Source organism: Ptychodera flava, unplaced genomic scaffold (assembly GCF_041260155.1).
Source record: "Ptychodera flava strain L36383 unplaced genomic scaffold, AS_Pfla_20210202 Scaffold_29__1_contigs__length_4469600_pilon, whole genome shotgun sequence".
Taxonomy (NCBI): Eukaryota; Metazoa; Hemichordata; class Enteropneusta; family Ptychoderidae; genus Ptychodera; species Ptychodera flava.
The window spans coordinates 83135-371492 of NW_027248351.1; the positions used below are offsets into that span (position 1 = coordinate 83135).

Here is a 288358-nt window from a genome sequence, read left to right on the forward strand (position 1 = left end):
TGACCAATTTTTTAGGGATATCTTTGACAAATTTTGGAAATTTTCACATTAATTCTGTAAGATGTGTAGGTTTTCCTAATTTGCTTTGCTGTCGACCGATGTTTAGGGATTTTTTGCGGAGAAATTGACCCAAGTTTAATAATTTTTCCGAGAAAAAGTGACCCATCCAGGCGGCACAAAGCAATACACCTTTTCTATGGGAGTACCTGGGATATGATCAGATGGTTACAGCACCTTCCCTAGGGATTGTCACCCTTGACAGGAAGTCGACAGCGCCATTTGGAGTGACGGAGTATGCTACCCGCTAGAGATCTGAAATTTAGGAAAACGGATTCGAAAAACTACTGGATATAGAGTGTAAATATATTTAATTTGTCTTTTAATGTGATTTAAACTGAAAAAACACAATTACCCGCTAGTAGTGGACCTATTACGATTTTCTCCAAATTCTATTTCATCGACATCAACTGCCGACCTGGAATGTTTTAAACAGAAATACATGCAGACATGCTGACATAACGTCACGACGATGTATCTTCTCAATCAACCACCTGTTGATTGTTGACCTGGACCCAAGGAGAAAATCAGGTCTGTCGTGCTGCAGGATTTCTGCCGACGAGGGTCACTCAGCTGAGAGTGGACTGGTAACTACAATGAGCATCCCTCCGTGGCAAGTGTGATAGAAACGGCGGGAAAGTCTTCGTCTTACCTATCGAACTGATTAATACGCCGTGGCCGTGTTCGATATACACGACCAAGGTAAATGCAGCGACCGCCATATACCGTGGTAACTAATGATGCCGACACGTCCTGTGGATTTCAGAGCTGATATGACTAGTAGGACATAGAAATTTGAATTTTTATTATGAAATAGATGGTTGACGAATTTTGCAGCAACGATTTAGGCTTGTCACGATCACACACACGGTGATCCCATGATGTGGTGCGACACGATATTTGAAAAGAGCGACATTTCGAAAGCAAAACTATGGAGGGAAACCAGACCGCTGAAATTCGTTCCAACAAGTTTGAGTATTTCGGTACATTGACTATAAAAGGAGGGTGATCCTGTCATGTTTGTCCCACAGCGACTACGATACGGAAACAACTCTGAGAGTCACCATAAAGAACTTGTTCAACAATGTGAGACGGGGCCCTTACGTTGTGTAAAGGTCTCAAACGTGCTTAGGTAATATATTTGCTTTGTTGTGATGCTGCATTTACAAAGAGTGGCGAACATGATATAATTTCCTATATTCAATAATATTTTTGTAATTTGCAGTGATGTAAAGCTGAAAAAAAGAAAATAAAATTCATGAAATTGTGTGTTATTATCTATGCAAGGTGTACGTAGTCAGCACCAGTGACATTTTGAATGAATTGAATGGACGAGAAAGGAAAGTATTGTATTCAATTCATCCAATTTAAGTATGTTCAGATGTCAATTTGTAAACGTTTATATACCCTTGTCAATGTGAATTGAGCTGAAAAAACAAAAATAGTTTTCGTTGTTAATTTTCGTGTGTCGGCATGTTTTATTGATCAATTCTTATTTTTTTGTGAAAAGGAAAAAGCAAGTCATGTCTTCTTTTGTTATTTGAACATGTTATGTTGGTGATGGTACGCTCATTGTAATGACCGGGGTCATCTCAGGTCACGCATGTTTCCTAACTTACGGTACTTTTTGTAATCTTGCCACATTTGTGCAAAAACATGATAGTTGGTTATTCACAGCGGATGATGAGTGGTTGATAGCCAGATATCAGGCAGATATAAAACACTGAATGCTTTCAAGTTTTTTTTCTTTTTCAAGTTGAAAGCCGAGGTAAAATCTGCGACACCGATCACCGTCACACAGTCAATGTTTAGATGTGAACACAGGGGGTTGTCTACATGTCCGTCCCCAGGGGTGGGTAGGTGTTTCGTTGTATCGCTAATAAAGATATATTCTACCAACCTTTGGTGTTTCGGTCTTACTTAGCACTGCCCTTGACAATCTTGCGTATACGTTTTATCAACATGCTGCGTCTATTATCTGATGAGTTTGAGTGCCTAATTAGCCAAAGTAATCAAGGGTAAATTACTAATCTGTGGACGCTCTCACCAGAGTACCTTGCTGGTGCGTTCGTTATTGACTTTGTCAAATTTAATCCGGTGATAATCTGAACGACGCTATTGCGCTATCATCCGACCAACCTCGTATATAATTATAATCTCTTTCATTCTGCTGCATTTGCAGCGATGATTGACAGATTTAAACTTACAATGTATCAACATTTCTAATTTTCTGATTGGTAGCTATGACTTACAGTGTATCAAAGACTCACGTTGATGTGATTTATGAATGAAATTCGGCTAGACCTTGTCAGGCCCTCTTCTTTTTGTTGCGACGGTCCTTTTAAAAACAGGGGCGGAACTTGATACTAAATTTGCAGTGTGTTTCACGTATATTTTTATAATTTGATGTCAGATTTGTTACTTTAGTCATCATAAAGGAAAAGTTGATTTAATCAACATATCAGGACGCATAGTCTGCTGATCTATTGAACCAGGTGGAACTATACCGGTATTCATGAGGTTGTACGTAATTATCTATGCAAGGTGTACGTAGTCCACACAGGTGACATTTTGAGTGGATTGAATGGACAAGAAAGGGAGTTAAGTTTTGTTATTTTGGTAAATATGTACATTAGAAAACTCTCTTCAAGAAAATCGGGGCAACTTTCTCACTGAAAACAAGTCGTCGTGGCCTCGGACATGACACTGTATAGATCATCCGTTTAATTTTATATCGCTCCCGAAAACAACTGAAATACTTGGCATCGAACTGTGCTCCTTGCTAGCACAGACTGTACACATGTACTTGTATGCAGGGAGCTATCAGATCTGTAATTATTGTAAAAGTCTTCACATTTTTACACCAGATAAATCCGATAAACGGAAAGTATTTAGCGTTAAAACAATTCACACACGGGAAAGTTTCTTTCCCTGCATTTCCATTTACAAAATCTACAGCTTTGCATTGTGATCACAGTCACTTGATGAAAAGAACCATGTTTGAGCGTGCAATAGCCTTGCTGGCTTGATTTTTTTTGGAGTTTATCATGGCGCCGTCATTGGTCAAATAATATTCACTGCTTTTGTTTCACACAAATCAATCACGGCGATCGCTTCATACATGTTAACGATGTGTGTTGATTGGGGATGGGCCGTCGTACTAAAATAACAATTCTGAAAAGTTTTTATTCATAAAAAGAGATGTACGAATTGGAGAATCATCATAGCGATAATGAAATACACGTTGTGAATTGAATTTTGCAACAAATGTATAAAATGTACATCACAGGAAAACACAAATGTAATCCGACGACTTACAGAGATTTATCGTGATTTGAAGGACACTGATAAATGTTCAATCATACACCCTATGGCCTGAGTTCAATGCACTTGGCATTTCCGAAGCGAGACCGAAGTCTTTCGGAAGACGTCGGATGTAAACAAGACATTTACAAGATGGCGGCCTCCACGTTTACCCACGCTGCATCGACATACTCGCCGATCATCAGTGTTTATTGACGGTAGCAGTGGAAGACTTACACTAAGTTGCTCTTGGGAATCACCTTAGACTCGTTAGAAGTGGTTTTCTTCAGTGCAAATGATATGTGAGTATTGCCGCAGTACAGCTGCAGCTCAAGGTTTTGTATAGTATTTTTAGCTCCCATAGCCATATGTATATATGGCAATGGAAGCTATTCTTATAGGCTAGGAAAATGTCTGTATGTATGTATGTCTGTATGTCTGTAGCCTTCCCACTGTTAAACAGTTTGCTTATTGTACCGCTTGGATACTTTGTTGTCCTCTCGAAAGTGTTCAGTTTTGTACTTTGTCCAATTTTGGAATGTACCATACCACACTCTCTGCTAGTGTGAGTTGAGTATAATAAAGATAGATAGATTGTATGTCTGTACGTCTGTATGTCTGTATGTCTGTATGTCTGTATGTCTGTCCGTCAACATCAAAAACTCCAAAACCGCTGTACATTTCATCTTGATATTTGGTGTGTACATGGATGATGGGCTGTAGATGAGATTTTGTTCAAATGAAGTTGTCATTGCCAAAAATATGCAAATTAAGTGAAAAATGTAAAAACAGTCAAAATTGAAAAAACTCAATAACCACTGAGCAGATTACATGAAAAATTAGCATATAAGTACTTTGGGCTGACATGAAATGATTGTGCGCATCTTGGGTCAGTATCTTGGACTTGCTATTTTTCATGAATTTTTTTGTAATTTTCTCCCATTTTGGTCAAAAAATCTCCTGCTCTGAAACCACAAGTCCGATTGATTTGAAACTTGGTATGGAAGTGCATAGGAGTGACCTTTCCCAAATTTGGGCAAATCGTGGTGAAATTTTTATATTTTTAGTTTACACGTCCATAGACTCCCATGTATAAGGCAGATCTCCATAGACTACCATCTATAAGGCCACAAAAAATAAAAATTTAGTTTCTCATCGTATTCATATTGCAAAAAGGATGCAGTGACACAATTTTTAGTCCCCACGGATGAAGTCCAGTGAGCTTATAGATTGGGTCATGTCCATCTGTTCGTCCATCCGTGAGTCCATCCGTTCACGCAGATATCTCGGATATTTTGACAAAATGTCATGTGACCTTGATGACCTTTGATCTCAAATATACATATTTGTCCATAACTCAGTAACCACAAGTGCTACCACCCTTCATATATGGTATGATGGGACAGCTTATGACGCCACAAATTGTACCTCATTAATTATGCACATATCTAATTTTGAGCGAGCCAATAGAGCTAGAGGTCTGATTTTTGGTATATAGGGATAACTTAGCAAAACAATTTTTTTGACAAAATGTCATGTGACCTCGGTGACCTTTGACCTCAAATATACATATTTGTCCATAACTCAGTAACCACAAGTGCTACAGCCTTCATGTATGGTATGATGGGACACCTTATGACGCCACATATTGGCACCTCATTACTTATGTGCATATCTAATTTTGAGCGAGCCAATAGAGCTAGAGGTCTGATTTTTGGTATATAGGGATAACTTAGCAATACAATTTTTTTGACAAAATGTCACGTGACCTCGGTGACCTTTGACCTCAAATGTACATATTTGTCCATAACTCAGTAACCACAAGTGCTACTCCCTTCATGTATGGTATGATGGGACACCTTATGACACCACATATTGTACCTCATTAATTATGCACATATCTAATTTTGAGCGAGCCAATAGAGCTAGAGGTCTGATTTTGGTATATAGGGATAACTTAGCAAAACAATTTTTTGACAAATGTGACGTGACCTCGGTGACCTTTGACCTCAAATATACATATTTTTCCATAACTCGGTAACCACAAGTGCTACACCCTTCATGTTTGGTATGATTGGACACCTTATGACGCCACATACTGTACCTCAATAATTATGTGCATATCTCATTCTGAGCGAGCCAATAGAGCTGGATGTCTGATTTTTGGTATATAGGGATAACTATAGGAGAGAAATTTTTTGACCAAATGTCATGTGATCTCGATGACCTTTTACCTAAAATATATGTTTATGTCAATAAATAAGTAACCACAAGTGCTATGTCCTTTGTATTTAGTAGGATGGGAGACCTTATGACAACACACGCTTTACCTCATTAATTATGTACACATCTAATTCTGGGCAAGCGAATAGAGCTAGAGATCTGATTTTTTGGCATATAGGGATTAATTAGCAATATAATTTTTTTTTCAAAATGTCATGTGACCTCGATGACCTTTGACCTTGATTATACATATATATGCATATTTCAGTAACCACAAGTTCTATACCCTGCAATTTTGATAGGATATTAGACCTTAAGATGTCACATCTTGTACCTCATTTATAATGCGCATATGTATTTCTTGGCTGGCCAATACTGCTAGAGGTCTGATCTTTTTTCCCGATTTAGAACCATAACTTAGACATGCCTCATGTGTTTCAAATTGGGAACAACGACATAGACCTATGTGCCCATAGATCTCAACATATACACTCCAGTGATACTTCTTAATGACCACATTTTCCTGCCCCATCAAGACTAATACTCCTATTACAAGTGGGAACTATGTCATTGTAAATGACTGTTGAGTTAATGGTTGTATCACAGTATTCGATATATCTAATTCTGTATTTTTTCATTTTATATTCTGAATAATTACATTAAACATATTTCACTGTCTCCAGTACATTTCATTTAAGTATTTTCACTTCATGTACTTTATCCCTTTCACACATGTTCAATATCTGACCAGAGAACAAACACTAAATAGTCCAGGATGGGAGCTACAGTGTCATTGATGCTATTTTTACGATACTACTTGTGGTCCCGCAAAACCGGGTCTCAGTACATGTAATTACTGCCGTCTATTAAAGTTTTCGACTCGAAGGGCAGTGACGGGCAGTGTTCGGATATTGAATACGATCACCGTTGCCACTCGTTCGCAAATCAACGTTTTTTGGGGTCTTGGACGACAATTTTGTTTGGTTCTATAGTAAGTAATGATTTTGATATAACTAATTACAGTAATTTGAAGGCTAATTTCCTGACGGGCAGGATAGTAAGTTCTGTAATGTAGGGATATATGTTAGAGTGGGTGTCTCCCTCCAAGGATAGAAAATTCTGTAATGTAGGGATAGATGTTAGAGTGGGTGTCTCCCTCCCAGGATAGAAAATTCTGTAATGTAGGGATAGATGTTAGAGTGGGTGTCTCCCTCCCAGGATAGAAAATTCTGTAATGTAGGGATAGATGTTAGAGTGGGTGTCTCCCTCCCAGGATAGAAAATTCTGTAATGTAGGGATAGATGTTAGAGTGGGTGTCTCCCTCCCAGGATAGAAAATTCTGTAATGTAGGGATAGATGTTAGGGAGCGTTCAGTTTTGACGGCGGGGGGGGGGGGGGGGGCAAAATCTTGTCGCCGGTGTTCAAAAAAAATTAGACCCCCCTGCATTTTTCGTGAAAAAAAGATGACCCCCCCTTTGTCAGACGAAAAAATTGATGACCCCCCCCCCCCCCGCTTAAAAATAACTAAAACCCATGTCAAATTTATCCGCATGGTTTGGATTTGAACTCCGGTACGCCGCGCACTTTATTCGTGTAGCAGAGATGCCAGTGCACAAACTTCTCAGCCACATCCATTGAAACGTCTGCTAATTAGGACGATAGTGAGGCAATTTTTAACATCATTTCCATAGACAACTCATGTCCATGGACATTGTATAAAGTGAACTTTATTGGAGTGGTTCGCCAAAGGCAGCCCTCCGGTTAAAAGGGTCATGGGCCATTACGTAAAGTCAACTTTATTCTAGTGGGCCACCAAAGGTGGCCCGCCGGTAAAGAGGGTCGATCATGGGGCTATTGCATAAAGTAGACTTTACTGGACAGGGCCGCTGAAGGCGCACGGCCATTAAGATTGCCGTGGGGTATTACATAAAGTCAATTTATTGGAGTGGGCCGCCGCAGGCGGCCCGCCGGTAAAGAGGGTCGATCATGGCTATTGCATAAAGTAAACCTAATTGGAGTGGGCCGCCAAAGGCGTCTGCCCGTTAAGAGGGTCATGGGTAATACATAATGTATATTTATTGTAGTGGGCCGCCAAAGGCGGCCCGCCGGTAAAGAGGGTCGATCATGGCCATTGCATGAAGTAAACCTAATTGGAGTGGGCCGCCAAAGGCGTCTGCCCGTTAATAGGGTCATGGGTAATACATAATGTATATTTATTGTAGTGGGCCGCCGGAGGCGACCCGCCGGTAAAGAGGGTCGATCATGGCAATGGCATAAAGTGAACTTTATTGTTGGTATTATGTTTTTGAAAATGTGGTGACCCCCCTTTCCTACCAGTGAAAAAGCGATGACCCCCCCTTTGCGGATTCCAAAATTTTGATGACCCCCCTGGATTTTGCCGCCCCCCCCGCCGTAAAAACTGAACGGTACCTTAGAGTGGGTGTCTCTGAGTGAAATGGTAGCATGATAACGTCTGAACAGTATTCAGAGGACTGATATTTACATTGTGATTCAACTCTGTGCAGTGAATGACTTTTTATTTATAATAATGACTGGGTATATAACTTAATAGGTCTACTGTTCTGTTATTTCTGTTGTTATACTGTGATAACTCAGTTTATTCTGTTCCTATTCACTGGGGATCAGCTATTGCAAGAATTGTTGGAAACAATGAAAAATTGTGTTGACATGTGAGTACAGGAAGAAACCAGTGAATGGGAAATATTGACAGAAATCATAAACATGGTATGAAAATGTCAAATATCTACCATACTTCAAGATGACACAGAATGTGGTAAGTGTTGTAATGTTGTGCTGTAATTAATTGAGTGAACACCTCTGTTGTTTGTGTTATCCAAGTACTTCATGTGTCTGTACGAACAAGGTGAGTGTATCAGACAGTGAAATCGTGAACTCAAGTGAAAGGACTCTACCACAACTTCAGCAGCCATAGCTTTCTGCTGAAATCAGTTTTATCCATGGTGTGATTTATTCTGATGATGTCAGTCATTACATCTTTTTATCTGCTGTAGAACTGATGATCAATCAATCAATCATCAGCAAAAGTTTATATAGCGCAAAATCCAAAACAGAAGTTTTGCTCTGTGACGCTCAATGGTTAAGCCACTCTGTATGATGTCAGTCATTACATCTTTTTATCTGCTGTAAAACTGCTTCTTTAGGTTTTTAAAGGCATAGTTACAACATGTATACAACATAACAGGTAGGTTGTTGATCTAAATGAAGAGCAGAAAGGGACTAAATTAATCAGATCTTCATCCCTGATATTTTATGATCAATATGTTTTCAATCATTTTGTTTTGTATACTGATTAAAATTGTGTATTTACAATTGTCTACATTTTAGGAGAAAGTCATCAAAATTGTAGCATTGAAGCAGTCAGTGGTTAGAAGTTAGAGGGCGCTGTTGACTGGGGTCACCAATGGCATACAGAGTACTGATCCACACTTGTTTCTCCAAATCAACAATACAGGTAAAGGTACACTCAAAGCATCTCTAGAGAAATAAAATACTTCTAATAATATTTCAGTCATACCGGTATGGGTATTTGTTATGGTATTCAGTTACAAAACTCAGAACAAAATAATTTCACCAATGGATGAATACTGTGTTGCAGAGAATCTGACCTTTAACCCTTACAGCGCTGTGTCAATGTATACTGAGTGTAGTTGTGTATTTACAATTTTCTGTTTTTTACGAGACTTCATCAAAATTGTGGCAGCAAGCAATGGTAAATTTAAGTGGACTTTGGTGCACATATCATGGCCGAAGACCGTCCGTGGCCTATCCACAAATATATGTACACACAATGGAGATGACCCAGGCCTATCCAAAATACAAATACATGTACAAAATATGGACAATGTCCTTGGCCTATCCTAACTACAAATACATATACACGGTATGGAAGATGACCCAGGCCTATCCACAATACACATACATACATGCACACAGTATGGATGATGGCTCAGGCCTATCTAGAATACTGCATGTATACATTATGGAAGATAACCCAGGCCTATGATCAATACAAATAGTCTGTACCTGTAATTGTACTCTGGATAGGCCTGGGTCATCATCCATAGTGTGTACATGTATTGTATTTGAACATTTTACTGGCTACTTTCAGCATTTCTCCATCAAACCCAGTATGCTGTACATCATTCATCTAATCAGTACTGGCTACTTTCAGCATTTCTCCATGAAACCCAGTATGCTGTACATCATTCATCTAATCAGTATTGATAGTAACACCTTCATTGGCCAATGATAATCATGGAATTAAATTGTATTTTTACAGACATCAAACTCTGCAATATATCAGGGTTTGTTTCATGGTTGTGGCCCACCATACCAAGTCACTGCCTGAGTCCTGGTCTTTACATCCATAGCTTCATCAATGAAGAAAATAGATGTCTTTACAGAGGAAGAACTATCTGAATTTGGATATGTCATCAGTACATACAATGTAAGTAGAAATCTGCTTTGAAGTCTCCCCAGTTGTTTCTAAGTTAAACAAAAAATGATGATGAAATAATGAAGATAACTTTTGTATTTAAGCACCTAAAACTGTCAACAGAATACATGTTGTTTGTCTGTTCCCACTTTCCTCCACACAATATTGATATTTTGATGACTTACTTTCAGTTTATTTCTGATACTCATTGATATGAAGTCAAAATTCTGACTGAAACATTAGCCCATACCTGATCCTATTTTCATGAGTAGCGCAGCCAGCGGTAGAAATGGGTCAGGGAACCAAACTCTACTTGTTTTTTAAACACCCTGGTCAAATTTTGCATATGAATAAGACTTGAAAGTAGAGAGTGGAAAGGGGCTTGGTTCGACATTGTGTATGGACTCTGAGGTGAAACTTCTACCTAAACTTCAAACCTAAAACCTTAAATGCCTTTCCATAGTTTTACTTCCCAATGGATGATACTATACCTCAACTTGCTGGCTTTTCAAATGTTTAACATTTGTAAAGATGTTGTGGTGCTATACATAAAACTCAGGCACAATGCAAACAAAATGACCTTAAATGAACTTTGTTTGCACACCAACAGACCCACAGTACTTCTTAAAAGGTTAGATGAATCAAAGACAATGAGTTTTATGTCAACAAAGGCATTGTATTTTGTGAAGCAGTCTAACTTTATATCAGCACAATAAGTCTGTGTTTCAGTTCATAACATTCATAAAGTTCTCACAGACTCATTTTACTGAGATATACTACATTGTTCTCACCATGATTCCCCACAATGAAATGGTTGCCACTTGTTTGACCTTTGACCTTGCCTGATGACAAGTTACTACGTGTTGGTCTAAACTTCCTTTTGACGACTTGTAATTTTTCAGAAAATTGACAACTACATGGATATGGACTACATTGATGTCTGTCGACACATATGGACTAAACACTGTCATCTATCGACATGATCAGCCTACTCAGGGAAATATAAATTAAGTATGTTGAATTACTTTTCATTCTTTACACTTATTTTGCCTCGGTTTTGTCACACCCAATGTAACTTCCCTAAACAAATCACAACGTGGCTTTAAAACTCAGATATACGGACAAAAAACATCAAAAATTGCAATTTAATGAAAATTTTATTCTAAGCCCATTGAATGCATATCAAAATATGAAACAATGACAGTCAATCATAATATTTACAAAGAGTTTCAAATTGATACAGCTGTAGTAAGAAATGACTTCCTTATTTGACCTTTTATACAAGCTGAGATCCGTATAAAAGTGTATCTGGTGGTCATGCATCAAAAGATCACCAATTTTCTCATATTATCCATCAGTTTCATTTTTTGGTGGTCCATCTTGACCAACCAAGTTTTTAGCAGTCAGGTTGGTACACTTAAGTGCTGTAAATAAAGGACATTGTCTGAAAGATTTCAACCATCCAGCTCTACAAATATGGTGGAATGATGCCATAACAAGATGTCGGCCCACTATCCAGCCCTTTGGACCTCGAGAATTACATTCTGATGATTGAATTTTGACAACCCAAATTTTGCTATTGACTACCAAAATGCAAATCTGGTGGTCCACCCTGACCTCCAAACAAATAAATTTTGAACCCTGTATAATGACCGCTGTGAAATGAGCACTGAAATCAGGGCAAAATTTAAGATAAGTTTATATTCATTGCAAAGTGATATAGGCTTGCTGTATTGTTGTAGATTGATCACAGGTACTTCTTTTACTACAATGTTCGAAATCTTCTTTCTTGTTGACCTGCAGTGTTACAATTAAGATCACCGGTCAATTCTAGTGGGTGACATACAGTACTTTAGAAGATGGTAGGGTTGACCTCATAAATCAATTGTCCAGGGTATGGAAAAATGAAATAGAATTAAGAATTCATTATACTACAATGACTTGCAAAATCTTATCACAAACACTCCACATTGCAGATCTACTGGCACTGATATATTCAGTATTGATTTCGTTACTGTAGGAATTTACTGCTAATGATTTATTAGGTGTGAGACAGCAAACATTCTCATTACAGTTGACAAAACTGAACTTTAAACCCATTTAGTTACTGTTTAAAGGGAGTAACACAATCAGTTTGTTGTAAATCATGTGACAGAGAAGGACAAAGTGGCTTTAGTGAACTAATTTAGCAAACACACAAACATTCCAGTCGTATTCAAGTTGTACCAATTTTCATTAATATTTCAAACTTTTGTTTTCAAGTTTCAAGCTTTGCAAAAACAATCTGAATGAGCAGGCAAAGATATACAGGAGTCCATTTGTCTTCAGAATCTGCCAAGCCATAACAACCAAAGTATGTTTCAATTGTCTCTATCAAAACAAAATCATATGTTTTATAATTTGTCCAAGTCTTAGACAAAAGACAGTGAGTTCACTGAGACATTCCTGAGGGATTCCTTGTTGATTGTTATACGTCTGGGTCTAAGCTAACCACGTATTTTGCCTGATATGTCATGGGGTCCCACAAGGGGACCCTGACACAAAATCCAACAAAGGGTTGTTAGGCTCCTCTAGGATGCTGAAACGGCTTATGAACCAACATTGGCAGCCATGTCCTGACACTGCCCTGTCTTTAAGGTTATTAGTCCCCGCGGACGAAGTCCGGCAGGGACTTATAGATTGGGTCCGTCCGTCCGTCCGTCCGTCCGTCCGTCATCAACAGTTTCTCAGACACTGCTGAACCAATTTTGTTCAAACTTGGCATAAAGGCATAGCACTATGACCTACAGATGCACATCGATTTATTTTGCGATACGATCCAATATGGCCGCCAGACGGCCATTTTATTACAATTTTTTCATGTACGGAGCCATAACTCAGACATGTTTCAACCGATTTTATTCAGAGTTGGTACAAGGACATTGACCAATGTCCTAGATATGCACATCAATTTGTTTTGTTATATGATCCAATATGGCCGCCAGGCGGCCATTTTCTCACGATTTTTTCATGTACAGAGCCATAACTCAGGCATGTTTCAACCGAGTTATTCAAAGTTGGTACAAGGACATTGACCAATGTCATACATATGCACATTGATTTGTTTTGTGATACGATCCAATATGGCCGCCAGGCGGCCATTTTGTTTCGATTTTTTCATGTACAGAGCCATAACTCAGGCATATCTCAACCGATTTTATTCAAAGTTGGTACAAGGACATTGACCTATGTCATATATATGCATGTTGATTTGTTTTGTGATACGATCCAATATGGCCACCAGGTGGCCATTTTATTACGATTTTTTTCATGTACAGCGCCATAACTCAGACATGTTTCAACCGATTTTATTCAAAGTTGGTACAAGGACATTGACCAATATCATAGATATGCACGTCAATTTGTTTTGTGATATGATCCAATATGGCTGCTGTGCAGCCATTTTGTTATGATTTTTTCGTGTACAGAGCCATAATTCGGGCATATCTCAACTGATTTTATTCAAAGTTGGTACAAGGACATTGACCTATGTCATACATAATGCACATTGATTTGTTTTGTGATACGATCCAATATGGCCGCCTTGTGGCCATTTTTTTTACGATTTTCCATGTCCTGAACCATAACTCAGACATGTATCAAGCAAATTTATTCAAAGTTGGTACAAGGACATTGACTTATAGTATACATATGTACTTTGATATAAATATGTACTTTGATTTGTTTCTCGATATGGTCCGATATGGCCACATGGTGGCAATTTTGTTATGTTTTTTTTCATGTCGAGAGCCATAACTCTGGCAAGTCTCAACTGATTTTATTCAAAGTTTGTACCTGGACATTGACTTATGTCATACATATACATGTTGATTTTTTAAACAGTAAGATCAAATATCGCTGTGTGGTGGCGATTTTGTTACAATTTTCTCATGTACTGAGCCATAACTCAGACATATTTCCACCAGTATCATTCAAAGTTGGTACAAGGACATTGACATATTTCATACATGTTCGTCAATTTGTTTCACGTCATGTAGCAGTATCATGTCAATTATTGAAGTTTCATAATTAGGCTGATATGTCAAGAAATACTGCATCAAATTTCATGAAACTTTGTACAGATGTTAAGCTCACATTGCTTTAACAGTGAAAAAGACATTTATCAGTGTCATTTTAATTAATTTGTAATTGCATATGTAATGAACTTTCCTAATTAGAGTCATATCCACAAATACAACGTCAAATTTGATGAAACTTGATACAGATGTTGATCTCATAGTGTTGTAAATACTGCATTAAACTTTATGAAATATGGTACCGGTGATAATCTATTAGTGTTAGGATAGTATGAAAAAATGTTTTGCAACATCCTGTCAACTAATTCCCAGTTGACTCATTTAATGACCTTTAGGATAGTGGCCAACATTGGTTTTATGTTTTTCATCACCATGGAACTCATTCTTGGCCATTGAGTGCCATCTGTATCAAAGTATTTTTATCACAGGACCTGTAATCAAAGTACCCATTAGCAAGCGGGGACTGTGTCATCAATGATGACTTGTTCAAATCTATGAATGTCATGGTATAGCCCATGATTATGTGCCATCACCCCTAGCTTTGGCCAAACCCTTGTTCTTAAATTTGTTGTTTCTTCTTTTGACTTAAATGATGCACCTGTATCTAGTTCAAATACCACACACTACAAATGTCTTTAAGTAAATCACATACTATAAAGCCATGTATCTGTATTAAAATATATTACTAAACATGTTTATATAAGGTTGTATACAGTTCCTCAGTAATTTCAGTGTGTTGGTTTACAAGCACCATGCACTCCAGCTCCAGAGATGCCTTAAACCATAATCTACATTCTAAGTTAATTGATTTAATGCATTCTAACATTTTTCTGATAGCTGATAGCATTGTTGATGAAAAATAGGGTTGTGCTGTACAAAGTAGGAAAAGTAGTTTTCGTCTTTAATTTTTGAGTACTTGTATTCAAATTCTTGCATCCACACTGTGTACCTATGTCTTTGAGTAAATCACATACTATAGATCCATGTACCTGTAGTAAAATATATCATTAAACATTCTTGTACAGTTCCTCAGTAATTTCAAAGTATTGACTCACAAGCACCACTCCAGCTCCAGAGATGCCTTAAACCATAATCTACCATTCTAAGTTGATTTAATGCATTCCAACATTTTTTCTGATGGCATTGTTGATTAAAAATAGGTTTCCTTGCTTGTGCTGTATCAAGTAAGAAAAGTAGTTTTTTCCTCTTTTAATTTTTGAAGATATACTTGTATTCAACTCTGGCACCCAAACTGTGTACCTATCAAGTTAGCATGCTCTTCTAGAACTGTGCAGTTTGGTACTCTTGAAGATTATCCTATTATTTTCAAAGGAGAATAATTTAATATTCAATATTTTAACTCTGTAAATCAACAAGTGATTGTCAATGACCCAGTCCCCACTTGCTAATGAGTACTTTGACGTCCTTGAAGAGAGCAGAGTCCTGTTCATTAATTACGATACAGATTTGACTTAATGACTGAGAATGAGTTTGTTGTAATACAGTTATGGCTCAACATTGAACAAGTGATATCTGAAGACAGTATTGATGGCAAATAGTAATAGTTATGGCAATAACAGTCATACAAACTAAATTCCTCAGTTGAATTCAGTTGTTCAATGTGCCACAGCGCAATCAGGTATGAAAGTTGTTTTTAAAATAATGACCACAGTACAAGCAGCATCCAATCATTGCTGTTAATACACACAGAAAACGTTGCCACCTATAAGCTTGGCGTCACTGACAGAGGAGCCAAACAAAAAGTAGCCATGGATTTAATATGGGACAATAAATTTGCATGAAGTTTTGTGCAAGGAACCTATGTACCAAATATCAAGGCTATCTGGTTTGAGGTTTGAGTTGTAGCATTTTGACAGAGTTGGCCTTTACCTCATTTGAATGTTTTTAATACAAATATGTTTGTTTGAACAAGTTCACATGTCCAGCCTGTGATGCATCAACACATCAAATTTGACACAGTAGCAAGCTAATGAGGGATGACTCTGAGTGAAAACAGGTACATCTTTCATGGCCATTGGTGGCAATATTTGATCACATCATGAAACAAATAATGTGCACATAGATCTTTAAATGAAATTTGTCGAGACATGTCTGAATTTTATGCCTCAGGACATGAAAAAATCATTTCAAAATGGCCGTCATGGGGCACATTTGATCGTATTGTGAAACAAATCAATGTGCATATGTATAACATAGGTTGATGCCCTTGTAGCAATTTTGAATAAAATTGGTGAAAACATGTCTAAGTTATTGTTCAGGACATGAAAAAATCATTATAAAATGACTGTCATGAGGCCATATTGGATCTTATCATGAAACAAATTAACATGCATATGTATGATATTGGTCAATGTTCTTGTACCAACTTTATAAGAAATTCACATGTGTATGAGAAATGCTTGGTGATGGACTCATGTAGGCATGGACAGAGGTATGGACATGACCAAAACCACTAGTACCACGGACTACTCATAAGCATATACGAAATCAAACCATTCAAAATATTTCTCATTGGGTCTAGGAAAGTTAAATGTTCAACAAGAACACATTTTTTAACATTAAATTTTTAAGTTGTTAAGATGCATTTTTATTACACCCCTAAACAAAATTTGGAATGGTCCCTTGGAAGATTGTCAAGTATTGTCTTCCTAACAGTTAAAATCAAATGAGTTGATTGTTGTACACAGTCTGCTTTTGCATTCTTAATTAAAGGATTAGATTTATAAATTTTGCAATATAAAACTAAATGTACCATATGACACAGATGATCATAATTATTTTCACAACAGATCACAAAGTATGCATTCAGAGTGTAGCATAATTATTTCTCTCTGTTGTTAGTGGAAACATTGTGGCAAGGTCTTTGTGCGTACCTACTTTGTAAAGCCTTTGTGATATCTACTAATTAGATATCAACAAAGATAAATAATATCAGATTAAAGTCACAGTGCAGAGGTGGTTGACATTAATTATTCATCAGGAAAAGGTCTCTATAAGCAATGATTTATCAGATGTGTGTCTGTGAACCACCATGTCATGCACAGGTTGACCTAAAGTGTACTTTAAACCCATTCATTTCATTACTGCTTAAACACAGCAACACAAGTATTTGGTTATAAATCATGTGACAGATAAGGACTTGGTAGCTACTTGTACTGAGTAAAGACAGAAAATTCCCTGACACCTTTGGAGTTAAAGTATCAAACTCAGGAATATTTCATAACTTTGTGGTTACATTTAATGCAAATTGAGTACCAGACTGGTACTGCCAACTTCAACAGAGTGATCTGTATTGGGAACTCCTTCTGTTGACATAATCTATCAAGCCATATCAACCAAGGTATGTTACATTTCCTCTACCAAGTGTCACATTGTATGTTGGTGTTTTCATCAAAATGGCAGCCTGGTCACAAATTTCTCAAGGTTTTCTTGTCAGCCTTGAACATTAATAATTGAATATTTTTACACATTCAAAATGTAACCATGACTAATGAGAGAATTTGCAATTATCACTTATGCATATTAAATATTTTCACATGCACAAGCAAAATTTGCTGTCTCTCTCTAAATAAAAGATACAAGATTTATACTCTGGTCGTTCTACGTCATGACTCGTGATCACGTCTATGTCATCATATTTAATGTGTGTCGGAACTTTTTTCACGTTGATCTTTGTTGTGCTCATCAATGTACATAAAAAACATAGTGGTATTTCTCTAACAATTAAAATGTGTCTGACGTGAAAATATTGTAAAAATTAGTAAAGATTATTAGAATCTGCAGGACAGAATACGTCCACTTGGCAAATTCATTAAATTATGTGTGCAATAATACTTGTTTTATTGTAATTTAAATGGGGCGGATTCGAGGCTGTGCTGGATATCGTGGGAACGAGGCTACCCTGGAGTATTCATTGTTAGCTTTGACCCTCGAGCGTTCGCACGTACATAGTACTTTGTCCACAAGCTATTGTTCCCGCCAACCAACCATTCATAACTTACAACAATGGGAGACACCGAACAAACTTTCAAAGCATGGTGCGAGGCAGCAGGCCTTATGGAAGACACATTCAGGATACTAACGGCACAGGCCATCCCATCGACGGACGTACTCAAACGCCTCAGCGACGAAGACATCATCGCTCTTGAATTGCCTATCGGTCAACGTGGAATGCTCCGCCACGCACGGACCAACTTATGCGAAAACCAAGCTCCTCTGGATCCCCAGCAACAGACAATTCCAGACCAACCTGCAGGTGCGGCGGCGACACCAGAGGTGACTACGAAGTCCCTGGCCAAAAATAGCGACTTGAACGCCCTTCTCGAAGAGCTAGGCGACAGCGCGCTCAAGGACATCATATCAGACCAGCACATCAAGCGTACCAACGACCAGAGTTCTGTGAAAGGTGAGCGTAAACTGTTACTCATTCCGGACTTTATTACCACCAAAAACGGTTCGCTCGATGCAACTGATGAGGCCGAACTCGCGGCTGACGGGGACATGAAACTAATAATGCGAACATCCAAGCAGAGACCAAAACCGGGCCAAGTTTCCCTCCCTCAGTGGATATCGGCCAACGCCCGCATCTTAAAGACATTAATTAACCGCGGTATGTCTCCGAAGGACACATTAGACTACCTCGATCATACAATCAACATCGGGGATTACGCGCAATCCTTCACATCCGCATCAGTTCTGCGATATGATCATGAGTATCGAAAAAGCAAGCGGCAGACTCAATCGCATGGGGCTCTGTCGACCTGCACCTTTCATTATATCATCTCGATAAAAGAGACACTACTCAGACAAAAGGAAACGTTTCCAAGAAACCAACAAAAGGCCGGCATTACGACTCCAATGGCAAGGAGATCTGTTTCGACTTCCAAAATCAAACCGGCTGCCAACGGTCATCCTGTCGCTTCGCGCATGTGTGCATCGAGGAGGGCTGTCACAAAGACCACCCACAGTATCGCCACAAAGCATTCCAGAGCAACAACTCCAACAGCCAAGCATAGCATAAGGTGGCTAGCCCTCTGACTGACTGCCTGACAACATGGGAAAATGAACTACAGAACGATATTGACTGCGACTTCCTTCTGCACGGCATTACCTATGGCTTCGACATCATCGACCCTGGCACACCCCTCCATAAAGTCGAAAGGTCCAACTATGCCTCCTGCACCGATCCGGCTTATCGCGACGCGGTCGAGCGACAGATCGCCCACAAAATCACCGCTGGTAACTACAGAATTACCGCTAACCAACAGCGAATCGTTAGCAGCCTAGGCGCCATACCTAAGAAAGACTCAAATAAAGTTTGACTCATCCACGACTGCAGCCAGCCCGTCGATAAAAGCGTGAACTCATACGCGTCGACCACTCCCTTCAAATACGAAACGATAGATAACGCCGTCTCAGCGTGCAAACCAGGCGCCTTTCTAGCCAAAGTTGACTTAAAATCCGCTTACCGCCATGTACCCATAAGCGCAGACTCTCAGCGTGCTACTGGTCTCCATTACTGCTTCGCAGGGAGTCAATCATGGACCTACATGGTTGACACGAGACTGCCCTTCGGGGCAGCAAAAAGCCCTGAAATTTTCACTCACATTACCAGGAGTATCACTAGAATGATGCGCAGAAAAGGGTACCAAGTTGTGATACTGTACCTCGACATTTCCTAATAATTGCGGACTCCAAACTGGAATGCGAGCAAACATTCCAAGTGTTACTACAACTGTTACAACAACTCGGCTTCACTATTAACTGGGAGAAAGTGATCGCACCCACCCAATGCCTCACGTTCCTCGGCATTGAAATAAATACGCACAACCGGACATTGTCCTTAGACAGCAGCAAACTGCAGGACCTCAGCAATCTCCTTACATGCTGGCTGCCCAAACGGCGGGCAACCGAACGCGAGCTTCAACAACTAGTCGGCAAACTCAACTGGGGACCACGAGTTACCTGCGGCAGTCGCACATTTCTGCGACATCTCATCGATTTGACCAACTCTGTTTCACGTCAATCACACCACATACACCTAAACAAGCAAGCGCATGCCGACATCAGCTGGTGGGCAAATCTGAGCAAAACGTTCAATGGTACGGAATTCTTTATCGAGGAAACACCGTTGCCCAACAGATTTTCACCACCGACGTGTGCTGTATGGCAGGAGTGGGCATTTACGCGAACGACTGGTTTTATATGCGATGGTCCACGGACCACCCCACAATTGCAGACGCACACATCAACTTGCAAGAACTCTACACAATACTACTCGCTTGCAAGCGGTGGCATCACTTCTGGGACCAGCGCCACATCGTAGTATATACGGACAATACTACCACAATGTATATGATCAACTCCGGCACGTCCCCCAATACTACAGCCATGACCTGGCTGCGCGAACTTTTCTAGCTTTCGGCCCTTTCGAATTTCTATATTACAGCAAGATACGTCAACACGAGAGATAATCTTGCGGACTCACTATCGCGCTTACACGAAGTTAAGCATTACTTCAAGGCCGTGGACATTCTCCACACTCATGCACTTCACCCATTACGCAACTGGCATTATCATATGACCGACGATTCCTACTCTTTGTTACTACAGGGCCTCTACACCAGCACCAACTCCTGGAACTGGACGGCAAAATCTCAAAATACAAACAAGCAATTCCCAACGCATCGCCTACTTCCGGTTCTGCCTCTACTTCGGTCTCCACCCAGTGCCGTGCACCCAGCTTACAGTCTGCCGGTACGCAGTTTTTCTCGCGAGAACACTCAAACCTTCGAGCATCCCAGGCTACCTAAATATCATTCGACTCCTCCACGCCGAGGCGGGCTACCCCAACCCCCTGGAAAACAACTGGCTACTAACTGTTTTTTCGACGAGGTATCATCTGGACCCACGGGAAACCACCGCGCAAAAGCTACCCATCACACCGTGCATACTTCAGGCAATCTATGCCAAGCTCGACCTTTGCATACCATTCAACGCTACATTTTGGTGCGCCTGCCTCTTTGCATTCTTCACATTTGCCAGGAAATCGACGTTGCTCCTCGAACACAAACTTTGCCGGACTCCAACAAATACCTACGTAGAGACGACATTGCCATACTTGGAACGTCCGCGATCCTCACGATCAGACACACCAAACAATTCAGTGTGGTCAGCGCTTACTCGAACTACCTCTCCCTCTCATCGAGAACTCTCCTCTTCGTCCAATTCGAGCCCTCATTACCATGCTACAACTCTCCCCTACACACCAAGCCAGAGACCATCTGTTTAACTATATGCCGTTGAAAGCCACTGAAACCACCCCACTGGTCCTAACGCATGCGAAATTCACTAGAACACTCAAACTCATTGTTACTGACTGCAGCTTTAAGCCGGCCGACTACTCCAGTCACTCATTCCGCCGTGGCGGAGCCACGTTTGCCCTAATTTGGGAATTCCCCCCTTATTAATCAAGCTTCAAGGCGATTGGAAATCTAATGCGTTCGAACACTACACAGTTCTGTCCCATGAAACAAAGTGCAAAGTCACAAAATCCATGGCCCTCGCATTATCTACTCAGGAGGAGGGCTAGCGCCACCACCAGTGTTGGGGGAATCTTGGCGGACTTTGGCTTGCAGCCTGTCAACTTGTATTAAAGTAGTTGACCTTGATCCCCCAACACTGTGTGTCTGTCTCTTATTATTGTTATTATTACTTTGTTATTGTTGTTGTTTAGTGCTAGAGTAGCCAACAGTTAAGTGTGCAATAATACTTGTTTTATTGTAATTTAAATGGGGCGGATTCGAGGCTGTGCTGGATATCGTGGGAACGAGGCTACCCTGGAGTATCCATTGTTAGCTTTGACCCTCGAGCGTTCCCCCACCCTCCCACCCAAATCTTAAACGAGCGTACGAATTTTTTCCTTCTTCCACCACACTACCTGCTTATATTTCTACCTTGCTCTGTAATTCATCCGACCCGAGTGGCGGACTTTGGCTTGCAGCCTGTCAACTTGTATAAAGTAGTTGACCTTGATCCCCCAACACTGTGTGTCTGTCTCTTATTATTGTTATTATTACTTTGTTATTGTTGTTGTGTAGTGCTAGAGTAGCCAACAGTTAGATAGTTTTACCTTTTGCAATCAATGGTGATTGAGGCTGTCTTCATAGGAGATCTGAGTGAACAGGTGAAATTGATCAACATCTTCTGTTTAAAATCTGGTTTGAAAACATACTGTCAGATATGTCATTTAAAAACAGTGTGGGTGTAAAGAAAAGACTTTGTTATCTCAGGTGGCTGTTTACATTCCCAGTTCTAGTCTTGAAATAATTTAGTGATGACAGCAATCAACAAAGTTGGAAAATAACAATGCAGTGAATTTGTAACTGTGTGGCATGACAATAATAAACATCTCGGCAAAATCTATTTACCTGCTGGTGGTGGTAGTAGTAGTAGTAGTAGTAGAAGTAGTAGTAGTAGTAGTAGTAGGAGAGAGTGACAGCATAAAATTACATTATTCCGATATGAGTATAATATACAGATAATATTTTATTTTTGGTATTTAGAGATACCGGTAGTTTGAATGTGACTATTCTGTGTTCAAGGAAGTATTCTGTATACATCAGCCTAAACACTGGTCTCCAAATACACCATTGTGTTAATAGATGTGTCTATTATTAAGCTTGCTCAGCTCCCATTTCCGTAAACATATTTACTATGGCTTGTATCATATTGGTACCAGGCACTATTAGTTCACTTTTCAAAAGAAACAACCACTTTGAAATTACCAAGATGAAACAGACTTCCTATTGGACAACTGCCATACTAGCTACAATAATGGCAGACATGACAACCTCATCTGTCAGTTAATGTCTTAACATATTTATTGGATTTCAAAATACTAACTGCATGTTCAACTGATTTCTGTCAAACAACCTACGGTAAGACCTACGGTATGTTCAGGGAATATAGGCTTTTACTGTTTTTAATGTCTTGATATTAAATACTTCAATTCTGACCAGATGTTTATTGGTTCAGATGAGGTTAGGTTTATTTATTATTTATATACTTGTAATGGGAATCTTTGACAAAAGATTAAGTATGACACCTTTGCATCAGAATATTAAAAAGGAGATCTGTTAGATGCTGGAGATTAGAATTAAAATTATTTTCAGAGCTTTACAGAATTCAACTTATTTCCAGAATTTAAACTTGAACAGCATACCAATCAGGCTACGACATTCATATGATTGACAGCCATCACCAGAGTTGCTATAAAACCATAGAATTCATGCTGGTACATTGAACTGCTTTTTTGTAAAGCTTTCCTCATAATAAAAGATTTATTCCAGGTTATCTGCAAACTTTTAATGTTTTCACCCTTTGGAAGGTAACTCATCCATGCTTTACTATAATTCATCTGCTCTAACTTTTTTGTTCAGAAAATTTTAAAAGGTTTTACTGCTCGGCCAATGTACTCTCACCTTAACACAAAGTTTTCAAGCTGTATGACCCTGCGGAGTCTCTTATTGTTGCATCTTATTTACATTTTCATGTGTTCAATTAATTTTTACAACTCTTACAGCATTACTCACTTGGATTATTATAAACTTGATTAAAGAATTATTGTAAGCATTGATAAGCCCTGATGAACATTTGTGATGTCATACTTGGATTTTTTGGCTCACAAAAAGTTTCATGTACATATATGCATGTACATTAGTTGAACAGAAATTCTTGTAAAACTTACCAAGGGCACAGAGTGTGAAATTATTATTTTCTGTCTTTGCTCTTTTTCTTGCATTTCACTGTTATGACAGGTGTGATATATTGAGTCTGCATCGGCAAATTTGACCCAGGTCTAATGTTAATTAAAGAATAGAAAACAACATTTTACTATATTTACTATATTGCAGACATTACATAAGCACCAATTTTCATTCATACGGACATGATATAAAATTCATACATTTCCTGTGATATACCTCTGATTACAATTTCATCATTTCCTCCAGGCTGAATGGCAAACGCTCTCTCTGAAGCATTACTTGCATCAACATCATGGAATACAGCATCAGATGACCTGACATCACAACCAACAAGAACACTGGTCAAAGATTTCTGTGAAAACACACTTAAGTCTGATGAAGTTTCTAAACTGTACTGTACTGTCCTTGATGTTGAAGTCAGTGAAGACCAGAAGAAAGATGCAGAGAGTGTTGGAGTTACTTTGATCCCAGCTACAAGAAGTAAATGGTCAGATCCTGTAGAAGACCAACCTTCTCCAACCTGGTTACTCAATCATGACAAATACTACCCAGGGCTGAAGGAGTTGAAGCATATAAAACATGTAGTCAGCTTTTCATCCAAGACAAAGAATGCAGCAGCTGCTATCCATGAAAGTCTTTTCCCTCAAGCTGAGTTCCATCAACTGTCTCCTCCTGAACCAAATGGTGTGTTGTTTACTTTTGATGTCTGGAGTAAAGATGCATGTGGACTGGCTGGATATCACAGAGCTATAATCCAGGATTTCTGTTTAAGGAAAGGGAGAACAGGAGAACTACTAAAAGCATTCTCCACTGTGCTTGATGTAAAGCTTACTGAAGACCAGAAGAAAGATGCTGAGAAATGTGGTGTTACCTTGATTCCTGCACAAAAGGAGAAGATCGGTACCAAGAAAAAAGATTTCCAAATGTCGACTGGTTACTGAAACATGAAAGTCATTTTCCAGAGTTAGGAAAACTCCAAAACATCAAGTATGTGGTTGGCTATGCTCCAAAGACTGGATGGGCTGCTGCAGATATCAAGAAGACCATGTTTCCCAATGCAAAGCTAGTCTTGATTAACCATGCTTGTCCTGAGGAAAACTGTCTATTGAAATATGGTGATGAAATCCCTCCATTAGAGGAGGAAATGTTGAAAATGGCCAGTGTTGCTGATATTTGTTTTCCATTGGCCCTGCAATATATGAGTACTTTACAAATGCCTTCAGGGCAAACATAGATGGGAGACAGCTTTCCGACATCCCTCATGAAGAGATTCTTCCAAAACCTGGACAAGTTTACTTTGATAGTCAACCTGTAATTGTCAAAGATGTGAAAGCCCACAGTGTACTCACATATGGACAACTTGACTCACTGGAAGCTGTAAAGAAATGCTCATCAATGGCAGCTGCTGTTGGAACTGTAGCAAATAACTATGGGGCAGTTGGTAAGAAGCTGCCAGAATGGAAGATATGCGGCATTTCTACAAAGGATAGCAAGCAGGCACAAAGTCTTCTCAATGGCAAAATGCAAAGTAGTAAAGTCTTGCCAAAACTCTACCCAGCCTCTTCAGTTCCAACACTTTTAAGATCCATTCAACAGTCTCATCTTTGTCTTCCTCCATCATGCTACACTGACTACAGTTTTGAAGGCTTGGAAGCAATGGCAGCTGGTCTACCAACAACAGTCCAGGATGATTCACACATTGCTACTATGGTTGAAAGACACTTCAAAGAACATGCAGATCATTGTATTGCTACAGATGAAGTAGATAATCTAGCTGCCAAGATCAACAAAACCCTGGTCCACAATATTGAAGCTTTCCAGCAAGCAGAGAAACTGAAGTTAGACTTAACTGAAAATGAAGCTGTGACAGAAAGTTTGGCAAAATTTGCTTCTGTATTCAAAGAGGAAGAAGCTGGAACGCGAAATTCTGACAAGCAAGGTAGATAAACAAAAACTTGATATCATTGGATGGTAAAGCATTGACAAAGTAACACATTATGTCTGATTCAACAATGCAAACAGCAACAGCTGATGATTTTTGTCAGAATTTAACAATATAGTTTGGATGATACCGGTACATTTGTGTACGTTTAAGTCCTTATATCATCACTTTCAGATTAAAAAACATATAGTTTGGATTACATTATAATCTACATTGACAGAGATGTGCAACACAACAGTGTATTGATCCCACAGTGAAATGTATGGAAATCAATCAAAGTGTGCATAATACACGTAATAATTATAGACCATCACAGTATGTTAACTAAATTTCAAAGATTAAACACAAGTGTAAACAGTAGAAAAACAAACTGATCATTTCATTGATCATTTCATTGATTCCACAGGAATTGTTGTAAAGTCAAATGCACAGGATAAAGTTAGTGGAGAAAGAACCTAATGCAGGTAAAGACAACAAATGAACGTGAATCTAAGGAAACCACAGCAATGCACACTGGGAAAGCAATCACAGAAACTGTGGACATAACAACAACCACTGTGAAAACAGTTAAACATAGGGTGTCGTTACAGCAGATATAGAGACTGGAGAAATCAAAGCAGTGCCTGCTGGGATCTCAGCCACAATAGTTAAGCAGATTACAGGTACAATGGCAGAGACTAAAGACTCTAGAGAAATCACAGCTGCAGTGCACCCTGGGATGTCAAGTACAGAAAATACATGTATGGAGACTACAGAAACTACACTGCAGTCTAAGATATCAGCCAAATATGACAGGGAGACAATAAAACCTACAGCAGTGCACTGTGGGATCTCGAGAGTCACAGAAGTTTTGAAGACAACAGACACAACAGCAGAGACCAAAGGCTCTACAGAAACCACAACTGCAGTGCTCCCTGGGATGTCAAGCACACACATATATGGAGACTACAGACATCAAAACAGTGCACATGAGACACCAGTCAACAAAGATGCAGAGACGGAAAAAAACCCAGCAAGCTTGTCACATGGATATCCATCACACAGGGCATGAACATTATTCAAACCACAGCAACACAACCTGGAATGTCGGTCACCAATAATTTGGAGACTAATGGAGCACAAGCAATGTTTTCTGGGATGTCAATGACAGGAGATAGAGAGATACTGGATACAAATATAGTGCAGCCTGAGATAGATGGACAAGCAGAAACAATTATCTCAAGAACATTCAACAAATGCAAACAAAACAGAGATCCCAACGGAAAAGAAAAATACATGAAAGTGAGATTACAAGAAATCCTAAGATGGCAAAGAAAGAAAAACTAAGAATTAAAGAAAGCACACAATCCAAACATGGAAGGAATGAAGGAAATGAAAGTACAGGTCTCACAAAACAGACAAAACAACAGATGGAGGGAATGAAGAGAATGATCAGTACAAATCCACACAATCCACCACCTGTTGATTCCATGACAGCTAGAGAAAACACATGTAAGTAATTAACTAATTAAAAATGTTTTCATGGATGTTTAAAATATTCACACTGTGATTTAATAAAGTTCCTCTAATGTATGAAAAATTGAACAGAAGTTGATCTAAGACACAATTTCAGTTTTAGACCAACCGGTGTGTTCATTTTGTTGATAAATATTCACTAACTGAGGATAAAGGGTGAAAGGTCCATGTAGAGCCCTATGCTGTTTGACAGAGGTCAATGATACCCATATCAGGGCCCTAGGTCAATGATACCCATATCAGGGCCCTAGCTCAATGATACCCATATCTGGGCCCTAGGTCAATGATACCCATATCTGGGCCCTAGGTCAATGATACCCATATCTGGGCCCTAGGTCAATGATACCCATATCAGGGCCCTAGGTCAATGATACCCATATCAGGGCCCTAGGTCAATGATACCCATATCAGGGCCCCAAATGTTTTATCATACAGGGCCCTAGGTCAATGATACCCATATCAGGGCCCTAAATGTTTTATCATACACATCATTGGTTCTAAAGGTAGTGGAAATTTATGACTTTTTAGATTTATTTAGAAAACTTAATGATCCGGTGTAATGTATTACAAATGGCAAAGCTAATTTACTTTGAGTGTGATGGTTCATACATGCATTATGACATTATTTGCTAAGCTCTTAAGGAGGTACGCTACCATTCCAAAAAATGTTGGGACATTCTTGAAGTTGACTTTTCTGAAATAATCTTTATGTGTACATTGCAAAGATATGAAAAAAATATGGGGTACCCATGCAAAATTTTTGAAAAAACACATGCCAAAATTGACAGAAAACCACTAAATCTCCCATTTTGCGAAATTTGCACTTACCAGCAGAATCTTTATTTTATCGCAAACGATTAACAGATCCCAGTGTGCATACCACATTTTTGCATCGCCAGGACAGCTGCATTAGGACAATCAACTAAAATTTGTGATGTCTTGTCTTAAAAATTAAATATTAGACCCTAAATTTATCATTTAACTGTAAAATTAGTCTTTTTTAAAAATATAAACTTCATATAAATGCACAAAATGGTTTTCAAAATGTTAAAAAGTACAGCGATATCTATCAAAGAGACAGTGTTCTTTGATTTAGAAGCAAAAAAAGTTGGGGTCACCACGCAAATTTTCTTACTAAACAGCAAAAAGTGACGAAAAAAGGTGAATTTTGTTAGACCTGAGATTTGACCCTCTAGCTTTCTGATATTATGTCAGAGCTACAATTGTTAATTATTCTCTACTGATCTTTCAAAATAAAAATAACTGTTGATTTTTCAGTGCAAAAATATAAATTCGGTTGTTTTGATTCATAAAAACTTCTGAAAGAAATATTATAAGGTCACTAGCATGATTTTTTGTCATTTTGTCCTGTTATTCACGCTCACCAGGTTAGGTAGTCTAAAAGGAACATGTACATCTTCTGGACAAAAGAGGGCGCTCTCCTATATAGAATGGTAGCGTACTACCTTAATACACAAATTCTTGTTTTAATACTGTCATTCACTGCTTCAAAATACCAGTATGCATTGACATACACATCTCAAAATGAAAAGGAGAGCATTGTACATCTGAAATATTTGATAACTCACACCGGTTTGAAGTGACAGTGATGCACATATCATGTAACTCAGAAAATGGAATGTCAAATGATGGATGACGCCAAACTGACCAAAATGGGACCAAATTGTCCAAACTTGAATATTCATATCATCCCAACAGACCTAAACCACCCTTAGAAGTTATATAATATGGGGACCTAAACAGATCCACCAAAACCCAACATAATAATTACAGAGCAAAACTGACTGCCCAGCCATCACAGATGTGCCGCCAGCGCTTCTCTTTTAAAATCATTACTGATGTCACCAAACATTAACAGACAGTACCATATATTGTATCCAAAACATGGGACTATGTGTCAAAGGGCAGGTAACCATTGCCAGATGTCAAGAGGGCAAATTGTCTCAGTGGCAATAAGGGTAAATTATTCCCTTGTTTTGTTAGTCAAAATGTTTGGATTGATTTTTGAGTGACACTTTATTTCCCTGACAGATGAAAATCAGTCGAAAGATCAAATGAGTTTCATCATCAAATGGCACAAATTGTTACATTTAAATTACTGTTATGTGGTCGACGGAATTTTTAGTGCATAATTTTCTAAAAATGTAATTTCCTAAATGTAAATTATGTAAATAGATCATTGTTAAGTCCTAAGGTTGTCAAGTTGAAAATAGTTTCGGATAACTGTAATTAAGAATTGACTATGCGGTTCATCATGTCATCAACAAGTTACCAATTCATCCTATGGGCACACTGTGTTCATTATAGAGGCCTGTAACCCTTAGAATCCCTGTAACAATTTCTGCAGACAGGTATTATTTCACCAGATTTGACTAGACTCATAAAATGGTGTTTTAATTTCCTACTGGTTATTTACAAGTTTAGATTATATCAATAGCAAATGCACAAAACAACCAGAATAATTGTAATGATTGAAATAGTAAATCATTACACAAATATAAGAGTGTACCCGGGTATATTCCCCCCAGTGTTACCCAGGAGGTTTGTTTAGGTTTATTATAATGCATTGTACACGTCTTTAGGATTGGGGTCATGGACAAGTTGTTTTTGGCAAACCATGTCAAGATGCTAGCATGTCTTCAAAATGATTTGTAAACATAATTGTATGACATAATTAGAAGTAATAAAGTGTTTATATTATATGTCAACTGAATGTCTGAATTGAAATGGAAAGGTAATTCTTTTACAAAATAAGTGTTTATATCTGGTTTCTATACACCAGCGTCTAGTCCTTTCACAGTGAATGTTAGTTTAGATGAAGCATCCTACCAGCAACAAATGAGAGATCTTGACAGACAGGTCCAAACAAGGAGTGTCAGGGAGAAAAAGGAGCAATTGAAAGCAGCATGGGAGAAGATCAAAGCAGAAATGGACAAAACTGAACATGAGGCAATTGTGAATGAAACCTCTGTCCAAGCAGTTGACCAACATTGTAGAAACAGTTTTGGTAAAGTTAGAGTTACCAGTAAGAAAAGACACTCGTTGGCAATCTCACTGCACCTACCAACATTGTATAATCTATACAGATTAAAACAAACATGTCTATCTGGTAGTTTTCCTGACTCATTTGAACCACTATTGATAACTGATAAGATGAGAGAGGAGGCTGACAAAGTTGGATTACAACTCAAGTTGAAAGCAACATATGACCAAGCCAGATTTGATGAACTGGAACTGTTCTTCATAAATAGTAAGTGTACCAAAGCTGAGCTGCACAATGCACCTTAAGTTAAAAAAGTTCCTTGGCAATCCCACTTGACCTACCCACTGTGTATAACCTGTACAGATTAGAACACACGTCTATCTGGTAGTTTTCCTGACTCATTTGAACCACTATTGATAACAGATAAGATGAGAGAGGAGGCTGACAAAGCTGGATTACAACTCAAGCTGACAAAACCAGACTTGATGACTGAAATCATTTTTCTCAACAGTAAAATTGCAGTGTCCAATATTTGTTAATGATAATCATAATTGGTAAATCTGTCTGAATTATTGGAACAGCTAGTGTTTCTTAAGGTTACAACTATAACCGAAATTTTTAAATTATAATTAATAATATGTGATATTATTCTCAGCTAGTTTAATAACATTATCAAGTATACCATGTATTTCTTGAATATTTTTATTTCCGATGACAGGAACCTACTGAATCCATGATTTGAATTCAAGCCTCGGATCTATATGCCAAGTTTTGTGCATCTATTTCCCCTTTTCTTATAACATTTGATTTCTGACTTATTTGAGTGACAACATGTATTTTGTGCAATTTATTCGCACCGGTAGACCTAACATGTCAAATATTTTATATGTATTAAAGAGAGCATCTTTTGAGTTGGTCATCTGACGATTTAAGTTCAGTGGATGTCGTATATCTCATACATATTTTGTTCCTGTCAGACACAATATGATGGCATTTCGATAAAATGCAATACATTTCAACACACTCACCTTAATGTTAAATTGTGTAAAGATCACCTTTGCTAATGTTATCTACATTTCTTACCAATTGTCAGTGTTTCTATTGAAGAACACTTATAAAAACATCAACAACAGTAATTTTACTAAAGTTAGCTAGCTTACCAGTATGTTTTTGTCCTTTCAGGAGATGGTGGTGGACTAAACCAGTCAAAGTGTATGATGTCATTGAAGGAAAGGATGCTGAAGAGATACACATTGATGTAAGCTTACAATCATTGAATAGTAAAAAGAAAAGGTACATTCATTGTAACCTTGGCAATTACAGTAAAAAAGCAAACCTAAGGGAGACATTTTCCTTGCATCTGCAGGAAATTTGCAATATCGGAACATAATGTGAAATTTAACTATGTTATTGAAAGGCATGTAGGGTGATTAAGTTAATACCACCAACATTTCACAAATGCTGATTAAAGTGACATGATCAATTTCAGGATGAAGACACTGGTCAGAAATCTGACACAACAGTCACAGAAGGAGGTGCTGATAGAACTGCAACTGAACACAGACAGTGTAAGTACAGATTCATCTCAGTTTGTATTTCTCACTGAGAATACGATGGTTTCAACCGGGCTCGAACCCACAACACACGGCACCAAATCACCTAGCGCAGAGGCCAGCAGACAAAACCGCTCGGCTAAATCCCCAATCTCAAAAAGATTGGTTCAGTAACTGAGCTAAGGATGTTACAATTCTGACTGCGCCCTCTCCACTTGCCGTAGAGTTCGTGAAGCACTCACGCTAGTACACACGCTATCATACACGTCACACAAACTTTATCGAAGCGAAGCAATTAATACAATGCTTAAACTGGGCGGAAGACAGCCTTGGGGACAATTCTGTCCACCAGCAGAACTATTCCAAGGATAGAGAATACGATGGTTTCAACCGAGCTTGAACCCACAACACACAGCACCCAATCACCTAGCGCAGAGGCCAGCAGACAAAATCACTCAGCTAAATCCCCAATCCTAAAAAGATTGGTTCAATAACCGAGCTAAGGATGTTACAATTCTGACTGCGCCCTCTCCACTCGCCGTAGAGTTTGTGAAGCACTCACGCTAGTACTCACGCTATCATACATCTCACACAAACTTTATCGAAGCGAAGCAATGAATACAACACTCACTGAGAACACTTGATATTCAAACTCAAAAATATTCCACACTTGGAGTCCCAATGGTATAAATAATCATCTACCAATGGCTTTTTTGTTAGTGGCACAACAGTCTGTTTTATCCCACTATTATGATGAGAATCTTGTGTCATAGTTCATGGTTTTGTGCCATAATATTTGTGCAAGAATTTATTCAAGTCAATCATTATTGCATTCATTGACATTTCTAACTGCAATCATAGTACAAAGATGAGTGTGTATATAGACACTAGCCATCTCTTAGAGCATATACTGTGAAGTGTGACACATTATTATTGGAATTAAAGATATGTCCTTTTTTTGTTGATATCAGCCCTGGAAGACATCCAAACTAAACTGGAGATGGAAAGGAAACTATAGAATCTCAACTGAAGGAGGCAAAGGAAGAGAAGGCTACTTTGGAAGAGAGATGTAAGGAACTGACACAGAAGTTAGAGAGCACTGAGCAGTCATTGGTCAGTCAACGTACGGACACCAGTATTAAGCAGAAGACATTACAGTCTGAACTTGAAGAGAAGAAGAAACTGATCAACGAACTTGAGGATAAAGTAGAACAATCTAAACTAAAGAAATCAGAAGAGAAAGGTACTGTGTATTTGGCTGTATGTCATAGATTAATTAAGATATCTTTGAATGGATCACTTGCTGAAGTAACTGATTGACTCAGTGTGAGTCAATATGTGTCTTGTGATCAGTCAGAGTTGATCCACTCTTGGTGAGATTTAATTGGCATGGCAAAACTTTTGAAAATAACAATCAATCACCATCAATGCTGGAATGTGTAACTGTAAATTTCCAATAATTTTACTTTCATTTTGCATCTGATCAATCAACAACATCATAAATAATTTTGCAAATAAGAAAATGCTAGCATAGTGGAATATCATTTCAATCTTTGATAATTTAAAATGGTCTATACTTAATATGACTTTTGCTGGTAACACTAAAGATTGACCTACTGTGAAAGCAATAATTATTCATTTGGATTTTATTTTACTACCGGTACTTTGGCTACAAAATGTCACCACTATTATATGATACCATTACATTGATGGCACAAATACAGTGATCTGAATGGTAGAGATGTGAAAACAACCATGGTATATTGCCAATATACCATGGTTGGCAGACGTGTGAGCTCTCAGCGATAGCAAAAATCCTTTTTTTTATGTTCTATGCCAGAAGTTCAATATACTGTACACAGTCACATAAATCATATACCCAGCAATGGTACAACTTTGTTTTGACCAGCCACTTCATGCACTCGCTATCACTCATGGATATGTTTGAACTGGTCAAAATGTGATGGTAAACCATTGCTGTGTGTACTTTATTGCTTAAACATATAGTGGCTTAGTGACAATATATTCTGTTGTTTTACTGACAAAGCAGACAATTTAAATCCTAGTGGAATGTCTCCTACATCAAAACAGTGACATTAAATTATTGTGAAAATAATGCTTTTACAACAATCCTGCTTTATTTGGGTATTTATATATCTCTTTGAACTTTGACCTCATTGTAACTGATAATGTTATGTTTAGATTTACAGCCTTCGTGCAAAAGTGATACAGAATTAATTTCATCATATTAAGCAACCTGTTTTGTGATTATATAAGAAAAAGTAATATGACAGGACTCCATGACTTTGCCTTGATGTTTGTGTGGTACGGAAGTTATTTTCATGAGTGATGCGGTGTATCCTGCGGCTTTCACGAGCGAAGCGAGTGAAAATACAGCAAGGATACACCGCATCACGACCATGACATATGCACTTGTTATTGCCCTTGCATATATGTTGTGAATTGGTCAAAATCTCATGGTACACCATCACTGGTTGTGATTTATTGCAGCAGTTGTATCATAACAGTATTGAAATGCTGGCTTTAACATAAAAAAACTGATATTTGCTCTCAATTGCCAAAGCTTGCATGTGTGCCAACCGTGATATGATGAAAGTACTACCATTCTATCTATGTGACAACCAATCAGATCACTGCATTTGTGCCATCAACACACTGGTACGATATATTTCAAATTATAGCATAATGATTAATGCAAATATTAGCACATAGTTAATTCAATGTGTTTCGATTTCATTGGCCATCTAGTCATGAACACTTTGGATACAGTTCACTTTATTTCTATCTCCTCAGCTTGTATTCCAATTATAACTGACAATCCTACTTTTATGTACCGGTATGTTTCATGTTTGTTTTCAATTAATCATAAATATACTGTTGTACCTCCCAAGTTAAAGTTATATAGTGGTAATATATTCAAACAGTGGGGTGTCTGAATAGCTTGTAATTTTTTGTCTTTCAGGTGATGGTGGTGGACTTGAACCAGTCAAAGTCTTTGATGATGTCATTGAGGGAAAGGATGCTGAAGAGATACACATTTATGTAAGTTTCTTAGCATTCAATATGACCTTGGCAATGGCAGAAAAAAGTGAACACAATTCAAAAATGTTACCTTCATTGCAGCTGCAAAGAATTTTACATTATTGTACATTTACATGTGTTGTAGAAAGGCATATGATATCATAAAACCAATGAATCAACAAACACATTAAATTTTGTTATACTTTGACATTAACAATTTCAGGATGAAGACACGTCTAATCAGAAATCTGACTCAATGATCACAGAAGGAGTTGATAGTATTTCTCAAGGAGAAAGTAAGTAACTGGCATTTAGGAACACCTGATATTCAAATGTAAATGTACATAAAATTTTAATTCTGATTAGTGTTTATAATAATAATAGCGCCACCAACGGCGGAATTTTAGTCAAAACGTTTGGTTTTTCGTCACGGCTTCTGGATACACCGACACGACATCACTTTTCCCGAAGCGACTACCTAGACCCTGGGTCAAAACTACTGCGTGCATAGTCATGGCACCTCTTTTAGTGTCAAAACTACAATTTCTTAGGCACCCCTGATATTTGGTATACAAGGTGTCTAGGGGTTATCTCAATGTGATATACTGAAATTATGATGAAATTTTGGGTAATTTTTGCAACTTTGGTCAAAAATTAAGTCTCCCAAAAACTTCCTATGTGATAGCTTAATATTATGTATATGTGTATGTATGGACCCAGGGTTGAGATGTGACATTGTTCAAATGCACATGTCAGTGTCAAAAATATGCAAATGAGGTAAGAAAAAGGGACAATCCTGCAAATGTGTGGGAGTGGTGGCATTAACTGACACAGACAACACATCTGAGTAGGAGATTCTGTAATCTCTAACATATTTGTATGCAGTGTACCTATTATGTGTCGGAGTGGTGGCAGTGACTGAAACAGGCTACTCCACTGTCATTTCCTGTCATTGTTCATGAACTGATACATATTGGCAGACCTACTGAAACCATGAAGGACTGTGTTGGAACATTCCTCTGCAAAGCCTGTTCCTAAAGTTCGCCTCCAGTACCTAAAGTTTCAGACCTTATTCACTTTTGTCCTTCTTGTTTTTCTGGTTTAAATATTTCTTGATGGACCAATTCAAACCAATATGAGCACACTGTCCCTGACGGTATATTTGTTATAAAGATTTTGACCTTCTTTATCAACAAATGTGTTGCAAAAGTTATTCTGTACATTACACAGTGGACCTCTATTGTCTACTAAGTCGCTTGTGCATGATTTATAATGCAAAAATAATCTGGCACACAAATACTTGACATGACGCTGACAGAATGATCACATTGTATCTGCATGACCTTTATTCTATTCATCAATACCCTGTATTGGCCATCTATGTGTACAAAAACAAACAAAGACAGATTACATTGCAATCCCTGGTTTATTAGTCCCCACGGACACCGTCCGGGGGGACATATAGGTTTGGTCATGTCCGTGCGTGCGTCCGTGCGTGCGTGCGTGCGTCCGTGCGTCCGTCCGTTCACGCAGATATCTCAGAGATGCCTGGAGCGATTTCATTCAAACTTGGTACAAGGATTACTTCATATGTCATACAGATGCACGTCGATTTGTTTTGTGATATGATCCAATATGGCCGCCAGGCGGCCATTTATTACGATATTTTCATGTACAGAGCCATAACTCAGACATGTTTCAACCGATTTTATTCAAATTTGGTACAAGGACATTGACCAGTGTCATAGATATGCATGTCGATTTGTTTTGTGATACGATCCAATATGGCCGCCAGGCGGCCATTTTATTACAATTTTTTCATGTACAGAGCCATAACTCAGACATGTTTCAACCAATTTTATTCAAAGTTGATACAAGGACATTGACCAATGTCATAGATATGCAAGTCTATTTGTTTTGTGATACGATCCAATATGGCCGCCTGGCGGCCATTTTATTACGATTTTTTCATGTACAGAGCCATAACTCAGACATGTTTCAACCGATTTTATTCAAAGTTGGTACAAGGACATTGACCAATGTCATAGATATGCAAGTCTAATTGTTTTGTGATACGATCCAATATGGCCGCCTGGCGGCCATTTTATTACGATTTTTTCATGTACAGAGCCATAACTCAGACATGTTTCAACCAATTTTATTCAAAGTTGGTACAAGGACATTGACCAATGTCATAGATATACATGTCAATTTGTTTTGTGATACGATCCAATATGGCCGCCAGGCGGCCATTTTATTACAATTTTTTCATGTACAGAGCCATAACTCAGACATGTTTCAACCAATTTTATTCAAAGTTGGTACAAGGACATTGACCAATGTCATAGATATGCATGTCGATTTGTTTTGTGATACGATCCAATATGGCCGCCAGGCGGCCATTTTATTACAATTTTTTCATGTATAGAGCCAAAACTCAGGCATATCTCAACCGATTTTATTCCAAGTTGGTATAAGGACATTGACCTATGTCATACATATGTACGTCTATTTGGTTTGTGATACGATCCAATATGGCCGCTAGGCAGCCATTTTATTACGATGTTTTCATGTACAGAGCCATAATACTCAGACATGTATCAAGCGAATTTATTCAAAGTTGGTACAAGGAGATTGACTACTGTCATACATATGCATGTCAATTTGTTATGTGATACGATCCAATATGGCTGCCGTGTGGCCAGTTTGTTACGATTTTTTCATGTACAGAGCCATCAACTCAGGCATATCTCAAACGATTTTATTCAAAGTTGGTACAAGGACATTAACCTATGTCATACATATGTAGGTCTTTCTTGTATGTAGGTCATTCTTGGCCATTGAGCGCTATCTGTATCAAAGTATTTTTATCACAGACCTAATTAATGAAGAGGACTCTATCCTCTCTGAGGACATGTAATCAAAGTACCCATTAACAAGTGGGGACTGTGTCATCAACGATGACTTGTTTTCAATAGAAAAACTCAGGTTTTGTTTTAATGTGATAAATAGTTATTCTTGCTCTACATTACATAGCTGAGCTGCTTCAGCCGCTGGGTTGCATGCTTGTAGTTGGGAATCATTTGGTGTGAATTACAAACACTCCTCGGCTTGATTCTTGCAGCTCCCACTTTAATGCCTCAGCAACCACCACAACATCACCGTGAGATGTCTGCAGGTCACATGATGCAAGCGTCTGCAGCTACAGGTCCACCCACTTCACCTGTTGTGTACTCCCAAGCTCAGCAGATGCTATACCAAACTGATCAGCCACATTCCCAGAGTACCATAACGGATCAGATGATACCACAGCATGTGCAGAATCAGTCCAAAATACAGAATACACAAAAGGTCAGTAGCATTTGTTGTGTGCTGGATTGGACTTTCAACATCCTATGTACAACCTTCACTGAGTATCTGCACTATTTACAAATCAAATTATTTGTCCCTTGATAAAAGCTATTCCGTGAGAGACAAATTAGCCAAGATCCTTCTGAGTGTAAAAGTCCAGTACTCAATAAGTCCTGGCTATTGAATGATTTGCAAGAAATGTATTCTGCCACATTTTGCTGCACTGATAACATCCTGATAGTATGAAAATGTTGAGTTAGACCAACGAAAGAATTTCGATATTGATACAGGAAATTTGACATTGATTCCCTTTGATTGGCTGCAAAGACACTCAGTTACTACTTTCTTCAATGTTCTCATTATGAGAAGCCAACTTCCAGTGTACCATGATATTTTAATGGTATTTACTTCGTGTTCAATATCAAGCTATTGCAGAACATTCTATTTCTTTAAAAATCGGTATCCTATCACCAGCAGACAAATTTGCTGTCTCTGAAGCTGTCATTTTTCATTCATTTTGTAATCATAATTGTTCTTAAACAATGTCTGATTATAATCTTTTTGTTTGTTGCCTGTGCATCTGCAGCCCCAAATGTACAGATCACCTCCACAAGGACATTTACCATCACCGTTACAAGAATATTTGACATCACCTCATCTCCAAGGGCAAATCCCTATCCCTCAAGAAATCCAGACTCAACCACTCAAGTCTACGGTACGAAAGTTTTTAGCTGTCAGCAACAGCTTATCTAATGTGGATGTATGGTGTCGTCTGGCATCCTTTAACTTTTTACATAAAACTTCTTTTTTCAAAATGGCCAGTCTATATTCTTTAATGTTTGGCTTATTCAAATTGTGATGAAATATGCAAAGGTATGTTTTTGAGGCTAATTTTTTCTATTTTGTTGGGGAAAATATCTTCTACTAAATGGCTTTTCCAACAGGATTTATATTTTGTATGCATGTCCTTAGGGATGAGATTTTATTCAGATTTGTTGAAATTGTGATGACATATGCAAATTTTTATTTTAAGGCAATTTTTGATCATTTTTTTCCCACCAAGACGGCTTGACTGATAATTTTGGTACTTGATATACAGGTTTATAGGGAGGATCAAAATATGATATATTGAAATTATGATGAAATCTGCAATTTTGTAATTTTATAGCAGTTTTTACCATATTTGGTCCAAAATCTGTTTCTCAAAACTACTTGTCTGACAGTTTTGATACTTGGTAGACATGTTCTAAGGGATGATTTTAATGTGTTTGTTCAAATTATGATGAAATCTACAATTCTTAATTTTTGCTGCTATTTTGTCATATTTGGTCAGGCCATCCTGGAATTAGCTATCAAAGATTCCCACCTTCCTTAACATATGTGTCACAAATAGTTACTCTGTACATAACACAGTGAAGCTCTTTTGGCCACTAGGTTGCCTTGACAAAATTTGTAATGAAAAATAGTCCAGTACATAAATACTTGAAGTGGTGCTCAGTATGAGCACAACTTTTTATCTGATCTTGAGGGTAAACATCAATGCCCTGTTCTGGTCATCTATGTGTACAGTAATGGAACAACAAACAGAGATTATGCCGCATCTCTGGTTTGTTTTCAATGGAAAACTCACGTTTTTTATTTTAATGGAGTGGTTGCCGCATGAAGATTTCCATCTTCATCAACACATGTCACAAAGAGTTATTCTCTACATAACACAGCAGAACTATATCTGAGCTGCTTGGTCGTTTGTTTGTAGTTGGGAATCATTTGGAATGAATTACAAAACTCCTTAGCTTAGTTCTTGCAGCGCCCACTTTCAAACTCAGCTGCATCACCTGCTGAGTCGCTTGTTAGTAGTTTGAAATCATTTTGTATGAATTACAAAACTCCTGAGCTTGGTGATTCTTGCAGCTTCCTCTTTAATGCCTCAGCGACCACCACAACATCACCATGAGATGTCTACTGGTCACATGATGCAAGCGTCTGCAGCTACAGGTCCACCCACTTCACCTGTTGTGTACTCCCAAGCTCAGCAGATGCCATATCCACCTGCTCAGCCACGTGCCCAGGGGACCATAATGGGTCAGATGAGACCACAGCATATACAATATCAGCCTGATATACAGTCTACACAAAAGGTTGGTACTGAGCAGTTGTTGTGTATTGGATAAGACTAATAATATTAATAGCACTCAGTTCTGGCTATTGCATTATTTGTAGCACGCACATTTCGTCACATGTTGCTGCACTGATAACAGCCCTCACACTATGAAAATATCGAGTCCTAGACCAACAGAAGAATTGCAATATTGTTCCTCTACAGGAAATTTGATATTGATGCCCTTTGATTGGCTGCAAAGATATTCAGATACTTACCACATTCATCAGTGTTCTCATTGTGAGCAACCAACTTCCAGTGCACCTCTGTGTTCCTGATTTGTTTTGATAAAAACAATCCAGGATATTTTAATGGTGTTTTACTTTGTGCGTTCAATATCTAACCATGACAGAACATTCTTGAAAAAAAAAATTGGTGTCAACAATTATCACCAGCAGACACATTTGCTATCTCTAGAGCAGTCATTTTTCATTTATGTTGTGTTTATTGTTCTAAAGCAATGTCTGTTTATCTGCTCTGTTTGTTTGTTGTCTGTGTATTTTATCTGCAGCCCCAAATGTACAGATCACCTCCTCAAGTACACTTGACATCACCATATCACCAAGGGCAAAACCCTTTCCCTCAAGAAATCCAGACCTCAGCCACTCAAGTCTATGGTATGTAACTTTTTAGCTTGATTGTCAGCGACACAGAGCTTAATCTAGTAGTTGGATGTAGGGTGTTGTCTGGCATCCATCAACTTTTTTACATTCAAAGCCTCTTCTTCCAAATGGCGTAATTCCTTGAATATTTCAATTACAGATCCCCAGAAATGACCTAAATCAGATTTTATCAAAATTATGTGATGAAATATGCAAATGTGTATATTTTGAGGCTATAAGTTTACTATTTTGTTGGTCATGTTTGTCTTAAATAGCTTCTCCTACAGCTTTAATGTATAGCATACACATCCTTAGGGATGAGATTTTAATATTCAGATTTGTTCAAATTGTGATGAAATATGCAAATTTGTACTCTTGAGGCAATTTTTGTCATTTTTGGTAAAAAAAAGTTTGAAAATTTAATCTTCAAACTGCTGATCAAACAGCTTTGATATTTAATTGACATATAGGTCCGTATATAGGGATAACGTATTTCTGATTTGTTCAAATTGTGGCAATTTTTGTAAATTTGAAACAAAAATTTCACCAAGACCGCGTGTCTGATACCTTTGATATTTGGTGTATAGGTTTATAGGGAGAATCAATAAGTGATATTCATATTGAAATTATGATGAAATCTTATTTTATGGGACAATTTTCGTCATTTGGTCAAAAAATGTGTTCCTTAAAAAGTACTTGTCTGATAGCTTTGATATGTTGTATACCGGCTCCTAGGGATAATCTCAGTGTGATATATTGAAATACTGATGAAATCTACAATGTTTTATTTTTGCAGCATTTTTTGCCATTTTTGGTCAAGGCATCCTGAATTGACCGATTAAAGATTTTGACCCTCTTTATCAACAAATCACAAATGGTTAATTCTATTCATGACACAGTGGAGCTCTTTCGGCCACTAGCATAGTGCACCTTCTTATAATTTGTAATGAAAAATAGTCCAGTACATAATTACTTGAAGTGGTGCTCAGTATGGGCACAACATTGTATCTGATCTTGAGTCTAAACAACAACACACCCACTGGCCATCTATGTGTAAAAAAAATAACAAACAGAGATTACGTTGCAACTTCTTGTTTATTTTTAATAGAAAACTCAGGTTTTTTGTTTTATTTGTAATGAGTGTTTGCCCCATGAAAATTTCCATCTTTATCTTCATGTCATAAATAGTTATTCTGTACTAAAAACAGCTGAGCTGTATCTGCTGTTGGGTCACTTATGAGACAGGCATCATTTGGTATAAACTACAAAAACTCCTTGGCTTGATACTTGCAGATCCCACTTTAATGCCTCAGCAACCTCCACAACATCGCCATGAGATGTCTACTGGTCACATAATGCAAGCGTCTGCAGCTACAGGTCCACCCACCACACCTGGTGGGTACTACCAAGCCCAGCAGATGCCATACCCAACTGCTCAGCCACGTACCCAGGGGACCATAATGGGTCAGATGAGACCTCATCATATGCAATATCAGCCTGACATACAGTATACACAAAAGGTTGGTAGCAGTTGTTGTGTGCTAGATTGGACTTTCAATAATCATATGTACAGGCTTCACTGACCAACTGCACTATTTGCAAATCAAAATGAGTGTTCTTTGATGAAAACTATTAAGAGCTTAGACAAATTAAGCCAATGCAAGATGTTGCTAAGTGTAAAAATACAGCACTCAGTCATGGCTATTGAATTATTTGTTGCAGACAATGTCCGCCATATTTTGCTGCAATAACAGCCCTCATAACAAAAGCTTTTTTTGAGAAATATTAGTAATCGGATATACAAGTGTTTTGAAAAATAAACATAAAGTTAAATGAATTGTTGCCGTAATTAGCAGAGAGTATTTGAAATAAAAAAATGCTGTCAACACATACCTTATCACTAACAGACTGGGTTGCTATCTGGGTTGCTGGGTTGCTGGGTTCTAAAACCATGTCTGTTTATTTTCTCTCTTCTTTGTTGTTGTCCATGTATTTCATCTACAGCCTCCAATGTACAGACAGATTGCTCCCCCACAAGGACATTTGACATCACCTCAACACCAATGGCAAAACCCTTTCCCTCAAGAAATTGAGAAAACTGAGACCTCAGCCACTCAAGTCTATGGTACGTAAAGTTTTAGCTTTACTGTCAGTGACATAGACCTTATCTGATTGGTAGGATATATGTGTGGTGATGTCTGGCGTCTGTCAACTCTTTCATTCAAAACTTTTCCGACAAGAATGTGGAAGTGGTGTAGCCACAAAGTGATGATGTCAAAATCACTTTACGCAAAAAACAGATGTCTTGTAATTATGGAACTAACTAACCAATAATGTTAAAATAGAAAGAATTTCAACTCTCTTCCAATTTTCTTGATAACTTAATTTCGACTGCTGAGTTTTGCGTCAGGAGAAGCACAGTGGGGACTAATATTTGGGGTTAGCCAACCACATTGTCTGAACTTTGCTAGCTTATGCTTGCTCTGTTCTAACAATTAGGCACAAGACCACTAATTAATTTCCCATAGGCCCCCACAGTAGCGTTGAGCTCAATTTACCTATTTTAAAACATTCAGCGACACGAATCCTCTTGACAGGTGTTAGGTCAATGTCAGTTTGACTAATGATGAACTTTTCATGTGGGCAAGTTCATTGTTATGATTTCTATGGGCCTTATAACTCCTCATATTACCACAGAATGGTTCAGCCATTATTCACAACAGTCTGCATTTTGATTCAAGCAGAAAAATGTCTTTACAGAGTTCAAACCAAACAGGCATCCATGTAGGTATCAAAACTTCAAGGTCCCATTATTTTCACCTGAACAACTATCTTTGTGGGTAACGAACCCAGAAGTGACTAAGCGGTCTTGTGCCAATATAGTGAACCTTAAAGGTCTGGTGAAATGCCCATGTTGCAAAAACACAGAAATACAGTTGATGGTCTATAAAACAGTTACATTCATTTCTTTTTTCGTTTAGCGCGCGTGATTATGAAATATGGCAAAAGAAAAATGCAATGTGGGAGTGTCCCCGAGCCTCTCTAGTCGACTTTTTTCGGCTTTCCGAAGTTAGCTCGACGCCGTATCTCATAACAGGAAGTAAAGTATTTCACACCTCCCTAAGCTCCTTACGGGGGTAACTTCTAGGGTTTCCGCTTACATGATCAGGACAGTGTCCTCCTTCATTATGGGAAGACGTTCTTTTGGTCTGTGACAGCGGCAAGAACATGAACGGCTCAACTGTAAACTTTTTCAAGTTCCTGTCAAGTGTTAAGTGTTTGAACCATAACGTGCTTGTCTCTGCTGGTTCGTATGATCGGTCACGGTCCCTCGGCTGAGCCTGCCTCGCTACTCACTACACAGAAGGTTGGGACAGCAATGCAAATCAACAGCATGAACACCAACACTGAACGTTGTGACTGCCATTAAAATGCACTAGTCTACAACACGGAACGTCGGGACCGCAATGCAAATCGACAGTAACTTAAAATTTAAATGGGACCGTGATTAAAATGCACTACAACTACAACACGGAAGGCTGGCACCACGATGCAAATCAGCTGCATGAACAGCAACACTGAATGCGAACGTTGAGACTACCATTAAAACGAACAACAACACGGAACGTAGAGATCACGATACAAATCATGGAGGTAGAGTCCTCCATGATACAAATCGACAGCAACACAGAACGCGTCGTTGGGACGGCAATTAAATTGAAGAACAACAAGGAATACCGGACCACGAGGACCGCGATGCAAATCGACCGCAACATGGAATGTTTAGGACCGTGATTAAAATGCACAACACAGAACATCTAGACCGCAATGTAAATCAACTGCAACACCGAACCTTGTTGCCTCGATTAAAATGCGTATGTCTGTTATGTATTATAGCAAAAGTTTCAATTCTCGCGAGCGAGCGTTCCTATGCCCGCTGTACACTAGACAAAATGATGTCAAATTTATCGCGAGGGCTCGATTGCTGTGTTTAAAGTGCAGTGGTCGTCGCGCTGCGCATCCTCCTGAGGGGGTCCCCCTCTGTTGTAAACAAATCCAAGAACGCCGCACATGTTACGTGTTGATTGTAATGTTTGCGATATTGCCGCTTGTTAAAATGGCGGCTGATCTGTCACAAGCATACCAACTAACCAAATGTAACACGCAATAAAAGGTCAATTGATCTAAGTTAAATATCTGCTGAATATTGAACAATAATTGCACGCTGGATTGAGATCACATTTGCTCATGATTTTCTTGAATCAGTTGAATGGGGCTCGGCTACTGTTATCGCTCGAGCCATAGAGCAAGACGTACGCATGTACGCATGTATACGCCAACAGACTATCAACGACCGGGCTCTAGTTTTCGACATCGCTAGCAAGGACGAGAGCTTTCATTTCAAGAGGCCCGACAGGTGTACAACAAGTTGTACAAAGACGACAACTCAAACTACAGAAATATACAGCTCGCAGAGCAATGCCCGCTGCAGCAAGAAGCATCTCTGCATCTGTTCCATTCCGTGGTCTGTATGAACGTCCGTGTAGGTATATATGGCGCGCTACACTCGGCTGTGGAGAATCCAACTCAACTACAACAAAGTTTACCCCGTTTTGGGGTGCAAACGAGAATTACAGGTATCAAGTCAAGCGAAGGACCTTTCATAGGTCTTCTTGTTATGTGGGGGTTATCTCACTTGAAAGAGGATTCAGACCTACCCGGCAATCAGGAGGTACAACAACGAAGTTTGCCCATCACCGGTAGGCCTACACCACAGCTAGCGGTTGGATCACTGCCATGACCGTGCACAGGCCCGGGGCACAGGATCTCTCGATACGTCTATGCACGGTGTAGCCGTGCAATTTTCCTGCCAAATGCCGCGAAAACCCGCTCGTTTTGTCTATTGTTTCCTGATATTTACTATTTCTTACCACGTAATACTAGGAGAAGTAAGACATGGTTATCAACAGTTGGTTGTGGCCAAGTCGTCGCGGGCCGGCCGGTACGTTGTGGGACCGGATTCTCTATATCCGTGTACGTCAACGCGGTGACCGTCTCCCAACAACATCTCCCGTGTCCTGCTCAGGCTAGCCGATCATGGTCTTGAGTGTAATTTTTGTGTTAGGCATGGCGCTTGTTGCTGGTCTACATATATAGGCAATGTTGATCATTTTAGTTATGTATTTTCACTGTACTGTACATAGCATTGTGTATAACCAGCATGATCGCGCGCGATCAAAGCTTTTTGTTCACTGTGTCTGCGTACAGTGAACTCAGCGACATAATGTGCTGAGTGTAGTGTCCAAATGTTCGTAGCTCTACACGAGTTTATACCACTGAAGTTCGTTTCCGATCTTAATATTTTTACTATTGCATGATGTTGAGTCTTACAAAGGCCTTAACAAAGTGGGGGACTGCTCCCATTCACTCCTATTGAAGGTGAGAAGACTTATGTTTACAAAAATTTATGTTTATCAACAAAAAAACCACGCAAGCGCGGCGCGACGACCACTGCGCTTTAAGTTTCAATTCTCGCGAGAGCCATTTATGCATGCTGTACACTAGACTAAATGACGTCAAATCTCTCGCGAGACTTGGCTCAATTCCAAATGCCAGCAATGCCCGCTGCAGCAAGAAGCATCTCTGCATCTGTTCCGTTCCGTGGTCTGTATGACGTCCGTGTGGGTATATATGGCGTGCTACACTCGGCTGTGGAGAATCCAACTCAACTACAACAAAGTTTACCCCCGTTTGGGGTGCAAACGAGAATTACAGGTATCAAGTCAAGCGAAGGACCTTTCATAGGTCTTCTTGTTATGTGGGGGTTATCTCACTTGAAAGAGGATTCAGACCTACCCGGCAATCAGGAGGTACAACAACGAAGTTTGCCCATCACCGGTAGGCCTACACCAGCTAGCGGTTGGATCACTGCCATGACTGTGCACAGGCCGGGGCACAGGATCTCTCGATACGTCTATGCACGGTGTAGCCGTGCAATTTTCCTGCCAAATGCCGCGAAAACCCGCTCGTTTTGTCTATTGTTTCCTGATATTTACTATTTCTTACCACGTAATACTAGGAGAAGTAAGACATGGTTATCAACAGTTGGTTGTGGGCCAAGTCGTCGCGGGCCGGCCGGTACGTTGTGGGACCGGATTCTCTATATCCGTGTACGTCAACGCGGTGACCGTCTCCCAACAACATCTCCCGTGTCCTGCTCAGGCTAGCCGATCATGGTCTTGAGTGTAATTTTTGTGTTAGGCATGGCGCTTGTTGCTGGTCTACATATATAGGCAATGTTGATCATTTTATATTAGTTATGTATTTTCACTGTACTGTACATAGCATTGTGTATAACCAGCGTGATCGCGCGCGATCAAAGCTTTTTGTTCACTGTGTCTGCGTACAGTGAACTCAGCGACATAATGTGCTGAGTGTAGTGTCCAAATGTTCGTAGCTCTACACGAGTTTATACCACTGAAGTTCGTTTCCGATCTAATATTTTACTATTGCATGATGTTGAGTCTTACAAACCCTTACGAAAATGTCTTTTAGGACGCCTAAAAGAAAATGTCTTTTAGGATCTAAAGTAATCTTAAAGGAATATTCTTATAAGAACCTTCAGTATTTTGGCCCCTTCCTAAAAGAATCTTTAAGGAATCTGAAAAGTATTACTAAAAGATTGTTTTTGAATCTTAAGGTATTCTTTAAAGAATACTATTTAAATGGCAACAAAATTCTTTAAAGAATACTTCAGGCTTTAAAGTTTTCTTTTAAGACTATAAATAGTATCCTGAAAATTACTTTTGAATTGTTCAAGTATTCTTTAAGGAATACTATTTACAACCCTGAACATTTCTTAAAAGAACACTTAACCCATTAATGTACTTTTTCTGTAACATTCAAGGACACAAAAGTCATATTTATACATTCAGCTAGTATTTTTATACAAAGAAACTTTATTTCTGAAGTCAAAAAAAATGACAAGTTGTTGAGATATACAAAATATTATGCAAAGCTGTATGTAACAATTCAAATTGACTCTTATAGCTGGAACTGCACAAGCATTCTATGCATTGAAATGAAGATCTACCTTTTAGGATGTTTTTGACTTGCTACCACATGCTATTATTGTGTAAAACTGATATCTTGACCTTTGTTAGGGATGATCAATTCAGTAGATGCTACCGTACATTATCAAGAATCCAAACTCATGGCACAAACATTCATTTTCACTACCATAATTTTAACAATTCAATAGCCAAACAAGGTCTTAGTCACCAGCATAAAAAGAATTCAGGCTTCATGAGGGTAATATGTGAGCACACAATTAATTAGATATCCACTTCCTGTTTTGTTATGTAACACAGTCGAAACCCTTTGTTTCATTGTCTCACCATAAAGGTCTTTCGTTTACCTCAATGGTCTCACTTAAATGTCAATGCATTGTGAAAATCCCTAACTACCAGTACATAACTACCTTGCCTTAAAACTGTACTCCAGTTTATATTGTGTGTGGACTAAAATGCCATGGTCAACAACAGTGGCTGCAGCACTGAACAGGCATGTAGACAAAGGATCATTGTGAACCTGACTGTATCTGTAAGTTTTCAGTCTTCAAAACCAAAACATTGACTTATAATAATCTATTGTACCTAACCTTGCCATAATGCAGAGAATAAAAGCTGTCAAACACCTGGTTATGTCGCTACACAGTCATTTTTAGAGCTGCAACTGCCTTGTGTCTTTTCAGTGGCGGCCATATTGTTTTGATGATGCCTACCCATAATGCATTGGAGCCCCAAATGCATTCTGGGCTTAAGGAGCATCCTATAGAGGACTTAAAAAGTGTAAAATACAGCTTCATGGCAAAGATGGTGGAGCAACAGGAAAGAACGAATAAATATTAAACTATTTTTTTGTGTGTAGATTAAGAAAAAGTGTATGATGTCCACTGACTATTTTCTATACTTTTTTGTAAAGGATAGAAGTTCTGATTTCTTTCTTTAGTATTCCTTAAAGAATACTTTATAGCTGTATAAAACATTTTTATAGTAATACTAAATGCATAACTGAATTCCTATAAAACGCATCTTCAGTATTCTGACCGAATACATACTAATGTACACATATGCTTTAAAGAATATAATCATAAGATATTACATGTATGTGTGACTAGAAATTAGGTGATTATATGTGTTTATATTAAATATCCTTTTCTGAGTACGTAATATAATACAACTTTCAAAGAAGAAATTTTGCGAATATAAATTTTGGGAAAATAAATTAAGAATTCTCAAAAAACAGCTACAAATCAACAACAATAACATTATATGACAAGAGTTTTATTTTCATGTTACTAAAGAAATGTCCTATAGGAAAATGTTATCCTTTAGTATTACTAAAGGACAGTCTTTTAGGACAATTTTGTCCTAAAGCAGTCCTTTAGGCTGGCTAAAGGTCTTATAGTAATCTTAAAGCAGTACTAAAAGACATTTTCGTAAGGGAAGGCCTTAACAAAGTGGGGGACTGCTCCCATCTCACTCCTATTGAAGGTGAGAAGACTTATGTTTACAAAAATTTATGTTTATCAACAAAAAAACCACGCAAGCGCGGCGCGACGACCACTGCGGTTTAAGTTTCAATTCTCGCGAGAGCCATTTATGCATGCTGTACACTAGACTAAATGACGTCAAATCTCTCGCGAGACTTGGCTCAATTCCAAATACGTACGACAGAAAGACCGCAGTAATACGGAAGTAGACACAGTTTTTGTGAATTGCCAAGAGAGAAGCGCAGATGAAACAAAAGACTAAAAAACCCGCATTTTTTCTTTATTTTAACATATTTTTTAAACAAAAATCAGTTTCGCCACTATTTTCTGAAATGTAATATTTCACTTAAAAAACAAGTATTATGTAGAAAAAAACAACTACATCAGGGAAAGACACTCATTTTTTTATCCACTTGCTCTTAGGGCAAGTCGAGGGTTAATTTCACTTGCCCGAATAGGAAAACCACTTGCTCAGTAAAATTATATGGTTTGAATAAAGCAAAAGCAGTGATTTTTTATTTCACACACTTTATTTCAAAAACTTTATCATATGTTATTCATCAAACTTCATGATGTAGTGAAAAATGTCAGTCACTCTCACTATTCTTCCCAGACTTCCAAGATTGCTGGACAGTTCATTAATATTCATGATCATTAATATTCATGAAAAATTATAATATTTAATATGCTTGTATGTTTACTTTCTTAGGGCTATAATAATGTACAAATAATATCAGCCACTTCCACTGTACCTTTAAGATATTTTTTCAGTTTTAACTGAATTATACAGAAAGAAAAAATCTTTATAAGTTATAAAGGAATGTTTTGAAGCTTCTGAAAAATAATGTACTTCTTTGTCATGTTTTTACACTGCGTATATCATCCCTCACCACTATGAAGTTTTCATTACATTTCTATACCAGCATTCTGTTTTTCTGATGTAAGGTGGTCTTTTTAATGCTCATGCGCAGATTCAGTAACTTTAAATCAACAACTTAAGGGTTTCGGCGAGTTGCGATATGTTTTGAAAGCTGAATTTCTCAATGTGAAATTCAGTCCGGGGAAAACTAAAAAGTGGCATTTTCTGGAGCATGTGCCCGCGTGTTGCCTGTTTGGTGTTCACTTACACAATGAACGCCACCATAGCTTCACGTCCTTTTAAAGTGAGGCTCCGCCTTTGAGCAAAATACACTATGTTGGCTGCAGTGCCCCCTTAAAATGACAAAGGTGCACAATTTTAACACCAATGAAAGTACTGGTGAATCGGACTCAAATACTTATAGAAAAGAAACTACCCTGGCACTTCAATCGCTATATCTGCCTCAAGACATACACTCATTGGCAATGTGGCCGCAGTTTGCCTCACCTTTATACCAAGCCATATGACATAAAAACACACTCATGGCAAACAAAGTTTGTGTCCCAAACACTCATATCAGAATACTTTTGCAATAAATTGCTTAATAGTGTTCTTCTCATAAAAGATCATGTTTTCAGATATAGCAATCCCCCCCCCCCCAAAAATAAAAACCAGGTTTCTTCGGTTAGACCTATTGTTGTCAACTTTTTACACAAATTTGGAAAAATAAACTTCTCTGTAGCAAAATGCTATGGATGGATTTGCATTAATTTTAGATATAATAGCAATAAATTGTGTATCTAAACAATAAAAGTACTGGTTTGATAAATTAAGTTGAATTAGGAAAGTAATTGAATTAGGAAATGAATTAGGTAATTGAATTAGGAAATGACAAGTAGCTATGCCATGCCCCTGTTGCTGACTGAGTCCAATATGGCTGCCATTGGAGATTAAGGTCCCCAGTTTACCTCAAAATTGATATCTGAGGTCGTTTTCACATTCCTTCATATATTCAAATAATGTGCAGAGTTACTGGAACCATGGGACATCATATGTATTGAAATATGTCCTGCTATAGGACTTCCTTTGGACCGTCAAGGCACAAGACCACTATTATTAATTTCCCATAGGCCACCACAGTAGCGTTGAGCTCGATTTTCCTATATTAAAACATTGAGTGGCACAAATCCTCTTGACAGGTGTTAAGTCAGTGTCAGCTTGACTACAAATGAACTTTTCGTGTGGGCAAGTCTACGGAAATTTTGAGTTAGCGTTGAAAATAGTGCCTCAGTGGTGTTTTTTGACAAAATTCAGGCTCATTGTTAAGTTTTCTATGGGCCTTATAACTCCTCATATTACCACAGAATGCTTCAACCATTATTCACAACAGTCTGCACTTTGATTCAAGCAGAAATATATCTTTACAAAAATTCTTCAAATTAAAGTTCAAACCAAACAAGCATCCATGTAGGTATCAAAACTTCAAGGTCCACACTATTTTTCACCTGAACTATCTTCATGGGTAATGAACCCAGAAGTGAATCAGTGGTTTTGTGCAAAAACACCAATTCTTGGTTACTATGCTTCACCTGACACTGAAACAAGCAAATGAAGACCAACACATATTTTTGGGTATACGGTAGACTTAGTTAGTTCAATGTTCACAAAAATTATTCCGTCTCATTCCAGGTACAATATCATATATCCGATATTTTATTCATCAAATTTATTGTCATTTACAAACTAACCCCGACAGCAATGGCCATACTGACCCCTTTTCAATACAACAGTTTCCAAAGACTGCACACAGTTACACAACAGAAGTCAGGGTACATTCAAATGCAAATAGCAATCGAAATGACAGCCTAAATATACAGACTTTGTATGTTTCCATTTTGCATTACTTCTTGTACGGACCAAAAATCACAACTGTACATTAGTTCAAACTTTGTCATTGATTGGTTTAATTTATGCCGATAATTTTTTTTTCTGATCTGAAAAGATTGATGGCCAATCTGTGTTTTCATGAGAGGAACTGCCGTGAAGAACTGTCCGGCCAAGCAGCTGATTATGTATTCAACATTGGCATACAAATAATCAGCATATCAACGGACTAGCTTGTGACGTATGAATTTTAAGTGAGGGCGTCTTGACCGATGGGAGGAGAACTCCACGAAAGTGCTAATTGGTGTTCATTGACAATAATTGGCGCTTGACTACCGTCTGATCGCATATCCATTACATTTGTTTGTTCAAAAAACAAACTTGTCTAACTCTTGTAAAAAAACAAGCCAGATTGCACTGCTTCTTGTCTCTTGTCACACGCGTCTCCCTATTATCAGCGTTTCCGTTACAATTTCAAAACTTGCGTACGATTTTACGCAACTGAGTTTTATTTGCGTAAAATGTATTCAAAATGCGTACGGTAGGAATCAGTACCTGAAGTGAGTTGGGCAGTCTTTTCTGTAGAACTTGGGGGGTTCCCGTAATGCGCATGCTCTATTAACAAAAACAACAACCTGGGGAGCTTCAAGGTGCAGCTGAACATTTGCCATGCCATGATGCATGTCCCGTATATGATCGTTGAGCACCCAATGAGTTCATGTTCAAAGAAAATACCTTCTGACTACGAAATTAGTGTTTTCAAAGGGCCAACAAAAAGCAGATACTGTTCAAAGTCCAGCGGGACCTCTCAAGAATGCAACCCGACAGTCTAAATGGTCACCCGTAAACACTTTCCAAATAACATGCGGCGTAATGATACCAACAACGTAGACTCGATCGATTCTCGAATTTTTGCATCTGTTGTGCCATTGTCTGTACAGAACTGATTGACATGACGTTTTGTGATGATGAAATACAATGTTGCAAAGGTGCTGCGCTCTGCTAAAGTCTAAAATGTTGCAATATCATGATAAATGTCACTTGCAAGCAGGTGCATATGTTCTATTTTTGTCCTGCATTCAGTGCATTGAACCACGTTCAGGCAATGTAGTGGGGCCAAGTACGTCGTGTCATTGGGCGGCATTTCTCAAAGCGTATTTGTTTACGCAGTCATGATTTTTTTTGCGTATTTCCGAACAATTTTGCGTAAATACGCAGGATTTTGCGTTAACGGAAACACTGTATTATACTGAACCTGCTTTCTGTTCGTAAGTTGCTTCTCTAAATACTACGTTATCGTTTCTTTTTGGAAGTGGCTATTCCCACCGCAGCCATGCGGATAAGGAATCTAAATTTCTTATTCGCACCACAGAGCTTTACATACACATACACAACCAATAAAATTGTAGATTTCACACATACATATGTTTGGTTAATTGCTCTGTTAACCTTTATTAGGAAATTGAAGTCAAACTGGCGCGGTGAGTAGGCGGGACGCGTCAAATGTGGCCGTGATTGCGTATTATCTGGTGCCACGTTCGCTTCCGCGGATAGGATATTTTTCTCCCTGCCCACTCTATTTGTTCCTCTCTGGTTCTCTCTCTTTTTCCCTTTTTCCTTCCATCTTTCCTTCTTTCCATCTTTGCTCAGGCCCCAGCCCCACTTCCCACCCCACGGGCCGGCGCTACTTAGCCGACAAGACAGAATAACTTTAAGTGCAATAAACTGGCACCCGGCCCGCGGGCTTACAAAATAATATTGCAGCTGCTCAATCCCTGTGCTATTGCCTACACCTCAACTTTCCCTAAGGGTTTAGTCTGGACATCGTGAAAACAAAAGTAATAGAAAATATGTATCTGTCTCTACTGCAGAGACGACGTCAACTGTACCACCGTGACATGTGATGCGTTGCTGGCCCAGTGACGCTAACAAAATAATTTTGGCCCCAGTTACTCGAGATCATGGACTGGACCGTATTGAGCCTGCCTTCAGACCATTTTCACAATAAAATAGAATATTTAAATGTTATCTCGGATACATGACGTAAACAATGGTACAAATGCACGTCCAAAGGGTAGTTAATATGTAGAATTAGAACATTTACTGTCACGAGTCATAATTACTGTCAAAACATGTCCCTATCTCTCACTCTACCTGTGTTGTCCCTTGTAGGTCCGACTATCAATTTATTGTTTCTATCCCTCTCTCTACACACGGCTTTGTGAAGGGACCGTGCTCTACATACAGATACATTTTGTACCTTAGGGAGTGCCTAGAGCCAGGGAATGGTCTCGGTGTCAAAATTATTTCTTTTGAGGGCCGGAACGACGACGTTGCTTTTGAGCGGCATGGTTTGGCTTGGTGAAAAAGCGGGGCCAGAAGAGTTTGGGGCCGGATCGTCAACTACCCTGCAACAATTAAGTGATCAATGACCCATGCCTCTATGGTTGTCACAGTATGGTGACATGGCAAGGAAGTAGTCCAGCGCCCGAGTTCGCACAAACAGCGTCAGTCTTGCAAAAGTCAGTAGCAATGCATGGGTGTCAAACAATGGTTTTGATAAGGGAAATTACCAACGACTTAAAATTCGCGTCCCTGGTTAAACCACCCTTCCTTTACTATGTATGGCTGCACAAAACATATCCTATCTTTCCATTCTGATCGGTTTTTATGTGTAACTTAAACATGCAAGTGGAAAAACGACTCACTTCGTCGTTATAAATGTGTATGGTCGTTATAAATGCGAGTATGTTTGTAATCAACTCTTTCAACTCAAATCTTTGAACTCCTGGCTTATCACGGCTTATCAATGTGTTAATCATTTAATGGTCAGATCAGAAACCGTTCATAGCTCTCCTTGTGAGAAGTGCTTAATGTGTGAAAAATGAACATTCAGCAGTCCTTTGTTTCGCATAATGATTGACAGCTGCGTGCTCCTTTTATGTGCATTCAAATTAACCCGCTTTTGCATTGCATATGCATATATGCATGTGAAATGAGATTTCAACCCGTCTTTTTCACGGGTCGAAGCAGTTCTCGACCGGACAGTTCTTCACGGCACTACTCGGCATGTTGGAAATTATGATTCCATTGATCTTAAAAAACATCCATGATGAATCAAAGTTCGGAAAGGCCAAATACAGCTAGGGTTGACACTATGATAAACATTGGGTAGTTGCATGGAGACATCGGTTGCGTTATTTCTGCTTGCTTTTTAGCTCCGCTGTCAGCGACGCGGAGCTTATCAAATAGGTTGATTTTCCGTCGACGTCTGTCATCCGTCAACAATTGCCTTCTCCTTTGAAACCGCAAGTCCAATTGCTTTGAAATTTATATGCAGTTCACTTGGGGTGACCTCACTTAAGTTTGTTCAAATCATGGTGAAATTTGCATATTTGTATTTTTGGGGCATTTTTTGGTGTTTTTGGTAAAAAAATCTTCTTCTCTGAAACCGCTTGTCCAATTGCTTTGAAATTTGATATGCAGTTTACTTAGGGTAACTTCAGTCAGATTTGTTCAAATCGTGGTGAAATTTGCATATATTATCTTGAACCTTTGTATTTCTTATGTCAGGTCTTGGATGTCTGCAAATTTCTTGTGTTTAAATGATGATAAAACTGAATTTGTTATCTTTTCTGCTACTTCGGGTGATCTGTCTGCTAGAGGGATTACAGAAATTTGTGTTGGCGATGCTCTGATTCCCGTCCATTGTCAGGCTAAGAGCCTGGGAGTCCTCCTTGACTCTTGTCTGACAATGAAACCGCATATCGGACAGATCTGCCGTTCAGCCACTTTTCATTTGCGTCGTATTGCACTTGTCCATAAATATTTATCTCAACCCGCTTCAGAGCTAATGGTTCATGCATTGATTACATCTCGAATAGATTCGTGTAATTCACTTTTACTGGGGCTCCCTAAGTTCCAAATCAGCCGTATTCAACGTATTCAAAATATTGCCGCCAGAATTGTAACTCATTCCAAAACCATCTCTCACATCACTCCAATTTTTAGCTCCGCTGTCAGCAACGCGGAGCTTATCAGATAGGTTGATTTTCCGTCGTCATCCATCATCGTCCGTCGTCTTCCGTCGTCCGTCGTCGTCCGTCAACAATTGCCTTCTCCTCTGAAACCGCAAGTCCAATTGCTGTGAAATTTTATATGCAGTTCACTTGAGGTGACCTCACTTCAGTTTGTTCAAATTGTGGTGAAATTTGCATATTTGTATTTTTGGGGCATTTTTTGGTGTTTTTGGTAAAAAAATCTTCTCTGAAATCGCTTGTCCGATTGCTTAGAAATTTGATATGCAGTTTACTTAGGGTAACTTCAGTCAGATTTGTTCAAATTGTGGTGAAATTTGCATATTTGTATTTTTAAGGCAATTTTTGTCATTTTTGGTAAAAAAATCTTTAAAAATCTTCTTCTTCAAAACTACCGGTCAGATAGCTTTGATATTTGGTACATAGGTCCCTAGGGATGATTTATTTCAGATTTGTTCAATTTGTGCAGAAATATGCAAATTTGCATTTTTAAGGCAATTTTTGCCATTTTTGGTCAAAAAATGTATTTCTCAAAAAGTACTGGTCTGATATTTTTGAAATTTGGTATATAGGTTTCTATTGATAAACCAAGTAACATGTATTGAATTTCTGATGAAATCTGTAATTTTGTATTTTTGGGGCAATTTTTGCCATTTTTGGTCAAAAAATGTGTATTTCCAAACTACTCATCTGATAGCTTTGAAATTTGGTGTACAGGATTCTACAGATGAACTAAATGATATTTGTTGAAATTATGATGAAATCTACAATTTTGTAATTTTGGGGCAGTTTTTGCCATTTTTGGTCAAAACATGTGTTTCTCAAAAAGTACTGGTCTGATAGCTTTGAAATTTGGTATACAGGTTTCTACAGATGAGCTAAGTAATATATATTGAATTTCTGATGAAATCTGTAATTTTGTATTTTTGGGGCAACTTTTGCCATTTTTGGTCAAAAAATGTGTATTTCCAAAACTACTCATCTGATAGCTTTGAAATTTGGTGTACAAGTTTCTACAGATGAACTAAATGATAGTAATTGAAATTATGATGAAATCTGCAATTTTGTAATTTTGGGGCAATTTTTGCCATTTTTGGTCAAAACATGTGTTTCTCAAAAAGTACTGGTCTGATAGCTTTGAAATTTGGTATACAGGTTTCTAAAGATGAGCTTAGTAATATATATTGAATTTCTGATGAACTAAATGATATTTATTGAAATAATGATGAAATCTGCAATTTTGAATTTTTGGGGCAATTTTTCCTATTTTTGGTCAAAAAATGCGTTTCTCAAAAAGAACTTGTCTAATAGCTTCGAAATTTGGTATACAGGTTTCTATAGATGAACTAAATATGATCTTTTGAAATTATGATGAAATCTGTAATTTTTATTTTTGGGGGCAATTGTTGCCATTTTTGGTCAAAAAATTTATTCTCAAAAATTACACATCAGATAACTTTGGTCGACATGTTCTTAGGGATGATCCTATGTGATACATTCAAAGTATGATGAAATCTTCAATTGTATATTTTTGCAGCTTATTTTAGCCATTTTTTTCCGGCCACTGCTTTGAGCTATCAAAGATTTCCACCTTCTTGATCAACATGTGTCAAAAATAGTTATTCTCTATATAAACACAGCGGAGCTATATCGGCCGCTAGGTCGCTTGTGTATCAGTTGCATTGGTTACCTGTTTCAGAATGCATTGTTTTTAAGATTTTAGTTCTTATTTTTAAGTCCATTCATAGGCTTGGACCAATTTATCTTTCTGATATGACCACATTATATGTTCCAAATCGCAACTTGAGGTCAGCTGATCAGTTTACACTCTGTCCTGTTCGATCACGTACTAAGAGCTATGGTGATCGTGCTTTTTGTGTTGCATCTCCTATTCTCTGGTATAATCTCCCGTTTAGCATCTGTCAGTCACCAAACCTATCTGTTTTTAAATCAAATGTGAAAACTTTACTTTTTAAAACTGCTTTTTAACTATTTTTACAACTTTTTGTGGTGTAACTTTGCTTTTTAACTATTTTTTGTAATGTATTTTTATTTTTCAGCGTCCTTGATCACAATTTGTGTGGATACTGACGCTTTATAAATAAATTATTATTATTATTATTATTATTATTATTATTATTAAGGTCATGTTTACTACAAGTGAAGATATTTTAGAATAGTATTTAGCATATCACTAGAAATTTTAGAACTTAGAAGAATCTATTCCCTGGATGATATTTTCAATATTAACACAGGATGGTACAGATTTTTTGTCAGACTATTTGATCACATCAGTGTTTACCTCAAGACTTTTTTGATTTTTCAAGACTTTCACACCTATGCTGGATTTGCTCTGTGAAGTCTGCGTTTCAACAACATGTGTATTTGATGCAAAAATAAAAGATTTTACATGATTTTACATTAGATGCGTAAATACTGATGTGTAGGAAATATAATGTCGCTTTATGCTTCCAAAACCAGGGTCTTCAGCTCATGCACGGCTACATTACTCTGCCCAACAGCCGTAGCTCATGCAACAGAGTTGCGACTATAGCACAGTGTACAGTCGAGTTGCTTTTATTCTTTCGTAATGGCATATCAATGCAGCACAGTAGGGACTGTGTTATCAATGATGACTTGTTCTTTCATAAATTAGCATATCAATGCAGCACACCTTGGAAGAGTGAAATAATCAATCATGACAGCCCAGTGTGCTTGATCTTCATATCACTGTGGGGACTGTGTCATCAACGATGACTTGTTCTTTCATAAATTAGCATATCAATGCAGTGCGTGTTGGAAGAATGTAATAATCAATCATGACAGCCCGGTGTGCTTGATCTTCCTATCACAGTGTGGACTGTGTCATCAACGATGACTTGTTCTTTCATAAATTAGCATATCAATGCAGTGCATGTTGGAAGAGTGTAATAATCAATCATGACAGCCCAGTGTGCTTGATCTTCATATCACTGTGGGGACTGTGTCATCAACGATGACTTGTTCTTTCATAAATTAGCATATCAATGCAGTGCGTGTTGGAAGAATGTAATAATCAATCATGACAGCCCGGTGTGCTTGATCTTCCTATCACAGTGTGGACTGTGTCATCAACGATGACTTGTTCTTTCATAAATTAGCATATCAATGCAGTGCATGTTGGAAGAATGTAATAATCAATCATGACAGCCCAGTGTGCTTGATATTCTCAGAGAGACTCAAAATGTATCAATTTTGTGATATTGAAGGACAATTTGATAAACAATAAAGATTGAAACATTTTAAAATTTCTGTTATCCATACTCAAATAGCTTCATAATATTGTCGATGTTTTTTCAGATCGTAATTGAACGATGCCCAAAGAACACAACCAAGATTGAGGCCCAATAGCTCTATCTTTTGGCATTATTTTTGTGATTTTACTTCCAAACTAAAACAAGTTCGTGGGAATGTACTCATCGAGGGGTGTTTATACAAGTTTAATAAACTCTCCACAGGGACTGCACGTGCTATTTTGAGCAAGGCCAATAACAGTTAAAATTTAACTACATGTACATGTAAGTACCTATAAAATAGCTGTATAAGGGATATTGAAAACAGGTTCAAAAATAGATGAATTAGTGTTCAATAAATATTAACAGTGGTAATGTTTTTTTCTTTGATGAGTTTTACAATTTTTAATACTGTTCTGGTCTGTTATCTATCAACGGTATTCAATTCTTTACTTTTTCTGCCTACCACTTCCAATTCCAAGGATGTCTTAATTTGTTGCCTGAACTCTATCATCACTGCTCTGAATTCAAGTTCGCCAAGTCTTGGGCCTTCCATGGTTATTACCATCAGATTATTTATGACATCTTCACTCAGACAACTACATTTCAATGTTTTGATCCTGAATTGGGTACTGAACCCACCTTCACAAGGGACAGATGAGACTGGAATCACGACTGCAATTATGACCAACTGCAATATTCGGAAAAAGTTCATGATATTCATAAAGAAGCATGCAGACGGCCATAAAACTATTATTTCTAAGTCCGTATAGCATTAGCTTAAATTGTTGATATCCAACGCGGAGATCTTAAGGGTTTACAAGTACAAATTAGTAGAAATGGAAAAAAGAACAATTTTTAAAAATAATGATGAACTCTACTGAACATGGTACATTTGTATTGGTACAGCCTTGAAGGAAACAATTTATGCGACGCGATTGACAAGATGTAGGACAAAATATTTCAAAATCATGAACATTTGTAACAGAGACTAGTATTTTTTTTAATGCGTAACCGATTACGCAGATGGCAATTTAGTACATGTACTTCAGAGAAATTATGCGTGACTGGAAGCCCTGCTTTTTTAGGTCAACAAATTTCAAGATTTACAGCTACAAGGGGTTGAATCTCCTTCTTAGCCCATCAAGGCACTCCCTAATATCATGGCTGTTGCATGATGGGAGATTCTACTTACTGTAAAAAATAAAGTGTTTTTGATTCACTTTTACCAAAGTGTTGACACAATGAGGTACTCAGGAAATCATCCTTTGAAGTCCTGGAAACTTTCACCATTGTATCAGCCATGTGTCACAATCTACAAAACAATAGAAACATTATAAAACTGTCATCAAATGCCTTTGAAAAATTCTTCAAAAATGTGGAACCATCCACAGTAATTTATGTAAGACTTACAGCAGGTGTACGAATAATGGACACACCAAATTAGGTAATTACCCAGCAACTTGGCTGAGTACATTGCCTTAATGACCTGGCATTTACCTATACAAGAGTCTGTGTTTTATTGTCAGAAGACTGATAAGGAATCCACCAAACTCAGCAAGCAGCAGCTCCTCCACTGAGTAAACTGATATGCCTTTACTGGAGTCAGTGTTGAATCTAGGATCTTAGGATTGGGGGACATTTGGGCCCACTGCCTTAAATTTTGGGGGACATTTTCAAAATTTGGGGGACAATTTTTTGGCAGCAAATTTGCATATTAATCTGCATATTAGATTAGCATTTATTTAAAATAAGTCTATGAAGTCTTTGTACATCTATGCAAGAATATAATTGTTTTGAATAAAGTATCACAAATTCACTCACATTCATAGAAAAGATGCAGCACATTCTGTTAGTCTAAAGAGATAATTCTTTCAGTATTATGCAAAAATACAATTGACAATTTCCCCACAGTGAGAAAAGTAAGTTCATTTGTCATTTCACAGCTCTCATTGATAGAGCAGGACTTTTTTAATGACTAAGTAGTCTCGATCTCTGCAGCAGTAAGTTCCCATAGACATAAAAGGGTAACCTAGGGAGTCTAGAGTGATGACGCTTTGTCCTAAGCAAGTTTGGAAAATGGCCGACACCATGTGCTGCATCGAGGCAAAACAAACACAGCACAACGTCCCGACTCTGACAATGCAAGCCGTGCAAGTATTAGTAAATGCATTCTTACTGAAGAACTTGACATATGACCCGTCTGGTATAAGATCTGAATAGATATTCACTGTTGTTCTCGCTAGATCGAATTTCTTGGCAAGCCATGCATGCGTGACCGTGGCATAACGACTTTGACAAACAACATGAACCAAGCTACGTCTAGTATCTCGATCCATGTGGACACATGAAATGTTTCAGAAAATTTTGGAATTTGGTTTGATTTCCGCTTGATCAAGAACATGTTTTTTCTTTTTGAATGGAATAGGTGTGTTGGCTACATTGAATTTCTCCAAAACACTTAAAGTATAGCAAAAACACAAGCCTAACACAATTAAGAGTAATATCAGTGAAATTTGTAGTCTGACACATTTTATTTTGTAGTCTGACAACTTTTTAAATATTTTAGATCACAGCATTTTATGTACACCTAGTGTACAATAGGTGTCACAACCTAAGTACTTTGACCTGCTCATAATCAAAGATTTTTTTAATTTTCAAGAAATTAGCATGTACCTTGGTATACATCGAGTAACCACACTTTATTTTCAAATATCTACTTTCACACATCACTGCAACGTCACCAAAAGTTCAGACAGAAATATCAACATATGATGTGAATGAGTACAAAGTTTTACAAAATATTCCTTTTCTGCAAAAATCAGTTACATTGTAACTAATAGTAATATTATTTAGGAGAGTCATATTATTTGATCATAATTGTACCATAATGCCAGTGTAAAGGTTTAGTGTGAATCAAACAAACTTTAAATCAGTTCTTTTTCCAAAAAAACTTAGAAAACGTGTTGAATATGTGTACACGCAAAACATAAAACCAGATATGAACTGAATATGCTCACATGTTTTACAACAGGTTCATTAATAGTAGTGCGCTTCACAGAACAATGAGATATATGTTATCACTATATGTAGCAGGCTTTTTTTAAACTTCGCACAGTGTAACTCTCAGAGCTTAATCACTAAATTACAAAACTTTATTTAATATGCGAATGAGCTGTCAATTAACTTGACACTGCTCAATGCTTTATGGGACATTAGATATCCATCAGATCAACATTTGTAGCACGTTTTATTTAATTTAATGCTGTAATTTTAGAGTAATGTCACTTATTACAAAGTTCATTAATATGCAAATAAACCCTACATTAACTTGACACTGTTCAATGATTCATAGCACAATTAAATATTTATCAAGTCAATATCTGTAGCACGTTTCACCAAATTTTAGTGCCAAAATTTCAGAGTTATATACCTAATTACAAAGTTTATTAAATATGCAAATGAACCCTTAATTACCTGTATACTACTAAATATTTTACAACACAGTTAGATATCTGTCGTATCAGTATGTGCAGCAGTATTCATCACACTTGGTGCAGTTATTGGGAGTTATATGACTAATTATCCGACTTCATGGATATGCAAATGAGCTAATAATAAACTTGACACTGCTCAATGCTTCTCAGTACAATTGGATATTTATCAGATCAACATCCGTAGCAAGTTTCATCAAATTTAATGTTTTAATTTTGGAGTAAAATCACTAATTACAAAGTTCATTAAATATGCAAATGAACCCTTAATTAACTTCACACAACTAAACGCTCTACACGACAATTAGATATCTGTCATATCAGTACTGCAGCGATTTCAGCACATTTGGTGCAGTTATTTTGGAGTTATATCACTAATTACTAAACTTCATAAAATATGCAAATGACCTATTTGTTAACTTGACACTGCCAAATGCTTCTCAGTACAATTAGGTATTTATCAAAACAATATCTGTACCCAATTTCACTGACTTGGGTGCCGTAATTTCAGAGTTATATACCTAATTACAAAGTTCATTAAATATGCAAATGAATCCTTAATTAATTTCACACTACTAAATGCTTTACACTACAGTTAGATATCAGTCGGATCAGTATCTCCAGCAGATTTCATCACATTTGGTGAAGTTATATAAGAGTTATATGACTAATTACAAACCTTCATAAAATATGCAAATGAGCTATTTATTAACTTGACACTGCCTAATGCTTCTAACTATAATTAGATATATATTAGATCCATATTTGTTGCAAGTATCATCAAGTTTGGTGCAGGAATTTCAGAGTTATCTCACTAATAACAAAAGTTCATTTAATATGCAAATGAGAAGATAATTGACATGACACTCACAGTATCATCATAATGTTCTTAGATTGTCATCTGTGAAAAGTTTCATGAAATTTTGTGCAGTATTTCTTGATATATGTCTACACTGTCATTACCGTCTCCATAGGGAAACCATTGTATGGAAAAAAACGATATTGCATAACTTCATTAATATGCAAGCCACACTAACCAAAATCTAATCAGTTCTTGCAAGTAGCACATGGTACCTGTGTACCAAATCTGACTTGAATCCGTTTTTGAGTTATCGTGTAAACAGACAGACAGACAGACACACACACACACACTAACACACACACACACACACACGGACAGACAGACAGACATCGCTATGACAATAGCCCACGTGTTTACACACGTGAGCTAAAAATGGGTTTCAGTGTAACACAAATTTTATGTATGCAGTAGCATTTTCTATATGAAACATTAGTAAAATTATGATTTTGAATACATTCTCAGTATTTTGGAGAAGAATGAACTCAAATTTTAAAGAAATTGTCAACATAGCGGTAATGTACTGGTAGAGCATTCTGTACAAAGGAAGAGTTGACAAGAACTCTGAATGACAATGCTATTATTCTGCACCATTGCATCATGGGAATGTCATCCTTGCATTGTCACCGGTGTGTGGTTACTTTGTGCGTATTTTCTGTCACACTAATTCGCCAGGAAATTTTTTCACAACACTGCAGTTTCCCACAGAAAAACTGACAAAAATCATAATTCCTATGATCGACAGATTGATCAAGAACATGTTTTTTCTTTTTGAATGGAATAGGTGTGTTGGCTACATTTTTCAAAAACCTTTCTGTGTGAGAGTTAGTTTGAAATTACTCCCGTACGTGAATTTTTAGCTCCCATATATATGCATATGTATATATGTAGTCTGTATGTATGTAGTCTGTATGTATGTATGTATGTATGTATGTATGTCCGTCCTCATCAAAAACTCCTAAACCGTAGCACCTACTGTCTTAGTATTTGGTGTACAGGTGCACCTAGGGGTGGAGATGTGAATTTGTTCAAATAAACATGTCAGTGCCAAAAATATGCAAATGAGGGGAAAAAAAGGAAAAATCCTGTAAATGGCTATAGCTCAGTTAGCATTGGTCAGATTTGGTTGAAACTTGGTATGCAGATTTTTTTAGGTATTCTAAATTATGTGTGCAAAAATTGGGATGAAATTTGCATGTTTGTATTTTTAGGGTATTTTTTCCGTTTTTAGTCAAAAAATCTTGTTCTCTGAAATCGCTCGTCTGATTGCTATGAAACTTAATATTCATGTTCCTCAGGATGACCTCAGTCATGCTTGTACAAATTGTATTGATATTGTCATATTTGTAATTTTGGGGCAATTTTCCCAATTTTTGATAAAAAAAAATTTTATCCAAAAACTACTGATTTGATAGCTTTGATATTTGGTATACAGGTATCTAAGATTAATCTCAATATAATGTATTGAAGGTATGTTGAAACTGGCAATTTTTTTATTTTTGGGGCAATTTTTGCCTTTTTTGGTCAAAATTTTTTTCTCCTAAAACTTCTGATCTGGTAGCTTTGATATCTAGTGTACAGGTTCCTAGGGTTCATGTTAATAGATATATTCAAAATTAGGATGAAATCTGCAATTTTGTATTTTGGGGGGCAATTTTTCTCATTTTTGGTCAAAAAATTTGTTTCTCAAAATTTACCAGTCTGATTGCTTTGATATTAAGTAAACCGGTTCTTAGGGTTTTTGTTAATAAGATATATTGAAATTAAGTTGAAATCCGGAATTTTGAATTTTTTGGGCAACTTTGCGAAACCATCAGTTCTACTGGGATATCTTTCATTTTGTATTTTAAAGATTTTTTTTGGTAATATTATACCTACTGGAACTAAGAGTATATAATGTGGTGATTTAGTAAGCATTTGATATGGTAAACTGTATTTGGTGTTGAAATGCGGTAAAAAAATCCTGGCAGATTTTGAAAAAATTCCAAACAAATGCCAATGAAAAATTCAGCCAGAGAAGGTTTGACAAAAAGAAAAGGTGGGAGAGTGGGGAAAAAAGAATGTACAATGGATCGGATAAAAAAGACAATGTACCTCATCGATCTTCCAGACACCGTCCCTTATCAAATGGTCCACCCCGATGTATTTTACCATGCAGTGTATTTTAGTTTAAGATTTCAAGTTAGGTAAGGATTTGAAAGGAATAGTCAAGTTCACCACAGTTTAACTTGATCTCTTGTGTCATCATCCTTGTGTAATTGGTTAAGTTTGTAAGTTGTTCCAGATGTGGATGCACCAGCTGTTCTGGAAGAAAACAATGTTTACTTTTTCCTGTAGAGTTTCTGAGTTGATGATTGTATGTTGAAATTTCTCCATGTATCTGGTGTATGGGCAAAGTGTAAACATTGGTTGCATGTTTATGTCAAATATTGTAAATGAAAAATCAATAACAGTTTACTGTGTGCTTGTAAAAGATAACATATTTGTCAATACATATACTGCCTTGCAGATTGATTGTCTTAAAGATTATCACAGAAGTAGAAAAGGAAAAGAAACTAATCAAATTACAGTAACATATTCACTCTCAGTGCCTGTATAGGCCTATACTTAATTATTTTATCATTACATTCAGCTGTTGTTATATCTTTATCACTCTCCATGGGCCAAGGCACACTTGGGGTCAATGTCATCACTCTGTGCCAGTCTGTGTATGTCAGTCTGTCTGTATATGTATGTCCATGTTTCATACAATTGTTGACTTGTTTTGATAAATATATGGGAGCGAACAGAGATGTTGTCACTATTTTTTTTCTCGTCACGGCTGTCAGTCAGTACATTCACAAAACAAGTTTTATTGACAATGTAACAAACGCAAATGTCATTTCAAAACGGACGTGTGCTGCTAAAGTATTTATAAATGAAATCATTGGTAACATTCTAGCAAAATATAGCAAATCATCACGCAAAGTGGTTACGTTTAACAATGAAAGAAAACACACGTTGACCTATTTACAGACCCCCCTCATTGTGAGTGCGCCCAAAGTGACGCACTGGGTAGATTTCAGAGCGGGATTTTTTGCTGAAACGCGTCAATCCCACGATGGCGCGCTCTAGATTCAACACTGTGGAGCTAATCATTTCGACTCCGTACTCAGTTCTTCGGACAGTTTGGAGGTGGGAGGATGGTAGGGGGAGGAAGGGGGGATTGGGGTGCAGATAAAATATTGAAGTTTAAATCACAATTTGTTGTACTTATAATTCAAATGCAATAGAAAAGATAGCATACAAAATGACTAAAATAGATCATGTTTTACACTCTACAATATTTTATCCCCTTTCAGTGTTCTGCCGAGGCCGCGGCCTTGCGCCATTGCCGCAAAAAAAAAATTGATGACCCCAAAAAAATAAATCATCGGGTCCGCAAGGCGCAGTGCACCGTGAGTCCCACTAAACTTTCAGGAAAAATTAAGTCCCAAGAATACACTTATTTACGTGCTATACGCGAAAGGCCAAACGCGGAAGTAGACATTTCACACTGTTCTTGATTTTCCCTGACCATGTGAGAAAATGAGATGTGCCGCTTCCATAGCAACCTGCAGTGAATTTTTATTTGCATAATCGTGAACTTGGTTTTCATTGGCTAGATTCGGGTCAGCCAGTCAACCTCTCTGTTTCATGTGTGTAGGCCAATGTCTCACAGTACTTTCTGGAAAGGAAAATGGCGTCTGTGAGTGGCTCAAAACATCGAGGCAGAACAATTCTTAGTTTCTTTGGACCATCCACCCCTAAAAAAAGCAAATCCAGCAACAGAACGAGTGAAGACAATACGATCGAACATGACATAGTGTCTCAGCCGTCTACATCATCGGAAACTCAACAGCCGAAAACTGGAAACTCAGTCAGAAACAGCGCAGTCTCAATCGGAAACTCAGCTTACGCGATTTCAGCTGGCTGCACTACAATGCTGAAAAGAACTCAATGACTTGCAAAGTATGCATAAAGCATAATAAACAAAATACGATGACCCGAGCCAACATGAATTTCCGAACGAGTACACTTACTCGCCACGCAGACTGTAGTGACCATAAAACTGCAGTATTCGCAGAATCTATGAGCTCGAACTTAAAGAAGATTGTTGAGAAAGTTTATTCCGAGAAGGAAAGAAGTGTTTTAGTTGCTCTGAGAACTGTTTTCTGGTTAGCAAAGGAGGATATTGCGATCAACAAATATGACAGCCTGCTGAACTTACTTGAACAGCTTGATTGTCCACACGTGTCGAGTCTGAAATCTGGAAAAACTGTATCGTATTCATCCGACAAAGCCGCTTGTGAAATGCTTGCGTCTGTTGCTGCTGTTATACGCAAGCAAGTAGATAACAAACTGCTGAGATCGCCTTTCGTCAGTATTTTGTGTGACGAGAGCACTGACATTGGAGTGAAGAAAAAGCTGGTTGTGTACTGCAGAATTTTGGATCCGGATACATTCAAGCCATCAACTACTTTCCTTTGTAATTTGGAGGTCCACAGTGCAACAGGTAAAGCAATATACAACGAACTATCTGATGTTATGAAAGCAAAGCAGCTACCACCTGCCAAAGTGATGGGACTTGGTACGGATGGAGCCAAGGTAATGACAGGCACAGGAGAAGGTGTGACTGGCTACATGTTGAGAGATAACCCCATGATGTTAAATTACCATTTGATTGCATTGCTCACCGTTTGGCATTGGTAACTTCCCAGGCAGCAGATGACGTACCCTACCTTGTTGAATACCAAACTGTACTGACCGGTATTTTCTACTTCTTTAAAGCTTCAGCCAATCGTACAACAAGACTGGCAGATGTTCAGAATTTGCTTGATGAACCCAGACTCAAAATAAAGGAGGTCCATGAAGTGAGATGGCTGTCTGTCTATCTTGCTGTGCAAACTGTGTACAAGTGTTTAGATTCGCTCATCACATTTTTCACCACTGACAAGGATGCAAAGTCTGAAGGCTATGGCAGCAAGATGTCAAAGTATGACTTCATAGCCACTACCTACCTGCTTATGGATATTTTACCCATAGTTTCTGAACTGTGCCTGGTGTTCCAGAAATCTGATCTTGATGTTAGCATGGTGCAAGTGTCAGTAGACCACTGCAAAACTGCATTGAACAAAATGAAATCTGGTGAAGTAGAGCACCACACTTACCTCCATCAGCTACAAAATGAGCATCTTACTGTTGAGAAGGGAAAACTTACCTTCAAAGGCAATCATGCTGTGCAGGGAAAGCAGAACATTGACTCAATCAGGCAGAAATTTGTTGATGCAATCTTAGAGAAGATTGACCTGAGATTTCCAGATGATGACAGCAACATCATGTATGCCTTTGGTGTGCTTGCTATGAGGCCAATATCATTTTGTTCTGAGGATGAACTTAAGACTTGGGGCAATGATAAATTGGAGTCCCTGATCAGCCAGTATGGAGAATCTAAAATGTCAAAGCCACTGAAGGGCAAAGTGGATGCAACCGCTACTGCCGAGCCAATAATTAATGCAGAATCTACCAGGCAGGAGTGGTCCATGGTAAAACCATTGGTGATCAAAGCTTGCTACCCTAGAGACAATATGGCTAACTTGTGGACTCTTATCAACATGTATCACAAAGAAGAGTTCCCAAATTTGCTCATCCTAGCATCATTGGCTTTAACTGCTCCCATCCATACTGCTGATTGTGAAAGGGGCTTTAGTGCCCAGAATCAGGTGAAGACAGCAGCACGGAATAGATTGTCCTCAGCTAGACTGGATGACATACTCATGGTGAAGCTTGAAGGTGGCCCTGTAGACCAGTTTGACTATGGCTCTGCTTTAACACACTGGAGAACATCTAAAGCAAGGAAAATGTTTGTTGCTGATCGTTCAAAGTAGAAATTTTCAACTGAAGACTTTGAATTTATTTTGAACAACCTTATGATATTGTTGTTGTCACTTGATTTTCATCCTTTAGTGATTCATTGACTTTCACACTCCTGGTTCACAATTGACATTACCAGAACACCTACCAGCTGGTTTTTACAATTTGTGACACTTCAAACAATTTGTGACACTTCAAACATTTCTTTTTGATGATTTAAATCCAGCACTGTTCGGAAAATTGCCAAATTACTGTGAAAGAAATGTTACACTCAGTAACAAGTAAACTTTAATGTTAAAACAACAACATGGGAATAGCACGTAATAAAGTGTATTCTATAATAATTGTCTTGAAAATGGCCCCCTCTTTCCAACAATGACCCACTTTTTTAGCTTCCATGGGCCCTCAGACCACACTGATGCAAAAGCTTGGCAGAACACTGCCCTTTTAAAACTTTCCAGAATAGCTATCAGTTTAGTCATTGGAGGAGCTGCCTGCTGTCTAAGTTTAGTGAATTTCTTATCAGTCTTTAAGACAATAATACTTGTTTAAGTAAATGCAAGGCCAAACCGCAAACTGCTAAGCTATTAGTTGTTGGGTAATATAATTTGGTGAGCCAATTACACACATATGTAATTCATATCTATTTGATATCCTCATATAACGACTCTTTCTTCATCTGTGTTTATGGTAAGTAAAACACTATGACAATTGTACTTACTGACACAGAAACTACAAGTACTTCCATGTCGGGTAAGCATAATTCAAGTGCCACGTGCCATGCATGATTCACGATTCACGAGCCACAATTCACGTTCTGTAGTTTTAGATCATAACATGTATTTTCACTCAAATTAACTTTTATCAATTCATGTACACTGATAAATCACCATTAGGACTACATTGGCACCTTTTATATACATGATCGTGGTCGCCCACGATATGTGTGTAGTATGAATTCTGCATCTAGGGACCAGGGTTACTACAGCAAGGGACGGGACAGAAATTATGGGGAGGGAAGGCAAGTGTTTTTCACAATAGTGTCCCCTCAAAGACGTTTTCAAGAAAAAAAGTGACCCCCCCAATTTTCATGAGCAACAAACAGTGACCCTCTACTATGTGTCACAATCCACATCTGTAATATTTAGATACTTTATCTTGCAGCCATCCTGGATTTTAACTTTAAAATTGACCTCATTCAAATCAAAATTGATCAATCAAATTTCTTTACAAATTCTTTGTAGACCATAGAGCCAGGCTCCTATGTGCCAAGTTTCAAGGTCACGGGCCCTGTCAATTTTGAGAGGAAGATTTTTATAGTATTATGTTTCAGAATTTTCTCTGACCTTTGACCTGCCCTACACCTCTGCAACTAAGCTATGGCTTTATCTTATCCTACATAAGAGTCCAAGACAGCTAGTGTCTATTGACGAATGACAGGTATGAAACCAAATTGCACATCTAAAGTTTGGGTTTGTCCTTGACCTTTGACCCATACATCGTCCTTTACCTCATTAGTTATGCACATCTTATTCTAGGTTAGCCATGAATAGAGCTAGAAATCTGATTTTTGGTATTGGAGAAAAGTTTTTTGACAAAATGTCATGGGACCAGGGTGACCTTCGACCTCAATTTTACTACTGGGCCTATAAGTATATTACTGTTTTTCCTAATATTTTTCTTCGTTCAGCTCGGAAAATACGAGTGACATAATGACTGTGTCACCACTTATCTTCGACATGTGGTGACATGGTCATTACATCACTCGTATTTTCCGAGCTAATCAAAGAAAAATATTAGGGAATATTATCTTATTACCAGGACAAGTAACCAAACTAGGACAGTGCTTGTCAGACACTCACCTCTGAATTTTGACCTCATTACCTGTACTGCAGTGATCACTCTTTGACATCTTGTAAACTTTCACCATTTCATTCAATTATTGCGGGCTAGAATAAAAGAAAACCAAAGTTGTAAAATTTAGAAAATAAACTGCCAAATCTAGGAATGGTTTAACCTTTCCACATGATGTGAATCCATATTAATTTGTAAAATAATGAAAATGGGAAAATTCCAGGGCTTACTTAACTCGATACACAGATGTGGGTAGAGAGTGGCTCATGTTGTGTTTTGTTTACTTTCAATATGCAAATATAGGTCAGAAACACTCCAAAAACTAATAAATTTTTAATGCATATGTAGATCGACTTTTACCATAAAATATCATGGCTAATATTTTATGGTAAATGTCACCAGGATGGAGAGATATAGGTATTAATATTGAAAGATCTCCCTGACAAATGGTTAATTTCAGCTGTGAAATCACAGTGGTGCTGTGGCGTATCCATTGTGCTCGGGTCAAGGGTCATCACCGCAGAATCACTGTAAGCCACCCTATAGACCTTTTAGGTCTGGGAAGTTTGTTACTTATTCCTTTTTCCTTATTCCTTATTCGAACGTGAAGTTTGTTACTTATTCCTTTTTCCTTATTCCTTATTCGAACGTGAAGTTTGTTACTTATTCCTTTTTCCTTATTCCTTATTCGAACGTGAAGTTTGTTACTTATTCCTTTTTCCTTATTCCTTATTCGAACGTGAAGTTTGTTACTTATTCCTTTTTCCTTATTCCTTATTCGTTTCCTTTTTCCTTATTCGAAGTTTTTCCTTATTCCTTATTCGAAGTTTTTCCTTTTTCCTTATTCGAAGTCTGTTACTTATTCCTTTTTCCTTTTTCCTTATTCGAAGTTTTTCCTTTTTCGTTTTTCCTTTTTCCTTATTCGAAGTCTGTTACTTATTCCTTTTTCCTTATTCCTTATTCGAACGTGATGTCTGTTACTTATTCCTTTTTCCTTTTTCCTTATTCGAAGTTTTTCCTTATTCCTTATTCGAAGTCTGTTACTTATTCCTTTTTCCTTTTTCCTTATTCGAAGTTTTTCCTTTTTCCTTATTCGAAGTTTTTCCTTTTTCCTTTTTCCTTTTTCCTTATTCGAAGTCTGTTACTTATTCCTTTTTCCTTATTCCTTATTCGTTACTTATTACTTTTTCCTTATTCCTTATTCGAACGTGAAGTTTGCTACTTATTCCTTTTTCCTTTTTCCTTATTCGAAGTTTTTCCTTATTCCTTATTCGAAGTCTGTTACTTATTCCTTTTTCCTTTTTCCTTATTCGAAGTTTTTCCTTTTTCGTTTTTCCTTTTTCCTTATTCGAAGTCTGTTACTTATTCCTTTTTCCTTATTCCTTATTCGTTACTTATTACTTTTTCCTTATTCCTTATTCGAACGTGAAGTTTGTTACTTATTCCTTTTTCCTTTTTCCTTATTCGAAGTTTTTCCTTATTCCTTATTCGAAGTCTGTTACTTATTCCTTTTTCCTTTTTCCTTATTCGAAGTTTTTCCTTTTTCCTTATTCGAAGTCTGTTACTTATTCCTTTTTCCTTATTCCTTATTCGTTACTTATTACTTTTTCCTTATTCCTTATTCGAACGTGAAGTTTGCTACTTATTCCTTTTTCCTTTTTCCTTATTCGAAGTTTTTCCTTTTTCGTTTTTCCTTTTTCCTTATTCGAAGTCTGTTACTTATTCCTTTTTCCTTATTCCTTATTCGTTACTTATTACTTTTTCCTTATTCCTTATTCGAACGTGAAGTTTGCTACTTATTCCTTTTTCCTTTTTCCTTATTCGAAGTTTTTCCTTATTCCTTATTCGAAGTCTGTTACTTATTCCTTTTTCCTTTTTCCTTATTCGAAGTTTTCCTTATTCCTTATTCGAAGTCTGTTACTTATTCCTTTTTCCTTTTTCCTTATTCGAAGTTTTCTTTTAGGTGTGTACTTTTAAATTGGGAACTTTATGAAGAATCAAGTACTTTTCTTCTCCTCTCGATGTCAGCAATCACGACAACAGTTCCTTCAGCATGCAGTCTGTAGCATTGCCAGTGCAGTCTACTCTATCGACAAGTTTGACACGATACAACACTGAATATTGTCAACCAGAAAATGCTAAACACTCCTGCATGAAACTTTAATCCCGCTTTCTCTTTTGTCTCAGCTAAATGAAACTTTCTCAATTGACACTTCTCTGAGCTACAAAATAGACTTGAAGAAAAGTGTTCATTTTGCACATGCAAGTGCAATTCAATCAACACGGTACATTTTGTGCCGTTGGAATAAGTAGCAGACTTCGAATAAGGAATAAGGAAAAACTTTGAATAAGGAAAAAGGAAAAGGGAATGAGTAACAAACTTCAAATAAGTAATAGGGAATAAGTCACACACTTCAGATTTCGAATAGGGAATAAGTAAAAAACCTCAGATTTCGAATAAGGAATAAGGAAAAAGGAATAAGTAACAAACTTCAGATTTCGAAAAGGAATAAGGAAAAAGGAATAAGTAACAGACTTCGAATAAGGAATAAGGAAAAACTTCGAATAAGGAAAAAGGAATAAGGAATAAGTCACACACTTCAGATTTCGAATAGGGAATAAGTAAAAAAGTTCAGATTTCGAATAAGAAATAAGTCAAAAAGGTCGGGCTGTGAATAAGGAATAAGTCAAACACTTCAGATTTCGAATAAGGAATAAGTAAAACACTTCAGATATCGATAGCTTTGAATAAGGAATAAGTAATAAGGAATAACTAAAAAACTTCACATTTTGAATAAGGAATAAGTAAAAAGGAATACGTAACAAACTTCACGTTCGAATAAGGAATAAGGAAAAGGAATAAGTAACAAACTTCGAATAAGGAATATACGTGTATTACGGTGTAGTAACATAATTGAAGGAACGAAATACAAACCAACAATCAAACCTCCCGTATGGCTGCTTTTAAGCCCATAGACAATGCACGAGGCTCATCAAACTTTGAGACAGGGCAAAGCTCCGTTAATATATTATTGGAAATATACTTTTTATCATTTTTTGGCGTTAGAAATATGTACTCTCGCATAACAGACCATAAAAATCATACTAATGCAAGTTTTAAAATTATTGGCCGACAACGGAAAATTTGTCAGCATACGGGAAGCTGGCTGGCTAACCGGTACATCGTGTCACCTCTCCCGTTGAACACGGCCACACGTACCCGTGGTCAGCGAGATGGAAACATGTATTTGTAGACCTTACTGTAATGCTTTAAATTTTACTTCACCATACTCACACAATTCACAGAAAAAAATCCTTATAAGTATAGCTCGGTTTTTTCTAAAATCATAAGCATTCGTTTATTAAAGGTCTAAGTCGGATTGAGTGAACGGGCAAGCGGGTAGTTCGCTATGTAACTTACAGTGCGGTGTGCATGATCAATGCAAGCACATAGCCGGTTGCCGTAATCGTAAATTGTTCAAAAACGTAATTTACTACAACAAATTGAGCAAGCGTGTTGAGTTGTAAAGATGTTGTAAGCATTAGTTTTTGACATTTTGATCTCAATATTATGTTTCGTGATCATGGTACGGCATAGAATTTGCCCTTTGCTGTCTGTTTTATAGCCACCTAATTTCAAAGATGGCGCCCGTGGGTGACACAAGGCTACAGCTTATATAGTCGCCGCGATCGTAACTTTCTTACAAATACCAATGATCTCAACCTGAAAAAAGCTAGAATTCGACTTCACTTGTGTAATATTCATTAGTTTTTAATGTCTTTGCTTTCGATTCGCTTTTGTACATTCACGCTGCAACAAAGATTTTGCTGATGCCCTACGCTAGTTTAGGGGGTTGTGCACTGCCCTCGTATTTCAAATATGGCCCGGTAAGGTAATGTTGGTAGTTGCCGTAATCGTAAATAACTTTCAAATGCAGCTTTTATCAGAATTTAAACAAGAGGGTAGAAATTGCTTATTTATTTTCATTAATCTTTGACATTTAGTCTTCGGTTTTGCTTCATACTGCAGCGGTCCCCCGTAGAATTAGCCGGTACTCACCGGGACTTGACTGATATGGATATGGTAGCCTACGCGATCGCTTAACGATCAAATAAAGTCAACAGCTACGTACTGTTGCCGCGATTGTAAATGCGTAAGAAGTATGGTTTGATATCACAATCCTAACAACAGAATTCGACTTAATTAGTAACGAATAAGGAATAAGGAAAAAGGAATAAGTAACAGACTTCGAATAAGGAATAAGGAAAAAGGAATAAGTAACGAATAAGGAATAAGGAAAAAGGAATAGGTAACAAACTTCGAATAAGGAATAAGGAAAGTAACAAACTTCACGTTCGAATAAGGAATAAGGAAAACGTTGGAATGGGGAAAACGGAATAAGTAACAAACTTCGAATAAGGAATAAGGAATAAGTAACAAACTTCAGATTTCGAAAAAGGAATAAGGAAAAAGGAATAAGTAACAGACTTCGAATAGGGAATAAGGAAAAACTTCGAATAAGGAAAAAGGAAAAAGGAATAAGTAACAATCTTCGAATAAGGAATAAGGAATAAGGAATAAGTCACAAACTTCAGATTTCGAATAGGGAATAAGTCAAAAACTTGAGATTTCGAATAAGGAATAAGTCAAAAAGTTCAGGTTGTGAATAATTAAGGAATAAGTCACACACTATGACAGAACCCCACGGCCTGTGCAACAAGCACGCCGTACTAGCGGTATTTGCACGAGTGCTGCGGTGTTCGTGTATTCGGCGGCAGTCCTTTCACGAGCGAAGCGAGTGAAAGGACAGCCGAATTCACCGCAGCACGAGTGCAAATACCGCTATCACGGCGTGCTTGCACTCACAGGCCATGGGGTTCTGTTATTATTACATATGTTCTATCTTTTATATGCATCATTTATCGAGAGAGTCGACGATAGTCGTGCGTGCTACTTGTCAAAGCTTCATGTCGACCTTGCGGAGTTATATAAGATTGACACACTGTAATGAGGCACCGAATCAGATTTCACTTTTCATTGGTCAACGCCGCCACACCCTCCATTTTGATTGGCTAAACTATTGTTTACTTGTTTATCAAGGATGACGTAAGAGGAACGTCGGAGGGCTTGAACTCTGCTTGCGATCGCTCACACATACGTAGCAACATGCCATAGATAGCCAAACGAAGAGAACTTTGAACGTGGAACGCTTTTGATTTTTCACATTTTGAGCTTGAAATTCTTCTAAATGATCGATACAAATAACAGTTCGAAGATTTTTATGGGAAATTTAAGAGTAAGATACGGCAAACGTAACTTGTCGAACGATCACATTTCAGTGTTCACGGCTCCGTGGCACACAAGCGCTTACCAGTCTCTGTTATCAATAGCGTGTAGGACACACAAGCACAGATAGAAAAACTAAAACAAACGGGAATGTCCGGTGAGAAAACTACTGTCAAAACGTCTCTGAAAATGTTAACTATTTAACTGGCTCCGCTGCGCCCGCAGTTACATGTGTTTCGATGTATATGGCCGTGGTACGGCGGCACACCGTGTATCTATAATGGAGCTAGAAACGGACGTCGCCCGTTGTCAATGTTTTTGCTTAGCTGAAAACAAACTGCTCTTCCGGATAATAAAAATCATCATCACACTATAATAAGTACATGCAATTTTCTTTGTCGTAGTTTTTAATCGGTAATGCTAATACCTGTAGTACGCGCGCGCTTCGATGCAAGTAGATTTCGAATAAGGAGTAAGTCACAAACTTCAGATTTCGAATAAGGAATAAGGAAAAAGAATAAGTAACAGACATCGAATAAGGAATAAGGAAAACTTCGAATAAGGAAAAAGGAAAAACTTCGAATAAGGAAAAAGGAAAAAGGAATAAGTAACAGACTTCGAATAAGGAATAAGGAAAAACTTCGAATAAGGAAAAAGGAAAAGGGAATAAGTAGCAAACTTCACGTTCGAATAAGGAATAAGGAAAAGTAATAAGTAACGAATAAGGAATAAGGAAAAAGGAATAAGTAACAGACTTCGAATAAGGAAAAAGGAAAACTTCGAATAAGGAATAAGGAAAAAGGAATAAGTAAGAGACTTCAAATAAGGAAAAAGGAAAAACTTCGAATAAGGAAAAAGGAAAAGGAATAAGTAACAGACTTCGAATAAGGAAAAAGGAAAAACTTCGAATAAGGAAAAAGGAAAAAGGAATAAGTAACAGACTTCGAATAAGGAATAAGGAAAAACTTCGAATAAGGAAAAAGGAAAAAGGAATAAGTAGCAAACTTCACGTTCGAATAAGGAATAAGGAAAAAGTAATAAGTAACGAATAAGGAATAAGGAAAAAGGAATAAGTAACAGACTTCGAATAAGGAAAAAGGAAAAACGAAAAAGGAAAAACTTCGAATAAGGAAAAAGGAATAAGTAACAGACTTCGAATAAGGAATAAGGAAAAACTTCGAATAAGGAAAAAGGAAAAAGGAATAAGTAGCAAACTTCACGTTCGAATAAGGAATAAGGAAAAGTAATAAGTAACGAATAAGGAATAAGGAAAAAGGAAAAACGAAAAAGGAAAAACTTCGAATAAGGAAAAAGGAAAAAGGAATAAGTAACAGACTTCGAATAAGGAATAAGGAAAAACTTCGAATAAGGAAAAAGGAAAAAGGAATAAGTAGCAAACTTCACGTTCGAATAAGGAATAAGGAAAAAGTAATAAGTAACGAATAAGGAATAAGGAAAAAGGAATAAGTAACAGACTTCGAATAAGGAAAAAGGAAAAACGAAAAAGGAAAAACTTCGAATAAGGAAAAAGGAAAAAGGAATAAGTAACAATCCGTGGCAAAACGCGTCCAACAGTTATTCCTTTTTGATACAAAGAAATGAAAACAAGAAAACTGCTATCATATACTGTTGTACGTTTTTTGTTGAAGAAGTGAAAAGTACATATAAGTTCCTTTTTCATGTTTTAGCTTTTCTCTCCTGTTTACCTATTAACGAAACAGGGAGCCCTACTTTCTACAGAGTGGTCTAAGTGCGTCCATTCATTTTACGAATTTTACAACAAAACGTAAAATTGACAGTTGCAGAGATATTTTTGCTTCTTTTTATTTCCGTTCTACTCTTTTGGCTACTTTCGCGGTAAATGCTAGTACCAACAGTTGTCACACTCGACAGCGCAAACAATGAAATGTAGCTACTTTAAATATCAAACAGTAAAATGATTTATGTTTGTGTTGATACGTATACCATCCCTTTTATTTTGACTGCGACCCTCTCCCACGCTGTACAGTTTAATCATATTTTAATGACAAATAGGGCATTAAATGACTCGAAATAGTAGCAAATATAGGAGGATTTGTAAAGTTACGATCAGTCCCTCGAACCCCAAACCGAATCCGAAACCGATTCTAAGTTCGGTGTCGTGTAAAATCACTACTACCTATGTTTGTCTGTATCGCTTTTGGCGGGAAACTTGGCGCGAGTTCTTCCATCTGGCAACATGCAACTTAGTTTAAGTCGGATTAAGGAGAGAGTCGCAGTCAAAATAAACGGGAAGGTATCAACACAAACATAAATCATTATACTGATTGATGCTTAAAGTAGCTACATTTTATTGTTTGCACTGTCGAGTGTGACAACTGTTGTTATTTGCATTTGCCGCGAAAGTAGCCAAAAGAGTATAACGGAAATAAAAAAGAAGTTAAAATATCTCTGCAACTGTCAATTGTACGGTGGCTTAATGAGGCCATAGGTGTAATGTTTTATTTCACACCTGTAATTATTTCATTTCATACCTGTAATTTATATTAGATGCGTGTATATTTTTTCACGCCTGTAATTTATTTTTCATACCTGTAATTTTTTATGCCTTTTTTCATGCCTGTGATTTTTATTTCATGTCTATTTTTTTTTCATGCCTGCTATTTTTTCGGATATCCGTGGCGGGGTTGACCTTTTGATGACCCACATTGACGCATGCTACCCCGCCACAGATAGCTGTGTTTCCACAGCTAAACCTACTGGTACTGTTTGCTGTCAGCCTTGGTCAAAAGCCTACTTTCGCCTCAAATATGGCATTGTTGAACCCAACAAATATCCCTATTTACATGCTCTACTCAGTTGCCCTCAGAATCGACGTTTTATTCACTTCACGCTGACAACGCTTGTTTTCTGTACCGTGCTACATAGTCGATGGCTGCCACAAGACCTATATCATGAGCTGTCGTCATCACCCCTTTTTCAGCAACTTTTCCATTGCAGGCATGAAGTGAGTCGATTCCGAGTGTGTTTGAGTAGTCCATGTAGATAGAGATACTTGGTGGATTCAAGAGTGCTAAATTTTTGGCAAAATGACAGCTTTGAACGAGGCAATCAGTGGGTTCAAAGGTCACAAAACTAAAAAAAATTACAGGCAAGAAATAAAAATTACAGGTATGAAATAAAATTATTACAGGTATGAAATAAAAAATTACACCTGTGGCCGCATTAAGCCACCGTACAATTGTACGTTTTATTGTAAAATTCGTAAAATGAATGGACGCATTTAGACCACTCTGTAGAAAGTAGGGCTCCCTATTTCGTTCATAGGTATACAGGAGAGAAAAGCAAAAACATGAAAAAGGAACTTACATGTATTTTTCACTTCTTCAACAAAAGCCGAACAACAGTATATGATAGCAGTTTTCTTGTTTTCATTTCTTTGTATCAAAAAGGAATAACTGTTGGACGCGTTTTGCCACGGATTAGTAACAGACTTCGAATAAGGAAAAAGGAAAAACTTCGAATAAGGAAAAAGGAAAAAGGAATAAGTAACAGACTTCGAATAAGGAAAAAGGAAAAACTTCGAATAAGGAAAAAGGAAAAAGGAATAAGTAACAGACTTCGAATAAGGAATAAGGAAAAACTTCGAATAAGGAAAAAGGAAAAAGGAATAAGTAGCAAACTTCACGTTCGAATAAGGAATAAGGAAAAAGTAATAAGTAACGAATAAGGAATAAGGAAAAAGGAATAAGTAACAGACTTCGAATAAGGAAAAAGGAAAAACGAAAAGGAAAAACTTCGAATAAGGAAAAAGGAATAAGTAACAGACTTCGAATAAGGAATAAGGAAAAACTTCGAATAAGGAAAAAGGAAAAAGGAATAAGTAGCAAACTTCACGTTCGAATAAGGAATAAGGAAAAAGTAATAAGTAACGAATAAGGAATAAGGAAAAGGAAAAACGAAAAAGGAAAAACTTCGAATAAGGAAAAAGGAAAAAGGAATAAGTAACAGACTTCGAATAAGGAAAAAGGAAAAACTTCGAATAAGGAAAAAGGAATAAGTAACAGACTTCGAATAAGGAATAAGGAAAAACTTCGAATAAGGAAAAAGGAAAAAGGAATAAGTAGCAAACTTCACGTTCGAATAAGGAATAAGGAAAAAGTAATAAGTAACAGACTTCGAATAAGGAAAAAGGAAAAACTTCGAATAAGGAAAAAGGAAAAACTTCGAATAAGGAAAAAGGAAAAACTTCGAATAAGGAAAAAGGAAAAAGGAATAAGTAACAGACTTCGAATAAGGAAAAAGGAAAAAAACGAATAAGGAAAAAGGAAAAGGAATAAGAAAAAGAATAAGTAACGAATAAGGAATAAGGAAAAAGGAATAAGTAACAAACTTCGAATAAGGAATAAGGAAAAAGGAATAAGTAACAAACTTCGAATAAGAAAAGGAAAAAAAAAAAAAAGTAAAACTTCGAATAAGGAATAAGGAAAAGGAATAAGTAACAAACTTCGAAAAAGGAATAAGGAAAAAGTAATAAGTAACGAATAAGGAATAAGGAAAAAGGAATAAGTAACAAACTTCACGTTCGAATAAGGAATAAGGAAAAAGTAATAAGTAACGAATAAGGAATAAGGAAAAAGGAATAAGTAACAGACTTCGAATAAGGAAAAAGGAAAAACGAAAAAGGAAAAACTTCGAATAAGGAAAAAGGAAAAAGGAATAAGTAACAGACTTCGAATAAGGAAAAAGGAAAAACTTCGAATAAGGAATAAGGAAAAAGGAATAAGTAACAGACTTCGAATAAGGAAAAAGGAAAAACTTCGAATAAGGAAAAAGGAAAAAGGAATAAGTAACAGACTTTGAATAAGGAATAAGGAAAAACTTCGAATAAGGAAAAAGGAAAAAGGAATAAGTAGCAAACTTCATGTTCGAATAAGGAATAAGGAAAAGTAATAAGTAACGAATAAGGAATAAGGAATAAGGAAAAAGGAATAAGTAACAGACTTCGAATAAGGAAAAAGGAAAAACGAAAAAGGAAAAACTTCGAATAAGGAAAAAGGAAAAAGGAATAAGTCACAGACTTCGAATAAGGAATGAGGAAAAACTTCGAATAAGGAAAAAGGAAAAAGGAATAAGTAACAAACTTCACGTTTGAATAAGGAATAAGGAAAAGTAATAAGTAACGAATAAGGAATAAGGAAAAAGGAATAAGTAACAGACTTCGAATAAGAAAGGAATAAGGTAAAAGGAATAAGTAACGAATAAGGAATAAGGAAAAAGGAATAAGTAACAGACTTCGAATAAGGAAAAAGGAAAAACGAAAAGAAAAAACTTCGAATAAGGAAAAAGGAAAAAGGAATAAGTAACAGACTTCGAATAAGGAATAAGGAAAAACTTCGAATAAGGAAAAAGGAAAAAGGAATAAGTAGCAAACTTCACGTTCGAATAAGGAATAAGGAAAAAGTAATAAGTAACGAATAAGGAATAAGGAAAAGGAATAAGTAACAGACTTCGAATAAGGAAAAAGGAAAAACTTCGAATAAGGAATAAGGAAAAAGGAATAAGGAACAAACTTGACGTTCGAATAAGGAATAAGGAAAAAGGAATAAGTAACAGACTTGAATGAAATCGCTTTAGACATCTCTCAGATATCTGCGTGAACAGACAGACAGACGGACGGACACACGCACGCACGCACGCACGGTGTCCGTTGGGACTAACAACTAACATACTTCACATTTTGAATAAGGAATAACCAATAAGGAATAAGTAACAAACTTCACGTTCGAATAAGGAATAAGGAAAAAGGAATAAGTAACGAATAAGGAATAAGGAAAAGGAATAAGTAACGAATAAGGAATAAGGAAAAAGGAATAAGTAACGAATAAGGAATAAGGAAAAAGGAATAAGTAACGAATAAGGAATAAGGAAAAAGGAATAAGTAACGAATAAGAATAAGGAAAAAGTAATAAGTAACAAATAAGGAATAAGGTAAAAGGAATAAGTAACAAATAAGGAATAAGAAAAAAGGAACAAACTTCACGCTCGAATAAGGAATAAGGAAAAGGAATAAGTAACAGACTTGAATGAAATCGCTTTTGACATCGCTCAGATATCTGCGTGAACGGACAGACAGACGGATGGACGCACGCATTACAGACGGACGGACACACGCACGCACGCACGGTGTCCGTTGGGACTAATAACTAACATACTTCACATTTTGAATAAGGAATAAGGAAAAAGGAATAAGTAACAAACTTCACATTCGAATAAGGAATAAGGAAAAAGGAATAAGTAACGAATAAGGAATAAGGAAAAAGGAATAAGTAACGAATAAGGAATAAGGAAAAAGGAATAAGTAACGAATAAGGAATAAGGAAAAAGGAATAAGTAACGAATAAGGAATAAGGAAAAAGGAATAAGTAACGAATAAGGAATAAGAAAAAGGAATAAGTAACGAATAAGGAATAAGGAAAAAGGAATAAGGAACAAACTTCATGTTCGAATAAGGAATAAGGAAAAAGGAATAAGGAACAAACTTCACGTTCGAATAAGGAATAAGGAAAAAGGAATAAGGAACAAACTTCACGTTCGAATAAGGAATAAGGAAAAAGGAATAAGGAACAAACTTCACGTTCGAATAAGGAATAAGGAAAAAGGAATAAGGAACAAACTTCACGTTCGAATAAGGAATAAGGAAAAAGGAATAAGGAACAAACTTCACGTTCGAATAAGGAATAAGGAAAAAGGAATAAGTAACAAACTTCACGGACCCTAGACTTTTTTGCTATATGTCAACGATCGCGGATTTAACTCACAAAATAATGAAATATATTACTTGTTGAATAAATCAACTTGTATCATTGACTATTTATGACTCATTCTATACTCCTACTAGCTTAGTACCTTGACAATATGAACATGTATTTTCAACCATTTTCCAGAGAGCCGTCAACAGACTCTGTGATCTTTGCCCTCTGGTGTAAAACATATAGTGAATGCCTTTGAGGTCAAAAATTCAAAGTCGAGCAGATGTCAACAGCTCACCAATAAATTGTTGAAAATACCTGTCGTCACAGTCAGTTAGCAGGAGTAGGTGATGAGTTGTAGATAGTCAGTGATAAAGAAGGTACAGGTTGATCTATTCAAAGATTAACCTATATCATTATTTTGCGAGCTATATCAGCAACACCATGCTATTGCAATCAGTATTGTCGTAAATTACAAAACACGTCTATGGGGTGGTTCGCAGTGGTTCTGTGGCAATGACCTTTGACCTGAGCACGGTCTATATACCACAGCACAGCTGCCATATCACAGCTAGGCTATGGTCAAATATTGCAAATCAGCAATGGACTTTTCAAAGAAACAGTTACTTATCAAGAGACTGTCTTCACAACATACTTAACGGTATCTAAAAGTGTGACACCATGCCAGACAGATATCTTGAAAAATTTCACAGTTGAAATCTGTATGATTAAAATGGATGAAAACCACATAATGGAACAGAGTCAATGCAATATTTTATGTTTGTTCTAAGGGAGTATTTGGTTATTACAGGGATGGGCTGGCAAAATCCGGGGGGGGGATCATGTATTGTGCATTGCACAGAGTGGGGTGGAATCATGTAATTTTCAAACAGCACAGAGTTTGGGGTCGCTTGATTTTCATAAGTAGCCATCAAATCAAAAGTTCAAAAATATTTTTGGAAATAAAAATGACTCTCTGCATGATTTCATTCTCACATTCCTGGCCACCAGGAGTGTGGGATCGATGGTAGGGGAAAAATCGATCACCCACTCTCAGAAATCACCCCACACTCTGTAGTATATATTACACGAGCCCTGATTTGATTATAAACAACCTTTTGTTCCACTCACAAAATATTATCCTATGAGTAACACACAGACTGGAACTACAAAGTAAGCAGTCAGAGTACGGGGGGGGGGGGGGGGGGGCAGATGACAGCATTGTCATGATTTTGGATAACATTGTAGGTTGTTGGTGACCCTGGGTTGGTGCCAGACTAAAAAACCTGCCGAATCTTCCAAATAACTGGTGAACATAGACCACTTGGAACAATAGCCAATTTTTTTCTGTTAGACATCTCATCTGCATCAGAAGTTGAAGTACCTGCAGCGGAACTCACAACGGAGTTTGCGTTAATGACATGGGATACTATATGGCCACGAAGTTGCCTGTACAGTTAAACATTCAATGTTTCTGGTGTAAATTTAACGCATTTTGTGGTCATGTGAGAAAAAGAATCTCACACGCCAAGGACCTTGGATCAGATTTCTCACACTCGTTGGGGATATTTTGTCTTACTCTTGCCTGCGACTCGTATGAGACAAAATATCCCCAATCTGTGTGAGAAATCTGACCCCGGTCCTTGAGGGTGTGAGATTCTATAATTCTCTGAAGTCATTTCACTGTAAATGTGAATAACTTCAGTATATGTATTATCTGTCACATGAATATCTTGCCAAGACAACTCTATACAGGCTTGTCTTAATGTAAATTTAGCTTGATGAGGGCAATGAACAATTCCTATCAGCCTTTGGCTGAGGTATTAAAAGCAATGATAAGGTGCAAACTGTATGTTAAACTGAAACCTGGCATACATTGAAAGGTTCCCCTTGTGTTGCATGGCACTACTGTTGATATCTGACCAGTTTTCAGGAAAGAGAAGTACAAAACTTATCTGGATAAATAAGCACAAAGGCTGGAATATGAATGGCATGGTTTCAATGACTTTGTTTTTTATGTCAATTAGCAATGAGGAAGAAATACATAAATATACTTTTTTGTATATACCTCTGAAAGGGGAAGTTCACTTCAGCTGATTTTTACATTTTAAAGCCATAGTTTTGAAACCAACGGCCAGAAGTTGGCTGTTTTGTCACTGCAGACTATTGAATATTGAATGCAGAATACTGAATGCAGACTATTGAATATTGAATGCAGAATACTGAATGCAGACTATTGAATATTGAATGCAGAATACTGAATGCAGACTATTGAATATTGAATGCAGAATACTGAATGCAGACTATTGAATATTGAATGCAGAATACTGAATGCAGACTATTGAATATTGAATGCAGAATACTGAATGCAGACTATTGAATATTGAATGCAGAATACTGATGCAGACTATTGAATATTGAATGCAGAATACTGAATGCAGACTATTGAATATTGAATACAGAATACTGAATGCAGACTATTGAATATTGAATGCAGAATACTGAATGCAGACTATTGAATATTGAATGCAGAATACTGAATGTAGACTATTGAATATTGAATGCAGAATACTGAATGCAGACTATTGAATATTGAATGCAGAATACTGAATGCAGACTATTGAATATTGAATGCAGAATACTGAATGCAGACTATTGAATATTGAATGCAGAATACTGAATGCAGACTATTGAATATTGAATGCAGAATACTGAATGCAGACTATTGAATATTGAATGCAGAATACTGAATGCAGACTATTGAATATTGAATGCAGAATACTGAATGCAGACTATTGAATATTGAATGCAGAATACTGAATGCAGACTATTGAATATTGAATGCAGAATACTGAATGCAGACTATTGAATATTGAATGCAGAATACTGAATGCAGACTATTGAATATTGATGAAGTAGTAAACTCAGTTTATTTGGCGAAGACTCAAATACTAATCCTAATCCTAATACTCCAAAGAAATCCCTAGAGTTCAACAAAACTGTGCTTTTTACGGAGCCTCTTTCATGTTGTTTGACCTCTGCCATTCAATTTATATATGCACTCCATGGAGGATCCCTTAATATCCTCGGTCGGCCTTTAAAGGCGAAGTTCACTACAGCTGGTTTTTACATATGTACAAGCTTTGGGGTCGCTTATTCTGGAAAAGCCATTTTTATCATATATAACTCGCACAAATTTTTGCAAAAACAGACAAAAATGGTGGCGGAAGTTGCTGTTTGAGACAAAATGTTTTGAATCATGGGAAAAAGTGTCAAGCTTGGTGCTTTCGTCACGTGATATGGCACAGACCATCTTCCGACAGGTATGACATTGTCATTCATGTTCACACCAGGCTGTGCGTATTTGCAAACCTATTGTTTATGTTATGCAGATACGCACAGCCTGATGTGAGTGTGAGTGAGTGGACAATGCCATACCCAGTGAGTGGACAATACCATACCCAGTGAGTGGATAATGTCATACCCAGTGAGTGGACAATGCCATACCCAGTCAGTGGACAATGCCATACCCAGTGAGTGGACAATGCCATACCCAGTGAGTGGATAATGTCATACCCAGTGAGTGGACAATGCCATACCCATCAGAAGATGGTGCCTGCAATATCACACAGTGTTCTTACCAGAAAAAAATGTTGTGGGACAAATTGTCCTTCTGACCCTCCCCCCCCCCAAAAAAAAAAAAGCGGGACAAGAGACAATTTTTGTGAGACAAGATAAATATGTTAAAAATCAAACTGCAAATGTGAACCTTATTCTATGCATGTAAAAATAAAGGACTCATATCATCCATCTTAACAACTGTTTTATTAACACTCAGAACACATACACTCAGTACACATCTACTGATAGAGCATATCAGTGTCTTTTACTGAAAATTTTATGAGAATATTTCTTTCCAGTGTGAAAGTGCACTGATAAGGTTGAACTTTTTCACTTCAGGGCGCTCTACCGTAATAGTTGCTAGTGTGTCCTGCCGTTCAGTACCAAGTCTGTTTCTGTCATAAGTTATTATGTTGTTTTGCACACTGAATCCCCGTTCACAGTCAGCAGAATGGACTGGCAAAGTCAGTGCTAGGGTGGCTATCTCAGTCAGGCTAGGAATTATCTCTATGATGTGTGTAAATAAGAGACCACAATTTGTCAAAACTGTCCCTGGTATACTGCTGACGCAACACAAGCTGCTTAATCTGGTTCCATTCTGATCTAGTGTTCCTTGCATCCACAATGTTGACACTCTCCTTGCACTGGTCTCCACAGTCACCACCACCAGGGTCATTGTGTTTGGTGCATCCATAGTGGTCCACTAGCTGATCAATCTGCTCATTGCCCCAACAGTGAAGTTCCTCTGAGTTGAGAAAAGACAGTGGCCTCATGCCAAGTACACTGAAAGCAGACACCAGGTCTTTACTTTCCTGCAATGTATAAGGATAAGGATAAATTACACAGATAGTGACAGTGACATATTGGACTCAGAGCTTTCTGCTGAGGAAGAGGATGATGATGTTGTAATCCATGACATTAACAGAACCATAAGTGATGAAGAACTTTTTGAACCTTCTGAGACACAGTATGCAGTGTATACAAGTTTTGGAAGAAGAGCAGAATGTAGGAAAAAATCTCTTTTCCACTGATCTTTCATTGTATCTTGGCACCAGTAATGGCCAGTGTTACAATTTAAAAGTGGGTCTACTTACTCTAAAGCAATTCAGGGGGTGGGGTGGTTGCTGGGTGGTGTCATGAAATTTTTGTCATCTCAAAAAGGAAAGGTTCATCAAGTTTTATTTGGAAGGGGGGGTGCAAATGGAAAGGGGCGGGGGGTTCACTTATTATTTTGACTGATGCACAGGAAGGACTTGCCGGCCCAACCCCGGCAATAATAAATTAAGGCTCCCTAAGGTTATAGAAAAATGTATGTAATCTATCTAGGAACTTTGATTATATTACGGATGTCTACTTGTCAAACTATTTTAATTCACAGTCAACATGACAGAAAATTCCAAGAACATTGACTTCAAAATCACAGCATCTATTGGAACAGCAAAAGTTATGACAAGAGAATAGAAATTTTTGAGTTACAATAATGAAACTGTTGCATGGAAAACAGTCAAACATTGCATGACTGTGTCAATTCATTAAATTATCATTTGAAATTTGACAACGGTATGAGGACTATTGATACCAGAGAATTTTCAGTTTATTTTAAATGAGACAAAATGCTTTGCGGAAATTTTAAAAGTAAAGATCTGTGATGATACAGATCTAGTTTGTGAGTTCAAAGTGCCAGCATCCCCCCCCCCCCCTCCATGATGCAGCAGTCCTTAAGCCACATACTCAGGGTCTGAAAAATATGATTTTTATCCACTTTCCCCAGGACAATTAGCCACTATTTTCCTACTTGTCTGCAGCAGAAACTCACTTGCCCTGAAAATTTTATTTAAAAAAATAATTAAAAATGCATTACCATAATGAAATTAATCTGCTTTTGTGTTTTCTGGGATTCTTGCAAATGAGCACATTGCATGCGTTTAACAGAAATAAATACGATATTTCATGACATGTATGACTCCTTAATTAGAAGTGATTAAGACAATTGTCTAATGTACACATGTAACAGGTTTTTTTTATTTCTCTACTGCTGTAAAGTTCAGTTTATTTTTATATTGCCCCAATGATTGATACTTTCCATTAAATTTGCAAAAAAAATAATAGGTTGAAAACATTATATCTTAGAGGAACTCCTTTCTCTTCATAATAGTAACTTGCCATACCACTGTTTTGACAAGCTGGTTGCTTTGTTTAAGATCAGTTACAACCAAGATAGGAGTCTTGACCATATAAGGAATTCAGCATGGCGACTCTTTCAAGCTAGCTGCGGATGATCAAAGAGTTCATGAGACAACTCCTGGAGAAATTTACGGCAAAATACTACTTTGAAAGACACAGATATAGCACTTCATACAAAATTTTGAGCTTCCAGCACACCAAATATAAGTGCAATGCCGTTTGATGCTCTGTGCAGTGTAGCTCGAGATTTGATTCTCCGTACTACACAAGGAGATTTCATTTTGAAGTGTGCTTTTAAGTTTTACTGTCCATATTGTTTGGTGAAAAGTTAATTGTTCTTTTAATATGATCAATGCTTTCACTCCAATCATTATTGTGTATTTATTACATCTCATTACACTTTAAAATTACATGCAAAATGAGTGGGGAAGTTATTATATGCGGCCCGGCATTTGATTTTTGTCCCAGGCCCAGTATGATGGTTGACACAGGTTGCCTTGCTCAATACCATTAATTGCTCACTGTAACAGAGAACCTGATTTTCCTTTAGTGTTTGGTTGTGAAAAAATATAAATTTTAGATGTTTGACTGTCTCACAAAGATGTAATAACTTGTACGTGCTACCGAGTGTGTAATTTTGTAGTTAAAAAATGTTGTCTGTCTGAGGTCCCTCTGGCCTTGATTTTAGTGACCCATGTACAGCACTTTTGGGGGACATTGTTTCTTATTATTTACGTCAAACGACACAAGAACGCATTATGGGCAAAGCACTGAGTTGACTCTGAATTTTCTGACTGTGGGCTGGTTTTGTGTTTGTCTGCATTAGAAATCAGTCTGTCCAGGGCATCGGGCAAACATATTTTTCAGGCCCTGATACTAAATGCTGACCTAGACATCTTGCTATGTGATATGTAGTTACCCCTTTAATTATTGCACATGACACTTAGCATCACCAAGCCTTTGATTCAGGCGCCTTGTCCAGTTTCATTCATTGTAAGCCATTCTCTTGGACTCATTGTCTTACTAAGAATAAAAACTGTTACTATGGTTACCAGTAATGCTTTAAGTGTATTAATGTATTGATACATGATTACAAAGTTTACTTCAGTCTTTAAACTTTTGTAAAAGAATCTTTGTGATATTTTAACCCTTGAAGGAGTTATGAAGAAAAGCATATTTTGAATATTTATGTTGCCATGGTTACTTGTTTGCACTTCTGTAAAAATGTATTTATGTACAGAAGAAAATCTTGGTCAAAATGACAAGAACATTTAAACAAAAATTCACTGAAACTTAACATTTAAACTTTACCGTATATTACCACTCACAAATCTCCAGTGCAACAATACAGAATTTTCACTTTGTGATAAAATTTAAAAGTTTTTGACAAAATAAGGATTTTTTAACAATAATAATAACACATTGCCATGGATACCAGCCTTATAATTTATAGGTCTTTAAAGGATCATTAGAAAGTGAGCTACAGTGTGTCAATATTTTCTGAAGAATAGTTATTTCAACTGTAAAATGTCATAAGGAAAATGTTATATTCCAGTTTTAGCAAATAGAATAAAATCCGTTGCTATGGTTACTAATAATACTACAAAGGTAGTAATGCATTGCTAAACAATGACTGAGCTAACTTCAGTCTTACAACTTTTGTGAAAGAATTTCCATTCTACTTCAACAAGAAAAGAGCTCTATGAAAACAGCAATTTTTAATATTTATGTTGCCATGGTTATTTGTTATGTATTACCGTACTCATGCATTAATACATAATAAACAAGCTAATGTTAAACTGTTATCTTTTGTGAAAAAAATTTGGATCTACTGCAGGAAATAGAAAATTGAAAGAAAAATAAATATTTTCAACCTTTTTTCATCACAAAATGTTGCCACGGTTACTGTATAAAGTGAATGAATTCATATTAAAGAAAATGATACGTACATTGCAAAAATTATAGAAATGTGCTCAATTGGAAGAATTTGAAATTTAGTTTCAGAAATGAAAACTATATGACAAAAATATTTCTTTTGCCTATTTCTGCTAAAAATATTGCTATGGCAACTTTGCGAAATGACCAATAATTGAGAGAGAATTTGCTAAAAAAACAATCTTAAAATTATTTCAGTTTTCAAAAAAAATGAGGCGATGAAAACATGAATAAAATATGTTTCTTTTCACTGCAGAACAAGAAATAAGCTGTGCAACAATGAGTTCAATAATTTTGACAGATTTAACCTTTGACCTTTCAGATGACTGGTCAGTGACAGTGGTCAGTGGTCAACATCAAGGCCGAGGACAGAAGTTCAAGTTGCCAAGTGGTTTAGACTTCCACCGTGATAAACTTGTGGTGTGTGACAGTGGTAACAATATTGTACAGATATTGAACAAAGATTATACCTGTGACAAAGTCATAGGAAGCTTTGATGGTCAGTTTGCAAAGCCATTCCGGCCAAAGAGTGTAGCCATCTCACGTTTCAACCACTATTTCATACTTGATGATGAAAATAAACAAATTGTTGTTTGTGATGAAAACGGTAAAATTATCCAAATAATTACTCTACCTGAAAACATCAAAGTAGTCTGGGACATAGCTCTGATGGATGACTTTGTTTTGGTCACTTTGAGTTTGACCTCTTGGGACATAGGAAGACGTAAGGACAGAGATGATAGACTGGTCAAGTACACTCCAAGTGGAGAGTATGTCAAAGATGTCGGTGGTCAACTAGTGTCCAAACAAAATTCTTCTGGCCGTTGTCTGTGGCTGTAAACAGCAAAAATGTCATCATGGTTTATGACTATGGCAATGACTGCATCAAGTGTTTTGACGGCGACCTGAATTTTTTACATCAATTCGGACAAAGTCAGCTACAGAGACCAAGGACAGGATCAGAGATGATTGGATATGGATCCATTGCTGTGGATGAAGATGATAATGTTTATGTTTGTGGTTACGTCAGAGTTCATTCTACTGGTGACGTCATCAAAGAATGGATCGTAAAATATGGATGTGATGGAAAGTTTATCTGTGATCTTTTCAAAGGTTATGTGAGTTTACCCTTGCGCATTGCAGTCATGGGTGATAAAATTGGTGTTGTAGAGTTAAACAGAGACCAAATCAAAGTATTTTCCAAGTAGATAAAATACACCAACATGAAGTGTATGTCTACATGACATCAAAATGTCAGAATTTGGAGGAATTTTTTGAAAGGAATAATTTTGTGAGCGTTGAACTTTGAACGCATTGCATTGACTGACTGCATTGTTGACAAGGATGTCATGGCAACAAGTTGATTGCAAGGTTATTTTTACAAATTTAGAAATATGGTTGTTGACAAAAATTGTGATTTTTGTCAGTCGATTCATCTCAGGGATGTTAGAAATCCAAAACGGAGATGTTTTGTGGATTTATCATCAACAATTTTGACCAATTTTGTCATGGACGTATTTGACTGCCTTTGTACACAGCATACCCCAATGACAACATTGGTTAAAAATGTTTGTTGATATTTAAAAATTGGCGTTATCTTTCATTTTGAAATTGAAATTTTGGATCGGACAAGCTTATAGATATAGTCGCTCACTTTTTTATATACCGATGAAAACATTCTTTCACATTTTGTGAAATTTTCGCCGAAAATTTGGTCAACTTCTACAAGGGGATGTCTTCAGGCAACAGTACAGATACACCTTCCATCACATCGCCATAAATATCGGGCGGAATATCAATTGTGTGTGCAAAATAAGATGAGATAAAATACCTGCATATCTGATGATGTTAATTTTGTTGAAATCTGTCGATATTTCCATCCGATGGAGGAAGATTACTCCGATTTATGGTTTATAAACAACGACTTCAACCTTGGCGATCAACGCCATTCTAAGTTCTAAGTTCAAGAACTACGTTGAGGGCGTTGTATCCAGGTCGATCTCACTATGTCGAGAGAGGGGTCGACTCAGGGCATTTCTTCATGTACTCTACAGACTTTTGTAGGGTAGTTTTGAAATATTCACGGTGCTTTCTTCACAGAAAAGTGTGTCGCTTTTTACTTGTATTTTCAATAGTTTTTAGACAGTTTAATAGTGTTCTTTAGGGAGAGAATAATCGGTCTCCTTCCTGAGAAAAGTGGTTGCTGCCGTATGAAATTACAATAGTGTCGAGAAACATTGTATCAAAGTTAGAGCAGTAACTAAGGACGCTTACATCCCAGACGTGTGTAAGATGTAAACAAACATGAAATGTGACACCAGCGTAGATCACGATTTATAACGTTGTCGTTTATTTCTTGTGAAGTTCATGATACAAATCTTTATGTTGTAGATTTCAACCCAACTTTTATCAACATGTACAGGAGTAGGTGAGCGTCACCTCGTGATTTTGATATCTACAACAGCCATGTGATGATATTGTTCTTTTATCTATACTGACTGTAACATCAAGTTTTGATCCGAAAATTACATACTTTGTACTCTCCAACGTAAGAATCTTGTTCCGACAAACATCACTGCTGTTTCAAGTGATAACCATTTTCACAGATATATATTTTTATGATGTATTATGTTCCTGCAATTTTATTTCAGACATTTTGTTCTTGAGTCACGAAAAAATTACAAGTTTATTTTCAATACGTTGTTGTGTTGCTTATCGGTGGAAATCAAGATATCAAAGTTCAATTTAAAGACGCAAGTCGTGTGAAAATCATTGCACAGATCGACTGTTCAGTAGATTCATTTGTCAGCCAGTACAATTTAAAATGTATTTTCCAGTACTGCAGTGTTGTAGGGGCAATATTTTTGTCTGATGTGAAGTCTTTCATAATCTTTCAAAATAATGTACGTAAACAAACAGTGGTTTATTTTGAGTATGTTCAGATGCTTATTTTTCACACGTGTATGTTCGTATGTCAATTTTAAATCATCTGAAATAAAAATAACATAGTTTTATTTAATCGTTAATGTTTCGAGTTTCTGCATGTTTTATTGATCTATTTTATTCTGAAAAGAATGGCCCAATATTGCTACGTTTGCCATGATGAACAACGGAGTTCCTCCTGGTGTGTGGTGATGGTGCGATCGAACAGGGGTCATCGTAGGTCACATGTTTTCTACACTCTGTACCATGTGTACAGACTTGAAATTATCTACCGCATTCTTGCAGAAACAAGTTTATCATTGGCATCAAGTTGATTAAACACTGTGGATGATGTGTTGTTGATATACAGGGAACAGGTAGGTATTATTCAATTCCCTGAATTCTCTGCAATTCGTTTTATCTAACGACACCGATCGGTGTCATACACACGGATCTGTTAAAATCAGAACGCGAACGGGGCTTTCTTGCATTTTGTGGCCACTGGCACATGTTACATTTTACATCATAGACAGTAGAAGCGAGATCGACTGTACATGGTTATGTTCTGGGATGTGGTTAGATTTGAACTGTAAGATTTATTATGACTTTATAGAGAATGTGATACTGAGATACTGACACCCGTACGTCGGCTGCAGAGTACTGCACACAGTACCATTGGTAATAGATTGTAATGGCGATGTCATTGTTCGAGTGTACAAGCTAAGGGTGACCCTATTATTTTTTTTGTTTGTCATCTCCAGAGGAATACTCTGGCAGGGCGTGTGGGTGAAAAAAAAACAAGTACCAAAAAATTGTATTTGTTTCAGTTCAATGTTCTGTCCATTCAGTCTCTACAATTTTTAAGTACAAAAAAAAAAAACGTATTTGTTTCAGTTCAATGTTCTGTCCATTCAGTCACTGCAATTTCTTGTCTTTCAGTTCTGTGCTCTCTGTCCTTTCAGTCTGAGTCCCTGCAATCTCACAATTTGATGACGGTGGTGCTGTTGCTAGGATGATCGCCTCAGAGGCGGCGCAAATAAAAAGTTCTTTTTTTTTTATTTTCGTATCGGAGCTGAAATTTACGGTCGGCCGGGAGATGAGAAACACAAAAATAAAAAATGTCGCCCTAAGCTCTGGCCGATATCGCCTGCAATACGAACATGCGTGTAACTCTGACTATTTTTAAGACCAATTTGTCAGTGTATCAGAGACAATCTTTAACGTTATTTAGAAATCTCGCAAATCAAATCCGCCTCTCCTGGCGCAAATCAAGCGCGATGCACGTTTGAGGTTTGCACATTTTCACAGCGCCCTTGTCATAATAGAATATGTTTACGTAATTTTGACTTCATTTATCAAGGGGAAAAAACCGACCATTTTTCATTATTCTTTTTGATACGGTATACTAATTATATTGTTTGACATGTTGAAAGATACTGAATGAAAGGGTGACCATTCATATATTTGACCCCGGTTTAGACAAATTCAATGAAACCATGGCGAAAATAAATTAATGGTCATGACCATTAATTCATTTTTGCCATGGTTTAATGTATCGTGTCTAAAACTGGGGTCGAATATATGCATGGTCACCCATTCATTTATTATCTTTCAACATGTCAAACAATATAAGTAGTATCTCGTATCAAACAAAATTCGTGAAAATGGCCGACTTTGTCCCTTTAATATTAACACCAACTTGTCACTAAATCAGAGACATTTATCTTCATTTGATAAAGAAATTTTACTGTTCCACTCTGATTACCATCCTAGAAATGTAAAATGTGTGGTGACTGTGGCAGACATGACCAGACGTAATACTCTAACAGACCACACGCACTGTTAACGTTCATCGATGTAGGAGTGGAGCATGTCGAGTGTCTACATACCACTAACAACAAAACTGAACGATATACAGCCTTTAACGCAACTTTGTCTTCTACAATCCTTAAAAATAATAAAAGTTTAATGCTTTTTACATAACACGTATTCTACAAAGATAGCTGATGCTGCATTGTCATGAAATTCTCCTGAAATACATTAAACTGAAACTAAAATCGTTACTTTCGAACCAGAAGGATGGCTATATTACGCGAAATGTCCAACCAACCTTATCATGATCATTTTACGTTTTGCTGTATTGATTGAAACAATGATTGACAGATGTAAACTTACAATGTATCAAAATTAAACAGTCCACGTGACTGAGTCTGTTGTAATGACTTGGGGGCGATGTCAAAAGTTCAATGTAGGATTAAAACTTTAATCCCTAAGTTTCCTGCAACCCCCATCCCCATAGAAACTTAATTGTCTAATATTGAACGAATTGCGGGGCTCTTTCTGTGTAAAGCGAAGCAAAGGATTATTCGATTTTTAGCGGGTGAAATACGATTAAATATATTCATCGTCAACACTGGGGAACACACTTTAATTTGACAACAATAATATGCGCATACAGGGACAGGCTTTGATATTGCTGAAGAGAATACTTATATTTTTAACACCAGATAAATCAAATAAATCCAACAAACAGATAAAACGTCCTCGGACTTGGATTGTTGGTGACTGGAAGTATTTATTTTTGAAAAACTACGGGTGACGTCATCGCTATTTTGTCACCACGTAACTTTAATCTGTTATAGGTTACGGTTTAGAAATACGGTATTACTAGAATAAAGGAATTGTCCTTTCAGCACTGATAAAACGTACTGGTTCTGGTAAATCTATGTTTGCGCGGGCCCTTTCTACTTTGTTGATTGTTGATTGTTGTTGTTGTTGTTGTTGTTTGTTGTTGTTTGTTGTTGTTGTTTTTTGCATTTTGAAATACTGTGACGTGACTTTCCTTCAGCATTAGGAGCAAAGCGATAAAATATAAACTGTCCCTGGAGAGAATACGTAACGATACTGAACAGGTAAGTCAGTAACATAGGAACGCACACTCCTTTTTAACAGAAGGGGTATCGTTCTAAATTCCTTTATACAATCCCCCTCCCCCCCCCACACACACACGAATTTCTTTTTCGCGCATAGATTGACAAAAACGATAGCTGGGAGTAGTGGTGCGTCTCTCAACGGAATGTAATCATGGATGAGCTATGAGTTTAGAAGGGCGCCCTCAAAATCTAATAGTTGCTACTACTTTTGTTTTACACGGAATCTAGCACAGCCATCGCGCCATATAATTTACGAAGCTATTTTTTTTTATTAGAAACTGTACGTCTCCCTTAAAAAACAACTCTAACAAACATGTTATGGTCGAGTCGAAAAGGGAACTGTATGATTTTATATCAAAGATCATGTTAATTGGATATTGACTTCAATGTTGCCTCAAATGGATTTCAAAGTACATGTAGGAAAATAAAAATGTTCATCGTAGACAATGAACAATGAACATAGGTAAGGGACCGAGCACAATTAACGGCAGGGGGGGCGGAAGAGAAAATGGGGGGGCCACGAAAAAAAATGAGTGTTCTTGGGGTGGGCCATGAAAATTCCAGGGAAAGTAAGGGGTGGGCCACCAAAATTTTTTACACCATGACAGACAGAGAATATTTTTCAGCATTTTTGTTCCCTGTTGAAGCTGGAGTTCCTTGTTAAACTTCTTGTAGCATGATGAAATACCAAGTCTTAAACCTCACAATGCAGTTGTTATGTGTAAAATGAGCAATATTATTATTGAAAATTGACTTCATTTGTCAACAGTAATAATGGTTGGTAATGATACAGAGGCTCGGTTGAAACTGGTTATTTCATCATGCTATAGGAATCCCTTATAGAACAGGAATGCCTGTCAGTACCATGTGAAATTAGCATTAACATGGCTAGTTGGCATGACTTAATGCATGTGCATAGGGAATAGGCAGTCAGGCAGTCCACATTCATTTCAGAAGCACGTTGGTAACATGTGTATAGGCCGAAATATTTAAATGAGCTAGCCATTCACACACATGTGAATGAATGGTTATTCTGAATCCACTCACATGTATGTGAACCAATGGTTATTTTGAATGCACATATGAATGACAGGGTCATCCTGGCAGAAAAAGAGCACCATGAAAAGTACTGATTTGACACCCGATTTCACTTATTTTGATGTTGCCGTTATGAATTTGGTAAACATTGTTACATTTGCATGTTTGCAAGGTGTAAGCAAACATCAAATAAGTGAAATCAAATTCCAGTAAAATCAAGTACTTTTACACAGCCTCTTACAGTGAATTATAAGATACAATTGGTTGGATATGTAATTTAACCATATTTGGCCTAAAACTAAGACAGGCCAAACAGAGTTAAAAGCAACTCTGCTCACCTGAACACAGCAAACACAAGCAGACTCACCTTCCAAACGTTCAAAATAAAAAGCACAAAACATATCTGTAAGTCTGATGACCAATTTAATAAATTTTTGGCTTTAACAAATTTCATAGACACAGTGAAAAGTGATTTAGTCAAGATTAGTTTTTAAAAGAGTTCATTTAACTCTGGCAAAGTCTCGTCTTTCATGTCCTATTTTGTTTTGAAATTTGACATTGAAGACTTCTTAACGTAAGTCATGATTATTCTTGCCAAATTTCTCTTGGGCCTTGGCTGACATGCACACTGAAATGAAACAGAAAGGAGAGAATGAACTTAGCAACATTTATTAAGACGACAACTTTACAATAAAGTTTCAGAACATGTGTGTGATTTGTTACATACACATAGAGGAATTTTTTACATACATCTTTGCGAGTGCAAAATTAATACTAACATTGAAAATGTAACATATATGTCTAGAAATGTGCTTGTGTACGTTGTATTGACTTGACTAGTTGCCACAGCCACTATACCGATTAATTTATGTACATCTTTACAAAGTGAGGGCATCACAATTCATAATTTGAATCAATACAGAAAGTATGTTAATACATGAGGCAAACAAGTTATTGAACTCAATAAAAATTACAGCTGCTGTCCCTTGAAAATTAAGACGTATCACATTTCTAAACATTTTTTCTGTCTTTCAATACAAGCTTCTTACCTGGCAATATCATATTAACAATGGATTTTAAAAGTAACCATGTACAAAAGAAGTAAAAAATGCAAGTAAGACCGGGTGGTACAAACAATCATAAGTTTACATAGCCATGTTCATCCTACGATCTACCGGTAGTTTGGTTTTTTTTTAAATATTTTCATTTCGCCTATTTTTTTTATAGCAGTGTTTTTGCACTGAGTGAGACCATGGACGCAAACTAAGCTTAGGCGTTGTTCAAGCCCAGCTTTGTTTTGCGTTAATGGCCACACTGTACACCTCCCTCCGCCCTGTCCAGGTATACAGATACGTACTTTCTTTTCACCCCTAAAGCTCAGGTTAAAAATGTCGGGCCATATACAAAACCAAGCTTCCCAGGAAAACATCAATGTGTAGAGAAAAGCCTCTCTATAAGGCATACTAATTTCGTAATTGCCCTTTATAAATATGCATTTCAAATACTTACCGGATGAATGGAAAAATTATCGTCCACGACGACTTGCTATCTCGGCCACTGCATCCAACACTGTCGCGGGGAAATACACTTTACCTTCATGCCACTGAAACATTACCACTTATACCTAACTCACTGCTGTTTTGACTCAAAATGTGTCGTCACTGGGGGAAGAAATGACCGAGAAATCAGCCATAATTCGTGAGATTCAGCTGGTCTGAACAGCCATTACTTCAAAAAAATCTGCGCAATCTCATTTGAGAGATGCAATGTGATATCCGACAACGATCGTGTGGGAACACAAAGCATTGGTCAAATTCGAAAGGTCAGGGTCGTGATCGTCGCAAAATTTTGACATTTCTAGTACGCGTAAACTGTTCCTTTAGATTTTCCCAATAAGCAAAAATTGACTTTATATGAAGAGATCAGTTAAAATACGGACGTCCAACACACTAAGTGAACCCTGTTGCAATTCTGATCAGCCTCGTTAACCAAGCGTACTCATTTACGGGACCCTTACGTTCATACCCTGTTGCGTCCCGTCCACTCTTCCAACACAACTCTTTCCAAAGTCACGACATCATACATCGTCAGAACCGCTAGTCCATCCGGCTCGACTTTTGAACGTTTGGGGATGAACAGTACCTGTACTGCGTTTCCATTAAGTTTTATGTAAGTTGTAATCGCGAAAGTTTTACAATGGCAGATGCAGAACCGTCCGCTTGTGTGTTCGTCGTTGTGTGATGATCTGACGTACATGTACATGACTGCACATCATAGCCAGTTGCTGACGGACGTACGCGAAAACATGGACCGTATGAGAAAAATTTAATGACAGATCCAACCATATTACGTCTGGAAATGTGAGTACCTTTCAATAGAATGCAGGTTCCGATCATATGGAATATTTAGCGGTGAACATGTGTTTATTATTGCACATTTTGAAAATAAAAATAAACGATGTTTAAAATTTGATCTGTGCTGATTTAATTTAGAGGCTGCTCACAAACGTTTGCAGCCATCTGCATGACTTCCCTCTTGTCATATTCATTGGTTTATACTGAAAATCCCTGGTCTCGTTTTTTGAATGGAGATGAATGAAACTAATGCTAATTATATTTAAGGGATAGGCTGTAACTTCATAATTTTGGCAGAAATTGTGTTCTTCGTACATCGACTACAGGTTTTTCTCTCTTTTCAAAATCATGTTAGCCAGTATTGCTAATGTTATTCTATTTTCTAAAACACGTTCAAATATCCAGTCTTCACAACCTGTATTATGTACAGTCAGCATTGTTATTGTTGGTAAACACATTTTGGTCTGGACTAAACTTCAATTGAACACAATAACAGTGAACTTTTATAATATACATACACACAAAGTGTATGTTGGTTGTATTGATAATATCAACGAGCTAATTCAACTTAAATTTGTAAACCAATGAAGTAAGTGCAGTTGATACATAACAAAAATATTAACAAAATCAAAAACTTACAGCTTTATACTGTCACTTTAAAATGGCAAACCGTTGCTTCTGTAGCCACTAAATATTTAAGTCTGAGAACAATTTAACTGGTAAATGTGACCCATGTGGCATTTCTATAGTGCGAACATAAGTAATTTCACCTGAAAAACTTAACCCAAGTAAAATCAACTCTACACATGAGTGCCGCCTAATTTATTTAAATTAAATAGACAATAGGGATGTGAAAACATGAGAATGACAAAAAGTCAGTCCTTGGAGTTTATTAATGCATGTCTAAATTTTTACCGCCACATGTGTAAGCTACCATTCAATCCATTGACAATCTTCCCTTCTATCATGAATTCAATAGGACTGCAAATGATGGTTACTTCACATGGCTGAGTCTGATTTCACATTCATAGCCAGTGATGAATGTTCAAATTTTAACATGTCATATTTCCAATACTGGCATGTGGCAGGTTGGACTGCTATGGACTGCCTATTTTTCCTCAAATAACCATTCAACCTGTTCTACACAGGAATGTGGACTGGCTAATAGGCAGTTCAGAACTAGAATACGTAGTGGACACACAGGAAAAAATACTGAAAAAAAGGGAGGAAAAAATGGCATTAATGGGTCTTTTATAGTTAGCCCATGAAGGACTATTCCAATGGCAGACTGTCATTACAGTGGAGTAACATTGAATATCTTGGGTAGTCATAGAAAGGCAGACACTGGGTTGTGGAAAGTGCATTGAAATCACAACGGTCATGTTATACATTTTTCCCCAACATCTGAAAACATCATACAGATACTCAGTTGAAGTAAAGTTATTTTATTTGTTTATTATTTATATATTTATTTGTTTATTATTTATTTCAAGAATGCAAGAATGTTGTTTTCACTAAAGCATATATTAAAAGTTATAAGGATTATATATATGTGTACAACTTTGTACCTATGTAATCTTTCTTTTTGGGGAGGGGGGGCCACAAAAATTTTGTTGCCGGTGATGGGGGGGGCCACTAAAATTTTGCTGATGTTAGGGGGGGGGCCTGTAAAAAATATACGCACCACATATTTTCTCTTCCAGCCCCCCCCCCCCTGCCGTTAATTGTGCTCGTTCCCTAGGAGATGATGATTTGCTTGGAAAAAATGATTGTGAAGCGATTAAATATAGCCGTTCCCTCCTCCCTCGAAATAGACAAAGGAGAAAGAAAATGATTCGCTGAGAACAGCCATAACTTTAAATATCCGAGTCAAACAGTATGGAAACATACATGTTGTCACCGTCCAGGTCGGTACTGACTACAATCTCAGTTACCCAGACTGCACTTCGGGGCTGTCATCCGACTGTCCCTTTGTATATATACATTTTTCATTGATTTTGTCATTTTATTCCATGATGGAAAAACAGAAAGAGAGCTTGGGCAAGCCTCACGTCACGCTTGAAACTCCCGCGGAAATACTTTCCAATGAAAACACGTGTCAAAGGTCATAGCTTAAACAACAATGGCGGCAAATCAGCTAGGTAAGTCACGTCTGAGTCGGTGGCGAAATTTCTCAGGTCATTCGTTGACATATGTCGTGTCCTGTCGGAATTTTAGTGCATTTAAGTTCGAGAACCTTGATGACGGCAATTTACCTCTTTTTTAATGTTCTCAAGCGAGATATTAGTTGTTTCATGGACGCTATGCATTGGCCCGCTAGTGTACGAGGCATGACTCCGTATTTCCCCAGCGTGTTACCCACGTGGTGAGTTCGCTGAATGAAGCTGTCACCGACTATCGATATGCCGAGGATACCGTCGATGATCGCCCGTAAAATTTGCCGATCTTGTGGTGCTTATGTAGAATTAGATTTCCTATCTGAAATGTGAAAAAATTAGTCAAGCTTTTTGTCGTTCTGTTCGCTTTTTGTGAAACAAAAGCCACTTCATTCAATCATTGTCACAGTCAGATCGCACGATGCTCATTATAATATGTTAATGAGGGAAAGTAATTCAACCCAGTGTCAGTTACAGTGGGTCCCACTGACGGTGGTCGAAAGGGGCCGTTTTTTCACGCAAAATTACAGAGCTGTTTTCCAGCGATTTCGACTATTTTAAGGCAAGCCTGTGGATTCATGTGAAGGTAGGTATATTGAATTATTACTGAATGATTTTTTGGCAACTTCTGTGGTGTAGTTTCTTTGAAATCGCGAAATTTCTGACGACTGTGAAAAAACACACAGCGTTGACATCCTCTCGATTATTTTTGCGCGGACTGTTACACATGGATTTTACCACAAAATGTCAAACTCTAATCAAAATATAGACATCAACCCTCCTTTCTGTGAGTTTTCATTTACTTCCAAGCTTTTATAGTGATATTATGGCCAGTTCGATTTTGTTTACTCTTCAACTCGTGAGCGCCATTGACCACTTATAAACGCTTATCATTGATTGCCTGGGTACTTCTGAATTTTACCAAACTTCAAGATTTTTTAAAGTTTACCAGTCACGTGAACTAAGTTTTTTCAATCTATTCTTTCAGATTTCCAGCTGAACCTTGAAGACAGTGGTGTTGCGATTGAAGTTAGTTTTATTTTAACTCTCTGAGTTTGTTTATTCTGTATTTTGTACGTGCAATTTACTCTGTATTTTGTACTAGCAGTATACTGTGTATTTATTGTACCTCTCTGAGTTCGAGTGACTATATTTACTCTGTATTTTGTAGTAGTGGTTTAACATTGTAGCCCCTTTACCAAACATTTAAAAATTGAAATAAAGATTGATCTTTATATAGTAGATATTTTGTGTATAAGTATATTCAAGTACCGATTCTGACTTTGACGAACTGACTGACGAATATAAATGGACGGAAGAGAAACAACCAGACGATTCCAATGATAGTGACTATGATTCCAATGATGGTGACTGTGATGACGACTGTGATCCATACTTGAAGTAAATCATAGACCCTACTAACATACATCGACCCAATGACAACAAAACAAATGCTTGCCCGTATGATACACAATTTTTTTATTGCATACTTTATCAGTGAATGGTTTTGAAGTTACAGTTTGCATTTTGTATTTTCGAAAAGTCTCCTGTCCCATGATGTACGTTATACGGGGCATAAACAAATAATTTCGCCAGCTGAACTCACTCCACATGCGGAGTCACGTAAACTTACTCAGGCCTACGCGTCCACGGCACGTGAGCAATATCGGTCGATGTAAAGTCAAAATTAGCCAAATATTAAACTATGTCAAAACTTTGCTCATACACGGTGCTATACATTATTCAACAACTGTTTTACTTCAAAAGCTTCTGTTATACAGCTATATTCCATGGTATACTTAGCGTTTCACGAGCGACGCAACACTTCCGTATTACAAGTCGGAGGCCAACATGTCGAGGTCAATGTATACTTCCGGGTCATTTCGTCGAAATACATCGATTATTTTTGCGCGGACTGTTACACAGGCATTTCGAATTAATTTCTTTTCGCGGATGTTGGGACCGATATTATACCTCTCTGTCAGGAAAACTTGGTTTACTTCCGAGGTCGTTTTCAAACGATTTTCGATACGTTTGTGGACGTCTCTGCCGGCTCACCAACATACCGCCGCAAACACGTTCAAAACTAATACTTTTACCGCTAGATTTTCATGAAATTTACGTCTGCAATGAAGAATGGGTGTCACTCTCGCAATTTATCCAACTAACATGATAATTTTTTGTAGCACGGATTGTAAAATTCAAGTTGAAAATCACCTTGAAAACAGGCCCGTTGACGTCCGTTTGAAAGTTAACGGTCGCCGGCTTGAAGAACTTTCATATGCAAATGAGTACCGTGCGATCTGACTGGTCAAATCGATTCACAATCCTTCACACATATCCGGTGTTTCCAACATGTATGGACAAATTGTTTTCCGTCCATTGATTTGTCGATCAAGAAAACAACAAGCTCCTTATATAATTAATGTATAGACTCAGTCATTGAGCGAGCGTTATCACAAAATGTGTCCAAATAATTACAAAAAAAAAACTTTTTCAATTCAAGGACGATCTCAGAACTGCAGTCCAGGACTGCAGACCTCTGATGTACACGATATTGAATATTGTCTTTAAAGAGAACTACCCAACTGTCTTTGTAAATTTTATCGGAATATATGTGATTATTTTAGAAATGAGCCTTACAACAATTTAATTACAATTAATTTTCATTTAAAATTCTAACCTCTTTCCAAAACGATTTCAGTAATGTTCTCATCAAGACAGAACTAATTTCTTTGTTATTATTTAATTTACAGCTAGTTATTGTTTATTTCGGATAAAGATAAGAAAAACACTAGAAGTTAAAATAGTCTTTGACACCAAACATTCCATAACAAACTATTTGAAGAAATTGACATGTACAGTACAGAGGACACAATCACATTACTACAGAGATGGAATCTGCTCAGAAAACTGTACGACTTGTTCCTAAGTATTTCTTCAAAGGTTAAAACATGGAGATTAACAAATAGTGGAGTATTACTTTGAACATGACTATATTGAAAACCTGTTAGTTTACGAAAAATCTGAGAATATGCTCTCCTAGCGTTATTTAACATTTTCATAGAAAATTTACACCACAAGTACGAATTGTACGGAATATCACCAAAAACAGAAAATAATGACACTTACCGACAAAGAATCAAATTAAAATCGCAAATGATAGCGTTACCTCTAGCGTATAAAAAAAGAGTCTGTGCCTGAATGTACTTGGGTACATTCGTGAGTCGACTGTGTTGGGTGTAGTCTGCAACTAATATCTGTTACTGACAGTGACGTTTGTTTTTCATGATTATTTTGAGGCTGATACTCATATACTTTCGGAAATATAAAAGCAATTAATACGCGGAACTTGATGTCGTAACTTGCTTGTTGTCTAGCTGAGATCTGATTGGTGGCAGACCTAAATTCAAGCATAGCGATGCAGTCACCGTGCCTTGAATTTTGTTTTGTGAAACTAGTTTGTTACAAAATAACTATACAAAACTTGATTGACAATTGATTATGTTGTCCTCAAAATTTGCAAAATGAGTATTTGGCATACTTTATAGCTTCAATAAAAATCATAACCATTGTATAGGAAAGTTTTCAGTTCTTTAAGTTGATTTTTTATGTTGTATAAGGTTTTACTACACACTTGATTCAAATACAACAGCTGACTCCATGAATACATGTAAAAATCCTGACCTCATTGGTTATACTGCTGTATGTTACATAACAAGAAGTCCATTCAGGAATATAGTATTTAGAAGAATGAATCAAGTTGTTCTTTCACACTCTTGTTTCAACATGTCCTGTTAGAACTGTTCTCAAATTCATTATTACAGCTGAAATAATTTTAGTTGTGTATGTCAAGACTGAAGAGTGACTCATTTATACATTTTTTTTAAAAATATGTTGGATAAACGTAAAGTACACTAGCCAGAAATGGAGATTGAAGGTGTTTCATTAAATATTTTCAGTGCAGATTAAAAGACATCCTAAAACACACCAATAACTCAGCAGTGGCACATATCAACTTTAGTCTTGAAATAAATGACTTTGAAACAATAAAGACTGACATTAGATATTGTATTTTTGTCTCATACTCCATGACACAAGGATATAATGTTTGTTGTCACCTATCACAAAGTTTGGACAAATATAATTATTTTAATTAAATCTAATATCATCACAGGATATCTGATTTAATACAAAGGATGTATTGCTTGGTACAATGAAATCTGGTTTTTATTCAACAAAAGATTATTATTTTCTTACATTACAGCATTATTGAGTGTCTCAGACAAACAAGGCTTGGTACAGTTTGCTGAAAAACTTCATAAACTTGATTAAAACTGATTGCATCTGGTGGTACTGCTAAGGCAATACGGGATGCAGGAATTCCTGTCAGGTTGGTTTTATTCCAATACAATCTCATTTCTCTCTGTCATGTCAATTTAGGCAGAACACCTCAAAATTTCCAAATTTAAAACTTGTGTTCAAACTGTGCTACTTACACTCAAAATCTGAATAAAAATCACAGACTGCACAAATTTTTGTCTGAGAGAAACAAATCCAACACTGATGCTTGAAATTCAAGATGGCTGCCATTGTGCTAACTATAGTAAAATATGAAAAAATTCTACTGACAGAAAAATAAGCTGGTGAAAATATTTTATCAATTCAATGAACTTAAAAATTAACCTCAAACGCAGTAATGTCAGATGTCAGTAAATTATTGTGTATTTTATGATTTCAGTGATGTATCAGATGTCAGTAATTATTGTGTATTTTATGATTTCAGTGATGTGTCAGACTGACTGGTGCCCCAGAGATGTTGGGAGGTCGTGTCAAACACTGCATCCAGCTGTTCATGGAGGTAATAATTAACAATGTCAGAAAATTCACTTGAATTCCATAATATGTCATCAACATCTTTGTTTATTTTATAATTACCGGTATCTTCATTTAGATGTGGTAGTTTATTTAAAATATTGGAACTGTGTGTAGAGGAAGATTTTCTTAAAGGGGAAGTTCACCAAGGATGATTTTTTAGTCCCCACGGACACCGTCCGGGGGACTTATAGGTTTGGTCATGTCCGTGCGTGCGTCCGTGTGTGCGTCCGTGCGTGCGTGCGTCCGTCCGTTCACGCAGATATCTCAGAGATGCCTGGAGCGATTTCATTCAAACTTGGTACAAGGATTACTTCATATGTCATACAGATGCACGTCAATTTGTTTTGTGATACGATCCAATATGGCTGCCAGGCGGCCATTTTATTATGATTTTTTCATGTACAAAGCCGTAACTCAGGCATGTTTCAACCGATTTTATTCAAAGTTGGTACAAGGACATTGACCCATGTCATAGATATGCACGTCAATTTGTTTTGTGATACGATCCAATATGGCTGTCGGAGGCCATTTTGTTACAATTTTTTCATGTACAGAGCCATAACTCAGGCATATGTCAACTGATTTTATTCAAAGTTGGTACAAGGACATTGACGTATGTCATACATATGCACGTCAATTTGTTTTGTGATACGATCCAATATGGCCGCCAGGCGGCCATTTTATTACGATTTTTTTCATGTACAGAGCCATTACTCAGGCATGTTTCAACCGATTTTATTCAAAGTTGGTACAAGGACATTGACCAATGTCATAGATATGCACGTCAATTTGTTTTGTGATACAATCCAATATAGCCGCCGTGCGGCCATTTTGTTACGATTTTTTTCATGTACAGAGCCATAACTCAGGCATATCTCAACCGATTTTATTCAAAGTTGGTACAAGGACATTGACCTATGTCATACACATGCACATTGATTTGTTTTGTGATACGATCCAATATGGCTGCGGTGTGGCCATTTTGTTACGTTTTTTTCATGTCTGGAACCATAACTCAGACATGTATCAAGCAAATTTATTAAAAGTTGGTGCAAGCTAGGAGATTGATTAATGTCATACATATGCACGTTAATTTGTTTTGTGATACAATCCAATATGGTCGCCGTGTGGCCATTTTATTACGATTTTTTTATGTCCTGAACGATAACTCAGACATGTATCCAGCGAATTTTTTCAAAAGTATTTTTATCACAGATTTAATGAAGAGGACTCTATCCTCTCTGAGGACCTGTAATCAAAGTACCCATTTACAAGTGGGACAGTGTCATCAACGATGACTTGTTACATATGTGGTAGCTCTGTGGTCATTTACCCAGAAAAGCTATTTTCACCATTTATAACTCGCCCGATTTTTTACGAAAATGATAAAAATAGTACAGGAATATGCCCATGTAATTTGAATCATGGGAAAAAAGCCCCAAGCTTGGAGCTTGCATCATGTGATATGGAAGGGACCATCTTCGGATGGGTATGGCCCCCACATTGTCCACTCACAGTAACACAGTAGTAAACAGCAACACAAAATCTGACAGTGGACAGTTTATTATAAGTGATTCATTGTTTATGCAAGGATACTCAGTATAAACAAAAGTTATGTAAATACGCACAGCCTGGTTTAAGCATGGGTGAGTGGACAATGCCATACCCATGGGAAAATGGTGCCTTCCATATCACATTATGCAAGCTCTAAGCTTGGCGCTTTTTCCCATGATTCAAATTACATGGGCAACTTCCTGTACTATTTCTATCGGTTTTTGTAAAAATCGTGCAAGTTATAAATGGCGAAAATAGCTTTTCCGGGGTAAGTGACCACAAAGCTAGCACATATGTAAAAATCATCCTTGGTGAACTTCCCCTTTAATTTAGCACAATCTTTTTGCTACAGCCAGATTATGACTTTAAACAAAGATACATCTTAAATGGGAAGTTACAGGACCGTGGGCACACAATAGGGGGATTACTGATGATGCATCCATTTGCATACACTGGGCAGGGAGCACATTTTGAAAATAAATGGAGCACTTTTAGCTCATATTTGGTATGTATATAAATACCAAAAAGAGCTTATATGGCGAGTTGGTGGCGTTGTATGTCTGTGTGTGTGTGTGTATGTATGTGCAGATGTATGTCCGTCACACGCAAAGGCTCCCAAGCCGCCGTACCAACCATCTCAGTATTTGGTATACAGGTACACCCAGGGGTTGAGATGTGACGTTGTTCAAATGAACATGTCAGTGTCAAAAATATGCAAATGGGGTAAGAAAAAGAGAAATCCTGCAAATGTGCAGGAGTGGTGGCATGCCAGTGACTGAAACAGGCTACTCCACTGACCTTGAGTCATTTCCTGTCATTGTTTATGAACTGTTACATATTAACAGACCTGCTCAAACCAAGAGGGACTAGCTGTTTCTGCTTTGCATGTTGCAAAAGTTAACCTCCAGTACCTAAAGTTTCAGACGTTATTTACTTTTGTCATTCTTGTTTTTCTTGTTTAAATATTTCTTGTTGTTTTTTCTGGTTGTACTGTGCAGAAATCATTGTCATAACATCAACGTAGAATTTTCCTGCACTGAACAGATAGAAACAGCATTTATTGTTGATCTTTGGTAGCCATACTGGTATGTACTAATTCTAATCAAATGTGAGCAACAACGTATAATTGGGGTTTTTTTCAGTTTATTTTCGACTCAAGTTTAGTCACTTTATATTTACAGACATCATATGCAAGATTCAATGACAATGAATGCTTGAAACATGGCAAACTTATGGAATTCTTGGACCAAACACAGCTCATCCGATCTGTAGCGTGGCTTTTTTACATTTGCATAGATTACGATAATCCAGCTTTTATAGGGGAAGTTCCTGTTTAAGTAAAGCCTCTAAAAATCCTATCCACTTCGGGATCTTATAAATACAATAATGGTTCAACAACTACAACAAAACAAACTGACACCAGCAAAAAACAAATGTGAGAATTCACACAACTTATTTGATTATTTGATAGTGAGAGCTGAACTGGGATCTCATTTCTCCATTTTCACTCTGTGATTGTGTCTGTCTGCAGGTATCTTGGCAAGAGACATGGAATCTGACCGTGGAGATATGGATAAACAAGGATTCCAATATGTCAAGTAGGTTTCTGTCATTTTTTACTACAAAAACACCAGGAAACCTGTCAGTGAGGGTATTTCTCTGATTTGGACACCTATCAGTGACTTGTTAGACAAATATCAATATCATGTCAATATCAGATCTCTACAAAAAAATGTTGACAGCTTAAAGCTACTGTATGAAGACATCATTCACTCTCAATTTGCAATAACAGGCATTTCAGAGGTTTGGGACACAGATAATCTAAGTCTTTATAGTATACAAGGCTACACACTAGAAGTCAGTTCACGAGAATCAGGTAGGGGTGGTGGGGTTGGGGCATACATTCACTCATCATTAGTTTATAAATTGATTAAAAGAATGTGATACATTCAGAGTCTCTTTGGTTGGAGATATCAGTCAATAATACTAAAATAATAATAGGAATCATCTATAGAAAGCCAAATACCGATATCTCTGAGTTTCAGATTAGTCTGCTTGATGTGCTAAATACGTTCAAACTTGATAAAACTAGATGTATTTTAATGGAGATTTTAATATAGATGCCAGAACACATACAACTAATGTTAATTCCTATTTTACATCTCTTGAATGCCTTGGTTTTCACCAGTTGATTTCTACACCTACCAGAGTGACCAGCTCATCTGGAACATTAATTGACCATATCTACACTAATATTATACAGTATCCAATTCATGCCGGTACTTTAATTACAGATATTTCTGACCATTTTCCAGTTTTTATTGTCATAGAAAATATGACAAAATCTCTCAAAACAGTATAAAGTATCATATAGAAATTACAAATTCTACAATTCTACTCGCTTCTGTGAAGATCTAACTCATGCTCCGTGGGATCGAGTTTATAACTGTAAGGATGCAAATGAAGCATATAATAATTTTCAGAGTGTTTTCGATGAGTTGTGCAATAGACATGCTCCCATTAATGTACAAATTCGCAGTACAAAGAAAAACCGGAAACCATGGGTCACTAATGCAATTAAAAAATCAATTAATACAAAACACAAATTGTATAGTAAAGTGCTCAAATCAAACTTTGATGTCATTGTTGTTGATAGATATAAGAAATTTAGAAATGTGTTGTCTACTGTTCTCAAGAAAGCTAAACAAATGTATTACAACAGCATTTTTACGGAAAAAAGGGTAATACCAATGTAATTTGGAAAACTATCAAGCAAGTCCTCGGAAGTCATGAGGAAAAGGCTAAAAATACCTTGCCAGACAGCCTACGAGTACTGACAAATGGAGTGCATAATACATTGTTAGCAAAACCTGACGTAGTAAATGCATTCAATAATTATTTCGTCAACATTGGACCTGACCTTGCCAACAACATCGATTCTCCTCATAAAAACTTTAATAGTTACCTCACTGAACCCACAACACATTCCTTTTTTATGTCCTCCACTACACAATCTGAAGTTCATAACATCATCTGCACCCTGAATCCAAAAAAGGCATGTGGCCATGACAAAATGTCAGCCAGACTTATAATTGATGGGGCAGCTATAATATCAAAACCCTCGGCATATATATTTAATCTTTCATTTCAGACTGGAATTTTCCCCCAATCTCTAAAAATAGCCAAAGTCACACCAATCTTTAAAAAAGGCACAAAAGATGATCCAGGAAATTATAGACCTATATCAGTATTGCCCCTGTTAAGTAAGATTCTAGAAAAAATTGTCAATGCACGCTTAATTCAGTACATAGAAAAAACAATATTTTATATGAGCATCAATATGGATTTCGTCATAAATACAGCACAAAACTTTCAATTGTAAATCTAATCAATTATCTTATCAAACAACTTGATAATGGCAAAGTAACACTTGGTATTTTCCTTGACTTCTCTAAAGCTTTTGATACAATCAATCATGAAATTCTTCTTTCTAAACTTTCTCACTATGGTACTCGAGGTCTTCCTTTACTTTGGTTCAGAAATTACTTACACAATAGATCCCAACTAGTCTCTGTCAATAATAATGCCTCATCATTCCTTAATGTTACATGTGGAGTACCACAAGGATCTGTCCTTGGACCTACCCTATTCTTACTATTTATCAATGACATTGCCCGTTCCTCCACATACTTCAATTTTAGATTGTTTGCTGACGATACCAATCTATTTCATACTTTCCCTGCTAACCAAGTTAATATAAATTTAAATACTGTCGACATTCACCTCAATACTGTAGTGGACTGGTGCAGGGCTAACAAACTTACTGTAAACTACCTCAAAACAAATTACATTGTCTTCAGAAATCATAACAAACATATTTTCTTGAATGGTACTCTACACATCAATAATACAGTTATCAATGAGGTTGAAGTGACATCATTTGTAGGTATTCAAATGGACAGACATCTTAAATGGTCAAAGCACATTAAAATGATTAATTCTACTATCAGAAAAAGGTTGGCATCCTTTTCAAATTGAGACACTTTTTACCACGCAATATCCTTATTCTTCTATACAAAACTTTCATCCTACCACACATCACTTATGGTCTTGAAGTTTGGGGTTCAACATATCCCTCACATCTCAATAGTATCTTTCTTTCGCAAAAAATGGCAGTCAGAGCTATAACTTCAGTGACTTCACAGCAAACTCAGCTACTCTTTTCAAACAACTTAATATTCTCGATATATACAAATTACATAAATTACATATCAGTACATTCATGTATGATCTTATAAATAATAACTTGCCACACAGTCTTACAACATACTGTCAGTTGCCTTCTCATTGCTACAGTACTCGTCATAAAATTAATGGTAACCTTTATGTCCCAAGTGTCAACACTTCCTTGGGTAAATTCTCGATATCATATACAGGCTGCATCTATTGGAATACATTACCTAAACAAATTAAAACAAAAACCACTAGAAGTTCGTTCAGACACTCCCTTTCAAGTCTCCTCATACACGGTTAGTGTTTTACATGACGAAGAGTTATATTCAACTTTACAAATATGTATATCATAGATATATCACTATACATTTTGTTTTTTGTTTGTTTTTTTTTATTTTATTTTACATATTTTCTACTTATTCGTAATGTATTTATGTAGTTGTTCTTATTTACTTAGTTAGTTACTTAGCACTTTCAAGTCTACTTTTACACGATTGTTTTTTTTTGGTTTTTTTTAAGTGATGAAGAATTATATTCAACTTTACATATATGTATATCATATTTAAATATATATATATTTTATATACGTTTTTTTTTCTCTCTTATCGTTTCTTTTTTACGCATTTCTACTTACTCGTAATGTATCTATTTAGTTATATATTTATTTATGTAGTTGTTCTTTTATTCACTTAGTTACTTTGTTACAATTAGGTTACTTTGCAATCCCACTACTTTCATGTACACTACCCTCGATATACTTCAGTTTTCTTTTTTCTTCTTCGTTTCCTTGCTTTAACATCAAATGGCTTTGGGAACGGACTAGACTAGCATTTGCTATTTTCCGTTTCCATTTACCCCCGTTTCCATTTACCCTTTATCGCAGCACAACTCAGATGTACATTTATCATTGAATTGTAATATTATTATGATTAAGGGTAATAAAGATTATTATTATTATTATTATAAATGTAGAAATATTTTTACTTACAAGTTGAGTGCATATTTATATGGCTTCTGAGAACATCTCTCAACTGAGAACATACACTTTTTTGCATTTTCAATAGTGCCCTTGTTGAAAGGTTTGACTGTATAGTGAAATCCATGTACCATAAGAAAATAAACCAGTTTTAAGGAGATGTCTTAAATGCAGAAAAATTCTAGTCTACTTGTAAACAAGCTTTTAGAATGTTTTCTCAATATGGACAAAGGTGTCTTGATTGCCAAGATGTTTTGAAGCAGGGTGCGCGTTATCATTTTTTTTTGCTTTTATGTCCTGAAGAAAACAAATGAAATATTAAAGCCCTTTTGTCATGCAAAAATAAGTCAATTGTAACAAACTGTCCTTTGTTGACAGGTTGGTAGCTTGTAATTTGTATCCATTTGTAAAGACCATATCCAAGGAAGGTGTAACTGTCTCTGATGCAGTGGAACAGATTGATATCGGTATGTCATCATTATCTGTCATATTTCACATTGCTCTAATACTGTGATTTGTGTAACTAACTTACCATGTTACCAATGATATCAATCAATGTCAGTGTGTTTTTGTCACTTAAGCTGATGACCTTATATGACCTCTACATCCTGGTATTTTCATTGTTGTACATGGGGCATTTAACTCAATATCAGCAAGTTAGACACTCTAATTGCCATATTTTTTACTTTTTAGCAAAATAATTACAGAGTTTCAAAATGTGATGTTCAATACCATAACAATCGCACTGAGAGTCCATCCATTTGGTTCAATAATACCGATATTGAGGATTGGATCATACCAACACAGCACTTTAAAGGGATGTTGGACTTATTTGATGTGTGGCTATTCACTTGACAGGTGGTGTTACTCTACTGAGAGCTGCAGCCAAGAACCACGCCAGGGTTACTGTTGTATGTGATCCTAGTGATTATGACAAGTAAGTTGACCAGTCATAAGGGTAGTTTACCTAGCAAGCTAAGGGCCAATTGAGAACACTTTTATTTAAGCAGAATCACTTTACCGGGGTAGTGTGTGATATCCAAGTGATTATGACAAGTAAGTTGAGCAGTCATAATGATAATAATATCTGAGGAGCTAAGCAGTCCAATTCAGGGTGCTCTTCTATGGCCAGGATTATTGCAGTATATTATCCTAGTGATAATGACAACTAAGTTAAAGGCTTCTCATGATAATATTATCCAAGGAGCTATATGACATTCGTCTGACCAGTAGCCATGTAAATCCAGCAATAAGACAGTCCTGTACTACCCTGTATGTGTATTCTGTGATGAAATCAGCAGATATAGTCTTGTCATTTGATCTGTTTCAGGATTGCTGATGAAATGTCCAAATCAGAAAACAATGATACAACTCTGGATATGCGTAAAACATTGGCTGTCAAGGTCAGTATTGCAATCAAAATTAGGACACTACATTTCGCAGATGGCATGTAATTGAAGATTTCAGAAAAGTAGCAGCATTCCTGTTGAATTTGGACATATCTCAATTTTCTTTAGGTTTCACAGCTTTTTACTGTTTGACATATTCAGTGCATTTTATTAAAGGCCTGTTTTTCAATCCCTGAGATGGATTTCAGGGTTTAGATAGATCACAAAGTTCTTGATCTTCTTATAGCCTTTCATCGTTATGTTTTGTGTTGCAGGCATTCAACCACACAGCTGAGTATGATGCTGCTATCTCTAATTACTTCAGAAAAGAGTACAGCCAGGGTGTATCACAACTACCACTGAGATACGGTATGAACCCACACCAAGCCCCTGCACAGCTGTATACAACACTGCCTGAACTGCCAGTCAAAGGTGAGATGTGAAATCTAGTAGTGATGAGATCTGAACTTTCATCAAAAATCTTTCTGTAAAATGTTTTATGAAGGTACATTCCCTGTAATCTGGTGATGACAAAATCTAAAATGAGATTAAGACTCTTTCTGACAATATAGTTAGAAGCCGGGTAGCAAATAATTTAGAGTATTATTATACATCTGCCATCAAGAACAATAGAATTTTACATGCGCTAAAAAAGCCGTACAGAACGCCCATTTCGTAACAGGTATGGTTTCAAGGCACCCCGTCCCCTGCAGCTGTACAGCACGTTTACTGTTGAACAGTTTCAAGGGACCCATAGGACGTGTGCCAGAACATGTCTCGTGCGCACTCTGTAGGTACGTGTATAGTGCACACACACTATCCAGAACTTGCAGAAGCGCGTCCGAGAAATCGTTCCACACTTGCGCTATAAATCCGAAAAAAATTGTTGACATTGTACGAAAACAGACAATTTGATGCCCAGTCACAAATGTAAGATGTATAATAATAAGGTTATCGCAAAAATACCACAAAGGATGTACTCGGACATTGGCGCTGGGCATTGCCCTCGGCTTTGCGTCGGGTGATACACTGCGCCAATGTCCTCGTGCATCCTTTGCGGTATTTTCATAATAACCTCATATTATGTTTTGTTTATAAACCAACCAGTTACCTGTTCATTTCAAACATGATTATTATGATGTTCAACAATGTGTAAACAAATCCCAAGGTTTAGATTAACTTTTGTGGAGCGAGTATGTACGATGAATGCTTGCATTGTTGCTGTGTCAGTTGAGTACCAACTATCAATGTGATGGACCATGGTTTTCTGACCATTGTTGTTATTTTCTCTACCATGACAGTTTTAAATGGAGCACCTGGATTTATCAATCTCTGTGATGCATTCAATTCATGGCAGCTGGTGAAAGAGTTGAAGGCTGCCCTCAATCTGCCGGCTGCTGCATCATTCAAACATGTCAGTCCTGCCGGTAAGCTATTTAGTACAGCATAAAGTTTACTTGCCGTTGAAACAGTCATATCACATCAGAAGCAGTTGCATAGTTTTCCATAAGAACAATACGACTTAACCATTCAGCCAATCAATTAATATTTGTTAATATATTTACCAAAGTTCTCTAAAGTGAGGTTTCAATAAAATAGATTTGTAATGCTCAGAGTAAACTTTGATTTTATTGACATAAGTAGTAAATGTAGGTTATCAAATGGATAGTTCTGTGGATAGGAAGTTGGAACATTGAAGTGTTACAGATTGTGTGAGAGGGAATATGGGTGACAGGGCCATTAAATCATTTTGTACAATCTGTAGTATCTGATATTCTTGATGTATTGTGTAATTTAATTTAATTTGACAGGAGCTGGAGTTGGTACAGAGTTGTCTGCAGAGCAAGCTAAGTTGTGTATGGTTGATGATATGATGTCATCATTGACACCGCTTGCTACGGCCTATGCTAGAGCTAGAGGTGAGAATGATAGTTTTGAAGTCTGCCCTCACAGCATTGTCCAGCCAATTACTTTGTTTTTGGCAAACTGGAAAAATTTCATGTCAGTCTGTCTATCATGAAATGTTACAAACCATTCAGTTAATTTTCTCCCAGAAAATTGTACACTAAGAAATTTCCATTAATTTGTAAATTGGATCAAAGATTTTAAATATCTTTGAAGATCAAGAGATGCATGTTGAATTTCTGTAAAATACTGATTAAACTCGTACAGAAAGGCAATGGAAAGAATGTGTGTGTGTGTGAGAGAGAGAGAGAGAGAGAGAGAGAGAGAGAGAGAGAGAGATTGAGATTGTGAGGGGACAGCAAGAGTGTTGTCTTGTTAAAGGGATACAGTGGTCAGAACTACACTCAAAGGTCGTATGGGACCCATACAACCAATGTAAACACTGTATCCAAGGTACGATGGTGATTGATGAAAGTTAAAACATGTCTGTCAGTGTCATAATCTACATTGTATAATTTAAATGTTGCAGCTATGATGATGAGATGCATCTAGATATCGTGCACAAAATACATTGTTTGTAAACAAGAAACTCGCACATGCACAGTTCTGATGACTATTTCCCTTTAATAACACAAGCCATAAATATTGTAATTTGATAATTTTTAATCATATCTGTAACATTGGATGTTTTGTGTTGATTTAACATTGACAGGTGCAGACCGTATGTCATCATTTGGTGATTTCATAGCATTGTCTGATATCTGTGATGTACCCACTGCCAAGATCATCTCAAGGGAGGTAAGAAGGTCAAAGGTCAATTTTTCTTATGTCAGATGATTTATAAATGCAAATGGTTAGCATGCCGCCCTTCTTCTCTCAACTATAACCATATCATTTGTTTCTTATTCTAAAAACAGAATACAATATCACAGCATTCTACAGAAGAAATTTGCATGTTTGTTCGTCAGTCTGTATGAGACTAAAACTCTTTGTTAAAGATACTCTGTTGTCAGTAATCTTCTGTGTTTTTTACCCTGTGAAGGTTTCAGACGGAATCATTGCTCCAGGATATGAAGATGAAGCCTTACAGATCTTATCCAAGAAGAAAGGAGGAAATATTGTGTTCTTAAGGTGTGTTTGATTAATTGAAAATAGTGTGTGTTCCGATTTGATTAGAGATTATTGTGTGTGTGGGTGTAGGGCCATATTTACTAGTGTAGGGCTATATCCACTAGTATAAAACTATATCCATTGGTTTATGGCTATATCCACCGCTGTAGGGCTACATGTACTGGTATATCTAATAGTTTATGGCTATACCCACTGGTGTATTGCTATATCCACTGGTGTATGGCTATATCCAGTGGTGTAGGGCTATATCTAATGGTTTATGGCTATACTGATACATACAGGTGTAGGGCTATATGTAATGGTGTATGGCTATATCTACAGGTTTATGGCTATACCCACTGGTGTAGGACTATATCCAACTGGTGTAGGGCTATATCTACATGTTTATGGCTATTCCCACTGATGTAGGACTATATCTACTGGCATAGGTTTTTATCTACTGGTGTAGGGCTATATCTACTGGTGTACGGGTATATCAATTGGTTTATGGCTATATCTACTGTTTTATGACTATATCCACTGGTGTAGGATTATATCTACTGGTTTATGGCTATATCAACTGGTGTAAGGTTATATCTACAGGGGTAGGTCTATATCTACTAGTGTAGGGCTAGATCTATTGGTTGAAGGCAATATCTTTTTTTGTTGGGCTATATCTATTAGAGTAGGGCTATATCAACTTGTATTGGACCATATAAATACAGGGGTATATCTCCTGTTGTAGGGCTATATCTACTGTTTGAGGGTTATGTATTTACTGGTGAAGGGCTACATCTACTGGTTGAGGGCTACCAGTATATCTACTGGAGTTGTGCTATATCCACTGTTGATGGCTATATCTACTTGTGTAGGACTATATCTACTTGTATGGCCCTATATCTAGTGGTGTAGGGCTAGATCAATTGGAAGAGGGCTATACCTCCTGATGAAGAACTATATCTATGTACGGTATATATGGCTACATCTATTGGTACTGGGTTATATCTACATGTATAGGACCATAACTTTTGATGTAGGGCTAGATCCACATGTGTAGGGCATATCTACTTATGGTAGGACTATATTGATATGTATATGGCCATATCTATAGATGTAGGGCTGGTGTAGGGCTATATATATTGATGTTGGGCTAAATCTACTGGTGAAGGGCTATATCTTCTGGTGTAGGTCTATATCTACTGGTGGAGGGTTATAAATCTACTGGTGGAGGGCTTTATCTATGTATATAGGGCTATATCTACATGTACAGGGCCATATCTACTGATGTAGGATTATATCTATATGTAGGGTCATATTTACAGATATAGGGCTATCTCTACAATTGTAAGGCTATAGCTTCTGGTGTAGAACTATAGGACCAGATCTTCTGGTGTAGGGCTATATCTTCTGGTGTAGGACTATATCTACTTATAAGGCTATATCTACTTTTACAGGGCTATATCAATTGTTGTAAGGTTATATCTACTGGTTTAGAGTCCTATCTATTGATGAAGGGCTATGTCCTCTGCTATTGGACTACCGTATATCCACTGGTATAGGGTTACATCTACTGATATAGGGCCATATCTATTGATGTAGAGCTATATCCAGTGATGTACGGCTATATTTACTAGTATAGGGCTATATTTGCTTGTAAAGGGCTATCTCAAACATTGTCGTAGAGAACATGGTTGTACAGATTTATTTCAATATCCCATTATGAATGCTACAATGACTTGAAATAATCATGAACACTGTCAGTACAATGTGTTTAACCATCTTGAATATAAACACTGATATCAATAAGTACAGTATGTGTGTATGCAAAGTACACTATGTGTATACTAAGTACAGTATGTGTGTATGCCAAGTACACTATGTGTGTATGCCAAGTACAGTATGTGTGTATGCCAAGTACAGTATGTGTATGTGTGTATGCCAAGTGCAGTATGTGTGTATGCCAAGTACAGTATGTGTGTATGCCAAGTACAGTATGTGTGTATGCCAAGTACAGTATGTATGTGTGTATGCCAAGTACAGTATGTGTGTATGCCAAGTACAGTATGTGTGTATGCCAAGTACAGTATGTGTGTATGTGAAGTACTGTATGTGTGTATGCCAAGTACAGTATGTGTGTATGCCAAGTACAGTATGTGTATATGCAAATTTCCTTCCAGTTTATTTTCCCTCCATTGCTCTTTCCCATTTATCATCACCCACCTTCCTTCCGAATCTCATCAGTATATTTTCTCCCCCTCCTTGCAGATGGATCCAGATTATGAGCCTGTTACCATGGAAACAAGAACTCTGTTTGGTCTTCAGATGGAACAGAGACACAATGATGCAGTCATCAACAAAGAAATGTTTTTCAACATTGCAACAGACAAGAAAGATGTGAATAAAATTTGCAAAATTATTTGTCATAATATCATAAATATGACAGGCACAATGTTCAACAAAAATGATAAACTGTGAAAATTATAGTCTCAAAATGGTATTTTCGATCTCAAACATCCTTGTCAATTGCTGATAAAGTCCTTAAATAGGTATTGATCAGGGAAGACTGGGTGATTGCTCTAGACCAATCACCTCTGAGTTACTGGTCACATGATTCTTTATTACATGCCTCTATGTATTTGCTAATGAGTGCATTGATTTGAATAGGAACATCTGAGAAGTTATTGGGCCCTGTGAATGATATTGGGACCAGTTTCTTGCATGTATCTCAATGTCATATGTAGTATTGACTCAGACTGTGAAGAAGCATGTAATAAAAATATTATTGTCTGAATACATGGGTTTATGGTCCTCGCAGCAGGAAACAATTTGCCCTTTTGGAGTTTGGCAAATTTTTAACTGCTCTCAGGGCACATAAACCCATGTATTCAGGCAATGATATGTAATGGTCACTAAAGACCGACTTGTCTGACACTTATCTGTGTTTCATCTCCAGTTACCAGAGTCTGCCATCAGGGATCTGATTGTAGCCACCATAGCATTGAAATACACACAGTCCAACTCTGTCTGCTATGCCAGAGATGGTCAGGTGATTGGAATAGGAGCTGGACAACAATCCAGGATACACTGTACTAGACTGGCTGGTGATAAGGCAAATAACTGGTAAGGCATGTCCAGGGTTCTGCCCAGAGTCCCAAGAGTGCTGGACGGCTCATTAATATTCATGAGCATTAATATTAATGAAAAACTGTAACATTTTATATGCTTGTATGTTTACTTAATTAGGGCTTGATGTACAAATGATAACAGCCATTTCCACTGAGCCTTAAAGGTATTTTTTCAGTTTTAACTGAACAATACATAATGAAAAAAAAATCTTTAGTAGTTGTAAAGGAATGTTTTGAAGCTTCTGAAAAATAATGTACCACTTTGTCATCATTTTCCTGTGCTTATATCATCCCTGACCACTATGAAGTTTGGATTACCATTGCACTGTACCAGGTTCCTATGTTTTTCAAATGACCTAGGTGGTCTTGTTAATGCTCATGCGCAGACTCAGTAGAGTTTAAATCAACAACTTAGGGGTTGACTAATCAATCGGCCATAGTTTTAGTTGAATTTCTCGATGTCAAATTCGCTTCAATTGCTTCTTGATAGTCATTGTAGAATGGGAAAATTCATAAACAGACAGGCTTGTTGCCACGGACAAGTAACTTTTTGCTTATTGACCTAAAAACTAAGTGAGTTTTCATTGATAATTCAAATTCGTTGACACGTTGCTCGCAGGTTGCTCGTGACTTTCATTGCATGCAGTCTTTCCACAATGTCACTCATTGAGTTTGAACTGAACATTGAAGAGTACGTTTTAGTACTTTTGTGCTGATTTTCGCTACCGTATTTCATTTTTATAATGTCATAAACCTTGATACAAAGCAAAAAATCTAAAGCAAATGGAAGATGATTTTTTAGGAAATTCGAGCGTTGGTGGTGGGCAATCAATGACCATTGCCCATTGGAACCAATCATCAATCAAACGCTTGCATAAACTCTGTGCACAGGAATTAGCAAAAAGTGCCAAAAGGTTGAGATCACTTTGTGTAATTAATGTTATAGAAATCAAACATCGTACTGGCCATGTGTTTTGACTGGGAGGAGAACTCCACTAATGCCGAATCTGAGATTGAAAATTGCAGCTTTAAGCATCATCAGTTTTCATTGCATTGTAGGTGGTTACGTCAGCATCCCAAGGTTCTAGAAGTTAAATTTAAACAAGGTGTGAAACGAGCTGAGAGATCTAATGCTATTGATATCTATGTCAATGGAACTGTGGGTCAGGTGAGTGTATTGAATCGACCTTTGACCTGTATCAGATATTTGTGAGTGTAGTTACTGTCAGTTACCAGTTTAGTGTCCAACAGTCACCATTTAATCAGTCTGTGTCGTTGTTGCAATTAATAAAATGTAACTCATTTTCCATATACTATGAAGGTATGCCTAACAATAAAATCTGCTAAAAATTTGATGTTAATAACTGATTGATGTAATTTCTGATGGTTTTGATTACAGGATATGGACAAAGCATCATGGGAAGCCATGTTTGAAACACCACCTGAACAGCTATCCAAGGTAAAAATCTGTTCTTATTCATTTCTTGTAGCATTGCTGTTCTTTCAATGGTTATTGCATCATTGTAGAAAGTGGCTTGATTTTGTATATAATCAGGTTGAATCAGGTTTATGAATTTAAAAGATTAACGTAATTTATGTACATGGCGTTATTCTGATCAGTAGGGTTTATTTCATGTAATTGTGTAGCTGTACGATCAATGGGCAAAAACAAGTTTTGTCTGAAATAGTAGCTATTTTACAATGCTCTTATTAGTATTGCAAATGATACTTTGTGTCTTCAGTGTTTTACGGAAAAAGAATGAAATCACACATCAAGGCTCAGAACAATGCTTATCTGCAACTCTAATCCACTGGTGCTACAACAATAAAATTTGAATTTCTGTCAAAATTGACATCAGCATTGTGTATATTTTTGTCTGAGATACAAGTTTTCATCAATTAAGGTACATCAGAACTGTATACATTGAGTCATTCCCATCACAATACACAGGGAGATTCTCAATAAGACTCTAATATCAAGGCACTAATTTACTCTTTGGATATTTATAGGCTGAACGTGAAGAATGGGCCGCTAAGTTGAAAGGCGTAGCGCTGAGTTCTGATGCATTCTTTCCATTCAGAGATAACATTGACAGGGCATATCAGGTAAGAATAATAGAACTATGTACTTAAAGAGGCACTCCCACTTTGTAATATTTTTAAAACACATTTTTTAATGCCAACAGTCGATATTTGACATTGCGACTCCACGCGGATCGCGAGATATCGATAAAAACATGTCCTCAAAAAAGTTAAAGTTTGAATTCCGGTGGCCCACCTGAATTCAGCTTCTGAACATAGAACATTCGGCACTGGGGCCATTGTCAACTAAGCTATGGAGTACGAGTCTACGCTGACGCTGCTGTACGCCACAGCAGTACCACTCGCGTCGGTGAGCGGTCATGTCCCATGGGAGAAAGCCGAGTCCTACTGACTCGGCAAAAAAACGAAAAACAAAGTTTGCTGATTCCACCAGAATTCGCATAGGTGACTAGCACAGATAGGTGCGGTTGATACATAGTATGCATAGTGGCCGCTGCGTGGTATGCGCGCATACCACACGCGGCGGCCGCTATGTATCGAACCACGCGTATCTGTGTAGCAGACGACAAAATGTAGTCATCAGAGACAACTTATATTTTACACGTAAAAACTGATATCTATGTGGTATTGTTTAAAAATTTAATAAAACTGATTGAGAATAATGAAAACGACAAAAACTAAGGAGAAGTTTTAAAAAAGAATTACCAGAGGTAAAGGCATTGATAATGATGTATATAAAGTCATTGCAGTAGGAGGTAAATTAATTGCGTCATTCGAACGTTTTTGGACTCCTTAGAATATCGTCAATCAGCACAACATTACACTTTCGGGGGATTTCGGGTCATAACCAGAAACGATCGTAAAACTTCGGGATGTGAAAAATACGCTCGGGAAATGACATGTTTTTATCGATATCTCGCGATCCGCGCGGAGTCGCCACGTCAAATATCGACCGTTGGCATTAAAAAAATGTGTCTTAAAAATGTTACCAAGTGGGAGTGCCTCTTTAAGGTAATATGCATATTGTGATGATAAACTGTACTCTGTACTCAATGTATATTGTGATGATAAACTATGTACTCTGTACTCAATGTATATTGTGATGATAAACTGTGTACTCTGTACTCAATGTATATTGTGATGATAAACTATGTACTCTGTACTCAATGTATATTGTGATGATAAACTGTGTACTCTGTACTCGATGTATATTGTGATGATAAAATATGTACTCTGTACTCAATGTATATTGTGATGATAAACTATGTACTCTGTACTCAATGTATATTGTGATGATAAATATGTACTCTGTACTCAATGTATATTGTGATGATAAACTATGTACTCTGTACTCAATGTATATTATGATGATAAACTATGTACTCTGTACTCAATGTATATTGTGATGATAAACTATGTACTCTGTACTCAATGTATATTGTGATGATAAACTATGTACTCTGTACTCAATGTATATTGTGATGATAAACTGTACTCTGTACTCTATGTATTATGATGATAAACTATGTACTCTGTACTCAATGTATATTGTGATGATAAACTATGTACTCTGTACTCAATGTTTATTGTGATGATAAACTATGTACTCCTCCGTACTCAATGTATATTGTGATGATAAACTGTGTTGTTTTTGTATCAATCTTTAAATTGACATAATTGATGATAAAGCATTACATGAGAGTGATGACAGGAAAATGTTTAAGACTGGGTTTATTCGCAGCATTTCATCATCTTCACGATTGAACAATGACTCCAATATCTTTTACCATGTCTTGTTTTACAGAGTGGTGTTGAGTTCATCGCATCGCCCTCTGGAGCTGCCCAGGATCAAGTCATAAAAGAAGCCTGTGATGAGCATGGCATTACATTGGTGTTCACCAAGACACGTCTGTTCCATCATTAAAAATCTCAATTCAGTGAAGCTGTGCAGGTTTCAAACATCATTGCATTGTGACACTCATAACCTGTGATCTTTGAAATGGCACAAGCCTTATCACCCCTTGCTTTACAGTGGAACAGTCTCAGTGGTCTATATTGCAGCACTAGGCTGGATCAAATCATTGCTCTATGTAGGGGTTCTAGATGAGGTGAAAAGATGCATTATTTACAGATGGGCTGAATTTGTTAAAATCTTCACAATTGTCAATGCAAGTTAGATGTAGTGATACAATTGTTAGAATGGGGAAGTATTGGACTGTAACACACAACCGTTGTATTAGTACGCACTCCAAACACAGTGGTGGTGCTCTGAGAAAGGCTTACATCACTCAAAGAACAATCAAAACATTTCTGCTGATGTGCAGCTGGCTTCTGATTGGTCCGATGGTCACTATTCACAGCAACTTAGGGAGTCTATTGTGTAAATTCAATAATAACGGCAAGATTGAGTCAACCAATTAGGTAACAGTTTCCTAGGCGCTGCCCATTAGTCCAAAACTTTTGTTTTTAGATATATACTAGTATGCCATGTTCGGAAGACATTGTGAACTCAGAATGCCAACATGAGTGCATCTCATTGTAACATGAGTAGAAATATTGAGGCCAGTGTGTTATGCAGAGTGAGTTGTGAGTCGTGAGTGGAAGCCTTGTGTCAGGTGCCATCACTGTTTGGAGTGTGGTCTATCAGGATAACGGAAGTTGTTTGTGTGGCTGTTGTTATACTCTGGTGATAGGTGTTAGGAAATGATTTCATTTGTCATGTGCATAATAATAATTTTCATCAGCAATATTCAAAATTACAGTGATTTTTCAAGCAGGTGTTTATAGATTCCAGTCATTTCAAAGAGTTTGAACTGCAATGTTTATTTTTTTATTCTTTATTTATGTTCGCTGCAGTGTAATATCAGTGTAGCATTTTGTTCAGCAAATTCGTGTAAAACTTTGATCCACCATTGTAGTGGAATGGATTGAACTGTGTTAGAGTTACTTGTTTGCCATGACGATTTCATTATGACAGCTGTTGAGTGTAAAAGATGGTAACAATTATCTTTGTAAGCCCAAGTTATGGATTCTTGGACATCTTTTGTGCTTTTCACAACATCCATTTCACCCCAAAACTGAAAAAGCTTCTGTGTTTTCGCTGCCTCCAGATTTGTGAAGTAAAGCAGCATAGACTTCAACACTGGTCACAATAGCATTTGCAGTTTTGTCACACGAGTCTCCAGTAAGACAAGTATACTGGTATTGTTCACAAAGCATACTTCATACCTTTTTAGCAGAGTGTTTGTATCTAGTGTAAAATAGATCATTGTTCATTTGCTACTAGAGATCTTCTAATCATGTGTGGCTGTATTCACAGCAAGAATTTCCTTTTCAAGAAAATCAGAACTGGTAATTAGTTCTTATGGATTTCAGTCCTGATTTTGTTGTTTTCAGCTTTCTTGTTTTTTGTATGATAGAGGGCTTGCCAGTTTAGTTGATGAAAGATTGGTGGTGTTTACAAACAATTTGAAGAGAATTACTGCACAGTTTGGTGCGATGTCACTGCCATTTAGTGAGTTATTTCCCTTCAAACATTGAATTATTTCACTCCAGATATTGAATTATTGTTGGAGTGCAGTAATTGCACTCTGAAATGAGAGTCATTCAGACTGGGAAATATCAAATGAAAGATGTTTTGTTTTATAGACTTAATGTTTCTTGCTGTCTACCAAGTCTTTTTGTCACTCCTACTACATTCAATTACATGATACGGTAGTCTTTCTGTCACTCCTACTACATTCAATTACATGATGCAGTAGTCTTACTGTCACTCCTACTACATTCAATTACATGATGTAGTAGTCTTTCTGTCACTCCTACTACACTCAATTATATGATGTAGTAGTCTTTCTGTCACTCCTACAACATTCAATTACATGATGTAGTAGTGTTTCAGTCACTCCTACTACATTAATTACATGATGTAGTAGTCTTTCTGTCACTCCTACTACATTCAATTACATGATGCAGTAGTCTTTCTGTCACTCCAACTACATTCAATTACATGATGCAGTAGTCTTTCAGTCACTCCTACTACATTCAATTACATGATGCAGTAGTCTTTCAGTCACTCCTACTACATTCAATTACATGATGTAGTAGTCTTTCTGTCACTCCTACTACATTCAATTACATGATGCAGTAGTCTTTCTGTCACTCCTACTACATTTAATTATATGATGTAGTAGTCTTTCAGTCACTCCTACTACATTCAATTACATGATGCAATAGTCTTTCAGTCACTCCTACTACATTCAATTATATGATGTAGTAGTCTTTCAGTCACTCCTACTTCATTCAATTACATGATGCAGTAGTCTTTCAGTCAATCCTACTACATTCAATTACATGATGCAGTAGTCTTTCTGTCACTCCTACTACATTCAATTACATGATGTAGTAGTCTTTCAGTCACTCCTACTACATTCAATTACATGATGCAGTAGTCTTTCTGTCACGCTTACTACATTCAATTATATGATGTAGTAGTCTTTCAGTCACTCCTACTACATTCAATTACATGATGCAATAGTCTTTCAGTCACTCCTACTACATTCAATTACATGATGCAATAGTCTTTCAGTCACTCCTACTACATTCAATTATATGATGTAGTAGTCTTTCAGTCACTCCTACTACATTCAATTACATGATGCAGTAGTCTTTCTGTCACTCCTACTACATTCAATTACATGATGCAGTAGTCTTTCTACCACTTCTACTACATTCAATTACATGATGCAGTAGTCTTTCTACCACTCCTACTACATTCAATTACATGATGCAGTAGTCTTTCTGTCACTCCTACTACATTCAATTACATGATGCAGTAGTCTTTCTGTCACTCCTACAACATTCAATTACATGATGCAGTAGTCTTTCAGTCACTCCTACTACATTCAATTACATGATGCAGTAGTCTTTCAGTCACTCCTACTACATTCAATTACATGATGCAGTAGTCTTTCTGTCACTCCTACTACATTCAATTACATGATGCAGTAGTCTTTCTGTCACTCCTACTACATTCAATTACATGATGCAGTAGTCTTTCTGTCACTCCTACTACATTCAATTACATGATGCAGTAGTCTTTCTGTCACTCCTACTACATTCAATTACATGATGCAGTAGTCTTTCTGTCACTCCTACTACATTCAATTACATAATGTAGTAGTCTTTCAGTCACTCCTACTACATTCAATTACATAATGCAGTAGTCTTTCTGTCACTCTTACTACATTCAATTATATGATGTAGTAGTCTTTCAGTCACTCCTACTACATTCAATTACATGATGCAATAGTCTTTCAGTCACTCCTACTACATTCAATTACATGATGCAATAGTCTTTCAGTCACTCCTACTACATTCAATTACATGATGCAATAGTCTTTCAGTCACTCCTACTACATTCAATTATATGATGTAGTAGTCTTTCAGTCACTCCTACTACATTCAATTACATGATGCAGTAGTCTTTCTGTCACTCCTACTACATTCAATTACATGATGCAGTAGTCTTTCTGTCACTCCTACTACATTCAATTACATGATGCAGTAGTCTTTCTGTCACACCTACTACATTCAATTACATGATGCAGTAGTCTTTCTGTCACTCCTACTACATTCAATTACATGATGCAGTAGTCTTTCTGTCACTCCTACTACATTCAATTACATGATGCAGTAGTCTTTCTGTCACTCCTACTACATTCAATTACATGATGCAGTAGTCTTTCGTCACTCCTACTACATTCAATTACATGATGCAGTAGTCTTTCTGTCACTCCTACTACATTCAATTACATGATGCAGTAGTCTTTCTGTCACTCCTACTACATTCAATTACATGATGCAGTAGTCTTTCTGTCACTCCTACTACATTCAATTACATGATGCAGTAGTCTTTCTGTCACTCCTACTACATTCAATTACATGATGCAGTAGTCTTTCTGTCACTCCTACTACATTCAATTACATGATGCAGTAGTCTTTCTGTCACTCCTACTACATTCAATTACATGATGCAGTAGTCTTTCAGTCACTCCTACTACATTCAATTACATGATGCAGTAGTCTTTCAGTCACTCCTACTACATTCAATTACATGATGCAGTAGTCTTTCTGTCACTCCTACTACATTCAATTACATGATGCAGTAGTCTTTCAGTCACTCCTACAACATTAATTACATGATGCAGTAGTCTTTCTGTCACTCCTACTACATTCAATTACATGATGCAGTAGTCTTTCTGTCACTCCTACTACATTCAATTACATGATGCAGTAGTCTTTCAGTCACTCCTACTACATTCAATTACATGATGCAGTAGTCTTTCTGTCACTCCTACTACATTCAATTACATGATGCAGTAGTCTTTCTGTCACTCCTACTACATTCAATTACATGATGCAGTAGTCTTTCTGTCACTCCTACTACATTCAATTACATGATGCAGTAGTCTTTCTGTCACTCCTACTACATTCAATTACATGATGCAGTAGTCTTTCTGTCACTCCTACTACATTCAATTACATGATGCAGTAGTCTTTCTGTCACTCCTACTACATTCAATTACATGATGCAGTAGTCTTTCTGTCACTCCTACTACATTCAATTACATGATGCAGTAGTCTTTCTGTCACTCCTACTACATTCAATTACATGATGCAGTAGTCTTTCAGTCACTCCTACTACATTCAATTACATGATACAGTAGTATTTCTGTCACTCCTACTACATTCAATTACATGATGTAGTAGTCTTTCAGTCACTCCTACAACATTCAATTACATGATGCAGTAGTCTTTCTGTCACTCCTACTACATTCAATTACATGATGCAGTAGTCTTTCTGTCACTCCTACTACATTCAATTACATAATGTAGTAGTCTTTCAGTCACTCCTACTACATTCAATTACATAATGCAGTAGTCTTTCTGTCACTCTACTACATTCAATTACATGATGCAGTAGTCTTTCAGTCACTCTACTACATTCAATTACATGATGCAATAGTCTTTCAGTCACTCCTACTACATTCAATTACATGATGCAGTAGTCTTTCAGTCACTCCTACTACATTCAATTACATGATGCAGTAGTCTTTCAGTCACTCCTACTACATTCAATTACATGATGCAGTAGTCTTTCTGTCACTCCTACTACATTCAATTACATGATGCAGTAGTCTTTCTGTCACTCCTACTACATTCAATTACATGATGCAGTAGTCTTTCTGTCACACTACTACATTCAATTACATGATGCAGTAGTCTTTCAGTCACTCCTACTACATTCAATTATCATGATGCAGTAGTCTTTCTGTCACTCCTACTACATTCAATTCATGATGCAGTAGTCTTTCTGTCACTCCTACTACATTCAATTACATGATGCAGTAGTCTTTCTGTCACTCCTACTACATTCAATTACATGATGCAGTAGTCTTTCAGTCACTCCTACTACATTCAATTACATGATAGCAGTAGTCTTTCTGTCACTCCTACTACATTCAATTACATGATGCAGTAGTCTTTCTGTCACTCCTACTACATTCAATTACATGATGCATGTAGTCTTTCTGTCACTCCTACTACATTCAATTACATGATGCAGTAGTCTTTCTGTCACTCCTACTACATTCAATTACATGATGCAGTAGTCTTTCTGTCACTCCTACTACATTCAATTACATGATGCAGTAGTCTTTCAGTCACTCCTACTACATTCAATTACATGATGCAGTAGTCTTTCAGTCACTCCTACTACATTCAATTACATGATGCAGTAGTCTTTCTGTCACTCCTACTACATTCAATTACATGATGCAGTAGTCTTTCAGTCACTCCTACAACATTCAATTACATGATACAGTAGTCTTCTGTCACTCCTACTACATTCAATTACATGATGCAGTAGTCTTTCTGTCACTCCTACTACATTCAATTACATGATGCAGTAGTCTTTCAGTCACTCCTACTACATTCAATTACATGATGCAGTAGTCTTTCTGTCACTCCTACTACATTCAATTACATGATGCAGTAGTCTTTCTGTCACTCCTACAACATTCAATTACATGATGCAGTAGTCTTTCTGTCACTCCTACTACATTCAATTACATGATGCAGTAGTCTTTCTGTCATTCCTACTACATTCAATTACATGATGCAGTAGTCTTTCAGTCACTCCTACTACATTCAAGTACATGATGCAGTAGTCTTTCTGTCACTCCTACTACATTCAATTACATGATGCAGTAGTCTTTCTGTCACTCCTACTACATTCAATTACATGATGCAGTATTTTCTGTCACTCCTACTACATTCAATTACATGATGCAGTAGTCTTTCAGTCACTCCTACTACATTCAATTACATGATACAGTAGTCTTTATGTCACTCCTACTACATTCAATTACATGATGTAGTAGTCTTTCAGTCACTCCTACAACATTCAATTACATGATGCAGTAGTCTTTCTGTAACTCCTACTACATTCAATTACATGATGCAGTAGTCTTTCTGTCACTCCTACTACATTCAATTACATGATGCAGTAGTCTTTCTGTCACTCCTATTACATTCAATTACATGATGCAGTAGTCTTTCTGTCACTCCTACTACATTCAATTACATGATGTAGTAGTCTTTCAGTCACTCCTACTACATTCAATTTCATGATGCAGTAGTATTTCTGTCACTCCTACTACATTCAATTACATGATGTAGTAGTCTTTCTGTCACCCCTACTACATTCAATTACATGATGCAGTAGTCTTTCAGTCACTCCTACAACATTCAATTTCATGATGCAGTAGTCTTTCAGTCACTCCTACTACATTCAATTACATGATGTAGTAGTCTTTCTGTCACTCCTACTACATTCAATTACATGATGCAGTAGTCTTTCTGTCACTCCTACTACATTCAATTACATGATGCAGTAGTCTTTCTGTCACTCCTACTACATTCAATTACATGATGCATTAGTATTTCTGTCACTCCTACTACATTCAATTACATGATGTAGTAGTCTTTCTGTCACCCCTACTACATTCAATTACATGATGCAGTAGTCTTTCTGTCACTCCTACTACATTCAATTACATGATGCAGTAGTCTTTCAGTCACTCCTACTACATTCAATTACATGATGCAGTAGTCTTTCTGTCACTCCTACTACATTCAATTACATGATGCAGTAGTCTTTCTGTCACTCCTACTACATTCAATTACATGATGCAGTAGTCTTTCTGTCACTCCTTCTACATTCAATTACATGATGCATTAGTCTTTCTGTCACTCCTACTACATTCAATTACATGATGCAGTAGTCTTTCAGTCACTCCTACTACATTCAATTACATGATGCAGTAGTCTTTCAGTTACTCCTACTACATTCAATTACATGATGCAGTAGTCTTTCTGTCACTCCTACTACATTCAATTACATGATGCAGTATTCTTTCAGTCACTCCTACAACATTCAATTACATGATGCAGTAGTCTTTCTGTCACTCCTACTACATTCAATTACATGATGCAGTAGTCTTTCAGTCACTCCTACTACATTCAATTACATGATGCAGTAGTCTTTATGTCACTCCTACTACATTCAATTACATGATGTAGTAGTCTTTCAGTCACTCCTACAACATTCAATTACATGATGCAGTAGTCTTTCTGTAACTCCTACTACATTCAATTACATGATGCAGTAGTCTTTCTGTCACTCCTACTACATTCAATTACATGATGCAGTAGTCTTTCTGTCACTCCTATTACATTCAATTACATGATGCAGTAGTCTTTCTGTCACTCCTACTACATTCAATTACATGATGTAGTAGTCTTTCAGTCACTCCTACTACATTCAATTTCATGATGCAGTAGTATTTCTGTCACTCCTACTACATTCAATTACATGATGCAGTAGTCTTTCTGTCACTCCTACTACATTCAATTAGATGATGCAGTAGTCTTTCAGTCACTCCTACTACATTCAATTACATGATGCAGTAGTCTTTCAGTCACTCCTACTACATTCAATTACATGATGCAGTAGTCTTTCTGTCACTCCTACTACATTCAATTACATGATGCAGTAGTCTTTCTGTCACTCCTACTACATTCAATTACATGATGCAGTAGTCTTTCTGTCACTCCTACTACATTCAATTACATGATGCATTAGTCTTTCTGTCACTCTACTACATTCAATTACATGATGCAGTAGTCTTTCTGTCACTCCTTACTACATTCAATTACATGATGCAGTAGTCTTTCTGTCACTCCTACTACATTCAATTACATGATGCAGTAGTCTTTCAGTCACTCCTACTACATTCAATTACATGATGCAGTAGTCTTTCAGTTACTCCTACTACATTCAATTACATGATGCAGTAGTCTTTCTGTCACTCCTACTACATTCAATTACATGATGCAGTATTCTTTCATGTCACTCCTACTACATTCAATTACATGATGCAGTAGTCTTTCTGTCACTCCTACTACATTCAATTACATGATGCAGTAGTCTTTCAGTCACTCCTACTACATTCAATTACATGATCAGTAGTCTTATGTCACTCTACTACATTCAATTACATGATGCAGTAGTCTTTCAGTCACTCCTACAACATTCAATTACATGATGCAGTAGTCTTTCTGTAACTCCTACTACATTCAATTACATGATGCAGTAGTCTTTCTGTCACTCCTACTACATTCAATTACATGATGCAGTAGTCTTTCTGTCACTCCTATTACATTCAATTACATGATGCAGTAGTCTTTCTGTCACTCCTACTACATTCAATTACATGATGTAGTAGTCTTTCAGTCACTCCTACTACATTCAATTCATGATGCAGTAGTATTTCTGTCACTCCTACTACATTCAATTACATGATGTAGTAGTCTTTCTGTCACTCCTACTACATTCAATTACATGATGCAGTAGTCTTTCAGTCACTCCTACTACATTCAATTACATGATGCAGTAGTCTTTCAGTCACTCCTACTACATTCAATTACATGATGTAGTAGTCTTTCTGTCACTCCTACTACATTCAATTACATGATACAGTAGTCTTTCTGTCACTCCTACTACATCAATTACATGATGCAGTAGTCTTTCTGTCACTCCTACTACATTCAATTACATGATGCATTAGTATTTCTGTCACTCCTACTACATTCAATTACATGATGTAGTAGTCTTTCTGTCACCCTACTACATTCAATACATGATGCAGTAGTCTTTCTGTCACTCCTACTACATTCAATTACATGATGCAGTAGTCTTTCAGTCACTCCTACTACATTCAATTACACAGGTATCTACGACCCCTTATAAACATGAAGTGAGACTGAATCTGAGACTCTCAAATTGAAGAAGATACTAAATGCGACCTCATTTGCGATTATATCTGAGACTCTCATTCATTACAGTAAACAGTAAATGCGACTTGATCTGAGACTGTACCTGAGACTCTCAATTACCTTTCACATGACAAGTGCGACTGGCGCTGAGACTAGAACAAGTAGCAATCGAGACACCAGACCACGGTTTGTGGAAGGACCGTGCACACGGAGTACGGCGTGTCTACATCGACGTATGCCTTTATACCTCAGCTTTCTTTCCCCTTCATTTCTTATCTTACTGTATATTATGGAAAATAAAGGTCAATAAAACAGATACTCTTTATCAATCATGTATATTCGAACTATGCGGTTGCATGACGCACCGTATAGACACGGTCCCTGGAGGACCGTGGTATAGAGAGTAAGGCCTATGATTACGGAAAGGTAAGTCAGTTCTTACAATCGATTTAGCTGGTGTATTTATATAACACATTGAGAATATTGATAAAATATGGCGAATAAAACCGATAAATGGGTACTAAGACATAAAACTAGCGAAAATAGAGAAAGACTGGACTAACGTCAGATACGCACACGCCGCGCCGTATCGGCTATTGTTGATGCCATCGAACCTTCAACGTCACGCCCAGTCATGACGTACTTTTACCTTTGACCTTCATGAAGTTTCACATTCATTTGAAAATTTCGTATTACTTTTTGACTTCATGATGTCCAGCTTGCTTTGTAATTCGAAACATATTGAAACACTTGCTCATTTTGCTGTTGATTTCCATAATAGTTCGAAGAATTCATACATCGACGAATTTGCAAATTTCGTGTCGCGTCGAACAGCTGCAGTCGCGTCGACAGCTATCGAGCACGAACGATGAAACAAACAAAATTTCATTTCTGTGAGAAACTCCACGATGACGTTTCGGAGATCAAATGGGAAATACCATATTCTCTTTGCTCCGATTGATCCGCCAATTTGAGTAGATTTCACCTCATCAGATGTTCGGAAATCTATCGTCAGTTCACGGAGCTTTTTTCGTCTTTCATTTTACTTTAACAAAAAATATTTCGAGTTGTATAAAGAGTACCAAGGAAGCGTGAAATCACATTGAGTGCGTTTTGTCATCAGCTGTCAGCTAGTCGTTTTCCAAAAGTGGCTTTTTGGAGTACATGAGCTTAAATACTAGTACTCTTTCGGAGGGCATGAAAAGGATAGGTGTGTATAACTCTTGAACTATTCCAATAACCGTTGTTAGTGCGAGAATGACGTGATATCACTGATTGAGCGCATATTTTTCATATGGAAGGCCCGGGAGGCTCAAAGAAAATGTACGTCATCCATTAACCTCAGTCAAAATTAGCACTTTCTCACTTGTCAATGGACCCACAAAGCGAGATCGCCTGAACTGGGAAGTGTATATGTAAATGACTCGATGACGTTCCCGTCGGCAAACGTTTCATCTAACTAATAACAAAAGTTTAGTATTTTCTGTAAATCGATAAGCCTTTCGAACACGATTGATTCGGATATCTGAACCTCAACACACAGTCCCTCTATAGGGATATAGGGACTGTGCTCAACAGTAGCTACGCAGCTCGAAAGTTATCGTCCGACAGGACAGGAACATCGGTCAAAGCCGGATTTCGCATGGTAGCTATGGCAACAAGCTGTTCATTCTCAGAAAGCATGCAATGTACTTCGTACTGCTGATACTGTCATGGTCCGTGGGCTGTAGCCGTCCCTACACACCGTCAATTGCCTAACAATCACAGGATTCAATCACGTGTGTCATCAAATTTTGATACATGAATTCTACCAATCATCAACCCCTTAACACATTAAAAAAAACAATGGTTGCGGCTACGGGTTCAAGGACATTCACGACGAGGCACCATCATTGTCGCAGAATTGTTTTGACTAGTTTTATATGGGCGATCTGCGTACTGTCGCTCATCAAACCGACAAATGTTCGCTTAGATAAAAATATGATGTACGAAAAGTTTTTTTATTCAACTAACTGAGTCATCGCCTTTGTTACTGCCTAAACATCCCCGGGTATTTTTTCGGAGAGGCTGCAACATGGATATCCTCTAATGCATAGAGTACGGCTGTTCATCCAATGTATTTATTCACTGTTTCGCAAAACATCTCGTCAGATATGTGCTTTGGCGATCGGACCAAGTTTTTGTACGTTGGTTAGAAATAAATGACAATATAGGTTTGGATATCATCTGTAGAATGAGGACATAGTATTGAAGATGAAATTACTTTCATCGATCGACAAAGAAGAGAAAGAATGAGTCAGTGAATATCGATTCATAGACGGGAGAATCGAGACAGTCCACTGTCTATAGTTTAATCAATTGTGAACAAAAATATTTCGATTAGTTGACTAATAATGCAAACAGAAAGGAAATTTCATTCAACTTGAAAAAGTCACCGCTTTTCCTTGACATCGGATTCCATGGCAATGGAGCAACACACGATGTTGTTTAGGTCCTCAAAACTCTTTTAAAACGGCAAGACGATAATAATAATACTTTTCACGACAGCAAAATCTAAAAGAACTTGAATCTGAACTTTTCATGACAGTTCTGTGGAAGAAACGATTAGAAATGGCGGCGTTTCTAGGTACAGCGTCTACGCAAGAACGCGCTATGGCTTGAGTGACATACCAGCGGGCACAGGCGCTCGAACTGGGTAGTCTGCTAAATAGATCGATTTTCGGCTCGATCTATCGATCCCGTAGTCGACATGCCCGCACTGCAACCTAAATGAGTGTTTAGGTTGCAGTCGTGGGCATATCGACTACGGGATCGATAGATCGAGCCGAAAATCGATCTATTTAGCAGACTACCAAGCTACAGAGCGCCTGTGCTTGCGGGTCTGCACTGCGGTCGTCCATCTAATTACAATGCTGTGCCGTATCTAACATGTTTACATCGCAAACGTTTACCGATTCACACCTGTATCGCGTCCTTTTTTGATTGACATCTTACAGACCTTTGTTATCCGGCAATCCCGCACCCCACTCGTCTTTGATGGAAAGTAACTCAAATAATCACCGCAATTCCGACACGTCTGAGACAATTGCAAATCAAGAAAAACGATCAAAATTTGTGAAACGCAGTCACTAGGCCTACCCTACGTAACTAATGCCTTTATGTTTGTGTTTTGCCGAACACTCAGTCCCTGGCAAAACTTATCTTTGGATGCGCCAAAAGGTGTTAACTTGCATGTTGTTTTAGGAAAGTATGTATATTATAAAATAAAAATGAATAGATGAGTATTTTCTATAAAAGCTCGGTTACATTTTAGCTTCGATCAGATCCCACCCGTCCGTTCGTTCAGACTGTTGTGAAACGATATTCGTCATGTCTTTTGAGCTGAACAAGGGTGAACTTTTGAGCTGGCAGGTTCTCCAGCGTGTGCCGATGCCACGCGAACGACGGACCTTCCACATTACGTCAGGAAGTGAGTCAGTCACATGTCAGTAGCAAGAACAGTCGCACTTGCTGTTTGTACGTTAAATGAGAGTCTCAGACACGGTCTCAAATTCACTCGCAAATATACATCCCCGAGCGAAATGCGAGTCTCAATTACAGTCGCAAACTTGATCGCACTTTGACTCTTCTATGAACTGAGAGTCTCAGAATCACTCGTATTTCTTATTTATTTGGGGTCGTACATACCTCCATTTACATGATGTAGTAGTCTTTCTGTCACTCCTACTACATTCAATTACATGATACAGTAGTCTTTCTGTCACTCCTACTACATTCAATTACATGATGCAGTAGTCTTTCTGTCACTCCTACTACATTCAATTACATGATGCATTAGTCTTTCTGTCACTCCTACTACATTCAATTACATGATGCAGTAGTCTTTCTGTCACTCCTTCTACATTCAATTACATGATGCATTAGTCTTTCTGTCACTCCTACTACATTCAATTACATGATGCAGTAGTCTTTCAGTCACTCCTACTACATTCAATTACATGATGCAGTAGTCTTTCAGTTACTCCTACTACATTCAATTACATGATGCAGTAGTCTTTCTGTCACTCCTACTACATTCAATTACATGATGCAGTATTCTTTCAGTCACTCCTACAACATTCAATTACATGATGCAGTAGTCTTTCTGTCACTCCTACTACATTCAATTACATGATGCAGTATTCTTTCAGTCACTCCTACTACATTCAATTACATGATGCAGTAGTCTTTCAGTCACTCCTACTACATTCAATTACATGATGCAGTAGTCTTTCTGTCACTCCTACTACATTCAATTACATGATGCAGTAGTCTTTCAGTCACTCCTACTACATTCAATTACATGATGCAGTATCTTCTGTCACTCCTACTACATTCAATTACATGATGCAGTAGTCTTTCTGTCACTCCTACAACATTCAATTACATGATGCAGTAGTCTTCTGTCACTCCTACTACATTCAATTACATGATGCAGTAGTCTTTCTGTCACTCCTACTACATTCAATTACATGATGCAGTAGTCTTTCTGTCACTCCTACTACATTCAATTACATGATGCAGTAGTCTTTCTGTCACTCCTACTACATTCAATTACATGATGCAGTAGTCTTTCTGTCACTCCTACTACATTCAATTACTGATGCAGTAGTCTTTCTGTCACTCCTACTACATTCAATTACATGATGCAGTAGTCTTTCAGTCACTCCTACTACATTCAATTACATGATACAGTAGTCTTTATGTCACTCCTACTACATTCAATTACATGATGTAGTAGTCTTTCAGTCACTCCTACAACATTCAATTACATGATGCAGTAGTCTTCTGTAACTCCTACTACATTCAATTACATGATGCAGTAGTCTTTCTGTCACTCCTACTACATTCAATTACATGATGCAGTAGTCTTTCTGTCACTCCTATTACATTCAATTACATGATGCAGTAGTCTTTCTGTCACTCCTACTACATTCAATTACATGATGCAGTAGTCTTTCTGTCACTCCTACTACATTCAATTACATGATGCAGTAGTCTTTCTGTCACTTCTACTACATTCAATTACATGATGTAGTAGTCTTTCAGTCACTCCTACTACATTCAATTCATGATGCAGTAGTATTTCTGTCACTCCTACTACATTCAATTACATGATGTAGTAGTCTTTCTGTCACCCCTACTACATTCAATTACATGATGCAGTAGTCTTTCAGTCACTCCTACAACATTCAATTACATGATGCAGTAGTCTTTCAGTCACTCCTACTATATTCAATTACATGATGCAGTAGTCTTTCTGTCACTCCTACTACATTCAATTACATGATACAGTAGTCTTTCTGTCACTCCTACTACATTCAATTACATGATGCAGTAGTCTTTCTGTCACTCCTACTACATTCAATTACATGATGCATTAGTATTTCTGTCACTCCTACTACATTCAATTACATGATGTAGTAGTCTTTCTGTCACCCCTACTACATTCAATTACATGATGCAGTAGTCTTTCTGTCACTCCTACTACATTCAATTACATGCATGCAGTAGTCTTCAGTCACTCCTACTACATTCAATTACATGATGTAGTAGTCTTTCTGTCACTCCTACTACATTCAATTACATGATGCAGTAGTCTTATGTCACTCCTACTACATTCAATTACATGATGCAGTAGTCTTTCTGTCACTCCTACTACATTCAATTACATGATGCATTAGTCTTTCTGTCACTCCTACTACATTCAATTACATGATGCAGTAGTCTTTCTGTCACTCCTACTACATTCAATTACATGATGCAGTAGTCTTTCTGTCACTCCTACTACATTCAATTACATGATGCAGTAGTCTTTCAGTCACTCCTACTACATTCAATTACATGATGCAGTAGTCTTTCAGTCACTCCTACTACATTCAATTACATGATGCAGTAGTCTTTCTGTCACTCCTACACATTCAATTACATGATGCAGTAGTCTTTCTGTCACTCCTACAACATTCAATTACATGATGCAGTAGTCTTTCTGTCACTCCTACTACATTCAATTACATGATGCAGTAGTCTTTCTGTCACTCCTACTACATTCAATTACATGATGCAGTAGTCTTTCAGTCACTCCTACTACATTCAATTACATGATGCAGTAGTCTTTCTGTCACTCCTACTACATTCAATTACATGATGCAGTAGTCTTTCTGTCACTCCTACAACATTCAATTACATGATGCAGTAGTCTTTCTGTCACTCCTACTACATTCAATTACATGATGCAGTAGTCTTTCTGTCATCCTACTACATTCAATTACATGATGCAGTAGTCTTTCAGTCACTCCTACTACATTCAATTACATGATGCAGTAGTCTTTCTGTCACTCCTACTACATTCAATTACATGATGCAGTAGTCTTTCTGTCACTCCTACTACATTCAATTACATGATGCAGTAGTCTTTCTGTCACTCCTACTACATTCAATTACATGATGCAGTGGTCTTTCAGTCACTCCTACTACATTCAATTACATGATACAGTAGTCTTTATGTCACTCCTACTACATTCAATTATATGATGTAGTAGTCTTTCAGTCACTCCTACAACATTCAATTACATGATGCAGTAGTCTTTCTGTCACTCCTACTACATTCAATTACATGATGCAGTAGTCTTTCTGTCACTCCTACTACATTCAATTACATGATGCAGTAGTCTTTCTGTCACTCATTCAATTAGATGATGCAGTAGTCTTTTTGCCACTCCTACTACATTCAATTACATGATGTAGTAGTCTTTCAGTCACTCCTACTACATTCAATTTCATGATGCAGTAGTATTTCTAGTCACTCCTACTACATTCAATTACATGATGTAGTAGTCTTTCTGTCACCCCTACTACATTCAATTACATGATGCAGTAGTCTTTCAGTCACTCATTCAATTACATGATGCAGTAGTCTTTCTGTCACTCCTACTACATTCAATTACATGATGTAGTAGTCTTTCAGTCACTCCTACTACATTCAATTACATGATGGTGTATTTCTGATGTGTAATTTATTTTGCTCTCTTACTTTATTATACCACTAGGGGCAAGTGATATCTGTTCAAGATGTGAACCAATTCTGGTTAAGACAGCTGTGACATTCCATTCAATTAAACACCAATTATCGACTCTTAAGAAGCAGATAAAGTGTCATCCAGACCCCAAAAAGAGAGAAATCAAGCAGTGGAGAAATGTCAGAAATGAGAACACTTGGATTCAAGCAAATATGTTTGATCCTGCAGGTAATCTGTTGTTTTGTCAGTGGTGTATTCTCTCTGCTTTGGAAATACATTGGTATAGATTGCAGCATCAAAGAAAAATAAAAGGACAGGAGTTTTTTTAATCCAATCATGACTCTCACAAAGAAAGAAGTAGAAAAGGAAAACCTTTAACAGTACATCATTATGCTATGATGATGATGAATACAATTTTTCAAGTTGATGGTCAGAAAGTTGAAGATAGTGATGAAGCTGATGTCAGACAGTTTGTTTCCCCAACTTGGTGACAAATCTTCAAACCACAACTGCAGAAGCAGTTTCTTTCAGCTTTGTTGATGCAGATAAACACCAATCTACTTTTTCAATGTTTGAAAATTTTACTGACTACTTTCTCCATGAAACCCAGTATGCTGTACATCATTCATCTAATCAGTACTGGCTACTTTCAGCATTTCTCCATCAAACCCAGTATGCTGTACATCATTCATCTAATCAGTACTGGCTACTTTCAGCATTTCTCCATCAAACCCAGTATGCTGTACATCATTCATCTAATCAGTACTGGCTACTTTCAGCATTTCTCCATGAAACCCAGTATGCTGTACATCATTCATCTAATCAGTACTGGCTACTTTCAGCATTTCTCCATCAAACCCAGTATGCTGTACATCATTCATCTAATCAGTACTGGCTACTTTCAGCATTTCTCCATCAAACCCAGTATGCTGTACATCATTCATCTAATCAGTACTGGCTACTTTCAGCATTTCTCCATCAAACCCAGTATGCTGTACATCATTCATCTAATCAGTACTGGCTACTTTCAGCATTTCTCCTTGAAACCCAGTATGCTGTACATCATTCATCTAATCAATACTGCTACTTTCAGCATTTCTCCATCAAACCCAGTATGCTGTACATCATTCATCTAATCAGTACTGGCTACTTTCAGCATTTCTCCATCAAACCCAGTATGCTGTACATCATTCATCTAATCAGTACTGGCTACTTTCAGCATTTCTCCATGAAACCCAGTATGCTGTACATCATTCATCTAATCAGTACTGGCTACTTTCAGCATTTCTCCATCAAACCCAGTATGCTGTACATCATTCATCTAATCAGTACTGGCTACTTTCAGCATTTCTCTGTCAAACCAGTATGCTGTACATCATTCATCTAATCAGTACTGTCTACTTTCAGTATTTCTCCATCAAGCCCTGTATGCTGTACATCATTCATCTAATCAGTACTGGCTACTTTCAGCATTTCTCCATCAAACCCAGTATGCTGTACATCATTCATCTAATCAGTACTGGCTACTTTCAGCATTTCTCCATCAAACCCAGTATGCTGTACATCATTCATCTAATCAGTACTGGCTACTTTCAGCATTTCTCCATGAAACCCAGTATGCTGTACATCATTCATCTAATCAGTACTGGCTACTTTCAGCATTTCTCCATCAAACACAGTATGCTGTACATCATTCATCTAATCAGTACTGGCTACTTTCAGCATTTCTCCATCAAACCCAGTATGCTGTACATCATTCATCTAATCAGTACTGGCTACTTTCAGCATTTCTCCATGAAACCCAGTATGCTGTACATCATTCATCTAATCAGTACTGGCTTCTTTCAGCATTTCTCCATCAAACCCAGTATGCTGTACATCATTCATCTAATCAGTACTGGCTACTTTCAGCATTTCTCCATCAAACCCAGTATGCTGTACATCATTCATCTAATCAGTACTGGCTACTTTCAGCATTTCTCCATCAAACCCAGTATGGTGTACATCATTCATCTAATCAGTACTGGCTACTTTAGCATTTCTCCATCAAACCCAGTATGCTGTACATCATTCATCTAATCAGTACTGGCTACTTTCAGCATTTCTCCATCAAACCCAGTATGCTGTACATCATTCATCTAATCAGTACTGGCTACTTTCAGCATTTCTCCATCAAAACCCAGTATGCTGTACTACATCATTCATCTAATCAGTACTGGCTACTTTCAGCATTTCTCCATGAAACCCAGTATGCTGTACATCATTCATCTAATCAGTATTGATAGTAACACCTTCATTGGCCAATGATAATCACTGAATTAAATTGTATTTTTACAGACATCAAACCCTGCAATGTATCAGGGTTTGTTTAATGGTTGTGGCCCACCATACCAAGTCACTGCCTGAGTCCTGGTCTTTACATCCATAGCTTCATCAATGAAGAAAACAGATGTCTTTACAGTAGAAGAACTATCTGACTTTGCATCAGTCTTCAGTACGTACAATGTAAGTAGACATCTGCTTTGAAGTCTCCAGAGTGGTTTCTAAGTTAAACAAAGATGATGATGTATTTTAAGTTCCTACAACTATCAACAGAATAATTGTTTGCGATTTTCCACCCTTTTTTAACTCAATATTGATATTTTGATGACTTACTCCAAATTATTTCTGACACTTTGTTATGGATGCAGTAATTCCATGGCAAAGTATTAGTAGTGGTACTACGCAACTGTGCAGATCACATCTGGTAGCCAGTAAAATACCCAACCACTTTCTCACGATACTGGTTTTACTTTGAACATGACAAGCAATCATATATTCCCTCCAACCATTTGAAACCTGGCTACTCAAAAAAATTTGGTATACATCGGTGCTACAATTTATATAATTGTGAGTTTGAATTTAAATTTGTTACCTCATGGCCATGTTTGAACACTGCTGTTTGTTCTGTGCGACTATTATACAAGTGGCCATATCATTAGAAAGATTACTTCAACATTGTCTACCCACAAGTAAATGGAGTCAACGTGGGAGAATATCTGTCTTTAAGTCCCTGACATCACTGTCTCACAATATTTACAGATATTACAACAGACAGATGTAAAGGATTGGAGGAAATTCTCTTGAATCCAAGTATGGCAGATCTGTTCTGTATGGTATCACCAAATATCATGACTTGAAAGCTGAGATTGGATTCAGTGGCTGTATTGGCAAGAGAAGACATGGATTCTGGTGACTGGAATGAAGTGAGTCTTGATGTAAGTAATTTACACTAGTTCAAGCATTCATTGACACAGACTTTGTATCTTGAGTTGAGAAAGAGAAATACATGTGCAAAGGTTATAAGTAAATTGATACAAGTTCATATATTTGTGTACAATACAGGACTCCCTCTTATAGAATCTAGGTATCATAAAGTGTTTGTATCATAAAGATATTTTTATCTTATTTTTGTGATTTTTGACATCAAATCGAGTTATAGGCAAAAATTCAGAAAAAGATATGTTCATAATTTCATTAGACTGACCTCTATTTCAATGACTATGTCATCCGCCTTTTTTCACAGCATTTCCATTACATCCAACAACAAGGGGTGCAATCACAAGTCAAAATTTTAATTCGAACCATGGAGGTCATTTCTACATTGAAATGTGTTACCAAATGCTTTTGTTAGGTCTAATATGATCATAATCCTGATTGTTACGAAGTTTGTAGAGGTTTACTCTTTGCCAGACTTGCTTTAATTTCATTGACTATGTAAATTCTGCTGTTGTGTACATGTAATTTATCCAATGATTAGTGTGGGCTGAGATATGTTGACACAATCATAATGATGTGATGTATTGCTGAGTTTAATAAATTGACCAGACCTGTAGATATCCCATAATGCTCTCATTGTAAACATCTAATGTTTCTGAACATTGTCTTCAATATGCCACTATTATTGTCTTGTGTTTACCTAGGGTTACCTTTTTATTTGTTATTGTGCCAACTTTCTGTCTGGTCAGAAAGTGTGAAGACTTGTCTTTCAAACATCTGGGTCACATTTTGCATATGAATTAGACTTGAAAGCAAAGAGTGGCAAGAGGCTTGGTTCAATGCTGTGCATAGACTCTGAGGTGAAAATTCGTCTTAAACTTCAAACGCAATAGACTATGTAATCCCTGGATGTCTTTCCATAGTTTTACTTCCAACTGCGTCGTAATATGGCTCAACTTGCTGGTTTTTTCAAATGTTTCTGTTTATAAAGATGTTGTGGTGCAATACATAAAACTCGGGCATAATGCCAACAAAATAACCTTAAATGAACCTTCTTTGCACACCCATAGACCCATAGTACTTGAATTGAAGAGTTTTATGTCTACAAAGGCATTGTATTTTGTGAAGCAGTCTTACTTTGTATCAGCCCAATAAGTCTGTGTGCTTTGTACTCAGGGTCACATTTTACATATGAATTAGACTTGAAAGTAGAGAGTGGAAAGGGGCTTGGTTCAACATTGTGTGTGGACTCAGAAGTGAAAATTCATCCTAAAATTCAAATCCAATAGACTATGTAATCACTTGATGTCTTTCCATAGTTTTACTTCCCACTGGATGATACTATGCCTCAACTTGCTGGCTTTTCAAATGTTTGACTTTTGTGAAGATGTTGTGATGCAATATGTAAAACTCAGGCACAATGCCAACAAAATGACCTTAAATGAACTTTCTTTGCACACCAACAGACCAATAGAACATCTTGAGGAGGTAAAATGAATCAAAGACAAAGAATTTTATGTCTACAAAGGCATTGTATTTTGTGAAGCAGTCAAACTTTATAAGTCTGTGCTTCAGTTTATTTATTTATCAGATTCATTTAGGTTCTAAAAGAGACGCTTTGCCAAGTTAAATTATTGTGTTGTCACTAGGATTCCCTGCAATATAATGGTTGACAGCCTATGACCTTTGACCTTACCTGACGACAAGTTGCTGCCTGTTTGTGTTGATTTCTCTGTGATGACTTGTACTTTCCTTGAGAAAAGTGAAATCTACATGACGTATGTCGACACCTGAACTACTGACTACCAGCAAAAGGACAAAATTTGCCAACTCAGCCACAAGGTATGTTGAATTCTGTCTTGTTTTCTGAGGATAAATGTTGTTTTCTGTTTTGCCACACTCAATGTGACTTTCTTTTACATATCAACAATCAAGACTTTGATACACCTTGGGCATGACAAACATCAAGGAATAATCTTTTTATTGTTAGCTCCACAGTCTATGATGCACAGCTTATCATATAGTTGTCAGAAAAATTACAGTACTTCCTTTGACCTGAAAACTTAATTGACAAATAATAAACATCGTATTTTTAATATCTTATGATGTCCATCGTTTTTTTTATAAAAAATATTTATTTAGTTTTTGAAATGATTTTTGGTAATTTCTATATATATTTTGTCAATAAAAGAAAAAAATATTTTGAGACCCCCATAGGACTTAGCAAAATCGACCCTTACTTTCACTACAAATATTCCGGCTCATGTGTGCACAGTCACTCCTCTGCACATTGCAGCAGCGTTGACCAACTCGATTGACACGTAGACGCAATATGTCTTCTCATCACTCAACAGTCTCATCATCACATTTTTGAAGTCCTATCGCTTTCCGAAACCCCAAGATTTACTTTAAAAAGTTTCTGAGCATATCGGTCGCTTGTTTTTCAATATTCGATCGTCAACTTGTCATACTCTGTGTGTGTCTAGTCTATGCGATATGCCATGTCACTCATGGTCTTTGTGCCATCTCGTTCAAGGTCATTGGGATTTTTTTTTCGGTGTATTGTCAGATATCCGGAGTTTGTAATCCTCTGTTGGAAAAGTTTTCCAGTATGTTTTCCCTGGGCATTTGCCCTCCTGTGTTGAGGAAGGTAAACGTTGTCTCTGGTTGTGTTGTCAATGGTTTTCGTAATGTTGGGCATACCTGGGTTGATGCTGGGAGCAGTTGCTGTCGTGGTTCTGTGGCGTGTTGCTATTGTATATTGAAATACTCAGGTCTAACAGTACCTTCATGGGCATTGTGCCATCTCGTTCCATGTTGTTGGTTTTCTGGTTCCTCTTTCTTTGATATATTGTCAAATATTATCCAAAGTTTGTACAGCTTTGTTGGAAAAGTTTTCAAGTCAGGTCTCCATAGGCGTTTGCATTCCTGTGTCGAGGAAGGTAACCGCGTTGGTTTTGGTGGTTTTGTCAATAGTATTAGTGATGTTTGGCATATCAGTGTTGATTATGCTGGGAGCAGTTGCTGTCGTGGTTCTATAGTTCCTGACATGTGTTGACAGCATAATTTGTTGGTCATGTCGGATAGCCTCCTCTTAATATAGAAGGTCTGAATATGATGTCAAAACTGTTGAATATGCATCCAAAGATCATATGAGATCTCTTTGCAGTAGTTACAAGGATGTTGGGTGTGTTGACATAAACACTGCATCAGATCATGCTGCAGCATCTGCTGTACTAACCGTAGCATATGAGTTTGAGGAGGAAGAACATTTTACATCATTCATCAGTGATGAATTGACAACTTTGGACATTCATCACAAATGGCTTGATGATATTAGAAATAGAATATGGGATAGAATAGACTCTGAAGTTGGATTCTTACCATTAAATGAGGCATTGAAATATTACTGGAAACAGTCATGTTGGGTATCCTATTTGTGGGCAAATGCAAGAGTAGATGATGTACAAATACCCTCAATAAGTGAGTTTAGATGGAAAGTTGAGAATGGAAAATTAGAAGTTATTTGGGACTCTAATGAGAACTTTGAAAAGGTTAAGAAAAACGTTGAATTTTGGACAAGTGGATGCAAATTTAAAAAATCTAATGTACCAATAGGTGCTGTAAATGTGTGAAATCTGGAAGTGTTTGTGGACCTGGCTGTAAGTGCCTATCATGTGAAAACTTGCCAAATCAACCCCCTGCAGTTGACACTATAAGTGATGAATATTGGTTAGCTTTAGATGAAGCAGAAGAAGATGATGACAATTTTGAAGAGGTTGTTTATAGCACTAATGAGGATGTAATTGTTGATGATGACACAGATTCATTGGAGGATATAACGGTAGATATGGAAGTGACTGCTGAACAGTCTTTGGAAATTGAAGGGGAATCTGAAATAGACCACCGGGTATAGCTCAGATTGGAATTCCAAGGATATTTAATGTAAAATAATCGCAATCATACCAATCCATAATCCAATAACACTAGGTCAAAATTTGTAAGACAATAGTTGTAAACATAGACACAAAACAGCACAGAACAGACAGTAAATAGACGGTACAAACAAAGTCAAATTCATGAAAGAAAGATATATGGACCTCTGGCCAAAAGACCAAGAAGTGATGTCAGGTGTTTCGAAAATAGTAAGCGCATCCTGCCCCACATGTGGCACCCGCCATCTATCAATCTGTAAGTCAGATAGGTAGTGGTCACTAACTAAGGCCCAATGTCACCGATGCCATATTTAATGTATGTTGGACTGAACAATATTAAACGTGGTGATATAGCTACATGGAAATCATCCTCATACAGAAAATTATGACATTATTTCAGCATGTAAAATATGATTTAGATATTTATTTAGCCAGTAAGGAAGCAATTCTTAAATTACCACGGCAATTTTGTTTTTGTCTAATACATGATATCAACGATCAAAGTGTAAGGGGCCTAACGCGTACCTGTACTGTTTGAGTTACGTAGTACACATATACATTTACATTTCATGTATATAGTTCACCAAGATGTGCAGCAAAATTTTATAAAAGCTCTATGAAACCTCAAATTTCTGAGCGTTACAGCTTAGGAAATAATCTCGGGTTCCGTCAAAGAGATTTTTTGAGACCACCCATAATTTCGGAAATACGGGGCTACATACTTTGAAAATGATAATTTTCTTGACTGAACAAACAATAGTTTTGACTTTTGACATCAAATCAAGTTATAGGCAAGAATTCAGAAATGCTTTTGGCAGATCTAATATAATCATTATCCTGTTCAGTAGGAGATTTGTGGAGGTTTGTAGAGGTTTACTGTTTGCCAGACTTTTTTAATATCAATGACATTCAAATTATGTTGATGCTAATTTTTCCACTGCTTACCATAGGTTGGGCTGACACTGATCATAGTTTACATGTAAGTACTGATGAGATATGTTTACAGTTATCATAATGATGTGATGTTGTTGAGTATAATAAATTGACTGTAGACATCCCATAGTGCAACTGTGCCAGACTCAAAAATACTCTCATTTTAAACATCTAAACATCTAATGTTGACTTCAATACACTATTATTGTGGATTGCATAAACCCCCGTTGACAATTTTATTTGTCATCGTGCTAACATAATGCTTGTGTCTGGTCAGATGGTGAAGACTTGTTTTTAGCTCCCATAGCCATATGTATATATGGCAATGGAAGCTAGGGAAATGTCTGTATGTATGTCTGTAGGTCTGTATGTCTGTATGTCTGTCCGTCAACATCAAAAACTCCAAAACCGCTGTACATTTCATCTTGATATTTGGTGTGTACATGGATGATGGGCTGTAGATGAGATTTGTTCAAATGAAGTTGTCATTGCCAAAAATATGCAAATTAAGTGAAAAAATGTAAAAACAGTCAAAATTGAAAATCTCAATAACCACTGAGCAGATTACATGAAAAATTAGCATGTAAGTACTTTGGGCTGACCTGAAATGATTGTGCTTTTTTTGATTTTTTGATATTGTTGAAAATATGCAAATTAGTGCCAAAAAAGGCGTTTTTGGTAAAAAATCTTCTTCTTCATAACCGCTGGTCAGACAGCTTTGATATTTGGTATACAGGTCCCTAGGGATAACCCAACTTGGATTTGTTCAAATTGTGATGAAATATGCAAATCTGTATTTTTAAGGAATTTTTTTGTCATTTTTGGTCAAAAATTTATTTTATCAAAACCGCTCGTCTGACAGCTTTGATATTTGGTATACAGGTCCCTAGGGATAACCCAACTTGGATTTGTTCAAATTGTGATGAAATATGCAAATCTGTATTTTTAAGGAATTTTTTTGTCATTTTTGGTCAAAAATTTATTTCATCAAAACCGCTCGTCTGACAGCTTTGATATTTGGTATACAGGTCCCTAGGGATAACCCAACTTGGATTTGTTCAAATTGTGATGAAATAAGCAAATCTGTATTTTTAAGGAATTTTTTTGTCATTTTTGGTCAAAAATTTATTTCATCAAAACCGCTCGTCTGACAGCTTTGATATTTGGTATACAGGTCCCTAGGGATAACCCAACTTGGATTTGTTCAAATTGTGATGAAATAAGCAAATCTGTATTTTTAAGGAATTTTTTTGTCATTTTTGGTCAAAAATTTATTTCATCAAAATCGCTCGTCTGACAGCTTTGATATTTGGTATACAGGTTCCTACAGATAAACTAAATATGATATACAGATATATGATGAAATCTGCAATTTTGTATTTTTGGTGCAATTTTTGCCATTTTTGGTCAAAAAATGTGTTTCTCAAAACTACTTGTCTGATGCCTTTGATATTTGGTATGCAGGTTCCTGGGGGTTCTCTTAGTGTGATATAGTGAAATTTGATGAAATCTTCAATTTTTGTATTTTTGGGTCAGTTTTTGCCGCTTTTGGTCAAAATATTTGTTTCTCAAAAGTTACTCATGTGATAGCTTTGATATTTGGTATACATTTTTATACATAATTATGATGAAATCATCAATTTTGTATTTTTGCAGCTAATTTTGCCATTTTAGGTCAGGCCATCCTGAAATGAGCTATCAAAGATCTCAACCTTCTTCATCAATACATATGTCACAAAAAGTTGCTCTCTACATAACATAGCAGAGCTCTGTCGACCATTGGGTCGCTTGTTAGCTCCCATAGCCATATGTATATATGTTTACAAGTTTACATTTTATTGAAAATCTCAATAGCCACTTAGCAGATTAGATGAAAAATTAGCATGTAAGTACTTTGGGCTGACCTGAAATGATTGTGCACATCTTGGGTCCAGTATCTTGGACTTGCTATTTTTCATGAATTTTTTGGTAATTTTCTCCCATTTTTGGTCAAAAAATCTTCTTCTCTGAAACCACAAGTCTGATTGATTTGAAACTTGGTATGGAAGTGCATAGGAGTGACCTTTCCCAAATCTGGGCAAATCGTGGTGAAATTTGCATATTTGCATTTTTGGGCTATTTTTTAGCTCCCATAGCCATATGTATATATGGCAATGGAAGCTATTCTTATAGGCTAGGGAAATGTCTGTATGTATGTATGTCTGTATGTCTGTATGTCTGTGTGTCTGTATGTCTGTATGTCTGTATGTCTGTATGTCTGTCCGTCAACATCAAAAACTCCAAAACCGCTGCACATTTCATCTTGATATTTGGTGTGTACATGGATGATGGGCTGTAGATGAGATTTTGTTCAAATGAAGTTGTCATTGCCAAAAATATGCAAATTAAGTGAAAAAATGTAAAAACAGTCAAAATTGAAAAAACTCAATAACCACTGAGCAGATTACATGAAAAATTAGCATGTAAGTACTTTGGGCTGACATGAAATGATTGTGCACATCTTGGGTCAGTATCTTGGACTTGCTATTTTTCATGAATTTTTTTGTAATTTTCTCCCATTTTTGGTCAAAAATCTCCTGCTCTGAAACCACAAGTCCGATTGATTTGAAACTTGGTATGGAAGTGCATAGGAGTGACCTTTCCCAAATTTGGGCAAATCGTGGTGAAATTTGCATATTTTTAGTTTACACGTCCATAGACTCCCATGTATAAGGCAGATTCTCCATAGACTCCCATGTATAAGGCCACGAAAAAAGAAATTTAGTTTCTCATCGTATTCATATTGCAAAAAGGATGCAGTGACACAATTTTAGTCCCCACTGCTGAAGTCCAGTGAGCTTATAGATTGGGTCATGTCCGTCTGTTCGTCCATCCGTTCACGCATCCGTTCACGCATATATCTCGGATATTTTGACAAAATGTCATGTGACCTTGATGACCTTTGATCTCAAATATACATATTTGTCCATAACTCAGTTACCACAAGTGCTACCACCCTTCATATATAGTATGATGGGACAGCTTGTGACGCCACATATTGAACCTCATTAATTATGCACATATCTAATTTTGAGGGAGCCAATAGAGCTAGAGGTCTGATTTTTGGTATATAGGGATAACTTAGCAAAACAATTTTTTGACAAAATGTCACGTGACCTCGGTGACCTTTGACCTCAAATATACATATTTGTCCATAACTCAGTAACCACAAGTGCTACAGCCTTCATGTATGGTATGATGGGACACCTTATGACGCCACATATTGTACCTCATTAATTATGTGCATATCTAATTTTGAGCGAGCCAATAGAGCTAGAGGTCTGATTTTTGGTATATAGGGATAACTTAGCAATACAATTTTTTTGACAAAATGTCACGTGACCTCGGTGACCTTTAACCTCAAATATACATATTTGTCCATAACTCAGTAACCACAAGTGCTACAGCCTTCATGTATGGTATGATGGGACACCTTATGACGCCACATATTGTACCTCATTAATTATGTGCATATCTAATTTGAGCGAGCCAATAGAGCGAGAGGTCTAATTTTTGGTATATAGGGATAACTTAGCAATACAATTTTTTTGACAAAATGTCACGTGACCTCGGTGACCTTTGACCTCGAATATACATATTTGTCCATAACTCAGTAACCACAAGTGCTACAGCCTTCATGTATGGTATGATGGGACACCTTATGACGCCACATATTGTACCTCATTAATTATGCACATATCTAATTTTGAGCGAGCCAATAGAGCTAGAGGTCTGATTTTTGGTATATAAGGATAACTTAGCAAAACAATTTTTCTTGACAAAATGTCACGTGACCTTGGTGACCTTTGACCTCAAATATACATATTTTTCCATAACTCGGTAACCACAAGTGCTTCACCCTTCATGTTTGGTATGATTGGACACCTTATGACGCCACATACTGTACCTCAATAATTATGCGCATATCTCATTCTGAGCGAGCCAATAGAGCTGGATGTCTGATTTTTGGTATATAGGGATAACTATAGGAGAGAAATTTTTTGACCAAATGTCATGTGACCTCGATGACCTTTTACCTAAAATATATGTTTATGTCAATAAATAAGTAACCACAAGTGCTATGTCCTTTGTATTTAGTAGGATGGGAGACCTTATGACAACACACGCTTTACCTCATTAATTATGTACACATCTAATTCTGGGCAAGCGAATAGAGCTAGAGATCTGATTTTTTTGGCATATAGGGATTAATTAGCAATATAATTTTTTTTTCAAAATGTCATGTGACCTCGATGACCTTTGACCTTGATTATACATATATATGCATATTTCAGTAACCACAAGTTCTATACCCTCCAATTTTGATAGGATATTAGACCTTAAGATGTCACATCTTGTACCTCATTTATAATGCGCATATGTATTTCTTGGCTGGCCAATACTGCTAGAGGTCTGATTTTTTTTCCCGATTTAGAACCATAACTTAGACATGCCTCATGTGTTTCAAATTGGGAACAACAACATAGACCTATGTGCCCATAGATCTCAACATATACACTCCAGTGATACTTCTTAATGACCACATTTTCCTGCCCCATCAAGACTAATACTCCTATTACAAGTGGGGACTATGTCATTGTAAATGACTTGTTGAGTTAATGGTTGTATCACAGTATTCGATATATCTCATTCTGTATTTTTTCCATTTTATATTCTGAATAATTACATTAAACATATTTCACTGTCTCCAGTACATTTCATTTAAGTATTTTCACTTCATGCACTTTATCCCTTTCACACATGTTCAAATATCTGACCAGAGAACAAACACTAAATAGTCCAGGATGGGAGCTACAGTGTCATTGACGCTATTTTTTTCATTTTTGATCAAAATTTTTTTTTCTCTGAAACCACACGTCCGATTGAGTTGAAACTTAGTGTAGAGGTTTTTACGGGTGACGTCAGTAAGATTTGATCAAATTCTGGTGAAATTTGCATAATTTTATTTTATTGGGGGAATTGTTTCTATTTGTGATAAAAAAATCTTTTAGCTTGATTTTAGCTTGTTTTGATAACTATATGGGAGCGACCAGTGACATTGACGCTATTTTTTAACATCTGGGTCAAATTTTGCATATGAATGAGACTTGAAAGCAAAGAGTGGAACAAAGCTTTGTTCAACATTGTGTATATCCGGGACTCATCGGTGACAATTTCACCTAAACTTCAAACCCAATAGATTATTTAATCCCTGGATGCCTTCCCATAGTTTAACTTCCCACTGGATGATACTATGCCTCAACTTACTGGCTTTTCAAATGTCTGGCATTTGTAAAGCCACAAAGTAAAACTCAGGCACAATGCCAACAAAATGACCTTAAATGAACTTTCTATACACACTTATAGACCCATAGTACTTCTCAACAAGATGAATCAAAGACAATTAGTATTATGTATACAAAGGCAAATATTGTGAAGCAGTCCGGCTTTATATCAGCACAATGAGTCTGTGTTTCAGTTAATAACATTCTTATGGTTCTCACAGACTCATTTTACTCAGATATACTACATTGTTCTCACCATGATTCCCCCATGATGAAATGGTTGCCACTTGTTTGACCTTTGACCTTGCCTGATGACAAGTTACTACGTGTTGGTCTAAACTTCCTTGTGACGACTTGTAATTTTTTCAGAAAATTGACAACTACATGGTAATGAACTACATGGATATCAGTCGACACATATGGATTAACACTGTCATCAATCAACATGATCAGCCTACTCAGGGAAATATAAATTAAGTATGTTGAATTACTTTTCATTCTTTACACTTATTTTGCCTCGGTTTTGCCACACCTAATGTAACTTCCCTAAACAAATCACAAAGTGGCTTTTAAACTCAGATATATGGACAAAAATCATCAAAAAATGCAATTTAATGACAATTTTATTTTAAGCCCATTGAATGTACATGAAAATATAAAACAATGACAGTCAATCATAATATTTATGTATAGGATAAAGCCCGAGTACGAGGGCTCTTCTGGTATATAAAGTCCAACCCAACGATAAAATGTCGAGGCCGCAGGCCGAGACATTTTATCGTAGGGTTGGACTTTATATACCAGAAGAGCCCGAGTATGAGGGTTTTATCCGACTTAAAAACTATCGCCCCTAGCTGATATATTTTCGTTTTCAATGTGTTTACGTCAACCGTCCCCTTTGTCAATGTAACATGTTTAGGATATGAATTAAAACTTTATTTGTGAAATAGCCGTCCAATGTAATGGAACATCCTATAAATGCCCTAGGGCACATTATATAAATGCCCTAGGGCACAGCAGATTTTGTGTTGCAGCTGGTTTCCGCTGTGTTACCAAATTTGAATATTAAAACGTACCAGATGTCTACAGAATATGACATGTTCACTTTTGATTGGACAGAACCTTACTACGGCGCTGTCATTCGTTTCTGGAATTTGGTGACCAAGGCTTTACGAGTAAATAAAACACCCTGAATTGAGCACTCTGATTGGTCAATCAACAGTAGATAGTTTTTAAAAAGAGTTTCAAATTGATACAGCTGTAGTAAGAAATGACTTCCTTATTTGACCTTTTATACAAGCTGAGATCCGTATAAAAGTGTATCTGGTGGTCATGCATGAAAAGATCACCAATTTTCTCATATTATCCATCAGTTTCATTTTTTGGTGGTCCATCTTGACCAACCAAGTTTTTAGCAGTCAGGCTGGTACACTTAAGAGTTGTAAATAAAGGACATTGTCTGAAAGATTTCAACCATCCAGCTCTACAAATACGGTGGAATGGTGCCAGAACAAGATATCGGCCCACTATCCAGCCCTTTGGACCTTGACCTCCACAAGAATTACATCCTGATAATGATTGATTTTTTTGGCAACCCAAATTTTTCTTTTGACTACGAAAATGCAAATCTGGTGGTCAACCCTAACCTCCAAACAAATATAACTTTTATAACTTTTTTATTCCCTTTTTTATAACTTTTGAACTCTGTATAATGACCTCTCTGAATGAGCACATCAGGGCAAAATTTAAGATAAGTTCATATTCATTGCAAAGTGATATAGGCTTGTTCTATTGTTGTAGATTGATCACAGGTGCTGTTTTTCTACAATGTTCTAAATCTTCTTACTTGTTGATCTGCAGTGTAACAATTAAGGTCACTGGTCAATTCCAGTGGTTCACATACAGTACTTTGGAAGATGGTACGGTTGACATCACAAATTCATTGTCCATCTGTTATGGAAAAATGAAATAGAATTTAGAATTCACTATACTGGTACTCCAGTAACTGACAAAATCTAGTGATTTATCACAAATACTCCACATTGCAGATCTACCTGGCACTGACATATTCAGTATTGATCATGTTAAATGTAGGAATTTACTGCTAATGATTTATTAGGTGTGAGACAGCAAACACTCATTACAGTTAACAAAACTGAACTTTAAACCCATTTATTTACTGTTTAAAGAAAGTAACTCAATCTGTTTGTTGTAAATCATGTGACAGAGAAGGACAAAATGGCTTTAGTGAACTAATTTAGCAAACACAAATTAATTAATTTAACATTCACGGTAGTCAGTATTCTAAGAATTTCACAAAGTATGAGAATATCACTAGTATGAATACTTGTTCAAATTGATGTCAATCTTCCACTTGCAATGGAAGATGGTCAGTGCACTAAATTATTAATATAATTCTACTATTCACTGTGACTTATTGTCTGGCAGGAAGACCTACACACCATCTGCCTCTATATAGGTTATGATAAATTGTTAAAAGTAATTTTGTCAAGTTTGCAGCTCTCTAATTTGACCTCCGTATCAGACCTCAGTACCACAACATATGTGAATGCCATGTTATTTGATATAGTACGCTGAAATGTTTGTAGAAAAGAAAGAGAAAAAGATTCACATTCTGTTGTTTCTCACATGGTAATACTTGTTTTGTTTTGATGAGTCTGAGCACTCTTGAAGTTTTGAAATTGATTGATACAAAATATGAATGAATGAATTGACTTTTGCCTTGATAAATGTTAATTCATTATATTTTCTAGAACATACCATCTATATTCTCCTCTGCTTGGAACATATATACTGGTATATATATATAATACACATGTATGTCCATTATGAGAAACAAGAGGATGTTGCCAACTGTGAAACATATGGAACAGCTAATTCACAACCTCAGTGACCCCAGATAAATTTTACAGATATACCTCAAAAGTCAGCAGACTTTGCCATACCTGTGCATTTTGATTCTCTTTCAGACTACCCTACTATTTTTGAAAGAGAAACATTGTTCTCTAAACTGATATTGAACTCACATTATCAGTAATTACAAAATAATTCATATAAAATACCATCAGATGAGTATGAAGATTTTAGGGTTCATAAAATAAAGTACAGGATTAAATTAAAGGGACATTATTTGTATCTTTTGACCTTATATTGTTGCAAACGAGGAGTTGACAATGTTGTTCGACTTATTGAAAGATGTCTAAAGAACGGTCGACCATAGACAACTTCCATCCCGTTTGCGTACACTGTATAGAAAAACCTTGGGTCAAAAGTCAATGGTGGGCTACCGTTGACCTGCGGTCAGACCACACTGCTAACTGCTATCTAGGCCGCTATAAGCATCCGCGTGTAAAAAATAAACCATACGAAGTGAAAGTCGAGAGCGCAGTTTAGCAGTTTCGGGATTCCCTATTACCGATGCCGTTTGCTCAGTTACATTTTGACGGTCAGTTTTTCATGGAGATCTTGACAGCCAATCCTGCTCTTAGATACACCATTCTTTGCTGCTACAGAGCACATTTTTGTAATGGGCATTTCAAATGCCTACAAGCTGCAAGAAGCCGACGACTCGGACAAGGCCTATTTTTTCGTCTCGTTTGTACCTCCATATGTAGACTTGCCCAAAGCTTGTGGGAATAGAAATGTCAAAACAGAGTACAATGAAGGGATAAACTTCAGTAGACAGTCACATTATTGTCGAGGTGATCGCGAAATTGAAGCATATACAACAGAGGGGCCTCTACTGTCTATGATTGAAGCTGTTTTGGCGACTGACACGTACCGGTACATCATGTACATTGTTGGGGGAAAGCTAGCTCTGCGTGGCAGGGTTGTGCCAAATCGCTGACAGCACCTCGGTTGCGGCGTGCAGTTCCTCCACCAAAAACAACCCAGTTTTAATCCCAAACTCGCACTGAGTTTCGTTTTTGAGCACACCCGCCTCGCCTGGGTACACGATTAGCCCTGCGTACAGGTCTTTGTGTTCCCGGCGTTATACGACGAGGAGGCCGTATCTCCGGGAACACTCAGACCTGTACGCAGGGCTAGGTACACAATGTGCTCAGCTGCGCTTCTAAACTTACGCAAAACCCACTTTTGGGAGTGGGTCGGAGGCACGGAGGCCGTAAGCGACGTATAGGGTCTAGGCAACTGTCATTGCGATGTACTCACTTTTGGTTCGAAATGCGATGCAACTGATACAAATAATTACACGATGCATAGAGAATAACAACATTCGAACAGATCTTGTGTTTCGAGAGGTGACTCCAATCGCGAGCAGTATCAATCGACAGTACAGTTCCCGCTCGGCGCTGTGTCACGATGTCACAGATGCTACACCGTGCACTGTTCAGTCCGAGTGCGATGTTTCCAAGTTCAACAAGTGATCATGTCGTGTTTGTAAAACGAACCAACGTAATGGCAAGAAAATGCCCTAAAAATCTTAAAAGTTGACGAAGATTTGCTAACGATCAAATGCACAGAAAATGCAGTCTACTCTGTACCTGTTTCACTATCACCACAGCAATCTGACATCGTTTTAGTTTTACCATTTACCCAATTGCGTTTATGGTTTTATTTGTTTCACAGTCCGTATCATCGATACTAAAATCAAACTTACAAGCAAATGCCCTGTTTATTTCACTATTTGACAGTAGTTTGTGAGACGTGCATTTGTTTATGCGCTGTGAGCTCATCGATATGCATTGTGCTGAAGTTACTGTGTAGGTGACGGCTGCTCAGCGTTCTAGCTGTACTTTGATAGTTGACGTATGCGTAGTAATATTGGTCATGTGCTGGGGTTCAATCATGGCGGTTGGTTCAAATCGCGCGGACGCCCTTACCAACATTGAACCTTGCCGTAAAGAGCAAGAAGGTGGTTTTACATATCCTTGAAGCCGTCCATAGTCACAATTTAGGTCTCCTATTGATTTGACCGGGGATTTCAGTCATCGAAAAAATGAAAAAAATATGAAAAGATACAAATAATGTCCCTTTAACACTGAAATTGTTGTGTTCTAAACAGTGGAATTTGTACACCCCTTGCTGAACTTTTGAGTAATCAATTGGGAGATTGCCAAGTATTGTCTTCCAAACAGGCAGAATGAAGTTATAATACTTCCTGCAAACACTCTACCGGTAGATCTGCATTCAAAATTGTTTGACATTTTAAAACCGCACAGTACCATTTAATATGGATGGTAATTGTAATTTTGGCTAGTATGTATACTTTGAGTTGAATTGTATGCCAGCTGTTCTGTGCATTCCTACTTTGGAAATATTGTATTTACTAACTATCTATCATGGAAGACAAACAATATCAGGTGAAACTGTGACACCACAGTGCTTGTTTCCAAAGGGTTTGTTTCTATGAGTAATTATTTATTGCCTGCTTGTCAGCAACCAACCGCCATGATATACCATATGATGGGTGCAACTGACCTTTAAACCCACTGTACTACTTCAACAGAGTAACACAACAATTTTTTTATAAGTCATGTGACAGGTAATGACGACATAGCTATGTGGAAGTAGCAAACAGCAACTTTATGGACACGTTCTGAGTCTAATTTTATCAAAGTCAAGAAAACATTCTGTTACTCCAAGCTTTACCAGAGTAATCTTCAGTAGAAGTCAAACATCTGTAGCAGTCTACTTCATGTTAATGATAGAATCCACAACCAAGGTGTGTTAATGGTGTCAATCTAGTTTCATATGTGTCACACTTTGTCCAAATTTTCATGAAAAGACAATTAAGGTAGTTAGAGACATTTCTCTGGCCTTCCTTGTTGAATGTTACGTGATGTGTGAAATATTCCTCATATTTTGAGCTAGTCTGCTCTTTTGAAATAATTTTTATTAAACTCATATTTGAAATCATTCTTAAAGTAAACTTTGGCTCAGAATCTGGAGTAGCAGCACAATATCTTCAGCGTGATTAAAACCCACTACAGATTGCCAGGAAGGGAAATTTTGTACAAAAACTGTACGATTACCGATTGCTGATAATCAAAGTGTCTCTGAAATTCTGAATCTGGTTCACGTTTCACACAATATGAGATATTTGAAGTGATCAGAACAATGAGTACATTCAAATTAGCTAATGTGATATGAAGTGAAAGCTGGCATTAAGGAGAGTAAATTTATCTGACAGCATAAAACAGTAAGTGTGATATTTACAATTTCACAATTGTAATACCCACTTTAATTATATACACATTGAGTACATTATAATTTTCTCATACATAATGAACATAATCATGTTGTATATTTTTATTCGCCTGTTTTGATTTAAAGAAACTGGACTGAAATTTGTATATATGAAGCAGCACACAAAATAACCGGTACACCAGCTACTGAGTAATGGTTTTCGTTATACACATCACCTCGGCTTAACTTTTCACCGTATCTGTTGACGTGTTACGGTATAACAAATTAATTTGAACGTGTCTGCCAAACACTGTGCAAATTCTATTGACAGGGGATTCTGAACTTTTCATTAAAACTGGTACTGTAACATTAATAATGGTAATGTTACAGTACATAACCTTTTCACATATGTCTCAATTGACATGTTATAACAATGATCTGGTAATTTGAACGTGTCTGTCAAACACTGACAAGGAATTCTGAAATTCTTTTAATAAATGATATGCCACTATGTATGCAAAGTCACCATGTGACTGGTGATTGTTACAGCCACCTTGCAGTCAATAAAGGTGAACTCTTCTACCATTTCAGACAAGCTGATAGTTGCATTTATCAATATCACTGGTAACATTGAGTGCAGTATGGGTATCAATGATATAATTGATGATTTTTCCCTATAACTTCTTCTCTGTACATTTTCAGCCATAATGCTGGATGCATCGGCATTTTAAGTCACGACCTGGACACTTCATCCTGTGCTAAGTCAAGACCTGGACACTTCATCCTGTGCTAAGTCAAGACCTGGACACTTCATCCTGTGCTAAGTCAAGACCTGGACACTTCATCCTGTGCTAAGTCAAGACCTGGACACTTCATCCTGTGCTAAGTCAAGACTTGGACACTTCATCCTGTGCTAAGTCAAGACCTGGACACTTCATCCTGTGCTAAGTCAAGACCTGGACACTTCATCCTGTGCTAAGTCAAGACCTGGACACTTCATCCTGTGCTAAGTCAAGACCTGGACACTTCATCCTGTGCTAAGTCAAGACTTGGACACTTCATCCTGTGCTATGTCAAGACCTGGACACTTCATCCTGTGCTAAGTCAAGACTTGGACACTTCATCCTATGCTAAGTCAAGACCTGGACACTTCATCCTGTGCTAAGTCAAGACCTAGGACACTTCATCCTGTGCTAAGTCAAGACTTGGACACTTCATCCTGTGCTAAGTCAAGACCTGGACACTTCATCCTGTGCTAAGTCAAGACCTGGACACTTCATCCTGTGCTAAGTCAAGACCTAGACACTTCATCCTGTGCTAAGTCAAGACCTGGACATTTCATCCTGTGCCAATTCAAGACCTTGACACTTCATCCTGTGCTAAGTCAAGACCTAGACACTTCATCCTGTGCTAAGTCAAGACCTGGACACTTCATCCTGTGCTAAGTCAAGACTTGGACACTTCATCCTGTGCTATGTCAAGACCTGGACACTTCATCCTGTGCTAAGTCAAGACCTGGACACTTCATCCTGTGCTAAGTCAAGACCTAGACACTTCATCCTGTGCTAAGTCAAGCCTGAACACTTCATCCTGTGCTAAGTCAAGACCTGGACACTTCATCCTGTGCAAAGTCAGACCTGGACACTTCATCCTGTGCTAAGTCAGACCTGGACACTTCATCCTGTGCTAAGTCAAGACCTGGACACTTCATCCTGTGCTAAGTCAAGACCTGGACACTTCATCCTGTGCTAAGTCAAGACCTGGACACTTCATCCTGTGCTAAGTCAAGACCTGGACACTTCATCCTGTGCTAAGTCAAGACTTGGACACTTCATTCTGTGCTAAGTCCAGACCTGGACACTTCATCCTTTTGGCAAATCAGCCAAGTAACAACTAAGGTATGATATGTTCTTGATTTTATTCTATTTGCTTGAATCTACTTAAACTGTGTATTGTCTTCTTTTCATTACAAAGACGAAATAACAATGATCACACAGTTACAATAACAAACAAGTTAGTTCAACTTTTTTGCTCCGCTGTCAGCGACGCAGAGCTTATCAAATAGGCTTATTTCCGTCATTCTCCGTAGCCATTGTTCTTCCGTCCGTCCATCTGTCCGTTGTCAGTTGTACGCAACAATTGCCTTCTCCCCTGAAGCCACAAGTGTGATTGCTTTGAAATTTGATATTGTGTTCACTTGGGGTGCCCTCACTTAAGTTTGTCCAAATCGTGGTGAAATTTGCATATTTGTACTTTTGGGGGATTTTTGCTTTTTTGGTAAAAAAAAATTTTCTCTGAAACCGCACGTCTGATTGCTTTGAAATTTGATATGTTGTCTACTTAGGATAACTTCAGTTAGATTTGTTGAAAATTGTGGTGAAATTTGCATGGTTGTATTTTTAAGGCAATGTTTGTCATTTTTGGTCAAACAAAATCTTTAAAAATCTTCTTCAAAAGAAAAGATGGCTTTGATATTTGGTGCAAAGGTTATCGAGCAGAAATATGCAAATTTGTATTTTTAATGCAATATTTGTAATTTTTGTCAATAAATTTTTTCCATCAAAACCACTTGTCTGACAGCTATGATATTTGGTATACAGGTTTATAGGTACGGGCAAGATGTGACGAATTCAAATTCAGATGAAATCTTCAGTTTTTGTATTTTTCGGGTAATTTTTGCCATTTTTGTTCAAAAAATGTTTTTCTCAAAACAAAAGCACTGATTTAATAGATTTGGAATTCGTATACAGGTTTGTACCGGTACATGAACTAAAAATATGATATATTGAAATTATGATGAAATCTGAAATTTTGTTTTTTAAAGGCAATTTTTAGCTCACATTTGGTTATACCAATGTGAGTTTATCGTATAGGCTGAAGTCGATGGCGTCTGTATGTATGTGTGTATGTATGTATGTATGTATGTATGTATGTATGTATGTATGTATGTACGTACAGTATGTCCGTCAACATCAAAAACACGCAAACCGCTGCACGTTTCAGCTTGGTATTTGGTGTGTGGATGCATCCTGGGCTATAGATGGGATTTTGTTCAAATGAAGTCTGCATTGCCAAAATTATGCAAATGACTTACAAAATGTGAAAATGGTTAAGATTTAATAACTCAAGAACCGCTTTTTTGATTGCTTTGAAAATTTGTGTGCAAGTACCTTAGGCAAACCTTATACAGTTTTATGAATATTGTGAAGATATCCTTAATTTTGTATTTTTGCTGAATTATTTTGTGATTTTTCTCATTTTCAGTAAAAATCTTCTTCTCTGAAACCGCCAGTCCAATCGCTTTCAAATTTGGGTTGTCTCTTTGCAAGGGTGTAACTCTTCTAATTTGTTGAAATTATGACAAAATTGGAAAATTACTATTTTGGAGCAATTTTGTCATTTTTGCTCAAAAAATCGTAAACATTATTTCCTTTTTAAAACCCCTGGACAGACAGCTTTCATATTTGGTACACAGACGTACAGAGATGACAATAGTTAGATATGTGGAAATTGTTCTGAAATATACAAAATTGTATTTTTAAGACATATTGTCATTTTTGGTCAAGAAAACTTTATCTCAACATTACTTGTTTGATGACTTTGTAATTTAGTATAAAGTCCCTTGTTTGATAGCTTTGTAATTTGGTATAAAGTCCCGAAAGATGTTATCAGATAAATTTTCTGCTCAAAGTGTTGGGAGACCCCAAAGGTATATTTTAGGTAATTTTCTCAGTTTGTGACCTTAAATGACCTACACCAACCCAGGATACGTTGTGAGACAATTTTGAAGGCTGTGAACATAATTTTGTCATATTTGGTATCAATTTGTAGGAAAATTTGATCCAGAAATCAAAGCTGAGGTGATTTTTTCATTTTTGACCAATTTTTGCAACTTTTCTATGTGAAACTTACAAGAACTGATGAGAAATTTGGATCCACGATAATTCCAGATGTTGTAATCAATGCCAACATTGGAAGGCATTTCACTATCTGTAACTAACTTAAGTGCTGTTTACATTAGAATGATAACACTCATGGCATTAATTAAAAAATCTCCAAGGTTGTAAATGTACTTCCTGTCATTTGGTCTTATGTAATACCAAGGGGTGGAACATTTGATATTCAGGAGGGGTAGGGTCTAGAAGATTGATGAAGTAGCATTACTTTTTACCAGATCCCTTGTGCATTTTTTGCCCACTCTCACCTTTTCTTTTAATCAAGCCTTCTCTTTTTTTTGTGTTGACATTTGCTTATATATTTGGGATCTGCTTCTCCCATTGCTATAGAAGTTGATATGCATGTTCCTAAAGATGACCTCCAGTACCTAAGTTGGAGACCTCATTTGCTTTTGTCATTCTTGTTTTTCCTGGTTTAAATATTTCTCGAATGGACCAATTCAAACCGAATGTGAGCACATAGTGTCTTAGACGGTATTTTTGCCATTTTGGTCAAAAAGTCTTTCTCCCAAATTACACTTCTGATAACTTTGAAATTTTGTATACATACTTCCACAGATTAAGTTAATGTTGTATATTGAAAATATGATGAAATCTGCAAGTTTGAATTTTTTGGGGCAATTTTTGTAAATTTTGATAAAAAAAAATGTTTCTCAAAAAGAACTGATCTGATAGCTTTGGTTTTTTTGTATGCAGGTTCCTACAGATGAACTAAATGTGATTTATTGAAAACATGATGAAATCTGCAATTGTCCTTTTTTGGGGGCATTTTTTGCCATTTTTGGTCAGAAAATTTGATTTTAATTATGACGAAATCTACAATTTTGTATTTTTGCAGCTATTTTTGCCTTTCCCGTCAAGCCACTGAAATGAGCTATCAAAGATTTCCACCTTCTTCATCAATACGTGTCAAAAAAATTATTCTCTACATAACACAGCGGAGCTATATCGGCCACTAGGTCACTTGTTTGTATATAGCAATGACACAGCTGACCTTGAAAGACTGCTTGACTTTATTCGTCCCTGCCACAATTTATAAGATACATTCCTAAGGATTGAATTGACGTCTATAAATAAAAAAACCTTCAGTGCGTTCAGTTTTGATCCATATTATAATGAAGTAATACATTTAAAGCCCCAATAGCTGCTAATTTTATGCATTATTTTCATGATTTTATATTCAAACCACAGTTGGTTCATTTAAATGTGCTTACTGAAGGACATGTATTGAAGTATTACTGTTCGCGGATTTGGATCACGCTTACATGTTTTAACAGGCTGAATAATAAACGGGTGCCGCATACATAAAACGGCGCCCTCTTGGGAAAATACAAAACACAGTATTTCCTGCATAAACACATCGTGATCATACCAGAAACAAGCGTGATACCATTTACTTGAAAGCACAACACACGATGATCAACATTTTGTTGTTGTAATCTTTATTTTTAGCTACTATAGACTATAGTCTATAGAAGCTATTTGGATGGGTATCCGTCCGGCGTCCGTCGTCAGTCTGTATGTATGTATGTATGTATGTATGTATGTATGTCCGTTTGTGAGGCGTCCGTCCACTCAAATATTTTGAGAACCGCAGTACTTACTGATTTGATATTTGTTGTGTAGATGAAAAATATGATTTTGAGAAACTAGTTTTTTTAATTTTTTGATATTGTTGAAAATAGGCAAATTAATGCCAAAAAAGGTGTTTTTGGTAAAAAATCTTCTTCTTCATAACCGCTGGTCAGACAGCTTTGTTATTTGGTATACAGGTTCCTAGGGGTAACCCAACTTAGATTTGTTCAAATTGTGATGAAATATGCAAATGTGTATTTTTAAGGAATTTTTTTGTCATTTTTGGTCAAAATTTGACTTACATTGTATATAATTCTTGTACTATATAAACCCTATCAATTCACCCAGAAAAAAATAATTAATATGATTTTAAATAATTGAATTAATTAGGAAATCATCAAAGCCAAAATAATTTTAGTGTAGAATTATCAGAAAGTTCAACTTTTTTGACAGTTCATAGTGAAATGCTTACCATCTTGGAGGATTAAAACATGTAAAGGCAACTTTCCTGAATCCCAACTTTGACATATTCTGAACCGTCATTTATTGTGCCTTGTATGTTATCTAAAAGAAATTGCTCAAAATAGTCAATAGAGATAGAGATAGAGAAAGTTCTAATTTCCATTTATGGTTGACTTGGTAAGGATAAAATAAAATTACTTTTTGAGGAAAAAAATAGAGTGGTCAATTAAAAGAGTGGTCAAAGTGATAGGGTTTTTATGGTAAAGCTGGGCTGTAAGATTCCTCATGTGCTATTTATAGCAATTATGCAATCTGTGTAAACAGTGCAATGAAAGTTACATGATTCCTTATAATGCTTTTGATGACCTTGAACTTCTTAAGTTTCAAACATTTGTCTCTTCAGTGTGCTTTCTCTGAGTATGTACAGTCTCAACTTATTCAACAGAACTCACTTACAATGTTAATCAAAGATATCCACCTTCTTCATCAATACATGTGTCACAAAAGGTTATTCTCTACATAACACAGCAGAGCTCTGTCAACTGTTGAGTTGCTTGTTCTTTCAAAACCGCTGGTCAGACAGCTTTAATATTTGGTTTACAAGTCCCTAGGATGACCTAAGTGAGATAATTTCATACAGTCAGGAAATACTTAATTTTGTATCCATGTCTATAGTAGCTTCAGGGACTTTGGCCCTATGTTTTCTGTCATATGATTAGTTTTTGAAAATAGCGGAAAATCAAAAATGATGTAAAATCTTTGAATTTACATGCCACTTTGACACTAATGGCAGTGTTATACACTTTTGCAGTCTTTAATGGGTCTTCTTCAAAGAATACTCATGGAAACTGAGGATGTTTTGAGATCGCTTAATTAAACATTTGCAGCTATTGGGGCTTTAATACGGAAATGAGCTGATTTTGATATGTTACTCTTATCCATATTTGAGCACAAGATAAATTGAAGCCAGCCTTGAAACATTAATTAGTGACAATCATTAAATATGCAAATTAGAAAATTATGAGCAAATTATAGCAACCAAAATATCAGCATAATTATATTTAGGTATAAATTTATATCTATTGCACAAATTCATTGGATATGCAAATAAGTTAGTAATCAGAATATCATTTTTAGCTCACATTTGGTATACCAACGTGAGGTTATCGTATAAGCTGAATCAGTTCATTTGCATCCATTTGCATGTCTGTATGTATGTATATGCATGTACCTATGTATGTATGTACCAGTATGTATGTCTGTCCACGTCAAAAACCCATAAACCGCAGCACCTACTGTCTTAGTATTTGCTGTACAGGTGCACCTAGGGGTGGAGATGTGAATTTGTTCTAATGAACTTGTCAGTGTCAAAAATATGCAAATAAGGTGAAAAAAAGGAAAACCCTGCAAATTGCTCAAACTCTGTAACCGTTGATCAGATAGGGTGAAACTTGGCATGCAGGTTCCTTTAGGTATTATAAAGTAGGTCGGATGAAATTTGCATGTTTCTACGGTATTTTGGGGGTATTTTTTTCAGTTTTTAGTCAAAAAATCTTTTTTCTCTGAAACCACTCATCTGATTGCTTTGAAAATTTGTATACATGTTCCTCGTGATGACCTCAGTCAAGTTTATACAAATTGAACTGGATTTTCAGATTTGTAATTTTTGGGCAATTTTCTGAATTTTTGGTCAAAATTTTTTTTTATCCCAAAACTACTAATCTGATTTGATAATTGGTATACAGGTTCCTAAGGTTGATCAAAATCACTTTATGGATGAATTATGAATATTGTTAGATATCTTGAATTTTGTATTTTTGCAGAATTTTTGGGATATTTTTCTCATTTTAAATAAAAATAAGGAATTGTGTGTTAACACAAATTTAGTTTGTAAGTCCACGGAGCTAGGCTGCCTGCAGAACAACATGTCCTGAAGTCACTTTGCATTGCTGAGGTAGACATCTTATACTGGTTATCTATCTACTCATCTGCTGATGTAAACACTTAGCATCTGCTATCTAGCTACCATCTTTCTTGCGCACGGCACTTGACCTAAACCTTGCTGCAAGCTTCTTGTCCAAGTTCATTCATTCTAGGCCATCAGGCTGTCTGCCAAGCTATTACAACACTCCCTGCTGCTCGTTTCTAGTCACTCCCGGTCTCCTTTCATTGCCGAGTCTACCGGACCACAGCGCCGACAATGCCTCCTCGAAAACGAACCAAGAAGTCTACGCCGCGCGTAACGCCGTACGTTTGTCCAGTGACCCGTGCTCGATCAGGGACGCAAGGGGCGTCGTCCACTCCTGACCTCCCTGCTGCCGAACAAGGTCAGACTGCTCCAACTGCACCAGCCACCGTAGCGACGGCTGCCCACGGTCTCCCACAACCTCAATCAGCTGCCGTTACCATACCGCAAAGCGAAACTCCAGTATCAACAAGTCAAGTACCACCTCAATCGGGAGTCGTGACAATGGAAATGTTTTCCGCCCTGCAGACTTCGATGGCCAACATGGCCGCCAACATGGCCAACCTAGCAAATCTATTGCAACAACGCCCTCTCACCTGCGGGGAGAAGCCTTTACTTCCGGCAACAACAGTAGCCCCCAGCAGAACCAAGATGGCGGCGCCCAGGCAGCTCATGATCCGCCCGTTCAAGCGACCAACCCAGGGGTAAACACGGTCGCGCTTGCCTCGAACTTTTCTCCCAACAACCTCCTCCAGGGCCGCGGTATACCATCCGAAAGACTGCCAAACGTCAAACTGGTTTCATCTGCTATTCGCCACGATATTCTTTCAGGTAAGGATATCAATCTTGCCTGCTTACTCATACCCGGCTACAATTACCACGATGGCTAACGACATATCATCATCGGCAACGAACCTGTCTCTGAAACCTCTCCAGGACGGCAGAGTAAATAGACCTCTCACCATTACTGAATTCATTCAAGCTTTCACCGTCTATAAAAACGTCATGTGTGAGGCATTCCCTAATCGTCGAACAGAACTTGATGCATACAACACGGACATCGTTGGCATGTCAAAACGTTTCAGCGGTTTCGCCTTCTACGAATACCACCGCGACTTTTCTGCCAAGGCGGCCGCACTCCTGTGAAATCATGGCATCAAAGTAGACTGGAGAGTTCGCGATTCGCTCATCTACACCTCGACATTCTCCGGTCTCAAGGCCAACCTTTGCAACGTCTGCAATAGCGCAGTGCATACCACCGAAGTCTGCCCGTACCTTGAGAGTAAGAGACCAAACAGCAATCCCATAAGGTTTCAATCGCCTTCATCAACCGTCGATAGAAGCAGGAGAAGACGCGTCACCTACCAGGGTAAGGAAATCTGCAATAACTTCAACTCCCAGCCTGGTTGCAAACGAAGTAACTGTGGTTTTTCCCACGTGTGTTTGGTATGCTACTCATCCGATCACTCATCAGCTCAAGGAAAATGTTGACCTAAAGACCAAGCTAACAGAGCCTGACTGCACGATACGCCATCCACATTTAACGCTGACACTTGTGCACCATCAACACCAATTAATATTGGCACCCTCGCCTCCGAACTTTCAAATCACCCCGACAAAGGATTCGTCAAGTACCTGCTTACAGGACTTTCTGAAGGATTTAACACAGGCCTACGCTGTCAACTTTCCTCATCGCTCATCTGTCGCAACCTTCTCTCAGCCCGACAAGACCCGGATTTTGTGTCGCACCAAATTAACTCCGAACTGCAAAAGGGCTATCTTATCGGCCCTTTCACCACACCACCATACGCCAATTATCGCTGTAGCGCGCTATGTATCACAGAAAAGAAATACTCAGCCAAAAAACGCCTAATCGTCGATTTGTCATCTCCTCACAACAATGAAGACACACCCAGCGTCAATGACTTCATCGACAAACAGGATTTTTCGCTCTCCTGCGTAAAGATAGACGATGCCATTGCAGCCATCCAAAGGGCGGGCCGAGGAGCATGGCTGTGCAAGACTGACATTGTCGATGCTTTCAAGCTCATCAACCCCTCTTCATCCTTCCAGAAAGAGTACCGCTAAACCGCGAGACATTCACTGTGCTACTCAGTTCCTTACTTTCGCGCCTTGGCTTCCAGCCCCACCTGTACGCTGGACATTCATTTCGCATTGGGGCAGCCACCACGGCCGCACACGCCCACCTTCCAGACCACCTTATTCAAACTCTCGGCAGGTGGTCCAGTGACTGTTACCGTACTTATATTCGGACACCAGAAAGCCTTCTGCGTCACGCATCTCAATCAATGACTATGCCATAGGGCCTTTTGTAGAGACACTAGCCACTCGGTAGCCACTTTCTTTTTGGTTTCGCACGTACACCACATTTCGGACCTGTCGGGACCATGCAGGGCCACCTGCCACCCACATCACCACTTCATGCTGGGGCCGCACAGGGGCACCTGTCCCCCCAGATCATTGCTCCCCCCGAGCCGTGCTGCCAGCCCCTCGGGACCGGAGTCCATTGAGCTTCACCCACATTTCACCCCTCATGCTGGGGCCGCACAGGGGCACCTGTCCCCCCAGCTGCAGCTCCTCGGGCCGGGAGCCCATAGCTCCCCCCGATCCGTGCTGCCGCCCCTCGGGGCTCGTATCCCATACTTTCATTACACACGCACCAGCCGCCATTGCACCCCTCATGCTGGGGCCGCACAGGGGCACCTGTCCCCCAGCTGCAGCCCCTCGGGCCGTGAGCCCATAACTCCCCCCGAGCCGTGCTGCCGCCCCTCGGGGCTCTTATCCCATACTCTCATCTCGAACCAAGCGAGTCAACTTGGTCTCGAGCGTCACCCCCATTGCACAAGCACCAAACATCATTGCACCCTCATGCTGGGGCCGCACAGGGGCACCTGTCCCCCAGATCACAACTCCCCCGAGCCGTGCTGCAGCCCCTCGGGCCATGAGCCCACAACTCCCCCCGAGCCGTGCTGCAGCCCCTCGGGCCGGGAGCCCACAACTCCCCCCGAGTTGTGCTGCAGCCCTCGGGCCGCGAGTCCCATACTTTCATCTCCAACCAAGCGAGTCAACTTGGTTTCGAGCGTCACCAACCCATACTTCCTACAAACATACACTCATACATACACTTTCATGGGAGTCTCTCCGTCCAGTCTGTTTGACTGTCCTCCGCTTGGGCCGTCCATTGCATGTACCCCCCACTCAAGAAGGTGATCTCCACCGGCCCGGTGGAACCACTTTCACTTTCGGCTTTCCAAAGGTCTGCAAACACAACTTTGCAACCCAAACCTTTGCCCAGGAAGCAGACTGGCGGGGAACCCTCACCCAATCTTTGAGTTATTTTGTGCTTAGTTTTGAAATGGTTTTTGCCTAGATTTTTACTTTCGTAGTTTTGCTTGACATTGTATTTTTCCGTAGTTAGGTTATCACTGCTTTGTATTTTTCCACTGTCGCTAATTAAATTCTTTTAACACCATATCCTGTGTAGCGGTGTGTGCTTACAAAATAAGGAATTGTGTGTTAACACAAATCCAGTTTGTAAGTCCACGGAGTAGGCTGCCTGCAGAACAACATGTCCTGAAGTCACTTTGCATTGCTGAAGTAGACATCTTATACTGGTTATCTATCTACTCATCTGCTGACGTAGACACTTAGCATCTGCTATCTAGCTACATGTACCATCTTTCTTGCGCACGGCACTTGACCTAATCCTTGCTGCAAGCTTCTTGTCCAAGTTCATTCATTCTAGACCATCAGGCTGTCTGCCAAGCTATCCCGCCACCAACCCCATCTCCTCCTTGGTTCCACTAGTCTGCTTCCCACCATGGGCCGTCCATTGCATGTACCCCCACTCAAGAAGGTGATCTCCACCGGCCCGGTGGAACCACTTTCACTTTCGGCTTTCCAAAGGTCTGCAAACACAACTTTGCAACCCAAACCTTTGCCCAGGAAGCAGACTGGCAGAGACCCCTCACCCAATCTTTGAGTTATTTTGTGCTTAGTTTTGAAATGGTTTTTGCCTAGATTTTTACTTTCGTAGTTTTGCTTGACATTGTATTTTTCCGTAGTTAGGTTATCACTGCTTTGTATTTTTCCACTGTCGCTAATTAAATTCTTTTAACACCATATCCTGTGTAGCGGTGTGTGCTTACAAAGTTCTTCTTCTCTGAAACCACCAGCCCAATCGCTCTCAATTTTGGTTTGGTCTTTGCGAGGGTTGTAACTCTTCTAATTTTTTGAAATTATGACAAAATTGGGAAAATTACTATTTTGGAGCAATTTTGTCATTTTTGGTCTAAAAATCTTATACAGTATTTTCTTTTTAAAACCCCTGGACAGACAGCTTTTATATTTGGTACACAGACGTACAGAGATGGCAATAGTAAGATATGTAGAAATTGTCATGAAATATACAAATTTGTATTTTTAAGACAATATTGTCATTTTTGGTCAAGAAAACAGGTTCTCAAATTACTTGTTTGATAGCTTTGTAATTTGGTACAAAGTCCCGAGGGATGTTATTAGATAAATTTTCTGCTCAAAGTGTTTGGAAACCCTCAATTTGTATATTTTAGGTTACTTTCTCTGTTTGTGACCTTAAATGACCCACACCAACCCAGGATATGTTGTGAGACAGTTCCAAAGGCTGTGAGCATAATTTTGTCATATTTGGTATCAATTTGTAGTAAAATTTGATCCAGAAAACAAAGCTCAGGTAAATTTTTTCATTGCAGACCAATTTTTGCAACTTTTCTATGTAAGATATACAAGAACTGATGAGAAATTTGGATCCAGGATAATTCATAATTCATTCATAAAACTGTATAAAGTTCACCTACGGTACAAGCACACAAATTTCCAAAGCAATCAAAACAGTGGTTCTTGAGTTATTAATTCTTGACTCTTTTCACCTATTGTAAGCTCATTTGCATGATTTTGGCAATGCAAACTTCATTTGAACAAAACCCCATCTATACGGTAGGCCAGGATGCATCAACACACCAAATACCAGGTTGAAAAGTGCAGTGGTTTGTGAGTTTTGATGTTGACGGACATACTATACATACACACATACATACCAGTACATACATACGCCACCAACTTCAACTTATAGGATAACCTCACATTGATATACCAAATGTGAGCTAAAAGGGCAAGCTAAGCAGACACCAAGCGATATATTTGCTACCATAATGGCAATCATGACCTCAGGTAACCTTTGACCTCATCTATCTGTTCACATCTTATTTCAATTTGATTGTATTATTTGTTTGATGACTGATGACAATCAAGCATTCTGAATTATCTGTTTGGGAGAAGATATGATCATTGTGTTTGACTGATATGAGATTAACTGAATACATATTACAGGACACTTGCATTTAAAAAACAGAGCATTTTTAGTCCCCTTTCTGCACTGATAATATGCAATCTTAAGTAGTTCTATCAGATATTACATAACACTGAGTCAACAACAAGGGCAAATGATTGTCTGTAGGAGTAAAATGTTGAGCTTTGCCCCACACAATCACTTATCGCTATCTCTAATCGCATACATTGTAAACAGCTTATATGGCAAACAATTTTAATTGGATGAAAATACTCATCTTTCTGGCCCATGAGTCCGGTATTTTTTTTGCTCTGTTTTTTAGATGGGAGTGTCCCGTCATGATGAATTACCAGATTTCTGTTAATTTCTATGAAAGGAGATTGCTTATCACAGAAACCAAGTTATCAGTAATTTGAACTTTACACACACCTGATGATAATCGCAGCCAGATAGAACAAGCTTAGTAGATTAAATTGTTACAACACCTGTAGAGAATACTACATGTATTTATTGTTATGTAGGTCATTTCCCCCCATACTCATCATGACCTGAGTTCAATTAGTCTAGAACATTCTCAAGGTCACTGCCCTTAATGACCTCACAACCTTGAATTCAATTAGTCATGTTTGGAATGTTCTAGAAATTTAATTAGTTGTGTAAGAGAGATAATTTTAGAACAGTAATTAGCATGTCAATAAAAGTTCTAGACTGTTCTTATATGCTCTTAGTAAGCACATGTGTATAAAAAGGGGACGTGCACAGCTTCCAGTCAGACTTTTGGGATCGTGTCTCTTGTGTGTTACTAAACTCCAGCAGTAGTCATTCTCAAGACTTTCCAAGACCTTCACTGCCAACGCTGGATTTATACTGTGGACTTTGTGCAACTACAAGCCTGCAAGCCGAAGGACTGTTCATTCATCCGACTGACTGTTACAACTCTGAGACTGGAGCTTTGCCGTCCCAGCTGAGATAAGTAGTCTGTACACTTTTAAAGCTTGTACTGTATCCCTGACTTAGCAATTAGTTTTATTTTTGTAATAAATTTTGTTTAAACGTAAACTGCTGAGTTCACCCTTTTGTTCGTATCCTCTGCACGTATCAAAATTGGGGGCTCGTCCGGGAGGCGAACATTTTGAGCCGTTTGACAACATTTTGCCTGCCTTTTTCAAAACTACTGTATACTGTTAACTCAGTGAAATTCAATCATGGCGGAATTCAAGCCAGACGAATTTATGGATGACCTTGATCAGGACACATTTGATTCCCTCAGAAAAGACAACCTCATAGCACTGGCAAATTTCCTTAAAGTAGATGTCAAAAGATCTATGCGCAAGCGAGAAATACAGTTCAAGATTGCAAAACATTTAGTTAATTCAGGCCATTTTGAGGAATCCGCCTTAAAAGATTATGAGCCTGAGTCTTCCTTTGAACTCAAAAAATTAGAATTAGAAATACAGGCAGATTTGGCACGTGAAAAGTTGCAAATGGAAGAAAGACAGAGAGAGAAAGATAGGCAGGAAAGATTAGAAATGAAACGTTTAGAGCTTGGACAGTCAGGAAAATTCTTCCCTTCAGGCAATTTTGACATCACTAAGCATTTCAGGTTAGTTCCCCCTTTCCAAGAAAAGGATGTTGATAAATATTTCCTTCATTTTGAGAAAATTGCTCAGAGTCTGAATTGGCCTAAGGAGTCCTGGTCTATGCTTTTGCAGAGTGCTTTGGTGGGTAAAGCCAGAGAAATTTACATTCAGTTGTCAGTAGAGCAGGCTTCAAATTATGATTCTGTGAAGGAATTAATTCTCAAGGGCTATGAGTTGGTGCCTGAAGCTTACCGTCAGAAATTTAGGGATTGTGAGAAGGTGAAAGATCAAACCTATGTTGAATTTGCTCGAACAAAAGAACAACTGTTTGATCGTTGGTGTTCTTCTGAAAAGGTCAGTCAGAATTATGACAAATTACGACAGCTTGTTTTGATTGAGGAATTTAAAAGGTGCATCCGGAGTGACATCAAGACGTTTATCAATGAACAAAAGGCAGATACATTAGAGGTTGCTGCACGTTTGGCCGATGATTATTCATTGACCCACAAATCTTCATTTCTCAGCAAACCATCCCAGTCCTTTTCATACAGAAACAATGCAGGTAAATTTAACTCCTCCTTTTCATCTAAGAATTTCTCAAAGGAGAGTAGGAAATCAAATGACAACAGTTCACAGAATCCAAGTAACACTCCCACATCATCAGATCCCAAGTCTCAATCTCCTTCTGACAAACAGTTTGGTACACTTTCTTGTAATTATTGTAAGAAAGACGGCCATTTAATGTCAGATTGTTTCAAATTGAAAAGAAAACGTGAAGGTCAAAGTGGTCAAAGTGGATCTAAGCCCACTGGCTTTATTTCTTCATCAACTCAATTAGAGTCTAATAATGTGTGCAACACATTTTCTGAGGTTAAACCCCTCTTATCCCCAATTAATGAGGTCAAGGTCAATTCTTCTCAAGATAGCATTATGGGTATTCATGATGGTTTTATATCACTTTCTAGTGATTTCTCTTCCGCTACCCTGTCAAAATTTTAAGAGATACTGGGGCTTCCCAGTCTCTTTTGTTGGCAGATACCCTGCCGTTTTCTGAAAAGTCATTTTCAGGTTCTAAAGTTCTTATTAAGGGGGTAGATTGCAATGACTTTATTCCTGTTCCTCTCCATAATGTCTATTTGTCTTCGGACTTTGTTTCTGGACCTGTGACTTTAGGTATTAGGCCTTTTTTTGCCTTTTGAAGGGATTCACCTTCTTCTTGGAAACGACCTTGCTGGGGACAAGGTCATTACTAATCCACTTGTGACTGATAATCCTAGTTTAGATCAGGATCCAGAGCCAATTGAACAAGAGATACCCGATTTATTTCCTTCATGTGCTATTACTCGAGCCATGTCAAAGAAAACTTCCGAGAATCAAAATACTCTCAAAAATAATGTCACAGATGTTGACTTAAATGACACCTTCTCAGTCAGGTGTTTGACACGAATCATTCCGTTATCCCTCGTGGATTTGAAACTTCCAGTAAAACTTCTGCTGACCAAAGTCAGACATTTTCTTGATCAAATCTCATTGCAGAACAACACAAAGACCAGAATATTTTGTCTTTGTTTGACAGGGTAGATGATGAAGGTAAAACTTCAGATAGCTCTGTTTCCTATTATACAAAATCTGGTATTCTCATGCGTAAATGGAGACCTCCAGATGTTTTAGTTGATGACGATTGGGCTATAAAACATCAAATTGTGGTTCTAAAGCCCTATCGCGCTGAAATATTGCGCCTGGCCCATGAAACCCCCTGGGCTGGTCACTTAGGAGTCAGGAAAACTTATCATAAAATTCTCAGTCACTTTTATTGGCCTAATCTCAGGCAGGATGTAGCACATTTCTGTAAAACTTGTCACACATGTCAACTGGTAGGAAAGCCGAATCAGACCATTCCAAAGGCCCCTTTACAGCCAATTCCTGCATTTCAAGAACCATTTAGTAGGATACTAATAGACTGTGTTGGGCCCCTACCAAAAACAAGATCAGGAAATGAGTACATGTTGACATTTATGTGTACATCAACTCGGTTCCCAGAAGCCATACCACTGAGAAACATAAAGACAAAGACTATAGTGAAAGCTTTAGTCAAATTTTTCACTTTATTTGGCCTCCCTAAATGTGTCCAGTCCGATCAAGGCTCCAACTTTATGTCTGGTATTTTTCAACAAGTAATGGATCAGCTAGCCATTAAACAGTATAGGTCATCCGCCTATCATCCAGAAAGTCAGGGTGCTCTTGAGCGATTTCATCAAACTTTGAAAAACATGATTAGGACCTACTGTTTTGACACAGAGAAGCAGTGGGATGAAGGAATTCATTTTCTGCTCTTTGCTGTTAGAGAGTCAATTCAGGAGTCTCTTGGTTTTAGCCCATTTGAGCTTGTATTTGGACATACAGTCCGTGGCCCACTTAAGCTCGTTAAAGAGAAATTCCTATCAGACGATGATGATTGTCTGAATATTTTACAATATGTGTCAGATTTTCGAACAAAACTCTCTAAAGCATGTGAATTAGCCAGAGAAAATCTTGAGTCATCTCAGCAGTCAATGGAAATCAAATACGATAAAAACACCTCAAAACGGAAGTTTGAACCAGGTCAAAAAGTTCTTGTTCTACTTCCAGTTCCTGGCAAACCACTCCATGCTCGTTACTTTGGGCCATATCTAATTGATAAGAAATTGAGTGATTTAAATTACATCATAATAACACCTGACAGGCGAAAACAAAAACAGCTATGTCACATAAATATGCTTAAGCCATATTTGGATAGGGATAATCCTACTAAAACAAAGCCTGTCAGTGCAGTCAGTTCAAACCATTATGAAGATAGTGATACTGAAACTGACTTGATTGAAAATACTCTAAACTCAAAGCTGGGCTCGGTCAAGCTTCAGAACTCAGAAATCCTGGAGAAGCTGGAGTCTACAAAGTTGGCACACCTCCAGCCAGAACAACAACAACAGCTGAAAGAACCAATCCATGAACATTTGTTTCAAGATGTTCCAACGTGGACAAATGTCATCTATCACAACAAAGATGTCTGCGACAGTAATTCAGTGGAACAACATCCAGACGGACTGAACCCTGCGAAAGCGGAATATCTCCAGGAGGAAGCCAAGTATTTGCCGAACTCAATAAAAATAACCGGACTTTGCCATGCATATTTTATGCCAAGTTCAGTGCCATTTCGAGTTTTCCAATACCAAATTGCAAGAGGATAGTCATGGGACAGATCATCCTGTTTGCTATTTTTAACAAATTTAGCAAATTAACAAATCCCAGAGAAACTACTCTACAATTGAAAAAGAGTGTTTATCTTTGATATTACCTTTACAGCATTTTGAAGTTTACTGTCTCTCTCGTATTTAGAGTTTATTGTTGTTCACTTTCAAGAAATTTTACTTTAGAGTAAAAAAAAAAATTTGAGTACTTAAATCTTTTTCAAGATTACATTTGTAAAAGAAAGATTTTTCTTTGAAAAATTTTCTTTTTTTGAAGAGGGGGTGTGTTATGTAGGTCATTTCCCCCACACTCATCATGACCTGAGTTCAATTAGTCTAGAACATTCTCAAGGTCACTGCCCTTAATGACCTCACAACCTTGAATTCAATTAGTCATGTTTGGAATGTTCTAGAAATTTAATTAGTTGTGTAAGAGAGATAATTTTAGAACAGTAATTAGCATGTCAATAAAAGTTCTAGACTGTTCTTATATGCTCTTATGTAAGCACATGTGTATAAAAAGGGGACGTGCACAGCTTCCAGTCAGACTTTTGGATCGTGTCTCTTGTGTGTTACTAAACTCCAGCAGTAGTCATTCTCGAGACTTTTCAAGACCTTCACTGCCAACGCTGGATTTATACTGTGGACTTTGTGCAACTTCAAGCCTGCAAGCCAAAGGACTATTCATTCATCCGACTGACTGTTACAACTCTGAGACTGGAGCTTTGCCGTCCCAGCTGAGATAAGTAGTCTGTACACTTTTAAAGTTTGTGTTTTATCCCTGACATAGCAATTAGTTTTATTTTTGTAATAAATTTTGTTTAAACGTAAACTGCTGAGTTCACCCTTTTGTTCGTATCCTCTGCACGTAACATTATCATATACCTACATTCACGTGCCTGTGTAAAGCTTTGGGAGAAAGCGCCCTCAGATCCGTGCATTTTTTTACGTATCACACCCCGGCCCGGTGCCCAAATATAAGCAATTGCATGCATTTCTGAACTATCTCGATTCTGGTTACTACACACGTTGCTATCCACAAATGTTCCATTCGTACACAAAGCCAGTGCTCAGATTGTAGTTGCGCGTAGCGACAGTGGAGCCATGCAGGTGACACTGGCTTTTATTTCTAAATTCTAGTGAAATCCTGTGTATACTAAGTGCGTGCTTGTTCAGTATAAATTACAATAAATTGACATCATGCTTTTGTCCTTCTTACACCTCGATTTCAGCCTTGATCTCTGTTGGTCACGTAATAGTATCGATGTTGCTTTGCGCGTTCTAGAATTCTGCAGGTAAACAAATGATGTCATTATGTATGTCAATACGCGACAGGAAGTGGCTACCATATTTATGAAAAACTGACACAATTGGCGATGAATTTTTGATATCGCACGCATTTTTATCTCCTAAAATGTTGAATATTATGTAAACTACATATTTATCATTCCATAAGGTATATGATAAAACCTTTACGGCCCTGATACGGCTTTTGCGGCCCTTGGTCGTACGGTGTACGGGCCCTCACACGCTCAGGCACTTCCGCGGTACAACCTGGGGCTGCAAAAGCCGTATCAGGGCCGTAAAGATTATTATCAAAATCAGCCTTAATAGGTAATTCTCAGAAAAGACACAACATCTAAAAACATGTGAAAAAATCAGCAAAGCTATGACAGTGAAGCTAGACCAAGCTATGATATGTTATTATTTACATTCCTGGCACAATATACTGAGGCCAATTTATTCTTCTCCCATCTGCAAAAATACCTCTAAGCTACGCGTGTTGCAATCAGCAAACATTCCATTCATCATCACAAAGCCAGCGAGATTCATACATCTCGTCATTCTGATCGTACAGGCGATATTGAAGATCTAATTTAGGTGATATTTCTCAGTGTTTTGTGTTAAAGTCCCGTGTTAATTAAAGTGGGCTATCGATGATATCTGTGTTTTTGAGAGATTTGAAGGTGAACTCAATATATATCAGATCAAGTACGATGATGTAATAGATAAGACGCGCCATCACCCGTACCCCTTTCCAAACTTAAAAGGCACAATATTTCTTTCAATCAAATTTTTTGCTGATGATTGCATCTCAAATCTGGTGTTATGTAATTTATGATAATTTACAGCATGCCGTTCCTCATATGTGATCGGATTAGTCCATCATTCCGAAATATTTACAAAAAATATCAATAAATGTTTGATATTGCATGTTTTCTATCTCAGAATCTTTGCATAATATTTTAATTGCATTATATAATCGCAATCATACCAATCCATAATCCAATAATACTAGGTCAAAATTTGTAAGACAATAGTTGTAAACATAGACACAAAACAGCACAGAACAGACAGTAAATAGACAGTACACAAACAAAGTCAAAGTCATGAAAGAAAGATATATGGACCTCTGGCCAAAAGACCAAGAAGTGATGTCAGGTGTTTTGAAAATAGTAAGCGCATCCTGCCCCACATGTGGCACCCGCCATATATCAATCTGTAAGTCAGATAGGTAGTGGTCACTAACTAAGGCCCCATGTCACCGATGCCATCAGTGATCATTTGTCGAAGAGAGATATTGTATTTATCTACCAGCTTGCGATACCTGCCAAAAAAGCGTTTGAATGTAGAGACAAGTCTTGCTCTGGTGTAACCTTGATTTAACAGTTTGTAAGAGAGATGGCCATACGTAAGGTATATGATAAAACCTTAACAGCCCTAAAACGGGGTTTGCGAATCTCAACACAACAGGCCCTTGCACGCCCTTGCCCTTCTGAGCACAACCTTAGTCTGCAAATCCATAAGCTTATCAGGGCCATAAAGATAAATATTAACAAACTTCTCCTTGATAACAAAGCTTAAATTTTGGTTCCGCACAGAATTACAATCTACATTTTCAACAGTACGTATTTCAACAAGTCATCGTTGATGACACAGTCCCCACTTGTTAATGGGTACTTTGATTACATGTCCTCAGAGAGGATAGAGTCCTCTTCATTAATTAGGTCTGTGATAAAATACTTTGATACAGATGGCACTCAATGGCCAAGAATGAGTTCTATGGTGATGAAAACATAAAACCAAAGTAGGCCACCATCCTAAAGTTCATAAAATGAGTCTACTAGGAATTAATCAACAGGATGTTGCAAAACATTTTTGCATACAATCCTAACACTTAACAGATTATCACTTGTACCATATTTCATAAAGTTTGATGCAGTATTTACAACACTATGAGATCAACATCTGTATCAAGTTTCATCACATTTGACGTTGTATTAATTTGTGGCTATATCACCCTAATTAGGAAAGTTCATTACTTATGCAATTACAAATTAATTAAAATGACACTGATAAATGTCTTTTTCAATGTTAAAGCAATGTGAGCTTAACATCTGTACAAAGTTTCATGAATTTGATGCAGTATTTCTTGCATATCAGCCTATTTACGAAACTTCAATAATTGACATGTTACTGCTACATGACGTGAAACAAATTGAGGAGCATATGTATGAAATAGGTCAATGTCCTTGTACCAACTTTGAATGATACTGGTGGCAATATGTCTGAGTTATGGCTCTGTACATAAGAAAATTGTAACGAATTCACCGCCATGCAGCGATATTTGATCTTACTGTTTAAAAAATCAACAAGTATATGTACGACATAAGTCAATATACATGTACCAACTTTGAATAAGATCAGTTGAGACTTGCCAGAGTTATGGCTCTCGACATGAAACAACCATAACAAAATTGCTACCATGTGGCCATATTGGACCATCTCGTGAAACCAATCGACATACATATGTATAAATAAGTCAATGTCCTTGTACCAACTTTGAATAAATTTGCTTGATACATGTCTGAGTTATGGTTCCGGACATGAAAAAACGGAAAAAAACCACACGGCGGTCATATTGGATTGTATCACAAAACAAATCAATGTGCATATGAATGACATAGGTCGATGTCCCTGTACTAAGTTTAAATAAAATCGGTGAATAAAATCAGTTGAGACGTGCCCAAGTTTTGGCTAAGGACACGAAAAAATTGTAACCAATATGGCTGCCATGCAGCCATATTGGATCATATCATGAAACAAATTGACGTACATATGTATGACATAAGTCAATGTCCTTGTACCAACTTTGAATAAAATCGGTTGAGATATGCCTGACTTTAATGGCTCTGTACATGAAAAATCGTTACAAAATGGCCGCCTGGCGGCCATATTGGATCGTATCACAAAACAAATTTGCGTGCATATCTATGACATTGGTCAATGTCCTTGTACCAACTTTGAATAAAATCGGTTGAGATATGCCTGACTTATGGCTCTGTACATGAAAAATCGTTACAAAATGGCCGCCTGGTGACCTTATGATGCCACATACTGTACCTCATTAATTATGCACATATCTAATTCTGGGCAAGCGAATCGAATTAGATGTCTTATTTTTGGCATATAGGGATTAATTAGCAATATATTTTTTTTAAAAATGTCACGTGACCTCCATGACTTTTTACCTTGATTATACATATATATGCCTAACTCAGTAACCACAAGTTCTATACCCTTCAATTTTGATAGGATATTAGACCTTAAGATGTCACATCTTGGACATCATTTATTATCCACATATGTATTTCTTGGCTGGCCAATACAGCTAGAGGTCTGATCTATTTTCCCGATTTAGAACCATAACTTAGACATGCCTCATGTGTTTCAAATTGGGAAAAACAACATAGACCTGTGTGCCCATAGATCTTAACATATACACTCCAGTGATACTTCTTAAAGACCACATTTATCTGCCCCATCAAGACTAATACTCCCCTATTTCAAATGGGGACTATGTCATTGTCAATGGTTGATCTTTTGTGGATACAGCGGCTGTCAATTATATCAAAGCTGTTAAAAAACAAACATGTAATATAATGAAAACTAAACATTGATGGCATTATGGCATTTGAACTATAGGATTATGAATCAAAAAGTGCATTACATTCCAGCATCTTCAGAAACAATGTTTAACTGTGATAGAGAGTGATAGAAAGACGATTTCCGGTTTTATTGACAAGAAAGCTATTATAATTCAAATTCTAATTCCATTCTACCATTCATTAGTATACTCCTAGAACATTACATTCCAGCATATTCAGAAAGATGTGTTACTTTCATTATTCAATTTCGTACAAATTTGTACATCTGTAATCTATGGAGTTTCATGGTACAGTTAATTTTCATTGTGAGTTGAATGGAATCCAACAACATCTACTTCATAACTGAGGAGTATGTGTCATTGGCTGCATTTGACATTTGGCCTCACAACACTTTACATAAAGACTGGGAAAGCATGACAGCATTTAACAGATCTTTTCAAAAGCATACACATCAAATGATTAGTGACACTGTGAAAGTTGGCCAGCCAAACACCTGCGGATTTATGTGAAATAATTCTACTGAATAAGAACCACAACATTTTCACATGTTAAAGTTTTGTCAGTACAATTTAGAAGGATTGTGCTGAACATGCATGTTCCTGGTCTGCAAGTGATCATATTACATAGTGCATAGCAAAAACATTCTGAAATGCTATACTTTGGACTGTTCTTGTAATATTTGGTCAAATAAGTGTATAACAATTAGGTCAAAATACATGGTATGGTCTCTGATCCTTCATGTTTCCAAGTGTTCCTGGTTGTTTTGTAAATATGATTATATTTCTATTTTTCAAACACACCAATATTATACAAAATTTGACTGTAGTAGGTTGCTTACTTCAGAATACATTTTCATTCCTCCAGGGACAATGGCAAACACACACTCTGAAGCACTGCTTGTATTGACATCATGGAATACAGCATCAGATGACCTGACATCACAACCAACAAAAACACTGGTCAAAGATTTCTGTGAAAACACACTGAAATCTGATGAAGTTTCTAAACTCTCCTGTACTATCCTTGATGTTGAAGTCAGTGAAGACCAGAAGAAAGATGCAGAGAGTGTTGGAGTTACTCTGATCCCAGCTACAAGAAGTAAATGGGCTAATCCTGATGAAGACCCCCCGGGAGTACACTGGCTGTTTAGCCATAGCACACATTACCAACAACTGAAGGACTTACAAAATGTAAAACATATTGTAAGCTTTTCACCCAAGACAAAGAATGCAGCAGCTGAAATCCATGGAAGTCTTTTTCCCCAAGCTCAGCTCCATCAACTCTCTGCACCTGACTCACCTGCTTCAGCATTGCTTGTACACACAACCTGGGATAAAGATCCTGAAAGCACAGCAGCTCTCACAACTCAAGTGATTATCAAAGATATCAAGGAAAACACATTGAACTCTGAAATGATAGGTAGACTCTTCTGTACAGTCTTCGATACTGAAATCAATGAAGATCAAAAGAGAAATGCAGAATGTATTGGAGTGACTTTGATCCCAGCTACAAAAATTAACAGTGGTGATATTAAAGATCCCCCTGGTGAAACATGGCTTGTTCACCATGAAATTCGTTATCCAACCCTTAAAAAACTACAAAACATCAAGCATGTGATCAGCTTAAGTTCAAGAACAAGGGATGCAGCAACTTTTGTACATCAAAACTCTTCCCTATAGCTGAGCTCCACCATGTTACACCTCCTGGAGTACTGTTTGCTTTTGATGTCTGGGATAAAAATGGCTGTGGACTGACTGGATATCACAGAACTGTTATCCAGGATTTCTGTGCCAGGAAGATTAAATCCGGGGAACCACTTAAAGCATATTCCACTGTGTTAGCAACAAGAACTCACAGATGAACAAACAGAAGATGCTGATAAGTGCAACATAACATTGATAAATGCACAGAGAAAGAGTGGAATCCGTGATTCTCCAAACATACAATGGTTGCTGAACCATGAAAGCTATTATCCAGATCTTGGTAAATTGGACAACATTAAATACGTGGTTGGATATGCTCCAAAGACTGGGCTGGCTGCTATAGAAATACGCAAGGCAGTGTTCCCTAAAGCAAAGTTAGTCTTAATCAACCATGCATGTCAAGAACCAAACTGTCTCATAGAGAACAATGCTAATACCTTAAAGGAACCTACATTAGAAAATGAAATGCTGGAAATGGCAAGTGAAGCTGATATACTGTTTTCTGTTGGTCCTCTTATCTATGAATACTTTGAAAATGCTTACAAAGCTAACTGTAATGGAAAAGAGCTGTCAGATATTCCTCATGTTGAGATTTTTCCAAAGACTCGAGCCATATTCATTGACTCAGTGAATAAGAAAACTGTTGATATATATAGTGTACTGACCTATGGACAATTCAATACACCAAAAGCGGGGGAGCAGTGTAAGTCAATTGCAACTTCAATTGGCACTGCTGCAAGCAATCTTCAGTTGGTACATCGAAAGCCTTTTGAATGGAAGGTACTTGACATTTCAAAACAGGCCACTAAACTTGAAGAGAAGTCACTTAAAGAGCAAATGACAGGAAGCCATGTCAATCTCAAACTATACTCAACATCTTCAGCAGCAACACTCTTACGATCCATTCAACAGTCTCACCTCTGTCTTCCACCATCATGCTACACTGACTACAGTTTTGAAGGCTTGGAAGCAATGGCAGCTGGTCTACCAACCACAGTCCAGGATGATTCACACATTGCTGATTTGATCATAACACAATTTAGCGAATACAAGGAATACTGCCTTTTGAATGCCGAAGACACAGTGCCAAAGAAAATAGCCAAAAGGCTTCAGCATAGTGATACAGCCTTTCAGCAAGCAGATAAATTGAAGGTTGCATTAACGAAGAGCAGAACTGTTACAGAAACATTTGGCGTCTTCACTTCATTACTTACAGAAAGAGGGAAAACAACAATAGGAAATTCAGATGAAAAAGGTAATGTCCTGATTTTTACAGCATTTACTAAGTATTGTTTACAGAATATATAATCTCTTACAGCATTGTTTATTATACATAATGCAGACACTGAAAATGTAAGGTTGTATACAACATTGCTATTGCAAAAACAGGACCTTTGACATGACTGTTGGGGTATGCAATGGCTGTTCTGCAAGCCAACTGTCAGGAACAATGAAGTTCTTATTCTCCATTAACATCTATCTCTTAAAGCCCCAATAGCTGCGAATGTTTGGCAAACCGATCTCAAAATATCCTTAGTTTTCCAAGAGTTTTCTTTGAATAAGACCCATTAGAGACTAAAAAAGTGTATAATGCTGCCATGACTGTCAAAAGTGGCATGTAAATTCAGAGGTTTTAACGTCATTTTAGATTTCCCGCCATTTTCAAAAACTAATCATATGACAGAGAAAATAAAGATTAAAACAACAAAATGTTGGCCATCGTGTGTTGTGCATTCAAGTAAATGGCATCATGCTTGTTTCTGGTATGATCACGATGTGTATGTGCAGGAAATACTCTTTTTTTGTATTTTCCCGTGGGGGCGCCATTTTATGGGTGCGGCACCCGTTTATTATTAAGCCTTTTAAAACGTGTAGGCATGGTCCAAATCAGCGAGCAGTGATACTTCAATACACGTCCTTCAGTTAGCACATTTACACGAACCAACTTTGGTTTAAAAATAAAATCATGAAAATAATGCATAAAATTAGCAGCTGTTGGGGCTTTAATGACCATCCAGACCTTACTGCATAGTTGCTTTCCAAGCAGTAGAGGTAAATTATTGATCTGAATGGAACTTACAACATACACACACATTATACCTATCACTAGTGAAGGCATCTACAATTGAATCCTTTAATGGTTAAATCTCCATCGTATAATAATGCATGCTCAATATATGCATGTGAAATTTTAGTAGCAAATTTCTGACCATTACTCCTCCTCATGCTGTAAATTTCATGGACACTTGCTATGTTACATTGCTCACAAACTCATCAAAGTAAAGAATACACTGTTTGACTGGGCTTTAGACAGCCTAATGGAAAAATCTTTCTGCCAGCAGAACCACCGACAAAAGCATTTGATCATGATTCTCTCAATGTCATAATCCTCAAACGCTTATGGTTGGATCCTGGAAGCGTACCACCAGAAATATTGACACTGCCAGAAAGTAAATTCAGTGGATTTTCAATCAGATTCGAACTCACAATGTATGGCACCCAGTCATGTAGTGGAGACATAGTCAAAAATGCTCAGCCACATCCCAACCCTTGAAAAGACTGGTTCAATAACCAAACTAAGTTGTTACAATTATTCTGACAGTGACCTAGGACACTGTAGAGTTCATGGAGCACTCACACTCACTTACTGACTATTACCCATTGCAAACAAATTTTATCAGAGCAATTAATATATCACTTATTAACTTGGCGAAAGATCAAAATGTCAATGAATTAGTTCAATAAAAAAAACAGATGCCAGATTATTAATATCAAAAACTTTTTAATTGATATTTTTCGGATGGTAATTGTAAAATTTGATTTTCCATGAAATTTTCTTTTCTACATTCATTTTCCTGTGGCTTAACCGTCGAGGTTCAGGTTCCCTGAGATGTTTTGATGTTTCTTTGTTTTGAATTATAACAAAAGTATGAAAACGTTTACTGCAGTGGTATTTAAAGCACATTGTCCGTTACCAATAGGTATGAGACTAAATGTGCTTAATATAGATACTGATCAAATCTGTATCACTTATTTGGGAATTGTGTCACTTAGTGTGCACTATTTTGCTTTTCGAACTGAAGATTCCGCAGAACAAGGGGCAAAACAAGTGATGAAAATGAAACAAACCTACCAACGGAAGATCAAGAGCAGAATACGACAAAGGATAATGTCCTTAACACCACAAATCAGGATTTAAACAGAACAGAGGGTGGCGGTAGAGCTTTGAGGAAAAGAAAACAGACAAACAGGAAAATTAGAGAACAAGCTGCCAAGGTTCAAAAGAAAAAAGAACATTGGACCAGAAAAAGGAAATCAGATGAGGGAAATACAGGGGCAGAAAAAGGACAGGTAAAATACAGGCTGAGAACACGAGAAGTCAGAACTGAAATCAACCAAGATAAACCACCATCAACTAATGATGAAGACACTGGAAAAGTCAAAGGTAAATAAATCTTAATTTCTAGCCGGGGGTGGTGGGGGGTGTGGGGGGTGGCACAGCTCTAGTTTCTATACTTTAAAATTTAAGGGGCATGAGCGGTGCTCTAATGTAAAAATCATGAACATTTAACAGATTTAGAATTCTTTATTTTGATGTTTGATATCTTTAAAGCGATTTGAATTAACCAATTTGTAAGAACATTATTGTTATTAAACATTTTTCTTTGATTTGAACCAATTTTGGCAGATTCAGAATAAGGGGAAAAATGCTAGTGAATAACTAACGCTTTCAACATTACTTTATTTCCCAGTGGAAACTGAAAAGGACAATAGTTGCTACTAGCTATACTTAATATGTTCAGGATATTTTTTAACCTAAATGAGTACATTTCGTATTGTATCTGGAAAAAAAAAATGACTGGGGTATATTTTATAAAAGCGACAAAATTTCACGTTGTGCTCAAAGGGTTAATTGTTACAGCTGAAATTATACCTTGGCCAGTGCAATGTATTGTTGAAAATAATTGCAATCCACACTACAGTTTGGTTATCAACAATAACATTGCACATAACACATAATATAGAATGTATCTACCAGTGGAATATCAGGCATTTTGATAGCTGTAGCAGCAGGACTAGACACTGTATTGTACAAACAAAGCTCAATATAATTCAAAATTACATCTATAACCAACTATTAAAGCTTTAGTAAATCATGACCTGGATATATTTTCTCCCCACCTGACAACATGCATTTTCTTGTGATTTATTTTCACATTTTCTTTCCCCATTAGATTCTGATGTTTTAACCATAGATGTCAAATTAGTTGAAAAATTATACCAACATCAAATGAAACAGCTGGATGAACAAGTGCAAACTAGGAGTGTCTTGGAAAAAAAGATGATCTTACACGATGCATGGGGAAAGTTACAAGCAGAACTCCATGAAAATGCAAATAGGATGATCTCTGCTGAAGATGCACAGTTGATATTAACCCGCATGGTTAAGAAACATTTTGGTGAAGACACACTGCCAATTAAATGGGAAACTGGGAGCTTAAAAATTTCACTGATCATACCTAATCAGTACCATCTTTACAAAATCAAACACACATGTCTATCTGATAGTTTTTCTGACTCATTTGAACCACTATTGATAACTGATAAGATGAGAGAGGAGGCTGACAAAGTTGGATTACAACTCAAGTTGAAAGCAACCTATGCCAAAGCCAGATTTGATAAACTTAGACTATTTTCATAAACCGTAAGTCTTTTAAATCTTATGATTTTTTAGCAGTTTAAACAGCCAGTGGAGAGAGTAACACATTTGAAAGAATATGCACAATATTTACAGTGACATTTCAAATGGTCTCCCTATATTATGTTTCAATACTTAATATTTCATCAGCACCGTGACAGGAATACTTGCAGTGATCCTGCCATGATACTGTCACTCATTTTTAAGTACAAACATGGAATATTTTCAGGACTCCTTCAATGTTACCTTTTGACTTAGATTTAGTAACTTCCTGTGTGGAATGGAATTAATTACTAAGATGTATTTTCCATGTGAGATTAGTAGTTATTGTACAAAATATAAAATGAACTGGTATACAATTTCTGTCGAGGCATTGCCTTAATATTTTCAAAAGGACAATTGTCATCTTTTCTTAGGGGGACCAAAGTCAAATCTAAGATCAGAGCATTAAAGTCAACTCTCATATCAAATTAATATTTACTCATTGACTTTTATCTTTGTATTCGTGACACAGTGTTCACCCCAGAGCAATAATAAAGTGGTAGCCATTTAATTTTTGGTAAACAACAGAAACCTCATTACCATAATAATTTCATGTACTGTTATGCAAAGTAGCGATCACTCTACCTGAAAATCCTGGGGAGAACACTGTAACATCAGCATTTTCAGTGTCACATTGTGATATAACTTCTTTGCTGAGAAACAATGCAAATCAAAAAGTCAAAAAATATATTTACAAAATGAGCACTAATTTGATCTTTAAGGAGATGGTGGTGGACTTGAACCTGTCAAAGTCTATGATAATGTCACTGAAGGAAAGGATGCTGAAGAGATACAAACTGATGTGAGTTAAATTACAATTTATTGAAAAGTAAAAGTTACATTCATCACCATCTTGGCAATTACAGTAAAGCAAACCTAAGAAAGTAAATTTCATTGCAGCTGCAGAGAATTTGCAATAACAGAACATACATGTAGTGTATAATTTAATTGTGTTATTGCCATGCATATACTGGTATGATGATTAATTTAAGACCACTGAAACACCCCAAACATGTGACAAATGCTGTTTTACTTTGACATGAACAATTTCAGGATGAAGACACTGATCAGAAATCTGACACAACAGTCACAGAAGGAGTTGCTGATAGAACTCCAACTGAACACAGACAGTGTAAGTACAGCAGATTTACCTTAGTTTTGTACTTCTCATTGAGGGCTTTTTGTTAGTGGCACAACAGTCTCTGTGTATCCCACAATCATGATGAGAAACTTGACGTCACTATCCATGGATGTTTGCCATAATATTTGTGCCAAAACATATTCAAAGTCAATCATTATTGCATCCATTGACATTCTTACTGCAATCATATTACAGAAATGACTCCTTGAGTGTGTATATTGACACTGCATGATCATCTCTGAGAGCGTACTGTAAAGTGTTACACATTATTATTTGGATTAAAGATATGTCAGTTTTTTTATCTCAGCACTAGAAGACATCCAAACTAAACTTGACTTTGAGTGTGTAAACACTAGCCATCTCTTAGAGTATACTGTGAAGTGTTATGCATTATTATTTGGTTAAAGATATGTCCATTTTGTTGATGTCAGCCCTGGAAGATATCCAAACTAAACTTGAGATGGAAAGAGCAACTCTAGAATCTCAACTGAAGGAGGCAAAGGAAGAGAAGGCTACTTTGGAAGAGAGATGTAAGGAACTGACACAGAAGTTAGAGAGCAGTGAGCAGTCATTGGTCAGTCAACGTATTGAGAACAGAGTGGAGAGGGAGAAATTAAAGTCTGAAGTTGAAGAGAAGAAGAAGCTGATCAACGAACTTGAGGATAAAGTGGGAGAATATGAAGATAAATTGGAACAATCTGATCTGAAGAAATCAGGAGAGAAAGGTACAGTGTATTTGGCTGTGTGTCACAGATTAATTAGGATGTCTTTGAATGCATCACTTGGTGAAGTAAATGGTTGACTCTATGTGAGTCAATGTGTGTCTTGTGATTGGTCAGTGTTGGGCCACATTTGTTGAGATTTAATTGGCATGGCAAAACTTTTAAAGTGTGAGTCCCGCCACATTTTGAGGCTTTTATCATTTGACTTGAGGCATATACTCTAGTTCTGGTTGTCAATGAACTTGGTATTAACAAAACAAACATTTACACACACACTGAAGCTTATTTGAGCGGTTTTTGGATGGTTGTATTGTGTTATTTTGACGAAAACACGGGAAAAGTTGCACGTTTTGACTTCAATCATGGCGACATTTTCCGGAAATTGCCGAGCTCGCCCCGTTTTGGCGTAAGTAGCTGTGACGTCACTAATAGGACATGCGATGGTGACTTAGTGCATTGACTATGGTGATAGTGATAATTTCATGAGTGAAAGCAGTGCAACTAAAATGTCATCATCACAGAAGATATGACAAAGCTGTTCAGAATTTACAGGCCTTCAAATTTTAACAGTCGGGACCTTAACCTAAACGATTGAGAACAAGAGCGGAACTCTTGTTGACCGTCTATGACGAGTGCACTACTGTACACAACCGCAAGCTACCAAGTCTGGAGTTGCCATCCCACCTCATTATCACTTCTCAACATAAATTGCCTCATTCAAAATCTGTATACAAAATTTGAATTACACCATGATGTTTGTAGATAAATGTAGTAGAGATCAGTTGAAAATTGTCCACTATTTAACACGCATCTTTCCGATCCACAGCTGAACCGTTAGCATAAAAGAACAAAGTAGTATTCTCCCCACAAAATCAGTTTGGCACTTTTAAACTTTTTAAACTTTAAAACCTCACATGAAGTTTGGCACTTTTATACCATGTCCAGCCAAATTCTCGGTAAGAGATAAATTAAAGTTGATAAGCTTATGATGTAAATATTGAGCACACTGGCTCCGAGACTGGGCGGCTCAGCTGGCCATTTCTGTGACGGAGGGAGTACTACCACCATCACCATGGACGGAGTGATCAGTTATGCTTAACCGCTTCGCCAGGTTTTTTTCTTGATTAAGTGTCAGCGATATAAAGCACAGTGTTCATTGTTTCATGACTGTGAAATTCTCAAAGAAGCTAAAATATTTTAGGGGGACTTAGTTGGGCAGAAGGTTTACAGTAACAGATGACGACAACGCGACTGCTTCGTCAACACTATGAAACTTCTTTGCTACAAGTTGTGTCACTGTTACTGGCAGCGCTGTGCTGCCTATCGTTCAGTCTCGCAAAGAGTCAGTCAATCACTACGTAAACTTTTTAGGAATAAGTTTGATATCTGCCAATGTTACTAATTATAGAGTCACATATACATGAGATATAGTACTTGTATTTTTTTATTTACAATCACTTTCATAAAGCAGCTGAATCAGCGTTCAGCACTGGTGGATGTAAACACGGCCATACTTCTCCGGGTCCCACATCCCCTCGACATGTTTTGGGCAACCTGTCACAGTCTTGATGATGATACAGTTGATGAGGATACACGTGAACGCTTTCTGGTGACTATTGTCGTACTGGTACGGCATTGCGATCACATAATTGATGTAGTAGCTCCAGGAATTAAATATGTCTTACTACGTTCATCTGGCTTCCGAACCGTGTGTATTCGTGAAGTCACAAGGCCAAGGCACGGCATGCGAGGCACTCGAAAATGTGCACTGCAGAAATACAGCAAATACAGCTAATACGGCATCCTAAAGTACATGTAAAATGACGATGGCTGCGATTACTTCAGTCACCAAAAGGCTAACTACTCACCATGTTGAGGCCACAGCAAAGCATTCGCTATGGCTTTGGTGAACACACTCACTCGTACGTTCAATTAGTTACGTCATTTCCGGTTGCAATGCCCGTGAATTGGGAAACGACCCGAATGGCAGCCAACTTCAAAATCTCAAAACATATTGCATTATTATAATATTTAACTGCATCGTTTCCTTTGGATGATGCATTGATTTGATAAAGTAGGGATGGCAAAATCATATAGCATGGCTCATTTTAAGCAAAATTAACTTTTAATTTATGCGGGACATACACTTTAAAATGACAATCTGATCTGAAGAAATCAGGAGAGAAAGGTACAGTGTATTTGGCTGTGTGTCACAGATTAATTAGGATGTCTTTGAATGCATCACTTGGTGAAGTAAATGGTTGACTCTATGTGAGTCAATGTGTGTCTTGTGATTGGTCAGTGTTGGGCCACATTTGTTGAAATTTGGTACGGCCAAACTTTTGAAAATCAGTCACCAATCAGTGTTGAAATGTATAACTGCAAGTTTTCAATAATTTACTTTCAATTTGCATCTGATCAATCAAACAACATCCTAAATAATTTTGCAAATCTGAAAATGCCAGTATTGTTGAATATCATTTAAATCTTTGATAATTTGAAATGGTCTATTCCAGAATTTGATATGTCTTTTGCTGGTAATACTAAACATTGACCTACTGTGAAAGCAAAAATTATTCATTTCGATTTTAATTTCACTACTTTGGCTACAAATATCATCCACCCAGTATACCAGTGATACCAGATGATACCAGTGATCTGAATGGTTCAGATGTATAAAGAACTGTGTATATTACAATATACCATGGTCGGCACACCGGCGAGAGCAAAAATCCTTTTTTGATGTTCTATGCCAAAATTTCAATATACTGTTTTGATATGGTAGCAATAAATAGTACCCAGGCATACCACTCGGTTTGATCAGTGCATTTCATGCACTTGCTATCACTTGTGCATATATGTTGTGAACTGGTCAAAATCTAATGCTATATTGTCGCCGGGTGTGCTTTATTGCTTAAACATATAGTGGCTTAATGACAAAAGATTCTATTGTTTTACTGACAAGGCAGTAAATTTAAATCGTAGTACAAATGGCTCTTACATCAAACGAGTGAAATTAAATCCTTGTGAAAATGAAGGCTTTTACAGTAATCCCGCTTTATAATCCCTTTGAGCTCTGACCTTTTTGTAGCTTATAATGTTACGTTACAATTTACAAAGTGAAACAGAATTAATGTCACAACATCAGGCAATCTGTTTTCTGATTGTATAGTAATTCCTCAAATGTTTTGTCATTTACTAAGTCATCAGTGTAACCAGCACTTCTAAAATAAATTTAGAAAACTCCAAGTCAATCCAAGTGGTTTTGTTGAATACCGAAGGCATTAGCAACTGTATTCATCTGATGTGTTATTTTTGGTGTCAGATGGAACAAACCATCTGTTTATTCAGCAAATTCTGAAACACATGAAACATAGTATGTGCATAGATACTCGAACTCTCCATTTCGACTGGTTGTATAGTGGGATATTGTCGAATCTCATCCCACAACCAGCATGGATATCTAAAAGTACTCTGGGCTAATTAATTGATTATTTTGTTACACAAGTCGATGTGCACATGTATGGCACAGGTCAATATACTTATACAAACCTTGAATGATTTTGGTTTAAATATGTTTGAGTTACAACCCAAGACATGAAAAATCAAACAAAATGGCTGTTATATTGGATTGATTTGTGGAATAAATCAACATACATATGTATTACATAGGTCAATGTTCTTGTACCAACTTTCCCCTCGGACTATGTCATTGTGGACTAATGAACTGTCAGTCTGAAATATACATGTATTTTCAGCGAACAAATGTTAATATGTATATATATATATATACACTAGATTTCATCATACAGTATAAATTTTGATATTTAAGCAATGAATCACACCCAGTGATGGTATACCATGAGATTTTGACCATGACATATGCAGTTGTTATTGCCCTTCCATATATGTTGTGAACTGGTCAAAATCTCATGGTACACCATCACTGGTGTGATTTATTGCAGCTATTAAATCATAACAGTATATTGAAATCCTGGTTGGAACATCAAAAATGATATATGCTCTTGCAACTTGGCTAACATGTGTGACAACCGTGTCATATGACGAACATACCATGGTTATGTCTATGTGACGACCAATCAGATCACTTAATTTGTGCAATCAACACACTGGTATGATATAGTTCAAATTATAGCATAATGATTGAATGCAAATTATTAGCAAAGTTAAATTATTCCTACACTAAGAATTCTGTATTAAGCATGTTTATGTTTCATTGGCTATCTTGTAAGATTTAAATGCAGAGTAATAAACAGGCTTTTTGCCTATGTAAGTATCAGTCATAGTCATTGACACTTCGGATACAGTTCACTTTATTTCTATATCCTCATCTTGTATTCCAATAATAACTGACTATCCTACTTGTATGTTTCATTTTTGTTTTCAATCAATCATAAAAATACAATTGTACCTCCTAAGCTAAGTTACATAGTGGTAATATATTCAAACAGTTGGGTGTCTGAACAGCTTGTAAATTTTTGTCATTCAGGAGATGGTGGTGGACTTAAACCAGTCAAAGTCTTTGATGATGTCATTGAAGGAAAGGAAGCTGAACAGATACAAATTGATGTAAGTTTCTTTGCATTCAATATGACCTTTAAATGGCAGAAAAATTAACACCATTCAAAAAAGTTACCTTCATTGCAGCTACAGAGAATTTTGCAGTGTTGTACATTTACATGTTTTATAGAAAGGCATATAATAATAATAATCATAATAATAATATTTTATTGCTTGCTAGTAAATATAGGATTTACATCACATTTATGGCATTAAAAGTGTGATACAAAAATAAGTTCAAATTTTCTTCAATAAAGATAAAGTAATACAATATAAGAATAGTAGCCAATAATAAATATATCTAGGTATTTCTTTGTTCATATAAAGTAAAACTATAATCTGCAAGTTGTTCATTAAAAGATAAGTTTAAAAAATAAAAATATAATCTGCAAGTTGTTCATTAAAAGATAACTTTTGTTGTGTTAGTAAAGAAATAACTTAAAGGTGATTTTCAGTTGTGTCGTTTGGGAAATTGATTTTACTGATAAACGCATATATAATGACATAAAACCAATGGAACAACAAACACATTAAATCTTAGTTATACTTTGAAATTAATGATTGCAGGATGAAGACACTGATCAGATATCTAAAAAAATGCTAACAGGAAGAGTTGATAGTATTTCTCACGGAAAGTGTAAGTAACCGACATTTAGGTTTGAATGTGCATTTTTCTCAGAGAACACCTGATATTCAAATGTAAATTTACATAAAATTTACATTCTGATCAGTGTTATAAATTGTCTATTGAGAAGTGGATCATTAATGACACATGAATCCTCACATATCCCATAATGCCAATGTGATATTTTGCCTCATTACAACTTAGCCTGGACATCCACAGTGACTGTTTTTGGATAGCAATGGATGCATCCAATGACATTAACCCCTTGACTACCTATGGCGCCGGATATATCCGGCGCCATATAGAATTACCATATACCTTGAGTGCCGGAAATATCCGGCACAGTTAAATAGGCGTATTTGCTTCGTTTTTGTCGCTAAAATTCCCGTAATTTCGGCGTCGGCACGCAGCGCGACTAAGATTGATGTATTCCGATCTGGCCTGAATGTGATTGCGCCCCCATACGTCCGAGTATGGCCAAAATCCGGAAGCAAATGTCATGACCCATGACCTCGACCCTGAAAGGTCAGGCTGATCACAGAAGCGTCGCACTGATTGTTTACAGTTTCAGAAGTACGGACGATTGCGAGATGTTTATGGTTTGTTTTTTTAATGAGATGAAATGTTTATTTGTTGAAAACAAATGATTTATATGTAAATATGTTCTATTAACACCAATATTCGTGAATGAAACTAGTGGAAATACAATTTTTTACTATAAGCCAGTGAAATTTTATAGCAGCCATATTATCAATATGACTGGTCACATGACTGGTCATGTGTTTGGTCCTGTGATATTTTGTTCCCTAAAATGTATTTATAAATATTGTGAATTATTTTTTGATAAATCATAACCATTTTAGATGCATGTTTCTGCAAGGAAGACATAAATCAGGTGTTTACAAATATAAACTGTGTTGATTTTCAATACAGAATCATGTCAGATGCTGATGTTTGTGGTTCATTTACTCTGCCTTTTGTGAGAAAAATCTCAAATAGGTACATGATAACATCTATAAATAAAGTAAAGGGTAGTTATTATTACATAGGTATGTAAAGACAATACCATGAAAATTGCAACTGTATTCACATTTGCGTCATTTTATGGATTCAAAACACGTCCTGATGCTTCAAATATTCATATTCTTTGCCAACTCTGGTCACATGATGTGTCATGTGATCAGTCACATGACCTGGAAATACAAAACTTATGTATGAAAAAGTGGGAAATTTCGTTTGATTCAGAAAATATATGGTTTATTGGTACTAACTTAATTTTTACTCTAAGCAGTGTTCACACAATGACCACACCTAAGATTTTATCAATATTTCCATCAGGGCCCTGGTATATAGGAATACATTGGCCTTGGTAGTCAAGGGGTTAAACACTGATATGGTAAATATTGGTCACTGATATCCATACATTCAAAATAAATTTTGATACCATTTAAGTGTAACATTTATTATTGGTAACACAATCCGAACTAATTTCAGAAAATCTGATCAAATTTTGGAATTTCCTTTTAATTTCAAATTTTCTCACCAAATTTTCTGTTACTTTAATACTGAATATAACTGTACCATATCTTTGTTAAGATATTTCACATCCCAAAATGCCTTTATTAATTTATTTTCACTGAAAAATTCAGCTAATTTGTTTTATGAACATCTTCAGTATTCAGCTGATTTTTCAGAAGAACACATTGTTCAGTAAAAAGATCAGCTGATGTTTTGAAAGTTAGCAATAATTTTCAGCTGAATTGAATTTACTAATCATTACTGAAAACAAGATATGCAGCTGATATTCAGATAATATCTAAAAATCCAGCTGATCGTTTTGTTAACAAAAAATATTCATCAGAATATTGTAGCTGTGGAAAAGCAGCTGATAAAAGCAGCTGATTTTTTGACAGATTAACGTGATCCCAAGAAATTCAGCTGAATATTACACTGATCACATACCGGTACTTTTGGAACGATGCGGCACCAATTGTAGGATTACAAAGTTAACCCCTTGACAACCTATGGCGCCGGATATATCCGGCGCCATATTGAGTTACCATATACCTTGAGTGCCGGAAATATCCGGCACAGTTAAATAGGCGTATTTGCTTCGTTTTTGTCAATAAAAATCCCGTAATTTCGGCGTCGGCACGCAGGGCGACTAAGATTTATGTATTCCGACCTGGCCTGAATGTGATTACGCCCCCGTACGTCCGACTATGGCCAAAGTCCGGCAGCAAATGTCGTGACCCATGACTCGACCCTGAAAGGTCAGGCTGATCACAGAAGCGTTGCGCTGATTGTTTACAGTTTTCAGAAGTACGGACGATCGCGAAGATGTTTATGGTTTGTTTTTTTAATAAAATGAAATGTTTATTTATTGAAAACAAATGATTTATATGTAAAAGTATTCTATTAACAGCAATATTAGTGAATGAAACTAGAGGAAATACAATTTTTTACTGTAAGCCAGTGAAATTTTATTGTAGCCATATTATCAATATGAATGGTCACATGACTGGTCATGTGTTCGGTCATGTGATATGTTGTTCCCTAAAATATATTTTTAAATATTGTGATTTATTTTTGATAAATCATAATCATTTTAGAAGCATGTTTCTGCAAGGAAGACATAAAGCAGGTCTTTACAAATATAAAATGTGTTGATTTTCAAATGCAGAATCATGTCAGATGCTGATGTTTGTGGTTCATTTACTCTGCCTTTTGTGAGAAAAATCTTAAATAGGTACATCTATAAATAAAGTAAAGGGTAGTTATTATTACATATATGTAAAGACAATACCATGAAAATTGCAACTGTATTCAAATTTGCGTCATTTTAAGATTCAAAACACGTCCTGATGCTTCAAATATTCATATTCTTTGCCAACTCTGGTCACATGATGTGTCATGTGATTAGTCGCGTGACCTGGAAATACAAAACTTATGTACGAAAATGTGGGAATTTCATGCTGATTCAGAAAATATATGGTTTATTGGTACTTACTTAATTTTTACTCTAAGCAGTGTTCATTAAATGACCACATCCAAGATTTTATCAATATTTACATAAGGGGCCTGGTATATAGGAATACATTGGCCTTGGTAGTCAAGGGGTTAAATCTAGTCTCTCTAGTTATAAACCTACTACCAACATGACATTGTTTGGATTGCAGTAAGAGTGATATTATTTAAGGACTTCGGAATTCCGAAATTAGTTCAGATTCTGCAGGTGTAAATCTATATATTTTGTTGCTGTCAGCCCTGAAAGATATCCAATCTAAACTGATGGAAAGAGCAACTCTAGAATCTCAACTGAAGGAGGCAAAGGAAGAGAAGGCCATTTTGGAAGAAGGACGTAAGGAACTGACACAGAAGTTAGAGAGTACTGAGCAGTCATTGGTCAGTCAACGTATTGTGAACAGAGTGGAGAGAGAGAAATTACAGTCTGAACTTCAACTGGAGGAAAAGCTAGCCAAGGAGCTTGATTATACAGTGGAAGAATTAGACCATAATTTGGAACTTTCTTTACAGAGGGAACCAGATAAAGGTAAAGTGTCTTTTACTGTATATGTTAGATTATTTGGAAATTACAATTGCTAACCAATCATTTTTGGAACAAATACCTTCAAGTTAAAATTATTTTTCACTCATTTTGCATTACTTGAACAAACACCAAAATATTTTTGGAAAATCCAAACTATTGCATATTATTGATGCATGCCGAACAGAAGAATGGGTATTTACTACCAAAAATATACAAATATACAGATCAAAAGTGACATATCAAAATAATGATGAATCTGCAATTTTGTAATTTTAGGACAATGTTTGCTATTTTCTTCATCAAGAAATTTGTTTCTTTGAAACTGCTCCACCTGATAGCTTGACATTTGATATAGGTGTCCAGGGGTTATCTTAATGTAATACACTAAAATTATGATGAAATTTGATTTGTTTTTGCCATTTTTGGTCAAAACCTTTGTTCCTCAAAACTTCCCATGTGATAGCTTTAATATTTGGTATACAGGTTCCCTAGAGGTTCTCATAATATGGGATATAGAAATTATGGTGACATTTACAATGTTGTATTTGTTGGGCAATTTATGTCACATTTTAGTCTAAAAGTTTGTCTCTCAAAAAATACTTATCTGATAGCTTTTTTATTTGTTCTCAGGGATGATCTTATTATGAAAAGATGATGCAATGTTCAGTTGTGTATTTTTGCAGCTATTTTTGCTGTAAAAATTTTGACCTTCATCAACAAAAGTGTCACAAATAGTTATTCTGTACGTAGCTTTATTGGCAACCAGGTTGCTTGTACATGATTTATAATGAAGAAATAATCTTGCTCACAAATACTTGACATAGTGTTTACAGAATAATCATGACATTGTATTTGTACCTTGATTCTAGACATCAACACCCTGTACTGGCAATCTTTGTGTAAAAAAACAAACAAATAGAGATTACGTTGCAACCCTTGGTTTTGTTTTAAATAGCAAACTCAGGTCTTTGTTTTAATAGGTTAGTTGCTCCATGGAGATTTCCATCTTCTTCATCAACACATGTGTGAACTACAAAACTCCTTGGCGTGATTCTTGCAGATCTCACTTAAATGCCTCAGCAACCACTACAACATCACCATGAGATGTCTACTGGTCACATGATGCAAGCGCCTGCAGCTACAGGTCCACCCACTTCACCTGTTTGTGTACTCCCAAGCTCAGCAGACGCCATATCCAACTGCTCAGCCATATACCCAGAGGACCATAATGGATCAGATGAGACCTCAGCATATTCAATATCAGCCCAACATGCAGGTTGGTAGCAGTTGTTGTGTGTGTTGGAAGAAACTTTTGACGATTATATACAGCCTTCACTGGGTATCTGCACTATTCAAACATACATTGAAGGTGTGCCTTTTGTTATTTCAACAAGCAGGACAGTGTCACTCATGGACTGACAGTGTTGGCAACAAATGGATGAATATTTTTGCCGAATCAAAGTGTCATTGTCTTTTGATGAAAGCTTTTCGAAGAGGAGAGACAAAGCAAAGATGTCGCTGAGTGTAAAAGTGCAGCACACAGTTCTGGCTATTGAATTAATTGTTGAACACATTTTCCGCCACATTTTGCTGAACTGTCATTACAGTCCTCATATTATGAAAATATTGAGTTAGACAACAAAAGAATTGTGATATTGTTCCTGTACAGGAAATTTGATATTGATGCCCTTTGATTGGCTGCAAAGATATTCAGATACTTACCACATTCATCAGTGTTCTCATTATGAGCAACCAACTTCCAGTGCACCTCAGTCTTCCTGATCTGCTTTGATAAAAACAATCCAGCAGGATATTTTAATGTTTTTAGCTATTATGGACTATAGTCTGTAGAAGCTATTGGGATGGGTATCCATCCGGCATCAGTCTATATGTATGTCTGCTTGTCTGTCTCTCGTCTGTATGTATGTATGTATGTATGTATGTATGTATGTACGGGGGTATATATGTATGTATGTCTGTCTGTCTGTCCACTCAAATGTATTGAGAACCACAGTACTTACAGATTTTGTATTTGTAGTGTAGATGCAAAGTATGATTATGAGAAACAAGTTTTTTCGGTTTTTTGATATTGTTGAAAATATGCATATTAGTGCAAAATAAGGCGTTTTCGGTAAAAAATCTTCTTCTTCATGACTGCTGGTCAGACAGCTTTGATATTTAGTATACAGGTACCTAGGGGTAATCCAAATTAGATTTGTTCAATTTTTGATGAAATATGCAAAATCTGTATTTTAAAGGAATTTTTTTTGTCATTTTTGGTCAAAAATTTATTCCATCAAAACCACTTGTCTGACAGCTTTGATATTTGTATACAGGTTCATAGGGATGATCAAAATATGATACCCCGGTATATTCAAATTATGATGAAATCTACAATTTTGTATTTTTGGGGCAATTTTTGCCATTTTTGGTTAAAAAATTTGTTTCTCAAAAACTACTTGTCTGATACCTTTGATATTTGGTATACAGGTTCCTAGGGGTTGTCTTAGTGTGATATATTGAAATTTGATGAAATCTTCAAGTTTTGTATTTCTGATTAAATTTTGCCATTTTTGGTAACAATCTTTGTTTCTCAAATGTTACTCATCTGATAGCTTTGGAATTTGGTATACAGGTTCCTAGGTTTTATCTTAATGTAATATATTGAAATTATGATGAAATCTTCAATTTTGTATTTTCCCAGTTTTTGTCAGACCATCCTGAAATGAGCTATCAAAGATATCCACCTTCTTCATTCAATACATGTGTCATAAAAAGTTATTCTCTACATACCACAGCAGAGCTCTGTCAACTGTTAGGTCGCTTGGTTTTTCAAAACCGCTGGTCAGACAGCTTTAATATTTGGTATACAGGTCCCTAGGATGACCTTTGTGAGATAAATTCATACAGTCAGGAAATACTTAATTTTGTATCCATGTCTATAGTGGCTTCAGGGTCATTGGCCCAATGCTTTTACTCTGTGTGTTCAATGTCTAACCATGTCAGAACACTCTACTTGAAAAAAAAACAAAAAAATCAGTGTCAACACATACCCTACCACCAGGAGACACATTTGCTATCTATGGTGCTGTCATTGTTCGTTCTAAACGATGTTTGTTTATCTGCTCTAGTTTGTTGTTGTCTGTGCATTTTATCTGCAGCCTCAAATGTACATATCAACCCCACAAGGACATTTGACACCACCTCATCACCAAGGGCAAAACCTGATCCCTCAAGAAATCCGATCTTCAGCCACTCAAGTCTATGGTATGTAAAATTTTAGCTCCGCTGTCAGCGACACAGAGCTTATTTAATAGGTGGATGTGTCCGTCGTCCATAGACTCTATCATTCAAAACTTATTGTGCAAGGATGTAGAAGTGGTATAGCTACAAAGTGATGAGTGCAAAATCACTTTACACAAAACACAGACGCCTTGTAATTATGGCACTGACTAATTAATAACATTGAAATGAAAAGAATTTCAACTTTCTTCCAATTTCTTTGACTATTTTTGATTGCTGAGTTTTATGTCGGGTATAGCATGGCAGGGAGCCAGGAATTGGGGTACAAATTCTCTGAACTTTGCTCACTTATGCTTGCTCTGTTCTGACTGTTTGGTCAACAATTTAACCCAATTCTTGGTGCTGATGTGCTTCACCTGATTCAAAATCAAGCAAACAAAGACCAACACACATTAAGGTATTGAGTTAGTTCTATGTTTACAGCAATTATTCTGTCTCATTCCAGGTACAATATCATATATCTCACATTTTATTCACCAAATTTTATTGTCATGTACAAACTTACCTCTACAGCAATGGCCATATAGACCCCTTTACAATACAGCAGTTTCCAAAGACGGCACACTGTTACACAACAGAAGTCAGGGTACATTCAAATGCAAATAGCAATTGAAATGACAGCCTAAACGTACAGACTGAAAATCGAACCAGTCCCATACGTTAGTAAACACCTATTGCCTGGTCATGAGGGCTATAGCGCCCGTCTATTACCCCAAGGGGCCGTGCGTTACTAGAAACAACATCGCTATTTCCCGAGGCCGTAGGCGAGGGGGTTATGCGATGTGTTCCTGGTGACACACGGCCACCCACGATCGGGAGGTAATAGACGAGCGCTATAGCCCGAATTAAAGACAGGCTATAGGTGTTTATAACACACCACATGCTCATGTTGTATTGTTATATAGTTTTTAATGTGTTTTGATATTTTGCACGGCAACAATCCATTGTGACAAGTTTACCGGGCGATGTTTCCACAGTGGTTTCAGTTGTACGTATGTGGTACCACTATCTTTCAAAAAATATTCTAAGCAAAGCTAGCGACATCCTTAGTTGCACTTTAATATTTTCCGTCGATGAGCTGTTCAAGTTCCTACGCTGTTGGAATGTTGGAAAACGTTGGAAAATCTGTTTCAGAGAATGTGTCGTCACCTATCCCGGAAGCACATCGCGTTCTAGTCACCCGCCATTGTTACAAATGCAGCAAAGCTGCAGACAACGCTACAATCACGTGACCGGGCACTTTTCCAAATTTGGTCAGAACTATTTCCCTAGGGAAATAGCTTTTCAAAAAATACCCTCTGACGTCACTTTTGTCGATCCGATGGGGACTAGACGTATCTATTTTCTCGTCACGTGATGTATTCTGGCGAATCGCGACATGGAATGAGCATGTTGTGTGTTATAATTCCAACTCTGTCATCGATGGGTTTTAATTTTTGTCTTGGTAATTTATGAATTCATGGATGTAGAAAAACATCTATGATGAATCAAAGTTAGAAAACTCCAAATAAAGCCAAGGTCAACATCGTGATAGACATGGGTGTGAGGGGACATCGGTTGTGATATTTCTGTTTGCTTTGTAAATTTTTTTTTACCGGCATGATGCTGAATGCTTCAATTCCTTTGAATAATTGATTTGTTTGTCCAGATTCCACTATTATTCTTATTATTAAATGCTCAGCTGGAATCTAGCCATCTGATTGGCTGGAGCCAGGGTTTATATTCTCAACAAGAGACCTGCGCCCTAGGTAACATTTGGAAGCTTGTCCATATTTTGAACTCTAGCTTATTAAGAGCTCAATGGGCTATTACGTCGGACAGGTCGACGGCTTTAGGTAAATTTTAGTCTGGTGCAACTCAACAAACTCACAAAAAATGAAGAGTTTGTACAAACAGCGACAACGATGAAACAACAAAACATTTTTTTTATTTTTCAAGTAAAATGCATCAAGTTCGATGTGGTTTGATGTGTTGCGTTACTGTATTGTATGGAATCAACTGAGCACGTGTGGGCCTTCTGAAACATTCTTTTAAAGAGGAAAGTCCAGCGCCGTGGGCGCACAATAGGCAACGTCGTAGTTACGTCGGTTGATGGCAAACACTGGGCGGGATGGTTAAACACTTGCTTAGTCGTTGGCTTATCAGAGAAACATAAACTATCTTTTACACCAGGAACTACCGATTATCACCTCTGCCTGAATATTACGGAAGTGTGTAGGGTTCACACAATTCGAGACTACATTATAACTATGGTGGAGTAGGCCTACTGGTCGAGGGGCTGTGGTCTGGTCGACAGCCTGAGACCTTCCTTGACTGTGATTTCTTCGCTACTAAGGTGACTGTATGCCGTACGTTGTGAGTTCGAATCCAATCAAAATTTACTGAATTCAAATCACAGTCGTTTTGCAGGTTCAATAGACAGCGATGCGATGACCGCTGTGGTATGCAATAGAATACATGTATAGGAAGTTATGAAACAGAATGGCCGCTCATGTATCGCCGAGTTCGGAGACGAATTTCCATCATACAATTTGCTCAATAAACAGCAACCGTGTATGGCTTTCAATACATCTCTGAATTTCTGCTAACCTTTTTGCGTCTATGTAGATGTGTGCATATTCCGTTGCGATTTCAAAGGGACCCGGTTTTCAACCCCCTGGTTTCAACCCCAGCTTTCATCAACACGGAACAGATACTTTCTCACAACAGCAGCGGGTGATTTGAATGTGAAGGCGCTGTGATTGAAGGCAGTAGTTGAAATGGACAGAGTATTACGAGTTTCGGAAGGAAGATAGAAAACGAAGGTCTTGACTTAGTTCAGGAGAGAATTTCCTCGGGCACTGTATTGAGTTTAAATCTAGCCCTGAACATCTCGTGTTCGGTACAAGCGCGCAAACTAGACATATAAAAAATAAGGGGAAAGTCTAGCAGATAGATGATAGTCTCTAAGGACGGTAGTAGATTGTGATCGTAAGCAATCGTAAGTTAGAACCTTCTACTGTTTGTAGCTTTATGGCTTTTTTGGTTGGCAGTGATGTAGATAATAGCCGGTCACTGGTACTTCGCACGGCCGGGTTACACGCAGCTTGCAACGGGGAAAAACCTTGTGAATTTGAAAAACAAATCTTCACCCATTCGTAAGCTTATTTTCCGTGTAATTTTGGCATTTCGAACAAATCAGAGGAAAGGGTGAAGAAATTTTGAGTAAAACTGATTTAAAACGTTACGACCCCCAGTTTAGAGTTTGGTATGCATGACCCGAAGTATAGTGAGCGCAGATTGCATATCCGGTTACCTCGGATAGGTAACCTCGGAAAACATCGACGACCATTCGTAATATGCAAATGACATGTGACTGAGACGTTGTGGAAAAGTTGCCGTAGTTCCATAGATGAGCCTGCATATTTGCATACTATACATACGCTGCTTGCTGTTCCGATATGTAAGCCAGAATCTTCAACAAAAGGAAACTACTAGTAATCTGTGACAATGGTCAGCCAAATATTTTGAAATACATTGGTAAAGAAAGTAAATGACGCTAATGAGTCCCCCAGGACAGCTGTGCAGGGCCGTGGTCGTCGTCGATGAGTACTCAAGTATGGATGATCATGGATGATCGATCTACAACGCAATAGTGGCAACGATGTAATCGACACTGAAATTTCAATTCCACTCAGCTCAACTGAATTGAATCAACTGATATAAACATGACCAAACTTGTCACAATGCTAAGGTACTTCCTCAAAATGTGAGCCAAAAGATTCAGTTTCGATGCCTGAAGGAAAAAATGAAATTGTGATTGCCTTCAAAACGACGTGTGAAGACTCATAACTTTTTACAGGAACACATACAAAACGTTTTTTTTCAAGACCACCATCACTCCAAAAGAAAATGCCGTTTCTTGCGTGTTCATTACATGCGTTGTATCGTTTACGTTGTATGTGGTTGTGTATGCGTGTGTTTAGGTACGTACATAACGGTGATTTTAGTGATAAGTCAGTACGCTTTGTTTGTTGTGCTCGGCAGGGATCAAGATCGCCTAGGCCGCAATTTGAATTTGAGTAACATGATTGGCAGCATACATTAACATTTAGAACAGAGGTCAAATGGACATTTGGACCCACACTTTGTGAAAATATGCGTTCTCTGTATTAAATAACAGTGTTTTTCAACGTTTTTTTTCGACATAAAGGCAGTCGCTATACATTCACAGGTGTCATGTATGAGATTGGACGGAAATTAACGCCGTTCACCCGTCGAATTTCTGGAAATCTCGGAGCAAATCGAGTGCGTCTTACCCGTAGCGTGGCTTTTTCACATCTGCATAGTCTTACCATAATCCCCCTTTTGTAGGGGACTTTCCTCTTTAAGAGTTTGTGTTGAGGCTAGGCTCTTGAACCCTCGTCCAAACTTTGTATCCTATATAACAACATTTTACACTTGTCTTTAACTTTATCACATTATAATGAGGTTACAAACAGTGTGCTCAGGTATTAGGATATAAGACCTCTGGGATGAAAATTAGCATATTTCACCTAAATATGCTAATTTTCATCCCAGAGGTATTATATCCGCAACCAAATACCCTTACTTACCGTTTATAACCTACACTTAGTAATTCATTTTAATAAATGTATTTTGAGGAAAATTGCAGACTTCACTGCCTTTTCTGTCATAACAGAACCTATGGGTGTGATTCCTGCCTTACTTGCAGGAGGTTCCAGGTTCAAATCCCAGACAAGCCAACAGTGACAGAGACTTACCACACTTGTAGTTAGATTATGACAGCAACGGTCAATGCCACTGTAGTAGGCATTAGAAATATAGAAAGTGAAACGGAATGGCTGCTATACACATGTATCGCTGAGTTTGGAGACGGATTTTTCTCACAAAAGTCACAATTTATTCAATAAACCAGCATCAAAGGTATTCAATACATATCTGAATTCATACCTTCTCCCGTCTTTGCGTCAAAAACTGTCTTCTGTGCAAATTTTAGTGCAATTTCAGATTGGACCCTCACTTTCCTACAACAGCATCAGGTAATTTGAATTTAGCAGTACTGTGATCGAAGACAATCATTGAAATAGACATATTATGATATAAGGATAAAATGAAAATCTTGGCAGAGTTTAGGAGAAATTTCTTGGGCACTGTATTGAGTTTAAATCTAGCCCTGTGAGTGTCTTGTGTTCAGTACAGTCACAAGCGTGCACACTTGAGACATAAACAATAAAAGGAAAGTGTAGCAAATCAATTACACATAAAAGCATGGCAGCAGATTGCCCCACATGTGGCACCCGCCATATATCAATCTGTAAGTCACTTAGGAAGTGGTCACTAACTAAGGCCCAATGTCACCGATGCCATCAGCGATCATTTGTCAAAGAGAGATATTGTATTTATTGGGTGATTATGGCTTTGCTATAATCATTGTTAACGCTTGGAGGGACACGGGGGGAAGGGTTTAGACCTTGACACGTATTGGTCACCATGCGTCACCTGCCCTATCACTTCTAGATGCATTTGAGACGTAACCTAATCTACCTACCGCCCATTACCGTTATCTCAACAAATTACATCACCCTTTCCACGTCACTATCCATGCGCACGCCAGAGTGCTCAAAGCTATATATCGTCCATTTCAACCTCTGCAACGCTCAAGTTCACACCGCAAAATTCCCACCCACCCTCCGCAAAAAGAAAAAAAAGTGCCTCGCTGCAGGGTAACAGCTCACAATTAAAGAGTATTGTATGTCACTATTTTGATGGCTTTTTCACAATAAAGTTCCGGGGGGTACTGTCATGGGCCTGTAGCGGGCGCCCGGTAGCACGTTGCCTGACGCACAGTGCCAGGAATCCGGTACCGCCGTCCAGGCCGCTATGACGCCTTGACGCCCCCATGACGGTACATACATAATCCCGGATTTCGGCCAAACACTTGTCTCCGTGTCGTTCCTTTGCATTGCCTGCCTGTATTCACTATTAGTGCAAGATGCGAGGTATAATAATATTCATTTATGCAGATTACATTAATGAGCATTGTTTTGGTATTAAAATTTTATGCTAATGACCCTTTATCAATGTGGAATATTCATGTACCTCTCATCTTGCATTGTATATGTATTTATGCCAGGAACAGTAACTTATGAAGAAAGTAGTCTTGATATACTCACCTCTGAACTTTTAACATTGCACAACTACACAGGATATCATCATTTGATGTCATACAGACTTTAACGTTGCAATATGGGTCAGAATTGACCTTCATATTTTGAAGATTTAACTTCCTTAAAAAAAGCGATCACCATTTTATTTGCAGATTCGACCATTAACAGGAACACAGGGATGACTATAATTTGAGTAAATTGATTTAATTACCGAATAAATTGCTTTTTTGTTATGTACTGTTTGCGAGAGTAAACACAGTAAATAAACATTGTTTGGTCAGATTGAAAGATGGAACCAAAAAAAGAGTGACAAGCGACTACTGCACCACATCGTGGAGGCAGACTGTGTCAACAATTTCTCGCGGAAACACCAACGTCACCACTGAGTATAATGCTTTCCCCACAGAGCCACTGGCTGAATGCTTTAGGGAGAGTGCAAAAGCACAGGGTAAATTTTTTAGATGCACTGATAACAGCTGAAGCGGCTGCTGACAGTCTGTGTTGACATAGGTCACAGCGAGGTTTTTAATCGATTGGTACTGGCAAGAAGTTGAATCATACACCGAGAGAAAAAAAGAAGATCTGTTGAATCTGCCAGTGCAGTGTCACTAATGTCAGCATGGCTTGTTTGCTACTCCAGCCATCTCACCTCATCTCAGTGTAGTCTCAATGATATCCTGAACTCAAACTGGATGTGGCGAATGCAAACGTAATTCAAAGTAGCGCATATAACGGCAGTTCCGTGTGATGATCATCTTCGCTAGCCAGCAGTGTTTCCTTGGGAAAGGACTCTAGTCCCATAATAATATGCAACGCCGACCAACCAACACCGTGGAGACCCAAAGATGTATAATTTTAACAGGGCCGTCGTCTCTCCACAAGGAAATAATTGATTATTCAATAGAGCTAACAAATCACTTAGATCCATTAGCATTCATTGATAATCTAGAATCCTTCAGGTCAAATAGGCATTTTTTGGAAACAAAGAAAAACTGCAGTCTCCATCATCAATGCTCTCATTTACGATGCATCGATGTGCTGACATGGCCATGCAATACTGAGGGGCAAGACATTTGCCAATCTTCTGCAGTGGCGGATGATACTGAACTGGGCAAAGCTGTCAAATAAATATAGCGTGCAGATACCTTGCCTTTTTTAGCTCCGCTGTCAGCGACGCTTGAGCGATAACAGTAGCCAAGCCCAATTCAGGAAAATGATAATCAAATGTGATCTCGATACAGCGTGTAATTCCTGTTAAATATTCAGCAGTTATTTAACTCAGATTAACTGACCTGTTATTGCATGTGAACTTTGGTAAGTGGGAATGTTTGTGACCTGTTATTGCATGTGAACTTTTTAACAAGTGGCAATATCGCAACTATTGTAATCAACCCGTAACTTAGTGTGGCGGCCTTGGAAATGTTTACAACAGGGGGACCCCTCACAAGCATACGCAGCACGACAACCACTGCCCTTTAAGCTGCAGAACATAAATCATGAATCGTGGCACGTGAATTTACCCTCTCTTGTCCTAAAACAAAGGCAAGAACATCAAGTAGGTATACAAGAATTTTGCCTCAGATTGTTGACTACAGTTTACATTAAGGTCATTGATGTCATGTGTTACACGCCTCACACAGGTGTCGATTATATTGGTATGAATTGGGTTTATTGATAGCAGCAGTGAACAACGTAATACAATAAATCCTCATCAGAGATAGTAACTCTGGTAGTAGAATGTATACACGTCTTGTCTATCAGTGGCAGTGTTAGGTCTGTTCCATTCAATGTCCTGTACTCAAGTGTACTCTGTTTATTACAATGTCTGTCTTTTGTCTTGCATTTTGATTAATGATTATCTTAATGACGTCTGTAAACGTTGCGTAACATCTCCTTGTATGATAGGTTTTGTCACTTAAAATGAGACAGGTCAAGGTCCAACTTACACAACTTCATAAAAGTCAGAAAGTATTCAATAATTCATGTCATACTATCTTATTTCATGTGTCCAATATTGTCTGATAAATATCGATACGTGTCGCGTCATCAGTTGTCAATTCGATGCTTGATTACTAAGTTTACAATTTTGTCAAAACTTAAACAGTCATTTGCACAAGTCATTTGCATATATAACCAGAGGTCATCATTGTAGGTCATATTGATCTCAAAATTTTCTAGTCAGTTTACTGGACATCTAACACTCTCCCCTCCTTAAATAAATGTCGTCCCAGACATTTGCCAAAAAGAAGCAAAATGTAAGATACTTTTCAATTTTGTAAGTCTTCTGAGCAGTTTTTGAAAATAAGAATTCATTGCTCAGCATTTGCATGGCAGTGTTCATTTTCAAGGCAGTGTCTTTGTATCACATTGTTCATCTCATTTGTAAACAATACTTTGAGAAGTCTATTCAGTGAGTTCTGAAGTACAACAATGCAATGTCTTCAAATGTTTTTGAAATTCTTTTGCAAGTAATTTCATAATGTTCTTTTGAAAATCCAAATTTGTTTGTGAATTTGGTATTTCAGGCAGTGTATAGTTACAAACAATTAAACAGTGTCCGAATAATTGCATGAGTTCAAGCCAAAGAGTGTAATTGAACTAAGAGTTCAAGTGGGTCAATCAAGGTCATCACTTGTTTATCCCTTACGAAAAAGTCCTATAGGACCCAAGTGGGATTGACCGTGGTCCAATAGGAGTACCACAGGAACGGTGTAGGACCAGGCTGGTCCTATAGGAATGATGATTTTAAGTCCTATTGGACAATCCCATTGTAAATGAAATTCCAATAGGAACTATGTGGGACCATTCTTGTCCTATGGGAACAATTCCTGAATGTCCTACAGGAAAATCCTTTTGTAAATGACATTCAAATAGGATTTATTCAATTCTGTCAGAATCATTAGCTTTTGCTATTGCTCTGACAAAATTATTCTTACCATTCTCAGAGAGCAAAATATTTTGCAAATTAATTTGCAATTAATCTTTGGACTGGTACTGAAGGAAACTTGGTTTGTAAAAATATTGCATTTTGCTATTTCTAGAATTAAATGAAAAAAAATATACAAGCAAGCAAAATACATAAATAAATAAACAAACACTTAAATCAATAAAATAAATCAATAAATAGGCCCAGCAATCAAGTTTACATGCTGGCTCATGCATACATATAAGTAGTTACAATATCATTGAGTTTCCACAGACTGAAGACTATTACAACTACCAGCACTTCAAATTCATAAATGAGAATCAATATCACCTCATTATCTTAGCTATGTCTGATCAAGACATATTTTGTACACCTTTTTAAAGTCCTATTAGACTGTCCTATTGGAAAACCTAAGCCCAGAATGCATTTGGGTGGCTGCAGTGCATTATGGGCTAGCATCATCAAAACAAGATGGCCGCTGCAGAACAGACAAAAGGGTCAGCTCTGAAAAAGGACTGTGTGGCAGCATAACCGGATATTTTACAGCTTTTATATCACTGTAGTACAGCAAAGTTAGGTAGGACAGATTATTATATGTCAGTGTTTTCCTTTTGAAGACTGAATAGTTACGGAAATAGCCAGGTTTACAATAGTCCTTTGTCTACTTGCCTGCTCATGATCCAGTGTACCGGTATACCCATTGTGTGACTTCTAGCTTGTTGACTAGGCATTTCAGTCCACACAAAGAATATAAACAGGAGTGAAGTTTAAAGCCAAGGTAGTAATGTAGTTAGTGATTGGATACATATGGTCAAAATGCATTGATATTTATGTGAGACAAAGGAGCAATGGAACAACGGGGTTGGACCCCCTGTTACATAACAAACAGGAAGTTGATATCTCAACGATTTCTACTCATGTATTGCCATCATGAAACCTGAATTCTTTATATGCTGATAGAGCTCATTTGGCTTTTGAATTATTAAATTATGATACTGAAAATTAAATGTTTTGTGTAACTTTTGGATACATTACATAGCAGCATCAAATTAACTTATAAGCTAAAACAAGAGCCAGCCATATAAAGCTGCAACTCAAAATTTCATGAAGGCAGACCTTAATTTCTATGTGGATATGCTTCTGTAGTCTCAGCCATAATAGTTTAATTAGATAATTGTTACACACAGCTTTGTATAATATTTTTCTGATTATAGAAATAAAGTTTCTTTGTTCAAAAGTATATCCATTGCAAGTTCTTCTTTGCTCCCTAATGAACATTGAAACACCCACTATATAGCTTGTCTTCTTAGCGTCTGTATGTGTTAAATGCAAATGTTATTGTTTACATTTTAATTCTAGTCCAGACCAGAATTCATTCCTCAACAATAACAATGTCTACACATGTACAGGCTGAGTTCAAGGAAACGTTATAATGTTCAAATTGGATTAATAATAATAATAAAGTACATTTGTAGTGCGCCTAATCTCTGAACAGAGCTCTAGGGGCAATAGTGACAATACAATATAATACATGGGACTGTCTAATAGGACATATTATTATTAGACTACCATAGGACTGTCTAATAGGACATGTCTAATGTTCCTATTGGACTATTATGGGACAGTCTTGTAGGACAGGTGTCACATTCCTATTGGACTACTATGGGACTGTCTCATAGGACAGGTGTCACATTCCTATTGGACTACTATGGGACTGTCTCATAGGACAGGTGTCGCATTCCTATTGGACTACTATGGGACTGTCTCATAGGACAGGTGTCGCATTCCTATTGGACTACTATGGGACTGTCTCATAGGACAGGTGTCGCATTCCTATTGGACTACTATGGGACTGTCTAATAGGATATTGTCTCAAAATACTATTGGACAATCCTATCAGACTGATTCCTATTGGAGTCCAATAGGACTTTTTTGTAAGGGATAAACAGTTCAGGTCATCACAGTTCATTCCAGGTCAGATTCAGTCTAATGCAGTGTCCTCAGCAATGGATTGGTACATTGTTTGGTGTCAGATATATACCATTTGGATACACTACTGGTTGTGGTTGCAACATTGGCATCATCCATGGATATAGTGTAGGCTGCCCTGGCATATATGGTGGGTACCACATCGGCGTTGACTGTCATAGTGATGCTGCTCGTGGTGTAACCATAGCAACGTTGACATGCGGGTCGATGCGGTGATATTCAGGCTGTCCCATCCATGTATAAGTTAACATAGATGGTGGTCTGGTTTCTCTGGCTGGATATCGTCTGCTTGATGTGTCTGTATCTGGCACATTAACAGTTGACTCACCTTGTGAGCGTTCAGGTACATTTGATGGTTGTACTTGGTGCTCAGTATGGTGATCTGCTGCTGTGGTGCTGTCCCTCTGTGGCATCATTGGCTCTTCAAGGGGCTGCACTACAGGTGGTGATCTGGCTGGCCGGAATCTAGGAATTTCTGGATTTAAATCATGCTATTTGACATCTCCAGGTTGATCCATTTGTGTTTCCATCTGGGTTTGGTCTGTCTGCTCATCAACTGATGCAGTGTTGCTAGGCCGTGTGATGCAGTAATGATAATTTTCATCTTCATCACTGGTGTTGCTGCTGTCACTTTCACTGACTTCTTCAGTTGGCTGGCTGTCTGGTTTCTGTCTCCGACGTCGTCTTCTCACCTGGCGTGTTGATGTAGGCGCTGTTGGAGATTCTATTTCCACAGGTAGTCCATCACAAGGCAGGAGCAGATTGTGATGTAGCACTCTGATTCTTCCTTGGCCAGTTTCTGGTCTAACCTCATAAACAGGACTGTCTGTACCTTTTCTTTCTGTCACGACGTGGATTTTGTCTTCCCAGTATGATCGGAGTTTGCCTGGTCCGCCTCTTTCAGTCAGATTTCGTACCAGCACTCTGTCACCTGGTTGGAGTTCAGTGCTTTGAGCTTTTTGGTAGTAGTACTTCTTTCAACCTGCTGCTGTTTTGTCGGAGTTCTGGGATGCTAGTTTATATGCTTCTTGCATTCCATTTTTCCACTTTTCAACATATTGTAGATAGTCGCCTTGATGCTTGTCCTCTTTGATATCAAACAGGATATCGATTGGTAACCATGGAGATCTTCCAAACAGTAAATAGAATGGAGAATATCCAGTTGCTTCATTTCTTGTACAGTTGTATGCATGGACCACTTTGTTGAGTGAATCTTTCCAGTTGGACTTTTGCTTTTCTGGAAGTGTTTTCAACATTGACAGAAGTGTCCGGTTTAGCATTCCACTTGTCCGTTGCCCATGGGGTGAGAAGGTGTGTTCTTGACGCTTTCATTTCACTAACTTAAAGCTTTTGGAGTTGTGTGAAAAGCTTATTCTCAAATCAGGTACCTTTGTCACGGTGGAGTCTGGCTGGAAACCCAAAACGTGGAATAAAATCGTTGAAGATCTTTTCCGCTGCTGCTGTACCTGATTTATTGGTGTGTCGGGTATGCTTGGGCAAATCTAGTAAAGTGGTCGACTAATACCAGAGTATACTCATAGCCTCCCTTACTCTTCTTCTAATGCAGATAGTTAATGGATACTATCTCAAATGGTGATGTGGTGACGATGTTTGTCAGTGGTGCTCTCGCCATCACATTTGGTTTCTTCTGCTTGATACAGCTGCAGTGTTTTATTATGTACTGCTCTATGTCTTTCTGCAATTGAGGCCATTAGAATCTGTCCTGTACCAGAGTTACTACCTGTTCTACGCCAGGATGTCCCATATCGTCATGGAGATCTTTGAAGACTAGTGGTCTATATTGCCAGGCAAAATGAGTTGTAATCTGGTTGCAGTCTTTTGATGCAGAATTCCGTCTTTATCGATGATTAAGGTATTCCACTCCCTCATCAGTGCTGTTGTCTGTTGTGTTTCACCTCTGCGCTCTCTTCGACTTGGTCGATGGCCACTTAGCTTGTATTCGATCAGTCGATTGATTGCAGGATCTTTCTGTTGTGCATCTTTAATTTCTACCTTCGTCAGAGGTTTGACAGTAGGCTTAGTCTTCATGATGTTCTCCTCTCAATGTCACTGGATTATTTGTCACTGATGTCAGCCATGTTGCATCACCGTTGTCGATAGCTTTGGTTGACTGGACTGTTTCTTCCAAGACATCACAGGAGTGTTCTTCCGTATATTGATTCATGAGTTCATCAATATTCATAGGCATCCTTGATAACACATCAGCATCAATATTCACTTTCCCTGGGCGATATTTGATGTTGAGTTATAGTCTGCCAGTTCTGCAACCCATCTGTGTCCGGTGGCATTCAGCTTCGCCGTTGTAAGGACATAAGTCATGGATCGTTGTCTGTGTATACAGTGAAGGATTGTGCGTAGTACAAGTAATCACGGAATCGCTCTGTTATTGCCCATTTCAGTGCCAGAAACTCATGTTTTCCAGAGTGAAGGTGGTACTCCTTCTCTGCCGGTGTCAGTGTTCTGGATCCGTAACCGATAACAACCATCTTGCCATTTTTCCTTTGACAAAGTACTGCGCCAAGTCCCTCATTTGAAGCGTCGGTGTGAAGTACATACGGCTGTTCATAGTCTGGGTAGGCCATCACAGGTGCATCTACTAAACAGGTGATCAGGCTGTCCAATATTTGCATGTGTTGATCTGTCCACACTATGGGTTGAGCGGAATGCACTTGACCCTTTGCTGTTTTCTTTACCTTAGATTTCTTCTTGCTGTTGGCGTTGTCATTTTCTCCTTCATTTGGTGAAACTGACAGTAAGTCATACAGTGGTTTGGCTATTCTGGAAAAGTCTTTGATGTATTGTCGGTAATACCCAATGAATCCTAGCAATTTACGCAGTTCACCTACCGTTGAGGGTTTTCTTTCCTTCAAGGCTAGTACAGCTGCTGTATCTGCCGGATCTGGTCTGTCCCCATCTGCTGATATTATCTTCCCCAGATAGGGCACTTGTCTCTTGAATAGGTCACATTTCTTTGCCTTCAGCTTTATACCATGTTCTTGCAATCGCTGTAAGACTTTTCTGATATTCTGTATGTGTTCATCAAATGTTCTGCTATAGACTAGGATGTCGTCTAAATATGGAATACAGATGACATAACTTAGTCCATCCAAACATTCTTCCATATGTCTTTGGAAAGCTGGTGGTGCATTTGTTAGGCCAAAGGGAATAGGTACCCATACGTAGAGTCCCCAAGGTGTCACAAATGCTGTGAGCGGTCGACTTTCTTCGTCCATGAAGCCCTGGTGGTATGCTTTCCCTTGGTCAAGGACAGAAAACCAATAATTCCCTCCAAGTCCATCTAAGATGTCCTGAATGCGTGGAATTGGTTGTCGGTCCGGCTGGTCTTTTTGTTGAGTTCGCGAAAGTATATACATAGACGTAAACTCCCATCCTTTTTACGAACACAGACCACAGGCGATGAGTATGAAGACTTTAATTTGGTTACCCACCCTGGATCGATGAGGTCTTCTAAATATTCTTTCACTTCTCCTGGTATGATGGACGAGGTATAGATCGATAAGTCTGCTGCACTGGCTCCTTATCAGTCAAATTGATATGCAATTTCAAATTCTCTATACACCCAATGTCCTTGTCATCTCTGGCAAAAGCTCCAGCTTCTTCTTTCAACATCTGTCTTGCTGCCTTTTGCTGTGCTTCTATCAGGTGACTAAGATCAACAGGTGGTTCCCATGAGTCTTCAGTACTCTGGTCTGTCTGTTTGTTTTCTGTTGCCCTGGTAACCACTTCCGGTTGTATCTGTTTGACATTTGCTTTCTCTGTAACTTCACAGATTTCAAGCGGTATCAGACTTGATAAACTGGAGCGATCCCAGTGCTGTACGGCTTCTGAGAATTATGTCATGCTTTGTTGTGTTCTGTAATGGTATACTGACTCAGTGTAGTGATCAAGGCTGTAACTTTGTTAAGTGTTCAGGCACTTGCAATCCATCGGCCAGGGAGATTTGACGTCTGGTTCAAATATCACAGGTCTTGGCTCGATGATGGGTCCAGTACGTGCTTGACATTTCACATGACAAGTCTGTCCGGCTGGAATCTTTACACCTTTTCTTCCCACAGTGACAGTGTAGTGATGCTCAAACTCAGTGTTGTCCTGAATTAGGTTGATCACTGCTTTCAAGTCTTTTTGTGGAACTGTTGGAAATGCGGCAGAAATTGCCTTCACTTCTCTTTGTGAATCTTGGCTGTAGTCCCTGCAGATTTCTTCTATCACATTATAGCCAATGATCGGGTAGTCGGGGTCATCTGATGTACTTTTGCTTACCAGGATAGGTACTTTCAATCGCTCACCAGATGTATCCTCTATGTCAAGTTCAAAGTCCACTTCTACCCAACCACTATAAGGAATGTCTGTTCCGTTTACTGCTTTAATGTTCAATTTTGTACCCACTCCCAGAAGAGCTTCTATTGGTTTTAGTGGCACATTGTTCAGGTAAGTCTGTTTCCATGACTGTGAGATAACACATACCTGTGATCCGGTATCCCACAATGCTTGTACTTTCTTCCCCTGGATGCTACACCATACCATACACTTCTTTCCACCAGTTTGGTCAGTCTGTCATGTTGTACTGGTGCAAGATGACATGGAAATGACATTTTCGGTACTTCTGTTGAACTGCATCTGATGCTTTCTTGGACTTCCACTTGCTGTATAACTTTACAAACAACACAGTGGTGTTCCCAATGTGCTTCCTGACAGTCTTGTGAACAATATGTACCGGCATGACATGCTGAACACTGGTAGAATGTCTCTACATCTTTCTTATGGCAGTGGTTACAACTTCGGGACTCTTCAGGCTGGTTGACTCATCAGGCTGTTGGTTACTCCCCTGTGGGGGTAACCTGCTGTCGTTTCCCAAATTTCTGTCTTGTCCTCCTCCGTGGACAGTCTGCTTTGACATGGGTTGTATCTCTGCAGATAAAACAGTGATTACAGTCCCGTCTTCCCTCTTTCACACAATCAGCACAACCATAGGGACGAGTAGTTGTGTCTGATGTAGTATTCGCTCCACCACCATCTTGCTTTCCCTGCAAGGATTTCACCATAGCAACTAATTCATCATAACTTGGCCTGTTTTCTTTCTTCTTACCTTGCTTAGCTTGGTTATCTGCAGGTGTTTTGGAGCTCTTCTTCTTTCCTTTCCTCTCTACATGCACATCTGCAGCACTGGCTGTAGCAGTCTCCTCTGCTGCAGTTATCTTTTTCTTCAGCTCACTCTTCTTTTCTTCTTTCTGAGCAAGTAAAGCCGCTTTACAGATTTCATATTACTTCAACTCACCGTTGTCTCCTAGCTTGAGATACGAGCTAACATCTTCTTTGAGTCTGGGTCTCGAATTCCTGATTCGATTACTTTCAGGAGTGCCTTGTCAGCTGTCTTCTTTGGGTACATCCTCAGCTCGGCTTCAGACATTGCAGTTTCCAGTATAAGATTATGTAATCTTATCACTCTGTACACAAAGTTTGGCAATGTCTCTGATTTTCTCTGCATGGTGGTATCCATTTCTCTGAAAAGATCCCCTGCATCTAACTGCAAGTATTGATCCTTCAAAGAGTTCTTTACGTCTTAAAAAGTCACATTACTGTTACTTTGAAACATCTTCCCAAACTCTACTGTCTTGCGCAAAGCTTGCAATACAGCTCTGACAATTTCCTTATCACTGTATCCCTTAATTACTTCTACCATCATCCATTTGATTTATTATGTCTATAACCCTCATTGGATCAGTCTCTTCTGGCTCCCCAAGTTGACCTTCAATCTTAAAGTCCTTGGTATGAACAACAGTGGACACAGAATTGGCGTGCTTTGGCTGATTAGGTGACTGGGGACTGTCCAGGGCCACACCTGAAGCTTATGATGATGTTGCCATTTTGAGGGGTGGTTCCCTGAGAATTATCTTGCTGGCCGTCATTTTGAGGTGGATTATTTCCCTCACCTGTTTGACGGTTCTTTCCAAGTTCTGTGATGTTCTTCTCCCATTCAGTGATGATTGCCAATCCCCCGTCGTCTGCATCATCATTCCAGTCCCCTGGAGTACCAATAAATTTGTGTAGCTCCAGCAGGGCTGCAATTTTCCCATTCTTTGTCTTACCCTTACGGAAAATTGAGATCTACATCTAGTCCACATTAGATCTACAGTAGACTTTATTTTAATTGGGCAGTAGATGAACTGCTTCATCTACTTTTGTGCATACTAATGAGGTCATAGTTCAGAGAGTAGATGAAATGTAGACAAAATGTGGATGAAAAATTAGATGAAATGTAGATCTCAGGTAGATGACATGTAGACAAGATGTAGATCTATTGCTTCGTCTACTTTTGTGCATATTAATCATCAGGTCATAGTTTAGAGAGTAGATAAAATGTAGATGAAAGGCAGACAAGATGTAGATGGAATAAATTACGTATAAGATGCATGTAGCTAAGACAAAGAACTAGAAATTAGTGAGGCATGGAGATCTTGCAAAAGTGTTGAAAATGAAAATGTAAGTATGTTAACATCACTATAGGGAAAAGCGCGTGACTAGAACGAGAAACTGACGCCTTCTCGCAATCGGTGAGAATCTGTTCTTATTCTCACCGCTGTCGGTGAGAAAATTTTAATCTCCACTGGAGATTGGTGAGAAATGCACTCCTTGGCGAGAATCAAGTGTGAGAACAAATTCTCACCGGTGAGAATGGAAATTCACACTAAGTACAGCGAGAATTGAAATTCACTGGCGAGAATCATCAAGACTCGCCGTTCGGAGTCTTTATGATTCTCGCCAATGAACAGCAAGTCTTGATGATTCTCGCCAGTGAATTTCAATTCTCGCTGTACTTAGTGTGAATTTCCATTCTCACCGGTGAGAATTTGTTCTCACACTTGATTCTCGCCAAGGAGTGCATTTCTCACCAATCTCCAGTAGAGATTAAAATTTTCTCACCGACAGCAGTGAGAATAAGAACAGATTCTCACCGATTGCGAGAAGGCGTCAGTTTCTCGCTCTAGTCACGCACTTTTTCCCTATAGTGCATGTCAATCAATTTTAGACTTTAAGAATTGACCAATGGTCATGGTGTAGCACAGGCTAGGGCTGCAGTTCATGATGAGTATCACAATATTGCATATCACAACAACATCCTCTTGATGTAATTTGGTGGCAACTTCACTGAGCACCATGGTATCGATGGACCTTTGCATAAGATATCTCACGCTGGAAAAATCAATCATTCAATGACCGATCATGAGTGGTATTCAGGTCGAAATAGAGAGTAGAACATTGTGCATGCTTAGGCCTACTCAAATTTTTCAAAATCTTTCTCAACTGTACATACATCATTACATGATTAACAGAACAAACTGCATACAAAGCATTTCAGTACATTCAACGACGCTTTATTAAAAAATTTAGAACTGAAATATTCTACATGTTACACAATCAAAATTCATATGGTCGTGGTATTAAAACAGGCGATCAACAAACCTTGCCTACCTCAAGCTCACGGGCCTACCTTACAAGTTGCATTACAATTACCGCAGTACCAGTACAGCTGGCAGTGTAGAGGCACTGCCATCGTCAAGTTATCTATGCAAACCTATGTCTCAACCCGATGTAATTCTCGATCGGAACACTTTCTATGCATATCAGAATTGATGTCACATTGTTTCCAAGGTGTGCAGATGACGAAAATGTGCTTGAAAAATAAGATTTGTTGAAGTACGAATGGTGAGCAGGCTGGCTTCTCTCCCCGATATGCATTGATATGATGAACCGTTGAAAAACATGGCGCCTTCTGATTGCGCATGCGCATAAGGTCAACTCTCACAGTTGACCCGGAAATCGAAGCCAGTTACAAGGTCATTTGCTCTAAAGAGCAAGAGGTGGAGGCTGAAAGGTGGTGGGGAGATCAGTCCATGCGCGAACTCTTCATGAAAATGCAAGAAAATACGTCGCTCAGGTGAAGAAATTACTTAAAGCAGTACTGGTAATTTTAAAGCTGACTCGTGTTATGCATGTGTACTGGAATGCCATTGCCAAAATAACACTGTAACGTAGTCTTATCTGTTACGTGGCAATGATAACAATGTCGATACAATTATTTGTAAGTTGACCGAGAGATAGGGCCGTGGCTGCTGTTTTCACACGATTCAGCAGTGACTTAATGATACTCAGAAAGTTTTATACGAGGATAGTTTTGATTTTATTTTTTACAATTAAAAGCAGCTGGGATATCAAACAGGTTCGTTTGATTGTTTGTTGGATATGAAGCCGAGGAAATAAAGTTGCAGTTAACAAATAGCTCACTTGCATATTTATGAAGTTTTGTAATAGTCACATAACTAAAAAAAACAACTTATGAATTAGATCAGTGTCCGGCCCGTGGTTAGATGCTACTGTATTGACCAATCTGAGGAAAGTATCAATGAAAACATTGATTTTTTTTATTCTTTTTATTGTGATTCACTTTAAAGTCACTTTTTCAAAAATTAATTACTGGATAATCTTTGCATTTTTACTTTACCACAAAATTGTAGTTTGATCCCTGTGATATTTTGCATTTGTGTTTCTCGAGTTAAACAGGAGTGCCTTAGGATGAAATGAAAATTAATTCACTATTTTCTTCTCTCTATTGTTGTACAGTATATATTCAAATGTAAGGTAAAATGTCTTGTCTTTTACTCATGCCTTCTCGCATGGAGCCTGCAGTTTGCCAATCATAGAATTTGAAGAGATTGGATTGTTGGACATAGTATACAGCAAGAAACAATACATTAGATTAAATGTAGACAAGATGGTGATTTTTGAATTAGAAGTAGATGAGTCTTGTTTGCCTAAGTGAATTTTGTAGATGAAACCCCCTTAGATTATATGGTAGATCAGTGTAGATCAAGCGTAGACGAAGTTAGTGCAAAATGTAGACATAGTCATGTCTGGTGCGGACAATATCTGTAGACAAAGCTTCATGTAGACAAACTGCTGTGGCTGTTCATCTACAAAACCCTCATGTAGATCTACATAAAGTCTACTGCAGACGGTCCGTAGATCTACTCTCATCTACTGTGGACATAGTTTTCCGTAAGGGTATCTTCGCCTGGTATTTTCAGTGTTCTAAAGACTTCACCTAACTGTTCTATTGTCGTCTTCAAAGTTGTTGCCATAATACTTTCTTGCAAAGTCTCTATCTGTTCCCAATCTGCCATCTTGATGTTCTTGTCTTTTCAAGGTACAGCAATTAAATCACACTTACAGTTTACTGTGCAGTCCGTCCGTACTGTGTAGCAGGTCCTGCTAATCCTGACCAATTTCCAATTCAATACCAGCGGTGCCTCCAGAAATTGTTACACGCCTCACACGGGTGTCGATTATATTGGTATGAATTGGGTTTATTGACAGGAGCAGTGAACAATGTAATACAATAAATCCTCATTAGAGATAGTAACTCTGGTAGAATGTATACACGTCTTGTCTATCAGTGGCAGTGTCAGGTCTGTTCCATTCAATGTCCTGTACTCAAGTGCACTCTGTTTATTACAATGTCTGTCTTTTGTCTTGTATTTTGATTGATGATTATCTTAATGACGTCTGTAAACGTTGCGTAACATCTCCTTGTACGTTAGATTTGTCACTTAAAATGAGACAGGTCGAGGTCCAACTTACACAACTTCATAAAAGTCAGAAAGTATTCAATAATTCATGTCATACTATCTTATTTCATGTGTCCAATATTGTCTGATAAATATCGATACATGTCGCATCATCGGTTGTCAATTTCGATGCTTGATTACTAATTTTGCAATTTTGTCAAACTTAAAAATCTGTACCAGTCATTTGCACAAGTCATTTGCATATAACCAGAGGTCATCATTGATGTAGGTCATGTTGATCTCAAAAATTTTCTAGTCAGTTTACTGGACATCCAACACATGCTATGCCTGCATTCATCCTTAGTGCTTAGGAACAGTAACTTATGAAGAAAGCAGATTTGATGTGCTCACAACAACACAGGACATCTTCAGGACAAGAGGAATGTGTGAATTCTGGGCCTATAAATCAGTAACCAGTGTCAGTATAGTGACTCACCATTTAAAAAAAAACAACTTAACCCCTTGACTACCAAGGCCAATGTATTCCTATATACCAGGCCCCTTATGTAAATATTGATAAAATCTTGGGTGTGGTCATTGCATGAACACTGCTTAGAGTAAAAATTAAGTAAGTACCAATAAACCATATATTTTCTGAATCAGCATGAAATTTCCCACTTTTTAATACATAAGTTTTGTATTTCCAGGTCACGTGACTGATCACATGACACATCATGTGACCAGAGTTTTCAAAGAATATGAATAATAGAAGCATCAGGACAGGTTTTGAATCCATAAAATGATGCAAATTTGAATACAGTTGCAATTTTCATGGCATTGTCTTTACATATATGTAATAATAACTACCCTTTACTTTATTTATAGATGTACCTATTTAAGATTTTTCTCACAAAAGGCAGAGTAAATGAACCACAAACATCAGCATCTGACATGATTCTGTATTTGAAAATCAACACATACACATTTTATATTTGTAAACACCTACTTTATGTCTTCCTTGCAGAAACATGCATCTAAAATAGTTATGATTTATCAAAAAATAATTCATAATATTTAAAAATTCATTTTAGGGAGCAACATATCACATGACCAAACACAATACCAGTCATGTGACCAGTCATATTGATAATATGGCTGCTATAAAATTTCACTGGCTTATGGTAAAAAATTGTATTTCCTCTAGTTTCATTCACGAATATTGTGGTTAATAGAACATATTTACATATAAATCATTTGTTTTCAATAAACAAACATTTCATTTCATTAAAAAAAACAAACCATAAACATCTTCGCGATCGTCCGTACTTCTGAAAACAGTAAACAATCAGCGCGACGCTTCTGTGATCAGCCTGACCTTTCAGGGTCGAGGTCATGGGTCAAGACATTTGCTTCCGGATTTTGGCCAGACTCGGACGTATGGGGCGCAATCACATTCAGACCAGATTGGAATACATCAATCTTTCGTAGCACTGCGTGCCGACACCAAAATTACGAGAATTTTAGCGACAAAAATGAAGCAAATACGCCTATTTAACTGTGCCGGATATTTCTGGCACTCAAGGTATATGGTAATTCAATATGGCGCCGGATATATCCGGCGCCATAGGTAGTCAAGGGGTTAAATTTATGATGATATCTGTGAATTTAACAGAGATAGGTCAAGAGTTGAATCTGAGGATATTACATGTTTGTATCATGTGTTCTGTTGTCCCTTCAAAACACAAGCTGCCAGAATTACTCTGCTATCAACCCTGTGTTGAAGAATATGAACACTTAATGACTGTCCCACTTGCAACTTGATCTTGTGTCGAAGACAATCACTTTATTGGGAAAAGTGACCAAAAGTGAACAGTGTTCAATTGTCACCCACTCACCTCTGAACTTTGACCTCATTGCATGTACTGCAGTGATCACTCTTGTAAAATTTCACCATTTCATTCAATTGCTGGTAGAATAACAGAAAACAACATGTTAAAATTCTACTGCTTATACTGTCCATACTCAATTCACAGATCTGCAGGCAGAGAGTGGCTCACATTGTGTTTTGTTTACTTTTGATTTGCTAATTTAGCTCAGAAACAGTGTCCAAAACTGATTATATTTATCATGCATCAGATGTCGATCGACATTTATCATAAAATATCATATATTGGCTGATATTTTATGGTAAATGTCACCAGGATGGAGAGATATAGGCATTGGTATATGGTAAAGGTGTAAATATTGAAAGACCTGACAAGTGGTTAAGGTTGTGATATCCCAGTGGTGCTGTGGCGTATCATTTGTGCTCGGGTCAAGGGTCATCACCACAGAACCGCTGAAAGCCACCCCATAGACTATTTTGCTAGTTTACTATGACACAGATTATAGTGTCGCTGATTTAGCTCGCAAAATAATGAAATGTATTAGTCTTTGAATAAATCAACTTTTGCCCACTGTATCATTATGACTCAGTCTATACTCCTGCTAGCTACCTCTACCTGGACAATATCAAAACATGTATTTTCAACCATTTTCCAGTTAGCCATCAACAGTCTCTGCAATGTTTGCCCTTTTGTGTAAAATGTATAGTGAGTACGCTGGGGTCAAAAGATCAAATTCAAGCAGAAACTGATTACAGCTCACCAATAAATTGTTGACATGTCATCACAGTGAGTTATCAGGAATAGGAGATAAGTCGTAAATAGTGATTAAGTAGGTACAGGTTGATCTATTCAAAGAATGACCTATGTCGTTATTTTACAAGCTAAATCAGTGCTATTGCGATCAGTGTTGTACCAAACAAGTCTATGGGATGGCTCGCAATGGTTCTGTGGCAATGGCCTTTGACCTGACTGCAGTCTATACGCCACAGCACCGCTGCCATATCACAGCTAGGCTAAGGTCAGATATTGCAAATCACCAATAGACTTTTCAAAGAAACAGTTACTTACCAAGAAACTGTCTTCACAACATACCTAAACGATCTCTAAAAGTGTGACACCATGCCAGACAGATATCAGGAAAAATTTCACAGTTGAAATCTGTATGATTAAAATGGATGAAAGCCACATAATGGAACAGATTCAATGCAATATTTTATGTTTGTACTAAGGGAGTGTTTGGTTATTACAGGGATGGGCTGGCAAAATCCATGGGGGGGGATCATGTATTTTGCATTGCACAGAGTGGGGGGAATCATGTATTTTGCATTGCACAGAGTGGGATGGAGTCAAGTAATTTTCAAACAGCACAGAGTTTGGGGTCGCTTGATTTTCATAAGTAGCCATCAAATCAAAAGTTCAAAAATATTTTTGGAAATAAAAATGACTCTCTGCATGATTTCATTCTCACATTCCTGGCCACCAGGAGTGTGGGATTGATGGTGGGGGAAAAATCAATCCCCCACTCTCAGAAATCATCCCACACTCTGTAGTATATATTACACAAGCTCTGATTTGATTGTAAACAGCCTTTTGTTCCACTCCCAAAATATTATCCTATGAGTAACACACAGACCGGAACTATAAAGTAAGCAGGTCAGAGTACGGGGGCAGATGACAGCGTAACTTGTCATGATTTTGGAAAACGTTGTACATTGTTGGTGACCCAGGATTGGTGCCAGACTAAAAAACTGCCAAATCTTCCAAATAACTGGTGAACATAGACCACTTTTTTCTGTTAGACATCTCATCTATATCAGACGTTGAAGTACCGGCAGAGGAACTCACCATAGAGTTTGCATTAGTGACACAGGATACTAGACGGCCATAAAGTAGGATAGTCGTACAGTTAAACCTATTTAACTGTACTGTAGCCTGAACAGTTAAACATTCAATGTTTCTGGTGTAAATTTAACGCATTTTGTGGTCATGTGAGAAAAAGAATCTCACACACCAAGGACCTGGAAAGATTTCTCACACTCGTTGGGGATATTTTGTCTTACACTCGCCTGCGACTCGTGTGAGACAAAATATACCCAACTTGTGTGAGAAATCAGATCCCAGGTCCTTGTGGGTGTGAGAATCTATAATTCTCTAAAGTCATTTCACTGTAAATCTGAATTACTTCAGTATATATACTATCTGCCGCATGAATATCTTTCCAAGACAACTCTATACAGGCTTGTCTTCTTGTAAATTGAGCTTGATGAGAGCAATGAACAATTCCTATCAGCCTTTGGCTGAGGTATTAAAAGCAATTGTCCCACTGACCAATAAAAAAGTGGGACAACATACAATTTTTATGAGACACTATACATATGTTAAAAAAGTCAAACTGCAAATGTGAACCTACCGTAATACTATGCATGTGAAAAATAAAGGACTTAACAAATCATCCATCTTAACATCTGTTTTATTGACACTCAGAACACATACACTCAGTACACATCTACTGATAGAGCATATCAGTGTCTTTTAGTGAAAATTTTATGAGAATTTTTTCTTTCCAGTGTGAAAGTGCACTGTTACAGTTGAACTTTTTCATTTCAGGGCGCTCTACCGTAATAGTTGCTAGTGTCAAAATAGGAGTACATCAAAAATGCATCAACTGTGAATGATGTGTACATCAGTGTGTTAAAAATCTACTGTTGATGTATCATTAGTGCATTGTTAAACTTCTAATGTATGCATTATGCAGTACAGATTTGGAACAAAATGAATGCATAATGTATCCATCTTTGGTGTACATCAATAGTGCATCAACTGTGCATGATATATGCATCGGTCTGTTAAAAATTTACTGTTGATGCATGCATCATTAGTGCATTGATGACATTCCGATGTATGCATTATGCAGCACAGATTTGGAACAAAATGAATGCATAATGTATCCATCTTTGACAGCTGTGATGCACACAAAATGTACAGATGTCCTCATAATGCTGTACACATCAAAGCACAGGTTTAGCACAAAAAACATCATGTACACATCTTGAACAGTTGAATTTGAAAACTTGATTTCAGAGACAAATGATTTAAAGTCTGTTTTTACCCGTATTGTAGATGTAACTCTCAATCACCGACTTTAGGTGGTTTTAATATGGTATATATACCACACACCCTGGCCATGGTATACTTAAAAATGTAAATTCTTCAAGAGCTAAACATACAGACATTACATTGACTAGTATCTAATGTGACATAACTAGTTTTTGCTACCATGCAGGCGTACAGGAGACTGAGAAAGACAGATCACATTCCAGAGTTTACTTGTACAGAGGTGTTAACTTTGAGTGTTCAACTGTTCGACTTCCAGAATACAACAGAGCCTTGGTATTATAAAGCAGAAACTGTTTTCTTCTACCATTTTTGCATGAGTTCAATTATCAGATTCCATACCACTTCATTATTAAATGAAAAAAAGACATTCATAATATGATTCCTCAGCAATGTTTTTGATAGACAGCATAAGTTTAATGAAAGGATGGATGGATGGGTAAAAGCTAAAATACCATGTGATACAACGTAATGGGAAGTGTTATTCAGACAAAATCCAATAATATGAAGTTTGTAAGGGAACCCTCACCTCACAACCGATATTTTAGGCCTCGAGACTTGCAAACTGTTGCTTCAAATTTGCTGGAAGCTTTGCAGTAAATAATAGCAGCAAACTATTTGCTGCAAATATGAAGGTCGTTCATTTTTCAAATGTCAAATTTGGTTTCTTGTGAACTTTCTGCAAACATGCAGCAAACCTCTTACAGCAAATTTGCAGCAAACTTTTAATTTGCATGTTGCTGCAAATTTTCCTGCAAACTAGATGCACAAAATGTCCTTCAAAAGTTGGCATATTACTCTTCAGCACTCTGCTTTGGAATAAACACTTCATCAGTTTACAAGGACAAATACATCAGTAACAGCAAGAAAACTAAATATGCAGTAATTAACGTAGAACATAGATGCTGAAAACAGAAGAAAGAATACACTTTAGTTACAGCAAAATTTGTGCATTGTACCACAAGATTCAACATTTTTATAATCTTCAACAATAACAAACTCAGGGTTCAAATATGTACACAGAAGTTTTTAAATCAGTTGTGCAGACATTGCCAATAATATGATTGGGCGTGAATAGCTGACAAATCTTAAGGCAGACTGTAGGAAGCAAAAACATCACACATTTTATCCAATCAGGTTCTGAAATAGTAGCTTCACAAGAATCAGAGGTGAACACAAATAAAGTTATTGTTATAAAGACAACAGAGAAGCAAAATGTTAAATTCAATTGTCAGTGGTAAGATTTATTTTATCATGCCATGTTGATTTCATGCAACACAAATGTCTTTAAGAGATGTCCATTTGACCCGAGAAGTTTCATATGACATTCACGTTATTGTCAAAGGCTGCGATTTGGCTTTCTGTTCCCTGAATTCCTTGTCCCTTTAGAGTACCAGCAAAGAGTTCTGAAAAATATGAATCGTTCAGGGAAGAGTGTAAGTTGACCGAAAATTGTAACATCACAATTTGATGAAAGAAATCAATAATTGTTCGAAATGAGAACTATTCAAGTAGAGAAACCAAATGCAATAATTAAAATCAAAAGGACAGGCACACCTCGGCTGTATTATTATTCACACCCGCGTACACCACAGCGACAAACAAGTCTCAGCAATTATTTCCCATACGTATCAGCACAGTGTGTAATGTAAGTGAATTAAGTATGAATCAGTACTAAGGAAAACTTATCCTTGGTCAAACATAGCGATACAAATGTTGCAGAACGAATTGACTTACATTTGTGAAGGTCAAGGACTTGCAGACGCTGGACGGTTCCTGGTTCTGGTTGCTAGATAGACCTCGATCTCAGTGCTGTTCGTTACTAAGAAAATGTCGGCATTGTTACTGCATTTCGCGTTCACAAATTTAGAACTATGTTTGTCCCCGGTACTTGAAACTCATTTTTGCGGCACTGTGATATCATTTGGCTGGTAGTTCCATAGAAAGATCACAAATTATCCACCAGATAATTCCCCGATCACATATACGCAGCCGGCCAACAGTACACTACAATAATATCTAACTTCGCGCCAATCGAGCCTTATGACCGTTCACGGAAGTGCAATCTATAAATCATTACGCGATTGATAAAGTAGTCCCATTTTTTAAACACTGAAATTGACTCTACATCTGCGCCTACACGCTTTATTTCATACTAGATATGACACTTAATTTATTGGTTTTATGAAAATGGGTACTTTTATCATAGAAAGACTTAAAACAGAATAACAATTCTTTCAGCACGAAGAATCAATATCAATGCATGAACTGAACTTGATGAACTGTGACCTCAGAGTAACCTGCTGCTAACAGCTGGGCTGCACGGCTGCAGACGTGTTGAATGGCGAAGTAACGTACTGGATTTTTGTACGGCGACTCAGAATGGAGTACAATCGTAAGCCTCAAATAAGCGGTCGGCAATATAGGTCTGCCTCTGAAAGTATGAACAAAATCCTTCACCTAAATCCAAGTCAACATAAGGCGAGATTTTGTCAGCAACATCGATAGGACACAGTACAGACGTCTGTACAGGTTTGCGGAAGTTCGCCTACAGCTGGAAGGCAATAGCGGTGCATACGTATACATGAACATTTACTTGTCTGTTTCTACAATCAGACGTTCTCGTCTGTCGACATTTTAAAGGTACGAATTGATCGCAGTAACAAATGTCTGTGACCTGTTCTTGTTGCTCGTTTTCAATGGGTATAGAGATCGACGTCTTTCCTAACCTCCGTGGTCCGCAGACGTACATTAATTGCGTTTTAAAAATGCATGCACTTTGGCCGGCGTTCGCAGAAACTTGTAATCAAAAGACAGACAAATCCTTCTTTTTAAAATTTGTTTTCCTAAAAATTCAGCTGTCGATACAACCTTGATTTACTAATTAAAACCAGATCATCGAAGGCGATTGCTGTTGTATTGTCACAAGATGCACTCTCTATCCCATATTCAGCAGCTGATATTGAAGCTGCCCATGCCATATTGTCGAAAGCATGGCAATGCAGTGCCTATGGTAAAATGCCTTGTGTAAAAAACCTAATGAACGTATGGATAGATATGTCCTTTCATGTAAAGAGATCTAACATTGTTGTGTTTTCATTGATTATGTGCATTTGGTTCAAAAGTGTGCCCATGTGTGCATTCTTTTGACTGTAACATTTGTTAAGTGATGCACTTTTGATGTATTTACATCATATATTATGCACCTCTGTATGACAGCAATGGTCCTGTGATGTACTTTTGATGCATGCATTGTTTGTGCATCTTTTTAACTTTAACATTTTGGCAAGAAAAGGAGTCAATCTGTGCTTTGACCAATACATCATATGTGCATTTTTTAAATGAAACTGAAAGTCAGGATAATGATTCTGTGATGCACTGTCGATGTATACATCATATGTGCATTCATATAGAAGTCATGTGGTTGATAAATATTTTTAGCTTCCCGAAAAAAGATTTACCTTTAATGTATACATCATATGTGCATTCATATAGAAGCCATGTGGTTGATAAATATTTTTAGCTTCCCGAAAAAAGATTTACCTTTAATGTATACATCATATGTGCATTCATATAGAAGCCATGTGGTTGATAAATATTTTTAGCTTCCTGAAAAAAGATTTACCTTCAATGTATACATCATATGTGCATCTTTTGATGAATGCATACATCACCACCCTTTGATGAATACATAATGTACTCATTTATACCTCTAGTTTTGGTAAGGGTGTCCTGCCATTCAGCACCAAGTCTGTTTCTGTCATAAGTTATTATGTTGTTTTGCACACTGAATCCCCGTTCACAGTCAGCAGAATGGACTGGCAAAGTCAGTGCTAGGGTGGCTATCTCAGTCAGGCTAGGAATTATCTCTATGATGTGTGTAAATAAGAGACCACAATTTGTCAAAACTGTCCCTGGTATACTGCTGACACAACACAAGCTGCTTAATCTGGTTCCATTGTGATCTAGTGTTCCTTGCATCCACAATGTTGACACTCTCCTTGCACTGGTCACCACAGTCACCACCACCAGGGTCATTGTGTTTGGTGCATCCATAGTGGTCCACTAGCTGATCAATCTGCTCATTGCCCCAACAGTGAAGTTCCTCTGAGTGAGAAAAGACAGTGGCCTCATGCCAAGTACACTGAAAGCAGACACCAGGTCTTTACTTTCCTGCAATGTATAAGGATAAGGATAAATTACACAGATAGTGACAGTGACAGTGCCATATTGGACTCAGAGTTTTTTTGCCGAGAAAAAGGATGATGATGTTGTAATCCATGACATTAACAGAACCATAAGTGATAGGAAGAACTTTTTGAACCTTCTGAGACACAGTATGCAGTGTATACAAGTTTTGGAAGAAGAGCAGAATGTTGGAAAAAGTCTCTTTTCCACTGATGTTACATTATATCTAAACACCATTAATGGCCAGTGTTACAATTTAAAATTGGGTCTACTTACTACAAAGCAATGAAGGTGGTGTCATGAATTTTTGTCATCTTAAAAAGGAAGGGTTCATCAAGTTTTTATTTGGAGGGGGGGCGGCAAATGGAAAGGGGCCAGGGGTTCACTTATTATTTTGACTGATGCACAGGAAGGACTTGCCGGCCCAACCCCGGCAATAATAAATTAAGGCTCCCTAAGGTTATAGAAAAATGTATGTAATCTAGGAACTTTGATTATATTACGGATGTCTACTTGTCAAACTATTTTAATTCACGGTCAACATGACCAGAAAATTCCAAGAACATTGACTTCAAAATCACAGCATCTATTGGAACAGCAAAAGTTATGACAAGAAAATAGAAATTTTTGAGTTACAATAATGAAACTGTTGCCATGGAAAACAGTCAGACATTGCATGACTGTATCAATTCATTAAATTATCATTTGAAATTTGACAACGGTATGAGGACTATTGATACCATTGAATTTTCAGTTTATTTTAAATGAGACAAAATGCTATGCGGAAATTTTAAAAGTAAAGATCTGTAATGACACAGATCTAGTTTGTGAGTTCAAAGAGCCAGCACCCCCCCCCCCCCATGATGCAGCAGTCCTTAAGCCACATACTCAGGGTCTGAAAAATATGACTTTTATCCACTTTTCCCAGGACAATTAGCCACTATTTTCCTACTTGTCTGCAGCAGAAACTCACTTGCCCTGAACATTTTATTTAAAAAAATAATTAAAAAATGCATTACCATAATGAAATTAATATGCTTTTGTGTTTTATGGGGAGTCTTGCAAATGAGCACATTACATGTGTTTAACAGAAATAAATACAATATTTCATGACATGTATGACTCCTTAATTAAAAGTGATTGAAGACAATTGTCTAATGTACACATGTAGCAGGTTTTTTTAATTTCTCTATACTGCTGTAAAGTTCAGTTTATTTTTATATTGCCCCAATGATTGATACTTTTCCATTAAATTTGCAAAAAAAGAATAGGTTGAAAACATTATATCTTAGAGGAACTCCTTTCTCTTCATAATAGTAACTTGCCATACCACTGTTTTGACAAGCTGGTTGCTTTTGTTTAAGATCAGTTACAACCAAGATAGGGGGTCTTGACCATATAAGGAATTCAGCATGGCGACTCTTTCAAGCTAGCTGCTGATGATCAAAGAGTTTCATGGGACTCCTCTGGAGAAATTTACGGCAAAATACTACTTTGAAAGACACAGATATAGCACTTCAACAAAATTTTGAGCTTCCAGCACACCAAATATAAGTGCAATGCTGTTTGATGCTCTGTGCAGTATGGCTCGAGATTTGATTCTCCGTACTACACTAGCAGATTTCATTTTGAAGTGTGCTTTTAAGTTTCACTGTCCATATTGTTTGTGAAAAGTTAGTTGTTCTTTAATATGATCAATGCTTTCACTCCAATCATTATTGTGTAGTTATTACATCTCATTACACTTTAAAATTACATGCAAAATGAGTGGGAAGTTATTATATGTGGCCCGGCATTTGATTTTGTCCCAGGGCCCAGTATGATGGTTGACACTCGTTGCCTTGCTCATACCATTAATTGCTCACTGTAACAGAGAACCTGTTTTTTCTTTAGTGTTTGGTTGTGAAAAAAATATAAATTTTAGATGTTTGACTGTCTCACAAAGATGTAATAACCTGTACGTGCTACCGAGTGTGTAATTTTGTCCCGGGAATTTTGTAGTTAAATATGTTGTCTGTCTAAGGTCCCTCTGGCCTTGATTTTAGAGACCCATGTACAGCACTTTTGGGGGACATCGTTTCTTATTATTTACATTAAACGACACAAGAACGCATTATAGGCAAAGCACTGAGTTGGCTCTGAACTTCCTGACTGTTGCTATGGTTACCGGTAATGCTTTAAGTGTATTAATGTATTGATACATGATTACAAAGTTTACTTCAGTCTTTAAACGTTTGTAAAAGAATCTTTGTGATATTTTAACCCTTAAAGGAGTTATGAAGAAAAGCATATTTTGAATATTTATGTTGCCATGGTTACTTGTTTGCACTTCTGTAAAAATGTATTTATGTACAGAAGAAAATCTTGGTCGAAATGACAAGAACATTCAAAGAAAAATTTACTGAAACTTAACATTTAACATTTACCGTATATTAACACTCACAAATCTCCTGTGCAACAATACAGAATTTTCACTTTGTGATAAAGGTTTTGACAAAATAAGAATTTTTTAACAATAATAATAACACATTGCCATGGATACAAGCCTTATAATTTATAGGTCTTTAAAGGATCATTAGAAAGTGAGCTACAGTGTGTCAATATTTTCTGAAGAATAGTTATTTCAACTGTAAAATGTCATAAGGAAAATGTTATATTCCAGTTTTAGCAAATAGAATAAAATCCATTGCTATGGTTACTAATAATACTACAAAGGTAGTAATGCATTGCTACACAATGACCGAGCTAACATCAGTCTTACAACTTTTGTGATATATTCAAAGTATGATGAAATCTTCAATTGTGTATTTTGCAGCTGTTTTAGCCACTTGTGTCTGTGTCTGCTTACCCCGCGGGAGGCGTGAGGGCCCTAGTTTACGCCCGTCCCACACGGATGCCCTGATTTAACGATTCTACAGGCAAATTGTCCTCCGATCCTCAGTCTCTAAACCAGACATCGTACGGTAGCACCAATCACGTCGGGGTCACCAATGTGGCGCTTAAATCAGGGCATCCGTCTGGGACGGGCGTAAACCACGGCCCTCAGACACACACACGCCGATAGAATTCGTTTGGTGCGCTCAACCGCCGAAGCGGCCACGGTGTCTTTATTTCCCTATGTCAAAGATAGATCAAGTCCATGTGAGTTGCCGTGTCAAAAGTTACAAGTTTTAAACTTCAAAAATAACTACTCAATCCTAATAAATCTTCGCGATAAACACAATAAAAGTTGACTCTAGATCTCAAGTAACACTTTGATGCATGTTTTGATGACGGATGGCTAGGTTATAAGCTGATAAATAAATGTTTAAAGAGAGAGCGCTTACCTATGTCAAAGATAGATCAAGTCCATGTGAGTTGCCGTGTCAAAGGTCAAACTCGGGGACTTTCCCTTACACGTCTGACACAAGAGGGCGTTTATGACAGTTCCCATTGAGTGTAATGTATAGAGTTTTCATATGACTGAAACTATGAAAATGCATGCTTAAACAAATGAATAAAAGAAATTCTAACCATAAATTTATTCAATGCAAGTAACACCTGGCCACAATTGTATACTATCAGTTCGACCGGCTGGGTTTTCGTAATTTTATTTTTCTTCTACAGTTTGTCTGTTCACAAATCATATTTATTTTTTCTGGTCGAATTTTTATTGACAGAGTGATTACGGTAACCTCTGAGAGAACTGTGTGAAGTTGATAAAACCTGCTACATATAGTGATATAACAGATATTTAATTGTTCTATGAAGCGTACTACTATTAATGAAGGTGTTGTAAAACACGTGAGCGCATTCAGTTCATATCTGGTGTAGTTTTGTAGCAATTTTTGCCATATTTGGTTAAAAATGTGTTTCTCAAACTACTTGTCTGATAGTTTCCAGAATGGGTAAAAATGTTCTAAGGGATGATTTTAATGTGATATGTTCAAATTATGATGAAATCTTCATTTCTTATTTTGCAGGTATTTTGCAATTGTTTGTCAGGCCATTCTGAAATGAGCTATTATAGATTCCTTCCGTCATCAAGATATGTTTCACAAATACTTATTCTGGACATAACACAGTGGATCTCTTTTGGCCACTAAGTCACTTGTACATGATTTATAATGAAAAATAGTCCAGTACATAAATACTTGAAGTGGTACTCAGTATGAGCATAACATTGTATCCGATCTTGAGTCTTAACAACACCCTGTACTGGCCATCTATGTTCACAGTTATAAAACAACAAACAGATTATATTGCAATAGTCCAGTACTGTACATACTGATAAATGCTTGAAGTGGTGCTGAGTATGAGCTTAACATTGTATCTGATCTTGCGGGTAAACATTAATGCCCTGTACTGGCAACAAACAGAGATTATGCTGCAACTTCTGGTTTGTTTTCAATGGCAAACTGAGGTTTTTGTTTCAATGGGGTGGCTGCCTTATGAAGATTTCCATCTTCATCAACACGTGTCACAAAAAAGTTATTCTCTCCATAACACAGCAGAGCTGTTATTCTCCATAACACAGCAGAGCTGTATCTGAGCTGTTGCATCATCTGTTTGTATTTTGGAATCGTTTGGTATGAATAACAAAAACTCCGTAGCTTGGTTCTTGCAGCTCCAACTTTAAGGCCTCAGCGACCGTCACAACATCGCCATGAGATGTCTACGGGTCACATGATGCAAGCGTCTGCAGCTACAGATCCACCCACTTCACCTGTTGTGTACTCCCAAGCTCACCAGATGCCATACCCAACTGCTCAGACACATACCCAGGGGACCACAACGAGTCAGATGATACCTCAGTATATACAATATCAGCCTGAAAGACAGTATACCATGGCGGTCTATAAGTGTGTGCATATTTTGTTGGTGATTTCCTATTCAGGAAATATCACATGGACAATCAAAGTTTTGGCCATAATATTAGCTTCTGTCAAAAGTGACCCTCCCCCAAGATAGTTTATAAAAAGTGACCCTCCCCCTTGAACTGTTTTCTAAAAAGTGACCCTCCCCCAATTCCCCCGGCCCACAACTGTAATTAGTGAAGGCTCCCACATTCTGTCCCGTGTCCCATGAAGCATGCCTGTGAAGCCTCTCCACATGACGTACAAGCATGTCACTAAGAATTTTCGAAATTGTCCTTTATCAATTCTACTCGGACCTGTACAATTATTTGCTAGTTTGCTAGTAGTTTTTTATTGATTTGACGATTTCAAATTTAATCATTAATTATTCTTTGTAGTTGAGTCTCAGTGCTGTTTGCTACGGCCTAGAGAACAATTTAATAATGGGCTGCCACAAAAGATTGGCCTCTCTTCTAGCATGCGCCGCACTAGCTGTGGGTCCATAACGGTCCAGACGGGATTCCTGCCTTTTACAGGCTGGTTTTGACTTTTACGATTTTAACGCCGCACCAGGTTTTGCAGGGAACTAGCAATAAATTACCGAACGAGTTGCCTCGTGTAAATATTCCAGTCGAGTGGCCTGACTGGGTTTCCTCGCGTTGCTCTTTGAGTTGATCAGCGAGTAGCCTCGTGTAACCCGACCTGTAGAGCACGCAAAATTCTGATGGTAGATGTACCAGTATAATAATAGTGTGTATGTGGATTGGTGGATATGTTTAATATCAACAATCTACAATCGACTTTTAAAAGGTTCGTCTACAAACGCTAAAACATAACATACAGGAGAGTGTCAAGTTACAATGTGAGACATCAAGTGTAGAACTTTGATTTATGTTACTATGGCCTTCTTTATTCCGCCTTTGCTTATTATGTACTATGTCCTGTTACTAAACACGACCATCGATTGCTAGGAAAGACAAATCCTACCATGTTTTGACATAAAGAGTCATTTCATACTCATGTCATACCAGTCATACCAGATATAGTGCACAATACAGCGATCGCTTTGAAGTTGATATCCTAGCACTGTTTTGTACATTTTGATACAGTTTACTTATCTAACACCCACATTCTTGGGTATGCAATTCATTTATTATTCATGTATTTGTCTATATGATTTTTGAGTGTGACAAATGATTATATTAGTTGTTGATTAAATTTCATAATTATTGATTGTTTCTAGATGTGCTGTCTGTTAAACTATCGGCATTAGTTGGACTACTAAAGCGCAAATACAACGTCACTACTCTAAACTCCTACCAATTCCATGGAATGATGACATTTATCTCAATCTACATGACGTATAACAACAACGCTGGAAGTGAAAAAGTAAAGGGGGTGACTCTTAAAATGGGTAAAGCGCTAGAAAATCTTCATGACATGTTTAAATCGTCTGAATATCTGATACTAGGCGTATCAGGATAGAGGGCGCACCAGCTATGGGAAAGTCAACTCTCTGTAGAAAGTTAGCGTACGATTGGTCTTGTGATGAGTTACAGCAGTACAAACTGCTTTTCTTTCTGGAAATGAGACATGTAGTAAAACATGATATGATTGCCGAAATATGCAATCAGCTAATACCAGATAGTTTCGACCTTTCAAAGCAAGAGCTTTCAGATTTGATTTTAAGGGACGAATCATCTGTTATCTTTTTGTGCGATGGTCTGGATGAACTGGATGACTCTCACTTGACACGTACTGAAATTCCACGACTCCTTTCAGGTGATCTCTATTACTGGTGTACAGTAGTTACCACCACAAGACCTCATCTTTGTGACAAATACTTGAACACATATGATTTGTTTTTAATAGTGAAGGGTTTCACATCAGACCGCATAAATGAATACATTTTAAAGTATTTCCAGGATGACACCATAATAGGTGATTTATTGATCCAACAAATTGAAAAACAGAAGGAATTGTCAGATTTTATAACAGATCTTCTGGAGAATCCACTACATGTCTCATTTCTATGCATTCTTTGGCAATATCATAAGTTGGAAGGGTACTCTTTCCCAGAGACACTAACTGCATTGTTCTCTGAGACACTTGAATGTATCCTAAAGAGATACTGTGCTAAGAATAAGATTGGTTTAATTGACAGTGAGCTACCTAGGGAAATTATTTGTGAAATAGATGCCCTAGCCTTAGATTCCTATACAGCATACAGAAATAAAAAAACAACGTTTGATAAGTCAGATATCTCCTCTGAAGCATCTCTCAACTTTGGATTATTAGTGAAAGATCTAGGACATGCTTTACGAAAATTCAAGGAAATTTACTTTTTCTATCATATGACATGGCTTGAATACTTCACAGCATTGCATGTGTTATCTCAACTGAAATCAAAAAACACCAAAATTCTTCAGGAATTTATTAAAGTACCCCAAAAAAGCTTCCAAATTCTGAACTTTATTGCTGGTAATGTCACCAAAGAGACAGGAAGTTTGTTTTTTATGGAATTAAACAAGAAACTGCAGAAAATGCACGGAAAGCTGCAGTCATTGAACACTGATTGCGAGAACGTGAACAAAACATTAGCATCTCTTCAAAACCGTTATGGTGATTTTATAACATTTTTGTTTGAATCAAAGTATTCTGAAGCATTCATTACCTGCTTTGATGTATTACGCCATGGATCCATAGTTTACACACATGGAAAGGAAAGAGAAGTATGTGACTTTCCTCAAAGTAACTTATTTGATTTGAAATATTCAACTTTAATCAAGTTAGATAAAAAACAGTTAAGCTTTCAAAATTTCCTTCGCTTTTTACAACTCATTGGAAAAACCAGTATCACTCTTGAAACTCTATGTGTGCTAGGAATCCAAGACAAAAACATCAATAGATGTTTAGAAATACTAAAAGGAAATCCAATTCATGTGAAATCTCTCACTATTTATTCAGACACTAAGTGGACACTGACAGATATTGATAATTTGGCTGGTATTGTAAAGAATTTCAGGGGAGAAAGTATCACCTTATCATTAAATGTTGATGCAGGAATTGAAGGAAATAACTCTGGGTTAAAAAATGTAATTGAAAGAATTAAAGAAAACACATCAGTGAAATGTTTCAAATTTAAATCAAATCAATGAGATCACATACTGCAGACAATGACACACAATGGTACACAAAAAATTGTTTGCATTGTGCCCTGTGGCTCGACTTATTCGAAAGATGCATCAGTCAATGCTTTGTGCACTTTCCTTGAAAGCTGTGATTCTACAGAGTCATTAAATTTGTTAATGGGTGATTTGAGATCAGATTCAATTCTGAAAATTAAAACATCTGTGATGAAAACATGCCCCAGCTTGAAATCACTGTACTTTGCGAGTTCTACTAATAAATGGTACAATGCTTTTTCAGCTAACATGACATTGAATGATATAGGTATTATTATCAGCGATGAAATAGATGATGAATCATTTTGCAGTGTTATAAAAGAGAACAAGTATGCCAAGTCAATGACAATTTATGAATACTGCGTCTATAGCTTTAGTGGTAAGTGTCAGAGCATAGCAGCAGCTCTGAGGGAAAACAAGGTTCTGAAACACTTGGAGATTGTAATCAAGTACAGTGGCAAGCATTGATTTCTATGAACAATCTACTAATACCTGTCAGCAAAGAAATAGAAACAAATCAGGTAACTCTGGATTCAATCACACTAAGGGCACACATTTATAACATTTATAACTGTGCTGAATTACAGCCAACAGTATCAAAGCAGGAAAAGCCAGACAATTGGTTTCATCAAGTTTATCCATCACTTAAGTTACAGTGTCACTTTCATGTCATACGCTACACCTCTGAGCATTCTACCATGCTATGTAAATATAGAACATTATTATACACCTACTGCCGTAACCTGTGGGAGTTTGACCGTCCAATAACTTTCCGTATTTTGTATAGTACGCGGAGTCCGAATACGGGAGACGCGCCGTTTGACTGACCTAGCGATTATCGGATTGTAAACAAACTATTTTACGGTGAGTTATAGACATAATAACAACTTCCACCAAAATGTATTCGTAGTATAAGGTTTGAAACACGCTAAACACAAAACTGAGTCTAAATGCAATTGATTTTTATTTTAAAAAAACTAATAAAATTGAAAACATTCAGCGAAGTTTGCTTGTACTGCACTGAAAATTAATTGGCTTCGTGCCAACGCAAGGGACTTGTACGGCGCGGAGCAGTAATCGCGCGCGTTCCACTCATATCACGCGTGCTGCATCCCTCAATTTACCATAGAAATAGTTTATACGGACGATTAATGAAGGGAGGTGTATAATAATAGGGTTATACACAAAATACGGCCCTGTATGGACTCGGGCTCAGTGAGTGACGTATTGGACTCGCCTTCGGCTCGTCCAATACGTCACTCACTGAGCCCTCGTCCATACAGGGCCGTATTTTGTGAATAACCCTATAGTAGAAATTTTCATTTGAATGCTGAATGTCTGGTGTTGAATATCCCATAAGATATTTAATATTTATAATTATTTTTACATTACTTGCATTATTATTGTTGTCTTTCATATATATGTTCAGAACAAGTAATGCAATAAAATTTCTGTACGTGAAATATTGGATGTACAATCAATAGTGTTAAATGTTAAATATTCTATATGATATTGATATATTTCAATATTTTGTTCCACGGACAGATATTGTATGTTGAACATAATGGTATGATCAAAAATAATTACAATGCAGTGCATCAATAGCATAATCATGAACAGTATATTTTGTCTACCTGCATCACTTTAATGTAAAGTAAAGTAAAGTAAGCCTTTATTGAAATCGTATCGCATTTGGGATCTTGATCATAAAGTACAATAAAGGTTTTGCAAAAACAACAATGAAAGAGTATATATATATATAAATATCTATACATGAGGTCAACATATTACAGGTTCATAAATAGTTTACTTTGTTTTTTCATTTGTCTTGTCTGAGTTTAAAACATGTATGTATGTATTTTCCCAATTCACATAGTGATGCTTTATCTGTCCTTGAAAAGATGCTTACAAGGTCTTGTGTGCCTCTGAATGCGTTTTTACAAATGTTTAGTTTACTGAAAAAATCATGTCCAATGTCTGTGTAGCCTTTGCAATGAAATAAGAAATGTATCTCATCTTCTACTTGTTTGTTTTGGCAAATTGGGCATGCTCTGTCTATGACATCAAAGTTTCTATATCTACCTGTTTCTATGTGTAGTATGTGTGCACTAATGCGTAACTTGCACAGGGCTGATCTGTGATCTTGGTTTTTTACAACATGAAGGTAGCTTTCGAGAGAGAAATCTTTTTTCAACTCTCTGTATGTGCGAAGTTTATTTTTATGGTGCCCTTGTCTGGTATCATCATGAATCAATTCAAATGCACATTTTTCAAATAGCTGTTTAACTTTTACATTGCAATTCGTTTTAAACAGTTTGTCATTTTCTATATTTATATTTTTGGCATCTCCAATATTACGAGCAGCAACGATTGTTTAATTCCTGACACCCAATTATCTGTACCGGTATGTGCATTGACCAGTTGACAACCCAGATCATATGCCTCACGAGTCAGTGTTGTATCTGCTTTCTTACTTATTTTTAACCAATATTTGACCATTTGTGTTATGCTTGAAACAATTAGAGGATATCTACCCAGTTCCATTAAACATGCTATGTTGGATGCTTTGTTATTCACTTTAAGTATGTGCTTGCAAAATTTAATTTGCAACTTTTCAATTGTGTTTGTTAAGTTTGAGAGTATGGTTTTTGCATTTGTGCATATGTCCGCAGTCCATACTTCTGTAAAGTATAGCAGAATAGGTTTTATCATGGCATCAAACATTTTTTAATGGACCTTAATTGGAATATATGATTCTGCAAAGAGTAACTCTCTCAATTTAAACATGCCTTCATAGCTCTGTTTTTCAAATCAATTTGTGCTCTGTTTAGTTTTCCTGTAATATTTAACTTTATGCCAAGGTAAGTATAGTAAATTTAAATTTGTTGAAAATTTCCCCGATTTGTTGAAAACAATGATTTTTGATTTGAGATTGTTTATGCCTAAATGCCATTTTTCACAATAATGCCCTATTGAATTATAGCATTCTGTAACCCGTAGGTGTCTCAGATAGTAGAAGTAAGTCATCGGCATAAAGTAGACCTGATAAAGTACTCCGTAATAAAGTTGGTGGGTCATTGGTGACACAATTAAGCGAATCTTTTATGTCATTCATGTATAGATTAAAAAGCAGTGGACTTAAGCCATCACCTTGCCTTATTCCTCTCTCCATGGGAAACTGTTCAGTGAGTCCCTCTTTCACCCTAATGCAACCCTTCGAATTTAAATAAATTGACTTTATGATGTTATAAAATTTCCCTGTGATACCATACTTTATTAATTTGTGTAGAAGCCCCACATGCCAAATGAATCAAAGGCTTTCTGAAAGTCTATGAAACAGCCAAAAATATATTTCCCCTTACTCAGATACTTTGTAAGTAATTGCTTTAAAACAAATATATGATCACATGTACTAACTCTGGCATAAAGCCAATTTGTTCCCTAATTTTCATTTTAATATGAGTAATTTGTCTTTGTTTTGAACTGAAGTAAAAAGTTTACTAATTGTACCTAGCAATGTTACCCCTCTGTAATTTCTCGGGTCATTTTTGTCTCCTTTTTATATATCGGTATAATAATGCCTGTACTCCATGCATCAGGAAAGTGACGCTAGCTAAGATTGTGTTGAAAAGAGTTTTGATTTGTTTAATTAATACATGTCTACTTGCTTTTATCATTTCATTTGTTATTTTATCCATACCTGGGGCTTTCCTGTTCTTTAAAGTACTGATGGCTTTTTGAATTTCTAATTCAGAGATTAGTTTGTCCAAAGCTGAGATCTGTGTTCCTTGCCTCTGTTGATCTATCATGACATTCTCATCTATTAATGGCAAATCTACCTTGTATTAAGTGCCTTAAAATGATTGTACCACCTTTCTTTTTCATTGGTGTGTGTTCACTGCTATTATTTTGTGAATCTGATTTCAACTCATTAATCAGCTCCCAGTACTTATTTGGGTTTATTTTCCCCAAGCTGTCTAATTTGTTTAAAATCTGACTTTAAATTCTCTTCTCTTTGTTTTAACTAGACGTTTATATTGTTTCTTTAAATTGTAGCACGAGCTCCGTAATTCAGTATTATATGGGTCTCTGCTCAACTTAGTTGATAATTTGTAAACAGCATTTTTAAATTACCAAGACCATAGGTATACCACTTTGGTTTCCTAGAAGTGCTTAACTTCTTGCCCTTTTGTTCCTTTTTCCTTATAATGTGTTTATGGAGACTAGCTCCTGCTGTTTGTAGGAATATGTTTGTAACATTGCACAAGCTGTATTAACTTACTGTATCGTGGCATCAAAATGTGTTTTGTTAAAATTATTAATGAGTGATGCAATGTGTGGATTATGTAATGCTTCATAAAAGTAATACCTAGAGTCGCTGTCCCATACAAAAGTAAAATCATTGCTATGTCTATCGTGATTAATTTTATATTACTATCTACATTATTTAAGTAGGCGTTAGTTTGTAACTCAAATTCAGTTTGGCAATGATCTGATATAGAAATGTTTAGTAGGTGAACCTTAAAAACTATAATTTTGCTAAATAAGTTAGTACTGACGATACTATAGTCCACAGTACTGCTGCCATGTCTTTGGTGACAGGTGAATTTTCTGATACTGTCTCCAATACATCTCCCATTAAGAATTACCATATCAGTGGTCTGGATCTAAAAGTTGGTCACCATAATAATTTTTCATTGAAATATCCTGTGAATTTTGTTTGTTGAATGCAATGTCTGCATTTGATAAATGATAGTTTTGTTGTTCATTAATTGCAACCTCCTGTATATTCTTAGTACGTGCATTGAAATTAATGCCCCCTTTTTTGAAAATTTTGCAATATCTTTTTCCAACAGCTGAAACTGGTTTGATTCTTTCCAGCTAAAAATACTTGGCCTTTGTGGACTAAAATATGGGTACAAATAAAGATATCACTATCTACGTTAAAAAAAGTTACTGTCTAAACGAACCCAAATAAAATCTTCAGAACTACTTTCCATCTGCGTAATACCGCAGTAAAAATATCTCTAAAATAAAATGCAACTCCTCCAGAGAGTGAGCGTGCTTTCTATGTTGTTTGGTTCTAGCCGAATGAAAATAACTATATTTTGAAATATTAATATTTGAGTCAACTCTTGTTTTTGTCTCTACTAGACTTAAAAAATCAAACCTTTCTAAACTGCTTAAAAAACTGCTATCTCTAACTTTCTGTTCTAAATTTCCATAAATATTCCATGTAGTAAATTTCAGTGTAGTTCTCGCTATTGAGGAACACACCATGTCAATAGTTCAAAAGTAGTGACAGTGAAGTTAAGTATTTTGACATTAAGATACCTGATTCAAGGTCCTCACATATCTAAAGGACGGATGTCAATGATGTATTCAATTGTTGATAAAATTCAGTATGTTCGTCAAAAACTCCCTCACGAGGTGCTTTCCTTTGTCGTTATTGCTGTTGCTGTTGTGATGTTGTTTGCATTGTATTTGTAATTCCAGGAGCCATTAGTGTTATACTCTCTCCCTCAATCAGTGTATTTCTTTGGAATGTGCTCTTCTCCAATCCTTGGATTTTGCTGATTGTTACCCATCTGTGATCAGAATAACTTTGTAGATGCTTCTCTTCATGTTTGCCACTAGGAAAGCAGTGCCTGTGTAATTTGGATGTACTTCATCTTCAAACAACTCCAATCTAATATTATTCACTCTGTCTTGGAAATTGTTTGTATGAAGTGTAGGTTTTGTGAATTGTCACTCATGAAATGGAGAGTGTCATTAAATTCACTGCTGGCGTGATTGAAGGTATCATTGCCTAACCTTGGTAAAATACTTGATATAAACGCTTTACTTTTTGGATAGGTTGCTCTACGGTAGTTGTGTCGATGAGATCTTTATACTTCTTTTGGCACATGTCATGTGGTGTCCCGTTTGCAATGTTATTTGATCCAATGTGCTGCACGATGTTTTGTGGGTCTTTTAGTTTGGCAGCCTTGATGAAATCACGGGCTCATCTATTCCTTTTCCATGGAGTGTTTCACAAACGTCTTTCTGATTGTTGAAAATTACCGTGGGTTCAATGTATTTAATGGTCGAATCACCTATAATTACCGTGTTGAAGCTCCCTTTCCTGGAATAAGCCAAAGAGTCTGAATGGGCTGGCCAATTGATGTGTACTGTGTTGTGTTTGTACTTCCTCTGTTTACAGCTGAGGATGGTGTGGATATGTCTTTCATTACACTCGCTCTGTGGACAATGATGATGAACTATCTGAGTGTTCACTGAAGCCAGAAGGGTTCACAGAATCATTTAAGATGTCATAGTAATTACTGACTGGAATATTAGCAGTAACTCTATCATCTGTGTCATCTGATGGAGTTCGGATCTCAAGCTCCATATTTGCGAGTGTCTTTTCTCTTCACCACAATTCAGTTTATTGTTTGAGTTGAGACATCAACATTGTCTCTTTTCTTCTGTATATTTTCATTGACAGTGGCCTTCAAGATGTCAAGAATAGTATTCTGGGTCTCCTGTATTTTCATAATGTTCTTTTTAACAAATGCGACGTCTTTGTTGGTATTATTAATAGATGTCTGCAGTTTTCCCAGAGCTGCTGTCACATCAGCTGCTGTCAAATCAGTATGTCCTCTCAGACTGCGTTCTTCTCAACAACCAATTTACATTCATAAGTGATGCTCACAATTCGACGTCATGGCTAGACCACTGTGTGTCAACCACCTCAGCTCATGCCAGTATACAGACAATTGAAGTTTTGTTAGACTATGTTGCTTCGGACCATTTTCCTTTGTCTCTGAATATTGCTGTAGACAATCTCCCTTCTTTGGACCGTCACGGTTTAGCATCAGGGTCAGTCACAGCTAGCAAGTCATCGGGTAGTCGCATACAATGGGACCGAGTCGACGAAAATGACAAAAATAAGGTCAACTCTGTGTCTGATACTTTCTTCATCGAGTTAGTATCCCAACGAATGCATTGTTGTGCCGTGACCTTCAGTGTACCTCGGACCACCACAAAGAATGCATCAACAGTTTTTATTGTGACATCACTAAGGCCCTGTCAGATGCATCAAGAGTTTCCTTTAAAAGTAGGAAAGGGAGGTCTGTGCCCTTGGTGCCGGGATGGAATGATTGTGTAAAGGAAGCCCATGAACACTCCAGGAATGCTTTCAAGCTATGGCTCGAATATGGAAAACCAAAGCACGGTCCAGTTTATAATATATGAGCAATGCTCTCGCACGATTTAAACATGCGCTTCGAATTTGTAGGCGAAACGAGAATGTGGCAATGGCAAACAGCCTAGCATCGTCCTTGAGCAACAATGATCGTAATAGCTTTTGGAAGAAAGTTCGTACTGTCGACAATACCCTCCCTTTCATCAACGGTCGGTGGCTGCTCAGGTCAGGAAAATATTGCCAACATGTGGAAAGATCATTATGCGTCTCTGCTGTCTTGCGTGAAAATTAATTCTCACGAAGAATCGGTTGGATCTTGGATTAACGCGGGTTAAGGTACCAGTCCTCTCCATTATATTCCCCTGAGCTGCTTGCCAAAATAGCGGTAGTGTCAGTTACTGATTGTTCAGAATATCCGGTTTCTGAAGTGGCGCCATTTCCAACTGCATACTGCTTACACTGATGGTCTCCATCTTGTGAAATTTGTTTTGATTTGTCCAAAGCACCATCCAAAAGACACTCGTGTTTACATTCACTATTTTCTCCTACCTTCTCAGCAATTAAACGATCCACTTCAGCTTTTAAATTTTGGTACTAGTGATCAGGCCATTTCTGGATATATTACCCTGAATGAAAATTACGCCTGAGGTTGAATAGAAGCACACTGTAACTTGTTTACTGCCATCGCTGTTGTCCCCTTGATGTAGATCAACCCATTTCATTTGCATGCCGCCCGGTATGTTGCTCCACTGAACTTCGATCTTGTTATTTGCAATAAAAGTTTTATGGTATCTCAACTTGGCAGCTTCTACCCAGACGGTGATTCTCACCCGTGTGGTTCTAAAACAAATGTCGTTGACCTCACGATGTTGACTGTTATTACTGTAGCGTACTGCCACCAAAAAGTACTGTTACATACTTTAATGTATGTAACATGCAATGACTGTCCATGGAACAAATAAAAATTGCTGGAACATGTGGAAAGAGGTGGTTGGAACTTTGCACTTCTCCCATGATGCACTGGGAGTTGGAGGCACAGAGTGCAGCCATAGATCAATGATGATAGAATTGTTGAGGCTGAATGAACTCAGGTGTTTTTTATTTTGTGATGGGTACTTTTCCCTTTTAAAATTAGAATAGAATAGAATAGAATAGAATAGAATTGATCTTTATTGAACTGTATGCCACTGGCATATTAGCACATACAATAAAGATATTCAACTTCAAGTTGAACAAGTCAGAAAGAAAGAGAAAAACATCCAAATTCACTTAGAAATAATATAAATTTTCTCTTTCCGAACAACAATAAAGAAATTTTGCCAAACAAACAGCTGTGTTATTGTTTGTCATTATTTCAATAAATGTTTCAGTTAAACTTTGTTTCTTGTCTTTTAAACGCAGGATTTGTATTCTTTCTTTGTTATATAATGGCCATAAGAGTAAAAAAAGTGTATTTCATCTTCTATTTTTTTACTCTTGCAACATAGGCAGAGACGTTTTCTGCTCCCATTTTACGATGTTTCTATGTTAAGTTGATGTGCACTTAGTCTAAGTTGTGTTAGAGAAGCCCTTGTGTGTGGATTTTTCACAATATCTAAGTATTTTTCATAATGTTGGTGTGTTTTGTATAAACTGTTTGTCCTTAATTTATTTTTCATATTGCCCTGTTTATTATCATTAAATAATACATTATGTATTTTGTGTCTAAAATGTTCTTCTATTTTGAAACCTATGTTTTTTAAATCTGTTTTGTCTACATGTTGATGTTTCTAATTTTTTCAAAACCAAAGCTTGACAATAATTTATGTTCTGTAAACATCCAGTTCTGAGTAGTTTCTGGCTCCCTTTCATTTTGGTATGTTCTTTCATTAAACTAGTTTCAGGACTTGAAATAATTTTTACCCAATATTTTAACATAGAAAGTGCGAATTGAGCTTGCAATGGTAAACAACCCACTTCCAACAAGACAGCAATGTTAATTGTTTTGCAGTGGACCTGCAGGACTGACTTCAAAAATTTTGTTTGTGTCTTTTCAACACTAGAGTTTAAGTTTAAAGCTTCTAAGTTTATCACCTGTGGACCCCATATTTCTGCACAATAAAGTAAAATTGGCTGAATAACTGCTTCAAAGAGTTTTAAAAATGTTCGTACTGGAAGAATATTTTCTGATCTTAATAGTTGTCTGATCTTAAATTTTGCTTTAAGAGCTCTGTAACTGAGGTCATTTATTGCTAAGTAAATTTACCATTATTTGTTAATATTAATCCTACAGCGGTGGCGAATGGAAACTGGACACCCATTTGCAAATTACCCAGCTGTATTGCTGGCCATATAGTGAATTCACTTGGTAATTAGCGAGTGACTTTGTTAACTTGCCAGTGATATCGTTTTTCATTTCAGTCAGCTGCAGACACTTTGTGCAAGGAGGCGGTATGTTGCCATAAAGCTTATCTGGGTTTGTATAATTCAGTGTAGGGGTGGCTGCTTGTTGTTTCATGGGTTCAAAATCTATAAAGATAATAATAATATCTGGAATAATATCATACAGTGGAGCCTAAGTAAACCACTCAATAAAGATATTTCATCAAGTTACATTTGGTCTCATTTCCTGCTCTCTGAATTTCAACAAAATGTCCATCATGTTCATGCAATGAAGTGTTGTGTTATGAATGAGTGGTTTCTTCCAAATAGAACAGCCGATGATTGGATATGATTTTTGGTGGCTAACTTAAGAGGCCGATGATCAGTCAAACCAATGTGTCCGGTGCAGACAGTGTGTCTGGGGAAATTGAAAACAACTGCACTGTAGACAGTCTGTCTGGGGAAATTGAAAACAGCTGCACTGATCTTCATACCGTGTATAAGGCCAAAGTAATTACATTTTTTTGTTCTGCGTCCCCCGCCCGCTGAGGTTTTTAAGGTTTTAATGAAAAACATACACAGTGCATTTGAATAGGAAATTTTAGGACATACCCGCTTAGCTTTTCTAAACTAAAAATGTTGTTACAATTTTTTATTTGCTGCCAATCAAATTACATTGTGTTAATTTTCTTGTGTTTTCTTCAGCTGCTTAGGCGCGCAACTTTTCCCATTTTGAGTGGACGCAAAACAAAGAATTTAATTACTTTGGCCTAACTAACAAGACACCGTGATAAGGTCAAAATATGTACAAGAAAATTTATTTGGTATACAGAGGATAAATTACAGTGACACCAGTTTTTTCTTTGATTATGGTATAGGTAGGACAAATAAGTTGTCTGAATAAGACTAGTGCATGGACCAGTGCGTGGTAATGTTATCTCAATTTCACCACAGAGTGCCAATCATAAACTCTCATTTATAAACCTTGGAAGAGCTGGTTTTTCATTTGTACAAACAGAATTTCTGACTGCATCAAGTTGGCTTAATCAACAGTATAAAGTGGCCTCCAAAGTTGCAGTGTCCTCTACAGTTCAAAGTTACATGTATTAGCCGAAATGATCATTTCTCCTTGACCTCACTTTAATAACTCGTTTGGGTTGTTTGGGTGTAAACTGAAACCATGAATGAGGCCAGACAAAGAGTCTCCACATGACTACACCCCACTCAGAAGGGAACCAGCTGCACTATTTGGAGAAAACGGTTCATTTACAACACCTTAAATCGACACAAACAAAAAGGAATTTTATTGAAATTCAGAGAGCAGTAAATGAGACCACAAGTGTAGATTGAAAAATATATCTTTATTTAGTAGTGTAGTGTATTATATCCCCATTATATCAACACAAATATCATAATTATCTTTATTCATTATAAATCCCATGAAGCAACAAGCAGCCACCCCAATACTGAATTATTCACACCCAGATAAGCTTTGTGGCAACATACTCCCTGCTTGCACAAAGTGTCTGCAGCTGACTGAAATGAAAAACGATATCGCTGACAAGTTACCAAAGTGGCTTGCTAATTCCAAGTGAATTCACTATATGGCCAGCAATCAGGTGTCCAGTTTCCAGTCGCAACCGCTGTAAGTATTTATATTTTTGAACAATTTCCGATTCTTTATCATCATAAAAATTTTATTTATGTACTTAAAGCCAGATTTGTTAAATATCATTATTTTGTTTTGTTATAGTTAATGCCTAATCCCCATTTTTCACAATAATTTTTGAGATTGTTGATACTGTGTTGTAAACCTGTGGCGGCTCTGATAAAACCACCAAATCATCAGCAATAAAAGTGAACCAGGGGCTGGGATCAAATTGTTTACTTTTAAAGGGACGCTCTCTCTTTCACTAAACAACTTTTATTATCGATAATGAAAATATTAAATAAACTGGGCTTAGACCATCACCCTGTCTAATCCTCTCTCAACTGGAAGTGAATATGTCAACTTGTTTTGCACACGTACACCAGCTTTAGAATTTAAATACATAGACTTGACAAGTGAATAAAACTTTCCCCAACCCAATTTTATTCATTTGATAAAAGAAAGTAACCATCATGCCACACAGTATCAAATGTTTACTGAAGTCAACAAAAACAACAGTAAATATATTTCTTTTTAGTAAAGTATTTAGATAACATTTGTTTCAACACAAATATATGGTCTTGAGTAGAACATTTAGGCATAAAACCTATTTGTTCCCTGTTATGATGTTTTTTTCTTTCAGGTATTTTAGCAGTCTTTGCTTGCTGCAAAATTAAGGTGAACAGTTTGCTAAGACAACTTAAAAGGGTTATTCCTCTGTAGTTATTGGGGTCAGTTTTATCTCCTGATTTATGGATTGGACAAATGACACCTATATTCCATTAGTTTGGGAACCGAAGTGACCACTAGACAAAATAAGATTAAAAACTGTACTAATTGTGGTTAAAGTATGTGACGACTGCATTTGATCATTTCATTTGTTATTCTATCTGTGCCTTGGGACTTTTTATTTTTTAATTTATTAATTGCCTGATGTAGTTCAGTAGAAGTTATGGCATAGTCAAGATCAATATTATTTGAATTGATAAATGACAGTTCTATTAACGAGTTGAACGTAGGTATATATAGTTGACGAGATCAAAAACCGTGCTGCGAATCGTTTGAAACGGCCCTCTTAATATCAACGTTAAGTAATTTGTGATTTCTTTGAAAAAATGGCCTGTACATTTTGAATCACTTTTGGACGTTTTGGATTCCTGATAACATTATGTAACTTTATAACCATAAATGTTGAGACTAACTTTTTTTTGGCATTAAGATATGTTACTTGTTTGAATTCCATAATTTCAACCGTAGGTTAAATTTCATTGTTCTCGGCAGCAGTGCTGCATGTACAAAAATAAAAAAGCAAATCCATTGGTCATCCGTAAATCGTATAGAAACTTTGGCCAGAATTCCTACTTGTACTTTTTGACAGAACTTTTATCTAATCAGTGGGGAGGAGGAATTCAAACTTGGCAAGATTATCAAGGACAGAACAATCCTGCGAGTCAAAGGATTCAACCCAGTTATGAAGGTCAGTGCCATTCATTGATACACGACGGTGTCACTTGCCTCACAAATTACACTAGGTAAGAAATTGTACATGTTAAACACATGATACCTAGCTATGATATCACCAGAATTTGCGTTGCTCATCTGGTATTTGTACAAATGGCTTGTACTGCTGATCTTTAACAATATACAGTCAAGAGTATATGTATCCTCAGAGCTGAAAGACTGGCACTCAGACAGTGATTAAAATCATGATAAGCAAAAATTAAAATTTCTCGCATTCAAAACGTGATATAGTGCAAAACAAATAGTCGTTCTGTTATAGTATTTAAAGAACATAATGCGAAAATTTGAGAAATTTTGACGGAGCCAGATTGTAGTTAAATTGTTGTGTAATCTTGATATTGAGAGAAAAGAGAAACAAGGAAATCGGGTGATTAGCATTGATTTACGTAAGTTGACATTTCTTTCTCACCTGCGTGCAGGTCAAATCGACACAAATTATCCTTTTTTCCCAAACGCATTGCGTAATTTTAAGTGATGTGTTTTGTTTTTAGTGTATTGTAGTTGTTTCTGTTGTACGTCACTGAGATTCGTCAATTTAATTCCCCATTTCATGTAATGAATAAAATTCTATTAAATTTTATTGAATCGTGTGCCACCAACTTAAGCGTGTTGATTAAATTTGATAAAGATTATAAGAGGTTTGAGTATTTCATGATTAAAAGCTATTGTTGTTAAACAGATTGACTAAGTTTATTGATTTTCTTTCCCTGTCCAATCGTTTAAATGTTCCATCATAACACCAGTTACCCAAGTTACATGTCAATGGTTACCATCACCATATTGTTCTGTCCAAATTTTAACCCTTTGAACCCCATTAGACACAAAAGCGTCGAAATATGACCTTTTGACCTCGCTACTTTAAAATCCTTATAAATGTCAGGGTTCTCCACGGGGGAATTTATATAGTGGTGAGCAACCCCTGTGTTTGTAGACAAATCTATCCATCATATATTAATAGCCAAACAAATAAATACATTATTTCAACAAAAGATATGTAGATTTTGGTATTGGTATGCAAATTGTGCGACTCCAAGTATCGAATCTGTGGAAAACACTGAAGTCGAACATTACACAGCATAATTCCTGTACGATATCATGTGCAGTATCCTTGTCTTTCACACAAGCTTTGATTTGCCGATGATTTAACAATAACAAATGACAATGATGTCGATCAATAAAGATAGAAATGTTTTTAAGAAATTAGGGGTTTGGCGGCTATTGGCATACAGGCCCTCCCACGCTGAAGTGATTGGAATCCTTACAGATGTATTTTGTTTGCATTTGCAAAATACCTTTCATCCATTAGGGAGCGTTCAGTATTATGGCCGGGGATGGGCCGGCAAATTCTTCCTGCGCATCAGTCAAAATAAGTGAACCCCCCTACCCATTGTACCAAAAAATTTATGACCCCCCCTTTCAAGATGACAAAAATTTCATGAAACCCCCCCCATTGCTTGAGTAAAGCTGCACACACAAACACCTTGGGGGGGTTATGGAGCAAATAATCCCCCCAAAAGAGCTTAGATTTTTTCAAATGACCTTCCTTACAAACTCAAAAGGTGTTAATGCTCAGATTTTCCCTTCTGACTTGCTATAATTTTGAAATTACCCCTCAAAGGGGTTGGACAGAAATTACTGGTGGATCGCAATATTTTTGCGCAAGCGTGTGTACAAAATTTGATATTTGGATTTAATTAAAAATCAGCTGTTGATAATGTTGATTCACCATACATGGTATACATATATTTTCTCATACATGTATGAGAAATCTATGTAATACTTTTTCAATGCAAAACTATATCTGTGCATTTATAGATATTTGATAATTTACATAAATGTACTTAAATGAAATAGGGTTGTTACAACTGGCATGTGGACAAAAAGTTTGACCTTAGAATTTCACCAAAAATGTTCATCCACTATACATGGGAGTCAATGATAAAATTGTGAATAATTGTTTTTCCAATGAAAAACTTGGCATACTTGTGCATATACAGATGTTCAATAATTAACATAATTTACTTGATTCAGAATATGATGGTTAAAGGTGCATATTATGTGTACAAGAAATCTGATTATGGAATTTCACTGAAAATGTTCATCCACTATACATGGGAGTCTATGAGGAAAGTATGAATAATTTTTTTCCAATACAAAAATAGGTAAACCAATGTATTTATGTACTCTCGATTATTGATATCAATGTACTTGATTAGATTAGGGTGGTAACAAATGGATGTGTTCGCCAGAAATTTGATTTTGGAATTATACCAAAATGTAGATTCACTGTACATGGGAGTCTATGAGGAAACTATGAATAATTTTTTCCAATACAAAACTATCAAAATCTGTGTATTTATAGACATTTGATAATTCATTTTAAAGTACTTAGTTAGCCTAGGATGGTTAAAGGTTGATATGTGTGCAAGAAATTGGATTTTGGAATTTCACCGAAATGTTGATTCACTATACATTGGAGTCTATGAGAAAACTAAGAATAATTTTTTTACAATGCTAAACTAAATTAATTTGTGCTTTTATAGGTGTTTGATAATTGATACAAATGTACTTGATTCAAATAGGGTATTTAAAAGTTCAGATGTGGACAACAATTATGATATTGGAATTTCACCTAAAAGTATTATTTAACTTTTCATGGTACTAGTAGTCTCAGTACAGGTAACTGTTAAATAATTTCCCTGACAAAACTTACTATATCTCTAATATGTAAGTAATAGGAATTGTTCATTGCCCTCGGTGCAGTGAGCTTGATTTACAATAAGACAAGCCTCAGAGTTGTCAAGTCAAGATGTTCATGTGACAGATAATTATACTTTTGTTCAGATATACAGGTGAATAACTTCAGAGAATGAAATCATGCAACGAATCATTTTTATCTCCCAGAATATTTCTGAACACTGAAACTGCTTTTCGTCGGGACGGATACTTATGAAAATTAAGTGACCCCCCTCTGAGCTGTTTGAAAAATACATGACCCCCCCCCCTTTGCAGTTTTCAAATTTGAGGTGACCCCCCCCCCCTGGATCTTGCCGGCCCACCCCGGCCATAATAACTGAACGCTCCCTTATATACGCAGAGTACTCACGTCGTACAAACTTTCATCGACACCTCAACACAACTAAACCACAGCGGTAAGTTAGTGCCACTGTATTACTCAGTAAACTTCTACTGTTTCTGTAAATGCACTTTTCTTGTACAATTTTGCGTTTTGATGAGGGTGATAATCACTACACAAAATTATGTTAGACCGGAAGTTACATTTCACTTTGCCAGGCAGAAGGAAAAAAAAGATTTTGTTTAGAGCGACGGTGACGCCCGAGAAATGGGGTTTCATAACCTAGGTGATATAATATGCGCCCTGGGATGTTAGAACAGCGTTCCCGCGGAAAGTGTATTGTTTCATCATAGACCGCGGCAACGTCTATGGTTTCATATCTGCACTTGACCCAAGGAGAGTCAAGCTCGTTATAAATAACCCAAAGAGGTTGATTATGTAAGCAGTCCGGCTTTTAAATTGTTTACTGATAAGATTATTCACAACAGACTTTTGACCTCAAACTTGGTATTAATCCAGCAAACTCAATCATTTTTGGCCACTTTATGAAAAGCTTGACAATTTTCAATTGTTGTTGTTGTTAATTTAATTTCTACTTTGCATTTGTATCACATGTATTCATTTTATCCAGTGCATGAAAATCCATACATTGATGCATTGACTTAGTAATAAAATTATACATAACAAATTCACTTTCGTAAAAAGGGTACTAATATACATTTATCATTTATATTCTAGAGATTCTCGTCATTTTATTCTGCATAAGACCCGAGGATGACCTATCAATTTAATATGGATAGTGACACCAACGAAATTGTCAGACATGGGGATGACGAAGGGACAGATCAGCGCCGTTCAATTTTCTTTTGCAGTCATGGTTCTTCTCGATGTTTACATGCCCATAGAAGTAACAGCCGCCTTTTAGAAGAATAGTACAGCGACGACGAGAGCGATTGGTTTCAATAAGAAGCGAAGATATGTCCGACGACATGACTCCGGTCGTCACCGTTGACGCATCCACTCAAACCTTAAATGGGAACCGCCCTTATTCTCCTGGCAAGCCGCAACACCCAAGAGTTACTATGGTGACATCAGAGATGTTTGCGACCGCTCCTGGGTAGAAATGGTAGAGGAGCAGGAACTGATGGAGGAATTAGAAAAACGAGGAATCCACCGTAGTGATTGTGCTCAAAATTGGACAGGTTAGTTGAAATTTTCACATTAAAACTCGGAAAATGAGGGAGACGCGGGAACGCCACTACTATATGCAAAGATACCCTAGAATCGGCCATGTTTCATAGATACAATCATAAAAAAACGAGACAAGCAACAACAATTTTGGATGAAGTGGCTCTTCATGCTTATGAACAAGTAGAGCAGGGATTTAATACACCCTGACGCCCGCAAATCCCCGATTTACTGAGGTGAAGTCGACGTTCCATGAAATCACTCCAATCGTAATACTTGGTTGTCTTTTCATGCATGTACTAAATGTCAATTACATTATAGCTTCTCATTTGTTTTCTAATCTCAGTTCCAAAGATGACTGTATTGCAACAGATCCGCCTATCATGGATCGAAAACAACTACTAACTGCCAACCTCAATTTGGTACCATCTCAAAAATATTATACAGTGCCACCCTGCGATGTTGGATCAAAACTTTCAAGTCTGCATGAATCGCTTCGCCGGAGCTGTCATGAAGAAGGTACGTATAAATGAACGATTGACAATCATTAGCCGTTTCTTCACGTTGCTTTCATTCAAATTCACATGCATAAAATTTAACCCAAAGACAAATGCGACATGGATAATAGGCATAGATTTTGTTCATAAACCATATCTCATCAGGACTTTGTCAATAATTTAATTGCTATCATTATATGTAAGTGTATGACGCAGTGTATGGCTGTTATCGATGTAATAGCGTTATCTATTTACATCATTATTCTACATATATTCATTATCTCCACAGGCTCTTCTAAGACTGGAGAGTATCAGCTCAACCGATTCAGGAACATCTGGGATCTCTTCCACGTATGCGTCCTCCGCGCCATTCACGAATAGTTGATCACTTCCACATCTGAAATTGCCTTATGACTGAAATTGTGTTCAATTTTCTTCTTCACGTGAAGTATTTTCGGGAAAAACGTTTCAGTTCTCTCTGTGCAGATTATAATTTCCAAACCACACTCCTAATATTTGTAACTTCTTGTTTGAGAAATCAATACCTTCAATTGAATCTGTGCGATGTTTTAAGCTATCAGCCCACACATCTTCACTTTTACTTTTGTTTAATTTTGCACCTGTGGCTCGTTCATAAATATTAAAGAGGGCCAGAGAGTTTTTGACACTCTCTACATTTGTCAAAAACAATGTTGTATCGTCAGCATTACTTTTAAGTTTTTTTCCTGTTATTTGGTAATATGAAGCCCTTTATGGTTTGTATCCTGACGAATAATCTCAGCTAATACTTCTGCAGCAATTATATAGAGTAATGGTGACAAAGGACAGCCTTGCCTTACTTTTTTATGTAACGTTTGCCACGCAGTTCCTCCTGGTGTGTGGTGATCGTCCGATCACTGTTTGAACAGGGTCATCTCATGTCACGTCTGTTTTCCACAAACTGCGTACACTTGAAATCATCTGCTGTTTATCATTAGCATCAAGGTTGATCAAACACTGTGGATGATGTGTTGTTGTTGAGGTCAGGTTACAGGTAGGTATTATTCTGTTACGAAGGAAATTTGTTCCTCAGAAAACTTTCAGTATGGTACGAAGTTCAAACTTTCAGTATAGTACAGAGTTCAGGTGTGTAACAGTTTAAGTGAACCTACCCTGTGAATTTTACGTAACTTGACTTCATAAAATCTAACAGTTATGTGTTAATTGGGTACTGTGACAAACAACACAAAGTTGATGGTAATCTAGCATATAAGTGTCATCTAATTCACGCATACTCTTAATTGTCGGAACTATCACAAAGAAGTTGAGCAGATGTTTGCTCAGATGATGTCAGCATAAACGGATGTTTGTATGAACAAGTTGAAAGTTTAAGGGTAGACGTTTCTAATAATATATGTTGTTTTCGCCAGTGTCTAATTAATTTACGAGAGTTCTCCGAAGAGTAGCTTATGAAACAGTTTCACTGATTAAGATTTGTAATTCATTACCCGCTGATTGTTTTTATGGTTGTTTGTTCAATTAAGTTTTACCTGAATTATTGTAATGGGTTGAATTGCATTTCCATGTATAATTAAGTTAAGGAGTTATATAGTTAGGTGTTAAGTTGATAGAGTAGCCTTTTATCACCAGCGGCTCTTCTGTAAGCATCTTTACTGAAGAAATAAAGATTGCCATTTGTCATCCACAAGCCACTACTCTGGTCGATCTCTGGTATCCTACTCGTTAGACGATTGAAATCAGCGCTATAACAATTCAATTCCCAGAATTCTCTGCAATTTGTTTTATCTCCTGACAGACGACACGGATCGGTGTCATACTCATGGATCTGTTGAAATTAAAACGGGGCTTCTTGCATTTTGTGTCCACTGGCACATGTTACATGTTACATCATAGACAGTAGAAGCGAGATCGAGTGTATATGGTTATGTTCTAGGATGTGGTTAGATTCGAACTGTAAGATTTATTATGACTTTATAGATAATTTAGATACTGCACATGATACAGACACTGGTACGTTGGCTGCAGAGTACACACCGTGGTAATAGGTTGGTAATGGCAGTGTCATTGTTCGCGTGTACACAGCTGTACTCTTGCCGATATCGCCTGCATTACAAACGTACATGTAACTCTGACTTTTTATTTAACACCAATTTGTCAATGTATCAGAGACAATTTTCGTTTTTAAAGATATTTAGAAATCTTGCAAATCAAATCCGCCTCCGATCTCCTGGCGCAAACACAGGTTTGAGGTTTGCACATTTACACAGCGCGCTGGTCATAATAGAATGTGTTTACGTAATTTTGACTTCTTCTATCAAAGGGAAAAACCGACCATTTTTCATTAATTCTTTTTTTTTTATATTTAAGGAATTTTATTGGGTATTTTCCTTATAATGTTACAATTCTTTTGCTAGTGTACTAGTTTTCTCTGTAAATACATCAATTATCGCACAAATAATAATATAGGAGACCACTTTTCCAAGTGCACTGTCATCTTGTTATTCTTTTTGCAATGAAGTTCTCTATCTGATATATCCGTCGTATGAAAGACACCAATCCTGCAAAACTTGGCTTAACACCGTTCATTTTACAGTAATAGGTGTGTTTTCTCGCAAGTAAACTAATAAAGTTAACTAACAGAGATTCTTTTGGATCTGAAATAACCAAGCAGAGTTTGCTTGGTGGTGAGCTCAACTCTAGAGCGTCTCCCCAATAAAGTAATAGATTCCTCCAAAGGGACACTGAAAATGAGCATGCATAAATAAATGTTCATAGCTTTCAACTTCGTTCATGCAGAATGTACACAGAGGGGTTGGAAATTTATTGGGATTTAGTTTGTGAAGTTTTTCATTGGTATAAAGAATATTATGTAGTAATTTAAATTGGAATTCCCTCATTTTGCTGTCGATGGTCATCTTCAGCATTAATTTATACATTTTTTTCCAATCCAGAGTACCTGAATTCAAAACTTCTTCCAGTTTTGCTTGGCTCGCCGGTGCGGTAAAGATCCTGCTTGTCAATTCATTCTTAATAATGTGTCTTGATAGGCCCTCTAATACATTTGGTGTCTCGTTTATCAGAATGTGAATATATATCGTCTACTCCATTTTCTTTTTGTTTAAAATCGCCCGGAATGGCGGAGATTAGACCGATCCACTTAAGTTTGTGTAACAAGGAGAAATGTGCCCCTTCAATTATTGGCCATGGTTTTGCTTTGTCCATATCGAAGAGATCAGAGATTCTCAAAATTCCTTTCGAAGCAAATTCTCTGAAATAGACTGATTTACCCCCTAAGAGTATATTTTTGTTGTTCCACACAATCTGATTTTTTTCTTCATTTTGCGTAGCAGTTTCCTCGGACCAAGCATCAAGACATTCTGTGACAAAATCTGTAAACCGCACCGGTAGCCTATGTGTGTTAAAGTTACATTTAAATAAGAGATTTCCTCCCAAGTCTTCCAATTTCTTTTCTATGAAAAGCTTCCATGGGTGTGAAATCTCTGGGTTGATAAAACGTTGTATCCATATGATTCTTTGTTGTTTTTTCATTAAATTTAGATTTGGCATGTTTAAGCCACCTTGGCCCACGGACCCTATCATTGTTTTCCTTGCTATCTTATCTTTTCCATTCCATAGAAAGTCATACATTATTTTGTGCACTTCATGAATGGTGTTTTTCTCAACAGCAGTAGAATTTAGGATATATGTAAACTGTGAAATCCCGAACGTTTTTATCAGTTGGACTTTGCCAAATAATGAGAGCTTTCTGCTCTTCCATGAGTTGAGAATAGTTCTCAAAGTATCCACTGCTTTGCTTACATTTTCTGTTTAACATCTCTATTGTATGAGAAATAAATTCCTACTATCTTGATAGGCTCCGCGGGCCAATTGACCCCAAACATCTTGTCTTTCCTGTCCCTCCACTTTCCCAGCCATACCCCTTGCGTTTTTTCCATGTTGATTTTCAGGCCTGAGCATTCATGAAATTGTTTAACAAATTGAATAGCACCCCGGCAGACTCAGTATCAGACACGAAGCAAGTCATGTCATCTGCAAAAGCAGCATCCTTAATTTCTTCCCCCATTATGGTGATGCCAGTGATGTCTTTGTTTGACCGTATTGAAACCAGGAGAGTTTCCAGAACGAGAATAAAAAGCATAGGAGACAATGGATCTCCCTGCCTTACCCCCCTTCCTAATTTGAAATAGCCTGTGCTGAATCCTCCGTTCATTACACAGCTTTCACTGTTAGTGTACAACACACTTATCCACTGTTGGAAGTTTTGGCCAAGTTTTTTTTCATTAATTCTTTTTGATACGAGATATTATACCAACTTGTCCACTAAATCAGACACAATCTTCATTTGATAAAGAAATTTTACTGTTCCAATCTGATTACCATCCTAGAAATGTAAAATGTGTGGTGACTGTGTCAGACATGACCAGACGTAATACTCTAACAGACCACACGCACTGTTAACGTTCATCGATGTAGGAGTGGAGCATGTCGAGTGTCTACATACCACTAACAACAAAACTGAACAATATACAGCCTTTAACGCAACTTTTGTCTCTACAATCCTTAAAAATAATCAAAATTGAATGCTTTTTACATAACACGTATTCTACAAAGATAGCTGATGCTGCATTGTCATGAAATTCTCCTGAAATACTTTAAACTTAAACTAAAAGTCTTACTTTCGAACCAGAAGGATGGCTATATTACGCGAAATGTCCAACCAACCTTATCATGATCATTTTACGTTTTGCTGTATTGATTGAAACAATGATTGACAGATGTAAACTTACAATGTATCAAAGTTTAACAATGCACGTGACTGAGTCTATTGTAATGACTTGGGGTCGATGTCAAAGTTCAATGTAGGATAAAAAACTTACATCCCTAAGTTTCCTGCAACCCCAAACCCCAAGAACCTTAATTGACTTATATTAAACGTATTGCCGGGCTCTTTCTGTGTAAAGCGAAGCAAAGGAGCTTTCGATTTAGCGGGTGAAATACGATTAAATATATTAATTGTTAACACTTGGGAACACACTTTAATTTGTGTATTATCCAATGCAAATACAACAATAATATGCATACAGGGACAGGCTTTGATATTGCTGAAGAGAATACTTATATTTTTAACACCAGATAAATCAAATAAATCCAACAAACAGATAAAACGTCCTCGGACTTGGATTGTTGGTGACTGGAAGTATTTGTTTTTGAAAAACTACGGGTGACGTCATCGCTATTTTGTCACCATGTAACTTTAATCTGTTATAGGTTACGGTTTAGAAATACGGTATTAATAGAATAAAGGAATTGTCTTTCAGCACTGGTAAAACGTATTGGTTCTGGTAAATCTATGTTTGCGCGGGCCCTTTCTACTTTGTTGATTGTTGTTGTTCTTGTTGTTGTTGCTGTTGTTTCTATTTTTGTATTTTGAAATAATGTCACGTTACTTTTCTTCCAAATGATTTAATTGTATCAGAGTAAGAGTGAAGTGAAAAAAGATAAAATGTTCCCGGTGAGAATACTTTATAATACTGAACAGGTAAGTCAGTAACATAGGAACGCACACTCCTTTTTAGCAGAAGGGGTATTGTTCTAAATTTCCTTTTTATAATCCCCCACACACACACACACGAATTTCTTTTTCGTGCAAAGATTTACAAAAACGATAGCTGGGAGTAGTGGTGCGTCTCTCAACGGAATGCGATCATGGATGAGCTATGAGTTTAGAAGGGCGCCCTCAAAATCTAATAGTTTGTACTACTTTTGTTTTACACGGAATCTTGCACGGCTATCGCCATATATAATTTACGAAGCTATTTTTTGATTACAAACTGTACGTCTCCCTTAAAAATGACTCTAACAAACATGTTATGGTCGAGTCGAAAAGGGAACTGTGTGATATGTATGTCAAAGATTATGTTAATGGGATATTGACTTCAATGTTGCCTCAAATGGATTTCAAAGTACATGGAGGAAAATAAAAATGTTCATCGTAGACTATGAACACAGCTAAGAGATGATGGTTTGCTTGGAAAAAATGATTGTAAAGCGATTAAATATGGTCATTCCCCTCTCCCTCGAAAGAGACAAAGGAGAAAGAAAATGATTCGCTGAGAACAGCCATAACTTATAAGATATCCGAGTCAAACAGTATGAAAACTAGCCCTGCGTACAGGTCTGTGTGTTCCGGCGTTGCACGGCCTGGTGGAGGCCGTGTAACGCCGGGAACACACAGACCTGTACGCAGGGCTACATGAAACATACATGTTGTCACCGTCCAGGTCGGTACTCACTACAACAGTCTCGATTAACCAGACTGCACTTCGGGGGCTGTCATCGGACTGTCCCTTTGTATGTATATCCTTTTTATTGATTTGGTCATTTTATCATGATGGAAAAACAGAAAGAGAGCTTGGGCAAGCCGAGTCACGTCACGCTTGAAACTCCCGCGGAAATACTTTCCAATGAAAACATGTGTCAAAGGTCATAGCTTAAACAACAATGGCGGCAAATCAGCTAGGTAAGTCACGTCTGAGTCGGTGGCGAAATTTCTCAGGTCAGTCGCTGACATTTGTCATATCCTGTCGGAATTTTAGTGCATTTAAGTTCGAGAACCTTGATGACGGCAATTTACCTCTTTTTTAATGTTCTCAAGCGAGATATTAGTTGTTTCATGGACGCTATGCATTGGCCCGCTAGTGTACGAGGCATGACTCCGTATTTCCCAAGCGTGTTACCCACGTGGTGAGTTCGCTGAATGAAGCTGTCACCGACTATCCATGCCCAGGATACCGTCGATGATCACCCGTAAATTTGCCGATCTTGTGGTGCTTATGTAGAATTAGATTTCCTATCTGAAATGTGAAAAAAAATCAGTCAAGCTTTTCGTCTTTCTGTTCGCCCTATGTGAAACAAAAGCCACTTCATTCAGTCATGGTCAAATCTTGCTGCGAAAACGAGCCCTGCCACTCCTTGACGTGTTCTGCTGGGAGTGGGGGCTGCGATGTGAAGAACTGAAATATCGCACAGGATAGTATTACACATGCACTATGCCGATGCGCACGGAATTTCGAACGGCGCGAATTTGAACGCCAATTTTCGATCTTTACAGAAATAATTTCCATAGACTTGGTCCAAAGTCCATTTAGCATCTATCCATCGGAAGATGTCTCGGTATTCCTCAAGTTTACCTACTTTTAACGGGTTTTTCCAACTGTTACCGGCGATCGCCTTGAAGTCAGCGCATCTTGAATTTTAGCTGCATGACCCATGACGTCATGCAAGTCTCGCACGTTCCCGTTCTAGTAAACATACAACACGTACGCTCGACCATCGTCTTTCACACTTCGCATTGTCGGCAACGTTGTGCGTATTTTCGCAAAAAACCCCGGAAATGTAAATATTGTAAATAAAAGGAAATAAAAGAAAAGAAATTTGGAATGAGTTGTGTTTTTGCACTTTTTTATATTTCATTTTTTTTAAATTTGGAAGGGGGAGGGGGCTTGACATGCATATTATGAAAGAGTCTTTTGTTTTATAAATAAACATAATTGTATAAAAATAGTTGTATAAAAATAATTGTATAATGCGGCGCACATAACGACATCTTAAGTCGTTAATCCTCCTAAAATATTTGGTTTCTCAAACATTACCGTACCAAGACCCACTGCAATTTGCTTACCGCCAACACAGGAGTACGGAAGACGCAGTTCTCTGTCTTCTACATACCCTCACACAACACCTTGATACTTCCAATGCATCTGTTCGAATTTTATTTGTGGACTTCTCAAATGCATTTAATACTATTTCACCAAACTTATTAATCAGAAAATTGAAAAATATGTCAGTATACAGGCAGTTAATTTATTGGTGGGTTGCAGATTTTTTGGTTGGGAGGCCACAGTTTGTCAAGGTAAATTCAATATGATCGCATGTGCGATTGACAAATACCGGCTCGCCTCAAGGCTCGGTTATATCACCGTCATTATTTACCATATTTACATCTGATTGTACCCCCATACATGCGGACAGTAATGATGATGACAAGTCTTTATTTTTTATTGGATTAATAATAATAAGTGGTCCTTCATTTGAAATTTAGTAAGAAGTTAGGGTGTTAGTTCAGTTCAAGTTCAGAAACATTATGGAGGTCAAATGTATGAACTGTGGAGAAGTCTTTGAGGAGAGAGCAAAAGGTTACAGACAAGTCTCCATTGGAAGGCATTCATAAAACAGAAAATGTGAAAGATGTAAAGGAAAATAAGGGCAACTCCACACATCAGCTCTACCAAGTTTGTTTAATATTACGATATGGTAAATAAAAGGATCATTGCATTTATTTTGTGTTACATGTGATGGAGAACATCATGATCTATAATGTAAAATTTCTCTGGGGAATTTAACATAATTTGCATGATGGATAATAGTTGGAGAAGTTTAGTGTCATTCAACATATTTATTTTATTTATAAACTTATTACATATTTATTCACAATTTTTGAAGTTAAAAGTAATTTGCTTTCTATTCATTCACTTTTTACCACGCGAAAATTCGCATAACGTAGCCGACAATGCTGAGACAGCAATACTAGTCAGCGCACGTGTTGTTTGTTGATATCTGAATGCAAATGAAGTAGGAACGGGAACTTGCGAGACTTGCATGACGTCATGGGTCAAGCAGCTTTAAATTCAAGATGGCGGTTATGATGCAAGGCGATCGTCGGTCTTGCTGCGAAAAATCCATTTGGAGGAGAGAAAAATGACAAATACCGAGTAATTATTGAGCGGGTAGGTTATATGAACACCGGACACGGTCCCTTTTGAAAAGTTATGTCAAATTTGTGCCTTTGAAAATTTCTGGCCAAGGCCGTATCCTGTGCGATATTTGCGTATTACACATCGTAGCCCTACCACTCCAATGACCAACCTACCCGAGTGGTAGAGGCTACGGATTCGCAGCAAGGTCAAATCGATTCACAATCCTTCACACATATCCGGTGTGTTTCCAACATGTATGGACAAATTGTTTTCCGTCCATTGATTTTGTCGATCAAGAAAACAACAAGCTCCTTATATAATTCATGTATAGACTCAGTCATTGAGCGAGCGTTATCACAAAATGTGTCCAATAATTAAAAAAAACCAAAAAAAAAACAAAATTTTTTTCAATTCAAGGACGATCTCAGTTAACTGCAGTCAAGGACTGCAGACCTCTGATGTACACGATATTGAATATCGTCTTTCAAGAGAACTACCCAACTGTCTTTGTAAATTTTATCGGAAGTATATGTGATTATTTTAGAAATGAGCCTTACAACAATTTAATTACAATTAATTTTCATTTAAAATTCTAACCTCTTTCCAAAACGATTTCAGTAATGTTCTCATCAAGACAGAACTAATTTCTTTGTTATTATTTAATTTACAGCTAGTTATTATTATTATTGTTTATTTCGGATAAAGATAAGAAAAACACTAGAAGTTAAAATAGTCTTTGACACCAAACATTCCATAACAAACTATTTGAAGAAATTGACATGTACAGTACAGAGGACACAATCACATTACTACAGAGATGCAATCTGCTCAGAAAACTGTATGACTTGTTCCTAAGTATTTCTTCAAAGGTTAAAACATGGGGATTAACAAATAGTGGAGTATTACTTTGAACATGACTATATTGAAAACCTGTTAGTTTACGAAAAATCTGAGAATATGCTCTCCTAGCGTTATTTAACATTTTCATAGAAAATTTACACCACAAGTACGAACTGTACGGAATATCACAAAAAACAGAAAATAAATGACACTTACCGACAAAGAAGCAAATTTAAAATCGCAAATGATAGCGTTACCTCTAGCGTATAAAAAAACGAGTCTGTGCCTGAATGTACTTGGGTACATTCGTGAGTCGACTGTGTTGGGTGTAGTCTGCAACTAATATCTGTTACTGACAGTGACGTTTGTTTTTCATGATTATTTTGAGGCTGATACTCATATACTTTCGGAAATATAAAAGCAATTAATACGCGGAACTTGATGTCGTAACTTGCTTGTTGTCTAGCTGAGATCTGATTGGTGGCAGACCTAAATTCAAGCATAGCGATGCAGTCACCGTGCCTTGAATTTTGTTTTGTGAAACTAGTTTGTTACAAAATAACTATACAAAACTTGATTGACAACTGATGTTTGTTGTCCCCAAAATTTACAAAATGAGTATTTGGCATACTTTATAGCTTCAATAAAAATCATAACCATTGTATAGGAAAGTTTTCAGTTTTTAAGTTTATTTTTTTTAAGTTGTATAAGGTTTTACTTAGCACTTGATTCAAATACAAGAGCTGACTCCATGAATACATGTAAAAACCGACCTCATTGGTTATACTGCTGTATGTTACATAACAAGAAGTCGATTCAGGAATATAGTATTTAGAAGAATGAATCAAATTGTTCTTTCACACTCTTGTTTCAACATGTCCTGTTAGAACTTTGCTCAAATTCATTATTGCAGCTGAAATAATTTAGTTGTGTATATTTTAGTGTTACTTCAAGTGTCATTTATGTCAAGACTGAAAAGTGACACATTTATACATTTTTTTAAACATTTGCTGGATAAACGTAAAGTACACTAGCTAGAAATAGAGGTTGAAGGTGTGACATTAAATATTTTCAGTAGCAGATTAAAAGACATCCTAAAACACACCAATAACTTAGCAGTGGCACATATCAACTTTAGTCTTGAAATAAATGACTTTGAAAAAACAAAAAAGAGTGACATTAGATATTGTATTTTTGTCTCATACTCCATGACACAAGGATATAATGTTTGTTGTCACCTATCACAAAGTTTGGACAAATATAATTATTTTAATTAAATCTAATATCATCACAGGATATCTGATTTAATACAAAGGATGTATTGCTTGGTACAATGAAATCTGGTTTTTATTCAACACATTATTATTTTCTTACATTACAGCATTATTGAGTGTCTCAGACAAACAAGGCTTGGTACCGTTTGCTGAAAAACTTCATAAACTTGGATTAAAACTGATTGCATCTGGTGGTACTGCTAAGGCAATACGGGATGCAGGAATTCCTGTCAGGTTGGTTTTATTCCAATACAATCTCATTTTTCTCTGTCATGTCAATTTAGGCAGAACACCTCAAAATTTACCGATTTAAAACTTGTGTTCAATCTGTGCTACGTTCATTCAAAATCTGAATAAAAATCACAGACTGCACAAAATTTTTGTCTAAGAGAAACAAATCCAACACTGATGCTTGAAATTCAAGATGGCTGCCATTGTGCTAACTATAATAAAATATCAAAAAATTCAACTGACATAAAAATAAGCTGGTGTGAAAATGTTTTATCCCCTCAATGAACTTAAAATTAACCTCAAACGCAGTAATGTCAGATGTCAGTAAATTATTGTGTATTTTATGATTTCAATGATGTATCAGATGTCAGTAAATTATTGTGTATTTTATGATTTCAGTGATGTATCAGACGTGACTGGTGCTCCAGAGATGTTGGGAGGTCGTGTCAAAACACTGCATCCAGCTGTTCATGGAGGTAACAATGAACTATGTCAGAAAATTCACTGGAATTCCATGATATGTCATCAACATCTCTGTTTATTTTTTATTATCTTCATTAAGATGTGGCAGTTTATTTAAAATATTGGGACTGTGTGAAGAGGAATATTTTCTAAATTTGGCACAATCTTTTTGGTATAGCTTCATTATGACTTTAAATAAAGATACATCTTAAATGGGAAGTTACAGGACGTTGGCACACATTAGGGGGATTACTGATGATGCATCCATTTGCATACACTGGGCAGGGAGCACATTTTGAAAATAAATGGAGCACTTTTAGCTCATATTTGGTATGTATATAAATACCAAAAAGAGCTTATATGGCAAGTTGGTGGCGTTGTATGTCTGTGTGTGTGTGTGTGTATGTATGTGCGGATGTATGTCCATCACACACAAGGCTCCCAAACCGCCACACTGACCATCTCAGTATTTAATGTACAGGTACACCCAGGGGTTGAGATGTGACGTTGTTCAAATGAACATGTCAGTGTCAAAAATATGCAAATGAGGTAAGAAAAAGGGAAATCCTGCAAATGTGCAGGAGTGGTGGCATGCCAATGACTGAAACAGGCTACTCCACTGACCTTGAGTCATTTCCTGTCATTGTTTATGAACTGTTACATATTAACAGACCTGCTCAAACTAAGAGGGACTAGCTGTGTTGAAACATTCTCTGCTATGCATGTTGCTAAAGTTGACCTCCAGTACCTAAAGTTTCAGACCTTATTTACTTTTGTCATTCTTGTTTTTCTGGTTTAAATATTTCTTGTTGTTTTTCTGGTTGTACTGTGCAGAAATCATTGTCATAACATCAACGTAGAATTTTCCTGCACTGAACAGATAGAAACAACACTTATTGTTGATCTTTGGTACCCATACTGGTATGTACTAATTCTGATCAAATGTGAGCAACAACGTATAATTGTGGTTTTTTTCAGTTTATTTTCGACTCAAGTTTAGTCACTATATATTACAGACATCATATGCAAGATTCAATGACAATGAATGCTTGAAACATGGCAAACTTATGGAATTCTTGGACCAAACAGCTACATCCGATCTGTAGCGTGGCTTTTTTACATTTGCATAGATTACGATAATCCAGCTTTTATAGGGGAAGTTCCTGTTTAAGTAAAGCCTCTAAAAATCCTATCCACTTCGGGATCTTATAAATACAATAATGGTTTAACAACTGCAACAAAACAAACTGACACCAGCAAAAAAATAAATGTGAGAATTCACACAACTTATTTGATTATTTGATAGTGAGAGCTGAACTGGGATCTCATTTCTCCATTTTCACTCTGTGATTGTGTCTGTCTGCAGGTATCTTGGCAAGAGACATGGAATCTGACCGTGGAGATATGGATAAACAAGGATTCCAATATGTCAAGTAGGTTTCTGTCATTTTTTACTACAAAAACACCAGGAAACCTGTCAGTGAGGGTATTTCTCTGATTTGGACACCTATCAGTGACTTGTTAGACAAATATCAATATCATGTCAATATCAGATCTCTACAAAAAAATGTTGACAGCTTAAAGCTACTGTATGAAGACATCATTCACTCTCAATTTGCAATAACAGGCATTTCAGAGGTTTGGGACACTGATAATCTAAGTCTTTATAGTATACAAGGCTACACACTAGAAGTCAGTTCACGAGAATCAGGTAGGGGTGGTGGGGTTGGGGCATACATTCACTCATCATTAGTTTATAAATTGATTAAAAGAATGTGATACATTCAGAGTCTCTTTGGTTGGAGATATCAGTCAATAATACTAAAATAATAATAGGAATCATCTATAGAAAGCCAAATACCGATATCTCTGAGTTTCAGATTAGTCTGCTTGATGTGCTAAATACGTTCAAACTTGATAAAACTAGATGTATTTTAATGGGAGATTTTAATATAGATGCCAGAACACATACAACTAATGTTAATTCCTATTTTACATCTCTTGAATGCCTTGGTTTTCACCAGTTGATTTCTACACCTACCAGAGTGACCAGCTCATCTGAAACATTAATTGACCATATCTACACTAATATTATACAGTATCCAATTCATGCCGGTACTTTAATTACAGATATTTCTGACCATTTTCCAGTTTTTATTGTCATAGAAAATATGACAACAAATCTCTCAAAACAGTATAAAGTATCATATAGAAATTACAAATTCTTCAATTCTACTCGCTTCTGTGAAGATCTAACTCATGCTCCGTGGGATCGAGTTTATAACTGTAAGGATGCAAATGAAGCATATAATAATTTTCAGAGTGTTTTCGATGAGTTGTGCAATAGACATGCTCCCATTAATGTACAAATTCGCAGTACAAAGAAAAACCGGAAACCATGGGTCACTAATGCAATTAAAAAATCAATTAATACAAAACACAAATTGTATAGTAAAGTGCTCAAATCAAACTTTGATGTCATTGTTGTTGATAGATATAAGAAATTTAGAAATGTGTTGTCTACTGTTCTCAAGAAAGCTAAACAAATGTATTACAACAGCATTTTTACGGAAAACAAGGGTAATACCAATGTAATTTGGAAAACTATCAAGCAAGTCCTCGGAAGTCATGAGGAAAAGGCTAAAAATACCTTGCCAGACAGCCTACGAGTACTGACAAATGGAGTGCATAATACATTGTTAGCAAAACCTGACATAGTAAATGCATTCAATAATTATTTCGTCAACATTGGACCTGACCTTGCCAACAACATCGATTCTCCTCATAAAAACTTTAATAGTTACCTCACTGAACCCACAACACATTCCTTTTTATGTCCTCCACTACACAATCTGAAGTTCATAACATCATCTGCACCCTGAATCCAAAAAGGCATGTGGCCATGACAAAATGCCAGCCAGACTTATAATTGATGGGGCAGCTATAATATCAAAACCCTTGGCATATATATTTAATCTTTCATTTCAGACTGGAATTTTCCCCCAATCTCTAAAAATAGCCAAAGTCACACCAATCTTTAAAAAAGGCACAAAAGATGATCCAGGAAATTATAGACCTATATCAGTATTGCCCCTGTTAAGTAAGATTCTAGAAAAAATTGTCAATGCACGCTTAATTCAGTACATAGAAAAAACAATATTTTATATGAGCATCAATATGGATTTCGTCATAAATACAGCACAAAACTTTCAATTGTAAATCTAATCAATTATCTTATCAAACAACTTGATAATGGCAAAGTTACACTTGGTATTTTCCTTGACTTCTCTAAAGCTTTTGATACAATCAATCATGAAATTCTTCTTTCTAAACGTTCTCACTATGGTACTCGAGGTCTTCCTTTACTTTGGTTCAGAAATTACTTACACAATAGATCCCAACTAGTCTCTGTCAATAATAATGCCTCATCATTCCTTAATGTTACATGTGGAGTACCACAAGGATCTGTCCTTGGACCTACCCTATTCTTACTATTTATCAATGACATTGCCCGTTCCTCCACATACTTCAATTTTAGATTGTTTGCTGACGATACCAATCTATTTCATACTTTCCCTGCTAACCAAGTTAATATAAATTTAAATACTGTCGACATTCACCTCAATACTGTAGTGGACTGGTGCAGGGCTAACAAACTTACTGTAAACTACCTCAAAACAAATTACATTGTCTTCAGAAATCATAACAAACATATTTTCTTGAATGGTACTCTACACATCAATAATACAGTTATCAATGAGGTTGAAGTGACATCATTTGTAGGTATTCAAATGGACAGACATCTTAAATGGTCAAAGCACATTAAAATGATTAATTCTACTATCAGGAAAAAGGTTGGCATCCTTTTCAAATTGAGACACTTTTTACCACGCAATATCCTTATTCTTCTATACAAAACTTTCATCCTACCACACATCACTTATGGTCTTGAAGTTTGGGGTTCAACATATCCCTCACATCTCAATAGTATCTTTCTTTCGCAAAAAATGGCAGTCAGAGCTATAACTTTCAGTGACTTCACAGCAAACTCAGCTACTCTTTTCAAACAACTTAATATTCTCGATATATACAAATTACATAAATTACATATCAGTACATTCATGTATGATCTTATAAATAATAACTTGCCACACAGTCTTACACACTACTGTCAGTTGCCTTCTCATTGCTACAGTACTCGTCATAAAATTAATGGTAACCTTTATGTCCCAAGTGTCAACACTTCCTTGGGTAAATTCTCGATATCATATACAGGCTGCATCTATTGGAATACATTACCTAAACAAATTAAAACAAAAACCACTAGAAGTTCGTTCAGACACTCCCTTTCAAGTCTCCTCATACACGGTTAGTGTTTTACATGACGAAGAGTTATATTCAACTTTACAAATATGTATATCATAGATATATCACTATACATTTTGTTTTTGTGTTGTTTGTTTTTATTTTATTTTACATATTTTCTACTGATTCGTAATGTATTTATGTAGTTGTTCTTATTTACTTAGTTAGTTACTTAGCACTTTCAAGTCTACTTTTACACGATTGTTTTTTTTTGGTTTTTTTAAGTGATGAAGAGTTATATTCAACTTTACATATATGTATATCATATTTAAATATATATATATTTTATATACGTTTTTTTTCTCTCTTATCGTTTTCTTTTTTACGCATTTCTACTTACTCGTAATGTATCTATTTAGTTATATATTTATTTATGTAGTTGTTCTTTTATTCACTTAGTTACTTTGTTACAATTAGGTTACTTTGCAATCCACTACTTTCATGTACACTACCCTCGATATACTTCAGTTTTCTTTTTCTTCTTCGTTTCCTTGCTTTAACATCAAATGGCTTTGGGAACGGACTAGACTAGCATTTGCTATTTTCCGTTTCCATTTACCCCCGTTTCCATTTACCCTTTATCGCAGCACAACTCAGATGTACATTTATCATTGAATTGTAATATTATTATGATTAAGGGTAATAAAGATTATTATTATTATTATTATAAATGTAGAAATATTTTTACTTACAAGTTGAGTGCATATTTATATGGCTTCTGAGAACATCTCTCAACTGAGAACATACACTTTTTTGCATTTTCAATAGTGCCCTTGTTGAAAGGTTTGACTGTATAGTGAAATCCATGTACCATAAGAAAATAAACCAGTTTTAAGGAGATGTCTTAAATGCAGAAAAATTCTAGTCTACTTGTAAACAAGCTTTAGAATGTTTTCTCAATATGGACAAAGGTGTCTTGATTGCCAAGATGTTTTGAAGCAGGGTGCGCGTTATCATTTTTTTTGCTTTTATGTCCTGAAAGAAAACAAATGAAATATTAAAGCCCTTTTGTCATGCAAAAATAAGTCAATTGTAACAAACTTTCCTTTGTTGACAGGTTGGTAGCTTGTAATTTGTATCCATTTGTAAAGACCATATCCAAGGAAGGTGTAACTGTCTCTGATGCAGTGGAACAGATTGATATCGGTATGTCTTCATTATCTGTCATATTTCACATTGCTCTAATACTGTGATTTGTGTAGCTAACTTATCATGTTACCAATGACATCAATCAATGCCAGTGTGTTTTTGTCACTTGATCTGATGACCTTACATGACCTCTACATCCTGGTATTTTCATTGTTGTACACGGGACATTTAAATAAATATCAGCAACTCTATAAACACTCCATATTGCCGATATTTTTTACCTTTTAGCAAAATAATTACAGAGTTTCAAAATGTGATGTTGAATACCATAACAATCGCACTGAGAGTCCATCCATTTTGGTGCAATAATACCGATATTGAGGATTGGATCATACCAACACGGCACTTTAAAGGGGTGTTGGACTTATTTGATGTGTGGCTATTCACTTGACAGGTGGTGTTACTCTACTGAGAGCTGCAGCCAAGAACCACGCCAGGGTCACTGTTGTATGTGATCCTAGTGATTATGACAAGTAAGTTGACCAGTCGTAACGATAGTTTACCTGGCAAGCTAAGAGGCCAAATTGAGAACACTCTTATTTAGGCAGAATCGCTATACCGGGGTAGTGTGTGATATCCAAGTGATTATGACAAGTAAGTTGAGCAGTCATAATGATAATAATATCTGAGGAGCTAAGCAGTCCAATTCAGGGTGCTCTTCTATGGCCAGGATTATTGCAGTATATTATCCTAGTGATAATGACAACTAAGTTAAAGGCTCCTCATGATAATATTATCCAAGGAGCTATATGACAGTCGTCTGACCAGTAGCCATGTAAATCCAGCAATAAGACAGTCCTGTACTACCCTGGATGTGTATTCTGTGATGAAATCAGCAGATATAGTCTTGTCATTTGATCTGTTTCAGGATTGCTGATGAAATGTCCAAATCAGAAAACAATGATACAACTCTGGATATGCGTAAAACATTGGCTGTCAAGGTCAGTATTGCAATCAAAATCAGGACACTACATTTCACAGATGGCATGTACTTTAAGATTTCAGAAAAGTGGCGAATTCCTGTTGAATTTTGACATATCTCAATTTTCTTTAGGTTTCACAGCTTTTTACTGTTTGACATATTCAGTGCATTTTATTAAAGGCCTGTTTTTCAATCCCTGAGATGGATTTCAGGGTTTAGATAGATCACAAAGTTCTTGGTCTTCTTATAGCCTTTCATCGTTATGTTTTGTGTTGCAGGCATTCAACCACACAGCTGAGTATGATGCTGCTATCTCTAATTACTTCAGAAAAGAGTACAGCCAGGGTGTATCACAACTACCACTGAGATACGGTATGAACCACACCAAGCCCCTGCACAGCTGTATACAACACTGCCTGAACTGCCAGTCAAAGGTGAGATGTGAAATCTAGTAGTGATGAGATCTGAACTTTCATCAAAAATCTTTCTGTAAAATATTTTATGAAGGTACATTCCCTGTAATCTGGTGATGACAAAATCTAAAATGAGATTAAGACTCTTTCTGACAATATAGTTAGAAGCCGGGTAGCAAATAATTTAGAGTATTATTATACATCTGCCATCAAGAACAATAGAATTTTACATGCGCTAAAAAAGCCGTACAGAACGCCCATTTCGTAACAGGTATGGTTTCAAGGCACCCCGTCCCCTGCAGCTGTACAGCACGTTTACTGTTGAACAGTTTCAAGGGACCCATAGGACGTGTGCCAGAACATGTCTCGTGCGCACTCTGTAGGTACGTGTATAGTGCACACACACTATCCAGAACTTGCAGAAGCGTGTCCGAGATATCATCCACACTTGCGCTATAAATCGGAATAAAAATTGTTGACATTTCATGAAAACGGTCATTACTCTGACATTTTGATGCCCCAGTCACGGATGTAAGATGTATAATAATAAGGTTATCGCAAAAATACCACAAAGGATGTACTCGGACATTGGCGCTGGGCATTGCCCTCGGCTTTGCGTCGGGTGATACACTGCGCCAATGTCCTCGTGCATCCTTTGCGGTATTTTCATAATAACCTCATATTATGTTTTGTTTATAAACCAACCAGTACCTGTTCATTTCAAACATGATTATTATGATGTTCAACAATGTGTAAACAAGTCCCAAGGTTTAGATTAACCTCCGTGGAGTGAGTAAGTACGATGAATGCTTGCAGTGTTGCTGTGTCAGTTGAGTATCAACTATCAATGTGATGGACTATGGTTTTCTCACCATTGTTGTTATTTTCTCTGCCATGACAGTTTTAAATGGAGCACCTGGTTTATCAATCTCTGTGATGCATTCAATTCATGGCAGCTGGTGAAAGAATTGAAGGCTGCCCTCAATCTGCCGGCTGCTGCATCATTCAAACATGTCAGTCCTGCCGGTAAGCTATTTAGTACAGCTTTAAAGTTTACTTGCTGTTGAAACAGTCATATCACATCAGAAGCAGTTGTATCTCATAGTTTTCCATAAGAACAGTACGACCTAACAATTCAGTCAATCATTTAATATTTGTTAATATATTTACCAAAGTTCTCTAAAGTGAGGTTTCAATAAAATAGATTTGTAATGCTCAGAGTAAACTTTGATTTTATGACATAAGTAGTAAATGTCGGTTATCAAATGGATAGTTCTTTGGATAGGAAGTTGGAACATTGAAGTGTTACAGATTGTGTGAGAGGGAATATGGGTGACAGGGCCATTGAATCATTTTGTACAATATGTAGTATCTGATATTCTTGATGTATTGCTGTAATTTAATTTGACAGGAGCTGGAGTTGGTACAGAGTTGTCTGCAGAGCAAGCTAAGTTGTGTATGGTTGATGATATGATGTCATCATTGACACCGCTTGCTAAGGCCTATGCTAGAGCTAGAGGTGAGAATAGTGGTTTTGAAGTCTGCCCTCACAGCATGGTCCAGCCAGTTACTTTGTTTTTGGCACACTGCCTCTTTTTTGAGAAATTTCCCATTACCATATCCATTGACTGCTACAATTGAATGTTCATGAACCCACTTAGTACATTGTGAATCACCAACCTGAATATAAACACTGATATTAACAATAATTACAGTAAGGGTGTATGCCAAGTTCCATCCAGTTTATTTTTCCTTCATTGTTATTTCCAATTTATCATCACCCTCCTCCTTTCCCCATCTCATCAGTATCTTGTCTCATCCTTCCTTGAAGATGGATACAGATTATGAGCCTGTTACCATGGAAACGAGAACTCTGTTTGGTCTACAGATGAAACTGAGATGCAGTTATGCAGTCAGAAACAAAAAATGTGTTCCAACATTGCAACAGACAAGAAAGATGTGAGTAAAATTTGAAAAATGTATTGATCAGTCATATCATAAAATTGACTGCAAAATGTTGAATAAAAATGATGAAGTATAAGATGAATGTATCAAAATATTAATTTCAACCTCGAAAGCTCCTTGTAATTTGCTGAAAAAGTCCATGGAAAGTTCTGCAAAATTTAACTCACTTTGAGTGTATGGACCCTGATCCCATTGTAGAGCCAGTACCAGAGCTAGACCATAGAGATATAAGGTACACTTGCACTGATGTTTTAAGATGAGATATTAAATTACATTAGAATAATACATACTTCTTTATATCAAATATCAACATCGTTACATGTCTCACACCATTGCTATTGAGTCAATGATTTAAATTAACAAAAAATAACATGATACTACATGTATGCATATTGATCAGTGAAGATTGGATGACTAACTTAGATCGAATCACTGTTGAGTTACTGGTCATGTGACTCTGTGGTCACTACAGACGGACTGGTCTTAGACTTATCTTTGTTTCATCTCCAATTGCCAGAGTCTGCCATCAGGGATCTGATTGTAGCCACCATAGCATTGAAATACACACAGTCCAACTCTGTCTGCTATGCTCAGGATGGATTGGAATAGGAGCTGGACAACAATCCAGGATACACTGCACCAGACTGGCTGGTGATAAGGCAAATAATTGGTAAGTGTACAAATGACAAGATGTTTGAGGAATCTGTGTACAAGCTCTGAAGCTCTAGATACATTGTACTAAATGTGATATCAAGGACCTAAATATTTTGACAAATTTGCTGATAACAGATTAATAGCAGGTGATGAACTAATTTTACAAACTGTGAAGCTGATAGTTGAACACTGTTCAGCATTGTAAAGTATCTTATAATATGGTCTGATGAAGGGCTTGCATATGAATAAAATATTAAAATATCTGTGTCTTTATCTTCACTGTGTATTGATTTATAGAGTTAAAACTGCAATCGTTTTTGTGACAATGTTTCAAAGTTATGAATATGGTTTTGGTACAAACACAAAATCTTGACTTGGAAAGGCATACTTTTCTACATCATCAGGTTTCATTACTTTGAAGGTGGTTACATCAGCATTGCAAGGTGGTTACATCAGCATTGCAAGGTGGTTACATCAGCATTGCAAGGTGGTTACATCAGCATTGCAAGGTGGTTACATCAGCATTGCAAGGTGGTTACATCAGCATTGCAAGGTGGTTACATCAGCATTGCAAGGTGGTCACATCAGCATTGAAGGTGGTACATCAGCATTGCAAGGTGGTTACATCAGCATTGCAAGGTGGTTACATCAGCATTGCAAGGTGGTTACATCAGCATTGCAAGGTGGTTACATCAGCATTGCAAGGTGGTTACATCAGCATTGCAAGGTGGTTACATCAGCATTGCAAGGTGCTTACATCAGCATTGCAAGGTGGTTACATCAGCATTGCAAGGTGGTTACATCAGCATTGCAAGGTGGTTACATCAGCATTGCAAGGTGGTTACATCAGCATTGCAAGGTGGTTACATCAGCATTGCAAGGTGGTTACATCAGCATTGCAAGGTGGTTACATCAGCATTGCAAGGTGGTTACATCAGCATTGCAAGGTGGTTACATCAGCATTGCAAGGTGGTTACATCAGCATTGCAAGGTGGTTACATCAGCATTGCAAGGTGGTTACATCAGCATTGCAAGGTGGTTACATCAGCATTGCAAGGTGGTTACATCAGCATTGCAAGGTGGTTACATCAGCATTGCAAGGTGGTTACATCAGCATTGCAAGGTGGTTACATCAGCATTGCAAGGTGGTTACATCAGCATTGCAAGGTGGTTACATCAGCATTGCAAGGTGGTTACATCAGCATTGCAAGTTTAGAAGTTCCATTACTACAATGTGTGAAAAGAACTGAGAGACCAAATGCTGTTGATACCTGTGTCAATGGAACTGGGGGACAGGTGAGTGTGTTGAATTGACCTTTGACATATTTCAGATATTTATTACATGTTGTCATTACCTGTCACAAGTCAATCTATCTTATCTTGTCATTGTTTCAACGTATTGGATGTACCTGTCAGTTCCCTTATCGTATCAATATATGCCCAATGAAACAGATAAAAATCAGGTTTGTAAAATTGCATAATATAGAATTCGTGATGATTAAAATCGCGCATCTTTTTGTTTTTTACATCAGGATATGGACAAAGTATCATAGGAAGCCATGTTTGAACGCCACCTGAACAGCTCTCCAAGGTATAAATCTATTCTTATTCATTTCTGTGACATTGCTGTTCTTTCAATTGTCATTGCATCTTTGCAGAAAGTGGCTAGATTCTCAATATAATTGATAGCATAGAAAATTCCATTAAAATGTCAATTATATGGATTAAAAGGTTTTCACTTTTCATGTAAATGTTATTGTTCAACTCAGAAGGTTTATTTCAAGTCAATGCACATCTCTTCCATCAATGTGCAAAATATTTATTTGGCTGTAATTTCTGGTGTTCGATATTTGGTTTCAGAAATCACGAGAACAAGAATATTAATAATATAACTTTGTGCTGATGTTTTGATGAAAACAACAAAATCATCTGTTTAAGTTTTCAGAACACTGTTAACCTACAACTTTAAACACTGGCAGTAGACAGTCAAATTGTTTGACTTTCTATCAGCATCAATAATGTCACACACATGTTGCTATAGTTTGTAGGGTTTATTTCAAATGACTTCATTCCTCTGACAAAAATATGGAAAAATAAGTATTTGTCTGAAATTTTCAAATTCAAGTACAAAGACATCAAAAATACGTCTTTGTCAAGGTCATGTTTTGATGAAAACATAATTACCTTTCAAAGGCTCCACAGCAATATCAAAGGAAACTTAGACCTAGCTGCTAGAAAGTCAAAATTAGGAATTACAGCACTGTACACAAAACTGGTGTCTGTACAAAATTCTTGCAATGATAGACCATGTTGTTCTTTTTTCGTATAAATGTCTTAGTTCAAATCATCAGCTGAAAAGAATCACATGAGAGTATAGACAAGAAAAATATGTGAAAAGAAGTTTTTTTTCAGCCAACAAAGAGAAAGTCTTCTCAAATTTTGATATGCAGATAGCTTGAACCTCTTTGAAAAGTGAACATTGAATGATGTGCCAGTGAAGCTCATGTTTACCAATTAATGACTGTCTATTACCACTTAGTTTTTCACAGAGTGGTGTTGAGTTCATCGCATCGCCCTCTAGAGCCGCCCAGGACCAAATCATCAAAGAAGCTTGTGACAAGCATGGCATTACATTGTGCTCACCAAGACACGTCCTTTCCATCTTCAAGAAACTGCAATTTATTGAGAGGTGTGCTGATTTCAAGTATAGCATTGTGACATTCATAATCTGTGATATAAGAAATGGTACGGCTTTACCCTTGTCACCCTTGCTTTACAATGGAATGGTCTGAGCGGTCGATATCAAAACAATAGACAAGATAAATAGCTTGCTATATTCAGGGGTTCTATAGCTTGTTAGAGGATTTGTTATTTGGAATTTTCCCTAAGTCTTCATAATTGTAAATGCAAATTGGGACCTCTACACAAAGGACTTGCAAAATTTGTATTACTGCAAAACTAAACGGCAATGATGTTGTAAGAAAAGCCTACACCAAGGCCATAACTTTTCAAAGAGTAGTGACTTAATGCAGTTTTGGTAAAACTAAAAGGAGAGGACTATCCTTGTGTTTAAAATAATTAAGAGCAATGCATCATTGTTTGCATTCTAAACCATCAAAATGACGTACATTATTGTACTTTCCGCTTGATATCAGTAGTCAGAACATCTACTTTGTTTGTGTTTTCACTAAGTTTAGTATATTTTGGAGAACTCATTTGGTGTATGAATTTAAAGAGTTGATCGGTTGTTTTTTTAATTCAAAGAGACTATAGAAAATTGACCGTGGTCGTTTGAGGTGCAGGTCATGTAAACTTGTGCGTAGTTGTTTGAAGTCTAAATGTGGCGACAGCATAATTATGCCATAGTGAGGACTTTTGAAACCGCAACTTAAGTCGAGTGTTGGTAATGTGTTCAACATTTGAACGATAAAGTTTGGTGAGCTGTAGTGTCTATTTAGTCAAGTTATGACAAGTTTTGGAACTCCAGTTGTGATTTGAGTTGCATTGTCATTTGCAATGCATGGACCACCACACTGAGAAGCCATTGTCGTGTAAAGACAGAAACCCGGGACAGAAAGCGAACTGTTTATTGGCGCTAGAAACTGTGAGTATTTGTGTTAGAGTATTCATGACAAAAGTGCCAGGCGTTGTACATCTAAAGCCTGAACTGTTGAAGTCTCTGTGATTATTTTCTGCAGAACTACTCTGTACTACAGCTACTCTGTACTCAAATCTTTTCTGAGACTCCATTTACCGTGTAGAGTTCTGAAATTTATCGTCGCTCTCATTTGTATATTGAGCTAGACTTTGCGTGAACAGAGTGTCAGACTTGTGCAACCTATGTTTGTGCAACTAGATTTGTGTGTCAGCAGAACTAGTCCATTACTAATGTCGTGAGAGTTTCTGAAAGAACTGTGAGCAGTTAATATCATTCAGTACATTTCATTGGCACCGCATAGTGTTTGTAGAGCCACCATCTTGGACAACGTAAGGACAACATTTGGTCAACGGTGGACTGATGCCGTGCAGATTGAGATAAATTTGATGTAATTGTGTAAACATGCATTCATTTGACGGACATTTTTGAGTGTACGTAGTACAAACGTCTAATTTCCTTGGTGGATAATTTATTTATGTGATATGTAGTTTTTAGTGCACATTTCACTTCAGTATCAATAGTGTTACTAAGCATATGTGGATTTCACTATGTGTACTTTTGATTATAAGTGAACAGAGAAATTGAGAAACCTATCCGTGTTTATTTATAGAGAAGATACTTTTGAGAATGGTTTGTAACAGTAGTTTAGACCATTGTATGAAACTACTGTGAACACAATTAAAAAAGAACATTTGTGTGAATATTGGAAGTTAAAGTATTTTGTTAAAAGTTATTCACTAATCGAGAATGGTTTGTAACAGAGTGGTTCAGACCTTTGTATGAATTATTGCGATGAGAATATAAAGATAATATACAGTCATTTTTTATTTTCTCAGTATTGGTTGTATAGTGTTTTTCTTTCCCTGCTAATGTTATTGTATGAGTACTGTACTCTTCTGACATAAAAATCTTGGTGCCGCAATGCTATCTGGAACTAGCGTTAAACAAATAATTTGTGTGGTAGTCTGGCATTTCCAAAGTATAAAATTGTGGTTCGTGTCAAATTAGGGATGATTATAGTTCTTGGGCTGCAAAAGGAAAGTAATATTTTAATTTGGCAAGTGACATTACAGCAGGAACAGAGTTGTGATTGACCATCCCAAATGTGACAGAGTCTATACTGTGAATGTGTTCAATCCAATGTAGCTCGACACTGGTTAGGTGTGACACATCAGTAGTTCTGAGTTTTCCTGTACATCCCGGATTTCCTTTAATAAGTCCGCACTCATTATTAAATATAATGGAAGGTAATATGGTAGCACAGCGCTATATTTATCTGCCTGGGAAAGATTTATTCTAGTTTTCTTGAATAGTTGCTCGCATTGCTTCAATGTATCAGTCATTCAAAACAATGAACCCCCTGAAGTTAAGCTGCCTTTTATATCCATGGAATGGCTTTAAGTCTAGATATTGTAAATGCCGATTTGTATATTGTAATTTTTGTTTATATAATGATCATTGACTGCCAAGTGGTCAAAATTTTTACTTTATTTATTCGCTGTACAAATACTGTGTCAATGATATAAACATAATTGCCCCATTTTTAGCTCATATTTGGTTTTGTATATAAATACCAAAAAGAACTTATATGATGAGTCGGTGGCGTCTGTATGTCTATATATTTGTGGGTATGTATGTGCGGATGTATGTCCGTCACACACAAAGGCTCCCATACCACCAGAGCTACCATCTCAGTATTTGGTGTACAGGTAGATGCATGGGTTGAGATGTGAATTTGTTCAAATGAACACATCAGTGTCAAAAATGTGAAAATGAGGTAAGAAAAAGTGAAATCCTGCAAATGTGCAGGAGTGATGGCATGCCAGTAAGAAACAGGCCAACTCCACTGATCTTGAGTCATTTCCTGTCATTGTTTATGAACTGTTACATATTAACAGACCTGCTGAAACCATAGTCAGTAGGGGGGGAGACCGTCTATACTAAACTAAGACGGGGTAACCCATATTGGTGTATACTATTCTGATCAAATTTGAGCGACACCGTATAATTGCGGATTCTTAAAAGTGCACCCATCACCAGGAAATTTCACGTGATACAAAATGATTTACAACATGCAACATGCTCATTCCGTGTTCAAATTCATCAGAATATGTTACGTGACGAGAAAATAGGTACGTATAGTTGACAAGAAGTCCAGACTTTTTTTTGATTATTTACAAGAAACAAAGGAAGAAAGAAAGAATACGATTTTCGTTCTGTGAACTTGCTACTGCATTTTAAAAGAGTTTCACACATTAGTAAGAAAGGGATTTTCTTATCCAGTGTCCTGCTGTCGATTAATAGAGACTGTCTTCGATGATTTTCCTATACTTTTCAACTGAAAGTATGTACTGTAATCTTTACCTTGTTTTTTGCCTTATTTTTTATTTGGAAGTTCATCATATATGGTCAGGTGAGAGTTTTATTATTAATATAAAGGTTTTCAAAAAAATCGCCGACTTTATCGGCTTTTCCTATGGAAATAGTAAATTATGGCCAAGTTGGCTATTCTGTCCTAAGTTCCGAAAGTCTCCTTTATCTCAAGGTCGATTTTCATTTTCTGAATTAAAAGTGTTACTGTGCTAAGGCTGTATCAGGATGTT

The 288358-nt window shown here is 37.2% G+C and overlaps 4 protein-coding genes, 3 long non-coding RNA genes and 2 pseudogenes across 7 annotated transcripts; all 9 read left to right on the forward strand.

Moving 5' to 3' along the window:
• The first annotated feature begins 8056 nt into the window (after positions 1–8056).
• LOC139127201 (uncharacterized) lies at positions 8057–10065 on the forward strand. Its single transcript, XR_011550953.1, has 3 exons — positions 8057–8377; positions 8950–9076; positions 9905–10065. It is a non-coding gene; the product is annotated as an uncharacterized lncRNA (long non-coding RNA).
• Positions 10066–10922: 857 nt separating this feature from the next.
• Positions 10923–24865, forward strand: LOC139127106 (uncharacterized). Its single transcript, XM_070693027.1, has 2 exons — positions 10923–11071; positions 24171–24865. Exon 2 carries the CDS (start codon positions 24176–24178, stop codon positions 24863–24865), a length of 690 nt encoding a protein of 229 aa, XP_070549128.1. The 5' UTR covers positions 10923–11071; positions 24171–24175.
• On the forward strand, positions 24839–27316 carry LOC139127191 (uncharacterized). The gene is made up of 2 exons (XM_070693115.1): positions 24839–25863; positions 26273–27316. Exons 1-2 carry the CDS (start codon positions 25320–25322, stop codon positions 26323–26325), a joined length of 597 nt encoding a protein of 198 aa, XP_070549216.1. The 5' UTR covers positions 24839–25319; the 3' UTR covers positions 26326–27316.
• On the forward strand, positions 27171–203438 carry LOC139127107 (myosin-6-like). Its single transcript, XM_070693028.1, has 13 exons — positions 27171–27357; positions 30185–30427; positions 30809–30895; positions 31568–31643; positions 31875–31953; positions 32971–33181; positions 192471–192550; positions 192802–192880; positions 193321–193614; positions 198122–198201; positions 198760–198829; positions 202083–202370; positions 203428–203438. The coding sequence occupies exons 1-13, from the start codon at positions 27171–27173 to the stop codon at positions 203436–203438; spliced, it is 1785 nt and encodes a 594-aa protein (XP_070549129.1).
• LOC139127182 (uncharacterized) lies at positions 40196–94580 on the forward strand. The gene is made up of 5 exons (XM_070693107.1): positions 40196–40469; positions 41001–41106; positions 42385–42611; positions 43096–43216; positions 91877–94580. The coding sequence occupies exons 1-5, from the start codon at positions 40254–40256 to the stop codon at positions 92392–92394; spliced, it is 1188 nt and encodes a 395-aa protein (XP_070549208.1). The 5' UTR covers positions 40196–40253; the 3' UTR covers positions 92395–94580.
• Positions 102900–127870, forward strand: LOC139127194 (bifunctional purine biosynthesis protein ATIC-like; annotated as a pseudogene).
• LOC139127202 (uncharacterized) lies at positions 142661–147718 on the forward strand. The gene is made up of 4 exons (XR_011550954.1): positions 142661–142852; positions 144962–145129; positions 145706–145881; positions 147532–147718. It is a non-coding gene; the product is annotated as an uncharacterized lncRNA (long non-coding RNA).
• LOC139127204 (uncharacterized) lies at positions 156402–163393 on the forward strand. Its single transcript, XR_011550956.1, has 3 exons — positions 156402–156551; positions 161599–161778; positions 162945–163393. It is a non-coding gene; the product is annotated as an uncharacterized lncRNA (long non-coding RNA).
• Positions 203439–267463: 64025 nt separating the features above from the next.
• On the forward strand, positions 267464–281437 carry LOC139127184 (bifunctional purine biosynthesis protein ATIC-like; annotated as a pseudogene).
• The last annotated feature ends 6921 nt before the right edge of the window (positions 281438–288358 follow it).

What these genes read in the sequence shown, in the direction of transcription:
- LOC139127106 (XM_070693027.1), top strand. Translation starts at nt 24,176, where the DNA reads ATGGCAAACGCTCTCTCTGAAGCATTACTTGCATCAACATCATGGAAT.
- LOC139127191 (XM_070693115.1), top strand. Translation starts at nt 25,320, where the DNA reads ATGGCAGCTGCTGTTGGAACTGTAGCAAATAACTATGGGGCAGTTGGT. An exon ending in GCGAAATTCTGACAAGCAAG is followed by an intron (nt 25,864 to 26,272) that starts GTAGATAAACAA and finishes TTGATTCCACAG; the next exon opens with GAATTGTTGTAAAGTCAAAT.
- LOC139127107 (XM_070693028.1), top strand. Translation starts at nt 27,171, where the DNA reads ATGGCAAAGAAAGAAAAACTAAGAATTAAAGAAAGCACACAATCCAAA. An exon ending in TGAAATCATTTTTCTCAACA is followed by an intron (nt 30,896 to 31,567) that starts GTAAAATTGCAG and finishes TTGTCCTTTCAG; the next exon opens with GAGATGGTGGTGGACTAAAC. An exon ending in CTGAAGAGATACACATTGAT is followed by an intron (nt 31,644 to 31,874) that starts GTAAGCTTACAA and finishes GATCAATTTCAG; the next exon opens with GATGAAGACACTGGTCAGAA.
- LOC139127182 (XM_070693107.1), top strand. Translation starts at nt 40,254, where the DNA reads ATGCCTCAGCGACCACCACAACATCACCATGAGATGTCTACTGGTCAC. An exon ending in CTCAGCCACTCAAGTCTATG is followed by an intron (nt 41,107 to 42,384) that starts GTATGTAACTTT and finishes TGATACTTGCAG; the next exon opens with ATCCCACTTTAATGCCTCAG. An exon ending in CTCAGCCACTCAAGTCTATG is followed by an intron (nt 43,217 to 91,876) that starts GTACGTAAAGTT and finishes TTGACCTTTCAG; the next exon opens with ATGACTGGTCAGTGACAGTG.